The sequence below is a fragment of the Typopeltis vanoorti genome, chromosome 15 (genome assembly GCF_054136105.1).
Source record: "Typopeltis vanoorti isolate ZY-2024b chromosome 15, IOZ_Tvanoo_1.0, whole genome shotgun sequence".
In the NCBI taxonomy this organism is placed as follows: Eukaryota; Metazoa; Arthropoda; class Arachnida; order Uropygi; family Thelyphonidae; genus Typopeltis; species Typopeltis vanoorti.
The window spans coordinates 71,330,424-71,555,641 of NC_143563.1; the positions used below are offsets into that span (position 1 = coordinate 71,330,424).

Sequence of the window (225,218 nt, forward strand, 5' to 3'; positions counted from 1 at the left end):
TCATCTCCAACCTGGGTAAGATTGCAGAGAAGGTCATCCTCTCACGACTCCAAACCTCAATAAATGACCTAAACATCCTCCCTAAAGAACAGTTTGGTTTTCGGCAACACCATAGTACTACCCAGCAAATCCATAGAATTGTGGAATATATCATCACCAGCTACAACTGGCGCCAGTACACAGGAGCTGTTTTCCTAGACCTATCTAAAGCATTTGATAAAATCTGGCATTTTGGACTCCTGCACAAACTTATCTCAGCCGGCATCTCACTAAAAATGGTTCATCTAATCCGTTCATATCTTCAGAATAGATCAATGCAAGTTAAAATTAACGGTTCTATATCGTCCCAGCGCCATATCTTTGCTGGAGTGCCACAGGGATCTCTACTGGCTCCATTGCTGTTTTCTGTATACATGTCAGACATCCCTCACAATCCGATGACTTCCATTTTAGCGCTGTATGCGGACGATACGGCAATACTAACCAGATCCCTCAGACCCCACTTCGTTACTAGAAAGCTTCAAGAAAACATTCTAAAGCTGGAGGGTTGGTTCTCTAGGTGGAGATTGGAAGTCAACCCCCTGAAAAGCTCAGCGGTTCTTTTCTCAAAAAGGCCAATGTCTCCTGCAGGAGATGTGTTACTATTCAATACTAAAATTCCCTGGCAGACAGAAACAAATTACCTGGGTGTAATTCTCGACAAAAAGCTATCTTTCAACCAACATATCAAGTCTGCATGTGCAAAAGCATCTAAAGCCATAGCTCAGATTTACCCGCTAATTAATAGAAATAGCAAGCTCAGCAACAGAATCAAATTGCAACTTTACCAGATGACGATTCGTCCCATAATCACCTATGCCTCTCCAGCCTGGAGCCACACCTCTAACGCTAACATTATCAAGATTCAGCGTGTGCAGAACAAGTGCTTGAGAATGATTCTGAACGCCCCGTGGTATGTTAGAAACAGCCAGCTCCATAGAGACACAAATATTCCATATATTCTCTCTTATCTACAATCCTTAGCTTCCAAGTTTTTTCTAAAGACGTCCACACACCCCAATGATTTGATTCAACAAGCTGCAGCATATGAGCCAACGGACATATTCAAATATAGAAGACCAAAAACTATATTAGCCTCCTATAACGATGCATAATCTCCATGCCCATTCAGGGCGAGCAAACTGCTCGTAAATTTTACCCTCACTGTAACCACGACAGATAGCGGGGAATATGAAAAGCATCTTGCTTCACCCTTAAAGACATAAATGTCAATTGTCAATTGTCAATTGAGTTCAGTGAGTGAGTGTTTGAGTTTAGAGGATAGATTGGGAATCAATCGACCGTGAGATGCGGTGATTGATTTTATATGAGATGCCCATATAGGGTAACGGATGGCAATGCTGAACCAATGAAGTTTAACTGAGTTTCGGCTGTTGCTGTTATCCTGGGTAAATGAGTTCGCTCTCTTAGGTTTTGCCCTAAGGGAGCACTTTAAGTCTCCGGGGAAAGTGTTCTCCGGCACGGCCCGCTGAGGGGTACTTGCCGGTGAATTATTTTCCTCGGAATATGAGCGGTTCTGCTCGGTACTCGAGTTTCACTGAGTAGAACCAACGCTGAGATTTGGACGGTCTTTCGCCCACGAATGAGTGGCCTAGAGATCGTCCGATATTTTTGAGATATCACCTTTACTTACACATACGGTGATTGATTCATTCAATCCAATACCCTAGGAAGGTAATGGATTGCAATGCTGTATCCAAAGAAGGACAAACGTGTTTGGGAAAATAGGTCGTGAATTAAAAATTAGTTTTAGTTTGACAACTAATAGCTTACTGAATGGAAACAATATTTAAGATCTAATTAATCTAAGAAAAAAAAAACAATATTAGTCATTTTACTACCCTGCATAGAAATTGCTTCAGTATTGTTTTTCATTTAGGAAGTACAATGAAATCTTTTCCCCTCTCAATGTAATTTTTATTTTAGCTAAAAATGAATTAATCTATAAACACTTTAGCATTCATTATTAAGAGTTTGTTTCACAAACATGAGGCCAAAAATAAATAAATAAATGGTATAATAATTAAAAAGGCATATATACCAATTGGTATTCTGTTTCTGCACCATAGAAAATATTACATAGTTTATTTTGTGATTGTGGGTGATTAATACCCTTGGAGGGTAATGGATGGCAATGCTGTAGCCAATGAAGCCCTAACTGAGGCTCGGCTATTGCTGTTACCCTCCTGCCATGATCAGAGCTTTAATAGCTCAATAATACCTTATCCCTACACTGTCCTCTACAGGTAACGGGGAAGATAAAAAGCATTCTTGCTTCGCCCCTTTAAGCCAGTCCTTATAAGGACTTTGTGATTGTAATTATATGAAAGGTGTAATTAATTAAAAATACGTGCTCTTATTTATTAAAACATAATCTTGAATAATATATAATCATATACGTATTATAGAAATGTTAGAAATATTTTTGTTCTTGCCTACAAAAAAAAAAAAACATAAAGGCAAACGTACGAGTTAAAAAAAAAAGAGGAAATTATATAAACGGCAGAACTGTTTATTTATTGATTGAAGCCAAGTGATGTAATATGTGGAGTTGGATTTTTCATAGCTCGAGAGTAATAAATCATTCTTGAAAGTTGCCATTTGAGATCCATTTTATTTAAATTAAAGATTACTAAAATGCAAGAGTACATTTCCGTTTTTCGTTATGGCAAAGTGGATTATAATTGGATGTCTAATGCCTTGGATATGCATTAAGCTGTTTTTCATATCATTTATAATAGCAGGGCGTATAAGAATTGGAGGTGTGTTATCATTCGCCTACGCACCGAATGATTAAATTTCAAATATTTATTTCACAATTCGTGTCTGCTATTTTATAATTCTTCTGTTAGAAATGCGTGAGAATTATTAATGTTGTGTTGTGAGCGTTTTTACGCCATTGTATTTTATCTATCCGTCTACTAAACAATTAACTAATCAATCACAGGTGATGCATCATTCTGTTTTATGAAAACTTTATTCATTTTAACATAATTTCGTAATTAAAATAAATACAACTTATTAAAAAGACTAAAGATTAGCACATGCAAAATATTTATATTCTAATATAGTGTGTATATTACGTTCATGACATCAATTTAAATGTTAAACGATATAACTTAAAAAGTATCTATTTCAAGTAAATATTTTCCAAGAAATTAAAGAATATGAAAATTTATATATATATTATTTCTAATATATTATTTCTTGAAAGTTTTAAATTTTGTCTATTAATTAATTTGTAAAAGTTAATATTGTCTAAAAATTTCTATAATTTGCTTAGAGTTAAAATAAAATGTTACAAAATTTTGATAGAACAGTAATACACCTTTTAATTAATTATTTCTGTTATTTTAAATAGTTCGTATGCAATGTTATTGTTGAAAGTTCTCCCGTGTGGTTGCCGGGATAAGAATAGCCCCAATGTAGCTCATTCATGTCGTACGAGCGACTAAAATGGGTACCCAGGGAGGGTAATGGATGGACATGCTGTAGCCAATGAAGTTCTAGCTGAGGCTCGACTGTTGCTGTTACCCTCCTGCCATGATCAGAGCTTTAATAGCTCAATAACACTTTATCCCTACACTGTCCTCTATAACGGGGATTTTGAAAAGCATTCTTGCTTCGCCCTTTTAAGGACTGTTGGTGAAAGTTACGGAAGAATTTTCTCTAATTTTTCTATTGAAGGAAATTAATACGTGAGTTAGAATAGAATATGATATGACATAATTTTTCTACAAAATTCAATTCTAAGTTCTAAGATATAACCGTTGATATTAGCAATCTCATAATAGGAGTCAATGAACTCGAATACTTCAAAACTGTTGTAAAATTGGATTTCAGAACTATGATCACGTGGATGATGATATTTACCACAAATAAATGAATGTGGTATGATGTCATCATCCACGTGTTCATATAGCACCAATCAATATACTGAATATTAAAATACGAGAATGTTGATAATTGTGTGCATGTGTTTTCACGCGTGCAGTATATTTAGAATTGCTGATTATTCACGATAAAATAATCTACGCAAGTTGTTTTATATTTTACATTTATTGCTGACATTCCCCATTCCCGAATACCAAAAGTATTAAATAAATCTAAATTTAAAAAGACTTTTTTTTAACTGAAATAATACCCACATGATATTTTCCACGTCAAAACGTGCAATTTTTATTAAAATAGTTTTGTTATTTATATGAACAGCTTCTGCAGTATCTAGATTTACAGAAGCATCGGGGGAAAATATTATTATTAATCTTTGACCGTTACTTTAATAAAAACTACATTTTATGAATGTGCAAAATACCGTACACAGATATATCATTAGTAATAGAAAGAGATCTCAACTAGCAAGTAAAAGAAATGATGATTTATTTAATACTTTTAGCATCTTGGGGGAATGTGCGTACCTTGCAACATTCATTCGGGAGTATTATTTGGTAATCCTATGGTATAGTCTTGGTAATTCAAAGTTGTGTTTTGATTTGAAAAAATTATATATATATATATAAAAAAAAGCTATCTTTGATCAGATCACGTGACATTATTAAGAGTCACGTAACTAACGTAAATTTTGAGGGTAAGTATTTCTATAGAAAATAATTGAAAATGAAATCCGATTATTTATAAATAAATATAGCGAAAATATGAAGAAAAGTGATTAAAATTATATAAAGTGATATTATATATATATATATATATATATATGTGTGTGTGTGTGTGTGTGTGTGTGTGTGTGTGTGTGTGTGTGTGTGTGTGTGTGTGTGTGTGTGTGTGTGTAGATGACGATTCCTTGACTCGATTGAAATACGTATTGTAAAATAGAGTTGAATGACTTAAACCGAGGGTTAGGTAAATAAAGGGGGTTTAATGGTAAAACACGACTAGTTTCGGCTTATAACAACCTTCATCAGGTGACATTATAAAAGAAAAGAAAAAACACTAAATGCTGTGAAGGTTAAAAAAAACTATGAACAGCATAGAGAGTCTCTATACATAATTAGCATGAAAACGTTGAAGTTATATTTGAAGCTGTTCTTTCGTTTGTCGTATTGTTGGGAGAGTGCGTGCTTGCAGCATCACGTGAACGCCAGTACATGATTACAGCTGAATGACTGTCTGGGAGGTGGTAGCTCAAGTTATTATTTAGATGTTCAGGGTTGAGGATGATTTCCCTAGATTCTACGATATATATATATATATATATATATCGCAGAATAAATTGAAATATATATATATTTCAAAATCTTCATTTTTATATGCCGTTTTTGGCTAATACTGCTCCTTTAATGTATATAAAACAAACCGACTTCTTTTCCCTAAATATTTTCAGAGATATTCATGTTCACAGGTAAAATATCTCGTAAGTCAAAAAAGTGATTCAAGTACTGAGGAAACAGGAGGTTGGCTCCAGTTTAGAAGCGGCTTCTTGGTTTGGCATTGTTTTAATGGTCTATAATTCGAGCAATACCATAACAGCAATATTAAATTGCAAAAAAAAAAAAAAAAAAAAAAAAAACTCTTACTTTCTTGGTGCACGCCTCATAAAACAGATGTTTTTTTTTTTTATTTTATTAGATATCACTTTTTTTTAGAAGAAAAAACAGTGAAGGAATAAATTGTTGACATCGGTGAATGATTTTATTTCTATGGGGTATCTTACATTTTACTTTCTTTGCACTCCTTTGCAATCCCGCCTTCCATTTTCGCCCATTCGTACGGAAATTGTGACTCACTTGAAGCAATCGTGTTCCATATTTGGTCAAAATCGGCCGAGCGATGCAACTTTCAGAGGTGTGTGCAAAGAAGGTGATCCCATCATTACACTTTGATTGAATATTTCTGGAGGACTTTAGTAATGTTAGAAACAGCTGTATTCCAAATTTACTGCAAATTGGTTGAATGATACGATCGATAGAGGCGTCTGTTCAGGAGGCGAACCCCCCTCCCCCCCATGACATCCCCTCGTTTTTGTCCAAATGGTTTGAAATTCTCATGGGAGTATATAAACAGTGCAAGACATGACTGCTTTAAATTTATTCGAAATGGTTGAACAAGCTATCTATGAGTGGAATTTTTAAGGTGCTTTATAATAATAATTTGTGAGTTCAACGTATCTCATCATTGGCCTGTGGAGTAAGATAGGCTGAGATTCAGCAGATAGTAGGAGAGGAAATAAAGATAGAGTGCATAGTGGTAGAGTAGATGAATGAGGCCTCAGCTGACCTGTTTTAGCTATTGACCCCCCAGGGGTGCTTCTAAAACGGTCGTTGATTTTTCACTTTTAAAAAGGAAAAATCCTGAAAAGGAAAAAAAAGGAGAGACTAGGCAAATTTAACAAGTGTAAATAAATCTAAAGACTATGTGGAAGACAATTCTATAGAGGAATGAGTTTGCCGAGCAAACCCAGAACAGTATAACCAGGAAAAGAAGGGAGATGACCTGGCCCGGAAGACCCCGCCCTGAAAAGGGCTTGGGACCACCTCGATGTTGGCCTTCGCAGTCCGGGTTTGTTCAGGTCAACCCCAACCTGGGGACAGAAAAACTTTCAACTGTGAAAGGACTAGACCTACCTGTGGGTTAAACGCTGATCAGGAAGGAAGATCGGGATAGCGTCAACACCTACAACTTGAAGGTGTTATAGGTGCAGACACAGCCGGATTCCCCCCTGTATGATCTGGCAGATGGTTGGTGGATCACACCATCTCCTCAGGAACCGCTCTTCTCCCCGTAAGTACCTTTCCTGCTCCAGGAAGCGGCGGAGGTAGGCTGAGAGACAGTTCTTAACACGGAGATAGATGCGATCCCCCTCGTTAAGAAGGTGTTTTTTCCTGGTTTTCCAAATGTGGTGCTTAATCACATTTATTAGGAAAATCAGGTGTTTCTTGTTTTTGGTTACTGGGGGAGGAAACTGTAGAAATACTATTTCGGGGAATGTGAGCGCTGGGATCGCAAGCACCTCAGCCAGTCTGTGCCAAACACGCTGTGCTGGCGGGCAGTGAAAGAAGAGGTGCCCTACGGTTTCTATCGCACCGCAGACGTCGCAGAAGGGGTTGCATGGTCGCGGGTTGTAAGCTGATTTTACGAGTTTCACCGGGAGTCTGCCGTAGGCGATTCTCCAGGCTAAGTCCCGGTGAAATGGTTGCCCCCAGCTGTTTTTTATGTTGGTGAACAGCACCTCTTCGTTTGTGCCCAGATCGGGTTTTTCCCAGTCAAAGCTGTCAAAAATTTTCCAGTACAGCTTGTTTGGGCTGAGCTGAAGCACTCGAACTCCATCCGTTGCCAATTTTTTAAAAAGTTTACATATTGTGTAGTACCACTCAGGCACCGTCTCTGCACATGGTCCGGCGTGGCCAGTAATCCCGAAGTAGGGTAGGAAAAATCCTAAGAAGTATTTCATCAGATTGCCGGAAGGGTGATTTGATGCCAGTGCTTTCCGTATGGTCTGAGCAGCGTTGGTTAGGTGGCAGTATTTGAGGATTGGCAGGGCGAATCCCCCTTGTGTGGGGGGAAGATGGAGAAATGCCCTGCGCACCTCGTGTTTCCTGTTGTTCCAGAAAAAATTAGTGATATGTTTGTGAATGGCGTTGTCTTGTGTGTCTGTTATGTTTGTGAGGTTAATGGTGTGCAGTAACATTGGTTTTAGGACTGTTTTGATAACTGTTGCTCTACCTTCGAATGATAGGTAGTTGGGACTGAAGGGTTTTAGTTTTTCGCAACACATGTCTATTAAGTGTTGTGTTTGCAACACTGGGGTCTCTAGGAAGGGAATTCCTAGTATTGTTAATGGGCCGGTTGTGGGTTTCAGACCATACGGAAGACTGGCAGGGTCGAATTTCCCATAAATTTTGATTCTTGTTTTTTCTGGGTTGGTGTGAAGACCACTGAGCACGCTGAACTCTCGCAGTATGCCGAAGAAGATGTAAATCGATTCGGAATCCCTAAGGGTTCCGACAATGTCATCGGCATATGCGACAGTTTTGCTCTGTTTGGAGCCTAAGGGTAGCGGTATTCCTCTTACTGCGCGCGTCTCATCAATTTTTTTTAGAAGAGGCTCTAGTACTAAAGAGAAAAGAAGGGGGCTAAGGGGGCAGCCTTGCCGAACCCCTCTGCGTATGGGAATGGGTTCTGAAAGAAACCCATTAATCGCAATGTGCGTTGTTGTTTTACTGTACATGCTTTTGATTGCTTCCCTTACGCAGGCCGCCACTCCGACTTTCTCTAGGATATAGTGCAGGAAGTTGTGCTTTGCACTATCGAACGCTTTATCTAAGTCTACTGATACGAGTGCAAGTGGGAGTTCCTTATTCGTCACAAAGCGAAGAAGGTCTCTTATCAGGAAGAGGTTGAGCGCCATCGATCTTCCCGGAACTCCGTATACTTGAGTGCTGGTTAGCACATTCCCAATACCCAACTTCAGACGGTTACAAATTACTCTTGCGAATAATTTGTAGTCTGTGTTGGTCAAGGAAATGGGCCTCCAGCTGCCCATGCTATTTAGGTCTCTCCCTTTCTTGGGGATGAAAATTGTGTACCCGCTAACGAAGTCAGCAGGCACGTCACCAGTGAATAGGAAGCTGTTGAATAGTGAGACCAGGATAGGCAAGATGAAGTTCCAGGCTGAGCGATAGAGCTCAACGCCTAGCCCATCCAGGCCAGGGGTTTTCCGTAGCTTAAGCTGTTTATAGGCTCGAGTAACCTCTTCCGAAGTGATTGGTCTCTTTTGAAGAGTTCTGAGGTGTTCAGGCATGTTGTCAATGTTCCACACTCCGAAGTCGCCTGTCTCCTCAGCTTCGTCGGAATAGGTTCTCGTGTAATGCTGGGAAAATTGCCGCAGGATGTCTCCCGTGGTTGTTAGTGTTTGCCCGTTAGCATGAATTTGCCGAACCGCTTTCTCATCTTGTGCTGCTATGCGCTGCCGGTTATAAAAAGCGGCCGAAGGTGTTTCCGCCTGCCGGAGAAACAATCTGGTGCGAAAATCGAGCTCGGCGACTTTTTTTCGTCGAAGTGCCTCGAGTTCGATTTCCACGGCTTTAATAAGCGAATCGCTAGGAATACCGTTTCTCTGGTTAGCCCGGTACCACCCTAGCTCTCGGTACAGCTCTCTCATTTTTTTCCTTTGCGCGTGAGCTCTTTCTCTGGAGATGTTTTGGAAGAGCTCTTTTGCCTCGGTTTTGAACTGGGCCCACGCGTCCCAGTCCCAGTGGGCCCTTTTCCTTCCTTCGCATAGCAGCTGCAAATCCTTGCTATAAATTTTGGGGAAGCTTGGAGGCATTTTCCAGGGTCCTCTCGATGTTTCTACGACCTCGGGTAGTTCGATGTTCATAAGAACCATTTTATGGTCTGTTATCGAGCTACCAACCGCTATATGCCTGACCGAGATAACTTGTGGCCCAAGGTTCCTGGAAATATAGAGGCGGTCTAGTCGCGTTGCGACTCCCCCGCTCGCCCATGTGGTTCCCACTGTGTCTGGATTATGTTCCCTCCAGATGTCGATGAGGTCGACATTATCACAGCAGAGTTGCAGTTCCCTAGAGCCACCGGTACCGGAGTTGATGTTGCCACCAACTTTGTCAACTCTTGCGTCAGCGATGCAGTTCCAGTCCCCCCCGGCGATGATATACTGAGCCCCGTGTAAATAGGGTTCTATGGACATGAAGAACCCGCTTCGCTGGTGGGCGTTGTTGGGGGCATATACATTAAGGAAGCGGATGACTCTACCTCCAAACTTCCAGTCTATAGAGACTAGACGTCCTGCAGCATCTTTCTGTACATTGAAAAACCCGCCTAGAATAGGCTGACGAATAAGGATTCCCACCCCCCTCGCACAGCGCTCTCCGAAACACCAGAAGCTCTGAACGGGGAAGCTTCTGGAGAAGTTTTCTATGTCCCAGTACTGATAAAAATGCGTCTCCTGAAGAAAGAGTACATGAACCTCATGCAGTAAGATTAGGCTCCAAACAGCGCGTTGTGCATTGACGGAGCGCAGACCGTTAATGTTGAGAGTGGCGACTCGAAAAGTGTTGTTCATTTTAGTGGTGTAGTTATAGGGCGGGACAATTAGAATTTTAGTGTCTCTTCGGTAACTATTTTGATTAGTGCTTGGTATAGCGCTGTGATGTCGCAGTCATGTAAGCCCATATTGGCGGCTAGAATGGAGTTTCTAAAGGAGTTTTGTTCCTCATTTAGAATATCTGGCACGGCAAGTTTGTCCCATTCCAAGCCAACACAGGGTTTTGATGAACCCTTTGTGTAGTGGGCATAGAAGTGTGGCTCGCCGTTTTTCTCTATGGCGTTGTGGATTCTTTCGAACCCGTCCTGGTCTTTTTGGACATGGTGGAGAATAGTAGCTCCCCCTGGAATTATTTTAGGGAATGGTGCTGGGGTGGGTTCTGTTCCTGTCGTGGGGAGGGTAGTAGGGTTTCCGCCCATAGGCAACCTTTTAAACGAAGCTTGTTCGTCTTCTACCTGTTCCCTTTGACGTTTTGCTGTAGAGGTGTCCATTTCCTCTGTGGCAGATGCTGTGGTTGTATCTGCGTTCGTGGTGGTGGGGGGAACGCTGGCTGTTGAATTTTGGCTTCTGTACTTTTTGGTTTTACCCAGTGATACTTGTTTGAACCCCTCTTGTTTGCCACGTTTGGGTTGGGCTGTTGATATCGGTGGCGGGGGCGGGGTGGGTATTTTTGGTGGTTCTGTGTTGTCAGAGCTAAGGGGGGGAGGAACGGGAAGTGGTTGTATCGCACCCCCCATTCGTTCTGCTGCTGTTCTGTGTTGACACACATTGTAACTGTGGTCTTTTTGGTGGCATTTCTTGCAGGGGTTGGTGCAATGTGGTAGTAAATGGCCAGATTCGCCACAATTGCTGCACTTGGCCCTGGCACATTCTGCTCCCAGGTGTTCGTGGGAGCCACACCTGTAGCATTGCTTTGTGACACCTGGGTAGTTTACCATGACTTTTTCGGAGCCGATGGTGACAAAGTTCGGAACAGGAGTTTTCATCTCCATTGTGAAGATGACCACTCCTGATTTCCAATCCGGGTAGTCGACATCAGTGCCCCGTTTAATGTTCTTAATTGTGCCCCATTTAGCGAATGTCTTGTGGATGACGTCGTCGCTATTTTCTATATATTCGAGGGGGAACCTGTCAATTTTTACCGTTCTTAACAGGCTTCCCACTAAGAACGGAGTGATTTCTACGTCATTACATTTAAAACCCTCCAGCAGTTTGTCCCTAGTTGTGGTGTTTTTTACCACTACCTGGTATCTCCCTGCCCCGAAGGGGGTAAACCCGTAAATGTTTTCGGAACCTACTGCCTCACAAAGTGCTTTGCAGATATGTCTTTTGTTTAGGGCTGGGTCCGTTTGAAAACCGACCGTTCTCACCCTAGGAAGTAGTGAAGACATGTCGGTCTTAAGTTTGGCCACGGCCAAAAAAAGAACACACACAAAAAAAAAAAAAAAAGGATATAGGATCTAGGGAAGAGAAGGATCGTGGTGGTAGATTAGTAAAAATACCGTAGGACAGGAAGGTTCTACAAGCAAAGAGAGAAATCCCGTAAGAACAAGTCTTACCAGCAAATCCTGTAGCTTAAGCCTAGCTACTAGCAGAAAGAGAAAAAAAAAGGAGTGAAAGGAATCCAAAAATAGAAAACAATCTTACCAACCACGATCGATCCGGAAAGAGCAGCTCTCATAGAGGGTCGCGTCCGCTGAATCCTGGAACTTTACTAGGGAATCGTCGACTCTAAACAAACTTCCTTGAAGATCAAAGTTTTGCCAGCGCCAGGTAATGTGGAGTTAGCAGAAAAAGTGACATCGAAAACCGACCTCACTCCCAATTTATTTTCTGAATGGGATTTGGTACTTCAAATCCGACTGAAATTCTCCTGTTAACACTTTTATTAAAAGTTGCAGAGCCTTATAGTCCTTATAAGGACTGGCTTAAAGGGGCGAAGCAAGAATGCTTTTCATATTCCCCGCCATCTGTAGAGGACAGTGTAGGGATAAGGTGTTATTGAGCTATTAAAGCTCTGATCATGGCAGGAGGGCAACAGCAATAGCTGAGCCTCAGTTAGAACTTCATTGGCTACAGCATTGCCATCCATTACCCTCCAAGAGTATTGGATTGAATGAATCAATCACCGCCTATGTAAGTAAAGGTGAAATCTCAAAAATACGGACGATCTCTAGGCCACTCCATAGTGGGCGAAAGACCGTCCTAATCTCAGCGTTGGTTCCACTCAGTGACGGGCTCCCCGACCACTGAGCAGAACCGCTCAAATTCCGAGGAAAATAATTCACCGACAAAGCCCCTCAGCGGGCCGTGCCGGAGAACACCTTCCCCGGATACTCAAAGTGCTCCCTTAAGGCAAAAACCCTAAGAGAGCGAACTCAAAAACTCATCGCCCAAGTGGGTAAGAGCAACAGCCGAACCTCAGTTAAACTTCATTGGTACAGCTTTGCGTTGCTATCCATCACCCCCAAGGGCATTAATGAATCAATCACCGCATCTCACGGTCGATTGATTCGTCCATATCCAACCAGTTAAGCGATAGTTTTTGAAAATTAAAAATTTAATCTATAGAAATTTTTAAACGGTGTATTTAGCATAATTATTTATTTTATTTATATAAAATTTGAGTTATTTTTAAAATTATTCCAAATCACAACACAGCCTCTATCTAATAACAAATACAACTTTTTTTCATTAAAATAATTTTTTTTAATTTAGAATTATTAGAAGCAAAAGGTTCTCAAAACAATAGAACGTATAAAAACAAATCGAACTGTATTGTCCAATTATCACAGCTGAAGAATGTATGCTGCTACAAAACTGGGTAATAGAACTGTGCTTGGCCACAAAATTCTCAAGTAGCTTTCTCTACAGTATAGGAAAAAAAGTCTTCGACACAGTATTTGATTCATGGAAGTACATGAGTCATAAAGAAAGGAAGTAAAAAAAAAAAAACAGATCAAAATACAAGACAACTATTGCATTCAGCTGGAGACCAAAATCGATATGCAGAAAAAAGAACAAGACAATTCAGAAATAAGTGGAAGAGACTCCTACATTTAGCAGAAAGATTAAAATCGATATTGTTCTCAGAATGGAAACGTACGAAACGACTTTTATCGTGGAAAAAGGAACGAAATGGCATTTTTGATGAAAGTGAAAACAGTCCGACAAAAAAAAAAAAAAAAAAAAAAAAAAAAATTATCATTCAACAAGTGTGTGAGAGAGAGAGAGAGAGAGAGAGAGAGATGATAGTTGTGATTCAGGACTTAATTCCACTACGCGAGATTCCTTAGAAAATAGAAAACGTACATTCAATATATTTCTACGATTAAAATGCACTGTTATTCAATCTCAAGTAAAGATTAGACAGGATCCAGTTACTAAGAAAATTAATTTAAAGTAATGTCGAATTTAAAAAATAAAAAATAAATAAAATAAATAAATAAATAAAAAATCCCTGGAAAGCCGTGTATAATTATAATTCCGAAGTTTGTAGTAAAATAAAATCAAGCTATGCGAGAGTATTTTGTAATTAGCAAGAATTAGTTTACGATGAGGATATACCCTGGAGAAAATATAGATGTGTCTTTGTTCGTTCTGTTGTGTGTTAATTAGATTAAGAAAACAACAATGCATTTACTTTTGTTATCGATAGAAGCTTGTTTACCTTCGGAGAAGGAACAGTCATTCGATTGGTATTAAAATAAACGAAGATTTCTTATGGAATAAAATTGCAAATAGGACTCCAATGAAACCCGGATGTTTGTGAATATCTTCACTGGGAGGGGGGGGGATGTACTGTTTGATTTATAAATTAAGATTCCTGGATTATGATTTCTTCGCGTAATCACGATACTATGCACTAAGTCTTACAACTTTTATGCGAGGAACTGTCATTTAAAAAAAAAAATTGTGATTCAGAAACTATCATTTTAACTTACAATCAATACTAAACACTTCAATTTTTTAAAAAAAATGCAGTTAACATAAACTTATTCTTGGAATATAAGTTTATGCTAATTCTAACATATAAACTCACTGCAGTATGGTCTGGCAGACGCATCTCCTACTAGTGTTCCTTCCGCTATCCAACTTCCATTTTTGCATGTTAATTTTCTTGGACCACTTAAAGTTTTTCCTTTATCGCAAAAATATGTTACTGTGGCTCCATCTCGCGGTCTTCCCCAACACGACATTTCTTCTGTCATGTTATATGACCCCGGGCCAACGTCTGGTGGTTCCGATGGACATCCAGGATCTGAGAAAATGAATAAATAAAATAAATTATTAATAATTTTTATTATACTTATATTTTCAAAGAAATAAGTAATACATCGTTTGTCATTCTAAATGTAATCCAACCTTAATAACATTAGTTAATAATATACAACGATCGATATCATATCCTTTACGACAGTTTCCTGAGTTATGAATTTATTACACCATAAACATTTTGTTCATGAAAGTCAAAAATTCATCACTACATCCAACATTAACTCACTCTCGTTTTTTATTGTAAATACACAGCATAAACAATAATGTTAAAACAATGTTATTAAATCCCATCCATAAATAGATGTAATTTAATAACAAATGGTATTTAGAATGTACATTAGAATTATGTTCATGTTATTTTGATTTCAGTGTGATCATTTTATTGGAAATTTTGGTGCAACTATTCGAACTTATATCAATTTCGCTCTAAAATTAAAAAAATATTTAAAAAAAATCTGGCTAAAGCTTTTTTTTTACTCAAAGGAAGTATAATGGACTCTTTGGCCCTACTTTTTTTTTTTTAGAAATGGGTGAGCAGTCGGTCTTTACCCTTAACCGGTGCCAGTAGCTGAGTTCATGATTATCGATGATTTTCTAGACATCAAGGGGAGAGAGAGAGACCCGAAGAAATTGCCGCAATCTCGTAATCCTAAACGTCAACAATCGTATCATTGTTGACGTTTAGGATTACGAGATTGCGGCAGGAAAAAAATTAAAAAAAAATTTTTTTAAAGGAAAAAAAATCCTTTAAACAAACCGAACCATTTTAATTTCTCGTCTTTTTATTATTATTTTTTTTTTTTTTATTTCTTTAATTCCATTTTTCACTTTCAACTGTAGCATATCAGCTGAATTTTATTTTAGCATATCAGCAAGTTCCTTCTCTTTCTCTAATCATGTGTTTATACATCGTACTCATGTACGGAATTGATATATATTAAAAAAAAAAAGAGTTAAATAGATTCTTAAAATTGTTAAAATGTTATGTTTCACACGAATTCGTACTGCCTGTATGTTATGGAATCCTAAATTTGGTTGGAATCAAAATCGCTAAACAGAAATATATATGGGAAGATTAAAAAAAAAAAAACATATTAAAGTTCCCCAAATCATTATTTTTATTCTTGTTTGAATTGAAACGTAAGCGAGTGACATCATTAAAAAACTGAAACGGACTTAAAAAAAGAAAGAAAAAAAAGTAATAAATGTTTCATGAGAGCAAATTGCATTCGAAGAAACATGCATTTTTAATAACGAAACGGAAGGCGTTAGAATCACAGAATAAAACATGGCACAAATGGATATGATAAGCGTGATTTTACGTAGGCAGCACGATCCTGAAATACCATGTGTTATGGAAAATTAAACAGCTGTTTAAATTATAATGCTGTGTTTAGTCCTTCCATTTGTTTGTTTATCACGTCCACATTTGCCGTTATTGTTGAGTTTTATTCTGCGATTCTAGCGCCCTCTATTCCATCATTTGCTTCCTTATATGGAATTATATACTGAAGGCCATTTCGTTATTATTATTATTATTACCAGACACCTCCTCGGGTTCAAGGACTCATCGCAGGTGAAAGTGAGGGAGGCACTTCACAACAAACAACCCACTTAAGTCTACAAAAATTTTCTCCTTTACTAGATATATTTAATACAAGAATATATAAAAAGTTTAAAATTAAAAAAGTATTTATTAAAATTTTATACAGCATTTAATATTTATTTGTTATTAAAATATTTAGATTTTATGCAGCAAAATTTCGTTTTCAATTTTTTATTATACTATTTTTAGTTAATACCAAAATTAATTTTGAATGATCGGAGATGAATCGACCGTGAGATGCGGTGATTGCTTCATTCAATCCAATACCCTTGGAGGGTAATGGATGGCAATGCTCTAGCCAATGAAGTTCTAACTGAGGCTCGGCTATTGCTGTTACCCTCCTGCCATGATCAGAGCTTTAATTGCTCAATAACACCTTATCCCTACATTGTCCTCTACAGATAACGGGGAAGATAAAAAGCATTCTTGCTTCGCCCCTTTAAGCCAGTCCTTATAAGGACTTGGATTAATATCATTTAATTTAATATTTAATATATATAGAAAAATGTAATAAAAGCACTTGTGGAAAACTAATCAGTAAGTGTGTGAACTTGATTTCAAAGAAATCAAGCTTTTCTATTCCGAAAAATAACGGCAGTTATTTTGATACACGTTGTTTTAATTCAGTATTATTCTTTTTTGGCCTGTCTGCGCCTCCAAGAAATATCTTTTGATAAAGAGTGTGAAAAATTTATAAAATATTTTGGAGCTATCGAATACACAATCCCTTGTCTTGGCTTTCATGAATCTTGGAGTACTGTAGAGTAGTTTGCAAGTACGCTACATAACAATAATTTACTGAGATTATACTGCGACAGTGATCATATACGATTGGTGCTCATAACTCACAGATCCCGAGGACACCAATACTGAAAGAAGGAAATAACGGAGCTTACTGGATATATGTAAACAAGAAAAATGAATGCAAAGAAAGAATAAAATCGGGCAGGATAATATAGATGCAGATAATTCTTAGTGCTACAAACAGATCCGTTTCAAAACGTATTCTGACACCCAAATGGGAAATATATGCTAGTCTTAAAGAAGGGTAGAAAGAGCAAACGGAGAAAAATGATTTATTTTGCTTTACCTAGTGACAGAGTGAGCAAAAAAAAAAAAAAATTTATGAAAATGGAAAAACAGAGAAGGGTCATAACGGGACAAACAGAGGACTGTTCATGATTAATGGTGTGCCACAGCTTCTCGTAGTTGTCTTCAGTTTAGTGATAGTTAGAGAAGAGCATTTGTGTTTATGTTCTTTTTTTTAGATAATTGAAAGAAATTGTGTTCATGAGAGAAGAGCGATCATTGAACTGAAATTAAATTTAAAAAGTTGGTGGTGTTTCATTATGCGCATAATAATTTTTTACCTTAACCGAGAATTAAAGTATTTTGTATGAGACATTATAATCGGCATATATATCATTTTTATTTAAAATTAAATTAAAATTTTAATATATAATATTGAAGTTTTATTTAAATTATTACTTTTAATTAAATATTTTTCATTTTATAAATTTATTATATAAAGTAATTTTTGGTTTTCAAGCGACACCTTTTATATATTTGTAAATAGGAATGATATCTTTTATTCCCTCAGAAGAGCATGTCATCGCAATTTGTTGCTCGTGGTTTATTAAATGCTAGCAATTATTAACTTCACGACTTCAAACATCCCATCTGTGTAGTGAAGATAAGTCACCTCTGATCGAAAACATTTGAACAATCCCTCAGTACGTTCTACTCAGTGTCATTATATATATATATATATATAAAAATCACTTTTCTCGCATCGTGAGTGGTGATTGATCATCCACGCATTACAGATTTCTGTGTTCTAATGCTTGTAACAAAGATCACAGCGGTCTAAAAATAGTTCGTCGGATGTTGTGATCAATCGTCTGTAGTTATGTGGCAGTTCAAGCAATCTAGTTTCTCAAAGTGTTCATGGAAAAATTGACTTCATTTGTTGACAGATTGTAGACTGAATAACTAGTAATAAATGGATTACAACTGAATCAACTCTGAAATAAAAGTATTAGAGACTCAAATACTTTTATTTCAGAGAATCTACTCATTCTTCTTCTTCTTCCTATTATGAGTTTTAAGCCAATTTAACCGGTTCCAGTTTCATGGCATCACTTTCTTGGTCTTCCAATTTTTCTTTCCCCATTTATTTTATATCTATACAGTCATTTTGGTGGTGTACTGTTGTACATTCAGTGTAGATGTTCTATCCATTTTTATATTTACTTATGAATAATTTATTGATTTTATATTTACAGTTTGTAAAATTTCTTCATTTGTTTTATGGCCCCAGTTGGTATATCTAGCTGTTTTTCTGAGAAATTTCATTTCTGTTGTTTGAATTCGTTTTTGATCTTTCTTTTTTATAATATGTTTCGCAACCATATAATAAAGTTGATTTAGATAGGACGTCATATATTCACATCCTAGGTATCTGAAGGTATTTACTCCTATTATTATTTTATTTTATTTTACTGTTATAAAATAAGGAAGTTCGTTGCATTGATCTTTCTACTGCGCTGCGATAGCTATGATCTCTTGTCCCACTAAACTTAACAGTTGGTAAAGACTATATCCATACACTTGGATAAATGTAATATGTTTCAATTTGACGCAATATATTAATATTTATTGTAATATCATTCGGCATCTTTGGAGTACCTCCGTATCCTACTTACAGTGTTTCTAAACAGAATGGCATTATTATAATAACAAACGAAAAAATAACCTTAGAAAATGTAGATTTGAAGATGATCAGCGGAAATATTAAAAAGAAGGGGGAGGGAATAATGTTGCTGCCAATAACTCCGCCTAATACCCTCGTCTGTTTTTATTAAAATTCCGAACACTTTCAGATACGGGTAGTATCTGCCATCATACTCAACAAGTCACAAGTTGAAATCTGTTTCTACAACAGTTTCGTATAACACTAATGTGGTACGACCTTGGAAAATGCGAAAAAAGAAATTACCTGCTTAAAGCAGGAGAACTCAAAATAGATTCTGTTTGAAAACTGTATCTGGACTCGTCACTTTTATTTGTATGAAATTTCTTTTAGTTAATATTAACTGCACATAAAAATGTTATCGTTAACATAACTTGAATGATATTTCTCTCAAATTAGGATTTAATTCGTGGTTTATAATATCTGGGTTTGTAAATGTAATGTCTTAATATATAATGCGAACTTTTCACGTGATTATGATCCACGTTTAATCCAATCTTTGATTTTATTTCAATCCAATGTTGCATTTATTTTCCGATTAAATCCAAAATTGAAATAATTTCACATTTCATTAACAAAGAGAGACGTTCACTACATATCATTTGAATGAATTAATATGAACCTCCGTTAACCAAGTCAGTTTTGATTATATCCTTTGAATGAAAAGACCTGGGTTCGAATCCCGACGCGTGAAGAACACACGAAGAACATTATAACAAACGTCATAATACCAACCTGTAGTTGCCGAGGCAACTACAGATCGGTATTATGACGTATGTTATCATGTGGTTGCCTAGGCAACCACAAGACGTAGTTGCTATAGAAACCTGCATTTCTAAATTCATTTTCTAAACAGTCTACAAAGATATTCACATTCCATGCAAACAATATAATAGCATTCCTTCAAAAGTTCAAGTTATTAACAAGAGAGCCACTTCTGTTCTGTCTTTGTCCCCCTTCTCCTCCCAAGCCTCTTGTCGTAATCCTGCTGATTTCAAAAAGTTCTGTGACTTAAACCCACAGCAGCGAACACGATGATACTCGTCTGTTGACGTGTATGCATGTGCACGAAATGATCCCCTAATCACTGTTGTGCAGAGGCAGTCTTCCGTGGCTTCCCATCACCAAACAACAGACACATTAGCATGGCAGTACAAAGAAAGAATGGCCATTAGAGACAGGAAACAGTGCCAAGTTATGTTCTCTTAGAAATAGGAAACCCGTTCCTTTTTGGCAGTTGTTTGACGTCACACGAAACATGGTTGGATGGCAGCAAAAGAAGCAACTTCTTTCTGTTTCTTTTCACTACGACACTCTCGAAGCGACGATTCTTTTGTCTAAAAGGGAACGCTGGGAGCATCGCAGTCGTACCTCCTGACAATGGGTCAATATGGAATTGCACAACGTTGTATTTATTTCGTCTCCGATTCGTTCAGTTTTATTCGGAATATTTATGGAATTCGTTAAAAGATTTTCACGAGTTTATTACGTCTGTAACCTCAATAATTAAAGCTTATATTAAAAAGGACACACACACATGCACGAAGGTTAAAGTGTAAATGGAATGGCCTTGTTGATCTTTCTTAGAGATTACCACAAACTATGGCATGAAGTAACGCAACTAAGGCCACACAACGACCAATTTTTCATCCTTTTTAATGGTAAAGCTCTTTTAAGACTAACCAGCACAGCTGCTTTTGAAAAGATACGACGATCCTTTAATTCCAAAAGGTACTCATTTCAACAGAACACAAAGTTAGCAAAAAAAAAAAAACAACTTTTTCGCAGAAGATGAATTCAACTTTACAAGATAAGAGAACCATTAATATCTATATTGTAAAGTTGGCACGGTGTACGGAGTCGTCTATTTCGAAGTTTTTCATGTTAAATTATATTTATTACAGTGCTGCAGGAAAACAAAAAATCGTAAATAATAAAAAAAAATTAAATTTAAAACAACACCCTAAAGTTTCTCTGAAATGTGTATAAAAACTGGACTTATCCTCAAAAAACTTGATACACGAAAGAGAGACACTGAATAAATTAACCGAATTCAAACCCAGGACTATTTCCAATTATGAGGCATCAGTCCTGCCGTGATGATGAACTTTGGGCACGCAATGGACTTCAAAGTAATTGATGATCTCAGCTGCATGGATCAAGTATAGATGCCATAGTTCCGAATTACACAGAAGCAGCTAAGACCACGCATTTGTTTGTCTATTTTCAACCTTACCTCCGAAACACGTACTCGTAGAGGCTACGTAGCTCAATTGGTTTCGATTATCATTTGGTTGAAGATCCTCAATGTGGTCTTTTCAACTGAAGGTGTGTGAACCGATCTCATACGAGAGTGAAAAGATTTTTCCTCCCTAGGAAAACAGGCAAATCGGTACACTTCGCAGATAGGATTAACTGTCCTATCGAAGCATTAAATAGCTTACTAAGATACCAAGTTATTTGACCCTGACATTGAGCCTAACATGCAAGGGAAAATGAAATATGTTCTTCGCAAAATGGATTTTTGGGAGTTAAAAAACACCACGTCATCTTGGTATACGACTAAGACTTATTCATCTTAAAAGCCTGGTGGAGAAACAGTTTGTTATTATTAAACTGCACGCGAATTATATTGGAATCTCTTTTAGGAAGCTATTTCTTTTGTTTTACCTTCTTAATTTAAGAGATATAAACGATGTTTGGAACCAAGAAAGTAATCTTGTCTTTATTATCAATCATCTTATGGACGTAACGTCGAAAACAAGTTCATCCTATAGATATATGCAAATGAACATAATGTTATACGTTCATCTAATTCTTACAGACGTTTTGAGTAAAACGAACAAAATTGGATATTGTCAAGTAGCCCTGACGACATGTTCCTGCAGTTACCGCTAAATGCACCTCTCCATTGATCGCGGCACATTTACTCCCATTGTGGAGTGGTGTGTCAGTCAGAAGCAACGCAGGGGTAGCCAGCTCTTCCCACAGTAATTCTGACAAGCAGCTGTGTCAATATTCGCGGCCATCCATCAACTGTATTAACGGTTTTCTGCCGGTGGGATGTGCTGTGTCATGACATGGAACGTCGTAGGAGTTTGCGAAGAGGTGAGAACACTGGGAACATAATTGCTTAGAAGAGCCTTTTCCAAAAACGTTATGCATCACCGAATTTATAGCCCAAGCCTAACGAAAACGCTAACGAAAGTTTCATCAATACCTTCAGATTCTCCCGCATCAGCATTTTTGTGGCTTTTGTAATGATATACACAATAAAATACAATGCTTTGTAAATTGGGAAGCAAATTTAATTATAAGAATGGGCCATATTATTATATTATATTATGTTATACCCATTCCTTTACAAGCAGTATAAAGTATGTAAATAAACCTTGATTTATTTATATTATGTTATACCCATTCCTTTACAAGCAGTATAAAGTATGTAAATAAACCTTGATTTATTTATATTATGTTATACCCATTCCTTTACAAGCAGTATAAAGTATGTAAATAAACCTTGGTTTATTTATACTTTATTCTTATAGTTCTTATAAGAACTGGGCGATGGACTGAGTCCTTGACTCTTTATCCCGTCATCTGAATGAAGAAAATCTGTGTGGATGGGGTGTTATTGAGCTAAAAAGCTCTAGTCATGGCTGGGTAACGGCAATAGCCGAGCCTCTGTTAAAACTTCATTGGCTACAGCAGTGCCATTTGTTACCCTGATTAGTAAGTAAAGGGTAAAATCTCAAAAAATCGGACGATCTCTAGGCCACTCCATAGTGGGCGAAAGACCGTCCATATCTCAGCGTTGGTTCCACTCAGTGACGGGCTCCCCGACCACTGAGCAGAACCGCTCAAATTCCGAGGAAAATAATTCACCGGCAAGAACCCCTCAGCGGGCCGTGCCGGAGAACACCTTCCCCGGAGACTCAAAGTGCTCCCTTAAGGCAAAAACCTTAAGAGAGCGAACTCAAAAACTCATCACCCAGGATAACAGCAACAGCCGAACCTCAGTTAACTTCCTTGGTTCAGCATTGCTAATTGTTACCCTGGAAGTCCTAAAAAGGACTTTTCTCTTATACTTTATTCTTAAGTTCTTAAAAGAACTGGGCGATGGACTGAGTCCTTCAGTCTTTATCCCGTCATCTGAATGAAGTGAATCTGTGTGGATGGAATATTATTGAGCTAAAAAGCTCTAGTCATGGCTGGGTAACGGCAATCAGTTAAAACTTCATTGGCTACAGCATTGCCATTTGTTACCCTGGAAATCCTAAAAAGGACTTTTTCCAGATCTCTTATACTTTATTTTGATTTACTTTCATCTAATATTTTATTGTTATTTAATAATTATGCTCCTGTTGGTAAATAATATTATTTTATATTTATTGCTCCTTAATAATTTATTAAATAATTTATTAATTTAACTTTGTTTAATAATTTATTTACTTTTTTAAATATTTTAAATAATTTGCTTTTTAAAATAATTCTTACAGCAAATAAAAGTAAAATAATGTACTTTATTTACTGAATAGTTTATATTTATAAAAGATTTTATTCCGATATCATTAAAATTCACTCTTTAAACTTTCTGGTATTCTGATTATCTTTTGTCAAAATATGAAATAGATCGAATTTCACCAAATGCTAAACTTAAGACACTATAGTTCATAAATCTGAAATTTCCGTATAATAAATCAAAAGAGCATTGAAATTATTATAACAAATGAAATCAACTTATAAATGAAAAAGACATTTATCGTAATCAATGATTTGGGTTATTTATGAAATAATGCAAAGTATTTCCATTCAATTTCATACTTTATTGTACTATTTTATTAAAATTCCAAAATAATTGTGTATAAAAAAAGTGAATCTCTAAAATAGTCAATAAAATGATATTTTTTCCTTAGAAAACTATATTAGTATTAAATTTCAGATATTCCGAATACTATTTTGCTTTATTAAAAGTTTATATAAGATTTTATAAAAATATTTTTAAGAAATTATATAAGAAAATATAGCATATTTATTATATAAATTTTATATTAATTTTTATCATTTATAATTTCATAAAAATATAAAATATTTAAGAAAATATATAAGGATTTGTTTTCGTTCGTTGGCTTGGCAAAAGTTAGATTTTGTAATGCTGTTTAGCAAAGTAAATCTGAGTGGAATAGGAAACGTGGAACCTCTTTGGTTTTCTTAAATGAAACTAAGTTGATCATATGCTCATAAATCATGATATATGTTCATAATATAGCAAGAAGGGGCTATCTAACGCCCACTACTACTAGTGGTAGTAGTGGGCGTTAGATGGCGTTGTTGTAGATGATGATGATGGTAGTGGCGGCTCGTTGTAATTGGTGAATTGAGTGGTGGAGACGGAGAGCTGTAGACTAGATGCCCTCCCTGGATGAGCATTTGGACTCCCTGGAGGTGTCACGTAATAATAATAATAATTAAAACTTTTGGCCCATATTTACAATGGGAAGTAGTGTTGACGATCTATTGAAGCATAGCTATTGTTCATTTGCCCTTCATGCTTTCCATATTTAAAATTATATTAATTAATAAATTAAAGTATTCAAAGTAATCCTACAATTAACTTCATCGGACCATTTAAGATGAGCACTGATGTGCCATACACTCTTAAAACTTTCACACATGGATAAAAATGCAATCAAAAAAGGTCAAATGGACGTGAATTTTGAATCACATGACAGCAAATCCTTTAATTACATTTATATTTCATAAAAATATATTTAATTTCATATAAAAATAAACGGACACTAAACAAAAATTGACAATTACGAACTTCCCTCCAAACGAAACCTTAACTGATATCAAGATTTTTGTTTACTTTAACTCACTGAATTTTAACTTACCTCCGAACAACCGATGTCTAATTCCTCTCCTCCACGATGTTCCCGAAATGACGATGTTGCAATTGAATGTAATGTCAGAATAGTTAAACCAATTTCGAACTGTGTAACGTCTGTAGAGATTAATTTCGAAAGTATGGTTTCTTAATTGTAAAACCCGGTCGAATGGCACGCTGGCAAGATATCTGCCAGATAGTTCATCGTAGATGCCACAAGAGGGCGATGGTTTCGGAAAAATCCCCACACATTTCATACTGATTGTTTCGACGCACGTGGTCATATTTAGGCGAATGTCCCATATATCGTCTTTGCAGGCATCTGGAATAAAAATGTGTCGGTTAAATTCACACTTCAAGGCGACTTTTAAGTTATAAACTAGCAAACCCTTCACTAAATATACAGCGGATGAGTTTGTTTTATTATTATTACTCGTTCATTATTTTTGTGATCTTGTATTAACAATCTTTTCTGCTTTTCGTAAAGAGACTTCAAAACCAACAGGAAGCAGAGAATATTGTTAGCTTTAGCTAGTCGAAGAATATAGTTAAATCCAATCAAGATGTGTTTCAAACAAATATATTTTAAAATATGCTTAGAATAAATAAAAGTATTATTAAAAATATAGTAGTAAGTATTTGGGACTTCGAAAAAATCATCATCACTGAAAAAAAAACTTTTTTTTTTCCAAATTAACGACATATCATATACTAATGAACTAAAAATCTTATATAGTTAATTTATTTATTTGTTTATATAATGATCATTTGATATTATTATAATGAATCAACATCGTAGCATCTAAAATGTTTTCCGGAACAAATCAGAAAATATATTTAGATGCTACGATGAACTGAAGAGAAGAATTGTGGAATCAACAGAAATTGGCCTCAACGTGGTCCCATTTTAATATAAAATTATATTAAAATGGGACCATTTTATACTAACCATAGCTATGACCTATCTGATTGTCACTCTCCAGCTATCCAGCTTTGGAGTACGCGAGATCATGCCCGCGAGAAGGTGCCCAACAATGCTATGGTAAATGTCAGTTAACGTTTGCGCGTTAATTCATAGCTGTTGTTCTATTGTAATGTATATTTTCGTATTTCTCTTTTCATGTTATGCACCCTGATGAAGTTTTCAACAAAAACGAAACAAGTTGTGCGTTCAAATAATAATAATCTTTTTATTTTTAATTTGAGAACTCTCGGCTTCCAGTCATTAAATTTCTTTGTCATATAGCCACTCTAAAACTGTATTTTTATAATTTTATTTTATTATTATTATTTTTTAATGTCCTATGTGAGATATACTGTGTAATATAAGGCTTCTAGATAACAGATTAAATTCTCACTTTTATGTTTGTTTTATTTTATTTTTCTTTACAACTATCTTTAACGTCCTTCTTCAATTGAATCCTCTCGTTGATTGACTTCTTTGAAAAACCAAGAGTGTTGACAAAAAAAAAAAAAAGGGTCGATATTTGTTTTTACAGTCAACCCATTTTTAGAGAACACTGACGTTGATAAAAGATCATATAACACCATTATTAAATTACTGGCAATTACACTAATGTTTAATCACTGGAACCACTGCAAACAAAGCATTCGAAGTGCGCGCACATTTCCTATTACAGAAACAAAATAGCGGCAAATCGTAGACAATCCATCAAAGTAAAACTGATCATTACGTGTATTAACGCAACCATTAAGCGATTAATGTGAGTACATCTTCCCCTACCCTACATAAAGAAGGAATATTAATTAATAGAGAGGAAAAAAAAGTAAGCTGCAGCCACTGTTTTCATTGTCGGATGGACTTCTTAATGCTTCCACTGATGAGCTGTTTCCATTTGTGATGTTCTAAAAAAGAAGTTGGGGGAGGGGAGAAGAAATTTCAACTGTTTAATAGGAAACTAGAAATTAAGTCTTCTATTTAATTCATTGCTATAGATTCAAATTATTAAAAAGCAGGCATATTTTTAATTGTTTCACAACTCATCAAGCTTTAAAGAGATGCCGAAGCCTTTGCTAATTGCAATAATCTGAGCTAAAAGTTTATCTACTCAGAATTCCAGATAATCCTTACTGTATTCTCAGATTCTTGTCGTTTATTCCTTCCAAATACCATAGATGTTACCGCCTCCCTTGATAACTGTGACTTAATCTAAGCTTCTTTATCTACAAGATGCCCCACGCTCAATTTCGTGTCCTTCGGTACTGCAACGATCCCAAGTCGGATTGCTTTCCTAATTCCCTCTTCTTTACCATGACTATGTTATTGTTTCTATTCTAATAATCCAAATATTTGGCTCTAACTGAACCATTGAAATAATTCTTGGTGGTATGAAAGCCATCCATTTCATTCGATTGAAAATTTCCAGTTAATGTCCAAGCTTTAATCTCCAACCAGCGTACTAATAGATTCCAGAAAAAAAACATTTAAGCATGAGAGAAATATACCAGATTACTCTGCTTACCCTAAGGCTTGAAGCAACCGGGAAAAAAAAATGCAAAATCTAAATCCAATTCTGAAAGAACAAAATGCAAAGAATTCTAGTTGCAATAGTTACTAACTTTGACTTGTTGGTTTGCTAGTGTAATTGAACGATCACAGAACGCACAATTTGCAGACAAAGTAAGTCTTAGTTACTTTGGGTTCAATGCAAATAACCGACAATTTCATCTCTCTCTCTCTCTTTTTTTTTTTTTTTTTTTTTTTTTTTTTTTTTTTTTTTGCGCATCCGCACACACAACTATATGCAAATCTTGGATTTTTTCGCTCAATCAAAAAATACGCTAAAATTAAGAATTTGCATTCATGATTTTTAAGTATAATTTTTTATCATTATTACTTTGATTAAACTGCATTTTTTAAAATTTAATAGTAGTAATTCATCACAAACGAATGATCACATTCTCTTACCTACGATAACCGTCAACGTCATAGTGTTTTGTGCAACGTTCTGATTGGTTTGAACTTGGCACGTGTACATTCCATGCATTTCCATATCGGCAGTACGAATAGAAATTTGCGAGGCCGTCTGATGGGTGGTGTCTACTCTTCCCATTAGCACGTCTTTGGCTATTGGTCGTCTTCCACTCCTCCATAAATACACTTCGATGCCGTCTTTGTCCCATCGAACAGTCTTGACAAGTTCGTCCTGGGCGGTGTGATAATTGCAAGTTAATATGGCTCCCTCTCCTTGTAGTACGTAGTCGGTTCTGTTACTTTGAGTTAGCAGACGAATGTCTGTGACAGTGACGGCCGCGACACCTGAAAAATAATTTGTATTTTTTAGTTCATTAAAATAAATATAATATAATATAATAACCACCACCACCACTATCACTGACAAAAATAATGAAAAAAAACTCGATCCAGCTTCAAACTCCGCAACCCTTTAATGACCGGAACTTGGAATATTAGGACTCTACTACAATCAGGTCAACTCAAATTACTACGACACGAACTAAAAAGATATGAAAGCACTGTTATGGGACTTTGCGAAATTCGATGGCCCAAAACAGGTAACCTAACAACAGATGAAGGACATTTGCTTCTTTACTCTGGATGTGACTGCAGCGGAAAAGAAGGTGTCGGGATTTTGATACACAAATCAGCACGAAATTCTGTCATGGAATTCAATCCTATCAATAGCAGAATTGCTCTAGTTCGTCTAAGAGGAAAACCACTCACTATCACCATCATACAGGTCTATGCTCCAACCACAGGCCACGAGGATTCCGAAGTAGAGGAGTTTTATGGTCAACTTTATGCAACAATCACCGGAGCGAATAGAAAAGACCTTTTGATTGTACAGGGCGTTTGGAATGCCAAAATTGGAACATACATCGGCAAGGATTTTCTCCCATTTGTCGGACTGTATGGCTGCGGGGAAACAAACGAAAGAGATTTTGAATTGATCAATTTTGCCTCACAGAATGAACTCACCATTACTAACACTCTATTTCTCCATAAACCTTCCAGAAGATGGACATGGACTTCCCTTGATGGTAAAACACACAATCGACTTTATCCTTGTAAGCACAAAATTTAAAAACTCCATCAACCTCACAAGAACCAGATCATTTCCTGGAGCCGACATTGGCAGCGACCACAATATGATCATCACAACTGTGAATATGAAAATGAGGGAAAGATTACCTACAAAATCAACTCGTAAAATATATAATATAGAAAAATTAAAAGATCCCCAAATAAATACAAAGTAAAACAAATTTTTGACACAAGATTCAAAAAAATATAATAATATCGAATCTAAAACCAAATACTTCTCACAAAAGATAACTGCGACAGCGGAAGAAATTCTTGGATACAAAAGGAAAGTCAATAAACCATGGATAACCAAAAATATTTTGGACGTATGCGACGAAAGAAGGAATTTGAAATCTCATATTAATAGCAGTGATAATAGAGAACAGTATAAAAATATTACTAAGATTATTAAAAAAAGAAATCAAACATGCTAGAAACTTATGGATATTAGATGAATGCAAAAATATAGAAGAGGACTTAAGTAAAAATAATCCTAAAAGTGCTTTTCAAATTATCAATAAGTTAACCAAACCTTTTACTGCAATTATTGTAGCATAGAAGATGAAACCCCTATTACGGATAACCAGAAAATAGTTGATAGATGGAAATGTTATGCAACCAAGCTTTTTTCAAAAGGACCCTCAACTGACTGACGATATTTTGGACGGAATTTTGCTAGGAGGTTCGGAGGAAGGAGATTACCCGATATTAAAAGAAGTCATTGCAGCAGTTAGCTCCTCAAAAATAGGAAAATCACCTGGAATTGACCATATTTACAATCGACCATATTTTTACAATACACATACTTGGCGAAAAATACATAAAACATAATAAAAGAATCTGTCACAACTTTTTAGACCTTCAAAACGCTTTTGACTCAATATGTCACGAGGCATTATGGAAAATTTTAGAACATTATGGTATTGAGAACAAAATCATTAGGATTATTAAATCTCTTTATTCCTCATCTGATATGAGAATTGAAATTAAAAATTACAGCAGTGAACCGTTCCGGGCAGAACGGGGGGGGGTAAGACAGGGATGCATCTTGTCCCCTCTCCTTTTAATTGTTTTCTGGAATATGTCATAGATGAAGGTCTTCATGAATATGACACTGGAATAGTAGTTGGCGGACTAAGAATAAAAAAAAATTGCGATTTGCAGACGATATCGATCTTCTGGCAGAAAGTGAAGAAGAATTACAAGAGATAACCAGCCGCCTTTTCGGAACATTAAAAAGATATGGATTATACATAAACCCACAAAAAACAAAAACAATGATAACCTCAAAATTGAACTCTTAAAGATACAAATTGGCAATAAACAAATTGAGAATGTAAACAAGTTCACTTATCTAGGAAGCACGCTGAGTCAAGATGGCCGCACAAAAACCGACATTAAATACCGAATTGCTAAGGCAACCGTGGCCCTACAGAAGTTTAAAACCATTGTGGGGAGATAACAGAATAGCAATCACAACCAGACTAAGACTAATTGACACCTTGGTGAATTCTATCCTCTTGTATGGTTGTGAGGCCTGGACTTTATTGAGGGAAGATGAGAGGATACTTCTGTCTTTAGAAATGAAAACTTACAGAAGACTTTTGATAATTCCCTATACCGCTCATGAAACCAATGAAAATGTCCGAAAACTGATTGATTCAATAGACGGGAGAAGAAGAGAAAATATTCTGACAGTCATCATCAGAAGACAGATGGAATGATTCGGACATGTGGAGAGGGCTAATGGCATTCCAAAGCAAACCATAGAAGGAATCATTCTGGGATCAAGGGTTAGGGGGCCGACCTCGATTAAAATGGACGGATACCATCAAAAAATGGACAAATTCCCCCCATTTCTCAACTGACATCAAGAACAAAAGACGGAGATGATTGGAGGAGGCTAACAAAGAATATCATCTACCAGCCATGAAGGACCCAACGGTCCATTTAGGACTACGGGAGAGAAAGAATCTAATAAACCATTATTATTTAATATATAAATAAAATAATTAAATAAAATTAAAAGTTATTTAACGTCTAGATCACAAGCAGTAAAAATTAACAAAAGCTATAGCAATTTCATACAGCTAAATTACGATGTTCTCCAAGGTTCTGGGCTTAGGCTAGTACAATTTACATAAAGGACTTCTGTGACCTATAGTTATCAAGTAAACACCTTTGCAGATGACGTCACATTGATATTCACTGCAAGTTCTATAAGTGAAATGCAAAACGTGATCAGCACAGATCATGAAAGCAGTGACAAACTGTTTAAATATTAATTATGAAAGCACAAAAAAAGAAGTAATACATAAACACTATCTACAGTATATTTGGCCCCAAAAATCTTCAACTGCTTACCACTCTTAATACGAAGCGAGACCAACTTGAACACATACAGAAAGCTCATTAGTGAGCACTTACATTTTTATAAGAATATTTAAATTTTCTTTAGAATAAGAATATAAAATAAGAAATTGCAAAATAATTAATTAGTATTTTTATTCGGTATGTTCATATATATGTATATCCCTATATATTGTTCTCGCCAATATTTTTATGCATACCCTGTTACGAGTGCATATTGATTGCTATAATTGTATAACCCGGATGAGCTTATGCTGCAATAACAAACCACGCCATTCTTTCGGGTCATTTCATATATCGACAAATATATATAATATATCAATATGCAGAAAATACCGTATTAATAAACACAGCAAGACCTAAATTCGCTAACGACTTATAATAATTCGTTGACAATAAACAACGCTAAAACACAAATGCTAATTACCAACTCAAGAGCAGCGCCAGTTTCACACACACACATCAGGACATTAATAGTGACAGCCTATGCCATTGTCTTGAACAATAGACATAAGTAGTTTGGAACTCCTATAGATGGCCACCTTAAATGGACTAAAATACAGTGAATATCTTTTATAACCAACCACATCAATGTTGCTAAACTGTTAAAAGGAAACATATGATGCCAGTAGCACTAAGAAAATCGGCCTTTGTGAAACAATGCTAATATACGGCATAATAGTGTACGTAACACTAGCACTTTAATATATATAAAATTCCAACTATATCGAACCTGATACACACTATAATCGCATTAAACAATTACTTCAATAATACTCACCGTAGCTATAGAGATGCTTACCACATAAGATGCTACAACAATTCGATACTTGTGAGTTATAGCACAAGTTGTACACATTGACCTCCACACACACACACACCACCACCAACAACAAACTATACTTTTAAGAGTTACTGAATCCTTCTTTGATATTGTCATTATTTGTAAATAATAGAGAAACATTACCTTTAATGTCATTCCATTTATTCTCATTATTTATTTTTGAATTACACAACTATACCTGCCTGAATTCCTCAAAATAATCAAAACAATAAAAATAAATGAATCTTATTTATATATTTTATTTTATTTATTTATTTATTTATTTATTTTTTGAATTATACATCTATACCTGGCCTGGTTCCTTGGAATTTTAATTACTTTGATTGTCTTCTGCTCACTTAGCTGCGACCGAGACACGTGATAGTATGACTCATGGTGTTTGTTTCATTCTTGTGTTAGTATTTTGAATCCCAAGTCTTTTGCTCTATCCTCTGAATGATGATCACGTTAAAGTTACAAAATATATATAAGAATTTATTTATAACTCCTATTTACACTGTTTTTATTATTTTTTTTTTTTTAAAGTATAACTAAGTTCTACCCCACATGTTTGTACTTCTTCTTGGTAAGTTTGCCTGAAATGAAAAATCAGACCTTCGAAATGAAAGGGGTCTGAGTTCCCTGAAGGAATCAAACTTATAACATTTTACGGCATGGTATGTCATTTCTTTCAAAGATATAAACGCTTAAAGAGAGAGGGGGGGGGAATAAAATAAAAACATTGTGATATCTAAGTCTAGTCGCAGATTGGATTTATACATTATAATGTATTTCGCTAATACATTTCGATTTTTTTCCAAGACCCTTAAATGCAAGTTTACCAATGCATATGTTTGCCTGTTGCAGTATGAAAAAAAAAAAAAAAAAAAAAAACCTAACTTTCTTGAAGAAAACGCTGCTACCTCCGTATGATGCCAGCTAACTTACCTTCAGTGGAAAATCTCTACAAAAAAGTTCATCTCCGAAACAGGAATCGCGCTTCTTTCCAACCAAACACGTATCGTCGATACCAAAAGGGAGGCTCATCATTAGTTAGAGTTAGGAAAAAGAGTTTGCGACAGTTGTCTACAGTACTCTCCACCCGTAAACCTTACAAATCATCGGTTGCCATGATCTCAGTTATCAGTAAAGATTCGGGTGAAATCAGATACCTGTTGATTTTCAAAAGTTAAGGCAAATTTATTTTTAAATCTTGTAATGGATTTAAAAACAAATCCATTACAGGATGATTATTATTATTGCGTATCCAAACCAGCACTTGTAGATAGAAGAATCGACGTGTACCACTAGGGTGGAATTAGAATAGGGAAGAACTTATAATTAAAGCTTAGTTCTAAATTAGAACACATAATTTCAACTAAAGATTCATTCACCTGTCTTTAAGCGATTGTTTTTATTGACTTTTCAAAAGCATTCGACGCATTCACGTGCCAAACGTTGTCATTGGAGAAGTTAAAACGTAGGAGAATAGGTGGACCTCCATTCTGTTATGATTTACTTGTAAAACAGAACGCGTATACGATGAACCTACCGTACAGTTACAGGTAATCTATGGAGTCCCAACGGGAGCTGTTGTCTCTCTCTCACTCCAATCCGGTTTAACATGTGCACGCATTAACTAATTTCCATTAATAGGTAAGATCTTCCAATACGCAGGCGATACAGCTACGATGTCCATTTATAATGATGCAAACAGCCTACATAAACATGCAATACGACAAATATGTTAATCTGGTCACCAGCTGGCTAACTGAAAACGTCGTATACAGCGTGTTTGTTCAAATTATGGATACTTGTTCTCTACCACCGATTCCGATGATAAAAGGTCATGTAAACATATGGCAGGAAGTGCTTTCCCACAGAGATATAGCACGTTGTCGGAGATATAGCCGCAAAGGTGGAACAGATGGCGTATGCGTCATCAGATGCAATGGTATCCCCCCCCTCCTGGGGTCAACTTTGCTCAATGGCTTCTGCAATGTTATACCGAAACCATGTTCACCATAGTGCGCTTTTTTACTGATTAATCTCACCCGCGATGGAGTAATGAACTTTTAAACATACATCACTGGGGTGCGTATCGTCTGCATGAAATCAAGCAGCTCCAGCACCAGTAAAGATCCATGGACATTTGAATCGCATCATTGCAGACAACCTTATTCATTTGTTGTTCTTGCCATCGATGCTCGATGGCCAGCACTACCAACACTTCTTGGAGGAGAAACTACCAGCTTTGTTGGATGTGTCATTAGCAGCACGACGGTACATATAATCATGCATGATGGAGCATGAGACATCATCACATTTTCGCTGAACTGTTAGGGAACACATCCGTCATTCGAATGCGGGCTGTTGGAGAGGCAAAGATGGGTCAAGCGAATGGCCATCACGACCTCCCGAAATGAATCCACAGGATTTCTTTGTATAGGGTTAGTTGAAGGCCGATGTTTAATGAACAGGCTGTCCGTCAAAGGATCATTGATGGTTGTAAGATAAAGCAAAAGACTCACTTAGTATTTCCATATGTTTATCAGCTGATTCCTCATATTAATTCCATATATAAATATCACTCCACTCTTTCATCTCATCTTCTTTCTCCTTCCAAGTTCAAATGATCATTATCACAGAGGAACTGAGTAATTAAAATGGTCCTAACTAATTATTATTTAAGTATGGTGTATATAAGTACGTGATTCTATTCAAATTACACATTACCTTCTAAATTACCCGTGTCAGAATTTTTTTTTTCTACTGGGAATCATAATTTTTCATTTAGTAAAACAGATACGCCACCCATAAAAGCAATTAATAGACACTACACAAGGTTCGTAGCTTTAGGTCCTTTGAGTAATTCAAATTACCGTATAATTTTCTCTTATTATTACTTGAGACATCCTTTGCCCTACTTCAAGCCAACTGCGATAAATTTTCTTTTGTTTCGCCAAGAAACAATTTCTAGTTAGTTATTAAAACAACATTAAACATTTCCCCCATATATAAGGTGGATTATAATCTGTGCTATGGGAGAAACTTGTTAGTAGTACAGAAAGGCAACAGAAAGATATTCCACAAATATTTTCAAAATATAGACACTAACAGTTATAATAATTTATCTGACGATATATACTCTTTATTTTCTGATTTTGTATCTAAAAAAGATGAACATCCATAACAAAAAATTAAGTTTCAAAAAATATTTTTAAATATAAAAAAAAATTAAATGTTATACTTGAAATAATAACTGTAAACCTAAAAAAAGTATATATTAATTATATATTTAAAAATTTATGTAAGCTAGTAATCCTGGAGAATGTTGAAAAAGATATTCAATCCAATACCCCTTGGAGGGTAATGAATGGCAATGCTATAGCCAATGAAGTTCTAACTGAGGCTCGGCTATTGCTGTTACCCTCCTGCCATGATCTGAGCTTTAATTGCTCAATAACACCTTATCCACACACTGTCCTCTACAGATAATGGGGAAGATGAAAAGCATTCTTGCTTCGCCCCTTTAAGCCAGTCCTTATAAGGATAAGTAATCCTGGAGAAATTATGACTGATGGGATCAATCGACCGTGAGATGCGGTGATTGATTCATTCAATCCAATACCCTTGGAGGGTAATGGATGGCAATGCTGTACCAATGAAGTTTAACAGGCTCGGATGTTGCTGTTACCCCCTGGGACGCAGAGATTCGAGAGTTTTGAGTTCGCTCTCTTAAGGTTTTTGCCTTAAGGGAGCAATTTGAGTCTCCGGAGAAAGTGTTCTCCGGCACGGCCCGCTGAGGGGCTTTGTCGGTGAATGCTTTTCTTCGGAATATGAGCGGTGGTGGCGTGTGGGTGGAAGGCCATCACTGATTGGAGCCACCGCTGAGATGGCCCACGATTGAGTGGCCTAGGGATCGTCCTAATTTTTAGAGACGGCTTTACCTTTAAATATGGCAATGCTGTAGCCAATGAAGTTCTAACTCGGCTATTGCTGTTACCCTCCTGCCATGATCAGAGCCTTAATAGCTCAATAACACCTTATCCCTACACAGTCCTCTACAGATAACGGGGAAGATGAAAAGCATTCTTGCTTTGCCCCTTTAAGCCAGTCCTTATAAGGAACATTAATAAGTGATATTTATATACCATAAGTAGTCGTGAGCAGGAAATGGATACTTGGATGATTGGAGCCACCGCTGAGATGGCCCACGATTGAGTGGCCTAGGGATCATCCTAATTTTTAGAGACGGCTTTACCTTTAAATATGGCAATGCTGTAGCCAATGAAGTTCTAACTCGGCTATTGCTGTTACCCTCCTGCCATGATCAGAGCCTTAATAGCTCAATAACACCTTATCCCTACACAGTCCTCTACAGATAACGGGGAAGATGAAAAGCATTCTTGCTTTGCCCCTTTAAGCCAGTCCTTATAAGGAACATTAATAAGTGATATTTATATACCATAAGTAGTCGTGAGCAGGAAATGACGTCATGTTTGCTGATGGTGGGGAAGCTGCGAATCAAATTATGTTTGTTTCAGGAAAAGGCTTAAATGTAAATCAGTCCAAGAAGAGATATCTGATCTATCTTGTCTGGAAATCTAGGTATTTATCAAAGGCAACGAGAAGTGAAAATCTGTGTACAGGAATTTAAAAAGGATTAATTTAATTTTATAATTACTGACGTACTCGAGGTTGTCCTCTCCCACTGGAGAATGGAAAGGTAATTAGTGTTTAAGAAAAAAAAAAAGATTTTGAAAACGAAGGAGTCAAGTTTATTCTCTTCAACAAAACTCTGGATAGGATTTTGCCGTTAGCTAGAGAAGGTTGTTAATGTATAAAAGAAATAGCAAAGTATAGGGCTTTGGGGTTCTCACCATTGATAGAGAAATTTGAGAAGAGGATGCTATCTATCATGACATGTAGTGTGGTGACCGACAAGAGAGGAAGTAGGCGACTCAGTTGCAAAGTGCAAAAGGTAGAGTATAGGATGGTAGTTTGGTAGCTGTAAGTAGGTCCTTGTGCTCGACCCAATCAAAGTCCCTGGAAGTGTCAAGGGCTTTACGAGTTTCTCAAAATCTTTCCATGGCGAGTGTTCAAAGGTAAGTAATGTTGTCTGCGAGATCATCTGAGGTTTGAAATTGGTGGAATCACTAATTGGGCAATAAATAATTGGTAGATCTTTGGTCGGTTAAAAGACTTTTTATTAAAATTATTCATTTATTTATTTAACATCCGTTGATGAACTTTTACATTATTTGAGAGAACTGTTATGCAGATAGATACGCATATGTGTCTCTTACCCCCTTTTTTGGGGGGGGGGCTTGTAAACACAAATGTTGAACATAATTGGGAGGATAAAGAGTACCGTTTAAACCAAAGTATTTAAGCTCGTAAGGCTTTTTCTGTCTTTTTGTTTGCAAGACCAGAGGAGACATGTAGAGAACTCTTCGTGATCTGGTGGAAGATGATTTTCCTTGGTCATCTATACATGAATGGTGGAAAAGACTGATGCCAGAAGATCAGCATTTTTGGGTGATGTTACAATGGTGTCATTCGGATGATGTGAGTTGGGTGGAAATATTTAGAGGGGGAAGTGTTGCATTCCGTTAGCTAAATGACGGACAAGAAGGTTCGAATGCCATTTGAACAAGAAGCAACTTTTGTACATTTGGCCAGCTCAATGTTGGAATTTTTAAAATTATTCCTTTATTTATTTAACATCTGTTGTGTAGGATGAGTGCGAAGCTGGAGTTTTTTCTCCTCCTCTTGTATTGATGAGATTTAAAGCTCGTCTTGAAATTAGAAGTTTCTATTGCATGTACTGGCTTCATTATTTAGAAGATAGCGTGTGCTAGAAAAATGTGCATTTAAAAAAAAAAAAAAAAAAAGAACATTCGCACACTGTGCATTTGAATATATTTGCACCTATAATCCCATTCAATCTGTTTAAAAATAAAAAAATATTTTATATTGTCTTAAAAAAATAATAGCATAACTTTTATTTCACTTTTTTTAAAAAAAATCATGTAATTTTTGATAATCTTTCTAAAATTATAAAAAGATTTCATAAACCTTTTTATTAAATGTTCCTTTTTATATTATAATAATGCATAATATTTAAATCCAATCGTTGCCGTTTGCAAGTTGTAATTTTTGTGTCTAGGAATGATGATTTAAGAAGGTGAATTTATATCAATTACAGGTTATCTATTATAGAATTCAAAACATCAAATAAAAGCATTTATTTCGAAAGATTGGACTATTACATTACATATGATTAAATAATAGAAAAAAGCTGTCTGGAAGCCATATACCAAATTTATCCATTCCTATATTTTGCTTTATCACGTCTGTCGTATGCTTTTGGCTGATTGTAAACTATGTGTAATGTCTTTGTAACTTGACACTTTTCAGATTATGTATAATAAATTTTCTATTCTGAAGAAAAAAAAAAAATTAGTTTTAAAGGAAAACCATGATCACGAACTACCGATAAACATCTAGGTTTATCGTTCCAAGCACGTTTCGCCTATCAGCAAAATTAATGTCCGAGTTCATCTAAGGCCACTACCCGAAGGACTCCTCTTGAACTGCCAAATACATGGATTATTTACTGAAAAGGGGCATACATACGCAGGAACTATCTTGTTCTTATATATTTAATATTTTAAGGTGTTTGATTCAGTCTTTCGATGGGAGAACTTAGACTATCGGTTATAAAAATATAAAAATAATAATAAAAATTGTTTTTTAGATGAAAGAAGTTGGTTTATTTTTTTTATATTAAAATGAGAATATTTGTATTGTTGGAGGGTTTTTTTGAATCCCTGGTAGGTGGCGCTTGGCATGATACATTAAACAAAGCTATCAAAGAGAGAAACGTTATGAAATGAAAATATTAGTTATGCATGAAAGTTGTAAGGTATTTCCGACAAGCAATTAGCTTCTGAGGTAGCGAGTTTGAATATACAATTACATTTCTTTGTTTGGCTGCGTAGTTCATTAAGGAGATAACTTAGATCTAAGAGAGAAACAGCTCAGGTAGTCTCATAAGGTGAAATTCCAATTCAAACTCGGTAATGCTATAAATAGGTATTTTTTTGTAGCGATTGCATTATCAAAATACATAATATACCTGAAACGAAATTTCATATTATGTTAGGACAGACAACCATCTAATAAAAGCAACATTAAGTTTTTTTTTTAAGGATCAAGTATGCGATATACGAAATTTTTAATATTTGAATAAGTTAATATTTTAAATTTAATTTTCGAAAACTTGCTTGAATTTAAATCTTTTTTCAAATCTCATAAAATTGAGCTACTTTTATTTCATAATCATGGACATAAAAAAGACATATAAAGTAATTTACTTTTTTTTTTTAACTTGTGATATAAATATATTTCGGTTATGTTGAATGGTATTTGAATTAATTTTGAATAGTCTGTTCTGAACATATACATACAAATGACAGGCTATCCGCTTCTTTTGGTATTTAGACCAGTATTAAAAATAAAAGACTAATATTGTATATCCAGTACTACATGAATGAATTGAAAATATTCACCAATTACTATAGTATAGGTTTCAATTGACATAAATAAAATATTAAAATGGAAGATATTATAGATCCTACATAATTTTATAGCAAATGTATTTAACTATAAATTATGGTGGAATCTATATACGAAAATTTTTCATTAAAAAATAGATAAAATAAAAGTTAATTCCTTAACGCGATATTAATATTTCCCCCCGCCAGGTGGTAGCATTATACTGATTGTTACGTCATTCCAAACATTACAATATGTATACAACAATGAACTATAAGCACCTTCATAATTCAGATCTGGAACAGGATACAACAGGAATTAATTTTTGATATTTGCTTGTTTATAGGGAAAATATATTCGCCTCGGAATCGTTGGGTTGTGTAGTAAATCTTAAGAAAACAGGAAGAGAAGAAGGAGAATTGATGCTAGAGGATGTGCCAACAAATTGTTGCTTAGAGACCGATTGTTATGGCAACCAGTGGTGCAGAAATCTGGCAAAGGATTCAATATAAAGGTAAACTCGCTAGACTTTCTTTAGAGATAAATTGACTTTTAAAAAAAAATTGGCTTTTTCGAAAGTTTTTGTACTGTTAAAAAACTATTTTTTGTTTCTTTCTCAAGTTGCATTATTGAACAACGAAAAAAAGATAATTTGGAACAGTTTACTCTTTAAAATCCTATAAAAAACCGAACTCTATAGGTTCTTAAACTGTAAATATTTTAAGAGAGTTGGCAGCCATCATAGAAGAAATAATGGGCATTCTGTCAAGAACAATATAGCCAGTATGGATCCAGATTGTATGGTGGTATATTAATCACTGATTTCTCTTCAAATTTACGACATTACTGAAATCAAGGGGGGAAGGAGGATGAGAAAATGAACGAAAATTAGGTGTAGTTGAAAAAAAACCCAAAATTTCCTATCAAGGTTAAAATAAAAAGTGTTTGCATTTTTCAAGTTAGAAGTTTTAGATAAAAGTAGAAATTGACTAAAAGGGTCTCCTCCTCTCCTCCCAGTTTCCCCTCATTTGACTTCATTACCTGCTTATTACAAACCCCTCTATTGTTTTCCCCAGCTGAGACTACATGAATGCTCGCTAGAGAACTCGGTCCGTCTATGACACAATTGACATTTTAATTGTTTCCAAGAGATCCCTCCTTCTCCCCCTACACACACCCCTTTTCTTTCCCCCTAGTTCTCCGCAATTCGTGCGCTGTGTGGTCCTAATTGTCGTGCATCGTAGACACACGTTTATTAATACCCCCCAATCCTCATCTGTTCCGTCCGCATCCACAAGTTATTAAAGTTCCGACATCTCAAGAGGTTTGGGATCTGAACTCCAATTAGAGGACTACTGTGTGAGAGTCAGTAATTTTGTCTGATGAACGAGCAAGCCGACGTCATCACCGATAGAGTCGCGAATGACAGAAACATTAAAAGAGGTGGGGAGGATAGAACAGGGGGGGGACTTCTTACAGTAGCAGTTCTAAATTCTGTTAGCGAATAAATGAGATTATGAAGTGAATGTCTCACCTATCATCTCATCAAGCGAAATTAAAGAAGGAAATAGGAGGGGGGGGTTGTTCCCTTAAGGGGGACCAACACGATAAAAGAGTCGATATCAGAGACTCCTTGTCTAAAACAAGTGTGTTAAGATTTAAATGAGATGTCTTTTGGCTGAAGTGACGCGCGCTATTTCCGACTTGGAAAGAAACGAGGCAGCTAACAGGCAGAAATGATAGGAGTAAAGAGGATGTCAGTGTTGTCGTCGGTGGAGATGTACGATTGGACTGTGTCAGCATAAAGTGAGCAGGCGTCTTTGTGATTAATTCATGATATTATCTTTGTCTAAAATTCTCACGAATATCTTTGTATACGGATTACCCTTAGGAAATGGTTTATCGCTGCTTTCAAGAGTCAACTTGAATATTTTTCCTTAGGAAAAATTTGATGCACTTTTATTTCAATACGGAGATACATCACTCTAAATCAACTGAAAGATCTAAATTAATTTATGCTATTTTATCCAATTTTTGGTTGCTGTTTTACTATTTTCGACAAATAGAAAAAAAAATTAAATATTTATGCACTTAAGAGAAAACTTTGTGTTTTTTTTTAATTTAAAAATATATGTAAATATCTTTTTTTTTTTATAATACTAGAGCTACAATGGGTGTTGCACACTAAAATGTGATGCAATGAAAACTAACACGTGACTACTTCAACACCTGGTAAACGCAATCAGCATCTATTATTAAAATTAAAACATAATGCTTCATTTACTAAAATACAGAGGCAAAGTGCTTAAATTTTAAATAATTAAGACAATGGATGCATTAATATTTTATAGCTAAAGATAAAATAGGCTTAAAATTTTCTAACTTTACTAGAGAGCCTATGAGAAAATAACTCGGCATTGATCAGTACTTAAAAGACATTCTGCCTAGGAGCCCGTATGTTCGCCATTAATCAGTGTTTAAATTACGTTTTGATGTTCTGAATTGGATAAATTTCGAAATTTTTTAAGTTCTTTCTATATTTAGCCTATAAAACATTTTTAACAAAAATTCTTTAACATTTTAACAAAATGATAAAGACATTTTGTTAAAATGTCTCTTGATTTTCGCAGAGGAAACATACACAGATATTTTGTCAATGTAAACCTGTTGTTGCTATAGAAACGAGAAAACGTACAGTAATATTCATCGTAGTCAATAAAAAAAAAATATAAAAAAAAAGAAAGAAAGAAAACTTTATGCAGTATTAATTAACCAGTATCGTTTGCCAATGAATCTTCAGTTGTTTTTGTTGTTGTTTTTTTAACTAAACGCCAGAAGAAGTTATTAATGTATAATATTTATGTTAATTATTACAAATAAACATCTATTTTACGCGGTGTATAAATTATAATTATAAATAAAAGCAAATCTGTTCAGAATTCTCTTTCTTAGTTAATACGAAAACGTATCGAATGTTTACCGTATTTCACAATAAATTACGTTATCTTTAATAATATAATGCCTCCATAGCACAGTTAAGTTTACATTCGTTTCTCATCCTGCTGGTATAGCGCGACCTCTAGCGATGAATTCATGAACACCATGGCGGTGTCATGCAATGATAATAATGATATCAAATTAAACGAAATGTATGAAAATCAAAGAAGTAAGGGCTTAAACTTCAGCGCTATCTCCCTCAGCTTCTTCCAAATTTATTGTTTTCCTCTAATTAGCATAAACGAAACATTCTGTTATGATTTTGCAGTATTGAGTTACCAATCCTTGAGTCTGTTTATTTTGTTTATAAATAGACCTACGAGATAATACTGTTTCCTCTTTTAGTCTGTCGAGTTTATTCTGATTGCAGAAGTCATGTTATTTATGTATATTGGTAACATATCGACAAATATTAACTGAACCTTCTGAACAATGCAATGCTTACTACTTTGTGGCATTTTACATAACTGACATTGTCTCTTTTAGCAAGACAATGCAACGTGTCAATAGTCTGGGACTTCATCACGTGCGCACAGGAAGAATGGTACAAAATTCCCATGGATCGTGTATGCTCGTGGAAAGTGTGTGTCTCGTAGGATTACTGTAGTCAACACAGAGAAAAGGAGGTCCTACATTTTATTAAGGTGGGCACTATGGCTGTTTGTTCCTCACACTATGGTGTCCGTTGACTTATTTTCAAGCAGTGTATTATTCGGTACTGGATTTTGTAAAAAAAACGCAGAAATCATTTGTATATTGCTCAGTTTTACAAGCTTACTCATAGATGATTTTATTTAACGACGCAAAACTTCTTTATCTGTTTTTTTTTTTTTTTTAACGATGATCAAAAACCCTTACTCAGTAAAGATAAATATTAAAGCACAGTTTGTGACAGAATCCAACTAGCAATCTAAATCTTAAAAAAAAAAAAAATCTCTCATCCAACAAACAAGCAGAGAGATTCTCTACATTTTTAAGCTATCGAAAATGATACGATCTTGTTGTCCAGATAAGTCCAATTGAGTAGTATCCACTACAAACACATCTCGTGACCTCAAACGTCATACTGCTGTCTCTTTTTGCCTGTTTGTGCCTAGTACTTGTAGCACGCAGATGACATACAAAATTTCCAGAAGGCGTTTCGATTGCTAGTGTTTTCCCTGTAAGGAAAGAATTGGTATTCTAAATGCGACATATTGATCTTACTCTACTTTTTTTTTTTGTCTCTTTTATGTATCCCATTGTAGATATTCTCCACCGATCACGAAATCTACTATTAGAACTTATGAATATTAAGCGGGATGGGTTGATCGAACTGCATGTTCAAAAATAGGTCACAGGAACTGGTGCATACAGACACTGACTTACTCAGTATTTGAGAGGTCAGTATATTACACACACACACACACACACACACACACACACACACACACACACACACACACACACACACACACACACACACACACACACACACACACACACACACACACACACACACACACACACACTATAGTGAATTACAGTTTGCATATATTAAGCTACTATAGCTAGCATTAGATCGATCAAGCATCTCATGTAGTTCAAACTTTTTAATTATTTTAAAATTAGATTATTTAGTGAACAGTAACCTCTTATTTGGATACAAAATAGAAGCTGAATTAAAAGAAGGCTCTAGCGACAGTGATGTTACAAGTGTACACACACACACACACACACTTGAATTCCCCCTTGTGATCTGGCATATGGCTGGTGGCCTGCACCATCTCCTTAGGAACTGCTCTTCGCCTAGAAAGTACCTTTCCTGCTCCAAGAACCGACGGAGATAGGGAGAGAGACAGTTCCTAATTCGATGATAGATGCGGTCTTCCTCAATAAGGAGATGTTTTTTCCGTATTTTCCATACGTGGTGTTTTATTACATTTATCAGGAAAATCACGTGTTTCTTGTTTTTGGTGGTGGTGGGGGGGAGGAACTGCAGTAGAATCACTGCAGCGAAAGTGGGCACCGGGATCGCAAGCGCCTCAGCCAGCCTTTGCCAAATACGCTGTACTGGTGGGCAATGGTAGAAGAGTTGCCCTACAATTTCGACTGCACGGCAGACGTCGCAAAAGGAGTCACAAGGTCGCGAACTATATCCTGACTTGACTAATTTCACCGGGAGTCTGCCATAAGCGATTCTCCATGTCAGGTCCCGGTGAAAAGGTTGTCCCCCCCCCCTCCCCAGTTATTTTTGATGTTGGTGAAGAGCACCTCTTCATTCGTGCCCAGATCGGGCTTTTTCCAGCCAAAAACATCAAAGAATTTCCAGTACAGCTTCTTCGGACTGAAGCACCTGAACTGTTATGGAGCTTTTTACCATTTTGTATACTGTGCAATAACACTCTGGCACTATCTCCGCACAGCAGTTCAAAACTATATAGATTTCAAAATATATGGTTCTATATAGATATAGAGTTCAAAACTATATATATACCGTATATTCCGGCGTATAAGTCGACTTTTCAGCACTGAAAAAAAGTACTAAATTTTTTAGGTCAACTTATACGGCGGGTCAAAAATTGACTGCTTTCCAAAAAAAAACGAATACGTATCATACTCTGTTAAATTTATTAGCAATATACAGAAAGGATAAATAAGTAAAAATATTTCAACTTATATCAAATTTATTTACAGAAAAAATTATTTACATGTTATATAATTATTTATTTACAAAAGAAAATGGGTAGGTAACTACATAATTAAAATTTAATTTTCACTGTCTGAATGTATGAAAAGTTCATTGTACTCTGGTTCTGTAATTTCTTCTGGTATATCGTCATACAAATTGTATTTGTTTTCTCCATCAGATTTAGCATCAATTTCTTCATCACTGTAGACAAAAATAATCTTCCGAGCCATCTAATTTGTTAGATATAGCACATTTTTTAAAAGATTTTATTACTGTATCTGGTTTTATTTCATCCCATGCTTTCGCTACCCATTCACACATAGTTACCAAAGACGTATGTCGCATTTGTCCTCCTTTTGTGTGACTTTTCTCTCCTTCTTGCATCCACGCATTCCACTGTTTTTGTAAACTGTCTTTAAATGGCTTATTTATACAAACATCCAACGGTTGCACTAGTGAAGTTAACCCACTTGGAATCACTGCCATATTGGTATTATTCTCTCTTAATAAAGATTTTGTGCTCTCCGTTAAATGGGATTTGAACAGGTCCCACACTAAAAGACTGTTTGGATTTTTTAATGCACCTTGTCGTGTATTCCAAATATTTTTTATCCACAGCTTAACTCCTGCTTCGTCCATCCAACCATTCTCATGAACATGGACAAAAACGTTTCTTGAAATTTTGATCTTTGGCATTGTTTTTCTTTTAAAAATTATCACCGGTTTTAATTTAATACCATCAGCCATACAAGCAAGTACAACTGTGAAACGGCTTTTTTCATATCCAGTTGTTTTTAAAGAAATAGTTTTACTTCCTTTCAGTTCGATTAACGATCATGTCAAACATAACTGGAGTTTCATCCATATTTCCGATTTGAGACAATAAATATTTTTTTTGCTTTCTTTTAGCCATTATAAATCTTTGCAAACTTATTAACTTATCATTCAAATCCTTTGGCAGCTTCTGTGCAATTTTCGTTTTTAGTCGAAGCACTAAATTTTTCCTTTCCATAAACCGGCTGCACCAACTCGCTGTACCTTTTAAAGTTTTCGCTGTCCTTTTTATTTGCTTTTCTCCACTTCAAAGCAAATAAACGAATATTATTTCTCGTTATAACGAGTCCATTTTGGCGATTTTCTCGAACCCAATCCGCAACATTATTTTCCAGAATAGGCCACTTACAAATTCCTTTCCGTAACGCGCACTTGTTTTTTTGGCATTTTCGTTATTAAAGTTTCATTTTTTCTCCAATCGCGAACTAGTTTTTCGTTTACTCCGAACTGACGTGCAGCAACACAGTTAGTATTTTCTTTTGCAAATTTAATCACTTTGCACTTAAAACTCGGGTCATATTTCATTCTTTTAAAAGGAGCCATTGCACTTTAGTTCACTATTGGTCAATACGAAAAAGAAATTTTTCGAGTCGACTTATACGACGAGTATACTATAAAAACTCAAACTCAAAAAATTCCAATATCGACTTATACCCCGGAATATACGGTAGTTCTATATAGATATAGAGTTCAAAACTATAGATATAGTTTTATATATAGAGTTCAAAACCATAGTTCTATATATAGATATAAAGTTCAAAACTATATATAGATATAGTTCTATATATACACATAGAATTCAAAACTATATGACATAGATTTTAGAGTTCAATACTATATATAGATATAGTTCTATATATAGACATAGAGTTCAAAACTATATGACATAGATTTAGAGTTCAATACTATATATATAGATAAAGTTCAAAACTATATATAGATATAGTTCTATATATACACATAGAGTTCAAAACTATATGACATAGATTTAGAGTTCAGTACTATATATAGATATAGTTCTATATATAGACATAGAGTTCAAAACTATATGACATAGATTTAGAGTTCAATATTATATAGAGTTCAAACTATATATATAGACATAGACAGAGTTCAAAACTATATGACATAGATTTAGAGTTCAACAATACTATATACATGACAATGAAACCTCGCGGTCATTAATCCTTATCCTTATAAGGACTGGCTTAAAGGGGCGAAGCAAGAATGCTTTTCATCTTCCCCGTTATCTGTAGAGGACAGTGTAGGATAAGGTGTTATTGAGCTATTAAAGCTCTGATCATGGCAGGAGGGTAACAGCAATAGCCGAGCCTCAGTTAGAACTTCATTGGCTACAGCATTGCCATCCATTACCCTCCAAGGGTATTTTGGATTGAATGAATCAATCACCGCATCTCACGGTCGATTGATCCCCAATCGCGGTCATTAATTTTTAATCATTATTAAATAAATTGTTACTAGATTTATTCTGTAAAAAGGTGTATGAAGACTATAACATATTTAAGAGTGATTTTTGATATATTTTGAGATACTGTATAAAATTTTAATACATATTTATGTAGTTTTAAGATTTATAACATTAATATCGTTTTACTCTATTATGAGAGTAAATATATTTAAAAAAATATGTAAATTTCTCCTTTATTGATATCAATAACACTGAATTCCAAACTACAATTTGATAAATTAACTAGGATTAAAAATTTATTCCATAAAGTAGATATCGATTTTGATATTCATTAACTTTAGCGAATACGCTGTACGACAATTTATCACAGAGTGAAAATCAAACTCATCATATACGAAAAATAAAGATGATAAATTACCAAAAACAAGAAAGAAAAAAAAAGATCAATCAAGGGATAGTTGAAAAATGTATAAATCAAAAGGAGAAAAGTACTTCTGATCTTACGTGTAATTTTCTTAAAACAAACAAACATTTCCATTCACTCAATATCTTCTTCTTCTTATTGTGCTATCTTCTATCGAAGGTCAGCGACCATCTTGGCGAACAAACTGCGCTCTTGTGCTAATCTGAGCAGTTGTGCACTGCTCTTTCCTGTCCACGTCTTGATGTTGTCAAACCATGATATTCTTTTTCTTCCTCTAGTTCCTTTGCCACCAATTCTTCCTATCAAAAGAGTTTGTAGAAGTTGGTATTTGCTGTTTCTCATGATGTGGCCAAGATATGATGTTTTTCGTTTCTTGATTATTTGTACAAGATGTTTAGCTTTGCCAGTGGATTTTAAGACATCTTCATTGGTAATTTTTTCTGTCCATGATATCTTTAGCATTCTTCTGTATAGCCACATCTCAAAGGCTTCGATTTTCTTGATGGTTGTCGCCTTCAATGTCCATGTTTCAACTCCATAGAGCAGAATAGACCACACGTAGCATTTCAGCATCTGACTTCCATGTTTAGGTCTTTATTGCAGAATAGTGTTCTCATTTTCATGAAGGACTGCCGTGCAACTTCAATCCTTGTCTTTATATCTATTTCTGGATCCCACCGTTCATTAAGCCAGCAACCAAGATATTTATATCTTGACACTTGATCAATATTTTTCCCATTGAGTGTCAGTTTCATTGATGAGGCTGGATGTTTGCTGATGATCATGTATTTTGTCTTGTTGATGTTTATATTTATTCCCATTCTTTGGCTTTCTATGTATACTCTGTCAACGAGTTTTTGGAGATCCATAATATTATCTGCAATTAGCACGGTGTCATCTGCATATCGAAGGTTGTTAACAATCTTTCCATTTATTGTGATTTCCTCTGAACATTATTCCAATGCTTTTTTAAAGATTACCTCTGCATATATGTTGAACAGGAGTGGTGAGAGCACACATCCTTGTCTCACTCCTCTTTTGATGTTAATATCACTGGTGGTAATGTTGTCTAATTGAACGGTAGCTGACTGATTCCAATACAGATTTGTTATTAGTCTTATGTCTTGTTCGTCTAGCCTTATTTGTTGAAGGACTTCTATTAAGTTAGTGTGTCTGACTTTGTCGAATGCTTTTTCAAAATCTATGAAGCACATAAAGACAGATTTCTGTTTTTCTATGCATTTTTGTGTCAATATTTGGGTATAAAAAAGGGCCTCTCTAGTACCAAAACCATTCCGAAAGCCGAATTGTGTTTCACTTAGAGTTTCTTCACTTTTTTTATAAATACGATTCTGAATTACTTTTTAATAATTTAAAAAATATTTAAAAAAAACATTTTTAATGTTTGGCTCATTAGACTAATAAGTCGGAAGTCACCACAGGAATTCGCTTCGGGTTTCTTTGGGACAGTGATAAATGTAGATTTGAGCCAATCTGATGGAAATTCATCACTTTCATATATTTTATTAAATAGTTTTTTCAATATAAATTTTCACTCAATATAAGTTTGCAATAAAGTGACATTGGCCATAAAATGAAATAAAAACTTTTGGGAATAAGTGAGTTTGTATATTGTATATTTTTAATAAAATGATAATTTTATTAAGTTATATTAAATATTACATGATATTAAATATATTGTAATTATTACATCAAATAGAGTAAAATATTAAAGTTTGTTAAATAAAATTTTAAAAATGATATATCAGTTCTAGTCGAGTATATTCTAATTTAACTTGGAATTATCTACATAAAAGCAATTCTGAAAACCCCGGCTCATTTGCGTTTTATCCACCAGGGTAAAAAGATAGAAATTAAATTTAGCTAACTAATTATAGTGGCAGGTTTACGACTGTGGCACTATCTGGCGGTTAAACTGTAGCTTTTAGGCACACGTATATTGTTGCAAACTTTTTCATGTTGGAGCGTTTATATTACAACTAATGTGTTTATATTTATCTATCTAAAAGTTTAATTGTTGGAGCAAAGTGGCTTTTTTTTTTTTTTTTTGTATGTGTCAGTGTGTGTTCATGAAGAGTGTAAATGTGTCAATTGTTTTCTTTTTTTTTCTTTTCTTTCTTTTTCTTTTCTTTTTTTTTTTTTAAAAAAATCGATGTATCAAATACCCATTAAACCACTTACAGTCAGCCATCCAAAAGACCGGCTGTTGGTATATATGGCACTTTTTTTCTTTCTGTTGTAGAGTATCTTCAGTTTTGGTCTTAAAGGGGAAAAAAAGTGGAAGATAGTGTAGTTAAAGTTGTGCATGACTCTTTTAGACCTTTTTTTTTTTATTTCTCGTTTACCTTCTAACTTGGTACTATCTGGATAAAGAATAAGTATAAAAACTTCATAACATAGCGTGGTTTTTGGTGTAAGAGTTATTTAAACCGAAATAAAAAAGTGAAAAGGCCAATGTATATTTGTTTATTAATTGCGTTTCTTTTATTATTATTACCGGAATCATTCACCAAGTGTCTACAGCATTAACTGTCAGCTACTTTACGAAAAACTGGAGAAAACCAAACCTCAAATACCAACATTGAACAGTCGTTTGTAAGTTGTGTGGCACCAGTGGCGCACTCAGGATTTAATCTGGGGGGGGGGGGGGGGAGAGTTGAGTAGACGATTTACGAATACACACTAGGCATTGCATACGACCTATGACTCGGCATCTGCAGTGATCGCCAATACATGACAAATAGTATAGAAATAGAAGACACAACATAAATTTAAAAAAATTAAATTTTAATTAGGAAAAGATTTTTGGAAAAATTTCTAGTGTTTATTTCCTTTTTCTTTTTTTGGGGGGGGGGGCAAGGCCCCTTGGCCCCCTCCCTGGGTGCGCCACTGTGTGGCACCAATCGAACCTTGAATAGGATGGTTTGCATATCTTTCAATTCGTGTTTAACATCTCTGAGGCGAAAAACTCAGTAAAGCTGATTACATGTATTGAGTTTAAAGTGTCTAATGTATAGACAGTTGGCAACTACTAATTCAAATCTGATTAGAGAGAATACGCTAATTATCTGTGGTTAAATCATCGTCAGAATGAATCTTACATATTTCGTAATGAGTATTTCGTCACATCATCAGTGACCACACACACACAAAAAGAACAAATAGTAACATGAAGCAAGAATAGAATGACAGCCACACGTTACAGAATGCTTTGTTTATTCACGCGATGCTACCAGGAACCAATACGAAACCGTAAACAGTGCTGTGTTAATGGCTACGTTCACAGCTATGTTTACAGTTTCCCACGGGTTTCCTTATAGTATCACGTGACTCGTCGGTGAGCGGTAACGTCTTCGGTCTGTAAGATGATACTATTAGGTACTCCGTAACGTCTGTTGTAAGTTAGCCAGTATCATAAGAAGGTCGTAGAGGGTATGCCAATTGGACAGAGAGAATATTTATAGCTCATGTCTTCGCTGTCTTTTTTGATAATATTCAACAAAGTCCAGAAAAAAATAGCTGCAGAAGTGATGATGACTAATCGCAATATGTTAAGAGATCCAGGAGAAATTGGCAATTTCCTTGAAGAAACACACACGCACGCACACATGGACGTATTCATAACTGGTTTATAAGCAAAACAGCAGTTATTATGAAAGAAACTTCCTATAGGATTTAGGAGAGAAATCATTGATATTGGCTAAGGGATCTTGAGTATTACATGGAGAGGGGGGGATTTTTTTTTTTTTTTTTTTTTTTAAACCAGAACTGACTGTGAAGACTGATAATACAAATCCGTGATCATAAGTAGAGTGCCATGCCTTCCCCCCCCCAAAAAAAAGTGAATTACGAAACATCGTTCCAGTGAATCATCTGCTGTACATCCATATTTGTGGTCACCAGATAATAGATAGATAGTATCTAATAATACTATCTAATAGATAATAGACGAATATTTCTTGTAAATTTAAGAATAAAAGCAAGATAATGGATGATAATTAGGTGACAAAGACGACTTTTTCTGTCTTGTTTCAGGATAGGTTTGATTGAATTGGAAAGCGTGAAAAGGACCGAAAAAAAATTAATTTTAGAACTCGCAGCTTTTAATGGCAAACAAAGATGTGGACAGAAAAGAAAACGATCTTCTAAGAAGATTCAGATGTAATTTTTTTTATCAGAAACGATTCCCCCCCCCACCCCTAATGTCACCATTAATGTTTTAAGAAATGCATTATGCTAGCGGCTCAATTTAATCATTGGGTTTAGAATTGTTTGGATGCAAAAGAGATGGAGACAAGGTTGAACAGACGTGATGGCCATAAAATTCCCGATTGGGCATCATCCAATGCTAAAGTTCTTTTTCAACTTTTAGATCTGTGTGAAGTTTTGGATCCAAGCCAGTTTGTAAAGGTTCGACATAAAAATTGTGAACAGCCTTGGCACATGTTTTTGAAAATTACGGTTTTTTAAAAAAATAATAAACTTTTAGAATGCTATGAGAAATAAAAAAAAAAAACTTTCTATTATTATTATTCCTTCTGAGAATACGTACAAGAATTTGGATTACAAAACAAAACCTTATAAAAATAATAAGTGTGGAGAAGGTAGCTAGAGATTAGTATTGTTGTGATAAAGTAAGCAATCAGTGTTATATACATGACATGATAAATATTTCATTGACACGATATATATATATATATATATATATATATATCGAGGGTTGTATAGTAAGTTCCCTTCCTTGATGAGTCTTCGGACTCCTTGGAGGTGTCACGTGATGATAATAATAATACTAATAATAGATAGATAATCCTCAGCCCATTCAGTACTATAGGCTTATAACCTTTCTTGGTGTGGGAACAACATAAAAATACTGTTAATAATTCATTTTGACTTGAAATACAGGACTACTCTGATTCTGCGTATCGAGATGACGTCACATGTTAAATGCAGTGAAATAAGTAAGACTTTTTAAACTCTCTGAGATGTTTTGTCATTGAATTTACAAATACAAAAGCAATAAAACGTGAAATAAGTGGAGTTAAAGGAATGGTTGGATTGAGATAAACACTCATCGCCCTTTATTTGCATCAGAAAACCGAAGACGGTGTTAATTATCATAATGTTGCTCCGAAATGTGGAGTTAGTGGGCACTAAATCTCCATATAACTGGTTAAATAATTAATTAAGCAGGTCGTTGACATCTTCGAGTTTGTGTTGAACAACAGGTTTATTAATAAAGAGGCATGCGATAGGTTTCATAAACGTCGTGATTAACATCAACTGTTAATTACCATTGACCCCATCCTCTTCAGCCACTTCATTATCTGTCTGTAAAACGCTCGTAAACGAGCTGTTTTCTTTATTATACAACGAAAATCACCTTTTTGGAGACGAGGAGTCTCATTGGACTCTAAGAGTGGAGATGATTTTGATTACTTGGAGTGAAGCATGCGCATTAAGTTGAAACTTTTTTTTTTGTTTTGTTTTGTTTTTGTTTGCAAGCAACCAACATTTTAGTATATTTATTATATATAATTAATATTAGATATAAAATAGTAAAAGCCAAAGATATGATTTATTAATAATAGTTCAATTTTTGCTAATAATACCGTTTCAAATGTCTCCATCAAAAAAAAAAAAATATAACACTCGGCTTTCGCATTGAAGTGTATTCACTTTCTAAAGGATTTATTTATTTATTTAACGTATGGCTTACACATGAAAAATTACATTACATTAATCCTTAATATATATGGACATAGTGTACAATAATAAGACTTCATAAGAGACACTCAAGCATAGGCTACAACTGAATGTCTAGGTAGCATGGATGAAGTCTGATAGGTTTCCACTGTACGCACACATTCTGCTATAATATGATTAATTGTCTCTGGCGGGGTGATCCACAGTCGCACCTGGGTGAGGCAATCATGCCCTATTTGTAAAGGTGGTCTGCACATCTGCCATGGTTGGCGCGGATTCGGTTAAGGGCAGACCAAGTTTTCCGAGGTAGGTCAAACCCCGAAGGTATCTGTGTTGGGCCCACTAATTCATGGAAGATCCCTGTTGAAGTGTTACACCAGGACTCTTTCCACTTCTCCTTCATATTGAAGCTTGTCTCTGCAAGATTTTTTGCTGTTAAGATTGGAGGGTGCCTTGACTTTAGCCTGTTTATTTCTAGGAGTGGGATGTCTTCGTGGATTGGAAGATTTTGGATTTCCATGCGTTTGCTGTATTCATGTAGAAGAAAGTTGGATGTGTGGAGGCGGGATGTTGCTTAGCACTGGGAGCCAGTAGGTCGGGGTTGATTTTACAGTTCCAGAAATAAGGCGCATAGTGGTGTTAAACTGGGCATCAACCAAATACACATGGGCGCCATATGAGCAGTATTCAGCTGTAGAGTAAACGAGGCCAAGAGCAGTGCAGCGAAGCTAAGTTGCTGAGGCACCCCAAGTTGTTCCACATAGTTTTTGCAGTATATTGTTTCTTGTTTTTAGCGTGAATGCTGTGTTAATGAGATGTGGTTTAAAAGATAGTGGTCTATTTAGAGTGACGCCCAGATATTTCAGGAATCTGTTGTAGTGTAGCAGTTTGTGGTTGAAGTAGACCATGAGTTTTGTTAGCCTGGTTGTTGTTTAGGTGGAAGCATGAAACTTGTGTTTTGCCAGGATTTGGGCGTAATCTCCATTTGCTGAAGTATTCATCTAGGACTGCAAGGTCGTTTGTTGGTGTTTTTATTTCTAAATTTCTAAAGGAAAACTGAATGAAAGTATGAGGGTTTTTGTTGATATAAAATAAGTATAAAATAATGTTTTACTTATAAAGCAAATATTGACAGGAAAATTTCATTACATTCCTAAAAAGCACAAAAAATCGTGTTATTTTCATTAATTCTAAAAGCAGTACGAGATTAGCTGTGTTTCACTAAACTGCAATTACTTTTTTTTTTTTTTTAACAGAGCCATTACAAAAATGTGACGATATTACTTAAACTAATGCACAATGCATGAACTTAGTTTGCCGAGTTATCATTTATAATGGTTGGCCGAGTGGTTAGCGTATCTGCTCTTTCCAGCCAAAAGGCGGCGAGTTCGAATCCCGCCATAGGCATGGATGTTTGTGATTGTCTTGGAAAATACTAGTGGTGATGGGCGGTAGACGGCGCTGGTGTTGATGATGATAGTTGCGGTTCATTGTAGTTGGCGGATTGAGTGGTGGAGATAGAGAGTTGCAGAGTAAGTGCCCTCCCTCGCTGTAGTCCTTGGACTCCCTGGAGGTGTCGTGTAACAATAATAATCCGGTTTGATTTCCACAGGAATGCCAACATCGCAATGTGAGGCTTAGGTTTGTGTTTTCCGTATTTAAAAAAAAAAAAAAATTAAGCTTATGAGATATTTTCTAATAAAAAAAAGCGTATAATTATTTCAATTCGCAAAGTTATCGTTAAAGCTTTTCTGTGTAAATTTCTTTATTTATTAAATAAATATTTTTTTTATTTATACGAACAGTGCTTGGAAATAGAACTTCTCTTTTTTTTATTATAATGAAAATTAAATATAAATAATTTTAATTTAGTATTATGAATTTTTTCCAAGATTAACAGATTTAAATTTTTTACCATTTTATTTTATTGCGCGCGCGCACACACACACACACACACACACATATATATTATTACATCTTTATTCTAAATTTATTGTTTCATTTTTGAACATATAAACATAAATCTATATCTTAATATGAAACTTATTAAGATGATATGAAGTATTCTGTTGGTGTATGAATTTCGCTATGTAAGAAACTTCTTACACTAGAAACGTTTCAAATCTTTTTTAAATAATGATGCAAACTATAATACCATTTCTTTAAAGTAAAAAAAGAACATTATTTCTAATTATAATCTAGTATTTTTTCTATCTTAATAAAACACCCTTTATTTACTTTTATAAACATAATTAATAATAATCTTTCATCAATTGAAGCCTTTATGATGGACGGATTTCGATTGGAGTTCCAATACCCTTGGAGGGTAATGGATGGCAATGATGTAGCCAGTGAAGTTCTAACTGAGGCTCGGCTGTTGCTGTTACCCTCCTGCCATGATCAGAGCTTTAATTTAATAGCTCAATAACACCTTATCCTTACACTGTCCTCAACAGATAACGGGGAAGATGAAAAGCATTCTTGCTTCGCCCCTTTAAGCCAGTCCTTATATATATATATAAGGACTATAAGAAGCCTTTATGGCCGAAAAAGTCCTTTTCAGGACTTCCAGAGTAACAAATGGCAATGCCGTAGCCAATGAAGTTTTAACTGAGGCTCAGCAATTGCCGTTACCCAGCCATGACTAGAGCTTTTTTATCTCAACAACACTCTATCCACACAGATTTTCTTCATTCAGATGACGGGATAAAGAGTCAAGGACTCAGTCCATCGCCCAGTTCTTTTGAGAAGCCTTTATAGATGGAAGGAGATGCGGTGATTGATTCATTCAATCCAATACCCTTGGAGGGCAATGGATGGCAATGCTAATGAAGTTCTAACTGAGGCTCGGCTATTGCTGTTACCCTCCGGCTATGATCAGAGCTTTAATAGCTCAATAACACCTTATCCCTACACTGTCCTCTACAGATAACGGGGAATATGAAAAGCATTCTTGCTTCTCCCCTTTAAACCAGTCCTTATAAGGAAGCCTTTATAGACTCAGGATGCGGTGATTAATACCCTTGGAGGGTAAATTAATACCTGATGTTGTCAGTGCAAAATGGGGTGACCTTTTCGTTGATGACATCAGCAAAATCAGCCCTGATCAAGTTGAGGTAGCTATGGATTTAGATGAGGAGGCAGTTTCGGCGTTTTTTTATAGCTCTCTGCAAACTGGACATGGTCAAGGGAAGTGAAGTAGCCAAGAGAATATTAACAGCCCACAACAAAAGAAAGACACAGTAACCACTTTGTGGGTTTTCTGTACTCAGCTTCACTGGTTTTTAGATCCCACAGGTGGGAGGGAGGACCTGAGAACCCGAGCGGCGAAGGCTTACAGCCAGGCGGTGCAGTTCCTTGTGAGCTGCATCACTCGGGCCAGATCCTTCCTCCACCTCTAAATTTAGTTTTCCATTCCTTTGGCTTTCTCGATACTTATGTTATACTTTCTGTTTGTTACATGTTTTCCTTTTCAGGATTTTTCCTTTTTCTAAAGTGAAAAATCAACAACCGTTTTAGAAACGCCCCTGGGGGGCAAACAGGTCAACTGAGGCCTCTTTTACCTACTCTACCACTATGCACTCTATCTTTTTTCCTCTCCTACTATCTGCCGACTCTCAGCCTATCTTACTCTACAGGCCGATGATGAAGTTCGTTGAACTCACAAAATATATATGGAGGGTAATGGATGGCAATGCTGTACCAATGAAGTTTAACTGAGGTTCGGCTGTTGCTGTTACCCCCACTGGGGCGTTGAGATTCGAGAGTTATGAGTACGCCCTCTTGGGGATTTTGCCTTAAGGGAGCAATTTGAGTCTCCGGAGGAAGTGTTCTCGGGCCCGGCCCGCTGAGGGGCTTTGTCGGTGAATGCTTTTCTTCGGAATATGAGCGGTTCTGCTCGGTGGTGGTGGCGTGTGGGGTGGAAAGCCATCACTGAGTGGAGCCAACGCTGAGATGGACGGTCTTTCGCCCACGATTGAGTGGCCTAGGGATCGTCCGAATTTTTAGAGACGGCTTTACCTTAACATATGGCAATGCTGTAGCTAATGAGGTAATAACCGAGGCTCGGCTATTGCTGTTACCCTCCTGCCATGACATTTCTATTGTTTGTTATAGTAACATGAACATCTTTTGTCAAAACATCTTAATGGTTTTACTTTTAAATATAAAATATTCAACACATTTATATAATTATCAACATAAATGAAATCATGCACATAAACGTAACAAAATATTTATAAACATAAATTGTGACCGCTTAACAATCTTCCTAGTTTATGCACATAAACGTAACAAAATGGTTATATTGCTGCTCAGCCTTGTGACGCCTCGCTATAGGGAAACTTAATTCCAATGTAATTTTATTTGTGCCGTTTCTACTATGTATATAAGCATATATTGCAGCTTAGGAGTAGCACATTTTACTTGCGTTATTTCTACTGTGTAATAAGCGTTCTACGGCATTCTGCTGGATAGTGTATGTCGTTTTTAATACAGAATAGAATGTTTATCATTGTTCACCGAGGCCATTTCTTTCGTCTATGATGATATTTGGAGTAATAAAGTATGATATTGTAAGCACCAAACAGAAATGATATTCCATATAAAAGAAAGACCCCCTTTAGGAAACAAAAGAAGGTTCTCCCCACCCCCATATCAACAAAACCAGAAATAACATTATTATATCCGTCTTCATTCACTACTAACAACCGATGTAAGGACATTTTACATAACGACAACATAGATTACTAAAGGAAGAGGCGAGCGGAATATCGTGCCATCTAAAATTGAAGTAGCAATGGGGAAATGACGATCGTGACTTCACTACAAAGCGGATATGCAATTTCATGGCATTTCTTACAAGTCGATAACGATGACTGAAGAAATCCGGAGTCACAGATAACGTAAAAAAGACAAAGCCAGAGCGATGTATTAAAAAAAAAAAAAAAATGTAAAGCATACACTTGAAAGTAAAACAGCTTGACATATGCTACATTTCTCCATTTTCATCTGGAAAATATTGCAGTCGTTCTATATATATGTATACTGTTTCATTTCCTCACATACTTTAAGGTGGCTTAAATGTTTATTTTCTCTGTCGTTTTGGCTTCATGCAAATATATATTTCCCATCGGTCTATTTGTGACCATCGCGATATTCTTAATGGAAAAAAAAAAAAAAAAAAAAAAAAAAAAAATCCAACTTGCGCGCGAACACCAACATACACACAACGAGAGACGATTTCCTTCGATTGGAAAAATCATAAGGACGTGAGGGAAACTTTATTCAAATAACTGAACCCTGAGTTACCCGATCTCATACTCAGGTGGAAGAGTTTGTTTGAATATTTCCATGAAAAGTTATCAGAAGGGAATAATGATAAAATAAAGTAACGATGACTGTTCTAGAAATCAATCAATTTATTCACTGAAGGTTTTTTCCCCCACATTTAATACAAGTTATAAATATCTGGATGCTCTGAGGAATCCCATTTTTAGCAAAACCTTGGGGTTCCAAGGACAACGGTTTTCAACTTAAATTTAGCTTATCTTCAGCATACGTGGCTATAATTAAAAGACAAATCTCCAATAAAGTCCTGTAAGTTGTCTTTCAATATGTCATATTTCCAGATTTCACCAAAATCGCCAAGCAAGAAACACAATCAAAACGCAGTCATGTCTTGACATAACATACTGTCAAAGAATTTTTTTTTTCTATCAGTTCTTAACGAAGCAATTTATTAGTGTCCAAATGAAATCGCTTTAAACGAAAGGTACAGGTATTAAAATATGGAGCCAAAAGGCTTCAATTTGGTAATAACAAAAATGATTAGATATCTTCGTTAAAATATAGTTTTTTACTAGAGTAATGTTAGAGAATTTAGTTTTCATTTATATACTTTGTCTATAAGAAAACTGACATGCGTTATCGCTTGAAGCTACATCTCTGGGATGACCAATTTACTAAGTTTTATCCTTACCCTTATAAGGACTGGCTTAAAGGGGCGAAGCAAGAATGCTTTTCATCTTCCCCGTTATCTGTAGAGAACAGTGTAGAGATAAGGTGTTATTGAGCAATAGCCGAGCCTCAGTTAGAACTTCATTGCCATCCATTACCGTCCAAGGGTATTGGATTGAATGAATCAATCACCTAGTTTTTCTTATAAGGACTGGCTTAAAGGGGCGAAGCAAAAATGCTTTTCATATTCCCCGTTATCTGTAGAGGACAGTGTAGGGATAAGGTGTTATTGAGCAATTAAAGCTCTGATCATGGCAGGAGGGTAACAGCAATAGCGGAGCCTCAGTTAGAACTTCATTGGCTACAGCATTGCCATCCATTACCCTCCAAGGGTATTGGATTGAATGAATCAATCACCGCATCTCACGGTCGATTGTTCTCACCTAGTTTTAACTAGTAACTAGTAACATTACTGGCTTAACGGGTGAAGCAAAAGCTTTTCATATTCCCGGCTATCTTAACAGAGACTGTGAGTGGAAAGAGTTTATGAGCTATATAGCTCGCCCTGATTGGGCTAGGAGATTAATCCTCAGTGAGTGGGTTTAGGATGGCTTTAGGTCTTTTGTGCTTAGAATAGTCCGTTGCATCATAGTCAGCGGCCAGTTGGATCAGTCTGTTAGGATGTACACTTGCCTTTGAAAAGAATTTGGTTGCTATAGTCCGCATGAAGGTGTAAATATAGGGGACCTCCGTGTCGCGGTGCAGTTGGACAGTTCGGATGAACCATGGAGCGCCCAGGATCATTCTAAGACACTTGTTCTGAATGCGTTGTAATTTAATGATATTTGAGTTTGAAGTATGGCTCCAGGCCGGTGAGGCATAAGTGAGTATTGGACGAACCATCAGTTTGTATATGAGAAGTTTGATTCTGGTGCTCAGTTTGCTGTTTCTGTTTATTAGCGGATAGAGCTGGGCTATGGTTTTGGATGTGTTTGCACAGAGAGTCTTGATATGGGAGCTGAAAGTCAGTTTACTGTCCATTACTACACCAAGGTACTTGATCTCTGTTTTCCACTGAATTTTTGTGTTGAAGAGGAGAATATCTTCTTTGGGAAGCACTGATCTTCTCGAGAATAAGACGGCTACGCTCTTCTGAGGATTCACCTGGAGACGCCATTTGGCAAAATATTGCTCTATTTGCAGTAGGTTTTCTTGCAGTTTCTTGATGGCTAGGTGAGGCTTTAATGATCTGGCCAATATCGCTGTGTCATCAGCATAAAGAGCTTTAATTGAAGATAATGGGTTGTGTGGTATATCATGCAGGTATAAGGAGAATAGGATTGGTGCTAGTAAGGACCCTTGTGGAACTCCAGCCAAGATGTGTTTCTGTGAGGACACCACTCCACTTAGTCTCACTTGCATGCGCCTATCGCAGAGGTACGTCTTTAAGAGTTGAATGATTCCGATTGGGATACCGGATGATATAAGCTTGTATAGTAAACCATAATGCCAAACCTTGTCAAATGCACTGGCTAAGTCTAGGAAGACAGCCCCAGTGCATTGGCGCCAGTTAAAACCTGTGATGATATGTTCCACCAATCTGTGTATTTGTTGTGTGGTACTATGCAACTGTCTGAAACCAAACTGCTCCTCAGGCAGGATGTTTAACAGGAGTACAGAATCTTGAAGCCTAGTAAGAATTACCTTTTCAGCAATTTTTCCGAGATTAGAAATGAGACTGATTGGTCTGTAATTCTGTGGCAGAGTGGGATCCTTTCCAGGTTTATGAATTGGAACAACGTATGCCAATTTCCAGTAGGAAGGGAAATACTTGTAGTGAAGTATGGAGTTGATTATGTTTACCAAATGAACAATAGCTTTGCGAGGTAGAAGTTTTATAACTTTGTTGGAGATGCCGTCGGGTCCAGGAGCCTTTTTATTTTTGAATTTCTGAATAATAGCATATATTTCAGCAGGTGAGGTGGGTGTGATTTGAGTAGAATGTGTGGGAGCAGACTTGAGTGAATATCTGACATTACGGTGTATCTTGTAGATATGACTAATGTCAAGGTGACTGTATGCAGGTTTGCATTGATTTTCAAGGTGATTCGCTATTGCCTCAGCTTTATCAGCATCGGTGTGGATGAGACCTGAATCTGTTTGCAGAGGGGGAAGAGGTTTATTTTTGTTCTTGATCTTTCGGATAAGATTCCATACAGAGTGGCTGTCAGCGGAGATGGAGGTCAGTTTTTCTTCCCAGAGTTGAGTTCTATGAGCTGCGAGTGCATCTCTCACTGCAGAATTTAACCTATTTAAGATCCGTTTATCTTGTGGCGCCCTAGTGTTATGGTATCTTTTTCTAGCCTTATTTTTTTCCCTAATCAGATTCATAGTATCTTCAGGCAGGTGGTTGGACTTGTGGGTGGTTGCAGGGGTAGTAACTGCTGTACAGGCTGCTGTAATCTGTTCTGTTAGATTTTTGACAGCTATGTCAATTTCCTCTTTTGATTTAATGATGGGAACAGGTCCAATATATTTCGGGAGCATCTTGGAGAGCCTTTCCCAAGGAATAAATGAGTGAGGGGGTGGGGATGATTTTTCAAGATTTCCTAATTTTAACCTTATTGGATTATGATCTGATGATAAATCATTGATTGTTATTAGATTGTATTGGAGTCTGATGTGCTGCAGTATGGCTATGTCCAATACATCGGCCCTACCATAGGTGTTGTGATGGGTGGGATCAGCTGGGCCTATTACGTGAAGGTTGTTGAAATCAGCATAATTCTGTAGTATCTGTCCATTTTTGTTAGTGGAGTGGCTATTCCAGGTAGAATGCTTGGCATTTAAATCACCTGCCACAATGGTAGGCTCTCCAGTGTCAAATATGGCGTTCAAATCAGAAGGTAGTAGTGCTTTTTGTGGTGGATGGTATGCTGCAAAAATTTTTAATTTGCCTACTGAGCTCGTGAGAATCTCGATGCCAGTGATCTCAAGATTGGAGGTAGTAGGAATGTTTATGGAGTGATGAGAGATAAAATTTTTGATGAAAATTGCCGTGCCTCCACGTCTGTGGGTTGATCTGTCAGTTCTATACGACTGATATCCATAGATTTTGGGATTGTCAGCTGGTCTTAGATGCGTTTCATTTATTAGTAGAACATCTGGCCGATGTCTGTGGGCAAAATTTTGGAGTTCTAGGATCTTATTTCTTAAGCCGTTTGCATTCCAGGCTATTATCTCTAGGGCTTCTGGTTTTAATTTTTTACTGTTCATTAGTGAGCGCTGAAATTATAACTTGAGTATCTTTTAGAAATCTGTTAGTAGAACTTTGTGAAGGATTAGATCTGCTGAAATCTAATAGCATATTTGCCAGGGACGCAGTAATGATAGCTGTCATATTTGGGTGTGATGTTGACTGTTGTAGGGATGTCTGTTTAGGGCGGGTTACATCCGCATATGTCCTGGGCTGCCAGCTTAGAGTCGTTTTTTGAGGGACCTCAGTTTTCAACAGATGGGCTTCTGAGTTTTTATTCTGTACTTTAGGAGACTGTGAAGTAGCCGCAGATGTAGGCGAGCTGATGGAAGGAGAGAATGGTCCCTCTTCAGATTTCCTGTTACGTGGATTGTACAGACATCCTCTGTAGTTGGATGTGTGAGGACCGCCACAATTGGCACATTTAGCAGGGGTAGATTTTGATTTAGAACAGGTGTTGGTTGGGTGACCAACCCCACACTTCAAACATTTAAATTCGGCCCTTCTGGGCATGCCCAAACTTTTGACATCTATGGCATTGCCCAGTAGAAGCTCTCTTCCTTAACGGTTCTACCGAGATTTTTAATCCACAGATGGTTGTCAAGTCATATATGTGTTTATAGGTTTGACTGATCTCGATCAGCACTAATGGCATTGGAGTCTTGTCCCTCCTGGTCATCCTGCTGACCTTGATAGGTGGTAAATCATTTGAGTGCAGGTCTGTGGTGATTTCATCGGTGGAGACATCCTCAGGCACGCCTCTAATCACAACCTTGAGATTTTTTTCCGAACCGAGTGAGAAAGTATGGTACTGAATTCCTCTGGAATTTAGTTCTGCTGTTAACCTACGATAGTCTGTGACAGTTTTAGGGTGAATTTTTACACCATCTGTGATATTCTTTGCATTGTTATATGAGATCTTCAGGTTGTTCATTATGCTCTTTAGAGTCATCCATTTGTTCTTCTCACGCAGGATAATCGGGGGGAATCTTTTCCCTTGCGGAGGTAGGTGAGTCTGGGGCAGAGCCATCTTCTTCCATGACATCTATAATTGGTGTTTCGGAGGTCACAGTTTTGCGCTTTTTGCTTGCGCGAACCTCCTGGAAATCAGTGTGGTCAGTACGGGAATGATCTTCAGCCGTTGTGGTTTTTTCCGTAGCGTTGTCTTGGAGTAGTTCAAGAAGTTGAACGTCATCCGTATCAACTTCTTGGATTTCATGAACTACTACCTTACCTGGCCATTTTGTGTGTAGCAGATTTCCAATATGCTTGAAAATAGCCAGGAGCTGTTTGAAGGTGAGTTCCTCGTACGGCAGGTCTGTGGTTGGACCCACATTTTGTTCTGGATAACAGGACATGCTTTCCATTTCTGTCTACCGTATAGTGAAAACAGGTAGTTTCTAAAATAACAACTGATGTAATGAAACAATGGCGATGCTGATGGCAGTAGGCCTAGCGTATCGCCGTTGCTTCGGAAAAAAAGGTTAACTTACCTACTGAATTAGTTTTTATGAGCCTATACAAGAACCAAACCGGTTGACTATATCAGTAGGACTATTCACTGTCAGTAAAAATATTTGTCGAGTTCATTAAATCACATTTTATATCAAATATCAGAATCGCGAATCAGATGTATGAGCACTAGGCAAGACGTCATCTTCTTTTTTCCACCTAGTTTTAATTGATGTTATAATTTTAAGATATAATCATATCTTTTAATTATAGTGGTGTTAAAATAAATAGTCTTTATTAAAGAAAGTTAAAATGCTGTTCAAGGTTAATTTTCATAAATATAAAGTATTATTTAGTTTGCTTTAGCTTTGTTAATGCCAAATAGACATACTTATGTATTTTAGAAAAGTTTAATATATTAATATTTCAAGCAAGTAAGTGCAGTTGTATAATACAAGAAATTGGGTATTCAAAGAAATAAGAATTATTGGAATGATTTTTACTCAAATAGTTTACCCAAATTTTATTGATTAAAAAAAAAAAGTGAATACATGTTTCCTATTTTAAAATAAGTTTTACTCAAATATACACTAATTCGGTTATTTTTGTTTTTGTTTATTTAAAATTATATTTAATTTTAATATTTATGTTAATATTGCAACGTGTGAACTGTTGCAAGCTGTCCTTGCAACAGTTCACACGTTGACCAGTGTGAGCAAACGCGGCAGCCATCTTGCGGATAGTTTTCTCACAGGTAAAATATTCTGCACGCGGTCATTTGAGATGCCCACAGTCTGAGCAATTTCACGCACCCTTCTATCATCCATCAACATATCAATGGCTTTTTTCAATAATTTCTGGAGTAGTGACCTCAACAGGGAGGGGCGTCCAGAACGTTCAGCGTCACTTGTGCTCATAGGGCCACTTCGAAAGTTACTAAACCACTTATAAACCGTTCTAATCGAAGGTGCAGACTCACCAGAATGTTTATCAAGCTTAGCTTTGGTTTCCTGAGTCGTTTTTGCCTTTCAAAAAGTAATGTTTAATCACTACACGAAATTCTTTCTCATCCATTTTTCACAAATCACGGTATTTGATCGATTAAAATGAACGCCAAATACAAAGTAATAGATCTGTCTGACTGAAACTAAGTGTGTGTGATCCTTCAACAGTTGCCAACACCTAAAAATAACCTCGATACGTACTGGTGGCGGCGCCATCCCTTAGACTTTGCACGGACTTATCGAACAGCCCTCGTATATCTTACTTGTGTTCAGTGGTGTTTATAATTTTTAATTTATAAAGCGATAAATCTATAAATAAAATATTTTTAATTATTATTATTATTATTATCCATCACGTGCCCTCCATGGATCAGTAGACTCATTGTGGGCGACCCACTTATATTTCCCGAAACATTCGCACAAATACATGTCATACTTATCCTTGAACTCATTCACGCACAAAGCACTCACAATCGAATCCAACAACCCATTTCGATCATTCCTTACTTTCCAAGCAAGAAAAAAAAAAGTAATCCTCACGTCCTTGTTAACCACAGTTTTACTCAATTTCCAGGGATGACCCCATTCGCGTACCAAAACAGTTCTTCTGTATCAATCCTATAAAACCATTTAAGTAACTTAAATGTCAAAAAATAAACTGTTTTATCCACCTTTGACCTCTGAATTCTAATTCACAGTCATCACCCCACCCCTAACCTCATTAATTTCCTGCATTCCAGTTACATCTATTTATTCATCCCAAACCTTATACTTTGCCACATTAAACTGAAGCCATGTTCTCTTGCCTACCATCAATATATGCATACACACCTGAACGATCTTCGCATCATCCTTATTAATCCTCGCTTTACCTAGTTTGCATTATTAGCAAACAACTGAATAGTTCATCTTAGACCACTCATATATCAGTTAATGTAATATCACCACCTGGATAAAAAAAAAAATAAAAAATAAATAAAAAACCTTTGCATATAAGTGGGTCGCCCACAATGAGTCTACTGATCCATGGAGGGAACGTGATGGATAATAATAATAATAATAATAATTAAAAATATTGTATTTATAAATTTATCGCTTTATAAATTAAAAATTATAAACACCACTGAACACAAGTAAGATATACGAGGGCTGTTCGATAAGTCCGTGCAAAGTCTAAAGGATGGCGCCACCACATAGATCGCTCAATGACTCAACTATAACATCGGATTCAGTCACATCCCTACCATCAACATTCATCAAGCTTATTCTACCATAATCATTATTTCTTTAACTTGCCATCTTCTGGAAGAAATCCTTAAGATTATCCTTATTTCGCGTAGCCAATTTTCTTCTTCTAATTTTGCCTTCTTTACCATACAGGTCACCCATCCAGCCTGTGCTTTATACTCTCCACGAGCCTGCTAGTTACCTGTCTTTATAATTCTCTCCACGATTTTTTTTTAGCTCCTGCTTAATGATTTACTCATCACACAACTTATTTCAATTTCAGAACAATTATGCATTGAAAACCGAATTAGTCCTATTTGTTTAAAAAATTCATAATCTTTTTATCAAAATGTCGTTATGTTTTCTAAAAAAAAAAGTATTTTTTAGTTCAAATCTATTTAAATGCATAGATATGTAAACAAACGTTTTTTTTTTTTCTACGTTCAGATACATTTCCATCAATTGCTGAATGTTTAATATTGTTTACAAACGAATATTAAAAATGCATTTATAGAACTTGAGACGAGATTCCACATTTACTTGGGTATTTTTCATAAACCTTTACTTATTCAAAGTTTCATTTTTTCATAATACTTTAGGCCTAACTGATCCTTTCTGAATAGAATCAAATTCTTGTATTTCTTTACTTTTTTTTTTTTATCTTTTATGTCCCAGTGAGAAATAAAAATAAAGAATGAAAAAAAAAAAAAAAAAAAGCCTGCTCAGAAAGAAATTTTATTCAGTGTCATAAACCTGTCTATAGCACGCGAAAGACTACGTTGATCACGTGCTCGCTATCAGATAATGAAATGAACAGCAGTCGCGAGAACAAGAGGTGGACATAGATGGCTGAGCGCGTGATCCTCGCGAGATTACGATGTAATGATGTTCCTGTAATGTAAGTAGCATTAAATAAAGGGGAAAATGAACACGTTGAGATTGGTGCTTGCCATTGCCAGTAGCAAAAAAAAAAAAAAAAAAAAAAAAAAAAAAAGACAAGCAACAGAAAGAGAGAGAAAAGGAAAGAACGAATGCACCAGAAACAGAACCAATTCAAAGTGCTTTCAAGTTGGACTAGTACTAATCTCTCCACCAACAGTGCATTGTGATTGTTCTTTTGTTCTGCTTCTATCCTACCGAGAAATTAAAGTGTCGTGTGATGTGCATGGCTCATTTTAAGTCTGTTTTTATCTCGTCTCTTTTCTTGCTGTATTATTTTTGTACTTCATAGTACAGAAATGGTACTGTAATACTACTGTACTATTAATGATAATAGCATTATTAATAATGATAGCATTACGGTAAAGAGATGTTGTAACCATATTCAAAACAACATATTGAATATGGATTTATGATATGATTTTTTTTTTTTTTTTTTGGCTAGATGTGAGAAGCAAGATTATCTGTAGAAGAAAATGTACGGATGGGATAATATAGAGCTATAAGCTCTGATCATGGAAGGAGGGTAACAGCAATAGCTGAGCCTCAATTAAAACTTCATTGGCTACAGCATTGCTATCCATTACCCTCCCTGGGTACTCATTTCAGTTGCCTTGTACATGCATGCTACAGTGGGGATTTTTAAGTAAAGCCCTTTCTAAAAAATTAAGACGATCGCCCAACTCAGCGTTGATTCCACTCAATGACAGCCCCACCACTAAGCAGAACAGCTCACATTCCAGGGAAAAGCATCTACCGACAAGGGCCCCTCAAGGGCCACACCCTCCCCCAGAGACTCAAAATGCTCTCTCAGGACAAACTACCCGAAATCTAAGAGAGCGAAACTCTGCTACCCATTTTAGTCGCCTCTTACGACATGCATGGGCGACAGTTGGGCTATTCTTATCCCGGTCACCACACGGGGGTGGGGAGTTATTGAGCTAAAAGCTCTAGTCATGGCTGGGTAACGGCAATAGCTGAGCCTCAGTTAAAACTTCATTGGCTTCAGCATTGCCATCCATTACCCTGTTCCCACATCCTTAAAAGGACTGGGAGATGGACTGAGTCCTTGACTCTTTATCCCGTCATCTGAATGAAGAAAATCTGTGTGGATGGGGTGTTATTGAGCTGAAAGCTCTAGTCATGGCTGGGTAATGGCAATAGCCGAGCCTCAGTTAAAGCTTCATTGGCTACAGCATTGCTATCCGTTACCCTGGGAGTCCTAAAAAGAACTCTCTTGTGTGTCTGTTCCCATATACATATTATATATATATATATATATATATTACATATACATATTATATATATATATATATATATATATTATATTATATATTACATATACATATTATATATATATTATATAGTCCTTACAAAGACTGGCTTAAAGGGGCGAAGCAAGAATGCTTTTCATCTTCCCCGTTATCTGTAGAGGAGAATGTAGGGATAAGGTGTTATCGCGCTATTAAAGCTCTGATCATGGCAGGAGGGTAACAGCAATAGCCGAGCCTTAGTTAAAACTTCATTGGCTACAGCATTACCCTCCAAGGGTATTAATCACCGCATCTCACGGTCGATCTTAAGGTATATATTATACATATTATATAATATATACCTTAAGATCGACCCTGTACTATTAATAAAAAAAAAGGTGTCCTTTTAAGAAAACTTATAATATTAAAAAAAATTATTAAAAATGATAAAAATATGATTACTTATATAACTTTATTTTGTATTCAATATGAAATATTTAATTTTCTTGCGTAAATATTATTTTTTTAGCTTTTCGTTAGCTTTATAAATCTATCGTAGAGTTATTGTATATCAGATTGTCCATATAGCCTTATAGGATGTAGAAATCGGCTCTTGAAGCAGAATTGAGAGTAATTCAACTATAACACAGCATTACAAAATTTACATGGAATTTTTATATTTCTAATATATAAATGTAATGTTTTAGTAATTATAAATACTAAGTTAAAGTATTTTTAATATTTAGGCACCTAAATTAAATTTTGATGATCGTTTGAACTATGGAGCTGGCAACGTAACTGTTTAGATTTGCGAATAAATTAAAAAAAAAGAAAAAGCCACTTTTCCGTGACTATCTTTACGTGAGATATCAATTTAATTAAATGGTGTTGGTACTTTTTTTCTTCTTAAAGATCTAAAATGTCTTAATAAAAATTAATATTTAATTTTTGAGCAAACTTTTTATGCTATATAAAAAAGTAAATATAAATATACGAAATATTTAAAACTATTAAAAGAAAATAAATTCTTTAACTTCGAAACTAATGTATTATATAGTATAATGTACTATAAGTTCGATACCTTTCGTAGGTGGTGATTGGTTGATTTTGTGTGTGTGTGTGTGTGTGTGTGTGTGTAAGGGGGGAGAGTTAGGTTCACTGATTATTCTAAAATTATCTTCTATCCGATCAGTTCAAAGTTCAGACTTTTTGAACTTTTTAAGGTGGATTTGAACTTCATAATTAAACGATTATTACCAGCATAATGATAAAATAAAAAAGATAAATATTTATTTTTTTATATAATTATAAATGCAACGATCAATATTTGTGCACTCATCAACTGTAAAAAAAATATTATCAAAATTCACATTATTAATTAATTTCTACAGAATTATTATAAAAGTGTTAGATATTTTCCATTATCGTTATAACGTGCTAAGGCAACTATTGATTGTGACGTCATTTTGCTCAGATCTGTTGGAGGAAACTTTTCAACAATACTTGGAATCGTTCTATGTTTCCCTATATATGCGATCACTTATTGCGTGACATTAATTACAGCAGTGGAAATAATCAGCCAGTAATTGATCTCGGGTGATGGCAATTGTCTCTTGTCAAAAGACTCACGAGATTTGTAATTAGTCCTTTACTATTCAGGGATTCTATTTTTCTTTTTCGTGTTCTGCTCATAATTACCCCCGCGATCTCAATGTGCGTATTTATTAAATTATAACAGACTTGGAAAGGGATTTGCAGTCATCAATTCCAGAGAATTTTAGTGTTCCTAGCATGTCGTTATTTTAGGAATTATAGGAAAGGCATTGAAGCTCATTATTGTTGTCTTCGCTCAGAGGTTATAGAAATGTTGAGACTTTCGTACATAATTCAATAAGAACGTTTATTTCAAATTCCCGTCATCTTTTCTGTAAAATGAACATGAAATGGGAAAATGCTATGTTTATTTATGGTACAAAATAATCGATTTCATTGGTTAAATAATTTGCTAAAATATTAATAGGTTTTTACAGTATTTTACACTGGTATATTTGAATCAAAGTAGTATCTGAGTTTAGAATATTAAAAAAAATCAACCCTCTGTCCAAAAAGAAACCGAACTTATCGAAAATAGAAGAAACTAGTGGCGCCACCTGTTGTATCTTTTTGTTGTCGAAAGCGGCAAACTTCATTAGTGTTGTGTCAGCTGTTTATGACATTTGTTTCATTAGAAGCCGAGTTATAATGCCAAGAGTGACAGTGTGTTTTGACGAACGGTCGGAAAATGAGTTTCAAACAGAGAGCTGCGATTGACTTTTGTGTTCAACTTGGTAAACGTTTCACCGAAATGCATCAAATGCTTCAAAAAGCATACAGTGATGAATGCTTATCCCGTTCTCAAGTTCACGAGTGGTTTAAGCGATTTCAAAGTGGTCGTGAGACGCTTGAGGACGACGAAAAGCCGGGCCGTCCAAAAACTGGACTGAGCGAAGTTAACGTCCGAAAACATTCTGGTTTTCTTTGATTTCATCAAAGAAAACCCGAAGTTGTCCGTGAGATTGATTGAAGATGAATTGGGGATTCCAAAATCAACTGTGAACAATATTTTGATCGAGAATTTGGGCCTTCGTAAATTGAATTCGCGATTTGTTCCCCACAAGTTGACCGACGACCAAAAAAGGTATCGAATTGAACACTGCAAGGACCTCATTGAAACCGCTCGTAAGGACTCAATCTTCCTTGAAACGATCGTCACTGGTGACGAAACGTGCTGTTTTGAGTATGAGCCCGAAACAAAGCTCCAGAGTGCTGAGTGGAGACCATCAGAAGAGGGGCATCCAAAAAAAAGTCGCTTGGAGAAGTCAGAAGTAAAGACAATGCTAATTTGTTTCTACGATTCCAAGGGCATTATCCACAAAGAATTCGTTCCGCCTGGCCAAACGGTCAATGGTGAGTTTTATATCGAAGTTCTAAAGCGATTGATAGCGAGAATTCGTCGCCTACCGCATGAATATCGTGACGACCGACCATTTGTCAAAACACACTGTCACTCTTGGCACTATGACTAGGCTTCTAATGAAACAAATGTCATAAACAGTTGACACAACACTAATGAAGGTTGCCGCTTTAGACAACAAAAAGATACAACAGGTGGCGCCACTAGTTTCTTCTATTTTCGAAAAGTTTATTTTTGAACAGAGGGTGAATAATGCCATCTATTATATCTACAGTGGAACCTCGATTGTCGAACATAATTCGTTCCTAAAGGCTGTTCGGAAACCGATTTGTTGGAAAACTGAAACCATTTTTCCATAAGAATTAATGTAAACTGGATTAATCCGGTTCCCGAATCCCAGATGATTGCTTATTTAACCCTTTATATCAGAACTTCATGCATAAAATCGTATACAAAAACAATGAAAATGCCTAAAATCTTACAGAAAAAATAAACACAATAAATAGACAAAATATAGACGAAATTTAATTTCACTTTAACTGTACGGAGGAGAGCTGATGGCGTAAATGGAAGGTGGTGAGGAAGGGGAGTCCCCTTCCATAAAAACATCAACTGTCCTTCTGTTTTTTTTTTGCCACCACTCGACTCTGCTCGAGACACACTGGCCCTCTAATCTCACTAAAAATCTGTCCAATGAGAGTTGCTTTTGCTTGCGTTTTAAAATGTTTCTGAAGTGAGACATGGCACTGTCATCGAAAAGGTTTATGATGTGGTTTGCAACAACTTCGTCAGGGTGATATCTTTCCACAAAACTTTGCACCTCACCCCATTACGCACACATTTCGTTGATCAAAGAACTAGGAACATTCTCCCTTCCTTCCTCTGTCTCTGAAGACATTTTTCTGCTCCTTCTGAAGGTGTTCTAGTTCTTCCACGGTGAGCTCGTTCCTGTGGTCCTCCATTAACTCATCAGCAATTTCAACTTTCAAGCCCATGCTTTTGTCCATAGACACATTATCATCGACAACAGCAACATACTCGGCCTCAAAACCCTCAATGTCACTGTCTGTCTGCTACACAGTTTCCTCCAGGCCGAGTTCATGGTCCTGTAAGTCACCCAGGCTTTGTCAAAGATACTTGAGCAATGGAAGATGTTGAAGTGATTTTTCCAGAATTCTCTCAGTGTTAATTCTGTGTCAAAGGTCACCTCAAAACACCTTTGAAACAATGCTTTGGTTTAGAGTTTCTTCAAGTTCCAAATGACCTGCTGGTCCATGGGCTGGATTAGAGGAGTCGTATTAGGGGGACAGTGTTAAATTTCTCGAATCGCCCTCTACTAGCTTCGAACACATCAGTATTAGCACTCGTACCAGGGTTTTTCTTTTCATGTTTGGATGCGATTTCTTTGTTCACCTCTATCGTGGTTCTAACAGCTTTTCTTTTCGCTTTGCTGCTATCATTATTCTTCTTCGATCCTCATGGTGGGTTATTTAATAATAATTTATTTAAAAAAAAACACAAAGAACATCAAGAAAAGGCACTGCAAATTCGAGCAGGTGTATGCACTCAGCGGAGACTGCGGCATAACTGGCGCTCTCTATCCGTACATCTTAGCCTGTAGAGCATATGGTTGCCAGTTTAATATAATAGATGCACGTATAATGCCATCTATTATATTGTTTGGAAAGTATTTATCCAATCTTAATTAAATTTTAATTGACAAATTGGTAGTAAACTAATACACCAAATATAATTTTAAATGTAACAATTATATAAATATGATTGCTTGTATTGCACTTGTTATTCTGTAGCGATGTTAGGGACATTAATAAATATAAATACAGATAATATAACCTACAAAGATAGAAGAATGCATATCTATTATTAAATCTATTATTAAATATCTATTATTAAATAAATAATAATATAGATAATATTAGTATAGAAAAAAATGAATAATATGTTCTGTAATAATAACTATCTTTTGCTTTAATTTTCTCCGCACATCTTGAATATAAATATTTAATGATCGACGTAAATAACCAACTGCAAATCGCTAAAAAAGATATATTGCGCAATATCCAATTTATTTATTAGCTACTTGAAACGATTTGAATTGAAACTATCCTGTCATTGTATAACGTGTTTGTAGTTTTCACAGCGTTTCTGTTTTAATTTCCGAAACATTTTGTTGGAGTAATTTTTAGTTAGAAATCTCTCACTCAAACACACACGCCTACATATATAAATAATTGAACAACAAAAATGAATTACCACAAATGTAATATTGTCCCGGATAGTCAATCCAATTACGAAGATGGAAACTAACATGAATTCGTTATAACGTTCTTAACATGCTCCTGTGGCCTGAGTCATTCATAATGACTGCAGCATATGAAGAACTGCCAAATTTTTCCATTAGGTCTCAACGTAATATGGGGGAAAAAAGAAGGAAAAAGATCTAGAATGCGTGGTCTAGTAATAAAATATAACTGATAAGTCGCGTATCATTTAATTTCGAATTCATTGCCGAGTTGGAAGCCAAGTGCTGTTGGTTTTTTCACCATAAGACAGAATGGAAATGGAACCACCCATTATGATGGAGAAGCTAAGTCACAAAGTGATATGGCGTAGCCAATTCGATTCTTAAAAGTCAGTCCACCATCAATCCTATCTAAAGATAGCCTAAAGAACAACAGTGACTGAAATGTCAAAAAAAAAAAAAAAAAAAATTTTTTTTTTTGACATTTCACAAAATTTTGACAAAAAAAAAAATTTTTTTTTAAGTGTTTTAAGTTTAACTCGCTCGGAGAACAGGTCGAGTTAAAAATACCAACGTATATTTGAAACCGTAAATCAGATCAGGAGCTGATAAAGGTAAATTTTTCCAACATAGGAGAATTCTCTGTACATTGGAAGACGCAACTACTTTTATCAGCGAACAGAATACGGCTTTCTGTAAACAAATCATTCTCTTCTCTTATCTTGTCCATGCATTATGCAATGTTGACTACGAGTATCGGTAGTGGAGACAGCAAACTATCCCCAGCTATCCGACTACGTTCTCCTTTTGCATCTTTTTTATCGGTAGCATGTAGATCAAATTTTTCTCTCAGCACTCTTTAACTTCCAAGAGTTGCGTTCCCGTCAGTGTTTTTCAAGGACATTTCTAAGAATATTGCGGGGTGGGGAGGTAAGCTTTATTGTAAGTGAGCTTTATATGGAAATAGCATGCCAACAGACTTAATGGACGAAAGTATATTTGACTTAAATAATCCATTGGAATAATTTAAAATAAGTAAAGTCGTGGAGAAGTAAAAGCGGAGGGATGGTAGGAAACAAGAGCAGAAATAGGTTTTGGCAATCGCTTAAGGTAATAAAAAGAACGAGGCAAATATCTACAGTTCGGGATCGTTTTTAAGAAAACGAAAAACATTCTAGTGATCTTATTTCTTTCTTCCTTTTAGACATTATATAAGAACATCCTGTTATCCATCTGTTTATATCTAGACTACTAAATAAAGTACTGGATCTAGTAGAGATGATGTTCTTGGCTAATGTCATTGAAGAAATATCATAGAAACACACACACACACACACACACACACACACACACACACACACACACACACACACACACACACACACACACACACACACACACACACACACACACACACACACACACACACACACACAGAGAGAGAGCTGCATGATCATCTATGTAACTCCAAAACTTAATCACGAAACAAAAACTTATGATGAACGACTAGGAAGAAAATGCGTTTTCACATGAATATGTAGACGTTTTTAATATTTCAAATGATTATAAATTCTACATTTTTCATGATTAAAATCGTGTAACAGTCAAGATCTGGTGGTTGTGAGTTTGCCAAAACACAATTCTCATTTGAATATTATTATTATTATTTTTTTTACACAAAACGGTAAAAATAAATTAAATAAAAAGTACTATGCGGAATATTGCATATAATATCTTTCTTATTTTCGGTCAGTGCTTTGTGAATTGTACATTTAGAATGAAATGGCGCCCACCAGATATTTCCGTATTGAAACGGAAAGTATAAGTCAGCATTGTAACTGATTACTAAATTTATTTTGTTGTGAATAGTTGCGTACGACACTAATAAAAAGAATAATGACCTCTTGATCTAATAAAGATTACAGACTTCTGGATTACGCCGTCTTTAAATATAATTTGTAGCTCTTTGATTTGATTTAATTTAATTTATTCTGCATTACTTCAACCTTGATATCTCTCCTGGGTCTGGCTACCACTGATGAGACCTCAATAAAGGTCGAAACTGGTCTGAATAGTGACCCCAGACCGGTTTTCGAATATTTGCTGTTATGACTGTTAATCTAATAAAGGTTCCTAGCCACGAGTTTTGGGAGTTTCCAAATTATTACCAAAGAAAGTTCTAAGATTAACATTTATATTGGAAGCAGTGATGTAACTACAACCCTTCTCTTGAGAATTTTTTTCGGATTCTTTGTTGGACCCACGTAACTTCCCAACTCACGGATCATAGAATTTTATTTCTATTCTCAAAAAGAGATTTTTGGACAGTTACTCTGAAAACTCTTACCGGAGTTAAAACTTTTATGATCTCTTGGAGTTTATTTATTTATTGCTGTTAAACTGCCCATTATTTAATAAAAAGCTCTGACTTCTGGCTAAGGGAGTCTTCAACGTATTGCCCCAAAATCTCTTTGAATAAGTACAATGCGTTTACAAGAGAATTAATTATAATCAAGAGAATTAAATATAAGAATAAATTCATTAATTACAAATATAATAATAATTTGTGAGTTCAACAAACTTCATCATCGGCCTGTAGAGTAAGATAGGCTGAGAGTCAGCAGATAGTAGGAGAGGAAATAAAGGTACAGTGCATAGTGGTTAGAGTAGGTAAAAGAGGCTTCAGTTGACCTGTTTGCTTCCCAGACGCGTTTCTAAAATGGTCGTGTATTTTTCACTTTAAAAAAAAAAAATCCTAAAAAGGAAACATGTAACAAAACAAAAAAGATAAACTACAGAGTAACTAAACTTCATCTCTTTTATAAATTAATTGTATGAATTTTTTAAGGTGTCTTATTCATTTTTATAACAATCAAACGATAAATATATTTTTAAAAAATCAAACGATATGATAAACGAATGAATAAATAGATAAATAAATCTATATTATATAAAAATTAATAAACAAATCATCTTTATTTATTTATATAATAATGTATGTATTAAATATTTATTTATAATAATAGTTTGAAGCCTGTATCTTTTCAGTTTTTTATAATAATCACATGATATATATTTATAAGAAATCGCATTATGTGATACGAAGCCATTAGCTTCTATAAACAAGTAGCTCAGACGTGAATATATTTCACGCGCAAAAAAAAAACAAGTATAAAATTTCTTGGTATCTTTAATATATATCTTTTTACTTAGTTTAAATCTTTTTCCCAAGGAAGCAAAACAATGTTTTGCGCGTGAAATATATTCACGTCTGAGCTACTCGTATATAGAGGCCAATGACTTCGTATCACTGGCTTAATATGTCCCATAATGCAAACACACCCTCTTTCAGGCGTGTATAATATAATACATAATACAATGCATAACAGGACCACAACCCAGAAAGGTTTCGACCTTATTGAGGTCTCATCAGTGGGAGCTACACCCAGGAGAGATATTAAGGTCCTTATATATAAGGACTGGTTTAAAGGAGCGAAGCAAGAATGCTTTTCATCTTCTCCGTTATCTGTAGAGGACAGTGTAGGGATAAGGTGTTATTGAGCTATTTAAAGCTCTGATCATGGCAGGAGGGTAACAGCAATGTCCGAGCCTCAGTTAGAACTTCACTGGCATTCATTACCCTCCAATGGTATTAATTACCGACTGTTTAAGTAAAGGTGAACTCAAAAAAATTCGGACGATCTCTAGGCCACTCCATAGTGGGCGAAAGACCGTCCATCTCAGCGTTCGTTCCACTCAGTGACGGGCTCACCCACCATCGAGCAGAACCGCTCAAATTTCGAAGAAAAGCATTCACTGACAAAGCCCCTCACCAGGCCGTGCCGGAGAACACTTTCCCCGAGACTTAAATTGCTCCCTCTTAAAGCAAAAACCTTAAGAGAGCGAACTCAAACGATCGAATCTCTGCGCCCAAGAGGGTAACAGCAACAGCCGAACCTCAGTTAAATTTCATTGATACAGCATTGCCATCCATTACCCTCGAAGGGTTTTAATCACCGAATCTCCGAGAGATTCTCTCCGATCTCCGAGATATTAAGTTCCTTATAAGGCCTGGCTTAAAGGGGCGAAGCAAGAATGCTTTTCATCTTCCACATTATCTGTAGAGGACAGTAGGGATAAGGTGTTATTGAGCAATTAAAGCTCTGATCATGACAGGAGGGTAACAGCAATGGCCGAGCCCCAGTTAGAACTTCATTGGCTAAAACATTGCCATCCATTACCCTCCAAGGGTATTGGATTGAATGAAGCAATCACCGCATCTCACGATCGATTGATTATTCTTCCAAATACCATTATTCTAGTCCAGATCCAGATATTAAGGTTCTTCTTAAAGTTCTTAAAAGAACTGGGCGATGGACTGAGTCCTTGACTCTTTATCCCGTCATCTGAATGAAGAAGATCTGTGTGGATGAGTTGTTATTGAGCTAAAAGCTCTAGTCATGGCTGGGTAACGGCAATAGCTGAACCTCAGTTAAAACTTCATTGGCTAAAGCATTGCCATTTGTTACCCTGGAAGTCCTAAAAAGGACTTCAACCCAGATATTAAGGTCCTTATAAGGACTGGCTTAAAGGGGCGAAGCAAGGATGCTTTTCATCTTCCCCGTTATCTGTAGAGATAAGGTATTATTGAGCGATTAAAGCTCTGATCATGGCAGGAGGGTAACAGCAATAGCAGAGCCTCAGAACTTCATCAGCTACTGCTTTGCCATCCATTACCCTCCAAATTGAATGAATCCACCTTCAAGGGGCCAGATATATGGACTGGCTTAAAGGGGCGAAGCAAGAATGCTTTTCATCATCCCCGTTATCTGTAGAGGACAGTGTATGGATAAGGTGTTATTGAGCAATTAAAGTTCTGATCATGGCAGGAGGGTAACAGCAATAGAACTTCATTGGAATAAGCCTCAGTTAGAACTTCATTGGCTACAGCATTGCCATCCATTACCCTCCAAGGGTATTGGATTGAATGAATCAATCAACCCAGATATTAAGGTTGAAGTAATGCAGAAATCATATATATCTCATATACAAGTAGCTAAAAAGTGCTTGACCTTATTGATAAAAAATCTATGGATGAGAGAAAGATGTAGAAAGTTTTTTATTTGGGTTTATTATATCATAAAGATACCAAGAAATTTTATACTCGGTTTTAATCCTTATCCCAAGAAACCAAAACAAAGTTTTGCGCGCGAAATATATTCACGTCTGAGCTATTTGTATATATAGAGGCTAATGACTTCATATCACTTGCCTTAGTATGTATAATGCAAAGCACACCCAGTTTTGGACGTGTATAATGTAATGCATAATGGGTAGGACCACTACCCAGGCAGGTTTCGACCTTTATTGAGTCTCCTCAGTGGGAGCCAGACTCGGACTCCTTTTTGGCTACTTGTATATGAATTATATATGACTTCTGCATTACTTCAACCTTGGTATCTCTCCCGGTTTGGCTCCCAAAAGGTCGAAACCGGTCTGGGTAGTGGCCCTTCCCATTATTCGTTGCATTATACATGCTTGAAAGGGGATGTGCTTTGCATTATGGGATACATACCAAGGCAAGTGATATTGAAGTCATTAGCCGCTATATACAAATAGCTTAGACGTGTTTTAATCGGTTTTAATCCTTTTCCCAAGTAAGCAAAACTTTGTTTTGCTTACTTGGGAAAAGGATTAAAACCAAGTTTATAAAATAGCTTGGTGTCTTTAACACACACACACACACACACACACACACATATATATATATATATATATATATATATATATATATATATATATATATATAATTTGAAACGATTTTATGTCACGTTTTTTGTCTTACCCGGCTTACCATCCCGGAACTCGGGGGGGGGGGGGAGTAGGCGACCTGGGGGCGCGGAGCCTCATAGTATATATATATATATATATATATATATATATATATATATATATATATATATATATATGTAGAAGCCTTAATAATTTTAGTTCAATTTTGCTGAAAAATGGCATTAAGTATTAAAATTTAATTGCATTCATTTTAATACTTTTGAATTAAAATTGCGAATGGATTTTTTCTTTACTCTTCTATCTCTCTCTCTCTCTTCATGCTCTAATCTTGATTATACAAGTCATCGTTCACCAGTTAATGTTTCGTTGTCGCTCTTATGGAGCGCCCTCTATGCTTAACCTACTGTAAGATTTGCTGACGTCCAAGATATTTATATATGTCGAAGCATTGCTGCACACGTAGCGTGACTTCTGTCGTTTCTAAAACGTACAATCTAATCAAAAGCGGAGCTGCACTGACTACACAATTACTGTGTTGTCAGAGTGGATGTGATAACTGCCTCCGGCATGGCCACCTTTAGTATACAATGTCGGTAATTTAGCATTGTTATGTCACATTTAACACTTGTTACTTGGCAAATTTAAGGCCACATGCCACCTAAGTTATATTACATCTTGTGATGTCTTTGGAAATAGGAGAATAACAAGTTCTTTGAAGTAATTGGGTTCATAAGAGGAAGACATGCAACCTTTTCTGTTCAAATAAATCTCCAGTGAACTAACAATTATTGAAGTTTCTGTAAAATGATCCCATAAATATGTACACCCATTTAAAACTATTATTATTATCCTACTTGTAACGCATGTTTATCACTATTTCTTCCATAAATAATTTGTTGGTGTTGATTTAAAATAGCAAACGATATTTTTTATTAAACAAATACACTGATATTTTCCGATTGGATAGCGTTAACACTTGACAACCAATAGGCTGTAAGTTACAGTTTCATGACGTCATGGATAGTTTGTAAATATTCTGTAGGCGCAGACAAATTGTCTAATATGTAAATTCTATAATTTATTTATTTGAAGCAGTGATAATGAAAGGATCACAATTCATGTGACAAAAATAGTTTTTATCTTTGTTTTTCTATTCTTATACAGTATTTGTATAATTCATGTCTCCATTCTTCATGGAAAGAAAGCAAATCTTGCTTGCAAACTTGGGAATTAAATTTAAATAATTCCAGGATAGTATTATAAATGACATTAGGGTTACGGTTAAGTTAAGGCCAACATTGATACGATGTTAACACGTTGTTGCTATCAAATTCACTGGTAATAGTAAGAATCACTTAAAAAATTGAAAAACTGTGAATCCAAATAAGAAATAATTAACATTATTTCAATATTAATGATGTACATAACCAGATTGCTATTTTTTTGAAGCTTGGATTCAGTAATAAAATTAATTTAACCAAGTCTGCACCAATTGATCTTCGCAATAATAAAAAAAAAGCCTAAAATAGAAAATTTCCTTATATTTCAAGCAGTCTTAAGTATCTCAAGAAACAATTGCAAAAAATAAATTGAAATGTAGAGCTCCATTATTACGTTATCTAGAAGGTGGGGAATACTCACTGCGCAGTTATTATAGACAGTAAATGAATTTTTTATGCCATTGAAGGTGACTTTTAACTGCATTTTCTTTGCTTCGAATAAAGCAAAGAAACAATGGGTTTTTATCAAAAATGTTATTTCACTATTGGAATGAATTTTTCTCGCACTTGGAATAGAAAATTGATATATAGAATACGAAGTATTAGGAATCATATTTTCTCTTCATAAAGTCTACTCGAAATCTCCGTCTCTTTTGGAACGGTCTTCGCGATATGGTTCTCTCCACCGAGCACAAACCCCAGCTCACATATCCTTTAAATAATTTAAAGCTCCTGTTTAGTCCGATTGGTTAGCATATCCATGGCCGGCTCCTTCGTCTCCAGTAGCTTGCTCAACTTTCTGAATAGCACAAACGCCTGGTTAAAGTCATTTCTTCCTTAGTAATCACCGATTTAATCGAAAATAATAACCTAAGACACGAACGATAATAATCAACTAATTAACGAAAACCTCGTGGACAGGCTATCTACTTGATCAATATTTTTTTTTTTTTGGCGGGGGGGGATGGACGGAGTCCTTGACTCTTCATCCCTTCATCTGATTGAAGAAAATGTGCGGATGGGATGTTGTTTAGCTATAAGCTCTTATCATGGCTTGGTTAAAGGCAATAACCGAGCCTCAGTTAAAGCTTCCTTGGCTACAGCATTGCTATTCAAGTGCGGTCAATCTCCAAAAACTCGTGCGATCGCCCAACAATGAGCGATCCGAAAGATCAAAGAGTTGTTCCCCTCAGTAACAGGGGACCCTGTCACCGAGAACTCTCAGCGTTTGGCCGTATCCAGTGGCAGACTCACCTCCCACCACTGAGCAGGGTCGCTCATCTTTCACCTGAGGGGTAACAGCAACAGCCGAGCCTCAGTTAAAACTTCATTGGCTACAGCATTGCCATCCGTTACCTTGGTCTAAAATTTAGCAATGTGATCAATAATACAAAAACAACGTTACTGACCTAAAGGGTGAAGCAAATGCTTTTCATATCCCCCGCTATCTGGTGAGGAAACTGAGTGGGAAAATTTATGAGCCTGTTGCTCGCCCTGAGTGGGCTTGAAGACTAGTCATCAGAATTGAAGTTTAAGATGGCTTTTGGTCTTTTATGTTTGAAGTAATCTGTTGCGTCGTAATTTGCAGCTAGTTGAATCAGTTTGCTATGATGAACAGATGCTTTTGAGAAGAGTGATCAATAATTCCTTATAAGGACTGGCGAAGCAAGAATGCTTTTCATCTTCCCAGTTATCTGTAGAGGACAGTGTATGGATAAGGTGTTATTGAGCTATTAAAGCTCTGATCATGGCAGGAAGGTAACAGCAATAGCCGAGCCTCAGTTAGAACTTCATTGGCTACAGCATTGCAATCCATTACCCTCCAAGGGTATTGGATTGAATGAATCAATCACCGCATCTCACGGTCGATTTCCTATCTGATCAATAATCCTTATAAGGACTGGCTTAAAGAGGCGAAGCAAGAATGCTTTTCATATTCCCCGGTGTCTGTATCTGTAGAAGACAGTGTAGGGATAAGGTGTTATTGAGCTATTAAAGCTCTGATCACGGCAGGAGGATAACAGCAATAGCCAAGCCTCAGTTAAAACTTCATTGGTTCTTCACTCAGTCCAACTCCCAGTTCTTAAAAGAACTGGGAGATGGACTGAGTCCTTGACTCTTTATCCCGTCATCTGAATGAAGAAAATCTATGTGGATGGGGTGTTATTGAGCTAAAATCTCTAGTCATGGCTGGGTAACGGCAATATACGATCCGAGCGTCAGTTAAAACTTCATTGGCTACAGCATTGCCATTCGTTATCCTGGAAGTCAGATCAATTTTTGTCAGCCTAAATTCCCTGATCAATAATTTCCTTATAAGGACTGGCTTAAAGGGGCGAAGCAAGAATGCTTTTCATCTTCCCCGTTATCTGTAGAGGAGAGTGTAGGGTTAAGGTGTTATTGAGCTATTAAAGATGCTCAATATGGTGTTATTGAGATCTGATCATGGCAAGAGGGTAACAGCAATAGCCGAGCCTCAGTTAGAACTTTAGCATTTGGCTACAGCATTGCCATACATTACCCTCCAAGGGTATTAATCACCGCATGTCACGGTCGATTCTCCTCCGTTTTACTCCCCCTACCTGAGCAATAATTAGTCGTTATAAGGACTGGCTTAAAGGAGGAGTGCTTTTCATCTTCCCCATTATCTGTAGAGGAGAGTGTAAAGATAAAGTGTTATTGAGCTATTAAAGCTCTGATCATGGCATGAGGGTAACAGCCATAGCCGAGCCTCAGTTAGAACTTCACTGGCTACAGCATTGCCATCAATTACCCTCCAAGGGTATTAATTAATCACCGCATCTCACGATCGATTAATGTCCTGAGGAATAATTTTGTTGAATTACTTATTTAAACTTTATACAATACTAATAATGTTGTCGAAGAAAACAAAAAAGAAACGCTTTATTTTTTTAATCATTCTTATTTATTTCCATTCAATTTTAATGTACTTTTTTAAATTTCCAAAGTATTTTATATAAATAATTATAATTTCTTTGGGTTTTTAATACCAGATATTAAAATATAATTTTTAATCTACGAATCTTCTTATGGTATTTTATAATTAAGCTTTGCTTCGTAAAATATATAGTTATAGACAGAATTGGAATATATTTGTGATGAATGAATGATTTTATATACTTAGTTAATCCTTTATCCAAGCGTAAGTAAACAAAGTTTGCTCCTGAAGTATTATCAGGACAGGGGCAACTCGTGGAAAAGTGGTATAAGTTCTCATCACTTGCCTTAGTATCGCATAATGAACTCGATTTTCCCGGGTAACAAATGGCAATGCTATAGCCTATGAAGTTTTAACTGAGGCTCGGCTATTGCCGTTACCCAGTCATGACTAGAGCTTTTTAGCTCAGTAACACCCCACCCACACAGATTTTCTTCGTTCAGATGACGGGATAAAGAGTCAAGGACTCAGTCCATCGCCCAGTTCTTATAAGAACTATAAGAAGTATCGCATAATGCAAAGCACATCTCCTTGCGGACATGTATAATACTATGCATTATTCTATGAATTAGCGATTTCTTTCTTTCTTTTTTATTTTTTTCGACTGCAGAAACGTCAACATATAGTAATCACATCTCACTCAACAAATTCGATTTATGGTTAGTTCCCATATCATTGATATTACACAGTAATTTTCATTGAATATTGACTGAAAGCCATGAAAATAATGACAAGCGAAAGAGGAAAAAAATGGCTTCGATTGTTAACAACATATGTCAGTTGGATTTTTGTGAGAAAATGAACTAAGATATCATTTATATCACCACCAAACCACACATTACTTCCAGAAGATATACTTTGACGATATGAATGAGAAGGAAAATAACTTATTGAACGTTTGGAAAACAGAAAAATTTATTCCACTGTTATTAAATGCATATCGTATTTGTAAATGCTTGTAATCATAAGAACAAAAGTAAATTAAACGGAAAATTATTAAGAGTAAAGAAATTAGTTGTTTCGATCCCCCCCCAAAAAAAATCAATTATTTAATGAAATCAGTGACAGCAAAGTAATAAAAAAGGCTATTAGTCGGAAACAATCAATGTGAAAAAGCCTAGCAACAAACATTATAAAATCCTTTATTCTAATACATTTATTAAATTAAAATAAGGGTGTCTTTTAAAAATCGACTTAATCGTGAAAAAAAAATTAAAACTTTAAACTAAATTACTTTTATTTTATGTTGTTTATGGAATGCAGCTAAAAAAGTAAAATAATTAAAATTAAACAATTATTTTGCAAGGAAAAATGTATAAAGTAATTCGATTAGTAATTAGCGTTAAGACTACTTCAGCGAAACTATAAATTACTTTTTTAACCTATTAATGAAAAGGACAATTAATTGAAACAATATTATGTTATCAAACTATTTAAATCCACCAGACTTAATTAAGAGACATGCTTTAAACATTTTGGATTTGCTAATGCCAATTATTATAGAAGCTATTGTATAATTACACAGTCAACTTAAATATAATTTTCTCTCTATAGACGACTCCCAATTCTTCTTATGATATTTAATAGGATTTTAGATGGGATATTTTCCCTGAAATTAAGCTAAAATGATGCCAGTATTCTCGAATATCCTAGTGAGGTGTAGTATAATTGAATAACTACTAAACATTTCCCTTCATATTCTCATACCCACTAAAACAGGTCGTCTACTGAAGACGTGCGGCGCTCATACCAATTTAAACTTCTGAATGACACGTTCGCGGTGAACTAAGCAGAGGTAAAGACGCCAGGACGTGTCGTTACTGAACAGTGGGACGTCGATGGACTCTTCACAGATCAGTTGGTATTAACATTAATCCTGTTTCAACTGTGCTTAGTCAAACAGTTTCCCATCTTTACGCTACTCATGATCTGCTATCCAACGCATTCTAGAAACACACATAAGGCAAAAAGGACTTTCTGTATCTATTTATGACTTTCGATCTCAGAATGGGAAAAATTTAATCACGTTTGCAGTTATTTAATCACATTCATATCCATCCATAGCAAAAGAACTCAAAAATTCATATCAACAACATAATATAACATAACAATATATAATATAAAATCTATTATTCATATTTTAAGTATTCAATTATAATAATGGTGTCTTTTAAAAAATTGAACTAATTACCATAAAATTTAAGGGCTAAAACTAAATAAATTTCATTTTCAAGCATTTATTTAATAAAATAATATGTTATAACTAAAAGTATAAATATTAATTTAAACTGTTACAAACATTAATCGTATATCATATTCTGAAAGTTTAGGAATTTCGGAGCAGAATACGAAACTCTTGGGACATTTATTTGGTTTTAAAATGAACGTATACTCGGTTATGTTACACATGCACAATTTATACTCCAAGTTTTTAAATATAATATAATATCTATAGATATATAAGAAACTTTTGTTTTATTTGGTTGTGAAATTATGACGTATTTTATTTCCTCACTATATCACAGCGATGACGTATTTCCTCATTACGTCATACAAATATTTCCCCATTACGTTATACAAACATAGTCCTTATCCTTATAAGGACTGGCTTAAAGGAGCGAAGCAAGAATGCTTTTCATCTTCCCCGTTATCTGTAGAGGACAGTGTAGGAATAATGTGTTATTGCGCAATTAAAGCTCTGATCATGGCAGGAGGGTAACAGCAATAGTCGAGCCTCAGTTAGGACTTCATTGGCTACAGCATTGCCATCCATTACCCTCCAAGGGTATTGGATTGAATGAATCAATCCCAACCGTGAATCCCAAACAAACATAATTTATGATCAATTTCATTCATATTTCAAGTATTTAATAATAATGATGGTGTTATTTCAAAATTAAAAAAATATTTGAAAATTTTTTAAATAAGTAAAAATATTGATTATATTACGATATTTATTTAATATAATAATTTGCTATAGTTAATATTAATTGAAATTGATATTATTTCGAATATTATCAATATATTTCATAACATTATATATTTTCATTATTAAAAAATTACATTATTTTTTTTCCGTTTATGTATGAAGTTGATAATAACGTATGCACGTGTGTGTGTGTGTGTGTGTGTGTGTGTGTGTGTGTGTGTGTGTGTGTGTGTGTGTGTGTGTGTGATATGAAACATCTGAGTTAAAACCAAGTTGTTTTGATGACCGATCACAGTCCCAATTGTAATCTTTCCATACTTTTATAAATATGGTGGGTGTTCAAAAATCGCACCCAACAAAATGTACTTGAAGATAAGCATTTACTGTTGTGTTAACAAAGCGAACGTTGTGTCTCCCAGGGAGTAGGGCTACGTGGATTATTGGTTGTTGTAACATCACTCTTTACAGATATCTCTCCCCTTTTATTCGCGCCAAGTCTTCGTTGTGTTCACACACACACACCTACGTACAACATACGAAGGTGAGATAGTGGTCTTCGCATACAAGCCGAGCTCGCGCGCGCGCGCCAGCGATCGATGAAATCGCTCTCTTGTAGATTTCCTGTTGCCACAGCGACGGATAGGCCTCGGGAAACAATAGAAGAGGAAATGAACAAAGACCGTGTTGAAGTGTGGAGCACTAAAGAGTGACCTAAAAATATCTACAAGACTCGGTAAATCAAGCCCACTTGCTTTCCGCGGCCACTAAATCAGCTACAAATTACCACAGATTCGTTTAGAAACAACAGCAGTGCTGCCCCTGCTTTTCAAAGGCGACACTGAGTGATGGGGAAACACACACACACGTTTAGCCAGGAAAACTATCAGGTTTCTAGAATACAAAGTTCAGTGCTTGTTATCAAACAAAATGAATAGTTCTTTCGAGCATAAAACAAAGTAAACAAACAGGAAAGCCTGCCCTGTAATTCAAATACTATCATGAATACAACATTCAACGTCTATCACTGGAACAAAGTATTACGTCATGCATAGTTTACAACTTGACACTTATTTACTAGTGGCTATTCCAAGTATATCTCTCATCCTCCCTAAAATTGTACTTTTTGCAGTAATCACTAGTGGCTGTTGTAAATACCTCTCATCCTCCCTGAAACTTTACTTTTTTGCAGAAATTCACTAGTGGCTGCTGTAAATATCTTTCATCCTCCCTGAAATTTACTTTTTTTTTTTTTGCAGTATTTAACTAGTGGCTTTTATAAATATCTTTTATCCTCCCTGAAAATTTATTTTTTGCAATAATTCACTAGTAGCTGTTGTAAATATCTCTCATCCTCCCCAAAATTCCATCTTTTTTTTTATTTTACTTTTCTCACTTTAATTGTTTATAATCTTCCTCTTTCTTTCCCCTATATTATTCTTTTTTGTCTTATTTACTGATCTTTCGTGTAATTCTTTTCTTAATTTATGTTTTATTTTCAATCTAATTTCTTTTCTCGTTTGTGTTTATCTTTGTATTGAGTTGATTTTCTTTCCACCACATCACCGAGACCTAACAGATGTACCGACGACTTCTAAACTCACTCACCGAGCTAACGGGTGACATTCGTATATTGTCGACATTGATGCTGTCAGATAAGCTACCACCATGTGCTGATGTTAGCGTCTTCTCCGTAAATGACCGACATAAATCTCGAATAGTCTGACTGCGTAGTTCATCAACGATTTCAAGGAGATTCACGACCTTTGTTCTTTATGATAGTTTTCGTGCAGACAAGTTTACCCTCCTTTAAGTCCTTATAGACTATTCTGGCGTCGCATTTAGATCGGAAGCAAAGATTTGGACTGTCTGCCTTCTTAATGCCATCTTAGTACACTTCAATAATTGATTAGAAGGAGGACCATTCCGTGCTGATATCACTTACTTTAATCCTGACAAACCATTCACAAATATCGACGACAGGATGCTGGGTTTATCGAAGAACACATCGCTAATAAAATATCTTTGTTAATGAAACGAAAAGAAATCGTCTATTTCGAGTTGTAAGTGTACACACGCGCACACACACACATTTTTTTTTTCTCCCGGAAATTCGGGTTTTTTCATCAGCAAAACAGGGAAAGCGGTCAAAGAACACGCAATATATAAACATGCAGAAAAACGTAGATAGGATTAATCGCTTTATCATAAGCAACATCAGGCTTTTAAGAAGCCATGTTATTGGCAGTATCAAGTCATTGAGCCCAACAAGAAAAATGGAAGATGTGAACAAGCCATTGAAGTTGACGAAGGAAGGCAGGAAGAAATAACGACTATTTGAGATAATAGTTTCGTTTAAATAGGCATTCAGTATTAAATGGCTAAAAGGATTGTTTAGTCAACCTAGTTGGCCGAGTAGATGTCGTTTGTGCTGTTCAACCTATGCTGTGCGCTCGAATTCTACAGGTATGGATGTTTGTGAATGTCTTTAAGTGGCAGATGATTTTCATCGCCCGGTGTGAGACTACATTACTCAAATTAATGGAGGATGGAAGTGGCTTGATAAGTATCACGAGATCTCTGGAGTAGATTCCGGAATTATTTAAATCTCAACCCGCTCGTAAGTTGGAAACGGCAACAAGACGTAATGTTGTTCTCATTTGCTATCAAAACAGCTATGGTGACGAGGCTAGCATACTCGTGTTTGTTATTTGTTCTGATTAGTTTGCGGTAGGGAAAACACACACACAAAAAAAAAACTTTCATAACTGAATGAGATTCGGTAACTCACCTTCAGTCGAAAAGTCGTGATAAAAGATTCGCGTCCGACGAAATTCGAACCCAGGTCGTTCCAACCAAAGGACATCGTCCTTTGGTTGAAATTCTGTGGCAACAAATCGCATTCTTCCTCAAGAGCGACTTTAGCTCACCAAGTGACCAAGGCTGTCGGGTGTAATGTGATGCCTAAGGATGTCCTACACATGTTCGATGGGATTTGGGCCTGGTGATCTTGCTGGCCACGGGGGTCGTTGGATATCATCAGTTTCAAGATACTGTTGATTACTTGGGTTACTTGAGCTCAATGGGAAGTGGCATTGCCCTGCATGAAAAGAAGGTGTGGGCCAACCTCATTCTTACAAAGTCGCAAGGTTCGAGAACATGCTCTCTCGGCGCAGTTAAAGTCCTGTCAAAAACATGAAGAGGGGTGTGGCTGTTGATTATTATTCCTACGAGAGCACTGCTACCATCGCGAGTGTCTCTTTCTCTGATGTTGGAGAGGTGATACCACATTCCTCGTTCTCTCAATATCAAACAACTTCTACATTCCATTTATAGGCTAAAACGGGATTCATCAGAGAACAGAAATGTACCTCCTTATCAGGGATCCGAATCACATGTTCATGGCATCAATTTCGACGAGCTTTGCAGTGAATAATGGGATACAAACCACTGGTTTTTTTGGGTGTAGAATCCACTTAAATTAAGCCATCTCAACACAGTCCGGTTAGAAATGCACCTGCACAGATTACACTTCTCTAGTGTTCTATAGAATACCAGCGAAGTGAGGTCACAACAGCTCTCATTGCATTTACTGTTTTCAGCTGATCCACATGACACCTCTACAGAACGACACCAACTTTTATCGAAGCAAACTGGAATCTTACATCAGTATTTTGATTTATTCGAATCCTTTCTAGCTATAACCAGTCAAGCGAGCCAGCAGTCGCGTGCACGCCAGCGTGCACAACAATAAACGCATTCACACGTGATTGAAATCATTGGAATGCTACAAAATCCTACTTTTGTTGTCGCTGTGCTAAATGTTTACTGTTTGTTTGCGTATTAGTTCCTTATCTTACATATGAAGAAATCTTATGCAATTATGACTAAACTAATTGTGTCTATCAATAAAGCCATAACCTGTAGAGTGTAGAAGTAAGTAAGTTCAGAAATACTACTAGTTTCGTCTTAATTGCATAAGACTGACTTCTTCAGATGCAAGAGAAAGAACTAGAAGATAAACGAACAGTAAAAGAGTACCAAGATGACAAACACTGATTAGAATGCCTCCTCCTAGCTATAGCTAGCGAAACACGTAAGCATGACACGTGCACAACGATGAAATCATCAACACATAATGAAAAATCATTAGAATCTTACATAACTCCATAATATAGTGAAGTATTGAGTTCATTTGCAGCGTAAAACTGCAAATGATATTTGAATAGTCGACTCACAAATTCGATTTATGTTGGTACTGGCTTATCGTTAAAAATAAAAATGCAGTCGTCACGCACTGAATAATTTAGTAAAGGTAGTAACAAACAATTGAATAGTCTGCCATAGAAAAATATGATGTGCAACATCTAAAATTAAAAATGTATAAACAACAAATCGAAGAAAATTTCTTCGCGTAACAGACACAATGGTACTTAAACAGAAAGGGAATTTTACTTGTGATTTTTTTTCCCCCGTCATTTTTCTTGGCAATATCTTAAGATTCCTGCTGTTCGGTGTTATTTCATCCCCAAAACACTTCTCGTCAAGTTACTCGTCAGTTTTTTTTTTTTTTTTTTTTTTTTTTTTGTCGTCGGTGTGGCGAGCAATTGACTCGCGTGCGCATGTAGATAACGTAATTAACCGAATCACAAGCCCGAATACTAATTCGAGTGAGCTAAGACACAAGCAAGAGATGCAGTGACATAAAAAGAAACTCAAGTAAAAGAGAGTAATCAAATAAATAAAAAAAAGATGAGTGACTCGTTTCCAAGATTTCAACAAGAGAAATAAACAAAACAACAACAAAAAAAGGACCACCAAGAAGTAGACAGATTTGATTTTATATTATTATGCAGTCTGTGCACGTTCCATCGTTGTTTTCTAGTTTAATATTTGCTTCGCAATGCATGACAGCCAGAAAAGGACCCAAAGTGACGCATTATTAAATATTCCCATATTAAGTTAATCATTTTTATTTTACTTTCAGTAGCAGCAGACGGTTGTGACAGCTCTTGTCTCATTAACAGTTCCCATGTAAGTGACGTGTGGCTTTGCTAGTGTTTGTTTGCAAGTATTGTTAGCAGGATATGTCTTTCGTCTGAACAAAGGGTGATGTTTTTTAACATTCATGACAAATTTTAAAAAAATGAATAAATCAACACTCGCAATGATATTCTTTACCACCTCGCAAGTGAAGGGTTGCTTTTTATTATATGATCATATAATTTATTGTATGTGATAGACAGACTTTTTGTCACGAAATAATTATGTCGTGATGTAGAATAGTTAAAAGTGTATGCTATGATTTAAAAAAAAAATTTTATTAAAGTTATAACATCAAATGGAAATTTAAAAAAAATTCATTCACGACAAAAGAAACATTTATTATATCGATGATTCAAACATTTTTTTATTTTTTTATTTATTAGTATTATTATTATTATTTTTTTTTTGGCTAGATGGGTGAAGCAAGAATGCTTTTCATATTCCCCGTTATCTGTAGAAGAAACTGTATGGATGGGGTAATATAGGGCTATAAGCTCTGATCATGGCAGGAGGGTAACAGCAATAGCCGAGCCTCACTTAAAATTTCATTGGCTACAGCATTGCCATCCATTACCCTCCCTGGATGCCCATTTTAGTTGCCTCGTACAACATGCAATGGGCTGGTATGTAAGTAAAGCCCTTTCTAAAAAATTAAGGCAGATACCCGGACCACTCCTCACGAGTGGCCGAAAGATCGTCCAATTCAGAGTTGGTTCCACTCAGTGACTATTGTTTCCGCTTTATCTGCATCAGTGTGGATGAGGGTCCAGATCTGTTTGGAGAGGGGGAAGAGATTTGTTTTTGATCTTTCTGATTAGATTCCAAATGATTGTCAGGAGAGATAGAAGTCAATCTTTCTTTCCAAAGTTGACTTCTGTGTGCTTTAAGGGCATCTCTCACTGCAGAATTGAGCCTATTCAGGATTCGTTTGTCTTGTGGTGCGCGGGTATTGTGAAACCTTTTTCTAGCCTTATTTTTCTCCTCGATCAGGTTCATGATATCTTCTGGCAAGTTGGGCCTGAGGGCAGTTGCGGAAGTAGTGACTGCTGTAAAGGCTGTGTTAATTTATTGGGTCAAGTCTCTAACAGCTGTTTCAATTTCTTCTTTGGATTTTACAAGCGGAACAGGACCAATATATTTCGGGAGTACTTTGGTCAACCTTTCTCGTGATATGCATGAGTGTGTGTGTGTGTGGGGGGACAGTTTTTCTTGGTTTTCTAACTGTAGCAGTATTGGATTGTGACCAGATGAAAGATCATTTAATGTCATTAAACTGTACTGGAGTACGTATTATGATGGGTAGGTTCAGTGGGACCTGCCACAACAGCGTTGTTGGATCCTGTATAGTTAGCAAGTATGTGTCCGTTTTTATTAGTAGTTCGAGTGTTCCAGGCGGGATGCTTGGCGTTTAAGTCACAGGCAATGATGACAAGCTCTCTGATGTCCAAGATGGCGTCCAAATCCGAGGAGAGTAGTGATTTTAATGGAGGATTGTATGCTGCATATATTTTTAGTCTACCAGCCGAGCTTGTGAGAACCTCTACACCTGTAACCTCTAGATTAGTAGTAGGTGGGATATTTACAGAGGGATGACTAATGCCGCCCCCTCTGTGGGTCAGCCTGTCAGTTCTGTATAGATGATATCCTCTGATTTTGGGGGTTGTCCGATGATCTCATATGCGTTTCCCTTATCAAAACTGCATCTGGCTGATGTCTTTGGGTGAACTCTTGGAGCTCCAAGACTTTATTTCTGAGGCCATTCGCGTTCCAGATGATAATCTGCAGAGAGTCTGGATTTAGTTGATTTCTGTTCATGAGTGAGCGCTGTGAGGATGGTTTGTGTATCCTTTAGGAATCTGTTAGAAGAGGATGGTGTAGGGTTGGAACTTCTGAAGTCTAGTAGCATATTTGCTAGGGAAGAGGTGATGATATCTGTCAGGTTTCTGTGTGTGTACTAGCTGATCCTGTTCATGAGTCATCTGTTTAGAACGGACTACATCCGCATATGTCCTTGTCTGTCGTTGCTAAGTTGTTCTTTTAAAGGCCTCTGACTGTGGCAGATGGGCTTCTGACAATTTTGCTGGTCTTTGAGAGGCTGTGAAGCTGAAGCCTCTGAAGTGGATCTACTGGGGGAGGAAGAGTGTCTGTCTGTCTCGATTTTCTATTTTTTGGGTTTTGAATGCATCCCCTGTAGTTGGCTGTGTGTGGGCCACCGCAGTTGGGCACATTTAGCCAGGATGGTTTTCGGCTTTGTGCAGATATTGGTTAGGTGACGGTCACATTTTTGACATTTAAACTCAGCCTTACACATTTCCTTGGCGTGGCCAAATTTTTGACATCTGTGGCACTAACCTGTTGAAGCCCTTTTCCTTAAGGGTTCTGGGCTGAATTTCAGTCCACAGATGAACGTCAGGTAATATATATGTTTGACTGATATGTTTATATTAGTTGACTGATCTCAAGTAATACTAGTGGCATCGGAGTCTTGTCATGTTTTTTTTTTTTTTTTTTTGGTCATTCTATTGACCGTGATGGGTGGTAGGTCCTGATGGTGTAGATCAGTAGCCACTTCTTCTGTGGATACGTCTTCAGACTCCTATGAGCACTGCCTTCGGATTTTTCTCTGAACCAAGTGAGAAGGTGTGATACTGAATGCTTCTGGCGTTCATTTCTCCTGTAAGTTTTTGGTGGTCCCTCACTGTGGTGAGCTGAATCTTGATGCCATCAGTGACATTTATTGCGTAATTATAAGAGATCTGTAGATTGGACATGGTAGCTCTTAGAGACACCCATCTTTGTTTTTCGCGCAGTATAATCGGAGGTATCCTTTCTCTAGTGGAGGCAGCGGATTCCGAAACGGGACCGTCTTCATCCATTCCATCCTCGTTTGGTGGTTCGGAGGCCATGGCTTTGCGCTTCTTGCGCGCGCGGACCTTCGTGAAGTCTGAGGGGGGGGGGGGAGATCACCAAGTTCCGCTCATCTGCTGGAGCATTGTCGTTGTCCTCGTTGCCATCCCCCGACACAGAGTACAAATTAAGTTCAAATTTTTTGAGAATCGTTTTCAGTATATTTATGGTTAGTCCTCTGTCCAGTGACTCTACCAGGGCGTCGACATCCATCCCTGCAAAATCACTGTTCAAGATCATGGATCCTTGAGTCCGCGTAGATGTCCTGTAGACCCAATCAGTGGTCTACCCACAAAGAGAATCCCGCAGCCTCAAAAGACTGCCATCAAAACCAAGCGTTGGAAAAACGCGCGAAGTAACGGCAAATATTAGTTGTATAGTACCCTAATAAATGGGAAAAGGAGTGTCAGGAACTCACTTGGCCACAGATTGAAAACCTACCCCCTAAAATACCATACATCCACCACTGGTCCTCATAGCGGGTGGGGCTACATGGCCATCAGACCCTCGTGCATTTTTCATGCAGGGGGGGTGGAGACAGTAAGTTTCAAACTGTGTTAACTCCAGAGCAATGTGAGTTTTCCGAAAAACCTTAAATATAAATTTCAACTAGGTAAACAGCCTAAAATATAAGACATCAAACATCAATAACAAAAAATAATTGACAATCAGAATTCTCAATCTGATTCAAATTATATCCTTATATAAGGACTGGCTTAAAGGGGCGAAGCAAAATTGCTTTTCATATTCCCCGTTGTCTGTAGAGAACATTGTAAGGAGAAGGTGTTGTTGAGCTTTAAAGCTCTGATCATGGCAAGAGGGTAACAGCAATAGCAGAGCCTCAGTTAGAACTTCATTGGCTGCAGCATTGCCATCCATTACCCTCCAGGAGTACCAATTTTAGTCGCCTCGTACGACATGCATTAGCTACATTGGTGCTATTCTTATCCCGGCAACCACACGGGGACCTTCTTCAAATTATATTTTTTGTCATGAGTTAATTATAATATTGTGATATAGAATAATTAAAGGTGTTTACTGTAATTTTAGAAATATTTATAATTTTTTTTAAAAAACAGGAAAAAATTGAGTCTAAGTATATTAGTAAAGGCAAATAGAATAACATTTTAGATTATGTTAGTTTATAATGATTTCTGATTTCATTGAGTGCAAAAGTACTTTCCTTACTTTTTTTCATTATAAACTAACCTAACCTAAGCTGTTATAATTTCTATTGAGAATGAAAACCTATATATAAAACCTATAAACATGTTTTTATTGCATTTACCAGATTCCTCTAGGAATTATTCACTTTAGCCGGTTAAAGTGATTAATTCTTGTAAATTATTCACTTTAACCGATAAGTATTAATAATAACCGGTAATTATTAATAATGACCGGATTTATTACTTTAACCGTAACATATATATGTAATATGTGTATATATGTAAATGCTCTGTAAGATGATAATTAAAATGTTATTACAGAAAAAAAAATATATTATTATTATTATTATTGAGAAACCTCTAGAGAGCCAGGAACTCATCGAGGGAGGCCACATACTACACGCACCAGCTATCATACTTATTCTTGAATTCATTCACACTGCTTCCACTCACAACATCCAATGGCAATCCATTCCAATCACGCACCACACTATGGGAGAAAAATCCAGCCTAATCCCTCGTTAGCGGCATTCATTCTCAGCTTCCAAGGATGCCCACTCGGCCTTTCCCCACCCTCCATAAATTGAAAAATTCCATCAACTGAAATCCTGTATGACTCTTTCAGAAGTATGTAAGTCTCAATCATATCACCTCTCTTTCTCCTGTGTCTGCCTCCCACAAATTCTCAATCTGTCTTCATAATCAGTATTCCACAATCCTGATATCATTTTTGTCACTCTCTTTTGCACTCTCTCCACTGCATCAGAATCACCCGCAGAAACCAGGAGACCAGACCTGTGCACAATAGCCCAAAGTGAGGTCTTATCAAGGCCTTGTAAAGAGGCAAAATGACAACCTTATCTTCACATGTCAAAGTTCGTTTCAGCATTGTAATTATTTTTTGAGTTGTATTTGCAGTCTTTGCTACATGGCTCCTGATCTTCAACTTGCTATCTACTAAACACTCCAAGACCCCTAGCCTCATCAGTTTCTTATAGCATAAATCCCCCCAATATAATACCACATTGGATATCTAATCACGCCAAAGTGCGTGATTAGATATCCAATTTTATTGAAATCCATTTTCTCATGCCATAATTCCAGCCTATTCAAATCATTCTGCAAGTACTGCATATCAGCAGCATTCCTGATTACCCTACCTATCTTTGCATCATCAGCAAATAGCTGCTTGTCGCCTGTCAAATCCTTCCCAATATCATTAATGCACAGATTGAATAACAGTGGACCAAGGACTGGCTTTGTGGTACACAACTAGTTATTTATTATTATTATTTTTTATTTTTTTAATTTTTATTAATCTTTGTACTCGTTATGGGCAGTACTACCCTTACTTCTCGTCCAGACTTTATATAGGCCTAAGCCTTTATAAGTGTTTCACCCTATGCCTGTTGTAATTATCATTGTAGTCATTCTCTGGTGGCAACGCCATGCCACCAGTGAGCCTGTAGGGCCCTCAATGTAAGAACTTTTATATCCTTCTGCATAAGTCAAAGCTGTTTTAAGTCCTTGTAACTATCTGCACTCCATACGCCATGTAAAAAGATGGTGGCGTTGGTAAACCTCGGAGTTGCCCCATGCTCCTCCCGTATCTTATTAACTAGAAATTTTTATAATAATATACTTTATTATTATGGCTATAGGCTAGTGGGCGCCCTGTTCTCACCACCTGGGCATCAACCACCCAAACATCACCATATCTTTTAATCACTAAGTCTGGCTTACGCAAACCTGCGGAGGTCCTATAATGTGGTTCCACCGCAGTCACCAAACCTTTGTTCTTAAAGCGGTTGTTCAGATTGGAGACAACAGCGTCATGCCTCTGCAAGCGGACCCCATGGGTGCGGAAACAACACTGGGCTGTATGAGACAATTTCTCACTGTAGTGGCAGCCAGCCCTACAGTTTGAGTCGTCACAACCCCATCGAGCTGTGCGAGCTCGAGTAGGCAGGGCATTGATCCTCGTGCTGATAAGGTCAATATACTCGAACCCAGGGAGGAGTCTGGTGCCATCCCTTACTCAATCATGCTGGGGCATTACCATCTATAGAACAGTGCAACAGAGATGCCCACCTCTTGCGTTTTGCGGGTGCTGACTCAATTAAGGTACCCTGATAATGGGACCAGCCTTTAGCCAGCCTGAAGTCTTCTTGTGTTAATGGGCTATAGAAAGCCTCTCTGCAGATAGGGGAAGAATATTGTTCTAACTTCGCGATGTTGTCCTTAAATCTTGCAGACTCACATCCCCCATATACCACTTTTATTGAGCTTATCCAAGCTAATATTTTATAATCCAAACCCATATTCACCAATTTATGCAACAGTCTTCCGTGCTGTATTCTGTCAAAAGCTTTAGCAAAATCCAAAAGTATCATTTTTTATCCATTTCTATATTCTTGTCTAGTGCAATGGTAACATTATTATAGAATGTGATCAAGTTGCTAAAACATGACCTTCTCTTAGTAAACCCATGCTATTCATTGCAAAGTAGAGATTTTCTGTCACCCCATTCCTTAATGCGAGCCCTAATCAATTTTTCCAAAATTTTCACCACTACTCCTGAGATAATAATTGGTTGATAGTTGGATACATCGATCTTTGCATCACCCTTGTGCAATGGGATAACCATAAATTTTTTTCACTCCTGCAGAATCTTCCATGTTCTGAGGCTCAAATTATATAGCCTGGGCAAAGGAATAGCCAGTTAAGCTGAACACTCTTTTAGCACCCGTGCTGATATCCCATCAGTCCCTAATTGCTGAATTCTTATTCAATTTGTGCGACAGCTCTAACACATTCTCTTCATATGCTTGAGTTTCTTCAGAAGAGGTGGCAGCGAACTCAATGTTGCATACACCAGGTTGATGACTTTTAGCAAAACGGCACTCATTAGTTGAAAAACCTCTTCTGCATCTATCACCCTTGTATCATCTGCATTTAGAAGAATTATTCTTTCATATTCATTCTTTCTTTTACTTATCGATAGAATGCTTTGGGATTGTGTTTAGTTTGCAGAGCCAGTTTCATTTCATACTCAGACTTTGCTTACCGTACAACAGTTGGGACTATTCTAGCTTGCTGCTTATAATTTTCATAACGAACATGAACTTTATGCACAACATATTCATTCCTCATCATCCTTTCTTGCAAATCTCTTGCTTAATAAGATTACACATCCATTTGATTCCTACCCTATTTATTCTTCGAACCCTTGGAACTCATTGTGATATCTCATCATTTAAGTATTGTTTAAATGCTTCTCATGCACTGTCGATATTCTTTCCATACAGCAACCAATCCCATTGCATTGAACTCAGTATACTCCTCAGTTGGTCATAATTTCCTGCTTTGTAGTTCAGCATGTAACCTTTTCTGAATGGAACATTCATAAACTTAGTCACTTCCCAAATGAGTACCGCATGATCACTGTCATGATAATACCAGTCATTACTATAAATAATCCTATGGAAGTATTTTTTGCCATGTGTACAATATAGTACTGTACACATAATATTGTTTTGCCTAATTTCGTCATTACAAGCGGACCGATTGAGACCAAAATTGAAACGACTCAATGTATTTTAATAGAGATCCAAAATATCACATTTCGTCAAATTCCCATCTAGCTGTTGAGGAATTATTCCTATCAGTTGTAATCATTTAGCCAATAACGTCATCCGATTGAAATCAAAATCGAATATAGTGGCCATCTTTTAATCTTTTTCCTAAATTATATTTTGTGATTGTCTCTGAAAATACAAGTGGTGGTGGTTGACAGTAGATGGCGTTGGTGTAGATGATGCGGTTGGTGGATGGGGTTGAGTGGTGGAGATGGAGAGTTGTAGAGTAGCTGCCTTCCCTCGATGAGTCTTGGACTCCCTGGAGGTGTCAAATAATAATAATAATATTATTATTATTAAATTTCACTCGTCATCAGTAGTTTTAATAGGCACTTGAGCGCCCACTACATTCCAGGTATCGTTGGATTACGTAACCATAATTAGAGAATAAGGTAGTCATCCCCCACGCCTATAAGTGTACTTTGTATGTAAACTGCGTGTCTTCTACTGACCGGTTTGCCTGTATGCGGAAGGGAAAGCCCTGATAAGGATTCTTCGCGTCCTAGACAGGATTCGGACCCAGGTCTTTCCTACCAAAAGATTAATCTGTATCGACTAAAATTTTATTCAGCCAGAATAGAATAGAAAAAAAAAATACAGGTTCTAAATAACGACATTCAGTAAAAGTCCGTTCGGTCAGGAGTCCACTAATAACAGACACGACGGGCGAACCAAACAGAGGCTTATGTGTTTGGAAAAACTCACCAGAAAGAGAGAAAGAAAAATCAATCCTTATCATTGATGGATGGATGTGTAAAGAAAAGGAGAGTAACTACCGAGCACTCAGGTGGCTAGCTGGCCTGCTGCATACACCTCTTGTGAGTAATTATGATGTGTGTTCTTAGGTTAGTTTGTTCTATTTTGCATGAGTAAAAACTGGGGTTTCCCAGATGAAAAGCCCTGTAATGCTTCGTAAATTAGGCTTTACTTGTAAAGTACAAAACATTTCCTTTCATGGATTGAAGAAATTTGGACGACGAAAGAACGATGGATTTGAAGATAGTTGGAAAAAGAATGGGATACTTCCACACACGAAATTCAAATGCACGTCTTTTTCCCAATCAAAGAGGATATTGTCAATTCCAGCTGCGCTAAAAAAAAAGTGCTTTAAATGCTTATAAATAATTCGCTACTTTCTCAAATGATCACAAAACTACTCTATTAATAGCCAAATCCTAGACCACCTGGAATCCTCTTGCTTATGAGTAATGATCTCAACACGAATTATCACTATCGAGTCTGAAGCTATCTTAAGTATGCAACATTTTTTGTGTGGCTCCCACACACGCAAGGTTATTTTTTTTAAAATTAAACCTGTAGTACAAGTCGTACCGTGGGTGAGCTAATGGTTTTATTTATTTTTACATAACCTGGAAATCTTTTTCTTCTAGAGACCAAACATGAAACTTTTTTCAAGCCAATTCAGGCCTCCAATAAGTAGGTGGAGGTCTCCCATCGGAGAATAAAATGTATCTCTCACCTATAGGCAAGAGACAACTCCAGCAGAACCACCTGGCAGCTGAACAAGCGCTACATGCATAAATACGCATGCGTCAAATCCTTAGTTGCCTAGGTGTTAATTTTCATGTGACTCCCACCCAAGAAAGATTTTTTTATGTTTTTTTCATATTTTTATTTTTTAAAAAAAATAAGGAAAACTTAGCCCAATCTATATACATTCGTATCGTGAGTGGGCTAAGTTTCCCCCCCCCCTATTTTATTATTAATTTCACATATTTTTTACGTATAATTAATCCAAATAATTTTAATTCTAAACACCGCTGGGATCTGAAAATCAGGTAATTTTGTTTTCTTCAGTCGAATCCTAATTAAACACACACAAAACAAGAGACATTTATTAATATTTAATGGAAGAAAGAAAAGAAAAAAAATTGATTGGCCCTATAAGAAGTTTATAAATATTGTTCAAGTATTTTAATCCATATACCCAGTTTTTCCTTGCTTTTAATCCGCTAAAATAATCACGAGGATTAAATCAGTGTTTATTAGTATTTGAGTTATTCTTAGCTACTGGTTGAAGGGGAATATGTTGATTATGATTTAGTAAACTCTAGGTAATACTCTCTACCTATTTAATCCATTTCTTGTTTCATTTAAACTTTTTTTTATTATTTAATTCATCTTCATGTAGGAAGGATTCACACGAAGCAAAATGGTACAAAGAAAGTAAAATACGGGGCCATTTGTCAACCGAACTGCTTGATGAATCACTTTACCTTTTAGCGTTTTTTTGTTCTTTCACGCTTTCAACTCTTCTTCTTTTTCTTCAGAATCGAAATGTAGACCTTTGGGATCAATTCGACTGTTAGTATAGACGTTCTAATCTCACCAATGTCCCGTCCTCTAAAGCGAGATCACTACCATCGACTGGTTCCACCAGCCAGCGCCAAGAAAACTCGCTAGTAAGACGGGACTGGTGAGTGCACAATAGTGTGCGAGTGTGTATCGTGCAGGAAAGAAAGAAAAAAGAAAAGAAAAAAAAAAAACGCGCCGAAACAGACTCATCACGCAAGTCACATATCGGGGTTCACCTGGGAAATTTGAACTTGGTCATATCGCTCTTGTGCGTTTCACACGTAAAAGTGCGAGGTCATTTTGATCCCCAGGGATGAAAAAGCAGAATGGCACACACACACACCATTATAAGTGCTTTCTTGTGATATGGTGACATTAAATTCTAAGATGCCTTTTTGTAACTCAAGAACATCGGGGCAAATTACTAAAGACACCTCCCATAAGGCTATTAAGGTACAAAGCAATTATAGTTGAATGAAGGTGGCTTACATTCTTTCGCAGATCTTTGAGCCTTATACGCTATTAAAGTCAGGCCTTATCGAATGTAGTTGAAAGAGAAGAGGGGGGGGAATAAAAAAAAAGATTTCTCAAACCAGTAGAATTTACAAGTCAAAACTGGTATTGTGCCCTTCGACTACAGGGGACAGACAAAAAGGAAAATTGGCCCTTTGGTAATGCATCGAGATGATGGATTAACCAATCATAAAAATGGAGATTTTGGCAGACTATGAAATAAGTTTCAGGAACTTAGAGTTTTCCTGAAAGCGAAGCATGCAAAGAAAATAAACTAAAAATCAATCTTTTTTTTTTTTTTTTGTTCAATTCGTCGATTTCATGTTCAAAAACAGCTCGCATACATTCACCAGATAAAACGCCTTTTTGGAATTCAGTGTATTGAAGCATTCTTGCTATCGTTTTAGTTTGCTGGTGTCATAGAAACATTATCATAGAGGGCGCTGCTTACTAAAGTTGAAGTGACTTACTACGGTTAGGATACTTGATTTCAATCAAAACAATTTCAAATTTACAGATGAAAAATTTACTACTACTACTAATAATAATAATTCTTGATATGAAAAGAAAATATTTGCATTGAAATCCAGAAGATATTTTTTGCAAGATTTGACTGAATATCGCTTTTAAACAACTTAGTTCTTATTGGCTAATGAAATTAGCCAATAAGAACTAAGATTTCCATTTCTACTTTATTTCAGATAAATAATGAATAAAAACGATATAAATACAATCTATTATGTGTAAATTTTAATTCGCTTAGAGAAAAGTTAAACAGTTAATGATATGTAAAAACTTTTTTCTAAACTCATAATTCATAAAAAAATAATTAAAATATAATATTTTAACTTATAATTAATAAAGAAAAAAAATTAAATATTTTAAATATTCAGAAATATTTTATTAATTTCAAAATTATAATAATACACCATTAAGAAATTATTATCAGTTTTTTCCTTAATTCAGAACATTCGATAATTTTGTTATTATGTTATATAAAAACTGCATTATTTAATTGTTTATTTCTTGATAGAATTTTAATTAGAAAACAACATAAAAAATTTTTATTTTGAGTGTGTTTATTTTCATATTTTTTAATGAAAGTTAGATTTTAGTTTATAAGATATTTAATTATTACTTCAAAGCATTTACAGAAATCTAAAGCATAAAGAATTAAAGTGCGTCGAAAACAAAATAGGATGTAAAAAAAAAAAAAAAAAATCAACAAAATGCCTGTTTAAAATAATGCAGACTCCTTCTACACACACACAGCGGATAAATTGAATTAGTCAACATGGATTTTCTAAAGATGCTTTTAAGAGAAGCTAGTGGAGTTTTTCATTATTTTTTTCTTTCACAGTGTTAATATTAAGGTCTTTTTCATCACATCTCAGTAATTCACGGGAGATTTGTAGTTTGTTTTCAGATGTCGGCGTTTTCAAAATAACGTGAAATATGACTCGATTTAGATTTTATTTCTATATCGAAAGCTAGGATTTTAAAAGGGAAAAAAAAAGACAACAAATTATGCATTAAGCGAAGAGAACTAAATGAAGAAACGGTGTTATTTAGATAAAAAGGCCTTTTCAGCTGTCTCTAATGGTAACATCGGTTTTAAAGCTACATTTTTTCCCCTTATCTTTTCACCGCAATTTTTATAGGGGAATTTCGAAATCACAAGCCTCGCTCTCCGAGTGTAATTTACTATCTAAGTACGTCTGTGTGTTAACGGAGGATATTAAAAAAAAAAAAAAAATCTAAAACTGTACTCGACTATGAATATTTGGCTGACGGCCAACTTTTCTCCAAAATGACCATCATTAGGTAGCCAGAATGAACGTGCACAGTTGAATTTTGCTCCTACTTAATTGCGTTATTATTAAAATGCACGTTCATGTAGCGTCATTTTGCTCACCAACTGTGTGAAGAAAATCACTCCATAATTCAAGCGTTCTATCGCCAGATTACAACGGAACACACACAAAAAAGCAAAGGAGTATTATATTATCTTATTTAAAGCGAATTAATAAGGCTATTTATGCAAACACATAAAAGGCATTTTCTTAGAATTTGCTTAGCCTTATCGGAGACATTTTTCTATTCCTAAGCATCCAAGAAATTCCAATTTTTTTTTTGTGTGTGTGTGTGTGTGTAAAATTACACAGAATGTACAACAAAGGCATGCTTTCACGAGACACACAAAGATATTCATTTCCCACATATTTATGTAATAATTTACGTTTATTAATATTGAGCAATAACATACTAAAATACACTAATAAAAATAATAAAAAAATAAGGGCTTAAGAAGTAAATAAATAATTTTACCATATTTATTTATTTACTCAAAAACAGTAAGTTTTTTTTTTCATAAGTCCTAAACAATCGTATTTCTTATACAAAAATCGTAATTATTCTCGTAAATAACCGTAATTCTTATAAGAATTACGCATACAATATAGAAGTGGCTTGTAAAAGAAATATTTCTTTTACAAGCCACTTCAAGCCTCCAGTAAGAAGCTAATGGTCTCGCAATGAGAAATATAATTCATGTATTATCTATAGATTTTTACAGACATCCATGCCTCAATGGGATGTTACTCCATAGCCTGTTGGTTGGAGAGCGGTTATGCAATCCACTTAGCCAGCCAGGCAAACAGACATAATAATAGGCATTGTTATTCTGGTCTCATAGTCATTAGTTGTTACGGGTGCCATTCCAATCAATATTCCTTACTTAAACTATGTTCTGACTCTCCATAATATTACTCGTATTTGGCAGAGCTAAATATTCTTTTAATCGTGTCAGTTCCCTTAATAATTCCTTCATGAAGTTTCTATGGAAAGTTTTGTAATAAAATTAGGGCTCACAACAATTTGTTCAACACAAAATGCTCACCCATCTCTCTCTCTCTCTGTATGCGCGCGCGCGCACACTAAAACCTTTGCTGCACCTGTAAATGCAGATTTACATGCGCATCAAAGAATACACCATTAACAGATAAAATAAAGTGGTCTCCTAGTCTTAGCTACTTTGGGCGTGTAGGGTCCAACCAAGACCCATCTCATGCCATAGTGGACCGTGATTCGAATCCACAGTTTGTAGGATGAAAAGCAAAAACTCTGTCCTCTCGATCAGTGAGATAGACATATTTAATTCACTTACACACTTTTGGGAAAATATTAATACATTATAATTATAAATATGGTTCGATATTACGTAAAAACAACACACTGTCCAGTCGAATTACTTGATCACTGTCCTAATAATTACCCTCGATGCCAGAATTACGGCATGGCTCTATAAGTCCTTTGAACGTTGGAGGAGGTACGCTATACCAGTGAGGATTAATTCAAAGGCCAATCTCGATCCACGTAATCCTAGAGATGTTTTATGAGATTCAGAATTTGACGGCCAAAGTAATAACGGAAGTCACTATCATGTTCGGCAAACCACTCTCAAACAATACTGACAACGTGGCATGGCTCATTATCTTGCTGGAATACACCTACTCATTGGGTAATCAATCCGCCATGAAGGACTATAACCTGATCAACCACAAACGTACCTTGTAGCATTCGTAGTCAGACTAGTGGTATCATGGCTGCAAGATATTCCCAGAAAAACATTGCCCATACTGTAACTGCCAGTTTCTACTGTAACATGATATCAAGGCGTTTTCTCTCCCTATATTTTCGCCTGACCCTCTACCTACCGTCCACAAGGCACAGCTGGAAATGAAATTTATCCGAAACGGCAATTTTTTTTCCTAGTCTTTGCCCTTTCAGATGCAAACTGTATACACAATCATCGATGATTAGGCATGAGCACAAATATCTTGAGTTGTCGCTTAATCAGGAGGTTCGTAAGAAAAAGGATACTTTAATTATGGTCTGGGAAACACTTGCATTTGTCTCCAGATTAAGTTTCACAATCAACCGTTTCACATTTTTTCATCTATGGGCTTGTACAAGGCGTGACAGCCGATGCTCACCGTGACGAGATATGTACTCCATCATTGCCCTGGCGACTGCTGTTCTGGCAAGTATCTTTCCACTCTTGGAGTACTTTACTACAGCGCTTTGTGGATCTCCAATATTCATAGTTTCCTGGATACTGCCATTCTTGTACCATGTAGCTTATCACGATAACTTACAGTCATCTTTTTCGACATCCTTCAGATCCCATTCACGGTGATTCTTAGCTATCCACAGAATTTGTGTTCTTGCTGCAAAATTCACTTAAAGATTATTCAAGTTTACGAAATAAATCTCTCATTCAGGGAGGTGAGATGTTCATTGGCACTTCTGTTAATTAAATAAAAACAAAACATCACTGTTTTCACTGATTTTGCCATTAAAATATATAAATATATTTTATTTTAATTTATTTCTAATCCTTGTACACAATTGTTCATATCATTAAAGAATAATGTATTATTTTGATTAATAAAAAAAATTGGTTTATGCACTTCAAATTATATTTTGATAATTATGATGAATTAAATATAATTTTTAACTTTAAGTTTTATAGTTAATTTTAACTATTATAATTATTAATTTTTATTTTCAAATTTAAAGGTGAGGTGTTCATTGGCACTTCTGTTAATTAAATAAAAACAAAACATCACTGTTTTCACTGAATTTGCCATTAAAATATATAAATATACTTTATTTTTTAATTTATTTCTAATCCTTGTACACAATTGTTCTTAAAGTTCTTAAAAGAACTGGGCGATGGACTGAGTCCTTGACTCTTTATCCAGTCATCTGAATGAAGATTATCTGTGTGGATGGGGTGTTATTGAGCTAAAAAGCTCGCAGTCATGGCTGGGTAACGGCAATAGTCGAGCCTCAGTTAAAACTTCATTGGCTACAGCATTGCCATTTGTTACCCTGGAAGTCCTAAAAAGGACTTTTTCAATCAGGAACCATTCAGTTCCGTCCTTCAATACTATCTTCTTACACAATTGTCCTTATAGTCCTTATAAGGACTGGCTTAAAGGGGCGAAGCAAGAATGCTTTTCATATTCCCCGTTATCTGTAGTGGACAGTGTAGGGATAAGGTTATTGAGCTATTATTAAAGCTCTGATCATGGCAGGAGGGTAACAGCAATAGCCGAGCCTCAGTTAGAACTTCATTAGCTACAGCATTGCTATCCATTACCCTCCAAGGGTATTGGATTGAATGAATCAATCACCGCATCTCGAACCCCCATTTACACAATTGTTCATATCAGTAAAGAATAATGTATTATTTTGATTAATAAAAAAAAAAAAATTGGTTTATGCACTTCAAATTATATTTTGATAATTATGATGAATTAAATATAATTTTTAACTTTAAGTTTTATAGTTAATTTTAATTATTATAATTATTAATTTTTATTTTCAAATTTAAGACGAAATTTAATATATTTATTATGAATTTTGTTGATAGTGGCTCTCATTTATTCTTATCTTAAAAACAAAAGAGAATTTAGCTAAACATTGCTTTAGGACAAATATTGATCCGAGTCTTTATCATGCAAACGACACTTTTCTGAAATCCACTAATTTACGTACTTAGCTTACTCTGATGTGCGGTTTTCGTCTGCTTGTTTGATGTAAATGGAAACAGGGTAATGTTTAATTGAAACCTGGAGGAGTTAATGGATAATTACATCTGCGTCTGGTCTTCTTTTCCTTAGAGCTAGTAGAATTATAAAGTTCATCAATTTATTCTTCTAAGTTTCTTCAATCTAAGTCCCCCCCACCTTTTTTTTTTTTTTTCATTTTCTTCTCGAAAATACAGATAATATCGCTTAGATTGAGCTTATACCCCAACTTCATGAGACTTTGCTAAAATCTTTGTGACACACCTTGATAAATATCCTCCGCTAGGCTTCACGTATTACAGATAAATAACTCGACGATGGGGGATATTGCGCACTTCGTTGTGTTGATAGCTGTTAGCGCGTTGTTAGTACCTTTTATTTTCAAGCAATTAATCTGTCGAATCACAAGGAGGAAGAAGAAGAAAAATGGAAGGAGAACGACAAGGATGAAGAACAGATAGAGGAAAGAGCATGACAAGGACATGAAAAATAGATAAAGCGAAGGAATGAAATATACATGAGTAAATAACGCCAATTTTTTCGATCATCTTTGACCTTTTGCACTGTACAACCTTTGATAAAAATAAGACACTCATCGAAAGAGAATTTCACACTATAAGCAATCCAAAACATTACATTTGTTAATTATTACATATAAGTTTCTACTCGTGTTCATTTTAAATATTTTAAGTATAACTTTAAATAAACATAATTTATAATTAAAACAAAAGTAATTTTAAATAATTCTAAAAGAAATTTACTAATATAAATGTATAATAATAGTATACCATATATTTTATTGAATATTTTATTTACATATTATTGTAAAATAAAATAGTAAAATTCATCCCCGTGTGGTTGCCGGGATAAGAATAGCACCAATGCATGTCGTACGAGGCGACTAAAATTGGTACCCAGGGAGGGTAATGGATGGCAATGCTGTAGCCAATGAAGTTCTAACTGAGGCTCGGCTATTGCTGTTACCCTCCTGCCATGAGATCAGAGCTTTAATAGCTCAATAACACCTTATCCATACACTGTCCGCTACAGATAAAGGGGAAGATGAAAAGCATTTTTGCTTCGCCCCTTTAAGCCAGTCCTTATAAGGACTATAAGTAAAATTCAATCAGAGCTTTAATTGCTCAAGTAAAATTCATAGTTGGGGGGATTGATTCATTCAATCCAATACCCTTGGAGGGTAATGGATGGCAATGCTGTAGCTAATGAAGTTCTAACTGAGGCTCGGATATTGCTTTTACCCTCCTGCCATGATCAGAGCCTTAATAGCTCAATAACACCTTATCCCTACACTGTCCTCTACAGATAACGGGGAATATGAAAAGCATTCTTGCTTCGCCCCTTTAAGCCAGTCCTTATAAGGACTTTAAGTAAAATTCATATGGAGGGATCAATCGACCGTGAGATGCGGTGATTGATTTTATATGAGATGCCCATATAGGGTAACGGATGGCAATGCTGAACCAATGAAGTTTAACTGAGGTTCGGCTGTTGCTGTTATCCTGGGTTAATGAGTTCGCTCTCTTAGGTTTTGCCCTAAGGGAGCAATTGAGTCACCGGGGTAAGTGTTCTCCGGCACGGCCCGCTGAGGGGTACTTGCCGGTGAATTATTTTCTTCGGAATGAGCGGTTCTGCTCGGTGGTCGAGTTTCACTGAGTAGAACCAACGCGGAGATTTGGACGGTCTTTCGCCCACGAATGAGTGGCCTAGAGATCGTCCGATATTTTTGAGATATCACCTTTACTTAAACATACGGCGATTCTAACTGAGTTCTAAGTTCTAACTGAGGCTCGGCTATTGCTGTTATCCGCCTGCCATGATCAGAGCTTTAATTGCTCAATAACACCTTATCCATACACTGTCCTCTACAGATAACGGGGAAGATGAAAAGCATTCTTGCTTCGCCCCTTTAAGCCAATCCTTATAAGGACATGATCAGAGTAAAATTCATATAAATAAAAATAAGATGTCAGAAAATAGTCCGATGGAATTTTCTGGGTTAAAGAGTTTTTATGGTATCACATTGTGCTTTTCTGGTCATTTCTTTTCTAGATTTCTAACATTGATATTGTTCCGAAACATTTCAATCTATTCACATCGTTATCAGCACTAGGAACAGTTTATATTTAATTAAAATAACAAGGCAATACAAAACTGTCACCTGACGTAAGATTTCCTGTATATTTAAAGTTAGCTTGGGGAGGGATAGAAGGGGTATGGAGCTAATTAACACTTAAATGACTATATTGGTTAATAGAGCTGGTAAATGCTACTACATAATGAATTGTATTAATGGAATCATGACTTATAATTGCGTTGTGTGTTGCTGAGATATCATTCATCTAAATAAATTATTACATCATTTCATGTACGAATGAATGATCAATAAGAACAAGCCATTTCACTTGCTGATGGCTTTTATCTGATTAAGACTGCTTATGATATGTCATTTACAAAGTAATTACAATTATCTATTGCTTCGTGTTAAGTGATATAGAATATTTTAATTTTAAAACCAATACATTGACATCATTAGTATGATTGGCTTATATTGATGCTATTTATTTGGCAATATTGATGCGGTAAAGTCGGAGATATTTTATCTTTCCGTTTTCAACATATAGATGATTTATGGCCTGATTGATGATGATGTAGATCACCTTGAAATTGTCATCACTCACTCAGACTTAAAAAAAAAAAAAAAAAACAGCAAACCCATACCATTAACACGGTACAAAAGTATTTTTGCAGCTTTTAGGAAAATACACTCTCTACTATTAGGGAGGGAGAGAGAGAAAAGAGAAAGAAAGGGGTTGACATTGTGGGGGGGGGAATGAAACCTAAACGAACTTGTGTTTTACTCATGTGAAGTTTGTATCACCACCGCTACGATTTGGCAGAGACAGATATAAAGACAAATATACTGACAGAGTCTATCCCCTAGATTTCTTGTCGGCAACCTAAAGCCTTTCCACACAGTTGCGATGTACTCGCTTCATCTATATTACCTCCTTGGAACGGCAGAGCGAAATAAACGGATTTCGAAGTAAGTAAAGTCATTAACTGCGTATATCCGGGCATTGATGCCAACAGTACGGGTGGGACTAACAGAAAGACAGTTGTCAGAGTGCTGAAACATTTTGCTGAACTTCAACGATTTTAAGAGAAAATAATGAAAAAAAAAAAAAAAAAACGTGAGTCATCAGTTTCCTTTTTTTTATTTATTATTTTTTTTTCCGGAAAGTCTGGCTAGAGTAAAGATTGCGGCAGTTCATTTTCAATAAAATAATATCCAAGAGTGGCTTAAGTTTTATTATTATTCTTATGAAACATCCGGGAATCCTGTCGCACACACAAAATTATACTGTATAAAATTTACATTTGAAAATAAAAAAACCCTACAAAATGTGATTGTGATAATCAAACAAAATAATATTGTATTATAAAATTAAAATTATATAATATAAAAATAACATTATATAATTTCTTTTTAATATTTCATTTGTAAACCATTCTCGAAATCTACCAATGAAATAAAATCTTACAAACGAATTCTTGAAACTGTAATACGTACTCTTGCCGCATGAGGCGCCTTCATCAACTTTTACTTTTATTTTTCTGAGTAAGCAACTTTTTAAAACTGCAAACCATAAAAGCTGCATAATTAACTCGAAGGTAATCAATTCAAATAATAAATGAATCGACACAGCCTAAGAATAGATATAAAAATGTAAATGAAAACAAATTAATTACATTACGTTTTAAATGTTTTCTAAAATTCTCGGCATGGCAAATAAAATTCATGGTTGCTTTACAATCTAGCAGACGATAAAAATCTAAACCACTAAAGGGCACAGGTGCAAAGATTAAACATTAGTTTAAAAAGACTTTCGTTGTATTGTTTTTATCAGAGCTGAATGATATTAATATTCTTTGATTTTAATAATCAAAGAAGTGGAAATATTGCCTACTGTTGAAAATGAGGGTCAGTAATGTTTATTTGGTTTTTTAATAATGAAGAATAATGAAATATTCATTTTTAACAGGAAAATTAATATTTCCATAGCAAATATTAATTTGTTATTAAATTAATTTATTATCAAATTAAGTATTAACAAATTTGCATAGCAAATAGTAGCTCATTAAATGCTGTCGCAGTTAATGTGCGCTATCAATTTTAGATAAAAAATCTTTCTTCCAAAAATGAGACTTTTTGTGACATGATTATATTCATATATATTTTTGGAAAAAAAATATGGATCTTTTATACTTCTTTATTAATAGCAACACCACCGAAATGAACACTTTTAAGAGTGCTATTATTTTTTAAATGAAGAACGGATGCGAATAAGACTAAATTCTAGTACTTGATAAGCTTGCTCTAAAAACTAATCCTCAAATAATTTTTCATTCTTCTTTTATTATCATAAAAATTGGTTGCTTGAGATAAACTATCTAGCAATTTTGAAAAAGAAGTACTTACTTTTAACCAACAACAACAAAAAAACCGTGTAATGTTGTAAATACTTAAATTTATATCAATAATTTTTAAGCATTTTGTAAGATGCCTTTTTTAGATACCGTAATTTATTTTTTTTTTTGTGTTAATATTGGATTAGTGTTTTTTTTTGTTTTTTTTCCCTCATGATAACCGAGTATACTGGATATGACACAGGTTTTGTAGCGCTTATCATTTGTGGGGTTAATCTAAAAATAAATATTTCGGAATTACTTCAAAAGGAACACTAGACTTTTCCACTCTTCCCAGTCCAAATGTTAAGCTGTTCCAGTCCATAATATTCCTAAGAGAGTTTAAACTGAATCGCTTATAATACATGAAGAAATAAATAACAAAATGTTAATAGCATGTCCATAACATGCAATTAAATTTCGCATTGTTGTTCTACTCAATTTTAAATTTGTTAAATTCATACTCCTGTAATGTCAGAACCTTTGGAGATAATGATGAAGTATTCAATTTTCATTTCAAATTATTATTTCTATAATTTTTTGATAATTTTAATAGCTTGTTTAATTTTTGATAATTTTGATTACGTGTTTAATTTTGATAATTTGTTTAGTTTTTGGATATTTTTGATTTTGTTTTAAAAAAAATGTGATAATTTTTTGATATTTTTAAAATTTCGTTGATAATTATTTTTTTGAAAATTTTGAAATTTTTTTAACATTTTTATGATAATATAACACACGAAGATAATAACTTGTGTTTAATACAAGAAAATAATACATCTTGAGTTTACTACACGAACATAACAGTTCATCCAATAAGTTTTAAATTTTCTTATGGGGGGAAATTAGGTTTAATGGTATAGTATGATATACTCGACCTTAAAATAATACTATCTACTGTATATTTTTAGAGAAAAATGGACGGTGGAGGAAAGATGAAAAAAATAGTAACGTAAAGATCTCAAAGTTGCTACTAAAATAAGCACATTCGACTAGTATGAGAAGTAACAAGTGTAGATTCGACAGAATATTGCTTTAAAATAATGCATCAATCATTAGTGGAATTATACGTATTATATTCACATGTCAATATCGAGACCAGCACCCTTGGAAAATATATTGATCTATTAAACAGAACAATAGTAGGTATATTGTCTATAATCTATTGAAAACAGGCATAAGTGTAATATATTGGCTTTACCAGTGTGTACCGGGGATAAAAATCGATTCAAATCAAGGATTACACGATAAGAGAGGATGAGGACGGACAGGGTGGTGGAGAATTTGACTTCACTAGAAAATAGATGGAAAATGGAAAATTTGACTTATGAAGAAAGTAGTGAATGCAAGTTAAGATGTATATCGTGCAACGGCCTAATGTACCTCGACAATAGCGTGACAGTACGTGCAATACTGAGAACAATGTCTATAACTTACCACCTGGTATCTGGGAAATCAGAGACTGGACTGAAACTTTACAATAAAATTTCTTCTTTTTTTTTTTCATTTTGTGGAAATTATTTCTTTGGAAACTACCCGTATTTCTACCCCTTCCCCCCACGTGCACAAAAAATAGATGCAATAGAGTAATAAATCATTTGAGATGTGTCTAATAAATATTCAAAAGGGACTAGAATAATGGAAAACTACTCCCACATCTTCCTGCAGCTAGTCACCAAGTGTTGGGAGTGTCTGGTGACTAATGATGCACCTGGAATTTGCATAACTACTATATTTATTCTCTTCCTTCACATTTATCAACATGCCAACACCGTGGAAAGCAAGCGGCTTCGCTTGCATTTTTTTTCTCTCCACATGAGTCTCTGATATGAATGTGAGTGGCTGCTCTGATTACAATGATTTGTGTGTTGATCTTTTCATATCTCTACATAATTTTAAATTACTTTTTCCTGGATGATGAGAAAATCCCCCCTCCCCTTCACTTTATTTATTTTTTCTTCTGTTGTAAAGCCGTTGCATTAGTAGTTACCTGTTAAAGTAAATTGGAAAACAGAGGCGAAAATTACTTATGCATATCCTGATAATACGTAATTTAAAGAAAAATATAACTTTAACAATATACATATTAATAATTAAAATACGTATAATGATTGCTTAACTACCAAGATAATAATGTGGAATCTTTGCATATAAGCATTTTAATGTGACCAATATGAGCCTTAAAAACTATTTTGTTTCCTACTAGCCATTACTAAGTGCTTAAATATTATATATATATATATATTCATTTTTAATATAAACTGACTAAAAACCCGAAAATTATAACAAATTGAGATTTATTTGAAAATGCAACATGTTTCGTCGAGAGTGACTTCATCAGGCGTTAAGAACATAGAAAGATATTAAAAGACACTGAAAATAACATTGAGACACTCTAAAGCTATACAATTATAAAGTTATGATATTCAACTGCAAATTACAGTTATTATGAACTTGTGCTATAGTCCGTGTTAAAATTCTATTGTTGTACACTAGATTGTTTATAGTTGCTGAAACTTGATCTTATTTTTGGAAGAGTCGAGAAGCACGTTTGTATGTTGAATTTCTTTAAGATTCTACTCAGTTTTTTGGATAGTGTGCTGATATATGGCAAGGAGATATAACCTTTGGAGTCGTTCTGTGTCTCTACGTTGACGTTGGGATAATTGTTTATTGATACTATTTAAAGAGTATAGCCATTGCTTTTAAAGGTCCATTTAAAATGTTGTAGTTCTTTTTTTTTTTTTAGTTCTTCTTCATCTGACAGTACAGATCTTGCACGATTCGCAAGAGTTGATAGAATACCCAACTTTTGCGCTGGTTGGTGATGCGAGGACGCATGCAAATATCTATCCGTGTGTGTTGGTTTTCTAAATATAGAGACTTTTATTGATTCAGGCGTCTTGGTGACTTTGACATCAAGGAAACAGAGGGAACTATTTTCTTCAATCTCCATGGTCAAATTTATATCCAGATGGAGGTTGTTTAAGTGTTTGAGAAACCTGTGAAGATTCTCAATACCATGCTCCCATAGGAGGAATCTATTCTCCCACGTCTCGAGGAACACCAGAGAGACATTGCTTACAAGAGAACCAGAGCTTCTGCCCTATCAGACCATGTCCTGTTTTCAATAAACACGAACAACGAAAGCCGCCAACATGAAGTAAATTGGACAACAACTTCAAACCTACACATTTGCCATGATGAGGTAGAACGCCGCATTGTAGAGTCAAAAGAAATCACCTCGGACCCTCTTCATATGAACAATAATCTCAGCTATAATTTGCCTGACTCTTTCAGCTCTACTATCAGATACTGGAGATCGCGTGGTTCCACACACACACAAGTGTACAACAATAGAATTCTAACACGGACTATAGCACAAGTTCATAATAACTGTACTTTACATTCGAATATCATAACTTTATAATTGTATAGCTTTAGAGTGTCTCAATGTTATTTTCAGTGTCTTTAAACATCTTTCTATGTTCTTAACGCCTGATGAAGTCAATCTCGACGAAACATGTTGCGTTTTCAAATAAATCTCAATTTGTTATAATTCTCAGGTTTTTAGTCAGTTTATATTAAAAATAAACATATCCCAACCCCGAGTTAATAGTAGTAGTAGTAGTAGTATATATATATATACTACTACTACTGCTATTTTTTTAGTAGTAGTATATATATATATATATATATATATATATATATATATATATATATATATACTACTACTACTACTCGTATATATTAATAGTAGTAGTAGTAGTAGTAGTAGTAGTATATATATATATATATATATATATATATACATACATACTCAAAATGAAATGTAAATTTAAAAAACATGGCTAACTTTGAGCAGTGGTCGGTAACCTTTTTCATATGAGGGGCGCAAATACTGCGGGCGCCATGACGCTCGCGAGCGCTGCCGACTCCTCCTGATTTAAATAATTAAAACTTAAAATATTTACAATTGGCATGAATGGTTTTGAAATGTCTTTCTATATTACTTTTTTTTAAGAAATAGCCACACTATTATTGCATAATAAACAAATATATTTGCCATTATGATTGATAAAGCATAATGGCAAATATATTTGCTATTATGCTTTATCAATCTCGGCGCTCGCATCTGATCTGACAGATACATGCTAATTGTTAACATGGATATTCTTTTTGTATTCATTTTTTATGGTATTTTATATTCATTCATATGTGACAAAAATATGTTGTAAAAGCGAGGTAAATAAAATAATGTTAAAATTTGAGATCTCATTTTTCTTAAAAACAACTAATCATTGAATTTCTAAGCCTGAAACGAGAGAAAAAAATGCCTGTGTCATGAGCCCTCCGTAATTTTCAAATTTTATATTGCGCTCTTCATATTAAAAAGGTTGCTGACCTCTGCAAGATGTGCTTTACATTTATGGAAAATACTAAGGAAAGAGGACTGGAACTTGCTCCACCTTTTCTACGAGTTGCCCATAAGGCACTACTTATGCTTGCATCCGCCGAACCTTTTAGTTTCTATATATTCGGCACGAAACTCGTAGTTTCTATATTCGTCTATGAAATAATGTTGGATTCAATATTCATTTAATTTGTACCATCATGTATTATATTTGCGGTGTTTTTTCTTTATGTTTTCTTGCATTTTAGCACATACTAGTAATGAATGTATCTCTCAGATATACTGCGATCTACGATCTATCGCAAAATTACCGCTGAGAGCTCAAAAGCAGTTTACGATAATTTCTTTGAGGGAGCATTAAAAAATCACTGCGGGCGCCATGGGGCCTGCGTTGCCGACTTGAGTATATATATGCAAATTATTTTTTACATTTTGAGTATGTTTATTTTTATTTAATATTTAATTTAATTCCAAAACACAGTATTCTTGTGACTGAAAAACAACAACGCATGTAAATTTAAAAAACATGGCTAATTGTATATAGCTGTTTGTTGCTAATTGACAATTGACATTTATGTCTTTAGGGGTGAAGCAAGATGCTTTTCATATTCCCCGCTATCTGTTGTGGTTGCAGTGAAGGTAAAATTTATGAGCAGAATGCTCGCCCTGATTGGGCATGGAGATTATGCATCACTAAAGGAGGCCAATATAGCTTTTGGTCTTCTGTATTTGAATATGTCCGTTGGATCGTATGCTGTAGCTTGTTGAACCAAATCGTTGGGATGTGTGGACGTCTTTAGGAAAAACTTGGTGGCTAAGGATCGTAGAAAAGAGAAGATATAGGGAATATTTGTGTCTCTGTGGAGTTGAATGTTTCTAACATACCACGGAGCATTCAAAATCATTCTCAGGCACTTGTTCTGCACTCGCTGTATTTTGATGATGTTAGCATTAGAGGTGTGGCTCCAGGCCGGAGAGGCATAGGTGATTATAGGACGAATCGTCAACTGGTATAGCTGCAATTTGATTCTGTTGCTGAGCTTGCTATTTCTATTAATTAGCGGATAGATCTGTGCTATGACTTTAGATGCCTTTGTGCATGCAGACTTGGTGTGTTGATTGAAAGATAGCTTTTTGTCGAGAATTACACCCAGGTAATTTGTTTCTGACTGCCAGGGAATTTTAATATTGAATAGTAACAAATCTCCTACAGGAGACATTGGCCTTTTTGAGAAAAGAACGGCTGAGCTTTTCTGGGGGTTGACTTCCAATCTCCATTTAGAGAACCAACCCTCCAGCTTTAGAATGTTTTCTTGAAGCTTTCTGGTAATGAAAAGGGGTCTGAGAGATCTGGTTAGTATTGCCGTATCGTCTGCATATAGGGCCAAAATGGAAGTCATCGGATTGTGTGGGATGTCTGACATGTATACAGAGAACAGCAATGGAGCCAGCAGAGATCCCTGCGGCACTCCAGCAAAGATGTGGCGCTGGGAGGATGTAGAACCGTTGATTTTTACTTGCATTGATCTATTTTGAAGATATGAGTGGATTAAATGAACCATTTTAGGTGAGATGCCGGCTGAGATAAGCTTGTGCAGGAGTCCAAAATGCCAGATTTTGTCAAATGCTTTGGATAAGTCTAGGAAAACAGCGCCTGTGCACTGGCGCCAGTTGTAGCTGGTTGTGATGTATTCAACAATTCTGTGGATTTGCTGGGTAGTACTATGGTGTTGCCTAAAACCAAACTGTTCTTTTGGAAGGATGTTTAGGTCATTTATTGAGGTTTGAAGTCGTGAGAGGATGACCTTCTCTGCAACCTTACCCAGATTTGAGATGAGACTGATTGGACGATAATTTTGGGGTAGGTGTGAGTCTTTGCCTGGCTTATGTATGGGAATTACGTCAGCCAGTTTCCAGGTGGAAGGAAAATAGTGAAATCTTAAAATTGCATTTATTATATTGGTCAGGTACACTACTGCCCTCCGGGGCAGAAGTTTAATCACACGATTAGTAATGCCGTCTGGTCCAGGAGCTTTTTTGTTCTTTAAATTTTTAATAATGTCATATATCTCAGCAGGTGATGTTGATGCAATATGGTCAGTGCTGGTGATAGGAAGTTTGAGTGAGTGTCTGACCTTGCTGTGAATCTTATGTATGTGGTCAAAGTCAAGGTTTCCATACGAAGGCCTGCATTGCTCTTCCAAGCTGTGCGCTATAACCTCTGCTTTGTCCACATCTGTGTGAGCAAGGCCCTGATCAGTTAATATTGGGGGAAGGGATCTGCCTTTGTTTTTGGTATTTTTCAGTAGTCCCCAGATGGAGTGATCACTAGGTGAAATGGAGGATAACTTTTCATCCCATACATGGTCTCTGTGAGCTTTCAGTGCATCTCTTACTGCCCCATTTAATCTGTTTAGATTTGTTTTGTCTTGTGGCGCACACGTGTTACGGAATCTCTTTCGAGCTCTGTTTTTATCTCTGATTAAGTTCATGATGTCTTCAGGCAAACGATCTGGCTTGCGGGCAGATTTGTAGGAGGAAGCTACCTTTATAGCAGAATTAATTTGTTGTGTGAGATTTGTAACTGCAGTTTCTACTTCTTCTTTTGTGTGTATGTGAGGAACAGGTCCAATATGATCCTTGAGTGCGGCTGACAGTCTTTCCCATACAATGTAGGAGTGAGAAGGAGGACACAGGAATTCCTGATTTCCCAGATGCAGCAGTATTGGATTGTGATCGGATGATAGTTCATCCATAGAAATGATACTGTACTGAAGTTTAATATCCTGCAGGATAGCTATATCCAGGATATCAGCAGTGCCGAACGTACTGAGATGAGTTGGTTCGGTGGGGCCTGCCACAACAGCGTTGCTTGATCCTAAGTAATTGAAAAGGATGCAACCATTCTTGTTTGTGGTTGGACAATTCCAGGCAGGGTGCTTGGAATTCAGATCCCCGGCAATAATGGTGGGCCCTCTGATGCCTAAGATGGCATTTAGATCAGAGTGAAGTAGAGATTTTTGGGGAGGATTGTAAGCTGAGTAGATTTTCAGTTTGCCAGTGGAGCTGGTGACTACTTCCACTCCTGTGATCTCAAGGTTAGTGGTTGAAGGAATGCTCACAGAGTGGTGCTTAATGTAGTTTTTAATGAAGATGGCAGTGCCACCACCTCTGTAGAGTAGTCTGTCATTTCTGTATAGGTGATAGCCCCTTATTGTAGGGTTGTCTGAGGGTCTTAGATGAGTTTCGCTGATTAGAATAACATCTGGCTGATACCTAGATGTGAAGGCACGGAGTTCCAGGATTTTGTTTTTGAGGCCATTTGCGTTCCAAGCAACTATTTGAAGAGATGCTGGAATGAGTTTGTTACTATTCATTTATGAGAGCTGTGAGGATGACCTGTGTTTCACGAAGAAATCTTTTAGTGGAGGTTTCAGTAGGGTTTGATAGGCTAAAATTTTGTAGCATGTTTGCTAGTGAGGCCGTGATAATAGCTGTTAGGTTTTTAGGTGCTCTTGGTTGATTTTGTTCTGGAATTGGCCTAGTTGTACGGGTCACACCGGCATAACTTCTTGTTTGCTTTTGGTTGGAGGTCTCCGACTGTGGTCGATGAGTCTCCGGTTTTGATGTCTGGGCCGCTGGTGTTCTTGTACTGTAGGAGGAGGGCTGATTGATTGCCTCCATCCGTCTGTTCTTTGGGTGTTGAGTGCATCCTTTGTAGTTCGCCGGATGAGGGCCACTGCAGTTGGCACATTTGGCCGAGGTGGTCCTTGGCTTAGTGCAGGTATTGGTTGGGTGGCTGTCTCCACATTTTAAACATCTATATTCTGCTCGGCATAGATTCTGGGCATGGCCAAACTTTTGGCACCTGTGGCACTGCCCAGAAGATGATCTTTTACGGAGTGGTTCCGGTGTGACGATGAGACCACAGACTGTTTTTAAGTTGTAGATATCCTTATATATTTTGTGAATCTCAACAAGGACTAATGGCATGGGAGTTTTGTCTGCTTTGTACATTCTGCTCACTTTGACTGGTGGCAGATCCTGAGAATTTAGGTCAGCAGCGATTTCTGCTGTGTCAATGTCTTCACAGACACCACGAAGGACTACTTTTAAATTTTTTTCTGAACTGAGCGCAAAGGTATGATACTGGATGCCTCTGTTGTCCAGTTCCTTGGTCAACCTTCTGTAGTCTGTCACTGTTGCTGGCTGAATCTTTATGCCTTCATCCATGTTTTTGGCCTTAATGAAGCCAATATGCAGATTGGACATTGTGGATCGTAAAGCTGCCCACTTTTGTTTTTCTCTAAGGATGACCGGAGGCACCTTTTCTTTGGGAGAGGTAGCGGCGTCCGAACCCTGAGAATCCTGTTCCATTACAGTGTTGTCATTGTGCGGTTCTTCTGTTGTTCTTCGCTTTTTGCGAGCACGCACTTCTACAAAGTCTGAAGGTGTAGAAGGCATCGACTCTAAATGATCTTCAGCGACGACTTTGTGAGCACGCACTTCTGCAAAGTCTGGAGGAGTAGAAGGCATCGACTCTAAATGATCTTCAGCGACAGCGTCTGAGACACATTCGGGGGGAAACGTGTCATACAGTTTAACCTTTCCCGGCCAATTTTCACTCAGCAGCTTTCCCAGTCTGAGGAATTCAAAATAAACTTCTTCGAATTTGGCCTCATTAAGAAGTTTTGCCATGACAATATTTGGAAATGTGTTAAGTCAAGGATGGAGAAAGAGTAGAGATTGCTCTGGTGTTCCGAGCAGGTAAAAGTAATCCTGTGGACTTTTGAGGGTCCACTAGCAAATCCCGTAGACACCCTAAGGTGTCTACCAGCAATAAGATGTCGCGATATAAAATACAGCAATGGCGATACTAACGGCAGTAGGCCTAGCGTATCGCCCTTATAACTTCAATTGACTTACCTGGATGGAAAATAAATAAAGTGCCTGTTTATGGCAGTAAGCAATTAACTGAAATTAATGATGAATACGCATAAATCACTAAATCATAACCGTCAAATTCACAATTCACCATCAATAATACACGACACTAAACACTACCACGCGAGCCGCCATCTTCATTCCATTCAATCTACCCTGTTTGTTGCTATATCTCTATCTTTATTTTATTATTCTTGCATATGAAAAACTATAAGGTGTATTAGAAGATCCATACTAAATAATGAGAAAAATTCTAAAAAAGTAATTTATTAAAAAAATTTAGAGAATATTATTGATCCAATTATATTTTATATTTAGAAATTAACTTAAATTTTGGAAACTTCTGCTGATATTTTTTTTCCAGAATTAATGGGTGTATCCTTTAGGGAATACTTCATGGTGAAGTCTGTTGTTCCACATAATGAGCCCGACTTAGATGCAATGAAAGATGAGTGAAGGTGCAGGTTCGGTGAGTCAGCAGTTCAACTGTAAAAGGATGTTGGGCAGCTATTGCTCTTGTTATTGTAGGCTTAGCGGAAATTGGAGTGGGAATGATGGATGTCAGTTATGCTGAACAGCGCTCACGAAAATATCTGTAGAGGAGACGCAAGGAAGACAAAAACTGTTAGAGAGTAACTTAGAGAGTATGTTGAGAGACGCGATCGTCAATAGCGAAAGCCTGCTTATTTATTTTTTTTTTTAAGTCAATAGAAGTAATGTGATAATGCCAGGAGTAAGTGTCGGTTGAACGTTAAGCTGAGCATTATTCTCGAATGCCTACCTTTCAACATAATATTTTATCGCAACCCAATAAGCCTACATGCTCTGAAATCGAATAATACTTCTGACTTTTTATTCTAAATATTTCCAGTACTACATTTTATAAGCAATATTATCTAATTATATGAAATTATTATTAGGTAACCGTACGTATTACTGGTCTTTGAAAATGGAAAAAAAAAAATCAATATGGAAAAACATTTATTTAACACGATATAATGTAAGATAAAAAAACTAAATTACAGGTAATGTATGTAATGAAATCCTTAAACATAATATTAATATGTAGTTGGAAATCAAAATAAACTATAAATATAATGTGATTGTTGAGCTTGTTTAGCCAATCAAAGAATCGCAATGTTTGGTTCGACGGAAGACAGATTCTCAAATGTGGTTCTGCATCAAGTTTGTTCCGGTATTTCGACTTAATAAAATTAATTATTTTATTAAGTCGATTTTTAATTAAGATAATTTTTTAATTATCTTAATTATTTTTATTTTATTTTTTTCATCGAAATTATTATTGTTTTTTTTACGAAATAAAATAATTAAAAATCTTCAATGTTTTATTATGTTTTCCACTCGATCTTAAAAAAGTGAAAATTGTTTTATTTGCGTCTTGTAATGATAAATTGAATCATTTATCTTCCACAAAAAATCTGACAAATACAACCACAAATATCTAACTGTTTGAAGTCTGTTGTACTCCTACTATGATGAAAAAGATTGATTCTCGAAGAAAACAATTACTTTTTGTCTTAATTCAAATAAACGTGCAATTTACTTTTTTTTCACGTGACAGCCATCTGTCATGTGTGTGTGTGCGTGTTAAATGAGTTACATGCTTCCCTCTTTACATAAAGAAGTAAATAAATAGTCTAGAGTTTGTTGACCTCAATTTTATAAAATTAAAACTATTTTGACAGCGCCACCAAGCGCCCATTTAAATTGCTGAGATATTGGTCTCGACATTACAGTTTGTCTATGAAGCACATATATTTTTGATGCTAGTAATAGAACCACAAAAATTTCTTCTCCTTCATTTGGCTCCATTAAAAAAAAATATATAAACAAATATAATGGAATGGTGCACAACTGTGAGAGACAGAGAGAGCTTTTTTCTTATATGTTTTTATCCCTTTTATGAAAACTTCATGTTGGAAATTTTCATTAGTGTATTACAAAAGTCATATTAATAAAAACAAAAGTATTATAAAATATTTTTTTATATTTAAAGATAAGTATTATTTTAAAATTATATTTATACTTTTTTACTTCTGAAAGGAACAAAAATAAGTATTAATAATACACCCTTTTATTTTGTATTTAAATATATTTGAATAATTCCCAGATGTGGAAAGTCATTTTTTAAGCCAGTTCATAAAGGTTGGGGACGTAATTTTTTAGGACATTATTTGTGAATATTTTATTTTTAATGAGTAATTATTGCTGCATTTTTTTAAATGTATTTTTGTTAATACCTTTTCTCTCCCTCCTCAAATAATGCAACACACTATTGTAAATATGTTAATCAACACTAGAAAATGAGCTTAATAAAAAAAAGTCCCAATGTCGTCTACTCTGTTCACATCTTCTAGATTGATTACAGATATAAGAACCAATAGCGTCTTTTGGGTTCGATAGATCCTTCTATGTTTTCTCAGTAAAGCTGCTCATTTTCGTTAACTGGTAATGTGTTACTTCCATCTCGAAACTCGACAATGTGGAAGAGCCTAGCAATCAGTATTAGTATCCAAGAACATATTGACAAATTTTGTCATTAACCCTACAATCAGCTCATCTTTACTAGTTGCTTTACCACTATGATTCCTGAACCTAAATGATCTATCAACCAAATATATTCCAATCCTTGTTTACCTGAACCTTTTTTTGCAGTCAGTCCCCACTCAGCTTTGATCCATCTAATATTTCCTTAATAAACTAAATATACTTGCATTTATCTTTTGAACTTTCACTTCCCTGGATAATCTTCCAATATTTTAAGATCATTCGGCAAAGAACTTACTTCATCCTCGAACAATCGAGTACACTTCCCAAGTTTACATCATCAGCAAAAAGAGAAATTTTACTCTTACTATGTTATTTATGAATATATTAAACAACGGCTACCCTAACACACTGAACTCTGGGGAATCCTCCCCCCCCCCTTCTAGTAAACTAGCTCCTGTAGGAGCTAGTTTACTTCCTATTGTCCATCTGTCGATCAGTTACTAATCCATATGCAACAAGCTGATGATCACTAAGTGATCATCAGCTTGTTGCATATTAATTAGTAGGCTCGTATGTGGATGCAACCAAAGGCTATGCTAAAATACAAATAAATTACGTTATAGCCATTACCTGGGTGGAGAATTGTGCCCTTGCGAACTTCCATTCAGAAGGAATTATTCTCAATCTCAGCGATGAATTGAAGAACAAAAGTGCATCAATTAACCCTAACGTATGGCTGTTTATATTAACATATATCTACAGGATATATATATATATATATATATATATATATATACACACACCAAACGATACATTTTTTGCGTCATTCAATGCATTTCAGTTCAAGTTAAACGCGCGCGCACACACACACACATACTGTCATACAACATGCCAAACGATTGTAAAGGCTTACAAAATAATTGTAAATGTTTTAAGGAGGAGAACACTGTGTGTGTGTGTGTGTGTGTGTGTGTGTGTGTGTGTGTGTGTGTGTGTGTGTGTGTGTGTGTGTGCGTGTGTGTTTACTTTTCTCGTGCTACACAAAGGGGTTTAATTACCAACATGGCAGATGGCCGATAATTAGAAGCATTGAAGAAAAGAAGGAATTTCTAGTAGGATATTTTCATGATCAACGGGTCATTACATCGCGTGCGCAAATGCGTTTAGTGGGAACAAAATACGACAGCAAATTAGACACAAGTGAATAATTAAATAGGTGGTCGAGAGGGATGGCTCACATTCTTTCAACCCACCAAGTTACCAATCGTTTGGCTAGCAACGTAACTTTTAATGCTTTCACTGGAAACCAGCATTGTGTTTAATCTGTTTCATGCAAAAATGTTTTTATTTCCTCGTTTGGGGAATTTTAGTCGATGCGTTTTCCGCTTTCTCTTTGCATTCCTGTGTCCACATGGAAACTCTTAAGGTACTCCAATGCAAGGATAATGAGAATTTAAAAGGCTGCTCATTCTTATTACGTTTTCATGATATCTTTTGAACGCCTCTCTACTTAACTCTATTGCTTTTCTTCGTATTCTATAAAGGTGTGTTCCCCGTTAGACAATATAATGGAGTTGTTATGATCTACGGAGCCATTCCACTTATAAGATTTACCCTTAATGAAAATACTTTTCATCCATTTTAGATTACGGGAATAGTCTGGCCACACACATATATATAGAAAGTAATTTAGTCGGTAAAATTTTACCTTGGAGTTCGTAGATGTACGTAGAAATCAGATAGAAATGTTTATAACCACCCCACATGGGATTTCTATAAATGTCTGTTCCATATGTCACAAATGCTGTAGTTAATCTGCAAAGTTTCCTTCATCTGTTTCTTTAAATGTACTCACTTCGAACAGATGCAGTTTATTCACCAATTTCCCAGTTTATCAGAATGGAAACATTAATAAAATAAAGTTAATTCTAAAACTTTAAACAGTTAGACTAAAAAAAACCCTTCAAGAATAAATTCAACTATTTGTACTTTTTATCTTAATTAGCTAAAATAAACTACCAATAAATAAACGAGAAATTAAACTCCATTTAGAAAAGACAACAAGAAACAATTCTAGATTAATATTTAAATTTAAGAATCTGGTTTAACTTTTATAATAACACTACATTAGCAAAAAATAAATAAATCTTACATTAGGCTTAACAGTAAAAGAACATAGAAATCAACGAGGCAGACGATTTAGTATAATATTAATCACGTGTGCAGCGCGAGCAGCAGACGACATGAAAATAATCTGCTAATACTCGAAGGAAAAAAAAAACTGCTTTGAAATGTTTTTACGTAAGAGATCAAAAACACCCGAATAACTAAATTATTAAACTCATCAACGTAAATATCTTCTCTAATAATAGTATTTGAACTGAATTAATTGATGCAGCTTAAGCTTCTAAGTCATCGCTGGTCTTTCCGTTTATTTTTTATTCATAATTGAAGCTGCTCCAATTTTGTCCAGTTTTCCTTTCTATTTTAAGGACGTATTTATTTCCGTTGTGTCGGAACTAGGGAGATGATGATAAATAAGACATTGTTTTCACCTAGTTTAACTTTGCCATTCACATAAATGGCTGCTTTACCGACCTATTTATCTTCGACTCGTACATTTGAGTTGGCACACAGACAAATGTTAATTCATATGTGTCTTGAGTGCTCCCTTGTCGTTTTTTATTACTTCAATGGCCCTAGGGGAATTTTTCTATTGCACCTTGTTCATTCAAAGAGATAAATAATAACATCACATATATCATTACAAATGTTTATTTTGTTGGTTCCATTACGCCTTAGTTTTTTTTTTTTTTTTTTAAATAAACTCTACAGTTGAACAATAAAATTAATAAAATTAATTCTGTTCAATAGACTTTATTCTTTTAAGTTTTAAGAATGCCATTACATTGCGTGTTTTTTTTTTTTTTTTTTTTTTTACAAAATTATCGCCGTATGACACTGTGATAATTTATTTTTATCGTATTTAATCTCGGTTAATATTCTGAAGCGTGCTGCCCTCTAGTGGAGAATGCTATTTCACAAGTATAGAACACGATTTTAATTTGTAGTTGTAAGTCGGCAATGCGTGCAACGAAACTCATTTATATGTATCAGTGGTATTAGTTATAAAAACAGCAAATATATATGAAAAACTTATCTTATAATGAATTATTTTTTAAAAAAATGTTACCATATGCAATGGGGATAATTTGTTTTAATCGTATGCAATCTCGATTAATATCCTCATGATGCGTGTCGCCCTCTAGTGGAGAATGCTATTTCCCAAATATTACAGTCGACAATATATGCAACGAAACTGATTTTAATGCATCGATAAAAAAATAATAAAAAAAAAGAGGAAAACTTGAAGTGGAATTTCGAAGTTGTCTTTGCAGTTAATCAGTATAGGTGATGTAGATGTTAAGTTTAGCATTTCATAGGTTCATGGAAATGAACCTATAAATAGATTAACGTAGTTTTGACTTCTACGATCAGTGAAAGCATATCAACAATTTTTAAATATTGATATATTTTTCTTTCTTCATAAACTATACCATCGACTTCGAACATGTTTCGTGCACACTTTGCAAAAAATAAATTAAATAAAAAAAACAAACAAACAAACTAATCTTTAAAATGATTTTAACTTTTCCAGTTCTAGAAAATTTAAATTTTAATTACATTTTAAATGCATACAGTCCTATTAGATTCATTTTGTCCGTTCGTACGCAATTAAAATAAAATTAAAATTTTTAAAATGATTTTAACTTTTCCAATTCTAGAGGCATAAAGAGACAAAAGTATCGAATTTATATATTGTAATAACTTCGCTCTAGTTAGAAAACATTTAACATAATCTATGAGTTAAAATACATTAATTCTAGTTTCAGACTGATTATTTTCATTGATTTGGCAGAAAAATTAATTTAACTAGATTTGGTATTTACGATCTGTATTAACATTTGCCGAACTGCTTCGATTTTGAGTGACAAAATTAAGTTAAATAGTTGCTACATGAAGTACATACAAATTCTAACACCCTTTCGGAGAAGGTACTGAGGTCTTCTTTTTCTTGTTTTTATCTCCCACCTACCAATGTTGTAAACATATGCTACATAAGTACTGTGAGCTGACTACGATTTTTTTTATCACTTATTTTTATATAGTCCGAAAATCCTGCTCTAGATACTAAACATAGAACCATCCTTATTTTATTGGGAATAAATATAGAAACTCTGAAAGTGTCAAAACCCACTTTGGTTCTTCTGTCGATAAACATGGAACATCAAGCCTCCATACCCACAGCGGGATTCGAACTTGAAGCCTGTTGGTTGAAGAGCGGATACCTTTATAATCATGGTTTATAGATTAGTTTTTCCTGGTTTATTATTTTGCTTGTGATAATGAAAACGAAATAATGCATAACTTAGTATTGTATCAATCTAGAAAGAGAAATTGAATGAACGTGACAAAAACTTGTTCTTATTGTCGCTAAAAGTCCTTAAAAGGACTGGCGAGATGGGCGAAGAAAGAATGCTTTTCACATTCCTCGTTATCTGAAGAGGACAGTGAAGGATAAGGTGTTATTGAGCTATATAAATAAAGCTCTGATCATGGTAGGAGGGTAACAGCAATAGCCGAGCCTCAGTTAGAACTTCATTGGATACGGCATTGCCATCCATTACCCTCTCAGGATACCCATTTTAGTCGCCTCGTACGACATGCATGAGCTGTATTGGAGCGATTCTTAAGTAAAGCCCTGTATATAAAAATTAGAACCATCCCTGGATCACTCAATACTGGCCGAAAGATCGTCCAACTCAGTGATGCCCCCCCCCCCCCCACACACACCAAGCAGAACCGCTCATAGTCCAGGGAAAAGCGTCCACCAACGAGGCCCCTCACGACGGAGAACACCCTCCCCAGAGACTCAAAGGGCAACTACCCCGAAATAAGCCCCCCCGTCACCGGGAGCAAAATTTTGGAAGAAACCTGAGAGAGCGAACTCTCGAAGCTCAGCGTCCATTCAGTCGCCTCTTACGACATGCTCGGATTTGCATTGGAGCTTTTTAAGTAAAGCCGACTCTAAAAATTAGGACGATACCTAGACTACTCCATAGTGGCCGATATGACCTTATCCAGCGTTGGCTCGGTGATGATATGGCACCCGCTACCACCAATTTTCTTTCATCAATTTAAAATAATTCATTCATAAAATAAAAATAAAGGTGTATGATAATTTTTACCTTATTTTGAGTTTTAAAAATTAAAAATTTCAAATATTATAACAAGTTTTTAAATAATAAGTCTGAACATATAAATGTATATTTCATTATTTTTGGTAAGCTAATTAAGCTGAACAAAAATTCTCTTTTTATAAACTTGACTAATACAAAAATATTAGAGGTAGCGAAATCAGATAGAATTAGTCATTTCTCAACATAAAGTTATAAAATTAATTATTTGTATATGACAAAATATTTAAAGAACATTTCAAATAAATAAATAATTTCGTCGAACTAATAATATAATTTTAGTTAAATTAATTTCATTTTAAGTTTCGTTATTACTTTTAGTTAATCATAATATATTAAAATAATCAAAGCTTTCTATGTAGTTGCTTTTATGATTACATAGTAAGCATACAGGCTTGTATCGCAAGTAAACAATATTGTAATTAGGAGATAATTTCTGATTTACTTGGTTAAAGATAAATATTGAGAAGTTCAGTAAGCTAGTTTGAGAAAATGAATGGATAGGAAATCTAAAAAATAAAATAAATAAAGTAAATAACTCTGGAAGAACGAACTTGACGAAATCAAAGGATGCAAGTAAATAGAAGTAACTGCACACACACACACTGCTGGTTTTCCTTTATCATCCCGAATGTCACGTAAATAACCTTAAGGTACCCAGACGTAAACTTTGCCGTAACACGGCGTTGACCAGATGTCAAAGTCGTGTTTGGGTTTCATGCTGTACTTGTGAACGTCTCAAAAACACTTTGTCAACACCTCCTCAATAGAGAGATCGCAGAACTCCTAAATTCTTTACGGCCGAACGTGTTCAGATTACAGAAATAAACGTTGATATTTGAAAGACGGTGACCTCACAGTTCGTGACATGGCTTCTTCCGGACGCTATTCGATTTTTTGGAAGAAATCGTAAAATATGAACAGAGAGAGAGAGAGAGAAAGAGGGGTCAGAGAGGGAAAGGGAATAGAGTGAGAAAGATTTTTTTAAAAAAAAGAAAAACATAATGGAAAGCAAATAACAATAAAAATACAGACAGAACAGATAAAGAAAAATTATTGTTATTGTTATTATTATTATCGGCCTTCCACCAGGAGGCGTGTCCATCTATTATACGAGTCGGTTTTATGTTTATCAAAGGAAAACCGGAGCGCCCGGAGGATAACCAACCTCACAGAGATTTCGGTGAAAGTGAAGAGAATGGAGAAGTTTTTTTTTTTTTATGAGAAAATGGTAAGAAATAAGTTTAAAAATATTTATTTTATATTCTTAATATCTTTGGAGCATCCGTAGTTCCGTCTGTTTCGACTACGCCCCTTCATTAGAAAGCCCTGGGTTCGATTCCCGTCTAGGACACGAAGAACCGAACGTTTATCAGGGCTTTTCATCTCCTGCGGGAAATGTGGGATTTTTTATCCAGGAAACAGGTCAACCGGGCCTGTAAAACAGGATACAAGGAATGTCTCTGAAGGTTAGTATTTAAGTATTACCGACACTTAAAGTAAAAGACAAATTTCTTGTTGTTGTTGTATATAGAGAGAGATAGACAGACAGACAGACAGACACACACACACACAGAGAGTTGTAATACTATAAGTAGTACAGAACACACACACACACACACACACACACACACACACACACACGCACAGAACAGTTTAATATCCGCTTTTATTTTCCTGCTCTTTGCTGTTAATTGTCCAGACGGAAGTTACCTGCTGTGTTTCTAACAGAAAAGCCCAACAGCTGAATTGATGGAATCATAAAGCAATTACTGTCTCATCCAATTAAAGGAAATTGCCCAAGTATTTCCAGAATGGGAGAAACACTACAAACTCGATAGCTTTTATGGTTTTAGATGGTTTGATAGAAGTTGTCAAAGACTATTCATTCCTCGTAAAACTTCATACGAGGAAACTCTGGGAATTACGTATGTAAATCTCTCAATTGGCCGTGTAGACTGTATAATAGCTTGTTTCTGTATCACGACTAAATCGTATTGGAATACGAAGATCCATACACTGTGCTTCATTTAATAATATTTAAAATAATAGTTCCGTAGTTGCTTAGAAACACTTTGTTGCCTTGGCAACTGGTTAGCTCAGAACGGATAGCGTGGATGTAAATATTCCAGAATTATGTACTCGTTACAGATTTTTTCAAACCACTTCAGGTCTCCGATAAGTAGGGCGGTGTCTCATACTGGGCAATGAAGTTCATTGCTCAATGTAAGACAAGACTTTAACAAATATCCATGTCACGATCCATTACTAGTTAAAGTCTTTAACAGAAATTTCAGTCTTTGGAAGAACTGAAGGAATTATTAAACTGATTACTCAACACTAGGACTTTGAAAACAACCGTTATTTTAGTTGTTTTCTTGATTTTGTTTATTTATTTTCCGAAATGACGAATTCAATAATCAGATAATAGCTAGCTACCAAAGAATCACGAAAAATCAAACATTAAAGAATATATTGTACTGTACGTAATTGCTATTTATTTTTAACTTTACCATTTTTATGAAAACATTCGTAAAACACCATAGTTTTACATGCATACAATTCATTTCGGTTTTCTTAATTACTTATTTTATTCCTTATTATTATAGCTTAATTATTTAAAATCCACTTATCTTAATATATTCTAAAAATTAATCAAAATAATCAAAATATTTAAATAAATAAAATAGATTATTTGATATATTATAGAAATTTATTAATAAAAACTGAAATTTATCCAATTATTAATTTATTCTTTAGTTTTCCAAATATAGTTTACACTATTGTGCGCATTGATTTTGTGGGAAAACAGCGCCTTCATATTTTAAATGCAGACTTGCAAACTCAACAAGTAACACACATACTTTGCTTTAATTTATTCAAAGTAGATGTAAATTACTTAAATTCGAGTTCTCTAAAGGATTTGCTGTATATAAATGGAAATGAAGGTTGAAGGAAATTAATTGTTGTTGTTGTGTATTTAAATGAGGATCTTTACACACCGTTTTCAGTTCACAATCCTTTAAATATGACTATTTATTAAAGTAATTGCAGCAGTAGCTATTATGATAATATTATGATAATTTGAGAATGTTTTTATTGCAAAAAAATGTTTTTCCTTCCCTTCTTTACTATATTCATGAGATTACGATAAATGAAAACTAAACACTTACATTTACTAGCATTTAAACAGACTACACTATTTCAACGTACTACGTATTTAAGAATCAAGAAAAAATATACAAATCGAGTGACAATTACAATTGTTTATTCGCAAAACAGGATACATTATTAGCATTAAAGAGCCCATTAGGCTTAATATTGCTATTACTGTATGCACGAGTTCTACGAAACTGATCGATCTTGTAGCTTACGGATCACACAAGAGTGGGTACAGTTCGAAATGAGGATTATTAATCATTAGATGGAGCATGTGTTGGAATCTACTTCACTACAATGATTGTCAGGTAAACCAGAGCCACTTGGAATCAATAATTGCTGAAATACATGAGAAACAGGACACAATCTAGATTGTTTCTAATAATTTCTTAAGATCTGTGATATTGTAGGTCACACGTACAACTATATATATAGTTATATATATATAACTATATATATATATATAGTTTTTTCGCTGTTGTTAGGTTTCATCAGGTAGTCTGGCCAATGCAATTATTATAATTATTTTGAAGTAGAACACTGCTATCTAATGTTTCGTTGTTTTTAAATTTCATCAGGTAGTCAACTGAAAACGATGCAATTATTTTCAAGTAGAACAGCGCTCTCTAAGGTAAGGAGGTCAGAGTTTTCGATTACAAGCAGTGGATAAAGCAATTACTGGATAACAATCACAGCAGATTGGGGAGCCTGATCAGAGGTTTAGAAAGGATATCTATTGATGGACCATTGGAGAGGGGGAGTAAAAAAATAAAGCGGGTCAAGAATCCTTTAAAAGATCAATATCCAACGCCTCGAGCTTATCTCTTTGTAGGCTGCAATTTGCGTGAAATAGAACTGCGTAAGATCATGAGGGATAACAAATACGTATAATGCATCCAATAAAAAAAGGGTATTATGTTGTTTTTATTGTTTTCGGACTCTATTGGAATTTACGAAGTTCGGTTTAAGTAGAAATGTGTGTGCGCATTGGATCTATCTAGTTTCAGGAAATTCACTTTTAGCTCCAGGCCAGGAAAGGGAGATAAAATATGCATTCTAACACAATTTTCATTCACTTTGGAAAACTTCAGGATGGTTTGTAGCATCAATTGACGACATAAATCAAAATTAGGTTGGCACGTATCGTGGCTTAAATCCTAATGTTCTCTTTCGCTTGCACTTTACTATCAGTTAGGCCTGTGTTCGAACCTTAGCCTGGAACAATTGATTCCCCCTCTCTCTCTCTCTCTCTCTCTCTCTCTCTTTTCTCTCTCTCTTTCGCTCCAAATAGCATAAGATTATTTTCGGACTGACATCCTATAATCAAATCCGTTACTGCACTGCTAACAATTGCTTATTGTTCTGCCCCATGAAGGAAAGGAAGAATGATATAGGGAGACTCTGGAGAAGCTGAGATCGACTCGCAACTGTTGAGATGTCGCGTCTCATTGGCCACGCCTCGCTCTGCCGATAACTGTCTCCATACAGAGGGCTGTCCGTGAGGAACAATAGATCTCTCTCTGATTTCATGACAATACCTTCCAATTTCCGAATGCGTGTCTGTGTGCGCGTGATCCAGTCGTCAAGGAGACAGGCAACTGTTCATCAGCTGGATTTAATTCAAGGACCGATCGGTATACAAGAATAATCTTTTGAAATACTTGCGATTGAAACGAGTCTGTAGAGAATTGATGGAGAATAATTGTAGTTAACAAGTTTGTGTTTATAATGCTCGCTTATATCCGAGTAAAATAGGCTGATTAAAAAAAAAAAAAAAAAAAAAAAAAACTATCTTGGCAGCAGCAGCTTCCAAAGCAGAATAAAAACACGCATCCTGAATCAGCCTAATAGTATATCAGTTAGGCATATTTATTATTAGACATACGCTATTGCTACACAGCCATCGCCTATTAATATACATTATTCCTCTAACAGAAACTGGTGTTTAAACAAATCCTTTGTAAATAATTCAATATCCTTGAAAACATATTATATTATAAATATTATAAACTTAAAAAAAAAAAACCTTGGCAGAACTTTCCAAAAAAAATAAAAACACATCCTGAATCAGCCTAACAGAACGTACGCCTTATAGTCCTTATAAGGACCGGCTTAAAAGGGCGAAGCAAGAATACTTTTCATCTTCCCCGTTATCTGTAGAGGACAGTGTAGGGTGCTATTAAGGATCTGGATCTGTTCTTTGATGTTTTCCATGTCAAAGTGGCGATTTACTGCCAGCAGAAATTGGTTGACAGCAGTATAAATAATCCCGCAAGGCTAGGGGCCTGCCAACAAAGTATCCTGTAGACCTAGATGGACTACTAGCAGTATATAATACTGCAGGGCTTGAAGCCTGCCAGCAAGTGTCCTGTAGACTGAGTTGGTCTACTAGCAAATTAAGTCTTGTTGCAACCTACTAGTTGGGGAAAAGGAGTAGCAATATCTCACTTGGCCACAGTTTAGAAACCTACCTTCCTATATAAAACCTTAAATCCACCACTGGTCCTCATTGCGGGTGGGGCCTGCCGACCATTCGACCTCATGCACGTTTCGTGCAGAGGGGAAGACAGTAGGAATCGCACTGTGTTAGTACCAGTGCAATGTGAGATTACTGAGAAACCTTGTACGCAATGTAATCAGGCTCAGTCTAAAATAACACGTCCGTTCTCATCAAAATCGCGGTCAATATCCACCGGCCATTCACAGAACGTACGTCCTTATAAGGACTGGCTTAAAGGAGGAAAGCAAGAATGCATTTTATCTTCCCCGTTATCTGTAGAGGACAGTGTAGGGATAAGTTGTTATTGAGCTATTAAAGCTCTGATCATGTCAAGAGGGTAACAGCAATAGCCGAGCCTCAGTTAGAACTTCATTGGCTACAGCATTGCCATCCATTATCCTCCCAGGGTACCAATTTTAGTCGCATTGTACGGCATGCATTAGCTACATTGGTGCTTTTTTTTTTAAGTAAAGCCGACTCTAAAAATTAGGACGATCCCTAGACCACTCCATAGTGGCCGAAAGACCGTCCAACTCAGCGTTGGCTCCACTCGGTGGTGGGGGGGTGCCCCACCACCAGAACCGCTCATATTCCAGGGAAAAGCATCCACCGACAAAGCTCCTCAGTGGGCTGTGCCAGAGGATACCCTTTCCAGAGACTCAAAATATGCAATCCCAGGCAAACCTCCCGAAACTAAGCCCCCTCTCCCCCTCACCGGGAGCGAAATTCCGGAAGAAACCTGAAAGAGCAAAACTCTCGAAACTCTGCGTCCATTTAGTCGCCTCTTACGACACACATGGATTTGCGGTGGAGCTATTCTTATCGCGGCAACCACACGGGGATCATCCTCAACAGAACGTCCGCTTATAAGGACTGGCTTAAAGGGCCGAAGCAAGAATGCTTTTCATCTTCCCCGTTGTCTGTAGAGGAATAAAGTGTTATTGAGCAATTAAAGTTCTGATCATGGCAGGAGGGTTACAGCAATAGAGGAGCCTCAATTAGAACTTCATTGCCCTCCAAGGGTATTGGATTGATTCATCCTTCCATATTTCTCACACACACACACAGAAGGTACGTACACAGCCATCGCTTATTAATATGCATTTTTCCTCTAACAAAAATTGGTGTTTAAACAAATCCTTTGTTAAAAATTGAATATCTTTGAAAATACTGAATTTTTTATAATATTAACTAGTTTTTAAAGATATCTATAATATACCTAAGAAACTTATAATTTTTATTGCTTGGATCGATGACAGCGCCTTTAAGAATGTTCTATAACGATCTCATTTATTGAACTACAAGATATTACATGAGCGAAGTTTAAAAGCTGTGCAGTTAAATGAAATGACAAATGGTTATTTCACCTTTAAGAAATCAGAAAAATCATTAAAAGGTGACGATAAATGATTAAGAAAGAACATTTATAAAATAAACTCACTCACTTTTACCTTTCAAAAGACGTTAACGTAATTAATTGCATTTCAGTCACTACATTTTAGCATCGACATTTCTAAGTTACAATTACTTTAAAATAGTGATGATTTAAATACAAATATTGTTTGGATTTCATTAATTGGAAACTGATTTTTTTTCCCCAATAGAAAGTGTGCACATAATAGGACTTGTGTTTCCTAAATATAGGCGCAGCCTAAAATTATATTTTCAGGCGTATTTACCTCAAAACTCGTAATATCGCTTCATATTATCCCAGTTTGATAAAATTTGTTTGTTATATTTATGAACTTAAATGAAATAATGTGCAATTTATACTACCGGATATAATTACTGTAAATTTAGAGAGCAGCTAGTCGGAATGTCGTAAATATTTGCAACGTATTGTAGTCCGGGCAACAGTGACCAGATTAATGCACAGTTTCCTGGCAATAGCAAGGATATAAATAGACCAGATTAGTTGTGAATAGCTACATTACTTTCACCTTGAGATGATTGTCTCTGAATTGTATTATTTCTGCCCTGCTTTGTCTGATATAAGTTGTTGTAGGATTTTTTCCTTGTTAATTAAGTGATAGAATTTAAATAACCTATTAAAATCAGGTATTTAATCGTCTGTTTACTTAATTTTTTAAGTTTTCTAAAATTACTAACAAACTGGTAACTTTAGTTTTTTTTATATACTTTATAAATGAACAGAAGACTAAGTAATGTGATACTGTACTCGATGTTAAAAAAACAATCAAGTGAGGCTCCTATACAGTATTCACTAAATCGCCACACTGATTCGCTACTCACAGTACGAGATTAATTGCCTTTTATTATTGCATAAGTTAACTGCATCATCGCTTTAATCTCATATCTAATTATATAACACAATTACGCAATTATATCACACAATTACAATTAATAAAAATATAACGCACTATGTTTATGTATCACAGTCACATTTTATTTAATTACTCATATTTTTTACATCTGTCTGTGGATGAGAGGGCGCTTTTATCGTTTGCTGAAAACCAAACGATTTGAAGATGACAAGTTAAACGTGTTTGCTGTTGAGAAGTAAGTTGTTGGCTAAATAGTTTATACCAATGGATAATTAAGTATTTGTAAATATTGAAAAGAAATGTGAAATGTTAACTCATACAGTTTATTTCATAATGAAAATAAGTTTAATGGTAAAACTAAAATGTTAAAAAACAATCATCGAATGAGCTGGCTTTTATACAGTATTCACTAAACGCCGCTGTGATTCGCTAGTGCAGTACGAGATTAATTGCATTTTATTGTTGCATAAGTTAACTGCATCATCGTTTTAAATGTGTTTTATTATTATTATTATTATTATTATTATTATTATTATTATTATTATTATTATTATTTGACACCTCCAGGGAGTCTAAAGGCTCATCGAGGGAGAGTGTGACAACAGCATCGAACGAATGGTCCCCTTCCAACTACTAACCGCCCTCAAACTTACTTAACTGAGCCATTAGTAGCAGAGTTTATAAAAAATTAAGGGTTAAGAAATAGTTTTGGGACTGCTCATATCTAATTATGTAATTGTATCACAAAATTACAATATTACAATTAATAAAAATATAACGCACTATGTCTATGTATCACAGAATTTTATTTAATTACTCATTTTTTACAGCTGTCTGTGGATGAGAGGGCGCTTTTATCGTTTGCTGAAAACCAAACGACAAGTTAAACCTGTTTTGCTGTCGTGAAGTAAGTTGTTGGCTAAATAGTTTTATATTAATGGATAATTAAATATTTTGTAAATATTGTAAAGAAATGTGAAATGGTAGCGCCTACAGTTTTTGTTTAATAAAGAAAATAAGTTTAGTGGTAAAATGAGCTTAATATTTCCACTTAGTTGATTTAATTTTCTCGATCAAATGATTAGTTATTTTCCTTTATTATTATTTTTATTATTAGATGACAGTTTTAAAGAGTCCTTGGACGCTTTGAACACGTCACGCAATTTTTATTTAGTACATAGAAAGATAAAACTAATTATACTGTATTTATATTTATATTTAAATATCCTTTATAAATATAAATATGGATAAACCAAACTAATCGTTGAACAGTTTTAAAAATATTAGTATTCAGATGATCATTAAATTTTAAAACGTGTTAAACCAATTCGATATTTATTTATATCTATTAACTATTAAATTACAAGATTAATATTTGAATAAGTTATTATTCTGTTGACTTAAACATGAATTAAATTGTTATTCTTCCTTAGACTTTCCAGGAGTTTGAAATTTATTTTCAGTTATTAGGCGCTGTAACCTTTTTGTATTTTAAAATTATAAAGCAATGATAAGAAAATTTTAAAGGTATGCTTTATTATTTTAAGTTGTATAAACATAAGTGTTTTAAAATATCTGCAGTTTTTTTTTAAATTAAGAAAATAAATAGAAATAGGATAACTTATTTTATTTATTCCAAGAAAAAATTAAAATAATCTTAATCTCCTCGTAAATGCAGCAGTATAGATGACGAGGGATTAAATTTAAATACTGAATTCTAAATATTAAGATGATCTGATTTCAACTAGGAATTCGTTTTCTAAATATAGAAGGAATAAATATGAGTTAAGTTGAATAAAGTAGATCACAGCTAAAAGAGATTTTACTTAGAGATTTCATCGATCTCTCGAAATACTTTGAAGAGATAGACAGAAACAGGAGCAGCTGCTAAATAAGATCAGACCGAATCTCGGAAACGTGTTCCGTAAACCCAGATAGGAAGGGAAAAGAAGGGGGGGGATGGAATAGAGAAAAAGGAAACAATCAGCCGTGCTAAAGGAAAGATGCGGTGTTAATCTGAAATCCGTTTTGGTTTCTCAGAAAGAATCAAAACAGAGAATATTTTTAGTAGAACGCGAGACTTGAGTTTATAACCAACCGGATTGTAATTAATCTCCTTTCGTGGGATATTGATGACTTCATTTTTCAAACAGCTACTGTTTAAAACTAGACAAGTATTTTACAAGGCCGATCAATCATATCATCTTACATGTCCGAAGTAGAAACGTCTGGACGAGGGGGGGGGAGAATAAACGTAACATTGCGTTCCCTTTCCGGGTTGCAAACGAAATTCTCTTGACTGTAGACATTCTGTTTTACACTAAAATCAATTCTAGATTCGATTAAGCCTGGTGCTCTTCTTACACCAAATAGTATCACTGGTTGTCAAGAGGCGCCTACCAGTCGCTAGCCTTGATGGGTTTATGTTCGTCGAGATCGCGGATTGCTAATAAAGAAACAGAGAAAAAAAAAAACGAATACACCAAGAGATGACATTCCGATTTAAAAACTGAATCGCTAGAAGGGTTTAGATTTATTGTATATAAGAAACTTGTCTCAGATTTCAAAGACGAGAACGTAAAGGAAGACTGTTCTATAAGTTGAATAAAGAATTTGCTCACACCTAGTAAGGTTTTTGATATCACTAGCTAACGTTTGTAAAAGTGGCGTTTCCCATCAATCTTTGCCATCTACTTTGCTCCTTGTGCATCCGTCTGGCTTTTCTATGTGTTCTTCCTTTGAATGTTACGATCAATTCCCTAAGAATTGAGTGTACAGCTTCTATAGCTGCATTTTGTTGATGAAAAAATTCAACTTAGCATTATGTTTATTTTTTTATTTATTTGGCGCCTTCCATTTAATATTGTCTGGTATTGTTGATCTAAGATCATGTCGCAGGATAATAAAAAGTCTGTTAAATAAGCATGGTGAAGGTCATAAATTAAAATTTTAGAATGATTCTACAAACTGACATAAAATTAAACTTAAGTGTCGGCATCTATAGGATATCAACAGGAGCTTGATATCCGCTCCATATTTTGTGTTGACTTGCATATTAAATCGCCGATATTTCGATGCATTTAGGCCTGTCTTTTTTTTTTTTTCATGTGATTGTCTTATATTCATACTTATTTTATCTGATCTTTAAAAAAATTTTTTTTTCCATCAATATAAATCTCTCTTGTATAGAAGAATATAATAATTACACTTTTTTTTTCTTTTGACTTTTTGCGATGTATGTCAATTATAATAATTGTGTCCTGAATTTTCATGACTAAGGATTCATGACTGTAATCCGTGTATGTTCACAGGGACGGTTTTCCTGTTTTCGGGAGGAAAAACCACAGATAAACTGGGGAGAAAACCCTACTGTCCACGCCCAAGACCGGCTAACTTAGCTATGTCTGAGAAATATCCTTAAGCTCCTCACGTCGACGACGGGAATCAAACCCAGGACGCTCCTTTCCCAGGCATATGGTTGCGAAGCGCAAAGCCACTAGGCTAACTGTTCGGACCTGAATTTTATACTCAAATAAAATATAGTTAAATCACTCTAATCAAATATCATGTGGCCTGGTTAGTTAAGTAGATAAGTAGTTGGTTCAAATTCTATTGTGGCATGGACTTTGGTGAATATCTTTAGCTAGTAGGGGGTTATTAGCACCCAGTGTAAAATCACCTTCCTGATTATTGCGAGCCCGTGAAAAAAAGAACAGGTTTGGTTCCTATAGCAGAGTTTTCAAAATCATTTCTTTATATATCATTAATTTTGGCTCTGTAAAGACAGCTGCACAAATTTTTATTTTTGAACTTAAGAGAGTTCTAGAGATGACTCCTGATTTCTAGAGATGTATTCTAGAGATTCCTGTATTCTAGAGATGACTCCTGATGCTTTTAATAAAATTTCATTGCAAGAAATCGTCCAATGGTTGGTTGCTTCAATTCCAAACTTTCGACTGCATTTAGAAAAATAATAAATAAACACAAAATTCATCTACGAAGTTATTAATTTTAAAGTGCTTCTCGATAGCAAAAGCATGAAGTATTATAACGATTTCGACTTGGTTCTATGAATTTATTATCCAACCCATATTGAAATGAGTTCGGGAACAATCTCGTAGGATCAAGAAATTTTAAGTGAATCAAATCTTTATAAAATATTTATAAATATACTTATTTATATGTATTTCATGACTATTTTATTTATATAATAAAGGGAGACAGGGATTATAAAATATATAATAAATTTACAGGGAGTTGAAAACCATCAGTATTAATACTTCACAATCCTTCCCATCTCTTTTCCAATAAAGTATCTAATATTAAGTACTTTCCAAATATCTCAGACACGCCCCTGGTGAGAGTTCTTTATTATTGGTTTTTAATCAGCATGTAATGTTAATGGAGAATATCTACCTTTCACCAACCTAGCTTTTTGATGCCAAAAACACATCCGTTATCGGCGATAATGATCTAAGAGATTTATTTTAATTATTGTTATTTTAATTAACCTTTCTTTTCGGTCTTTTTATCATTAAATGGAAGCTATTAAAAGCAACTTCCAAAATTTTCTTTCTACTATTTTAAAATCCTCCATTGGCATGCACAATTTATTCCACGAATTAATCTAAACGTTTATACAGAGAAGCATCTTCTACAGGGGAAAGCATTCTGATTGGCACTTTAAAAAAAAAAAAAAGAAAAAAAAAACACACCTCGATATAAGAACCGATTCAACCGTAACTATTTTGCGTTCGGATCTTAATATAGCAACATAATCAAAAACTGGGCGGTAAGGGTAGGAATAACAAAACACAGCTGTCGAAAGAAGATTGGGGCTTTCTACTTTTCCTCTAACATTTCTTGATTGCACAATACGAGAACTGGCAATCTTCATCTTCCAAAACAACACATCGGAAACTTTGTATGCCAGATGCTTGTTATCTGCGTGAGTGATTCGGTTGTGAACTTATCAGAAAGCAAACTTCGAGTTAAAGTGTCAGAGACGGGCAACGAAAGTTAAACAGAAGCGCACAATGTGCTCACTTATCTTTCCTAGAGTCTTCTCCGACAGCCCATTTTCGGTAGGTTTGGCGATCGCGTGCGATTTGATTTACACAAAATCGTTCTTCATAACGATTCTACGGATTTCTTTAATGGTGATTCCATTGTATTTTTAAACCTGATCTCAGATATCATCATTACCTGTGAAAGTTGCCTTCTCTTCCTTGTTATCTTGCGATGACAGATTCGTTCTTTCTCTCTCTCTCTCTTAACTGCGCTCTTAGCTTTCATTGGAAATTCCGGCAGATATTAGGTGATGTCCAAAGTTCTTTTCAGAAAGGCAAAAAGTAGTTTAAAAAAAGAAAGAAAACAAACAAAATAAAAGAAAGAAAGACAAGAAGAAAAGTAAAAGGAAGAAGGGCGAAGTAAAAAGAGAAGAATAAAGTAAGAAAAGTGAAGAAGGAAGGATAGAAGAAGAAGAAGAAAGAAAAGCCACATGCGTAAGAGAAGAAAGAAGACGATAGAAGGAAAGATGCTAAAGGATAAAAATATCTCAGTGATAGAACTCGGAGTGTTCAAATACAAAATGTTTGCAACACTTTCCGAAGAATTTAAGCCAGGATAATCTTCACTAATTAAAACTGTCTTGTTCTTCCATCTTCGACATTATTGAACACTTCTGTTGCTGTCATCTGCGTAACTTTTATAATTGCTTCCCTTTCCTGTACTGGGGAGTTTCTGATTATGACCTTTGTAAACATGTTGGTATTTCTAAGTTCACTGATTAAATAGGAGGACGTAAGAAAAATAAAAATTAAAAAAAAAAGAGAGAAAGGATGTTCGTTAATAGACCGAATGAAATCTTATGACCGTAAACTGCATCTCTTTGGATACAACACATGGAGATGACTTATAATTAAATCGAGTGAGACGTTTTCGCATTTTAAGGAAGGAACTCTAAAATCCTGGCTGAGATCCAGACGTTTTCATTATCCATTTCTGTTGAGGCTCTCCAGTTAGTGACAAATTTTATCGATCTATTAATTAGCAGCACTTAAACTTGCGCCACCTTTCGCTAAATTAATGACAGTATAATTGCATTCATACATACGTGGGTGTTGTGTATGCCACCATTTCGCTTCTACATTTGCATTTGTATGCTTACTGAAATTTATCAAGTGCTATTGTATCAGGCCGGCATGAAGTCGATTGTCTCTCGTTTTCTAGATTTTTTTTCTTTCTTTTATACATATCCACTCCTAAGTCATTCCCATCTGCTTTCTCTCCACTCTATTGTTACACGCTCTTCGTCAAATAATTGTTTGTTAAGATCCTTAAATAGAACGAAGATAAAAACATGACATTTCAGTATGAAACAACTGCGTATAAAATATTCTGCCGTTTGCAAGTGTAATATTACAAATTCTTCAGGAGCGATGCGTGCTCTGATCGTATCTGCCGTTCCTTTTTTTCTTCCGATCAAAGAAAACGGTAGAGTGGGTTGTCATCATGCAACGTTATAAATTCTACATACTTTAGATCGTGTTGATGTATGGAGAGTATAAATTCTTCTCTATGGATAAATGGAAATGGGTAGAGAGATAGATAGAGAGAGAGAGTGAAGAAATACTCAAGCGTATGAAAGAAAAAAAGTGTGCGAATAGGAAAAATACAGGAAGACAATACAACAAGAAATTCTTATATGACTAGCGAATCCTTAGTGTACGTAGTGATGGCCTCATAACGTCACTTATCGTAATATACATACATGTTTAATTTATCTCTTATCCTACTTTTTTAATCTCTGATCTGTTTTTTTTTCATAGTTCATCTGTCCAGTTTCCCTCTTTCTAGCTCTTCATTTACTTGATTATTTTTAATTTAGCTTTTAAACCTAACTTTTATATCAAGCTTGAGCGAACAATGAGTTAAAAATTTACTTAATCGTAAATTAATTGTAATATTATGAATGAAAATCTTATCCTTATAAGGACTGGCTTAAAGGGGCGAAGCAAGAATGCTTTTCATCTTCCCCGTTATCTGTAGAGGACAGTGTAGGGATAAGGTGTTATTGAGCTATTAAAGCTCTGATCATGGCAGGAGGGTAACAGCAATAGCTAAGCCTCAGTTAGAACTTCATTAGCTACAGCATTGTCTTCCATTACCCTCCAAGGGTATTGGATTGAATGAATCAATCACCGACTATGTAAGTAAAGGTGAAATCTCAAAAATACGGACGATCTCTAGGCCACTCCATAGTGGGCGAAAGACCGTCCTAATCTCAGCGTTGGTTCCACTCAGTGACGGGCCACTGAGCAGAACCGCTCAAATTCCGAGGAAAATAATTCATAATTCACAGACAAAGCCCCTCAGCGGGCCGTGCCGGAGAACACTTTCCCCGGAGACTCAAAGTGCTCCCTTAAGGCAAAAACCTTAAGAGAGCGAACTCAAAAACTCATCACCCAAGGGGGTAACAGCAAAAGCCGAACCTCAGTTAAACTTCATTGGTACAGCATTGCATTGCCATTCATTACCTCCAAGGGTATAAAATCAATCACCGCATCTCACGGTCGATTGATTCTGTTTTCATTCGAATGAAAATCTACTTAATCATAAATTAATTGTAATATATGATAAAAGATATTTAATGGTGTATCTATTATATTTAGAAAATTTAGAAAAAAAATTAAATTTTTAAAATTATTGTAAAATATATAAGCTATACTATTATTTCTTAAGAAAAAGGTAAAAATAAAATAATATCAAAAATCATGAAAAGTTTGTATTTATGGCGTCTTTTTCATCTAAAAAAAAGAGAGTTCAAAACAGGCGTCATGTGGAGACTGCCAAGTCATGCCCTGACAATGTAGGTAGTTGTACTTGTGCACGTTTTAATAATAACGATTATTTTATGTCACGGTATCATGCTTATTAAAAAATTATATGTTTAATATGCATTTATACGTTATATTACTTTCTCTGCGGTTTATGTTGATCTAATTTTCTTATAATTTCTATGTATTTATTTCGCGAGTTACTTTTTCTTGTACAAAACATAATTGTAATTCATTCTAAGTTTTTCTGCGGATAAAAGATTCGCATATTTTAAGATATCCAAATGTAAACTAATTGGGTTCCTAGTTTTAACGTTATATATGGTTATAAAAAGACTTAAGGATTTTAAGCTTGGATTTTTGTAGCTTAATTATATATTATTATTTAATAAGTGTATTATTGTTATTATTATTATTATTATTTTGCAAGGGAATGAAAATAGCATTACATCCAGAGGGAAAGCTTCATATCACGTCAAGAACTTGATTAACTCAGCACTGAATTATATATTAGGTGCTGAGTTAAAATCCGTCTCCAGAAATCCTTTGCTGCGATCATTTTTTAAAATTTATATCTATATCTTTATAGCAATATTAGCAGAATATATTTAAAAATCAATAAAAGAACTCGTTAAAATGAAAATAATGCTATGGATATTATTTTGGCTTTTTAGCCACAACGTTTCAATTGTTTATAATTAAGAGAATAAATTGGAGAATATTATGGATCCATCGATATTTTATAGCCAACATGAGAACCAACAGTTCCAATCAGCTGTCAAACCAGTGAAACCTAATTTAAGTATTAATAAAATACAAACATATGGGCTCCTAGACAGAGTGTGTGTCTTTTTAAGTTCTGCAACCCAAGCGATCCTGATGCTGAAGGTTATATTCTCGTTAGTTCACTGGTAAATTTTCGAAACTTAAAAGTTTTTTCTATATTTGGCTATAAAATATAGATGGATCCATAATATTCTCTATTTTAATTTAATGGTATGGCGTTTTTCAAGTGAAAAATATTTCTGTTTCACATTATATTGATAATGCATAATATATACATGAATTTTCCTTATAAATGAGTATTAGTTATCTTTTAATGATTGCTTTTAATACATCAAACGTATAAAAAGAATTAATGAATGTAAGCGCCATCTAGTGTGCACCAATTGTTGACGTTTTTTCAATAATTTCTATTTGGTGCTGAATGCGTGTATAACAATTTGATATTTATTTTAAGATTAACGAAAATCTCTTGCTGATAACAGATCATAATCTTGTCTTCACACTCAAAATTATAAAATTGCCACAGAGAGAGAGAGAGACTGAATGAAAAGTAAATAAAAAGTGACTGTTAACCACCGCGTGCATTACCAGATTTACTTTAATGGTTTTTATTTGCATTTTTACGATCTGAATGCTGAGAATTTACGAAGCGATCCAAATGACCACGTCAAACAATAAAGTGAAGTATCCATTACTGCCAAACGTCAAACTTGTCAGATATATCCATAACGGACCCACGCCGATGGCTAGTTCGTGACTGTCCACCACAGAAAGTCATGTTCTGCTTCAAACAAGAACGCTGAACGCGCTACCGCCTGTAATCATATTTCTCTTTGGCAGATAGCCAAAAGGGACTTTTCTGGATGTAACAAGTCGTCATTTTTCGTATCATGAAAAATCGCCTCACTCAGTCAATGCGTCAAGCAAACCACGCCATTCAGATAATTAGATTTGTGTTCAGTATGGTTGTGGAATTTTTTTTGTTTTACTCATATGGTAATAGGATCATATGATAGATTCGCGATAACTGATTCGTACTAGAACTTCTTTTATCCATAGAAATCTTCTGTAGTCGAGAATATACAGGGACTTTTAGTACAGTACAGAAAGAAAACAGACAAAAATTGATTTGTGTAAAAATGCAGCACTGTCAATAGATCTCTCTCAATAATTTAAAAATGTATTCCTTAGGAGCCTCAACCATTATTTTGTGTCAATCATTTACTTTCCGCTTTCCCTGTAGTGAATTATAGCGTACTGACATTAGCAGACGAATAAACACTCGTGTCAGATGGAGCTATAGTCGGTGTTAAAAGAATTATTATTTTTTTTTAAAAAAAAGACCTTCAATTTGTTGTATTTAAATTAGATTTTTAATATAAAATATAGATAAAAATTATATACTATAATCTAATACTTTAAATCTTCAAGCTACTAGGAAACTTTTTTATAAAATAATAAAATTTATTAATAAACCTTTTGTAATATGACTTTTATAATATATATAAAATCATATATATACCCTGAAGTCCACTACACTCCGTGTGGTGGCCGGGATAGAAATAGCGCTACTGTAGCCCATGCATGTCGTAAGAGGCGACTAGAATGGGACGCAGAGTTTCGCTCTCTCAGGTTTCTTCCGGAATTTTGCTCCCCGTGAGGGAGCGCTCAGATTTCGGGTGGGTTTGCCCTGAGAGAGTATTTTGAGTCTCTGGGGAGAGTGTTCTCCGGCGTGGTCCGTGAGGGGCCTTGTCGGTGGATGCTTTTCCCTGGAATATGAGCAGTTCTTCATGGTGGGGGGGGGGGCGTCACTGAGTGGAACCAATGCTGAGTTGGACGATCTTTCGGCCACTCGCAGGTGGACTGGGGGATCGTCTTAATTTTTAGAAAGGGCTTTACTTAAAAATCGCCACAGTAGCTCATGCATGTCGTAAGAGGCGACTAAAATGGGACGCAGAGTTTCGCTCTCTTAGGTTTCTTCCGTAATTTTGCTCCCGGTGAGAGGGGGGGGGGCTTATATTTCGGGGGTTTGCCCTGAGAGAGCATTTTGAGTCTCTGGGGATGGGTGTTCTCCAGCGTGGCCCGTGAGGGGGTCTTGTTGGCGGATGCTTTTTCCTGGAATCTGAGCGGTTCTGCTCAGTTGTGAGGGGGGGGGGGGACCGTCGCTGAGTTGGATGATCTTTCGGCCACTCGTAGGGAGTGGTCCTGGGGATCGTCTTAATTTTTAGAGAGAGCTTTACTTACATACCTGCCCCACTGTAGCCCACGTACGAAGCGACTAAAATGGATACCCAGGGAGAGTAATGGATGGCAATGCTGTAGCCAATGAGGTTTTTAACTGAGACTCGGCTATTGCTGTTACCCCTGCTGCCATGATCAGAGCTTATAGCGCTATATTACCCCATCCACGCATTTTATTCTACAGATAACGGGGAATATGAAAAGCATTCTTGCTTCACCCATCTAGCAAAAAAAAAAAATCAAGTGTTGTAGATGTAAATATAGTTGTTTCGCATCTGTATCGTCATTTTAGAAACCCGTAAAAATTCGTAGAAGTACATGCTGGCCAACAGTTAAAATTGGTCAAAGGAAGCCTCTATTTCACTCTGTTTTTCTTTCCCCTCTGTCTGCTGAATCGCAGTACGAATTTTATACTCTTAAAGACCCTCGATAGACGAACTAAAAAAAAAATCAGATATTTGTGTGAATACTATATTCAATAACGAAACAAATATTCCATTCAATACTTCCTATCATATTATATTTGTTATATGAATCCCATCCGGATACAGAATTATAGGACCTATAAGCCTACATATTTTTGTGGGAATCCTAGGTTTACCCTACTAATTAGCAGGGTTAAATCCTACTCTAGAGACCAAACGTGGAACTTTAAATCTATTCTGGTCTCCAGCAAGCAACGTGGTAGTTTTTAATGCGAGGCACCGAGATTCATCTACATGCCACCAAAAACACATTCCCAAATATCTATGCCTATGGTGGGATTTCTACCTACATTCTGTTGACTGCAGAGCGGGTATACTATCTACTCGGTCAACAAGGCCAGCACCAGAAAACGTATTAGTTATATGTGTAATGATAGCTAGCTGCGCATATAACGACATACATGTGTAACTAGTTATAGCTATATGTCTAACAAATACTCTCGATCAGGTGCCAACATTAAGTACAGTATCTGTAATAATATAATACTTATTAGGAAATAATGAGTATAGTATCTTATATAATATAGCCAATTATAACGAAAGTACTGAGGAGAAATGTATGTTACTATTTGAAAGAAGTGCATTCTTAATAATTTCTTGATAAAAAAAATAAATAAATAAATAAACGCCTTAAAAGTGGGTCAAAAACTGCATAACTGCTTTATTTGTTGCTATGAACAATAAATTCTCTGACACCAAATTTTGCATAAGATAAGAATAATATTAAATGCTTTAATCAACAGTGGAGAACAGCGATCACAAGAGGTCGCTTTCTTGGGTAAATTGTACTTGAAGGTATGATGTGATTGAGCTGATTTGAAGAAGAGTGCGAAAGATGGCGGCTCGTGTGTTAGTATTTAGTGTCGTGTATTATTGATGATGAATTGCGAATTTGATTGATATGTTTTTAGCGATTTATTTATGCTTATTCATTGTAATAGTAGTTAATTGTGCTACTATAAACAGTCATTTTATTTTCCATAGTGCTTTATCCAGGTAGTCATTTGTCATTACAAGGGCGATACCTAGGCCTACCGCCGCTAGTATCGCCATTGTTTCTTATAGTGACATTTTACTGCTGGTAGACACCTAAGAGTGTCTACGGGATTTGTTAGTGGACCCTCAAAAGACCACAGCATTATCTTTACCTGCTCGGGACACCTGAGAAATCTATATTCTTTCTCCATCTGTGTCTTAACACATTTTAAATTATTGTAGTGGCAAAACTTCTGCAGGAGACCAAATTCGAGGAAGTATACATGGAATTCCTCAGACTAGAAAAGCTGCTGAGCGATAATTGGCCGGGAAAAGTGAAATTGTATGACACGTTTCCCTCTGAATGTGTCTCAGACGTTGTCGCTGAAGATCATTTAGAATCGGTGCCTTCTACTCCTTCAGACTTTGTAGAAGTGCGCGCACGCAAAAAGCGAAGAACAACAGATGAACCGCAATGACAATACTGAAATGGAACAGGATTCTCAGGGTTCGGACGCCGCTATTTCTTCCAAAGAAAAGGTGCCTCCGATCATCCTCAGAGAAAAGCAGAAGTGGGCAGCTTTAAGATCCTCAATGTCCAAACCGCATATTGGCTTCATTAAGGTCAAAAACAACGATGAAGGCATAACCAGCAACAGTGACCGACTATAGAAGGTTGACCAAAGAACTGGACGAAAGAGGCATCCAGTATCATACCTTTGCGCTCAGCTCCGAAAAAAACTTAAAAGTGGTCCTTCGTGGTGTCTGTGAAGACATTGACACAGAAGAAATAGCTGCTAACCTAAATTCTCAGGATCTGCCCCCAGTTAAGGTCAGCAGAATGTACAAAGCAGACAGGACTCCCATGCCATTAGTCCTTGTTGAGATTCATAAAATATACAAGGATATCTACAACATAAAAACAGTCTGTGGTCTCATTGTCACACCAGAACCACTCCGGAAAAGATCATCTTCCGGGCAGTGCCACAGGTGCTAGAAGTTTGCCCATGCTCAGTCTATGCAGAGCGGAATATAGATGTTTAAAATGTGGAGAAAACAACCCAACCAATACCTGCACAAAGCTGAAAACCACCTCGGTCAAATGTGCCAACTGCAGTGGCCCTCATCCTGCGAACTACAAAGGATGTACTCAGCACCCAAAGAACAGACGGATGGAGGCAGTCAATCAGCCCTCCTCCTACAGTACAAGAACATCATGGGCCCAGGCATCAAAACCGGAGACCTCCAATAATAGAGACACCCAAAAGCAAACAAGAAGGTATGCTGATGTGACCCGTACAATTAGACCAATTCCAGAACAAAATCAACCAACAGCACCTAAAAACCTAACTGCTGTTATTACGGCTTCACTAGCAAACATGCTACAAAAATTCAGCCTATCATACCCTACTTAAACCTCCACTAAAAGATTTCTTCGTGAAACACAGGTCATCGTCACAGCTCTCATAAATGAATAGTAACAAACTCACTCCAGCATCTCTTCAGACAGTTGCTTGGGATGCAAATAGCCTCAAAAACAAAATTCTGGAACTCCGAGATTTCATATATAGATATCAACCAGATGTTATATTAATTAGTGAAACTCATTTAAGACCCCAAGACAATCCTAAAATAAGGGGTTATCGCCTATACAGAAATGAGAGATTACTCTACAGAGGCGGCGGCACTGCCATCTTCATTAAAAACTACATTAAGCACCACTCTGTGAGCAAAACATCAACATCTAACCTTGAGATCACTGGCATGGAAGTAGTCACCAGCTCCACTAGCAAACTGAAAATCTACTCAGCTTACAATCCTCGCCAAAAATCTCTACCACACTCTGACCGAATGTCATCTTATACATCAGAGAGCCGACCATTATATCCGGGGATCTGAACTCCAAGCACCCTGCATGGAATTGCTCGACCACCAACAAGAATGGTTGCATCCTTTCCAATTACTTAGGATCAAGCAATGCTGTTGTGGCAGGCCCCACTGAACCAACTCATCTCAGTACGTTTGGCACTACTGACATCCTGGATATAGCTACCCTGCAGGATATCAAACTTCATTACAGCATTATATCCATGGATGAACTATCATCCGATCACAACCCAATTCTACTACAGCTGGGAAAACAAGAATACCTGTCTCCTCCTTCTCACTCCTACATAGCATGGGAAAGACTGTCAACAGCACTGAAGGATTATATTGGACCTGCTCCTCACATACGCAAAAAAGAAGAAGTAGAAACTGCAGTTAAAATCTCACACAACAAATTAATTCTGCTATAAAGATAGCTTCCTCCTACAAATCTACCCGCAAGCCAGATCGTTTGCCTGATGACATCATGAACTTGATCAGAGACAAAAACAGAGCTAGGAAAAGATACCGTAACACGTGTGCACCACAAGATAAAATAAATCTAAACAGATTAAATGGGGCAGTAAGAGATGCACTCAAAGCTCATAGAGACCAAGTATGGGATGAAAAGTTATCCTCCATTTTACCTACTGATCACTCCATCTGGGGACTACTAAAAAATATCAAAAACAAAGACAGATCCCTTCCCCAATTTTCTGTGACCAGGGCCTTGCTCACACAGATGTAGACAAAGCAGAAGTTATAGCATACAATTTAGAGGAAAATGCAGGCTTTTGTATGGAAACCTTACTTTGACCACATATATAAGATTCACAGCAAGGTCAGACACTCACTCAAACTTCCTATCACCAGCACTGACACATATTGCGCCAACATCACCTGCTGAGATATATGACATTATTAAAAAATTAAAGAACAAAAAAGCTCCTGGGCCAGACGGCATTACTAATCGGGTGATCAAACTTCTGCCCCGAAAAGCAGTAGTGCACCTGACCAGTATAATAAATGCAATTTTAAGATTTCACTATTTTCCTTCTACCTGGAAACTGGCTGACGTAATTCCTATACATAAGCCAGGCAAAGACCCACACCTACCGCAAAATGATCGTCCAATCAGTCTCATCTCCAATCTGGGTAAGGTTGCGGAGAAGGTCATCCTCTTACGACTCCAAACCTCAGTAAATGACCTAAACATCCTCCCTAAAGAAGAGTTTGGTTTTAGGCAACACCATAGTACTACCCAGCAAATCCACAGAATTGTCGAATACATCACCACTAGCTACAACTGGCGCCAGTGTACAGGAGCTGTTTTCCTAGACTTATCCAAAGCATTTGACAAAAGCTGGCATTTTGGACTCCTGCACAAACTTATTTCAGCCGGTGCCTCACTAAAAATGGTTCATTTAATCCATTCATATCTTCAGAATAGATCAATGCAAGTAAAAATCAACGGTTCTACATCCTCCCAGCGCCACATCTTTGCTGGAGTGCCGCAGGGATCTCTACTGGCTCCATTGCTGTTCTCTATATACATGTCAGACATCCCGCACAATCCGATGACTTCCAGTTTGGCCCTGTATGCGGACGATACGGCAATACTAACCAGATCTCTCAGACCCCATTTCATTACCAGAAAGCTTCAAGAAAACATTCTAAAGTTGGAGGGTTGGGTCTCTAAGTGGAGATTGGAAGTCAACCCCCAGAAAAGCTCAGCCGTTCTTTTCTCAAAAAGGCCAATGTCTTCTGCAGGAGATGTGTTACTATTCATTACTAAAATTTCCTGGCAGACAGAAACAAATTACTTGGGTGTAATTCTCGACAAAAAGCAATCTTTCAACCAACACATCAAGTCTACGTGCGCAAAGGCATCTAAAGCCATAGCTCAGATCTATCCGCTAATTAATAGAAATAGCAAGCTCAGCAACAGAATCAAATTGCAGCTATACCAGATGACTATTCGTCCTATAATCACCTATGCCTCTCCGGCTTGGAGCCACACCTCTAATACTAACATTATCAAGATACGAGTTCAGAACAAGTGCTAGAGAATGATTCTGAACGCCCCATGGTATGTTAGAAACAATCAACTCCACAGAGATACAAATATTCCTTATATTTTCTCTTTTCTACAATCCTTAGCATCCAAGTTTTTCCTAAAGACGTCCATAAACCCCAACGATTTGGTTCAGCAAGCTGCAGCATACGAGGCAACGGACATATTCAAATATAGAAGACCAAAAGCTATATTAGCTTCCTATAGCGATGCGTAATTTCCATGCCCATTCAGGGCGAGCAAACTGCTCATAAATTTTACCCTCACTGTAACCACAACAGATAGCGAGGAATATGAAAAGCATCTTGCTTCACTCCTAAAGACATAAATGTCAATTGTACTTGAAATTATTTAATTAATTTATGATTATGATATAAATATCACCATTATATTTTAGTTTAAGCTGGTGAAGGGCTGAATTATATTTGCAAATATTATATTATTTAGTCACTAAATTCATTTTTACAATCGGCTTATGTTTTATTTCGTAAAACTTAGTAATAATAAGAAATGAGAAAAAAATATTCTGAAATATATCATTTAAAATAGTATTGCATTTAATATGAATTGCTGTTGTCATTATTGCTATTAAAGCAGTCACAAAATTAATGATAATAAGAACAATGTTATAACGACGATAAATATTATTATTAATACTCTGATTTATTGTAAGAACAAATAAGTGAAGCAAATGTATATTGAATAGCGAAATAACACTGGACAACAAACAGTTTGAATGAACACGAACAAAAATATGTAATTTAATCATTTATTTATGTTAATAAATGGACAAAGAAACAAAGAATAGTTTAATTAATTAGATTCGTTTAATGTACGGTCAATGAAAAGCACATAAGGCGTCAGTTTGAAAAGTAGCTAGACAAATTAATGCGTACATTGCGTAGTTGTAGACATACCAGCGTTGGAAATAGGATGGATTCGGTAATAAATAAGAATTATAAGGAATCTTAGACACAATTATCTTTGCAGTGCTATTAAATGGGTGTAGTGCCTAAAGGCGTTTTTTCCCTGTTCTTTACTTGCCGATAATATAATAAGTAAGCTATCATTTTTGTCAACGTCTGAAGGAAATAATAACTAGGATATAATCTTTTTCCGATATTGCATCACATTAACCAATCGAATTTCAGACGTTTTATTTAACAGTTTTTTTGTTTTTTTAATTTTATTCCATTTAGCATTGGCGGTAAATAAACTTAATGGTGTCATGAATCCCTAGTGACATCCCCTCCCCCTCCCAGTTAACGGATGTCTTACATCGCTAAAGGTGAAATAACCGACCGTCTTCTCTAGTGGATCTTAAAAAGGAACACTTTCCACATTTCCCGTGCTAGCACCGAAACTGCTTGTGTAAATCTGGAGGCTGTTTGCTTAGCGACAACTTTGACGTCAGTTGACTTCTTCTTTTCGATGTTGTAATAGTTAAGTACGTATCGCCAACTTCTCGATTCTCAGACTACAAGACGTGAAATAAAAGAATGCGGTGAGATCTTCCGTAAACATGCGGTGGATGACTGCATTAGAGACAGATTCGACGAACGAACTATTTCCGCCCTCCTTTACTTCATCCCCTCTCTTCCCCCCCTCCTTGTGGTATCGCGGTTTTCTTTTCAGAAAGAGAGAATCCTCGATTACTTGTGAATATTTATGTGGTTAACACTACAGCTATGGGAAATTTCGCATGCTATTGTTTTGGTAACAAAAGGGTAAACATTAAATATATCGCTAACACACGAAATTACCAATTCCCCAATATCTATTTTAAATTCTAAAATATCGTTTTAAATAAATTTTTAATTTTAAAATATGAATCCAAAGGAAGTCCACATGTTGAAAAGAGAGAGAATGAGAGACCTTGAAAAGACCCCCCCCCCTTGCGATACTGATATGTATTCTGGGTTTCTACAGTCTCTGAGGAGAATCCAGGGATCGTAAACAGTTTCGTAACGTCAGTGAATTCAAATGAAAATAATAATAATAATAAATACAGGCCACTTTAAGAACACACGTTCAATTATACACCTTATTTATGCAGTGTATATTGTACAGTGTATATTTAAGTATTAAGACATCGTTACTGCTTCCAAACGTGCTTTATTCTTCAACTTTACACCATAAATGTTCTTTCTGAAAAAGAAAAAAAAAACATGATTTAAGTGACAATACAGAGAATTGCACTTGCGGGTGTGTAGATTGCAGAAGTTGGTTGATAGGAGAAAAAGAGTGGATATGATAGAAACATTTAAGTTTCTTAAAGGATTTTATAGCATAGATGCAGGTGAGATGTTTCATCACTTGGCTAGAGGAACCAGAACAAGAGGTCATCTCTGGAAGTTGAATAAAGGTGTAGTTAGTAGGGGGTGCGAGGCTAGATTTTTTGCTTGGAGAATGGTGAATGAGAGGAATGGGTTGCCAGAGTTAGTTGTGAGTGCCTTGTCTCTTAATGGGTTCAAGGAGAGGTATGATAGATTGGGTCTTCCGCAATGATTCTTCGGACTCTATGGAGGTGCCCGTATGATAATAATAATGTAATAGCTATAGTTTGTTATTAGAGAGTTGATCGATGATTTTACTAAAAAATATTATTTAGACATTAAAATTTTAATAAATTGAAAAACTTTGGGACTATCTTCTTCCTCTACTAATCTTACTTATCCTCCCGGTAGCAGTAGATACAACTTATTCAGTTTGTTAGGACCGTTATGCATATGAAAACGTCTATAAGCTCGAGCACAGAATAATATCAAGGAAGTTGTTATTATTGTCGTTGAATTGTAGCGAACAAAATGCAAATCATTAAAAGAAATGGATGACTTCTTAAAAAAAAAAAAGAGGACTACACTGTATTTTACCAGTGGAAAGTTAATTTTATTTCGGAGTACTCTACTAGAACCCAAGGTTTGTTTGAAAGTTACACGAATGGGAAAAAATTCACTTCTCTTAGTTACATTTTTGATAACGTACCTACTCTTCAACCAAACTATGGTTCTAATCCCTCCCCCCCTTAGGGATCTATGTAAACAAGAGATACATTTCGTATGCCAGTTATGAGACCACCGTCTCGCTTGTTGGAGAGTTGAAGTGGTTTAGCTCACCTAATGTATTATTCGTTTAAAACCTTCCTTGGATGGGAGTCATAAAAATTTCGGAGTACATTGATCCTACCAGGACCTTTTTCCATAATTTATAAAGAACTGAAATAAATGAACCAAAAAAGGAAATAAAGAAATTCTAAACGTAGTGGAAAGAGTGCAGCATCATCTCCTAATATATAAGAATAAATATAAGAAACGATAGTCCGCGTGGTTAGTCGAGTGACCGCATGCCTAGGAAAGGAGTGTCCTGCGTTCGATTCTCGTCGCTCACGTAAGGAGCTTAAGGATCTTTCTCAGCCATAGCCAAGTTAGCCGGTCTTGGGCGTGGACTGCAGGGTTTTTCTCCCTAGTTTATTTGGGGTTTTTTCCTCTCTGAAAGTAGGCAAACCGGTCTTAGGAACACAACGCTTCACAGACAATCACACATGGTTGAGAGTGGGGTAACAACCCACCTCGTAGTGAGTTATGAAACCCAAAAATGGGAGGCCAAGGTCCTACACGGGGCTGTAATGTCGAAGAAGAAGAAGATAAGAAATGATAAATCCTGAAAGACAGAAGAGAATATGTAAAACACTCAAATAAAGGAGAGGGGAATTAACAAAATATAATAAATAGAAAACAGAACATCAGAGAAAGGGGGTGGGCAACTATTATTAAACAGAAGAACAGAAAAATAAAGAGAAGAAATAAACTAAAATAAAGCCGGCAAAGTACTTATGTTTAAAGAGAAGAAATAATAGTTTATGTGTACTATGATGGGTACACACACACACACACACACATCTTCGATGTTTCATTGCATGTTAGGAATTCTTCAATGAAGCAAGTACTTCGTTAGTTTGTAAACCCACGACTGAAACTTTTTCTTCTTATAATTACTAGTTTCGTCACCTTAATGGTAGTGATTAATGTGCACTGATAAGAACGTTAATCAGAACCTCGCTCATCAATTCGAAAACAGTCAATCAATTATTTGTAACCACGACTTGGTTTGAGGATATAAACCTCCATTAAAAACAGAAACTCATCGCGTCGATTTGGCACTGAAAAAAATGTACCGGAAAATAAAAACGCACGAAGCTTGCAAAAAGTGTATACGAATGATTACATGCATGAAATAATTAGTTATTCCGAATACTTGGGGAACAAAAAAAAAACGCTTCGCTCCCATAGCATGGTTATGAAATAATCGAACACAAGTTTGATTATTTCATAATAATTCGCATGGAAATATATAAAATGACTTATTTCGTGTGTTCAATTAACAAAAATAAAACATTTTTGTTAATTTAATAGGCCTAGCCTAAACAAGTAATATAGGCTGCGCCTATTTTTCCCGAATAGGCCATGATGATAACGTAGATCTAAACAATGGTCAGTTCATTTATCACAACTCATAGGCTTTAACTTACCATTTCCATTGTATCACATGTAGATGCAAAGGATATTTTCTCCCTCATTGCTCTTAGAATGAATAATTAACATACCTGCCGCACGCAAGGAGATAATTTCCCCATCAATGAATAACATGAGAATAGCTGCGTATAATTAAAAATTGATTCCTAATAAACTGTAATTAAGTTAGTCCTAAGTTATTGGTAAATGGGAAAGTGAACGAAGATTTCAGATATTGGGAAACATTTTTAAATCTGGATTTCCCTAACGCGTAATAAATCTACTAGAACTCTTTTTTTAAGTTTAGTCTATTTGTATTCAATTGTCAAATTCCTTAGCTGTTTTCGAATAAGGGCTGGGGGAGGTTACAATGATTTACTTGAAAGTGAAAACAATAAAAAATATTAATCTACTAAGAAATAGCTGAGATTTATTTGAAAGATTTACTAAAAAAAAAAAATTTTTTTTTTTTCATCGACAAGCTCATTATTTTAATTACCCTCATAAGCAAACTGTCTATGTTGCATCCGGGATACTAACCTACAAAATCTACTTATAAAATATAATTCGTACAGAGTCGGGTTAGCTTCTTATTTTAGATATATTTCCTGCATCCGAAAATAGGGAATTAGGTTTGTCTTTATACTCAACTTTCCCCATAAGGGTGAGTTACTTTTTCGAAGAAATATATTCGCTGTTTAACCTTAAGATAAACAACATCGTTGAAAATAGAAATTGTAATAAACTGAAAGATCATCAGTAAGCATTCTTTCCGTATGTATATTTAAAATTATATATCTAAAATAATGTATAAGTAATTAACATGCGATTACTAATAGTATAGCCATTGAGGTAAATGCTTCATTTAACGTGCTAATAACAAAATTCTTAAAATTAAGTTATTTTTCTTATTGTATATAAAATAATTTTAATTATCTCAAGTTTAAAGTAAATTTAATTTAAAAGATTAATTTAATACAGAATAAGTATTTAAAATTTATGATCATTGAATATATTTACATTTATGATATCGACTAATACCCTTGGAGGGTAATGGATGGCAATGCTGTAGCCAATGAAGTTCTAACTGAGGCTTGGCTATTGCTGTTACCCTCCTGCCATGATCAGAGTTTTAATAGCTCAATAACACCTTATTCCTACATTCGTACACTGTCCTTTACAGATATCGGGGAAGATGAAAAGCATTCTTGCTTCGCCCCTTTAAGCCAGTCCTTATAAGGACTATATTTATATTTATGAGGGGATGAAGAGTCCTTTTTAAGACTTCCAGGATAACGAATGGCAATGCTGCAGCCAATAAAGTTTTAACTGAAGCTATTGCCGTTACCCAGCCATGACTAGAGCTTTTAGCTCAATAACACCCCATCCACACAGATATTCTTCATTCAGATGACGGGATAAAGAGTCAAGGAATCAGTCCATCTCCCAATTCTTTTAAGAACATTTACATTTATTTTGTCCCCGTGTGGTGGCCGGGATAAGAATAGCGCCGCTGCAACCCATGCATGTCGTAAGAGGCGACTAAAATGGACGCAGAGTTTCGCTCTCTCAGGTTTCTTCCGGAATTTTGCTTCGGGTGAGGGGGGGGCTTAGATTTCCGGGGGTTTGCCTGAGAAAGCTTTGTGAGTCTCTGGGAGGGCGTGGCCCGTGACGAGTTTTGTCGGTGGATGCTTTTCCCTGGAATATGAGTGGTGTGGGAGCCCGTCACTGAGTGGAACCAACGCTGAGTTGGATGGTCTTTCGGCTATTCGTAGGGAATGGTCAGGAGGAATCATCTTAATTTTTAGAGGTGGCTTTACTTATTAATCCAACTGCAGCCCATGCATGTCGTACGAGGCGACTAAAATGGGTACCCAGGGAGGGTAATGGATAGCAATGCTGTAGCCAATGAAGTTTTAACTGAGACTCGGCAATTGCCGTTACCCAGCCATGAATAGAGCTGTTAGCTCAATAAACCCCATCCACACATTTTCTTCAATCAGATGAAGGGAAAAAGAGTCAAGGACTCGGTCTATCCCCCCAGCAAAAAAAAACATTTGTTTTTAAAAAAATGTGATGCTACATAAGGGGATCCAGAGAGTAACAGATGGCAATACTGTAGCCAGTGAAGTTTTAACTGAGGCTCGGCTATTGCCATGACCAGAGCTTATAGCTCAATAACACCCTATCCATACATTTTCTTCTACAGATAACGGGGAATATAAAAAAGCATTCTTGCTTCACCATGTAGCGAAAAGAAAAAAAAAAGCATTTTTAAGTTGGTGTAGTAACTGAAATATTCGAATATCAGGTAGGTATGTTGAGAGTGACGAGAATTATTCATCGTATGTATAATATGGTATTTCAGAGAGGTCGCTAGTTGTATGTTTTGTCATGCAGAAGTAAGAACGTCTTGGATGAGGTAAGGTCGTATCTAGTTTCTCTCGTACGCTAATTTTTACTTTTGTTATTTTCGTGCTTACAGAATTATTTTTGCTAGTAGACCTTCGGATCTACAGGATTATTTGCTGGCAGGTCTTGTTTCTAAGGGATATACTATAGTGACTTGAACCATTATACTTACTTTCTTCCTCCTTTTTTTTTGTTTTCTTCTTTAAGAGTTTAAAATTGGTTACAGCTTCGTTCTTGCCTAGGGTAAGAACGTTAGACATTGAAATAGATTCAAAAATAGAAAAAAGAGCAAATATGACAAGCTTTATGAGAGGCAGCAGGATCTAGCAATATTTATGGCTTCACCCCCTTAATGGTGAGGGAAGATTTCAGATGTGGTTAAGAATGTAGAAACGAAAGACAAGTTGCCGAAAGGTTTTAAATGCGCCGGGGCCAAAGTAACTCCGGTCATGATTGGAAGCCTGCTTGCAACAATCAAAATAGACAGATTTCCTTTAGAATACGTTGAGAACCATGATGACGTCATTCCTAAAATCTTCTCGAAATGGGGAACTGTTAAAGACATCAAGAAAGAAACTGACAACGATAAACCGGAGGGAAATCTGGAGAGATTAGCTTCTTCATGGAAATGAAGACCCTGTTCCTGATCTCGTGCGCATTGGTTCTGCAAGGGTTATGGTTAGTTACCCGGGTGTCAGTGCTTCGAGGTAGCACCTACGACCATCTGTGAGAGGAATGCATAAGAGCCGAGTGCTGTAATTGGAACGAATCTGGACACACCCTAAAGCACTGCAGCCCTTGCAGAAAAGGCCAGCAATGAGGCCACAAGATCAACACGTGTCCGTATCGAACAGCGGCAGAACGGCTGGAGTGGGGGTGTGTGCTATCGACGTACTCTCAATTCCCCCATCGGTGAATTCAGAGAGCACGGAACACATCAGAGCACACAAACAGGGGTCCTTGAATTTTCATCGCTACCAACAGTGATTCTGAGGAGGTGAAACAGGCAGACTTTATGAAGACGTCGCTTGGAAAAACCAAGAAGGAAAAGAAAAAAAAAGCAAAGTCTTAAAATAGAATCCGAGACTTCCTCCACAAAAATCGACACAGCAGCTGAAGAACCGACCACATCATTTGCCCAAGAGGGGGGGGGGGGAAACAGCAGAGGAAATTAAAGTAACAACTAAACGACAAAGAAATCAATCAGAAGAAGGAGAAAATCCAGAATCTACCTGCAAGGAAAAGCTGTCTTCCCCAGACAGTTCCATCATCTGCCGAAGAAAAGTGACAATTTACAAAAACCCATCAACCTCCTTTAATACAGCAAAAGAAAGGAACACCCCTTCAGTTCCGAGTACAACCTAAGGGGGGGGGTAGCAATTATAATCTGCTCCTTCCGGGAGAACATCTGTTGCAATGGTAAGGTTCTTCGCCGCAATCGGCAAGTTAGGCGAGCCACTATTTTACATATTCAACAAGGAAGGTTCGGTCAACCCCTGTGTCAACGTGGAATGGTCCACTTCCTTCGTAACCGATATTAACTATCTCAGACTCATTTAAGAATTCCGTCTCAGCGTCAAACATGCGCTTTTGTGCAGGAGTGAAGTTGTTGTCGTAAGGTTTCTGCAACTTGTGCGACAAATGGAAGAACGCTCACTAGGACTGGGACGCATGGCCCACCTTAAAAAAACGTAAAACAGCTCTTTCAGAATTGCTCAACAGAAAGGGCACAAAGGAAGAAAACGGGAGATATGTACCGAGAATTAGGATGATACCGTGATAACCAGAGAAACAGTATTCCCGGTGATTCCTTAAATAAATATGTGGAAATCGAGCTAGAGGTACATCGACAAAAAAAAAAAAAAAAAAAAATATGACGAGTTCGATTTCCGCGCCAGGTTGTTTCTCCGTTATGCGGAAACACCCGTGGCCACGTTTTACAATCGGCAGCGCATAAGACGATAAAACAATCGGCAAATCCAAGTTAACAGTCAAACCTTCAAGGCCACGGGAGGTCCTGCAGCAATTTTTTTCATCGTTATTCAGCAGCCTATTCCAATGACGTCGGGGTGACAGGTGACTTTAAACGCCTGGAACATATAACAAGTATGCCTGAACACCTACCTGCACTTCGAGGTAGATCCACAACCTCGGAAGAGGTTACTCGGGCTAACAAAGAACTAAAGCTCAGGAAAACCCCATGCCTTAGATGGATTAGGTGTTGAGCTTTTTCGGTCTGTCTGGAATTTCATCTTGCCTATTCTGGTCTCAGTTTTTAATGAATTTTAATTAACAGGACACGTGCTTGCCGACTTTGTTAGTTTGCCCCAAAAGGGGAGAGACCTGAATAGTGTGGGTAGCTGGAGGCCCATTACCTTGATGAACACGGAGTGCAAGATATTCACAAAAGTGGTGTGTAAGCGTTTGCAATTGGGAATATGCTTACCACCAAGTGTACGGAGTTCCGGGTAGGTCGATGTGACTCAACCTGTTTCTGATAAGAGATCTTATTCGCTTCGTAACGAACAAAGAACTCGCACTCGTGTCAGTGGATTTGGAAAAGAGTTCGATAGTGCAAATCACAACTTCCTGCACTTTATCCTAGAGAAAGTGGGTGTGGCTTCTTGCGTAAGGGAAATAATCAAAAGCATCTTCAATAGAACAACATCTATCGCCATAAATGGGTTCCTCTCTGAACCCATTCCCGTAAGCAGAGGAGTTTGGCAAGGCTGCTCTCCTGAGCCCCTTCTTTAGTACTAAAATTTTTGCAGTGAGAGGAATACGGCTACCCATAGGCTTCAAACAGAGCAAGACTGTCGTATATACTGATAATATCGTTGGAACGCTTAGGGATTCCGATTCGATTTACATTTTTTTTTTTCGGTATACTACGACAGTTTAGCGTGCTCGGTGGTCTTCGTGCAAATCCAGACAACGAAAATCAAAACCTTTTGGAAAATTCGGCGCTGTCAATCTTCTATATGGTTTGCCACCATTAACAATATTAAGAATTCCCTTGCGAGCGTTGTGTTGCCAACACAAAAACTTCTCAATTCCTGTCTTGACAAATTTGAAACCAAATTATCTATCTTTCAACGGTCATCATAATACGAATGGTGCTACACACACAACACACACAGTTTACTCAACAAACATCACAGACGCAGAAGATAGAGTTTACAGACAGCTCATTGACTTCTTCTGGAGCCACAGGAAACAGGAGGTACGCAGAACTTCCCCCCCAAGCAAGTAAGATTTGCCCTGCCTGTCTTGAAATATTCCTATTTCACTAACACTGGGAAAGCACTGGCATCAAATCACCCATGTGGCAATCTAATTAAATGTTTTATTGGATATTTCCTACCCTGTTTTCGGACCACTGTCCACGCTGGACCGCGTGTGGAGATGGTACCAGAGTGGTACTATTCAATATGTAAAGCACACTAAAAAGATTTGTTACAGGATGGGGTTTGGGTGCTTCAGCTTACCCCAAAGCAATTATACTGGAAACTTCGATTTCTTTGGTTTTGAAACGCCTGATCTGGGCAAATGAAGATGTGCTCTTTATGAATATAAAAAACAGCTGGGGACAACCTTTTCACGGATTTGGCTTGGAGAATCGCTTACGGCCGATTCCCGTGAAAACTCGTGAAATCACAATATCGTCCCCAGCCTTGACTCTTTTTGTGAAGTATGCATGCAATTGAACTCTAGGGCACCTCTTCTACCAATGCAGCACATTTAGAGAAGGCTGGCTGAAGTGCTTAGGATCCCGTTGCCCACTTTCTCTGAGGTGGTACTATTGCAGTTCCTCCCCACCGGTTAGCAAAATCAAAAATCAATGTTATAAAATAACACGTATGGAAAATACGTTAAAAAACATCTCCTCACAAGGAAGACAGATTCTGTCATCGAATTAGGAACTGCTTCTCCTCCTATCTCCCTCGATTCCTGGAGTAGGAAGGATACCTCTTAAGGGAAGAACGGAAACAGGAGGTACGCAGTATGGTGTAGATCCCCCCCCCCAGCCATATGTCAGATTACACAAGGCAGAATTAAAGTGTGCATATATTTGTAACATCAATTAATAACAGCGATTTTAAAGAAAATGTACGTATTGTTAACTTTTTGTTAAGTTGAAAGAGAAACTGTAATAAAATGAAATTAAATATACCTTCTTTCCATGTATATTTAATATTCACCATATAAAATAATACATAAGTATGTTGAAAGTTTTTTTTTTTTTTACTTGGTTAGACTATAATAAGTTTAGTTTAATCCTTAATCCAAGTGTAAGCAAATAAATTTTGCGCCTGAAGTATCTTCAGGACTGAGGCAACTCGTGGTAAAGGTGGACCAAGCTCTCATCAGTACTTGTCTTAGTATTTCCCATTATGCAAAGCACATCTCCTTGCGGACATGTATAATGATATGCATTAAGGGAAGGGCCACTACCCAGACCGGTTTCAACCTTTATTGAGGTCTCGTCAGTGGGAGCCAGACCCAGAAGCAATGGAGAAGTCATATTTCCGCAAGGAGATGTGCTTTGCATTATGGGAGATACTAAGACAAGTACTGATGAGAGCTTGGTCCACCTTTACCACGAGTTGCCTCAGTCCTGAAGATACTTCAGGCGCAAACTTTGTTTGCTTACACTTGGATAAAGGATTAAACTAAACTTATTATAATGCATAAGTAATTAACATGTATTACAGCCATTAAAGTAACTACTTTTATTTAATGTATTAAAATCAAAATTATTTGAATTAATTTGAATAATAAATAGAATTTATTCTTGTAATTTATTAAATTTACAAGATTAAATTCTAATACACCAAATAATAGTGATCGGTGAATTCGTCTGCTTAGAAAAAGTAGTTTAGCACTTCCGGCAAAATAGTTATCAGCTTTTGAGAAAACATTTAACCTGATATTAACACTGATATTCATATATATTTGGCAATCACTCATAAACCAGTATGATTGTTCATCATGGCGAGTCCCGAAATGGACTCATCAGGAAAGAAATTTTGGATACGGATTAGGCCGATCAATTACTCGCATGATATTTTCACAAAGGTGACGTGTTCCCAGGAGGTACTTACCGTCGAGAACCATTAACATCTGACGGTCCTTCCCTTCTCTTCTCCTGTGACACACTCGCACAGTTTCAAAACACTGAGATCCTGTAGACACTGTCTTTCATCATTACGATCCAGAGCTCCCAAGTTATTTGTCTCGATGTTACATTTCTTTGCAATCGACTTCAGGTAATCCTTTAAGCGTTTCGTTTGCTCTCCAGTTTGTTCTTGTCGCCTTTCATTTCCGAGATGATTCCGTTTTGAAAGGCGGATATCTTGGCATATGATTGACATGACCAAGTCAGCGACGTTGGTGGTGGATAAGAATCGACTTAGTACAAGTGCAGTTAGCCTTCACTTCAAATCACCGACGTTAATTTGCTTTTCTTTGAAAGCAACGTGTGTGGTATTTTTTTAGATTCTTTCAATATGCGATCTACGTTTCGCAACCATACAACAAAGTCGAGATAACAACAGCCCTATAAATTGAGCTTGATTGCAGTATCCGCATTAGAGCAAAATGACAGTTAAATGTAATCTTCTCAAAGTACCATGTTGGATCAAATAATGTTAACCAAATGCGTGCGAGTTTGCAAAGCCAGAATCCACTCTCTATAGCTGTGCTTGGAATATCGCGTAAAATAGTAATTAATACTCTCAAACCAGGGTGTGTATAAGATTTCATTTAACATGCAAAATTGCTAAAAAAAATAATAATAAAGCATAAAATGAGTTTTTATTTATTTTATTTTTTTTTAGTGGATTTTGGAATAACTACTTTAGGCATATCATATAATCTTGGTAATTACCAGTATGGCAGCGGTATTACTGTATTACCGCATCAGTCAAATATAAGTTGATTAATAATAGTTGCATTATACTCGATTTTATGTTATTCTACACAAAACTATCTCTATTGTTTGAATTATTCTAGTGTATTTAACTGAAAATAAATCAACAAAATATATCAGTTTGTCTGGATGGTTGATAAGCAGAAGACAATAATGCATTTTGACTTTTAGAAATGAGGTTCATTTTATGCGTTGTTCGTCCACGCATGCGTGGCCGATATAATGTCATAATTTCCACTTCCGCGTCAGTTATAAGACAAATTCTAAGTAAAAGTGCAGCGGGCTCTTTGTTTTTGGTGGTGGTGTTACTCGAAATGAAACCAAAAGGAAGTAATATTTGAACTGTAATCTTTGTAAATTTGATATTTTTAAGTCCATGATAAAAATACATCGGTGTTTAATAATACTTAAAAACCAGTTGTAAGTGGACATAGATTTGACCTATTAATATTCTTATATTTGGTGATATTTCAAATACAGGAACTAATAATAGATCTCAAGGGAGGGGGAGGTTCACATACGTTAGATAAACAAACATATTCAAAACGTTCAATTTCACAAATTATATTTTTTTTTAATTCTAAATTTTACTCTAGAACAGTTTAGGTTTATTTTCCCCCCGACTAATTAATAGTAATAAATATTTTGTGTAGTCCCGGAAATGTGTCGATTCAAAGACTCCACCGTATATTATTAAACACCCAACCTGTTCGTGAATTAATTTTTTTATTTTTTTATTCCATCTTTATGAAAACCAGAAAGCACAAAATACAACCAACCTGACAATTAACTCATTGCGACAAATGAAACCTAATATCACAGCAGAGCCACGACATTCTTCCCACCATCTACTTCTCTGGTCAAAGAGCAAACACTGTACGCTCGCGACGCAATTATTCTGTTATCTAGCTGATTATACTTTGTCAGTAACGGTACTTTATTTTAGAATCCTCTCCGTTAAAGTTCATTTATACAACCTGATTGCAACACTCCAGTGGAAACACGGTCTACTGGAAATATTTAGTTGATTCGCTTTCTGATCCGAATATATTTCTTGTATTGATTTTACCGTCGACTCCCCCCCCCCCCTGCTACGGCATTAGTCCTAGCGGAGTGAAAACATTAAGTATTCATAAGATATGCAAGTAGCATTTGTGCTCTGTCATCAAGCATGGCTCATATCCAAGTTTTGATAACGATAATGCAGATTTCTTTATCTTCACGACACAGAATGCCATAAAAGTTCTCTTTATTTAAATATAATTTTCCTGCAGTGACTTTTCATCTACAGTTTCTTGCAATTTTCCTACCCTTATCCCCCTACCCTCCATATCTGTGCCGATCCCCCCCCCACAGTATTTTCCAGAATAGCTTCTAGCCAACTAATCCTTAATAAGTTCCCATTATGCATTTGTGTTTATTTTCCATTTGCCAGTCATTAGTTCTAAGATCTTTCTCATCCTTCTCTTTCTGGATTTAATCTCCAATATCCCCCATTTGCTTTGACATTTAGAAAAAAAAGCGGATATCATTATCCCATCTCTCCCGATGTATTCCATTCCGTTAATGCCACATTCAAATCTCGATAGACTTGCTTTTAATCCTTTTTTATATGAAGTAAGTGAAGACCGGCTGAAATATTTCGCTGTTCCATTCATCTTTGTTAGCAGTATTTAGTCTTGTCTATCGTTCGTTATTTTTTTCCCCTAATTTACATAAAAAATCTATGATTAATTTGAATAGCATGACTAATATTGTTTTCTTAAATACGAGAGGGAGTTTCAGTTGGGCTTTAATGTAAGAAATGATATATTTAGGGAGACCAAAGCTTGTAATCAAGTTGCCTGTTAACGGATTACATATGTTATTAGTAAAACAGATGGTTAATGAAGTAAGAAAAACCCCTTGTGTGTGTTATAAGTATTAGGTGACTCAGTGTGATTATATTTACATTATTTTAGGCAAATGGGATTATTTGAAGAATCGCTTTCAGGCGTCAATATTATTGCAGTTTTTTTTTTTATGGATATGAAATAAGGAAAAAAAAATGGAATTTCAAATATTTATTAAATGATGACTTCCGTAAAGCAAAATACCGGTGTTGCAGGCGATGTCTACTGTTGTCAGGGGAACGAAAGTGCTTTTAAGTTTTAATCTCTGTAAATTCTCCCATGTTCTCAAGTGTTATCTTTCTTTCTTGAATTCGTTCTTTTCTTTCTTTTTTTTTTCCCAAAAGTAAAGATTCATTCATGATATGTTTCTTATTCTTCGTCTTTATTCCTTCTCTTTTCATTTTTAACCTTTTATCAGCTAAATATATATATATATTTTTGGCATATTTAAACTGTTTTAAAATACGTCGCTAGTTCTTTAAATAAAACAGAAATAATAATAAAAAAAAAACTTGAGGAATAATAAAAGTATGATATGTTAATAGATACATCCCCTTAACTTTGATTGGTAGGATTAATTAAAGTAGGTACTTGCACAAATAACCTTAAGTGATTCTGCATGGACTGTTCAGAAACCCAATTTTTGTTAAAAGCAATACGAACGCAATGTTCTGCAAACTTTACGACCTACTAATTATATTCTCATTTTCGTGAGAATACATAATTATTATCGTCCATTAGCATATTAAAATAAGAAACAAACTACGTCATCGCGTTAATCTTCAATTTCTGTATGTGTTAAAAAATGGTGTATAAATAAATACAAACTAAACTTAAATATTTTGAAAAATTTAATATATTTTAAATTATTTCTTGTAGTATATTAAAGTATATAATAAATATTTAAGAAAATAATACACTTATTTATTTTCGAGTAGTATATTAATATGTAAGATTTTTATATACTAATATACAATGCCCTATATTTGGTTGGAAAAACCAGGATTCGAATCGCACGTCTAGGACGAGAAGAATTTTTATAAAGGTTTTTCTACCGTAAACCGGCTATGAGAACACATGCAATTTATTGACAATATATTTAATATATATAAAACTATTAAATAATATAAATTATTAAATAAAACAATTTTAATAGGTATAAAACTAAAACCATCTTATCTCAATAAATTAAGGTTGTCAAAGGAATATTTGGCTTGTGAACTGTAAATGGCATGTAAGTACCAATATTGATACTATTAATTTAATTTCTAATTTTTGTGGTTATATTTTAATTTTATTTTTAATTTTGATAATATAACACCACTATCTACATTATTAATGAACTTTCATTTTTATGAATGTATGCCCTTAATTTTTTTGTATGTTTAACACATACAAAAAAATTAAGGGCATACATTCATAAAAATGAAAGTTCATTAATAATGTAGATAGTGGTGTTAAAAATATTCTTTTATTTATTATTTTATTTTTAAAATGCATAATACAACAATTATTTATCTTATAGTCCTTATAAGGACTGGCTTAAAGGGGCGAAGCAAGAATGCTTTTCATCTTCCCCGTTATCTGTAGAGGACAGTGTAGGGTTAAGGTGTTTTTGAGCTACTAAAGCTCTGATCATGGCAGGAGGGTAACAGCAATAGCCGAGCCTCAACTTCATTGGCTACAGCATTGCCATCCATTACCCTCCAAGGTATTAATCACCGCATCTCACGGTCGATTCTCAACCAATTATTTATCTTAACTCAGCTTTTAGCATTTATATAAATATTTGTGTTAATAAAAGTGGTATATGATATAAAAAATAAATTTAGAAACGTAAAAGATTTCTTATAATATATGACAGCTGATGAAAAATATTATTTCACTTATTTTGTAGAATAAAATCAAATAAAAAAGTAAAATGGCTTTTTAAATGCCACCTTACGCAGCTAAATATATTAACTTTTTAATGTTTCAATATAATTTTTGAACTCAAATCAATACTATACGAATGAAAAAATAAATAAATAAAATAAATAAATAAAATAAATAGATTATTTTCATGTCTCCTATTTTTTCACGTTACTGACCGGACTTCAGTAGTTCCTAGTTCTACCACAACAGTGATTGGCGCTGCGATCGGTCAAGTGAATATTATACTAAAACAGTTCAAGATGGTGGCTGCTATAGATGAAGCAGAGAATGAATTCATTATTGCAGAAGTTGAGTCTGATGGAAATTCGTACCCATGTAAAAAATGTGTGTGTTGACGTGAGCACAATTACACTCTAGGTCAGACACTTGAAGAGTGGTGAAATAGAGTATTTAAGTAAAGATTTATTTAAATCTTATTTAGCATTTATTTTAAATATTTCTAAGTGGAGTGGTTTTTAAATTTAATACTTTCCATTTTGTATGTATTTGTTGACAAAACCTGGGGACTTACAGTTCTGTATCGGGACCCTACTATCATATTCGGGTTACATCTGAGTATCTGCTTCCAGTTTGTGCCAAGACATTTTAATTTCAACGCACGAACAAGAAAAAGGATGATAGTTACACCGAAATTATTTACTTTTCTCATCTATTTCGGAAAACGCGAATCTATCATGAGGAACAAGAACAGAAATGAAGAAGGTAAAACATCATTCATTATCACAAAGAATTCATTAATCTTTTGGGGAAATATGATTTAGCACGCTTTGTTCTTCCTGTTAAGCAGGATTCTAAGTCATTAACAATTATGCATCCGGCAGAAAAGACATTTTCCGTATCCGGTATGTTTTAGTCACTTGTCTACTCAGCCATGTGTATATTGCAGTGTTATATTAAAATAAATGGTGCTATCAAACTTTGTTACTCTACTGGTCTTTTGATTTTGATATTTATTACGCTTCCTACTGGTTATCAATATTTTTAAAATGATTCAGGTAACTACTAAATGACGTCGCTGACTTTGTGTTTAATTCAGATCCGATTTGTTGCGTAACTTTAACTTGAGAATAAAGAAATTTTGTGCCACGCGAAATAAATTGCTTACACAACCATGCAAGGTCGATTGATTCCCCTCTTCATTCATTCAACCATGCAAGGTTACACGTAAATGATCTAATATAAATAACGTATTCAAAAAACTAAAAGGGGTTTTAAAGGTATTTTTTAAAAAAAAATAATAAAATTTAAAGATATTTCTTTATTATGTTAATTTTAAAAATTAAATAGTTTCTAATTATTTAAGATTAAACTTAAAATTTTAGAGGAAATGTAAAAATCTTGATGCACTAACAAAATATTCGCGAATTTATTAATTATATTATTTATACTTTCCTAGACAGTGATTGAAGTTCTCAAAAAAAAAAAAAGTAAAAGCAAGTGAACTAAATATAGTCATGCTGTAAACTCTAAATAACATATATAACTCTAAATAACATATATAACAAACGTTATGTTTGATTCCACAGCTGTATTTATATTAGTTGTTTTGATAATAATATTTTGAAACTGAGTTATGTTTTGGTTACATAGTAAGACACCATTCTGATCTTTGAAACAAGTTTTAATAACAGACAGAGGTTTGTCAATATCTGAATCTGAACGTTGAAAACGGAACAGTTTGATTCTTAAGAAGTTGAATATTAACTAATTAAGTTTTGAGTATTAAAATAAATGACAAGAAGGAATTTTATAAACATATTAATAACTAATAACATTATGAATAAATGTAGTTTTGTAAGAGAATCTGGAGTACGAAATAACAGATCAGATAGCAATGATTTTTCCAGAGAAATAAGATGGAATTGCATTTCATAAAGATCAAATTTCATTAGTTCATATTTTCGTTGCCTGATTGGAGAATGGTATGGAGATCGACATTTAAAGAGTTGATTGCAATATTTATGTTATAAGGTTTCTGAAAAAAGAAGTCCTCACTCTGTCGTCAGAAGAGCTATGATTGAGATTTGTAATCATTGAAGATATTCATTCTTTGCGTTATTCCAACTCAATCTCTTGTCTTCTTTAATCTTTGATAGCACCCAGTAACAAATCAAGAGGAATTCTCATTTTTCCCCTCTGCTTTTGTTAAAACATTAATAAAAAATCTAGTTTAGACAGAAAAGTCATACAGTTAAATATAATCTGCACAACAAATTATTTTTGTCCGATTTGCGTTTCTTAATATTTCAATTTGTTTTACTCTCTATAATGGAGGTGACAGAAGAAAGACTTACAGCGAATCAAAAATTAGTAATCTCTGACGCAGGAAAATAGAGGTTTCTTCCAGAAAGAAACTGAGATTTTTAATCCGGAGACTTAGCAAAATCGAAAGTAAAACAGGGCATACTAATGCTAGTTAGAATTAGGAGCATCGCGTTGCATCTAGGACTCAGCGAAAATGTACCTAACCTCGACTTTCTTCAAAGCTTTTTTTTTTTGTTTTCTTATGTCTTCTCTCAAATGGCTCAAATATTATCATTCGATAATCATTTTTTACAAAAAAAAATCGATCTACTAAATTTATTACGATAATAAGTCTCTTGATGAGTTATTTTAAATTTTAGTCAATTTTATTGTTTAATTCTTCTATAATTTTGGGGATTTCTTACTACTACTAGTATTATTTACGCCAGCGACTCTACAATTATTGCAAAGTCTCCTGGTTTTTTTTTTTTTTTAATTTACATTATCGCTGAAAAAATAAAATAAAATAAAATAAATTAATACTGTCCAAGAAAAAAAAAACATTGTCTTTCTTTTGGTACGCTATTATTTAAATGATTAGCAGCACGGCAGATTAGCGCACGTCAAATTGACTCCGTTAAAACTATTCCAAACCTGTAATTATTGTACGAAACTGAAGTTTGAAATCTGACAAGCGCGTGCGCAGTTAATTTGAACTAATGCCTAGATAAAAATTAAAAAGGAAAAAAAGTTATAGATGGCGTTGTGACAGACTTCATGAAATAAACACGCATATGGTTGCTTAGTATTATTCAAATTAAACTTTTGAATTCAATTTTGGTTGATTTATATGTCTACTAATGTATAAAACTTTATAACATAGTTTTTTAGCTTATGATTATACTGAAAAGCCTTTTTCTCTAGCCTTTATCGTCTAGTACCGAGCGCAGGTCTTAATAAAAATGTACATTTAAAGCCATATTTTAGCTAATAGCTTAGCTGAACTGCCAAAGACTTCCGATAGATCGCTATTCCACCTTTCCTTTGAGTACATTATCTATCCCATCAAGGAATCTTCAAGTATCCAAAGTTTGGTGAAAAAGCATCACTGAAGTATTCCTTTCACTTTTAGATAATGTCTGCGAGTCCATCATTATTTCAAAGAGAAATTTTTATGTGGTCTTCAGAGAACTGCATAACTCGAGGATTTGCTAATATACCGTACTTTTCGGGTGAACGACCCACATTCATTTGTATGACACACCCAAGCAATGATGTTAAATTCATAGGAAAAAGTTTTCAGAAATACATCTAATTTTTTTTTAATCAAGCTTTCTAAATCTGTGCTATGCTATGCTGTTATATGGATAGCGAATCGAAACAGACGTTAGTTCGTTCTAATATTCTGATTTTTTCCCATTATTAAAAAAAAAAGAATTTTGTACATAAAACAATTGAAAGCAAACAAAAAAATCATTTAGAAAAAAATTATTTCGCATTTATTATCAATTATTATTGTTTATTAATTTTAATAAACTTACAAAAATAGAAACGCTTCACACCTAAAGATATTTTGCATAGCAAATATAGTTATTGGAATGCTCACCGAACGAACAATTAAATATTTTGGCTACTTAGTAAATCAAGTTTCATTGAGAAACTCATAATTATTATTAGACTTGCAGGAATCGCATTTATTGGTAATCTTTGTTAGTCCATCTTAACAATATATGTTAGATTTGTTTGCTTCTTTCTTTTAAAGCCTCTTCATTTCTTATCTAACCTTGAGCACATTAAAAATCATCTGAAATCTTATTTTAATATCTCTTACATTCGTTTTATTTATTTATTTTTATGTCCAGCTTTCTTCTTCTTTTCTCCTCACTCTAATGTTTGGTGGGAGAACGATGTTGTGACAAGTTGTCTTCCCTTCCCGATAAGTGTTTTTCTCTGTACATATGTTAGGGAGCCGGTTTGTCTGTTTTGAGGGATAAAAAAAACACTACTTTTCTGGGAGAAAAAACTCCACCGCCGTCTGAGACCGGCGCTAACTCGTCGGTTAAAAAGCCCTGGTAAAGATTCTTCGCTCATAGATGAAATTTAAAACCGGATCTTTCCAATCAGAGGGCGTTGTCGAAATTAAATTAAGGAGGCTCTGTGCAGGTTTATTACCATATAATAATATTATTATATTAGCTTTGATTAGCAGAATTTTCCCATCATTATCCCTAATTTTAATGTCAGGGCTGGATATCGTGATTTCCTCATACATTACTGCCACCTGACTGAAATCTTTCAATAAAGAAATTTTGGTTTTATAATTTTACATAGACTTTAGCATTCTTTTTCCCATTGAACTTATGAGAAATTATTCACACCAACATCCGTTGGTATTAAACTTTAAACCGAAGAAGGCGGCATTTAGTAGCATTTACATCTGCAAGCATTCTTCTCAGAACATCTTTCTATAGATCCAATTTTGCAAATAAAGTACGCAGGCACAATGTAGTTAGATTATAAATCTCTTCATACTAGTATTTTTAACGCACACCCTCATGGTGTTTTCGGTAAACATATACACTATATACTATGTAAATAAACTGTAAATACTACAGAGCAGTGGTCTCTAATGTTTCTTGACTTCCCCAAACCCTAAATGACCTTGTAACAAATTTATAACACCCCTCCTTTTTCTCTTATTAATATATATTCAAAAAAAGTAACAAATTAATTGTTATACCTATTGTATTTATTAAATTCAACATATAATTATAAACTAATATTTTTAATATTTACTGATATATCTTATATTAGCAATTAATTTTTAGACCAAATCATAAATTAAAACTTTTCATTATATTGTAAACAACAAATATTTTAGTAATAACTGTCATACGATTTTAATGTCACACTTGTGCCTGATTCTTCTTCATCCATTTATTAATGGTGTAACACTTAATGCTTCTTCAACAACAGTAGCAGCCTTCCTCTCTTTAATATGCTGAAAATTCTCACCAGCATAAGTAGTGGAAAATTATAGCAATATTATCATAGCAGGTTTGGTGCTATGATAATACTGGGAAATTTTTTAGCAACATAACACCCAAAAAAGAGTTCATGATGATAACATATATTTCTATTGGGAATAACAGTGAAATGCAGAAAAAGCAAGATAATTTTTACTTAGAGATTGATAAGTGGTGGAATTGTATGCAGTAGATTTATGCTACTGGTTCCTTTTATAAAAACAAGTACGTCTTGGATATCTATACTTGCATAAAAAATCTCAAGGTGCAGGAAGAAAGAATAATTAGTTGCATAGTTTGCCTTCTATGCTATGAAAATCAACTTTACTGACTCCAAGGATGAAGCAAGATGCTTTTCATATTCCCGGCTGTCTGAAATGGATACAGTGAAGGAAAGAGTTTATGAGCAATATGCTCGCCCTGAGAGGGCAAGGGGATTATAGATCATTTCTTGAAATTAGGATGGCTTTAGGTCTTTTGTTGGAAGTTTATTTTTCACTTGGTTATATTTATTTTCACCATAATACATTTAGTTTAATCCTTTATCCAAGTGTAAGCAAACAAAGTTTGCGCCTGAAAATATCTTCAGGACTTCTTCAAGACTGGGGTAAGGTAGCGCAACAACAGGCAACTCCGAGCAAAGGAGGACCAAGCCCTCATCACTCCTTGTCTCAGTATCTTCCACAATGCAAAGCACATATCCTTGCGGACATGTATACTGCTATGCATTAAGGGAAGGGCCACTACCCAGACCGGTTTCAACCTTTATTGAGGTGTATTTAAGTAAAGACTTCTCTAAAAAAAAATTAGACGATCCCGAAAGATCGCCCAACTCAGCTTTGTTTCACTCAGTGACAGGCTCACCCCGTCACCAAGAAGAACTTCTCAACGGTGGCTCTAACCAGTGGCAGGTTCATCCCACCACCAGACAGCCATAATCTCAGCGGTGGCTCTACTTAGAGGCTCTGCTTGGGGTAGATTTTTGCCCGTCTCTGAGTAGAGCCACCGCTCTACTCAGAGACCATATTCAGAATATAAATTTATCATTCTACTTCTTAACAAAAAATTGAGCTAACGTAGTTTGGCAGGCATTATGTTTCTTTTTTTCATTTTTTTTTCCATACAACTGACGATATGGCCCTGTTGCCTCTTCTACAAATTTTACTTCATCTCTCTTCATCAAGGGTTAGCCTCTAAGCATTGCTGCTTAATAACTTCGATTGTACCAAAAATATTTTTAATTGTTTCTGTGAAATCTCTTTGGGCTTGCCAGTGATTAAATTTTCTTCATATTCTTCAGGATCTTCCGCTGTGAATCTAAATTTAGCAGGTCGGAATCACTCAATTTCTCAGAATGAGATTTAATTAACTTAGATACATTTGACAAACCTCTAAAAGCTTTGCACAATGTGGAAGAATGTGCTTCCAAACGGTTCATATATTACTAGCAGTAATTTTATTCGACTTTGCGACACTTTATAACCAGGTTGAGATTTCTCCGATTTAGCCAGAAAAGTCTTGGAAGGTATTCGCTTCAAAAAAAAAAAGCCAGTTCCATCGACATTAAATATAATATTTGTCGATCGCAATAGCCTTCCCCCCCCCTTCTTCCACAATTTTCTTCAAAATCTCTGGATAATTTGAGGCCACCTCCCCATCTGCACTTGCAGCTTCGCCTGTAATTAGAACATTATGTAGGCTATTATCTTTTTGAATCGCTCAAACCACCCCACGTTAGTGGAATTCTTTTCCATCATTGATATCCCTTTCTTTCAAGGCTGCAACAAGACAATGCTTTTGATTTAATAAGGTCAGTGCTTAGCTGGATCCGTTTTTGGTTACAATCCTCGATACATGTAGAGAGAAGTCACCCTACCTTTCTCTTTGTATTCAGCAGCTTTGCTTAAAATTACTCGTATAGCTGATTCACTCATTTTGTGTTCTTGTCCTATCTTTGCTGTAGACTTGCCTTGTTTGTTTTTCTTTATAATTTCAAGTTTTTCTTCCAATGAAATTACTTTTCGAATAATTTTCACACTTCCACTTTTTTGCTCATTAATTCTTTTACTCATGATTAAAGGTTAGGGAAATATTTTAAAATTAAAAAAAAAAGTAAGGAAAACAATTGCAAAGGAGGCACGAGATATGATCACGAGATATGCTATGTAATTAGCAGGCGACATAAATTTTGGAAGTAAATTCGGAACATTAGTCTATACATGGAAATAGTGTAGTATGTCATTAAAAATAACTTTGTAAAATGTTTGAAATCGGTAACAAAATTATTTCACCCTGGTGAGTAATTTTTTTAAACAGTTAGCCATAAAAATGTATAGATAGAAAATTTTTATAAATCTGTAACATTTATTTTTAAGATGGATAGGCGCAGTAATCGAATTTGGGTATAGAATAAAAAATGACGCACTAATCGGAGGCGCATTAATCGAGGGATTGCTGTATACCGAACTTTTGCCAAGAGTAGGCATTGTGTGTTTCGTATATGCACCGAGGCAACTCTTAACAAAGATAATTCAAGTTTTTTCTGAGATCATGTCCGTATTAACTACACTCGGCTTATTTAGAATCCTGAAGTGGTTTACAAAATTCAATTTCTGAACTCTAATATCAGTGTTTCCAGATTATTAAATTCTTAGCTCCCCATGATACATTATTTTCGTGTGAAAGTTAAGCTATAACCCATGAGATTCACATAGCTGTGAATGCCTGCTTGTGTGAATATTCTTTGCCTACAAACAAAGATATACATCAAGCTCTATCTAAATCTCTTCATTTATTTTTTTTAAACATACTTAAAAATAAATCGTGAGTATTACAAGTAATTATTTTTTTTAAATAAGTATGAATTTCAAAACGTAAGTTTTTTTAATATTTGGTCTTTTATAAATAAATTGTAAGTAAATATTAAAGAGACTTTTCTACGTGCGCACTCACACAAAAATCTGTACATGCACTTGCATATGCATTGAGTCATTTCTTCTCTCCTTTCAATATCACAGTTTCATCCTATCAACAAGATTCCATACTATTTTTTATCGCCATAAAGGGATTACATTGTTTGATACTAAGCTTGCCATTTCGAACCGTATAGACTTATTAAAAAAAATATAATACCTACGTTGGCTTGAAACTATCCATCTTTATGTGTTTCTTTTGTCTGCAGACTGCTTGTTCTATTTTTTTTTTCAGTAGAATTTATGCAGCGCAGTCACCGAGGTAGCGAATATCCTAGGATCGGTATCGACTCATCACGCTCCATAGATAAGTGGTATGGTGATAAAGTAGCAAACAAACTAGTAACAGATGCAATACACATCTGTATGGATAGTTGTTTCGTGCACCATGCCTACATAATTGATAGATATTGATTGAATTGTCGATGATAGCGTGTCTTATTTGAAAGGAAGAGAGTGGATTTATGGGTAACAGAAAATGGGATGATTATCGTATTGTAGATTGAATGAGATTTTCATAGATTCTAGTTCTGTAAATGGAACAACATAGCGTCGAGGTGGCCAGGGAAGGAATATTTTTTATAATTCTAAATTATCTCACACAGGACTTGGAAAATTGTAATTTAACGATAACAAGGAGGAAATAATGAATATTCACATGCTAGGAATTAAAAAAAAAAAAAAAGTATAAAATGAAACATGGTTTCAGGGGAATATCCTAAAATACGTATATAGCTGAAATAACAACATCCTGTCAACAGCAAGTTATTTACTCCTTTGATTAAAGCTATAATTTATTCCTGTCTTTTGTAATGTTTTATTTCTTCCGCTGCTATTAATTTCCTGTGAGTGCCACACTTAGGAGTAACCTACTCTACTCGGTAGAGTAGCTTCACTGCATAGCTTCTGAGTAATGCTGTGATGGAGGCTTTTAAAGGATACGGCGACTAGTTGACGACCATCAATTCCTTGCTTACTTCCGTCAACAGCATCCCCCCCCCCCCCCGCATGAAATGTATTACAGCAACAGTGATAACTGACAACAACAGAACGTGCATCGAAAGAAACAGACTTTACACCTATGAGTGGGTTAGAAAAAAAGCTTGGAGAGGGCACAATGAAACGTAAATGTAGATGGATCAATCTCCATTACTGGTTCGTTGGTAATGGTGGAAAATGGGAGTGGAAGTTGGTAACCATGTACCCCATTTATATCGAGGTGATAGAAGATCGTTTAATCACTAGTTCTTTATATTTCATATATGTCTCTTTCTCTAAAAAAATAATAAAACAAAACCATAGAAAAGCAGATGTTTCAGCTTGTATTAGGAAGAAAGGAGCCAACATATATCAGAAACTCGTCATACAGAACTCATTCTAGATTTAAAAAAAAAATAAAAATCCTTTTTTTTTTTGAAGAAATAAACACATTCCCATTTCTTTCAACTTAATATATTTCATAAATTCATCTATTTCACTTTATTTATTTATTTTTATTTATTTTTTTGGGGGGAGGGAGGCGGACTGAGTCCTTGACTCTTTATCCCTTCATCTGATTGAAGAAAATCTATGTGGATGGGGTGTTATTGAACTAAAAGCTCTAGTCTTAGCTGGGTAACGGCAATAGCCGAGCCTCAGTTAATAAAACTTCATTGGCTACAGCAGGAGTGCCAAACTAGCTGCCCTTAAACCAATTTCTTGCGGACCGTGATGCCTCAAGGAAAGATAGCAAAAAAGAGGATGGTTGCTTTTTATAATAAAACAGAAATGTCGATTTCAACATTCGATTTATTCGTTTTCAAACGACATTTATAGTTACAATATGGATGCAACGACCCGTTATAATATAATTGCAATAATAAAAATTTATATCGCAATTTCAAATATGTATCCAGACATTCCAAAACTACAATCTTTCCACTACATTATTCATCAACAGGTCCTGTGCTCCAAAAGTATTGGAAATGAGCAGCGTACTCAAGACTGTGACAGATACTGTGAACTTCATCCGATTCAACGGCCTCAATCATCGCCAGTTGGTAGATTTTCTTAAAGACTTAGATTGGAGAGTGAATTTGAAGGACTACTTTATTACACAGAGATTCGTGTAACGTGTTGGTTATCTTGTCATAAAGTTCTAAAAAGCTTTTTTTTTATTTTTTATTTATTTTTTTTTTTAAAGGAGATAAAATTGTTCCTAGAAATGAAAAATCACGATATCGCATTTCTTAACGATCAGACATGGGTACAAGATCTAGCATTGTTAGTGACCTGACATTTAAATGTTAAACTTCAGGGGAAATATCAGTTAATAACACACATGTATGACGCACTGGCAAGTTTTTAGATGTAAATTGGTTTTGTTTCAATGTGTGAACAGTTAAACGATAAGAATCAAAGTTTTACCTTTTCTCAATATTGTCCCAAACTAAGAATTTGATAGACGATTTAAAGATTTTAAGGAGCAAGAAGAAGTGTTTTTTTTTTATTTCGCTTTATACAGGTCATTTCCCCTTTAATTTCGAAAGAGTTCCCATTTCTATTCAAATGTAACGTATTGGTTTCCAGAATGATTCCATTCTAAAAGAGAAATACCAAGAAGTCTGTGTTTCAGAAATATACACATATTTAGGTCAAAAATATGCGGAAATAAAAAAAAAATGCAGTAAATATTCTATATTATTTTGGAAGGTACCTATTTATGCGAACAATTATTCTCATGTATGAAAGGTAACAAAACAGCCCACAGTTCAAGACTAACCGACGTCAATCTTTCTGCCATAATGAAGGTTGTATGCTCTCAATCATTGAATCCAAATTTTTTGTGAGCTGGTTAACAATAAACGTTATCAAATATCGAGAAAAAATAAAATACTACAATTAAATTACTTAAAATTACTATAATTATATGATGCAAGTATGTGTGTGTGTGTATATATATATAAAATGATAAACCTTTTTGTGTCACTTTTTTTGTCAAGTTATTTGAAACGTTTTGAAACTCAGGGCTACCCTGAGTGTCGAGTCTTCAAAATTTGAGCCATCAGAATTCAAGGAGAACAGGCCTACCAGTCCGGAATTCGGGGGAATTGGGCGCCGTAGGCGCCATGGAGGGCGCATTAGATATGAAAAGTTGTATTGAGGAAATTTAACTTTTTTTATATAATTTAAAAATTTTAAGACACAACTAAATTAATTTTTTTATTAAGTATTCAATATTTTTTATATTAAATTATATCTAAGTGTTTTCTTATCTAAATTATTTAGTAAGTACGGACTTGAAAGTGTGAAAACCCAATCATCTTAAAATAGTAATCCGATTATTATTAAATTAAATATACCGCTTTTAAATACAAGATTATCACCATATAAGATACTACTGTTGCATTCCTTACTATTGCTTCGTTTCTTTTCATAGAACATTACATAGATTTCTTTAAATTTTTTTTTTCAATAATAAATGGATTTTTTTTTCTTCATTGCATCGTTCTTTGAAAACGAATCACACGAAACACTTTATAACTTAGAAGTAGTGGAGTGCTTTAATTAAGGTTGAGAATTCTTTTTTGAATTTACATTAACTGATTTTATCAACGCATCATCCTTTCATTATTGCTTTCCCTCCCCGTAGTTTCCATTTGGTCATTTCATTAACAAAAGGCACCAACTCCTTGAGTACATTCGGGGTCTTTTGTCATTGCAGTTTTACATTTTTTTTTCCCTCTTCAATTCGAGTCTTCATCGAACGAAAGAGAGAGAGAGAGAGACGCAGATGACGTCTTCAAATTACTCTATGGATAGAGTGCAGAACATGATGTCTTCATATTAAATCTGCGTGACAAAAATTCTCTCGCATCAAAGATGAAAAAGTAATTCATTCCGAGTTTAATAAAGATATCAGTTTATAATGAAAAATTGTATTCATTCAATACCTACAAAGAGAGCCGATAAACGGTTCTCTATTTATAAAGAGAAATGTTTATATATATCAAGTAGGAAAAAAATCCAGATGCATATCTTTTTACTTTTGTTTAATAACCTCAATAAAATTATATAAAATAAAATAAAAAAAAATCAAAGCTGCCTTTTGTAGAAAACCATTCCATGCCAAAGAAGGGTTTTCATCTGATCCGGTAATACTGTTCTCTGAATGAAAGATAGAAAAAGAGGAGTCGAATCTTGTGTACGATGAGCTGACAGTTTATTTACCCGAAATTTAGAGTTTCTATTATACAATTCATAATTCTAAACGAGGTACTCAATGTACCAATTTTCTGGAAATTCGTGTGTTTCTCTTATATATTTTAATTGGAATATTCATAAATGTTGAGTGGTATTTTGAACCTTAGGTTCATGTTGCTCCTTTAGTATAAATATAAGAATATTAATTAAATAGGTTGCTCCAAAACATACAAAGCTTGCTTATACAGTCTTCGGTTCATAATGATTTTATTCGTCATTCTAAAAAGATTTCGAGAAATAAAAACACTTAAATTATTAACAGCACTTTATTTCAGCAATTTACGTATTTTTTTATAATTATAGGACTTGGTTTTTATATAATACAAATACAAGCAATGGACTTTGGGGGTTTACATATACTAAGTTATGTAACTCAAAAATATGTGCTAGAGCTCTGAATGTTAAAATATTAGTATATAGTTTTTGAAAAGAGTATCGTTTTTATGTGAAGCATTTTTGAAGGATGTGGACTGACACATAATATTGAAAGAAAGATCGTATCATGCGATGGAAAGAACTTATATGCCGAACCCCTCGCACACGTTCGAAATTAAACATATGAAATCTTTCACGTCTATTTAATATTATCATAAATGCTAACTTTGCTTATTTAGTATCAAGATTATGTTTAGTATTTTCGGAAACTGACATTCATTCTACAAGCAGAAAACTATACCTTAACTAAATTTTATTTGCACACTCCTGAGCCAAAACATTGATCACCTGCCTAGTATCGTGTTAAGTCTCCTTTAGACAAAATAATCGCTTATATCAGTCTTGGCATTGACTCTACTAGTCCACAGCAGGTATCCCAAGGTATTCTGGATCAACTAGACATAATAACGTCCCTGAGGTCAGCGACCTAGGGAGGCACTGACGTCGACGAGCGGATGATTCGTTCTATATTCAGTCCCATTGAACACAAATGTTTAAGGCGATTCGAATTAGCAGCATATGGAATGCTTGGATATGCTATTCGAACCATGTCGCAATGGAAGTCTTTTGACATAGGCCTTGATGGAAGAGTCCAGATCCATTGGGCTACATTATCACATGTAAGATATAAACTTAGAAATACTCCCTAGGAATTAGCAGTCAAGGTATGTTCGATGGAGGATGATGGGATCCAGTGATATCTATAAGAACAATCCTCATTTAGAATACCGTCATAGCCCACCTGTTTCCGGCTAACCACCCACTCTGGCTGGCCAGAAACAGGACGATATCTTGTCATTAGATATCGTCACGATTTTCCTATATTCTGTTAACTATAAGTATCACATATAGGGCCCACCTTTATTTTACCTTCTCATTATAGTACGACCATATTGCTTGACCAAAGGATAGAGCAGCCTTTAAACATACACTATGTTGAAAGCGTTATGCATATATGGATAACTTTTTTGCAAGGAATGCAAAGCATTATGACTGTTAGCCAACAAACCTTGCCACTAGAGTTTGTGTAATTACAGCACAGTTCAAAATGTTGTAACATACGAGTCAAGTATGGCTGACAGTATTAAAAGATTAAACAAAATCGGTGAGGAATTGGTGTATGTTTTCAGCATTCACCAATTCCATAGCCAGGAGTTTAGAGGGTTTTACAGATGCCGAGGCATTGTGCCATAACACGACATTCTGAAGTACAGTAGGAAACGAACAATTGAGTATGAACATGATACAATTGGTAACAGTTGAGGATCAGCACTGCCTTGTTGCTACAGGAAGTACTGATACTAAAACAATACTTGTACTTGTTGCCACGGCCCGTAGCAACGAGGCTACTGGAAGTGCTGATACTACATTACTACAGAAGCCTCGAACAAAAATAAAATTCTCTGTAGAAATAGAAATTTATAATCGAAGACGTCTACTTAACGTATAGTCCTTATAAGGACTGGCTTAAAGGGGCGAAGCAAGAATGCTTTTCATCTTCCCCGTTACCTGTAGAGGACAGTGTAGGGATAACGTGTTATTGAGCTATTAAAGCTCTGATCATGGCAGGAGGGTAACAGCAATAGCCGAACCTCAGTTAGAACTTCATTGGCTACAGCATTGCCATCCATTACCCTCCAAGAGTATTAATTACCACATCTCACCTTCATTGGCTACAGCATTATCGTAGTCAAAAATATTATTAATTTTTGTGAAAATAAATGGTGTGTTAATATAAAAAAGATACAAATAAAAAATAAATATATTTTAAACCAAAATTGTAATGTTTATTATTAAAAACATGATGTTTTATAATAAATTATAAATTAAAAGCAATCTATTAGCTGAAAGTATGGGATAAAAATGAGGAAAGTAAGAAATTGTAAAAGTTCTTTTTTAAAAAAAGACATCACGATTTCTGATATTCATGTCTTCAAGTTGACTTAATAAATGATATCTACAAATTCTTTTTATGTTACACCACAAAACTTACTTTTCCCCCACTAAAAAAATAACTTTTCTTTATTTATACATGTTTCCTTTTCCAAGAATCCATTAATCTTTATTTCCTTCTAGTATCTAACACTGATATCCAAAGGTGGTGACGTTATCAGAAACAATCTTCTCCATTAAAGAGTGAGTACGAAGCAGATGTTGACATTTGAGGGCTTGAGAGAGGGTAGGGGAGGGAGGGGGTGAAAATTGAAGGGAAGGATGAAAGAAGAACTATCAATCGATTTCTAGCCCAGTAGTGAAAGGAAGGTCATAAAGTGTACATTTTTTGGCACAGGAAGCAAACTCTCGGATATTAAAAACAGTCCGTAACGGTGATGATCCAAAAGAATTTTTTTTTTCGTTCTTATAGCTAACTGAATATGGAAAAGAACGAAGGAAAAATTTTTTATTCCGAAGTGGTGAAAGGTTACATCACTTTTCCATGGAAACGAATGATAGATGAAGGTATTTCGAAAAGAATATTTGACGGATACTGGAATGTGCTCTTTTCTTTACGGTTTTTCTTTTGTTGCCATTCCCCCCTCCTCCCCTCTCATTTCATTGATATTCATAGCTATGAATTATAATTTCGAAACTTTAATCGCCGATAGCATGGGGAAATGCATGATTAAGATTCGATTGAAGTTTAATATGCAAATTATCGTTTACTTAAGTCGATCCGGTAATCGAAACTAATCAGGAGTTTCTTTTGAAGTCACTTTCAAACTCGGAAGCCAAACAAGTGTTTTCATTCATGTAAACAAGTTTCCACTACCTTCATTCGTAGCGAATGGAAATTATGAAAGTAGAAATCATTTACATGTAAATAATCTACGTAAATACAATTTAATCAAGTCACGTTTTGTTTTGAATTTTCCAAGCAAAACTAGTTAAGTGGGTATCAGATGTACATAAGGTCACACAGCTGTACAGATGCTTCAAGAGACCTTGAAAATATTGTTAATAGATATAACCCAAGCAGAGAGAGATGATTTAGAATTAACTGGAGGCAACTAAGATCATCATAGGAGTATATAATTGAGTGGCTTCACTGACTCGTTTGTCTCTTTACAGTGGGGTGATAAAAATCCAATTTCTTAGATGCTGGAGGGAAAATAAACCTTCTGTTTTCATGTGAGATTAGCTAATTCCGTATATAAAATGTCCATCTCGTTCTAGATGGAATTTAACAACATTAGAACCAAAGGATAAGTGTCATTCATCCTTCCGACTGGCTATAGAAAAAGAGGGAAGCCAAAGATTACACATTTTTTAAAGAGAGAATATATAAATAAAAGTGATAAGCAGACAAATGGAGAGAAAGAAAGAAAATGGAATTTATTAGTAAAGAGCTGAATAAAGTGAACGAGCACATAAATGGAAAAGAAACTATAGACAGATAGCTAATGAATATCTGGAAGAGACAGAGAGGAAAAAACCGAACGAAATAGAAAGAAAGTAGAAAAACAACATATGGGAAACAAATCAGATAGCAGCGAAGAGAGAGAGAGAGAGAGAGAATAGATCAATAGAGAAGAGAGAGAAATATAAACGAAGAGAGAAAGAACAAATTAGATGACAGAGAATTTTTTTTTTTTTTTTTTTTTTTTTTTTTTTTTTTTTTGCAAACTCGTGTTTTTGGTAACATGATTAAGTCCTTTTATAGACCGATGAAAATGATCTTGGGACTTTTTCCCGTTTTAACCAAAACTTAAAAACTCTTCTGGACTCATAATGAGCAAAATCTTTTATTCAATTCTGCATACTCCATTCGTATTCATAAAGAAAAAATACTGAAGATATCGTAGGATAAGTCACGAAACATCCCAAATGCTTATAAATGTCAGACCTGATAAAGTTATGAATTTTAAGTGCTATTTTAGTTTGAATTTCGTACAAAACAGCCTTTTTAAAAAATATATTTTGTCTTTATTTAGTCAATAAAAACTGCAGGCGAAGAGTGGAAGAACTCGAAATAGGCAAAGTGCTGTTTTCTATTGTTTGTGTGTGTTATTACACGAACGCAACTGTCAGAGAGAGAGAGAGAGAGAGCGTGACCCCAATACACATCTTGTACGTGATATGGTGCCACTACTGCATTCGATCTGCCTAGTGCGTGACATCCATGCATAAAGTGTAAATTGTAAGTTTTCTCATAGCTTGACATGCATCTTTACTGAACTTCAAGTAGCACCACGAGAGTACCAGAGGAGGGGGGGGGGGAAGAGACGCCTCGTTCCTAACTAATAGGCAGATGAGATCAATCATCCACTATCAAAAGTTTTTATCACCATGACATCCGTGCGTGATATGTCGTTAAAAGTGCCTGCATGGGTACATTATCTCCAGAACGGTTGTGTTGTTAATAGAACTCCAATCACATTCTTTGCACAAACTCCGAGAGGATCTGTCTCGCAAAAAAGATACGAAAAGACGGAAATTTTAATGAGTTTACCGGAAGAAAATTGCGTCACAAATCAGTAGGATGGCATTTTCAGGGATAAAGAGGAAATTTTCTTATTTGTTTTCTTGGATAATTTCTTGTCATTTGACTTCTTGCTCACGGAACGTTCGGAGCCTATCTTACTCGCTACTAATAAATGAGATGGTACAGAGCTTGGCAACTCCGCTATCGTGTGTGTGTGTGTGTGTGTGTGTGTGTGTGTGTGTTGCCTTTTGAGATGATCAAGAATGCCTACTCATTAGTGTGACACGTACATAATAGAGGATGTTGTGGGCTTATTTCAACTACACCCGACAAGCTTGTCAACATTTCTTGGATTTATGTGAGAGATAAAAGAAACAAGTCTCAGTCTAATGTATAGATATGCAGACATTAAATGACAAGGAGACTTGGGACAGTGAGAGAAAGAAAAGATGGATAAATAGATAAAAATAAAGGAAGTTAGGATAAAAAAAGAAAATGGATAAAAAAATTAGTTAATATTATGCAGACATAAGTCCCTTCCATCCCTGTCTGAGACTGGTTTTAGCTGTCTTATATGAAACGGGATTTGACCCGTGCTTTTTCCCAAACTAAAGGACATAAATTGTTCTTCCGACATCAGGATAAAAAAAAAAGAATATAATAAATAAACATAAAGCATATAAAAGCTGTAGTTTGTTTCTGTTTACTTCATCTCTTTCTCGCTAGGAAAACAAAGTTGATTTTTGTATTTAATGACTTGCACATAGTAAGCAATCTGCTGTACTTTTTATTGTTGCTAATGTAGCGAAACAAGATATTCTGCACTAGTAATTATGGAGTGTTTTTCTGTTAATTTAAGTAACGGCACTGTGTTTCACATACCTGAATATGAACGAGAGAAAAAGAACTACCAATTATCGAACCACGCAGCTGTATTAGGAAGCGACCCTTTTTTTCTTTTTAATTTTATTTTTAAAAAACGGACTGTTTAGAGAAACCGCAGGTGGACCAATAACCAATTGCAAGATGGTAAATGTAATTGCCCGTTCAGTAAAGCTCGCCACAATTCAAGAACTTCTTGGTTGTAAAAAAAAAAAAAAATAATAAAAGCAAAAAGAAAAAAATAGAATGATAGAATTCTAATTCATGGTACCACGCTGATTCCTGAAACTCGTTAAGGTTTGCTAATGAGATCTTTGTATTTGTTCCGACTCCCATTTAATGTTGTTTTTTTTTATTTATTTTACAATTTCCTTTTTTTTTTTTTTTTTTTTTTAACCTTTCCGCTTGCACAGACGTCTCAACGCTTTATCATATTGAAGATGTATTTTTCTTTCCATCTTTTGTGCAATTTCTTTAAAGTGTGTAGCTGAAAGAATTTCCACTATCTTGTATTGAATTAAAACGAAGAAACACCCCGTCTTATGCTTTTAAACCCTTCTGGTAAGTAGACGAAGTTTGAACGTGAAAATGATCTAAACAATCCACTTGAGTTCTACTTCCGCTCTCATTTCTGCTTATAACGCTTTGTCCACAGACTTCAAATCAGAACGAAACTGTTTAAAGTCGATCAGTAGATAGAAACCGCCTTTCGCTAATCGATGACATCACGAATTTTCCTATTATGCAGCACTATCGAGTGAAGAGTTAAAAAAAAAAAAAAAAACATCTACTAGTAGAGAAAATTTGACGCATTGCAAAAAATAATCGACTCGATTTGTGCTCATAGTAATTCCAAATTCACGTATATCGTAGAGAAACAAGCAAAATAAAACTAAAATGCAATGAACACGCATGCTGCGTGCAGCGCGTGGTAGAGAATGTTGAATTCCGTCTGCGTAAATCTGGAGATCTGTATGACACCTAGTGTTCACTTGCTGTATTTTGAAATACATTTATTTATCATTCTGTCACGCACTAAGTTATTGTTCATATGATTACATAAGCAGTTGTTTTAAACACACAAAAGAAAAAAAAATAGAAAACGCAAATGGTTGCGTTCAAATGCAATCAAATACTACCAGATAAAGAAAACAAAAAGGTAAACAGATAGTAAATCATCTTCGGCCGAAGACTTGCTATTTTTTTTTTCCAAATACATCAAATATGAAAGACTTTAGATGGAATGCATTTTTTAAATTAGTGTTTATATTTTGTGAAGAACGAAGTACTGATTTATCATTGCATACAGACGAATGTTTTTTAATGGTATTTGACAAAGACAAAAATGTTCGTTTGGTTACAGAACGTGGTAATTGGCTGTAAGTCAATTACTATCGTTTGTTTATTTAGCGTATCGTCTGTTAATATCAAATATAAATAAAAACATTAAAAAAGAACAATTCCGTCAAATATCATACATTTGCAATTAATATATAATTTTCTTTGATTTGGTAAAGGATTTTATCTTTGAAATATTGTTTAAACTTATAAATATTGTAAAAGTGAAGCATAAATACATCAGATTTTAAAACAAACATCAACCTAACACTTTTTTGAATATTCCGTAATCCCCTCTCCCTTTTGAATAATTCCTTCGACGCCTTTTGCTTAAATCGCAGTTCTCTTTTCACTTTACAGAAACCCCAAATGTACTTCACAGTACACTATGGGAGCCATCGATTCCTCCCACAGTATTATTACATAAGTGTAAAGTGGTGTTTTACCAAGTTCTCCATGGATTTTGTTGTTTGAAAACATTACTAAGAAATGCATTGCATGTCATCAATAAATACTGCTAGGCGACTATTTAACGTCAGCTACTATGTTCTTAGAAATATATATTTTAAGATATAAATTTTAAGAAAAGCGTAATCTACAAATGAAACCATCAATGCTTAATGAATCTAATGAAATATAAAAATTATTTAACATCGTGTAATTGGCTATAAATCTGGGGCTGTTTCGTACAAATCAATCCTCATAAGTTTCATATAATATGAACTACAGTACATTATTAATAAACTTAATTAAAACTAAGATTCCACTTATTAATGAGATCATCAACAGGTTATTATCCTTTTTCTTCTCTCATTTGTCGTTCATAATCCTGACAAATCACTTGTCGGTAAGAAGGAAGAGTCTTTCTCGCTTAATAATTTTACAGCTCGCAAAAAAAAAAAAAAAAAAAAAAAAACCATCATGTCAAATGCGTCCCTTGACTCTTTGGCATGTTTATTATGTGAAGCACGTGCGTTGGAAAAACACTAAGAGCGATTTGCAGGTACATGCAACTAACAGTATAAATCGAATTGGGAATGCGTAGGTAAGCAGAAACAGAACGCAATTTGTAGGTGCTTTCAAGCATCCCTCCCCCGGTGGGGGGGGGGGAAAGAAAAGGATGGAGTCACAAAGGTATAAAAGGAAGTATTCTTGTAGAAGACTTTAAAAAGACAGATAAACGACAGAGCTTGGAGAATCAATGGACAAGAGACTAGGACTTAAGATGAATCACCAAGACAGGAGAGTGGAGCTTTATTCTAAGTTTCTCCCGTAACCTCTCGTCACCGTTACGGTTGCAAACATAACGTGGGAACGATGGAGTGTACTCCGTACTTTTCCGATTAACAACTTTCTTTTCTTTTTTTTTTCTCGGAAGCGTTAAGGCTCGTGGCTGGTAGCATTATTGATCGGAGATGTACCCTTGCAAACACAGGGAGGTTATGCTTAAGGGGAGTTTAGGATGTCCGCAGAAGGGGAGAGAGTCTCAACAAGTATGTTTAACCACCTTTTGTTTTTAACATCTCCCCTCCCCGTTCCCTCCCCCTCAAAGGTTACAAACCCTTCGCTTATCTTCGGCAAATGTAACGATCCAATACCGCTTTGAACACAAGCAAAAAAAAAGCACTTACCTCCAACCAGAAGAAGAAAAAGAAAAGCTACATTGTGCCTCCAGCGTCCGGATAAACGCGCTGATCCTGTCCTTTCCATTGTAATTGTAGCAACTGTCTCCCTGTCTGGTTAAGGCTCATCTCAGCGGAAGGATTCTTTGACGGGATAGATTCGCAGGAGGAGCTTGCCGACCGTTCGACCAATCGGATGCAAGCGATTGTGCGCGGGCAGATCGAAACAGTTGGGAAATGGAGTCTGTCTGTCTAGGGGTCTGTTTCAGAACGGTGTGCGTTTGCCGCCTAATGTCGTCCGGTTACTAAGGTTAGGTGTGTGCGTTTGGATGATTGATTGCTGACAGTGCCCTGGCAGTAAGAGGTGATAATGATGGAGGCCGAGTGGGGCAATTCGTCGAAAATTAATCAGCGCGCGAGAGAGAGAAATTTGTGCCTATTTGGTGATAGAAATGATGATAATGATACTGCTAAACTACGCATTCTACGTCTGATGGATTCACATAAGTTTCAATGTTGGAAACGGAGTGAATAAGCATTATTTCACGAGTACGAACTAATCCTGACTAACAGATCCATTTTATTTGAAAAGATCGAGATGGTATGTGCACCCTTTGCTTTCCGAAGACAGTTAACGGGAAAGCCTTGAAGGAAATGAGGCTATTGACCCAGCTCACAGTTATTGAGAGAGTCGGCAATGACCTCTCAATGTCCTTTTTCCCCTTTCTTTCTTTCTTTTTTTTAAACTTGCTGATGATCCTAAAGCGATCGTATTACTGTACTCACATAAATGAAAGCAAATGGCCATTATATATTGTTAAAAAGGGACACTTTACATTTGCAGATTAACTTTGCTAACATGGTAATTTGTTTTTAAGATTTTTTTAAAATTTAATACTCTTATCGATTTAAAAATAATTTATTAATGAAAACTATTCATTTGTCCTGTCAATTAAATTCTTTGTCATTGTAATAAAATGAATATAGATTTGTATTAATGCTTCTTTACCCAGTGTATTATTTCGTCTGCTAAAACCGCGCTTTGCATCATGGGAGTCCAGTAAGATTATTTGTAGAACGTGTATTTCATCCATTTTTGCGCAAATAAAAATTAAAATTGATGGTTAAAAATTAGAAAAAACTATGCAGCGAATAATGATTTATTTTCACAATTTTAAAAACTATGACAGAAACTAACAGCATACTAATCGAACTATTTTGCTAATCAAATTCTTTGTAATTATAATAAACTGAGTTTAATGCAATAAACAGATTTGTATCTGTTTACACGGCTTAGTATTTCGTCTGCTGTAATTGCGCATTGCATCATGGGAGTTGAGCAACACTATTGAGTTAAAATGTTCGTATTTCATGCATTTCTGCAGAAAATAAAAATGAAAATTGACGGATAAAAATTAAAAACAAAAAACTATGCAGCGAATGGTGATTTATTTTGACAACTTTAGAAGATATGACAGAAACTAACAGCATGCTAATCGATGGTTCCGGACTTGAGTGAGACGGCATAGAAGAATGTGTTGCGTGAGACCTAACAGGGAAGAAAGTGAGAATGAATTACATGACACAAAAAAGCAGCTTTTCCTATATTTATGAACTGTAGCACGGAAATGGAAAAAAAAAAAAAAAGAGGAAATTGCGTATCTTGTTTTTTTGACTTGACAATGAATTTATTATCCCGTTGACAATATTTTCGTGTAAATCTAGATACCGAAACGTAAGAAATACATGGATTAAAATTACTTTTGAGTTTTCAGTACTAGTTTGATTTTGATCGCCATTGTTAAAGACAGATATTTTAAAGATTGTTAGTGGACGATAGATGGCGGGTTCGAATGGTGGATTAAGTAGTGTATAAAGTGGTGTAGTGTGCCCTCCTGCGATTCGTCCTTAGACTCCATGATAGTGTGACGCAATAATAATAATTTTCATAATATTTAATGTTAAATATTATTATATACATTTAATATAACGTTATTACATTTTACTTATATTTTATATAATATAATAACTACATCCACACCACGCCATCTACCGTCCATTAATATATTATATAAACTACCGTTATGATTGTTCGGAGAAAAAAAAATTAAAAAAAACTTTCTTGGTTTATTAAAAATAAATAAAAAAAAGTTTTTAAAAAATAAAACTTTTTTAAAAATTTTTTTAAGCAAATTACTTCCATCTTTGTTTTCATTAACAAGCTGAATTTAATGTAATGTTCATAACGGTTTAGCAACTGGTGATAAGGACAATGTAGCACTAAATTCAGACTTTAGATTTTAATATTAACTGTTGTTTAACAATGAAACAACACATATGCGTGAATCGCACCATAAAAATAAGATAAATATTCGTAGTTCTCCACATTAAAAACATTATATATTTTTTTTCCCTAGACGATTCAGATCCCTCATCCTAGGATATCTTTTCAGTCAAGATGAAAAGTATAAAAAAAAACTCTTCTATATCGAATTTTAATGAAGGCAAGAGCTGGCGGGATATCTTCGTAGATCCGCAAAGATGGACACAATTTGGCGATGATAAATAGACGCTGTGTTACAAGTTGTGTGGAGGATGGATGAGGAATAGATTATGGACATCGGGGCTTAAAGTTAGGACGCTGTTTCCTCTTTGCAGATAAATGAGGGAACGCGAAAAACAACTGGAAATAAGAGATAAGAAGTCATTAGTGATAATATGTTGTGAAAATGATAATCCCCCACCCCATCCTGTACACACACACACACACACACACGGAGTACTTACTAAGGCGAAACTGATAAAGGAATGATTATAATTCCTGTTGGCATTCGATAATATACCCTTTCCGTAGAAAATCCGATCGGAAATACGTGGTATACGAAACATTAAAAATAATTTCTTCATTTTTTTTTTTTTTTTTTTGATTATTGCCTTCTTCGGATGAGAATGGATTCCTATAGAAAGCATGTTGCTTTAGGTAATCTGCCATTGACTAATAAAGTAATGATTATCATTTTTTTTTGTCATTTGTTGGCTTTACGTTAACTAAATAAAATATGAATTTGTTTTATTCTTTACTAAATACAAATTCTGAGCCATTCTTAGTATCTTTTTTTAAAGGAAAAAAAAGATAAATTATTTTGTTATTCGAAAAAAAAATCGTTTTAAAAATTCCAGAAAAATCTTATTTAAAAAATGCTCTGTTACTTTATTTTTTGGTTAACTCTTTTAATGTTTTTAATGATTGAGTTTTAGGCTATTAATAAAATCCAAGAATATTAACTTGTAATTGGCTTTCATGAAACGATTTGTAATCTGCAATGAATTAAAGTTATTTGTTTGATGTAATTACCTATACAATTAAGTAGAATTCGTGTGATGCTTCAGCAGTCGGTATTAAATTATTGCCATTTTAAAGCAATGTATAATTAGCCAGACGGGAATGTGGGAGAAATATTGAAACAAGCTATTGAAATAAAATAAGGAAATAAACAAAAAAATATATAAAATAATATATTATCATATATAATCGTATACATATATTTATATCAAACAACATTAAATATAAATAAAATTTTGAATATTTATATAAATTTAAAAACACCAATAAAATTAATTAATTAAAAATATATAATTAAGAATGGAAAAGTTTCGAGTTAACATGAAATTACATGATTTGATGTAATGTAATAATTATAGAGTACTGTATACTGTTTTAAGTGTGGTGAAAAATTACTTGACTAATGTGTGTGTGTTAGAGATTACTAACACATCAGTCATGACGTCATTCTTACTTAGCGACAACCATTCAACTCCATCTTTGTAGCACCTGTGAGTGTTAACCATCAATCATGACTAAGTTTAACACACGTGAACCACAGTTTTTTATTACGTAAATATTTCGTCCTAGAAATCTTAGGACATCATCAGCGCAGTACGAAGGAATCCAAATTGCGTGCAGTGACAAGTTCAGGCCGCAACGCGCCACTGCAAGCAATTTGGATTCCTTTGTACGTACGCACCCTTTCTTTTGTCATTCCTAGTATTGCCTTACTGCACTGATGATGTCCTGAGATATCTAGGACGAAATATATACGTAATTAAAAACCTACTACTGTGGTTCACGCGTGTTAAACTTAGTCATGAATTCTTCACAGGTTTCTCTATGTAATCAAACCATCAATCATGACGTCAATTTATAGACAAAGAGACAAAACGATAGGCTTTAGTAGGGATCGTATGATTCGCTGAGGACACTTCTAGATGTTCGGATCGGTTGTTCTTTTCTTTGTAAAATTGCAACTGTACCGTGCCTTTTGTTCGGTAGTGAGATTCTCTGATTCCTTTAGCCCACTTCTTTACTAGGCCTTTCTTCATTCTACCTTATCTTTCGGCAGTCCCTTATCTTGTCCCTTGTGACATCTTTCCGATTCTTTCTCTCCTTTTAACTAAGTTTTCTGGAAAAACGTCTCCATCACTTCTACCTTGCATTTCCCACTGGTGTCACTTCGCTTATTTCATCTTTCAGACTTGTTGCCTTTAATTCTCCTTTCTCCACGTGCATTGCTGTCTACGTTCTGTGAAAGATTCAGTTCAGACGCCCCCCCCCCCGTTCTTCTGCTTTTTTTGCAAGTTCAAGTTTCTGCAGGTAATTTGTGCTTAGCTCTTTTCAATCCTGATGTTTTATCTTGATGTTTGCTCTGAAAAGTTTGCAATATCAAGTTATTTATAGTTATATCCGTGGCTTAGTCTACCTGTTTGTTCAAGTAAACTCATATTTCTCCTTGAAATCTCTCCTATTTGTTATTTTTTAAGGAAATATTTTTCCCAATACGCTGATATTTTTACACGAATTCTCCCCTATTTTACTTATAATTATTCATGAATTATGTTTTTATACACATTTCTGCTTGTATTGACACAATTAAAATTATCTATTTCTCTTGATATTTTTTTCAATACATTTCTGCTTGCTTACGTCCTTTAAAAAGTCTGCTTGGTTTTTCTAGGTCATTGGAATAAAAATATTAAACAAGGCCGCCACTTAAGGATATTGGTTGCTGAATTGTTTTGTTGAGTTGGAGAATGGCTAATACAAAACAATTTATCACGGACATGTCAGAAACAAATATGAAAATATGGTTATCAGAATTAAGAATGCATTACAATGGCTGGCCATTATGATTACAAGAGAGTGTTGATTACGAGAGAAAAGGTTACTTAATTTAGGCATTTGGATTAGTCATGTAAAACAGAATTGTTGTTGTGCGTTTCAAACAATTTTCCTGTTTATGAAAACATCGATTGAATTCAAGGCTCCACGCTGAACTTTTTTTCAAACTCTTGAAGTAGCATTCGCGATTGCTAGTCCAAGTCATCCACTTATAGCATAACATTTTCATTCTACGAGTGCAATCATAATATAGACTTACGTGTACTAATATTTGGTGTGTAGTAATGTTTTTATTTTTATTTTTTAAATTTAAATATTGATGAAGATATTTTATAAATTTGAGTTTACTTTATAAACTAATTCAATACTTTATAGTTATTTCATTTATATATTAATATAATTAGTCGGGTTGGCCGAGTAGTTAGTTTATCCGCTTTCCAAGTGTGAATTCGAATCCCATCTTGGGCATAGACGTTTTGTGAATGCTGTGCTTTCACAAAGCATAATGATGTTATGCTCTAGTAAGCATAACATCATTATGCTTACTAGAGGCCAGAGTGATTTGAAAAAAATTTCTGATTGTTTTCTGATTTTGGGGGTAGAAATCACATAAAAAAATTGGATTCAGTTTTTTGCTACCAGAGTAAATAGCTACCGATTTTTGAATCGGTACCTATTTACTGTGGTTATTATGCAATAATAACCACAGTATGATTGTCAGCATTGATGATGAATTATTATTGCAAGAGATTTTAAAGTAAGACAGTTGTTGTATAACGATAGGATGAATTGATTTTTTAAGCTTTAGTTTGAAATTTCAGTTAAAGTTATTAATGCATACAGAATATCGCATAGCGATTAAATTAAAATTTTCTAAAACTTTAGGCTTAATAGATACAATTGTCAATCGTATTTCTTATACAATGACACCTGTGGAGTATCCATAACTATAGAATAACACGTATATCACAGTAAAAATAAATTTATCATGTAAATATTTCGTCTTGCGTATCGTATGACGTCATCAGTAAAAACAGCAAACAACAATAAGGAATTGAACGAAGAAACAGAGCGCATGCGTTAAATTGGAATCTCTGGATACAGTTCGTATGTTCGTGCATTAAAATTATTGGTCTGAAAATAATCAAAATTAGAGAAAAATAGAAGCTTAAACCGTTATGTTTTAGTCTTCTATCTTTCTCTTCGTTCCACTACCAGTGTTATGAGAAAATCTGTTACATTGTTTGTAATCCACTTGGTTTTCCTATTCTGGTGATTCATGGAGATGTTTGTTGTTGTCTTGAAAAAGGGGAAAAAAAAAGTTTCGCGAAAGGTATGTCTGGAAATAAGAAGGCAGCTCCTCTAATTAAACGCACCTAATAATTTAACGAAACTAGCATTAACGTGTAATGCTAAATTGCTCGAATAACAAACCATTAATTCACAGGTACACCATCCTGCTGTGGATAGGTGAAACTACAAAAGCACTTTACTATTCATCAGGGAACACAGTACCATTTGTATAGATCTACTTTTCTCTTTGCCTAATGCGTGCTGTGTTTTGAATTTACTCCGAGAAAGGAAGAAATTCCATAGCTGTGTGATTTAATAGCATTACTGTGTGAAAGAGTTTAATGCATCGCTACGGGAGATCTTTGTTACTTCGCTCTTTGCTGGTGCACCCTCTTAATTCCATTATGTTATGAGAATGACGTTGCTTGTACATAAGAAATGCGTTTGGTGTCTGGCTCAGCGCAAGATGTTGTTTGGATAAAAAGCAGATCTTTTGGTATTTTATCAGCCTGCTTATTAATTTTATGACAAAAGGATAACTTGAAGGCATTATGCAAAATACGTACGGAGTTAATTCTGCTATATTTTAGTGGAGTTGCTAGTGTGGCATTTCTGAAAATAATTTGAATACAAGTTTCATGCAAAAGATGTTGGTAATCCATTGAACGCTTTGTATAAGGTAGCTGGCGTACACACCACCTGTTTTCTTGATCCCTCTATTTAGTTAAACTTTCTCATTAAGTTCATCTTTCCGTTTATTCGGTGTTTTATTTATTTATTTTTTAATTTGTCATCCGTTGTATATTCATTTTCTATCCTTTCAATGGATTATTTGATAATTTAAAATACCTGGACAGTAGACACGCGTATCTGAAAGAAGATTTTAAAAAAAAATAAAAAATACAAGGGCAATTATAATTTTATCATTAAAGGGAATAAAAAAAGGGAACATATCATTAAAAAAAATTGGGGGGGGGGGGTCTTGGGTGAGATTTTTTGTGTCGAGTAGAGTTTGAATATTTCGTTGAGATCTGTACATCACCATAATTGTAATTCAATAATATGAAAATTTTATAGAAGAAAAGAAAAGGAGTATTAAGTATAACGTGGCTGTAAAGAAGATGGACACCTTCATCCTTTATGAAAATACGTAGCGGGGAAAAATCTAACGGTGTAAAGTTTGGGATTATAAGGTGTTCCAGGAAATTGGTCCTTTTCCCTTTTTTTTTTGAATACTGCTGCATTGTTTAAATTGATCATAATATTAATTGATATATTTATGATCAATTGAGTTAGGCCGGTAATTCGTCTAAATTCTCATTGCAAACGAGACACCAACTCAAAATTTACTTACCATAAAAACGCATGCGTATCCATTCATTATCCATTGTGATCACTCAAGATAACAACAGTTCAAGACAAATCTTAGTGCGTTTTTTTCAGATTAGGCAAGTTTCAAAAGTCGATTGCCTCTTGGGCCAACGGCCTCGCATTTCTGAACTACAGGATTCGTAATCTGCCACAATCCAGAAATAATTCTAATTAATGGATGAAACACCGCCAACCAGTGAATAAACCGAAACCAAGAAGATATATTACTTATATATTTCTACACGCCAGACTGTTAACTTTAATGGCGAGATGGACGTTAATCCCTTGGATTTTTATCCCTTCATCGCTAGATTGTGATTATTAATAATGAGAAATTTTTGAGCCCCTGGCTCTTCCGAATTAGGGCTGTGTAGAATCGTTTGAAGAGATGATCAGAGCTACCTTCGGGCGTTTGTGTCTCCATCTGTCGTTTTCATCATAATTTGATGCATCACGTTGGTTGGGATGGAGCGATGCCTGGGCGAACATGTGTAGGCTCTTCCCATTGTTATTGGAGTTCCTACTGTTCCATGCGGGATGTTTTGAGTTTAGGTCTTCCGCCACAATTGTTGCTTCGTTTATGTCGAGCAGAGATCCGAGGCTAGTAGTGATTTGCCTGGAGGGTTGTAGACTGAATATAGCTTTAGGTGACCTGCATTGTTGGTGTGTATCTCAATTCCAGTTTCTTCCAGGTTTGTAGTCGTTGTCTTCTTGATCTCGTTGTATCTTATGTCTTTGTTGACAAAGATAGCAGTTCCACCTCCTCTGGCATTGAGTCTGTCATTCCTAAGTAGTGCGTGTTTCCTTAGTTTGGGGTTGTCGCAGGGCCGAAGGTGCGTCTCGTTGATTAAGAGGATGTCTATTCTATGTCTTGCTGTAAATTCTTGTAGTTCCAGGAGTTTGTTGCTTAGGCCGTTGGCATTCCAAAATGCTATCTGTATGAAGTTGTTCGAACCAGGCGTATTACTCATGGCTTATCATTGTGAAGATGACTTGAGTGTTTTTTAAGAACTTGTTTGTATCACTCTGATTGGGGTTGGTCTTGCTGAAAGTCGTTAGCATCTCCCCTAGGGTGGAAGCTAGGATAGCAGCTGTGTTTTGACTGTTGGGCATAGGTTCTGCTGATTTAGCCTTTGAGGTGACTGCTGCAGCATATGAGCTGTGTGATGTTCGCCGATGGATTCCTTCTTCAAGGGGTTTTGCACGTTTTTGAGCTAATGGAGTGCTTGCTTTTTTGTTTCTTGCCAAGTTATCTGGGTGGAGAGTGCAGTCTCTACAGTTGGCTGGGTGTGGGCCGCCGCAGTTTACACATGTGAATGGAGTTGTGCGTGGTTTGGAGCATGTGTGAGTAGGGTGACTGTCCCCGCACTTCACACATTTGTAATCCGCTCTGCACAGTTTCTGTGCGTGCCCATATCTCTAGCAGCGATGGCATTGTCCTGCTGTTGCTTTCTTTCCGAGTGGTTCTGTTTTAATCCCGAGGTTGCAAACTGTTTTGAGATCGTAAATCTCTCTTTGCTCCTTACTAATTTCCACGAGAACCAGCGGCATGGGACGTTTGTCTGCCATACATTCTTGATATTTTTATGGGATCCAGTCCTTGAGATCTAAGGTCGATGGCTGTTTCTTCGGACGTGATTTCTTCTACCAGTCCTCTGATGACAACTTTTAGGGTTTTTTTTTCGCTTTTCAGTTAGAAAGTGTGGTATGGGGGTCTTTAGCTCGTCCATTAACTTTGTTAGCTGACGGTAGTCTGATGTCCCTTCGGGCTGGATATGGACTCCTTCGTCGGAGTTTTTGGCTGTTTTGAATTTAATCTCGTAGTTTCTCATGGCCTCCAAAATTGTCGACCATTGTTTTTTGTCTCTTAAGATTACCGGCGGAACTCGTTCTTTGATTTGTGCCGCTGTGTCCATTGGCTGGTGTTCCGGTTCTTCGGGTGGTGGTGTCTCTTTTCGTCGCTTTTTTTCTGCTCACCGTTTGGTAGTCGTCCGGTTCTTCCAGGGTCTGGGTATCTGTGGCTGGGTTGTTGTCTCTTGTGTCATCTTGAGAAGTACTGGGGAGAGGTTCTGAAGGTTGATAGTCCTCAGATTTGACTTCCACGATTTGATGGATCTCTACTTTGCCCGGCCATTTTGTATGAAGCAGGTTTCCTACATGTTGGAAAATTGCAAGCAGGTGCTTAAAGTCTAGTTCATCGTACGGACTGTTCATGATAATTAAGTCTAGTCTGTAGTTTGGTGTACAATCTTCAGAATCACTATACTCTGTAATCACCTGTCTCAGTCTTTACCTTTACCTTACCATCTATTATTACCTCTACATGCCAGAAGTGGCGGTACTATCATTTATGTCAAAAACTACCTCAAGCACAATGTAAACAGCCAATCCCAAACCAGAAACTGAAATTCGAACCAATCAAAATCAAAAATCAGAATTATCCTTATCAGATTACAAGAAGCAACAGACAAAGGAAATGTCATGCAAAATGAACAATTCGGCTTCCGACGCAATCTCAGCAAATTCTCTTGTCACCACAGGAGACAATTGGAAACAACACACAGGAGCCGTTTTCTTGAATCAACGCATATCTAAGCGACAAGAAATTACACGTGAAAATCAACAAAATAAGATCCACATAGCAGAAAATCACAGCCGGAGTCCTCCAAGGCTCCTTACTAGCCAATTCTTATTCTCCATCTATATTGTGGACATCCCCCCCCCCCAAAAAAAAAACCGTGACCATCCTGGCTTATACACTGATGATGCAGCAATATTAACAAGATCTCTAAGCCCACATCTGGTAACTAAACGACTCCGAGACGGCTCACCACATTAAAAAAAAGTGGTTTACCAAATGGAGCTCGAAGTAAACGCTGAAAAAAAAAAAATGCAAGGCCATACTCTTCGCTAGAAGACCAGCATCCCCAGAAGAAGACATACAGATATTCAACACCAAAATCCCATGGCACACAAGAACAAAATATCTCGGTGTCTATCTGGACAGAGCTCTGTTTCACTAATCACATCAAACTCGCCTGTATGAATGCAACAAACCAATCGTACAAGTTTACCAAGTAGTGCAATTGCTATGGTTACAAGAAACAAACATATGGCAATAAAACCAATAATTACATACGTCACACGGCCGAATCCAACATCGAAAGCGTGTAAAATAAATGACTCCACATGGTATTAGACGCACCATGTTCATCAGGAACGAATAGATGCACCGAGATACTAGCATCCGAGACATCCCTTCTCTTCTCCACTCAGTAACAGTAAAGTACTTCGCAAACGCCGAAGATGATAATTAGAACCCCCAGTAGTCAATTCTTTGTTGTGCCATCCAACCGTTAAACATTTATTAACTACTGATAATTTGCATCTCATGTAAATACGGAATGCAACAATGTTCGCGAGAATCCGAAAAATCACAGTTGCGTTACCATGGAAACGGAAAAACCAGAATACGAAGCTAAAAATATCTTGAATTAAACAGTAGATTTATCAAACCGCTTATTTCCCAAGCCACAGCAGTGAAACTGACAGCAATTTAAGATTAAAAACAATCCGCATTATAAGAAATGACTGTTACACTCTTAGTTATAAAACCAGATGTGTGTGTGTGTGCGCGCGCGCGCGAAAGGAGTTTGCCCTCGAAACCATTCAATCCGTAAAAATTTGTCATTACGCTCTACTTGCGCGATCTCCTTGTGACGTCAAATTACAGATAATAACAGTTCTTGTAACGAGGCTATGCAAGGGAAGTGGCAGTTGGTTGAGGGGAGGGGGGGGGAGGGTTAGAATCGACGAGCTACTGTTCCGAAATGATGACGGATCAAAGTAAACAAACTTTCTATTATTAGCGTAGAGGGGGGATTAGGGAGGCCACTAATCACACTTAATCCTTATCGATTTAGCGGCGGCAATGCACCGTTTGAAGAGTGGAAGACTAAAGACAGATTTAGGAATAATGTCTTAGTTTGCTTGCTTTTCCGAGGCTGAGTGATACCTGCAAAGAGTTGACAGGTTTCAGTGTTTGTCGTTGCAATAAGTAATCCTTTCATAAACGCTAAGATTAGTATACCGTTAACTATAAGTTACCTCCTTCATTTTTACTTTGCGAATAGACGAGCGCGCGCACGGTTCTCGTACAGTGACGTCAAATGTTTCATCATTTGACGACGAGCTCTATGATCAATATGGACAATTTTTCGTCACGTGTTTTAACGGAAGTTCCCGGGGGGGGGGGGGGAGAATATGCCATCGATGATAAGCGAACATTACCCTGTTCACTTATCGTCGAAAGAACAACTGAATAAATGGAGTTGAACTTAGATTCATGCGGTGCTAATGACATTTATTAGCACATAACGTACCGACTATTATTTTTCTTCTTGTTTAGGAGAAAATATATAAAGACCGATTGGTAGTTTTAGTTGACGTTATTAAAATATTTTGATTTACATTTTAAACTCTTACGTTTTTTTTTTTTCCACATTTCCGCTTTGTATTAACTTCAATTATGTAAATTAATCGTAAGATGAAAATAGACTAGAATATTAAAAATAAAAAAGCAAGATTTCGTGTAAAAATACAAATAACATTAAAAAAACTATAATAATAAATCTTATCTCATTTACGTTACGAATGTACTAATAGGGCTCGTGGGTTTAAATGTAAAGACAAGACGTAATAAATATTTTGTAATTTGTTAAAACTGCTATCACAAGTGTGCTGTCACAATCATAAAAAGTTTTTTTTTTTTTTGTGTGTGTGTGTGTGTGTGTGTGGCCCTGTCGGAGAGACCTGAATTCGAAACCGACCTAGGACCAAAAGACCTTAATAAGAGCTTTTTAACTGAAGGTGAGTTAGTCCGTCTCGTATGACATCCCCCCCCCCGGAATTTAAGGTGTTTTCATTCCGCAAAAAAAAAAAAAAAAGAAGCAGGCAAAGCAGCCATAAAAATATGGAATGCAATTAACAGACCATAAGTGTTAGTCTAAGCTTACATCCACCATTCGTTTATTCATTTCATTGATGGACGCTAGAATAAGTTTAAAAATAGGCGGATAGCCTTCAACTACACTTTTGCACGCATGCTAAGAAGTCAGTTCAGTGTCATCTGTGGCAGAATCATCAGCATATATTTGAAATAACGCGAAATTCAGTCTACCTGCATGCGATACACACAGCTTGCAACGGACAAATTTTTCCTATCATATGTTACGATTTCGTTGGAACATAAACTGCTTTCTCGAAAGCGAGGTCAATGAATAATCTATTCAGATATTACCGAGATAAATGCGAACATTTGAACTGAAAGTGTAGATGTTCTTGTTAGATTTCCTTTTCAAATCGACTCAATATTTGTATTCGGCTATTGCAATCCAGGCGCAGACTTCTGGTATGCTCTCATTCTCCATATCTTATATCGCTTGACTTATGCAACAAAGATATGAAACCATTGGCATAAGCGTTATTTCAAGGCAGTGATAGCGAGATCTGAAGTAGGTTAAAATTGTAAAGAACGTATACAAGTAATCAGTGGCCAGTTCCTCGGGTACTTTTTTCCAAATACGTTCTCTCGTGAATGGAGAATCAAATTTACATTAAAACAATACTATTATAATTAAGTCGATGTTTTATTAAGTCTTTATCATTTTAATTCCTTTAATATTTATAATTTTTAATTTAAAAATTTATTTACATTTAAATTTTTATTTTAATTTATTTTGATCTTTTATTTAATTTTTTTATTTTTAATCTTTTGTTTTTTATTTTTTATTTTAATTTATTTTTTTAATTTAATTAATTTAAATTTTTTTAATTTAATTAATTTTATTTTTTTATTTAATTTTAACTTAATTGTTTTAATTTAATTTTAATTTCATTTTTTAATTTTTATTTTAATTTCATTTTTTAATTTTAATGTTTATATTTTATTTAATTTTAACTTAATTTTATTGTTTTAATTTAATTTTAATTTCATTTTTTAATTTTTATTTTAATTTCATTTTTTAATTTTTTATTTTAACTTCATTTTTAATTTTAATATTTATATTTCATTTCACTTTTAATTTTTTAAAATCATATTTTAATCCTTATTCAAATACATCGGTATCTTTCTTACTTCATTGGCCACCACTCGTGTTACAATCCATTTCCATAACGTTCTTTTAATAATTCAAAATACATTTCTAGTTTCTGTGGGACGTTAACCTTACTTTTAAAAACCACACGGATAGTGATTAATTTATAATTAAAGACCATTAATGCTTTAGTAGCCATTTGAGAATCATAAACTATCTCCGAATGAAAAGACCAGTGTTTTGTTATTACACTAAATTGTCGTTTCCACAACCAAGCCTCATAATAATGGCTGTTACAATAATTACCAGATCATCAATTTCACTGTGTGTACGTATGTATATAATCAGCAGATCTTAGTACTCGTGTTTCTATTCATTTTGGAAAATAGTAACACAACACCATATTACTGTTATTAATAAGAATAAGTAAACATTTTACTGCAGTTTTGAAATCAGCAGTAGGAAAAAAATCGACGTAATAAAATATTTTGTCGATAGGTGGCGCTTTAGTACAACTGCAGTTGTGGACTGTTCGGAACGTTTGATATTCTTAAATAAAGCCATCAGAGAATATGAGAACGATTTAAGAAACCGGTTTTTCTGATTGAGGTCTTTGATTTATTTCTGTTTTTATGGCCCTACAATGGTTTTCTTGGATGCTTTTATTTACGGTTTCTCCCACCTCATTTTAAACATCCAGCCGGTTGCTGCTGTAGCCTTTTAGTGATCCATTTGTTGCTAGGGTTGGCTACTCTCCAGCAATGTTCTCTCTTTTGCCAACTGGGACCGAGTAAAGTGAACTATTCTCAAAACAAAAGTCAATTTACTCACTAACTTGATGGGGGTATTTTCAATTGTCATACGAATAGTGGACCGGCAGTTTCTGCCAGAAGGATGTGTTTTAAACTTCTTGGCTAACGCTAATAGATGCGAAGAAATATAATGACAAGATTTGTAAAGTCTCCAACTGGCCATGATGAGAAAAACATTAAGAGTAATCTAGTGGATGCTCAAAGAATAAAATAAACAACCACTTGCTCCACGAAAATTTCATACGAGGGTGTGCCGAAAAGTTGTGATAATCACCATGAAGGAATTGAGGTGTCTGGACATGTCTTCTTATATATCCTAAAAGAAAAAAGAACAAATTATTAAATTTGATGAAACATGGAAGTTAAAAGGCTTTAAGATATGTTCTTTCTTGTGGTTATATCAGCTGCTTTAATATCATTTGTTCTTGGTGTTTATCAGAACTTTTCAGCCCCTCCCCTTCGTAAATATCAAGACAATGGTCTTGATATTTACGAAGAAGAAATTAAACAGGAAAAAGAGGATGAGTACGGAAATGAGAATGAAGTCTCCGTCATATTTGTTTCCCACTTAAGAGATCCGTAACACAATCAAGCACCCACTAACACATACGTTGCTTTCTTAGGTAATTGTACACCTAATCCCTTAGGGATTACCTCCAGCATACAATCTTTGATGGATTACCAATACAGCGGGAGGAATGGTTGCGTCGATTGAACGCTACACCTCATTGCATGTTAGAATCCCCCCCCCACCCCACCCATCCATCTGCATATTCGGCCTTGGCCGTTATGTTCCCAAGTGTGTCATAAACATGCGTGAACTACTTCAAACTCCTGCGCGACTGCTTTAAACTACTTAACGTTAGTTTAACGTGGATGAGTCCTTTGTATACATATCACGTGATTCATTACGTACTTTACATATTCATGCAACATGTGTGCAAGAACTCCCACGTTCCACGGAATTATAAATTAAAATTGGAAAGGCAGCTGGAACAACGGATGGATGGCTAATGATATGATCCTCTGTAAACTCAAATTATCACTATGCTTCTATTTCACTATAAAACTATTTCTTTATTATTCATATATTTAAATAGGTCTTTCATTTGAACGTTTCCTGCATCGACTACTTGATCACATAAGTGCAATTTCTAGTATATGGGGTCGATTAGATTATATATATATATATATATATATATATATATATATATATATATATGGAAGCAAAACAATGTTTTTCCCGTGAAATATATTCACGTCTGAGCTACTTGTATATAGAGGCTGATGACTTCATATCACTTGCCTTAGTACGTATCCCATAATGCAAAGCACCCCCCCCTTTCGGACGTGTATAATGCAATACATAATTGGAAAGGCCACTACCCAGACCTGTTTCCCTGTTTAAGTGCGGGTTTACCTCTCCAGAAATTCGTGAGATCCCTGGATCACCCAACAATGAGCGACCCATAGGATCAAAAACTCAGGTTGTTCCCCTCAGTAACAGGCTCACCCTGCCACTAAGAAGAACTCTCACCTTTTGGCTCTACCCCGTGGCAGGCTTACCCCACCACCAAGCAGAGCCACCCATATTCCATCTGGGGAGGGAGTAAACAGGAACAGCCGTGCCTCAGTTGACTTCATGGGCTACAGCATATCCATTCATTTCCTCCCCCCCCAGGACATGGGTGACAGAAACAGCCGAGCCTTCAGTTAAAATTTCATGGGCTACAGCATTACCATTCGTCACCCAAGCTTCCAACCGGTTTCGACCTTTATTGAGGTGCATTTAAATAAAGACCTCTCTAAAAATTAGATGAACCCGAAAGATCGCCCAACTCAGCTTTGTTCCATTCAGTGACAGGCTCACCCCGTCACCAAGAAGAACTTCTCAGCGTTGGCTCTACCTAGCGGCAGGCTCACACCCCACCACCAGACAAAACCATAATCACCGCGGTGGTTCTACTCAGAGACAGGCAAAAACTTACATCAAGCAGAGCCTCTCATCTCTCTCTCTCTCTCTCTCATATATATATATATATATATATATATATAAATATCCAGCATGGGAGGCAGACCCAAAACCGGTTTCGATCTTTATTGAGGCCTCACCAATGGGGGACAGACCCGGGAAGAGATAAGAAGGTTAACCATTAACCATATATAACATTACTAACAGGATGGGTGAAGCACTAGTGCTTTTCATATTTCCCTTTATCTGTGATGAGAGTTGTTTGGGAATGGGAGGTTTGTGAGCAGTTAAGCTCACCCTCTGAGGGCAGTTGTGTTAGCTATGATCGGTTGAGAGAAGAATAGCCTTCGGTCTTTTGTGTTTGTAGTAATCAGTCGCATTGTAATTGACAGCTTGTACGATTAGTGGGTTTCCTAAACAGTTTTTTAGATATGTAGCAAGTAAAAGGGAAAATGTACATGGCAGAATGATTTTAAAGAATGCCAATGGTAGGGAGGTAACTGAATCAGTTGAGATAGCTGAGTTACTGAGTGAGCACTTTGCAAGAATATATCATCCAGGTGGTGACATTGCAGAAACGAATAAACCAGTAGATTATACGGGAATTGTGGTGAATGAAGTGGAGGTGAGTAGTCTATTGCATAACCTCAATGTCAATACATCTGTGGGATTGGATGGTATACCAGCTCGTGTAGTACGAGAAGCAGCTAAAGAATTGTCAGTACCCTTGACCATTTTGTTTAATTTGAGTCTCGGGTCTGGGTTAGTAACGAGCGGGTGGAAGGAGGGGAAAATAGTTCCACTGCATAAAGGTGGTTCCAAGACTGCTGTTGTAAATTACCGACCGATTAGCATATCAGGAATCATTGTCAAGGTCTTAGAGAAATTAGTCAAGAAAAGAATACAGGATTGGATAGATGAAAATGGGATATTGTATGGGGGACAACATGGTTTTGTGAAGGGTAGATCATGCCTCAGTAACTTGCTCACGTTTTATAACACAGTGACGGCTGAACTGGATAGGGATAATGGGTTTACAGTGATACTACTGGACCTTGCCAAGGCCTTTGACAGGATACCACATGGAACCCTAATCAGTAAACTGGAGCAGATGGGGATAGATATAGGGTTGGTAAGATGGATAGGAGGGTGGTTGAAGGAGAGATACCAGAGAGTGGTTTATTCAGGAGTGGGATCAAAAAGACGTCTTGTGACTAGTGGAGTGCCGCAGGGCTTTGTTCTTGGACCACTGCTTTTCAATTTGTTCATCAATGATATTGGAAAGGCTTTGAGAGGAAGTGTTCACTTGTTTGCTGATGATGCAAAGTTGGGTAGAGCAATTGTGAGAGCACAGGATGTCAAAATTTTACAGGATGATTTGGATAGTTTGGAGGACTGGGCTAGGAAAAATGGATGTCAGTTTAATGTGGCAAAGTGTAAGGTTATGCACTTTGGGGTGAAAAGAACAGCAGCAGTATATCGCATTGGTGGAACCGTACTCCAGGAGATTGATGAGGCCAGGAATTTGGGAGTGCTGGTGGATAGGGAGTTGAAGTTTAGGGGGCACATTGCAAAATTGACTAAAACAGCTCACCAAATCACTTGGGTTCTGAAAAATACTTTAACATGCAGAGACAAACAAGTTGTTGTTCCTCTGTATCGAGCCTTGATAAGACCCCATCTGGACTTCTGTGCCCAGTTATGGGCACCAGGGTTTCTTTGTGATGGGGAGGAAGTGGAGAGGGTCCAGAGACGAGTGACCAAGATGATAGCAGGTCTGTGGAATGAACCTTATGAGAATAGGTTGAGGATTTGTGGGTTGCAGAAATTGGACGATAGGCGAAGGAGGGGTGATATGATTGAGACATTCAAATTACTGAAGGGTTTTTATAAGATTGATCCAGAAGATATTTTTGAAAATATGACTGGTGGTGGGAGGACTAGGGGCCATGCATGGAAGCTGGGAAAGAGCGTGGTTGACAAGGGTGTTAGAGCTAGGTTTTTTACTTGGAGAGTGGTGAATGAGTGGAATAAGCTTCCAGAGTCTGTTGTGGGTGCTACGACTGTGAATGAGTTTAAGGCAAGATATGATAGATACTGTGTGAATGCTGAATAGTTGTTCCAGACATGATGTTAGGGCCTCCCTCGATGAGTCTGTCGACTCCTTGGAGTTTCCCGGAACAATAATAATAATAATAATAATAATAATAATGTGAACTTGACTTCACGAAGAATTTTTCTGCAAGATCACGAAAAAGGGAGGAGATGTATGGGGTGCCGGTTTCTCGGTGAATCTGTGAATTTCTGATGAACCACGGTGCATCCAGGATCATCCTAAGGCATTTGTTTTGGATTCTCTGTAATTTTGAAATGTTTGATCTTGAAGTGTGACTCCAGATAAGAAGGTCCTTATAAGGACTGACTTAAAGGGGCGAAGCAAGAATGTTTTTCATATTCCCCGTTATCTGTAGAGGACAGTGTAGGGATAAGGTGTTATTGAGCTATTAAAGCTCTGATCACGGCAGGAGGGTAACAGCAATAGCCGAGCCTCAGTTAGAACTTCATTGGCTACAGCATTGCCATCCATTACCCTCCGAGGGTATTGGATTGAATGAATCAATCACCGACTGTTTAAGTAAAGGTGAACTCTCAAAAAACCGGATGATCTCTAGGCCACTCCATAGTGGGCGAAAGACCGTTCATATCTCAGAGTTGGTTCCACTCAGTGACGGGCTCCCCCACCACCGAGCAGAACCGCTCAAATTCCAAAGAAAACCATTCACCGACAAAAGCCCGTCAGCGGGCCGTGCCGGAGAACACTTTCCCCCGGAGACTCGAATTGCTCTCTTTAGGCAAAAATCTCAAGAGAGCGTACTCATAACTCTCGAATCTCAGTGTCCCAGTGAGGTAACAGCAACAGCCGAACCTCATTTAAACTTCATTGGTACAGCATTGCCATCCATTACCCTTCAAGGGTATTAATCAATCAATCAATCGCTGCATCTCACAGTTGATTGATTCGATTGAGATAAGAAGGTCCTTATAAGGACTGGCTTAAAGGAGCGAAGCAAGAATGCTTTTCATCTTCCCCGTTATCTGTAGAGGACAGTGTGGGGATAAAGTGTTATTGAGCAATTAAAGCTCTGATCATGGCAGGAGGGTAACAGCAATAGCCGAGCCTCAGTTAGAGCTTCACTGACTTCAGCATTGCCATCCATTACCATCCAAGGGTATTGGATTGAATGAATTACCTCTCCTTAGAAGGTAATGCAGAATTCATATATATCTCATATACAAGTAGATAAAAGGTGCTTGACCTTCTTAATAAAAATCTCTGGATGAGAGAAAGATGTAGAAAGTTTTTTACCTTGGGTGTAATATACGTTAAATATACTAAGAAATTTTATACCAATGTAAAAAACTTTCTACATCTTTCTCTCATTCCAGAGATTTTAAGAAGGTCAAGCACTTTTTGTCTACTTGTATATGAGATACGTATGACTTCTGCATTACTTCAACCTTCTTATCTCTTCCGGACCTGGAAGAGGCCTTAATAAAGGGCGAAACCGGTCTGGGTAACCCTTTCCATTATGCATTGTATTGTACACTCCCGAAAGGGGGGGTGTGTTTTGCATTATGGGATACATACTAAGGCAAGTGATATGAAGTCATCAGCCTCTATATCTATATACCAGTAGCTCAGACGTGAATATTTCACGCGCAAAACTTTGTTTTGCTTACTTGGGATTAAAACCAAGTATAAAATTTCTTGGTATCTTTAACGTATATTACACCCAAGGTAAAAAAAAAAAAAAAACTTTCAGCGTATATATACACACCTCTTGCCAATGTCCACCAGTGTAGCGCAATTGGTAGAGGTTAGCTGAAGTGCTCAGGATCCCAATGCCAACTTTCTCTCAGGTGGTTCTACTAAAATTCTACCCCCTCCCCATGAGAAAAATCAGAAGTATTTGATCTTATGAAAGTCTTAAAATACTACATTTGGAAGTTACATAAAAACATCTCCTCACAGAGGAAAATTAAATTCATGATCGAACTAGGAAGTGTTTCTTCGCCTAACTCCCTCGGTTCTTGAAGCAGGAACTACCTCTTGGGTTAAGGAGATGGTGTGGTCACCAACAATTTGTCTCATAACACAGAGGAAAGTTAAAGTTGGCCTCTCTCTCTGTAACTCCGTTGGTTTTATGATTTTTTAAATTCAGATTTTAATCTCATTATTGTCATTTTGATTTAGTCTGATTTGAGTGTATTCCAAGATAGGGAAAGATTGGCCTCACCAAAACCGGGCTGTGAAGGCTAACAACGAGGTGGTTCTCGGCCATTTTTAGGGCAGGTTCTCTGGGCTAGGTCTCCCTCAATTCGTTCGTGTTTTTATCAGTTTTTTTTTAAATTTTCGTTAGGCCGGTTTTAATCGTTTTAATATGCTCCTTCACTTTTATTTATTTTTCTCTTGTACTCCTAAAACTTTTAGAAGTACCGATGGGTCAGCGGTGGTATTTTCTCTTATTTTACTATCTCACTTTGTTTCCTCTTCTTTCTCAGTGCCAATTTTTATATTCAAAAGTTCCAATGATGAGCGACTTGAACTTACACAATAGACGGATACTTTAATTTCTATTATCTTATAAGATAAACACTTTATTAATTTAAATATAATATATAAATTTCTATTATTTTATTTATTATATTTATATATTGATTTCATTTTATTATATAATTTATTTGTTGGCGTACGCAACACGACGTATTAATGTTTTAAATCCCTAAACAAAATTGTTAGCCAAGTTTCGTGGCCAACTGAACTTCAGAAGTTACAAACGAGCAGAACAAAATAAACTCACAAAATTAAAAGTTCCATGCCTTGCGTGTTTCAGTGCAGGAGGAGAACGTGGTCAAAACTACCACCAGAGGTCACTTCCTGCAAACATGCACATCTTTACTGCAACTTTTTAATTTTCCACATTTAACCTATTCTACGTTCTTCTGTTTTACTTGCAATCATTTCTGTATGTAAGTAGAAAAAAGGGGAAAAAAAAAACTTTGGCCGAAAAATTTGTTTAGAAATTAAACTGGTACATCTTACATCAATTTCTATTTTTAAATTTTTTTGAAGATATTCTTACCTTACGTATCCAGTCATTTCCATATACAAGATATCTCTTTTTAATCCAATTTTAATTTTATGCCCCGTTTTCCACTTAAAAGAAAAATAAACTCGGGTAGTTTTTTTTTTAAATCTAAAATTAAAAAAAAATCAACCAGATATTTTATTTTTTATAACTCCCTGGTAAATCAGCCTATCGTTACTTTTAATAAGGAAAAAAATGGATTAAGTGGATTATTATTGAGTGCATTTTCTAAAAATATGAGCGACGTCGAGATTTTTTGATGACTGTATACTACATTAATTTAAAAAGTTTCTATATAAAAAAAAGCTAAATAAATTTTAAGTGTAAATATTATAAACAAACATATTTTATAAAATAAAAATTAAAACTTATATAAGTTTCCTTTTTTTTATTAGTTTAACAATACACCTTTTATTTATTAATATGTCAACTGTATTTTAGATTTATATATCCTTTTACACTTAATAGTGGTGATTGATTCATTCAATCCAATACCCCTTGGAGGGTAATGAATGGCAATGATATAGCCAATGAAATTCTAACTGAGGCTCGGCTATTGCTGTTACCCTCCTGCCATGATCAGAGCTTTAATTGCTCAACAACACCTTATCCCTACACTGTCATCTACAGATAACGGGGAAGATGAAAAGCATTCTTGCTTCGCCCCTTTAAGCCAGTCCTTATAAGGACTTGCACTTAATATTTTGTGCAAAATATTGTATTGTTAATGTTAATATCGTTTTCGTTTTAAATAAATTTTAAATTTAAGCTTTAGAATTAAATTTAAATTTAAGCATTAAAGTTAAATAAATTATAAATATAAATATTTAAAATTTAAGCATTAAAGTTAAATGAATTAGAATTAAATAAATATAAAAAAATTAAAAGGAAGATTTATATCAATTTCCATTTTTTTATTAATTTGAAAATTTTGAAACTAAGATTTAAAAATATACCTTTTCATTATTAATGAAAAGGTATATTTTCAAAAGGTATATATATATATATATATATATATATATATATATCAGCTTATAACTATTTTAACACATTTATTATCAAGAGAGACCTCCAGGGAGTCGTCATTCTTGAATTTATTCACGTTGCTTACACACGCAACATCAAATTAGCAATCCATTCCAATCACGCGCCATCAAGGAGAAGTTCGAATTATCGTTCATAAAAAATGAAAAAAAAAAGCATCCGTCAATTTAAACCAATCTGCTGTGGAATTACAACTGTCAGATTAAAAATCAATAAGCGTCTTGATTTGAGTAATACAAATATATGCGACTACCTCCAATCATTCAAACAAAGAAATTGACAATTTTTATGAGCACCTCTCCAACACTCTCAGAGATCATACGTCACTGGAAAATTATAACGGAGACTTTAATTGTAAGGTAGGCCATGGAATGTATATGTTACCGCTAAAGTGCAGAAATCAGTTATTCTGCAGATTAACTACGGTGATCCGTTAATGTGCGGAAAATTATTTCATTTTCAAATTACCTAGGTAATCTGCACATTACCTACTAGGCACTCGTTAAAGTGAAAATAAGATCTTTGCTGGAACAACAGCAACGTTTCTGTACGCTTAAATTAACATAATGTTATTTATTTATTTTTCGATATCTAAAGAATCAAGTTAATACAATCAAACAATCAACAAATTAGTTGATAGAATCAATCATCAATCAATTAATATAATACAAGGAATCAAACGGTTTAAAATATTATTACAATTAAGAAAAAAAACATGATAAAATTATGTTTACTTATTAAAAAACCAAACTAAAAGTGGAGGGGGGGGGGGAAGGAGTAGGGAAAGGAAATGAGAGAAACAAACTTTTGAACTTTAACGATACGGAAGCCGTTAATGTGCACATTACCTAGGTAAAATGCGGAAAACTCTTGATTCCGCACATTAACGGAGCAAATCAGTTAATCTGCAGATTAGCTAGGTAATGTGCACATTAACGGTTTTCGCACTTTAGCGGTAACATATATAGACAGAGGGAGAAAACGATCGCAACTGGCAATGAAAAACATACTTATAGAACAATGAAGTTATACTAAACCATGAAGAAAAGTTGTCATCACCAGCAAATAGATCATCTAGAGAAAACCGTACTGTTAGGACAATTCATCAAACAAACAAACAAAAAAGATACAATAGTACCATAGACCAGTGTTTCTCGAAGTGTGGTACACGTACCCCCCGGGGGGGGTACGTGAAAGGTCTTCAGGGGGTACGTGGCAATTTTCGGCTATGCATCATTAACGCATGGAATCATCATTAAGACAAAAATAATTATTTTAAATGTATATATATATATATATATATATGTGTGTGTGTGTGTGTGTGTGTATATATATATATGTATATACTAGTTCTGACCAGAACTCATGACATGAAGAGATACCGTCATGCTTCTTCCTATCACTACCCTCCGCAAAAATTTGGTATTATTTCAACCCTGGCACATTCTAGCCAGATCTTTACTAACAGATGAAACAGAAATCGAAAATGAACTCCATTTATTAAAAAGGACTTTTGTCAACATGGTTTCTCTCTCAAAAAGATTGATAAATTTTTCTCTTTCCATCGCTCAACTGCTATTAAAGATTCTTCTCCCACCAAGAGCTTTTATATCGTTGCCATACATCAATTCTCTCTCCCCAAAACTGGCAAAAATTCTTAAGAAATTCAACATCAGAACTTGCTTCACTACGTTTCCAAAACTTCGCTCCATACTAAGTAGACCTAAAGTGAAACATCTCCCTACTCGGTATCCAGGAGTCTACAAGATTTTGTGTGAATGTGGAAAATCATATTACGGCCAGACAGCTAAATCCATCCTTTTGCGTATGGAAGAACATCAAAGAGACATATCCTACAATAGGACAAGGGCCAGCACACTCTCTCTCTCTCTATCCACGTTCTCTTCTCTATTAACTCGGATGAAGGCCGCCAACACCTCGTAGACTGGCCAAAAACTTCTAATATCCATGTGTGTTATGATGAACTCGAAAGAAAGATCATCGAATCTAGAGAAATTTCCCTCAATTCATCCCATATTAACAACAGCCTTAGCTTCAATCTCTCTGACACACACACATTGCCTCTGTTCAGTATTGGCGCACTCGTGGCAGCTCACGCACGTAGTGAACTTTAATTTAGAACTCAAGCTCGCATTCCTGTTTTTAAAATGTACTATTGTCTTTTATACTAGATCTGTTGTAATTTTATCATGTCTCTGTCATTTTTTGTATAATTCTTTGCCTATGATACCTGAAGAAGTTAAATCATTCAACGAAACTAGTTGTATCTTAATATTAAACCTTGTTGTGTTTTCATTCTCGGTATATAGTCATTCAAACTAATTTTTTATAATATTTTCTACCTAGTAAAGATGAACAATAATATATATAAGGGTATATATATACCCTTTCCTCTCCTCTCCTCTCCTCTTCCCAGACCCAGAACTCATGAAAATGATACTGTACTATCTATCTCGTATATATACTACATTACACTAAACTAATCTTCCACGAAATTGTATTTATATCTGTTAATGGCGTGTGTTTTTTTTGGCATTAACGACCAGAAACATTTGTTAGTGCCTAAACAATGAATAAATAAATAAATAAGAACAGTTACATGTTTAAAAGTTAATGATCCACCCACCATTTGCACCGGTATTTGCATTTTAAGCAATGAGGAAGTTGCTGTATTGTGAAGATTAAATTGCATTTTAATAAATCCCAACCTGTTTTGCTGGAGTAAAAACTCTAAAGCCTTCTATGAAAACAGCTAGCTCATTTTCAGTTACAAAGCTATAAGGATTCTTTATATCCTAGACCTCATTCGAACCTGGTCTTTCCAATTATTTACTGAATAAGTTAAAGAAAGCAAAAAATAAAAACCCATGCAAGAAAAAGTAATATACTATATAGGCTTAATTAGGAATCGAAGACCATATGAACTGTGAAGATTAAATTAGTTATTAATAAATCCTAACTCAATATATTGCGTTATATTCTCATTAAAAGTGACTCGTTTTTGCTGTTTGTCCGTTAATCACATGCAATATTTGAATAAAAATCCAAAAAACAATTCATACTATGCAACTTATCAGACAGCTTCTGATCAGAACAACGAATAAAATATTAATTAATAAAAACCAATGATTGGCGAATTGAAATCCAATAATTTATTTTTTATTATTTAAATCGATTGATAATAAAAAAAGTACAATATTTATACCATCACTAATTTCAAACAATTTTAAATTAAATAATGGAAGAATTTTTGTCATACTTGCTTGAGTTACACCTATCTTTTTTTTTTTATTTAGATAATACGAATACGTTGGCAGCAGAGTGATCAAATCCTGCTGATTTTTGTAAGACGGAAGGATATAAAGGCAAGCTGAAGTAAATTATATATATAAAAACTGATAGAATAAAACTGATTAAGTTAATATTTTACATTTCATTCTAAAATAATTATTATTTTAAATTTATTTTTAGTTAATTAATAAAACTTACAAAATTAAATGAAATTATCTTTCCAAATGCAACCGCTAGAGTGCCATAACAGCTAGAGTCTACCAATGATAATGATGCGCAAATTCCAGCAGACGAATGTGATATTAAGTTTCTTCCATTGATTTCAAGTTCAGCATTTGCATTGTGGGATATTTGAATATGTGAAGGTGAATATCAAATCAGAAAAATTCCGAAGTTTCTAACGAGAATTATTAATTTGATATGTTCTTATTAAAAAGGGGAAAAATAATGCCTGTCAGTATAAGTATCTATATTTATATATCTGCATTTCTCGTCTTGCAATAAGTGAAACTTTTTATTGAAGAGGCACCTTAATTGCATGTACGTCTGGCGCTTTTAATATTATAGGATCTGAAATCGTTTTTAAGCACGAAAATGTTCCGTCGAAGCACGCTACGTCTCTTAGATAGAAACAGTAGAAACAAGCAGGTATTTGTGCGTGATGGTAGGTGAAAAGTTTTCTTTAGAAACTGCTTTTTCCCCTCCAAGATTAATGCCACTACTCAACAGTTCTCCATGTAAGGGCCAAGAGTCAAGTTAAAATCTACAGGAGATAGAAATGAGAAGTCGTAAATAGAAAGCACAATTCACACCCATCAAGGGTATCGTGTGTGCCGAGGGCATTTTAGTTCTCTCAGATGCCATCAAGCCATTCAGAATCTCTCCGACTACAAAGCATCAAGCAGGTCGTATTAGACATGGAGGGCCAAAGCCATTATCGTTACAGAAGAAATATTGATGTTATTTCCTGGTTCCTGTGCATCGTTTAAAAAATTGCTCATTCAGCTTGTTTAACTGAAATGTAAAGAGACACTGCGCCCTCTGTCGACAAAATTTCAACAAGTATAAACATAGAATTATGTGCAAGTATAGTGTTTCGATTGTATTTAGCTTATTTGTTCTGGAATTTTATTATGAATATTGTAAAAGCTACAAGAAATCAACTTGTAGCAACGCCACCTGGTAGTCATTCTCAGTAGTAATGACTTCCGTTAGAGTTTTTTTTTTTTTTTTTTTTGTACAGAGATGAGATACTAGAGATCCTGCACATCACCGCCGGCCTTCAGCTGACTCGCCGCGTAACGGCTTGTCAAAAAGGATCTGTAAACATCTTAACGTTAATAACAGAAAATGCAACCGAATGATTGCAATGTGCAACTTGTTTCACTTATTAAGAACAAATACTATAATTAAGTTTTAACCATTTTGAAATCCGTGTTGGCTTGAAAATGAAATACTAAATCAAGGCATTGGTCACTAAGTAGATGCAAAAATATTATTATTTTAAATTTCAGACTACTTTCCATAAGTGTTTCATTAATCGCAGCAAAAGATAAAAATGCACTTGATGTTTTTTATTTTTTATTTTATTATATTTTATATTTATTTTATTTTATTTTATTATATTTTATATTTATTTTATTTTATTCTATTATATTTATTTTATTTTATAATAGACTAAAGTTATTTTTCATCGTAACATGTATTTAGCGAATTTTCTCTTCTATTAGCATTAGATTCATCAACATTTACCCCACCCCACCACCACACACACACACAGGTTTCCATCTTGCAAATAATATTTTTCTCTATTTTAGTTCGTCTTACTGACATTTTTCTCTTTCAATTTACGATACTGCTCAAATATCTTTGCCAATATGCGCACTTTGTGAAATACATTCAGGTTAGTTAGAATAACGCTAGTTTTTGCAAAACGTAACTCGGCTTAATTGCATTGTATTTTAATTCAAGTCTAAATGACAATGGACGAATAAGTATGTTCTTTAAATAAGGGATAACCGGGTAGGGGGGTGGGTAGAGTCATCATAACGATAACAGAAAAATCATGGTCTGCACCATTTATGGAAACTTAAAGTATGATTCCATAAATATTAGGTGGATGTGCGGTGTGACCAGAAAGGATCATCTGAGAAATGACTATATAAGGGGAACGGTGAAAGTTACGAACTTGGGAGCAAAGATACAGGAGGCAAGGTTGAGATGGTTTGGTCATGTGATGAGGAAGAGTATGTGGGAAGAAAGGTCATGCAGATGGATGTGCAGGGGAAGAGGAAGCGCGGACGGCCAAAGAAGAGATGGAGGGAGATGGTGGAGGAGGACTTGAGGATGAAAAACTTGGATGTGGCTACAGCCCAAGAGAGGAAGTTGTGGAGGAGACTCACCACAAACAGCGACCTTACTTAAGTGGGAAAAGCTGCAGAAGAAGAAGAAGATATTCTAAATAAAAGTTTCATTTTTTATGAATCAACATATTTAAAATTGAGTGATAAAATTTACAAATACATCTTTTATTCATTAATATAGCTTTATAAATGTGTTATAATTTTTATATATTATTTATAATACATTTAAATATAATTTGTTATTCTTTGTAAATCTGCGTTTTTTATATTTTTATTTATTAATTTTTTTTATATATATTTCGCGTATTACATTATGTGTATAATTCCTTATTTTCTGTAGTATATGTATTGCTGGACCATCATATATCTGTATATACTGGCATTTTTGTATATATATACAGTCATCCCTCGACTTACGTCGGGGTTCCGTTCCATCCGGCAGGACGTAAATCGATACATTAAATCAACAGAGTTATAGGGGGTTAGGGACTTAACCGTAATAAGTATATACTGTCATTTTAATTTTCAAACCTTATAAAACTGTACTGTGCGTTACTGTGAACTATAAAGCAGGAGAATAATCACCCAAATCTTCCTCCTCAATCACATCTTCATTACCTTCCCTGTGTGAACGAGTAGGCTATGGTTCTGGTGCAACCTTTATCTTTTTGATGAAAATGTCCAAAGTGCTTTACTTATTCCTCTTCTTCTTTTCATCATAAATTTGTTTATAGCCAGCAAACGCATCATGTACTTTCCTTTCTACTAATAAGTAGCGTTCAACATTGGAGTCCATGTCTTCAGCCATTTTGAGAACATTGCTAACTGCAGAGAACATTTCTGCAGGGCCCTTCACTGTGAATTGTTTAACCATCTCTCCTTGTTTCTCTTTTTCCTCTTCTGCAAAACGTTGTTCCTCCAGTTCGATCAATTCTTCGTTGGTCAACTCTTCAGGGGCGCTTTCTATGAGTTGAACTGTGTCGTCATCATTCACTTCGAGATTCAGGTTGTTTGCTAAGCCCACTATTTCTTCACTCAATTTACAAAAGTCTTCATTTTTTTCAAAACAGTGCACAAACCTTTTTAATGTCTTTTTCCATATGCCACTCATACATCGAGAGATCACTTCGTCCAAAACTACAATATTTTTAATAGCATGATAAATATCGAATGCTTTCCAGAATTACGAGTCTGATTATTTCCTTCAGTGGCAGAAATTTCTTGTAAAAAAGTTCTCCGTAGATAATAATCCTTAAACACTGCAAGAACTCCCTGATCCATCGGGTGGATCAATGAAGTAGCGTCATTGGTGATCTTCACCCCGAGAAACATGACCTTGGGGTGAAGATCACCAATGTAAGGTGGATGACCTGGAGCATTATCTAGAATTAATAAAATTTTAAATTCTACATTTTCTTTCATATAATAGTTTCTATTTCACTCGCAAAACAGTTGATTAAGGCATCCTCAAACAATTTTTGAGTCCTCCACGACTTCTTATTTCTCCGATAATGAACTGAAAGTGTATGCTTCCTAATGTTTTTGAAGATTCGTGGATTCTCAGTCTGCCATATCACAAATGTTTTCAGTTTATATCCAGCCACATTACCCCCTAACAGAATCGTAACACAGTCTTTAATAGCTTTGAAACCAGGCATATATTTTAGCTTTTTTGTGGATGAATTGTCTGTTCGGACATTTTTTTTTCCCGAAACAAGGAGGTCTCATCCATATTAAATAATTGCTGTGGCAAATAATTTTCCTCCGTAATAATTTTATCCAGTTTCTCCACAAACTCCTTGGCAGCCTTCTCATCGGAACTTGCAGATTCACCATACATTTTCACATTATGCAGCACAAAAACGCTTGAATCTCATGAACCAACCGGAAGAAGCGTTGAATTCGTAGTCGGGTCCTGCTTTCTCCTTCAATATGTTGAAGAGGCTTAGTGCCTTAACGATTATGGTCATAGTGCTAAGAGGTATGCGCTTTTGGTTCAGGTCCTCTATGCATGATGGAAGTAGCTTTTCCAATCACTGATACATACAACCTTGTCGTAGCTTCGTCACTATAATTGAACTTGCAACTTCGTTTCAAGATCAGTGCTCTCCTCCTTTTCTGATTCTTCACTAGGTTTTTTAATCGGGCTTGTAGGGGGCCATGTTGCACAAAATCTCGCGAAGTATTTAGCGATAAATACACAAACAACATATTTTTCAAACACAAAATCAATAGAGGAACTGTTGAAGCCAAGTGAGGTTGCCGCTGAATGCACTGTTGCCACTGCATTATTGCTAAATAAAAACCTTTTCACTTTACGGTCATCCGCGCGGTTAGCCTAGTGGCTTTGCGCTGCGCAACCATATGCCTGGGGAAGGAGTGTCCTACGTTCGATTCCCGTCAACGACGTGAGGAGCTCAAGGATCTGCCATAGCCGGTCTTGGGCTGGACAGCAGGGTTTTTCCGCCAGTTTATCTGGTGTTTTCATCTCGCAAGCAGGCAAACCGATCCGAGGACATATACGGATTATCAGGAATACTGACCCAACCATAGCTCTGATTCGTCAGCTTATGCCGGTTCCGGAGCCCGAATAAAATTTGGGGGGACAAGATGGTACCGTGAACTCCCGTATAAAGGGGGAACGCTGTATAATCACACGGAATTTATTTTTTTATTTTACTTGCGTCTTGTTCGAAAATGTTATTTATTCCATTGTGGGATCATGGACGTATCTTCGAACGGACGTAAGTCGAGGGATGACTGTATATATATTTATGCATATATATAGAGAGAGATTAGATGGGGTTAATTAGATGACATACAATAAATTAAATCATAAACGTTTTGATGTTCTAATTGGTTCCTGGAAAAACCATCACTAAACGCGCGTTCGTAAATCGAACTCTAATTTCCCACAGGCTCAGTGTTAGGAATTGAGATTACGTTCCTATATAGTTTGAACTTATACCACACACTAAAATGGCAACCAAACTAAGATTCGGCACCTTCAGTAATGAAATGAAAAATAAATAGTTATTTAATTATGCAGAAGTAAAAATGTTACTGCTTAGCTTCTTAAAATAAAAATCAATATGTAGTTTTCTTCAGAATTAGGGACCGTTTCTTTTCTCGATAAATTCCTATCGAGTTCCATTCAAAATTTGAATCAGTGTCCATTTTTTAAATTTATTTATTATTATTATTTTTTTTTAAAGACTGGAATCAGTATTTTCAGAAGTCTAAAGATAGGATTCAGTTTTGTAATTTCTTCTTTACTCTGTCATTTCGATAAATTCCTCAAAGTTCTTTTCATGCGAATTCAGTTTATTTACATCTTCAAGTGGAGACTTCTAGAGCCAACGGATTTACTATCTCGACCACAGCTATTGTCGTCGTTTCGGGGGGGGAGGGAATAAAAGCTTCAAACCTTTGAAAGACTTCAATTAACTTGGACAAAACGTCTTCCAAAGCGTATTCCTTGATTCTGGGTTCGGCAACTTCATTCCAGGTGCCTCTAATGATTTTTAAAACGTCATAATATAATGCTGAATTTTGGCCCAAACTCCTGGATCAGATGGGCTGATTCCTCTATGTAATGTGATTCAAGCAGGATGATTAAGTCACTCTAATTAAAAGAAATACACGTATTAGCCACAGTGAAAATTATTTAATTGTAAATATTTCATCCTAAGTATCTTAGGACATCATCAGTACAGTAGTTTAAACAATAATAGGAATAACATACAGTTAGGGCGCATGATTACAATAGAATCTCATTAAACGTGCGTAACGTGTTACAGAAGTAAAAAAAAAAAAAAAAAATTAACGCAATTTTGTATGACAATTTCCCGTACTTTAGGAATTGTAAGAACGTCGTTGCGGTTTAAGTTTGGTCTGTGTAGTAGCCTTCAGAACTTTCTTTATATAAACGTTCATGTTTATATAAAGATCTACGTAAAAGTTTGGACTTTTCCCAGTGGATCCTATGGCTTGGATTTTCAATTCCGTGTTGAGAGAGAGGCCAGATTTCTGCGGTTTAAAAAGACGAATGTGGTCTTAATGTTCCGAGATGCGTTTCTGAACAGACCCACCTGTCTGTCCAAAGTAAGACAATTTGCATGAGCATGGAATCTCATAAACGCCAGGCAACATTAAAGGTGAGGGTTTGTCCTCAGGAGAAGGTAACAAGTCGTAATTTTGTTACTTTTATTATTTACCTTTGTAAATAATAATAACAAAAAAAATTAAGTCACTCTGCTTGTTGAAATGAGAAAAATTTATATACTTAAAAAAAAAAAACAAAAAAAAAACACGTGATAATGGTTTCTAAAAATGTAACCATTAATTACATTGATGGCGAGCTGTTCTGATGTCCCAAGTATGACATTATTAGCTTTGCTTTCTGCTTACATTCCACTCATTTGTATGCCGGAGTTTATAGAATATTCTTACAAAAATGCTTTTTTTAAAAAAAAAAAAAATTGCTTTTTTCTAGTTGAACATTTGTTAAGAAAAATTATCCGTATTTAATAAATTAATCATTTATAGAAATGAAATAGAAAATGCGAATTTCAATTTAAGACATGTCTTTCCTGTAATAACGTTATCTTTTACGTTTTTTGACTGCGAGTTGCACTTAATTTCTCCTAAAATAGTGCTATTAACGCGCACAAAGCATCCAGGCTAATTAAAAGAAAGTTGCTGAAAGAAGCGTGTAAGGTACGTCATTAAGTTACAATAATGTTACCGAATGTATCTGAATGATAATCATAATAAAAAAAAAAATAAGAGAAATGATAAAACTTGGTGCATTTGAATACATATATAAAAGTTCATTATTAATTTTACAGTAGTTTGATACGTTGAAATAAAAAACCTGCAGTAAATGTAATGAACATTTTTTTGCTTACTTATGTCTGTAATTTTTTTTTTGTTCGTGAATATGTGTGCTCGAGGCCTTTTGGGGTTTAAATAAATGAATTTATAAACTAAACAAGCAGAAAAATCCAGTTTTCATGGAAGTTACATTAAATTGCTTACATTTACTTA

The 225,218-nt window shown here is 35.5% G+C and overlaps 1 protein-coding gene across 1 annotated transcript; it reads right to left on the reverse strand.

The window, feature by feature from the left end:
• Positions 1-14,106: 14,106 nt before the first annotated feature.
• LOC150098873 (uncharacterized) lies at positions 14,107-191,669 on the reverse strand. The gene is made up of 3 exons (XM_090405767.1): positions 191,591-191,669; positions 27,534-27,884; positions 14,107-14,342 (listed from the first exon to the last, which is right to left on the reverse strand). The coding sequence occupies exons 1-3, from the start codon at positions 191,667-191,669 to the stop codon at positions 14,107-14,109; spliced, it is 666 nt and encodes a 221-aa protein (XP_090261893.1).
• Positions 191,670-225,218: the final 33,549 nt, after the last annotated feature.

Excerpts from the sequence above, each read along its gene's own strand:
- LOC150098873 (XM_090405767.1), bottom strand. The coding sequence starts at position 191,669 with ATGGAAAGGACAGGATCAGCGCGTTTATCCGGACGCTGGAGGCACAAT. Across the intron at positions 27,885-191,590 it reads TTTTCTTCTTCTGGTTGGAG|GTGTCGCGGCCGTCACTGTC; the intron begins GTAAGTGCTTTT and ends ATTATTTTTCAG. Across the intron at positions 14,343-27,533 it reads GACGTTGACGGTTATCGTAG|ATCCTGGATGTCCATCGGAA; the intron begins GTAAGAGAATGT and ends TCATTTTCTCAG.